The 268,243-nt window shown below is 56.9% G+C and overlaps 15 protein-coding genes and 2 non-coding genes across 42 annotated transcripts; 9 read left to right on the top strand and 8 right to left on the bottom strand.

Moving 5' to 3' along the window:
• The first annotated feature begins 4,378 nt into the window (after positions 1-4,378).
• ABCF2 (ATP binding cassette subfamily F member 2) lies at positions 4,379-16,747 on the top strand. 2 transcript variants are annotated; one of them, XM_069461811.1, is made up of 15 exons: positions 4,379-4,434; positions 5,101-5,299; positions 6,668-6,877; positions 7,522-7,704; positions 7,787-7,958; positions 9,126-9,221; positions 10,412-10,514; positions 11,776-11,871; positions 12,057-12,176; positions 12,262-12,351; positions 12,748-12,858; positions 14,645-14,707; positions 14,934-15,062; positions 15,626-15,829; positions 16,499-16,747. In XM_069461811.1, exons 2-15 carry the CDS (start codon positions 5,143-5,145, stop codon positions 16,634-16,636), a joined length of 1,872 nt encoding a protein of 623 aa, XP_069317912.1. In that variant the 5' UTR covers positions 4,379-4,434; positions 5,101-5,142; the 3' UTR covers positions 16,637-16,747. The 2 variants fall into 2 exon arrangements, with proteins under 2 accessions (XP_069317912.1, XP_069317911.1); XM_069461810.1 differs by having other exon boundaries at positions 6,665-6,877.
• A 6,980-nt stretch (positions 16,748-23,727) lies between these two features.
• Positions 23,728-36,158, top strand: IQCA1L (IQ motif containing with AAA domain 1 like). The gene is made up of 19 exons (XM_069461554.1): positions 23,728-23,738; positions 24,295-24,622; positions 25,627-25,746; positions 26,059-26,244; positions 27,405-27,476; positions 28,863-29,068; positions 29,504-29,588; positions 30,020-30,157; positions 30,243-30,318; positions 30,696-30,802; positions 31,582-31,665; positions 31,755-31,810; positions 32,800-32,882; positions 32,987-33,094; positions 33,683-33,882; positions 34,328-34,414; positions 34,660-34,837; positions 35,248-35,486; positions 36,051-36,158. Exons 1-19 carry the CDS (start codon positions 23,728-23,730, stop codon positions 36,156-36,158), a joined length of 2,472 nt encoding a protein of 823 aa, XP_069317655.1.
• Positions 36,159-41,048: 4,890 nt separating this feature from the next.
• ASB10 (ankyrin repeat and SOCS box containing 10) lies at positions 41,049-50,888 on the top strand. Of its 3 annotated transcripts, none has more exons than XM_069462343.1 (5): positions 41,049-41,405; positions 42,183-42,450; positions 45,824-46,343; positions 50,313-50,426; positions 50,703-50,888. In XM_069462343.1, the coding sequence occupies exons 1-5, from the start codon at positions 41,135-41,137 to the stop codon at positions 50,886-50,888; spliced, it is 1,359 nt and encodes a 452-aa protein (XP_069318444.1). In that variant the 5' UTR covers positions 41,049-41,134. The 3 variants fall into 3 exon arrangements, with proteins under 3 accessions (XP_069318444.1, XP_069318446.1, XP_069318443.1); XM_069462342.1 differs by lacking the exon at positions 41,049-41,405 and adding an exon at positions 41,604-42,031; XM_069462345.1 differs by lacking the exons at positions 41,049-41,405; positions 50,313-50,426 and adding an exon at positions 41,463-42,031.
• A 6,928-nt stretch (positions 50,889-57,816) lies between these two features.
• Positions 57,817-75,400, top strand: GBX1 (gastrulation brain homeobox 1). The gene is made up of 2 exons (XM_069462557.1): positions 57,817-58,499; positions 74,291-75,400. Exons 1-2 carry the CDS (start codon positions 57,962-57,964, stop codon positions 74,830-74,832), a joined length of 1,080 nt encoding a protein of 359 aa, XP_069318658.1. The 5' UTR covers positions 57,817-57,961; the 3' UTR covers positions 74,833-75,400.
• A 2,554-nt stretch (positions 75,401-77,954) lies between these two features.
• Positions 77,955-133,368, bottom strand: AGAP3 (ArfGAP with GTPase domain, ankyrin repeat and PH domain 3). 8 transcript variants are annotated; one of them, XM_069461487.1, is made up of 19 exons: positions 133,043-133,093; positions 132,769-132,946; positions 106,113-106,171; positions 105,805-105,892; positions 105,534-105,619; positions 105,209-105,350; positions 104,667-104,801; positions 104,375-104,502; positions 102,363-102,521; positions 98,658-98,750; positions 93,620-93,724; positions 87,048-87,216; positions 83,923-84,090; positions 82,178-82,315; positions 80,284-80,438; positions 80,097-80,187; positions 79,720-79,942; positions 78,782-79,037; positions 77,959-78,641 (listed from the first exon to the last, which is right to left on the bottom strand). In XM_069461487.1, the coding sequence occupies exons 1-19, from the start codon at positions 133,091-133,093 to the stop codon at positions 78,435-78,437; spliced, it is 2,631 nt and encodes an 876-aa protein (XP_069317588.1). In that variant the 3' UTR covers positions 77,959-78,434. The 8 variants fall into 8 exon arrangements, with proteins under 8 accessions (XP_069317587.1, XP_069317588.1, XP_069317589.1 ...); XM_069461486.1 differs by having other exon boundaries at positions 77,955-78,641; positions 132,769-133,368; XM_069461488.1 differs by lacking the exons at positions 82,178-82,315; positions 83,923-84,090 and having other exon boundaries at positions 132,769-133,093.
• Positions 133,369-136,095: 2,727 nt separating this feature from the next.
• On the top strand, positions 136,096-138,475 carry TMUB1 (transmembrane and ubiquitin like domain containing 1). Its single transcript, XM_069461784.1, is given in 4 exon segments — positions 136,096-136,181; positions 137,009-137,427; positions 137,675-137,901; positions 137,904-138,475. Coding segments are annotated over 3 exon segments (738 nt in total). The 5' UTR covers positions 136,096-136,181; positions 137,009-137,038; the 3' UTR covers positions 138,026-138,475.
• Positions 138,476-138,783: 308 nt separating this feature from the next.
• On the top strand, positions 138,784-143,017 carry FASTK (Fas activated serine/threonine kinase). 6 transcript variants are annotated; one of them, XM_069461497.1, is made up of 10 exons: positions 138,784-138,926; positions 139,707-140,129; positions 140,615-140,719; positions 140,926-141,065; positions 141,543-141,756; positions 141,857-142,016; positions 142,236-142,327; positions 142,407-142,542; positions 142,617-142,731; positions 142,805-143,017. In XM_069461497.1, exons 1-10 carry the CDS (start codon positions 138,845-138,847, stop codon positions 142,910-142,912), a joined length of 1,575 nt encoding a protein of 524 aa, XP_069317598.1. In that variant the 5' UTR covers positions 138,784-138,844; the 3' UTR covers positions 142,913-143,017. The 6 variants fall into 6 exon arrangements, with proteins under 6 accessions (XP_069317598.1, XP_069317597.1, XP_069317596.1 ...); XM_069461496.1 differs by having other exon boundaries at positions 140,615-140,800; positions 140,929-141,065; XM_069461495.1 differs by having other exon boundaries at positions 140,615-140,800.
• Positions 143,018-143,109: 92 nt separating this feature from the next.
• Positions 143,110-155,799, bottom strand: SLC4A2 (solute carrier family 4 member 2). 4 transcript variants are annotated; one of them, XM_069461482.1, is made up of 22 exons: positions 155,686-155,799; positions 153,804-153,969; positions 153,402-153,643; positions 153,208-153,323; positions 151,542-151,774; positions 151,311-151,453; positions 149,782-149,962; positions 148,365-148,500; positions 148,105-148,270; positions 147,877-147,991; positions 147,538-147,722; positions 147,145-147,370; positions 146,834-147,049; positions 146,603-146,751; positions 146,306-146,500; positions 145,309-145,563; positions 145,119-145,208; positions 144,763-144,929; positions 144,143-144,396; positions 143,889-144,058; positions 143,467-143,640; positions 143,110-143,359 (listed from the first exon to the last, which is right to left on the bottom strand). In XM_069461482.1, the coding sequence occupies exons 1-22, from the start codon at positions 155,734-155,736 to the stop codon at positions 143,279-143,281; spliced, it is 3,711 nt and encodes a 1,236-aa protein (XP_069317583.1). In that variant the 5' UTR covers positions 155,737-155,799; the 3' UTR covers positions 143,110-143,278. The 4 variants fall into 4 exon arrangements, with proteins under 4 accessions (XP_069317583.1, XP_069317585.1, XP_069317584.1 ...); XM_069461484.1 differs by lacking the exon at positions 155,686-155,799 and adding an exon at positions 155,069-155,181; XM_069461483.1 differs by lacking the exon at positions 155,686-155,799 and adding an exon at positions 155,060-155,133.
• On the bottom strand, positions 155,746-157,991 carry LOC138376881 (uncharacterized). The gene is made up of 2 exons (XM_069461501.1): positions 157,933-157,991; positions 155,746-155,799 (listed from the first exon to the last, which is right to left on the bottom strand). The coding sequence occupies exon 2, from the start codon at positions 155,794-155,796 to the stop codon at positions 155,746-155,748; it is 51 nt and encodes a 16-aa protein (XP_069317602.1). The 5' UTR covers positions 155,797-155,799; positions 157,933-157,991.
• A 1,854-nt stretch (positions 157,992-159,845) lies between these two features.
• On the top strand, positions 159,846-164,070 carry CDK5 (cyclin dependent kinase 5). Of its 2 annotated transcripts, XM_069461890.1 has the most exons (12): positions 159,846-159,950; positions 160,574-160,662; positions 160,752-160,819; positions 160,958-161,018; positions 161,116-161,172; positions 162,158-162,253; positions 162,400-162,474; positions 162,638-162,734; positions 162,875-162,944; positions 163,419-163,479; positions 163,582-163,662; positions 163,783-164,070. In XM_069461890.1, the coding sequence occupies exons 1-12, from the start codon at positions 159,914-159,916 to the stop codon at positions 163,867-163,869; spliced, it is 879 nt and encodes a 292-aa protein (XP_069317991.1). In that variant the 5' UTR covers positions 159,846-159,913; the 3' UTR covers positions 163,870-164,070. The 2 variants fall into 2 exon arrangements, with proteins under 2 accessions (XP_069317991.1, XP_069317992.1); XM_069461891.1 differs by lacking the exon at positions 162,158-162,253.
• Positions 164,071-165,178: 1,108 nt separating this feature from the next.
• ASIC3 (acid sensing ion channel subunit 3) lies at positions 165,179-168,780 on the bottom strand. Its single transcript, XM_069462178.1, has 11 exons — positions 168,250-168,780; positions 167,453-167,603; positions 167,044-167,171; positions 166,706-166,901; positions 166,564-166,620; positions 166,319-166,466; positions 165,955-166,046; positions 165,797-165,876; positions 165,635-165,706; positions 165,399-165,457; positions 165,179-165,257 (listed from the first exon to the last, which is right to left on the bottom strand). Exons 1-11 carry the CDS (start codon positions 168,778-168,780, stop codon positions 165,179-165,181), a joined length of 1,593 nt encoding a protein of 530 aa, XP_069318279.1.
• A 2,093-nt stretch (positions 168,781-170,873) lies between these two features.
• ABCB8 (ATP binding cassette subfamily B member 8) lies at positions 170,874-187,891 on the bottom strand. Of its 4 annotated transcripts, none has more exons than XM_069462286.1 (16): positions 187,728-187,888; positions 183,226-183,538; positions 182,706-182,861; positions 182,535-182,629; positions 182,308-182,413; positions 181,449-181,610; positions 181,253-181,338; positions 181,054-181,151; positions 180,676-180,781; positions 177,412-177,445; positions 177,034-177,170; positions 176,767-176,861; positions 176,468-176,601; positions 175,549-175,696; positions 173,747-173,997; positions 170,874-173,033 (listed from the first exon to the last, which is right to left on the bottom strand). In XM_069462286.1, the coding sequence occupies exons 1-16, from the start codon at positions 187,820-187,822 to the stop codon at positions 172,899-172,901; spliced, it is 2,151 nt and encodes a 716-aa protein (XP_069318387.1). In that variant the 5' UTR covers positions 187,823-187,888; the 3' UTR covers positions 170,874-172,898. The 4 variants fall into 4 exon arrangements, with proteins under 4 accessions (XP_069318387.1, XP_069318388.1, XP_069318389.1 ...); XM_069462287.1 differs by having other exon boundaries at positions 173,822-173,997; positions 187,728-187,887; XM_069462288.1 differs by lacking the exon at positions 187,728-187,888 and adding an exon at positions 184,028-184,277.
• A 1,150-nt stretch (positions 187,892-189,041) lies between these two features.
• Positions 189,042-189,147, bottom strand: LOC138377668 (U6 spliceosomal RNA). The gene has a single exon (XR_011231834.1). It is a non-coding gene; the product is annotated as a U6 spliceosomal RNA (small nuclear RNA).
• A 1,557-nt stretch (positions 189,148-190,704) lies between these two features.
• On the top strand, positions 190,705-198,650 carry ATG9B (autophagy related 9B). Its single transcript, XM_069462290.1, has 13 exons — positions 190,705-191,315; positions 191,454-191,497; positions 191,674-191,738; positions 191,950-192,111; positions 193,603-193,744; positions 195,259-196,013; positions 196,211-196,364; positions 196,558-196,737; positions 197,301-197,537; positions 197,737-197,870; positions 198,018-198,114; positions 198,297-198,420; positions 198,507-198,650. Exons 1-13 carry the CDS (start codon positions 190,772-190,774, stop codon positions 198,632-198,634), a joined length of 2,766 nt encoding a protein of 921 aa, XP_069318391.1. The 5' UTR covers positions 190,705-190,771; the 3' UTR covers positions 198,635-198,650.
• A 918-nt stretch (positions 198,651-199,568) lies between these two features.
• On the bottom strand, positions 199,569-218,299 carry NOS3 (nitric oxide synthase 3). Of its 2 annotated transcripts, XM_069462283.1 has the most exons (26): positions 218,142-218,299; positions 216,719-216,821; positions 216,242-216,390; positions 215,892-216,054; positions 214,503-214,594; positions 214,271-214,412; positions 213,865-214,004; positions 213,564-213,738; positions 212,514-212,615; positions 211,672-211,866; positions 211,470-211,543; positions 211,147-211,291; positions 210,805-210,909; positions 207,240-207,307; positions 206,729-206,845; positions 206,443-206,617; positions 204,612-204,744; positions 204,410-204,488; positions 204,098-204,285; positions 203,385-203,557; positions 202,874-203,084; positions 202,697-202,784; positions 201,630-201,751; positions 200,708-200,856; positions 200,223-200,417; positions 199,569-200,110 (listed from the first exon to the last, which is right to left on the bottom strand). In XM_069462283.1, exons 1-26 carry the CDS (start codon positions 218,297-218,299, stop codon positions 199,958-199,960), a joined length of 3,594 nt encoding a protein of 1,197 aa, XP_069318384.1. In that variant the 3' UTR covers positions 199,569-199,957. The 2 variants fall into 2 exon arrangements, with proteins under 2 accessions (XP_069318384.1, XP_069318386.1); XM_069462285.1 differs by lacking the exons at positions 199,569-200,110; positions 200,223-200,417; positions 200,708-200,856; ... (8 more) ...; positions 206,729-206,845; positions 207,240-207,307 and adding exons at positions 208,119-208,161; positions 210,523-210,524.
• Positions 218,300-225,127: 6,828 nt separating this feature from the next.
• Positions 225,128-225,234, bottom strand: LOC138377674 (U6 spliceosomal RNA). Its single transcript, XR_011231839.1, has one exon. It is a non-coding gene; the product is annotated as a U6 spliceosomal RNA (small nuclear RNA).
• A 6,541-nt stretch (positions 225,235-231,775) lies between these two features.
• Positions 231,776-264,964, top strand: KCNH2 (potassium voltage-gated channel subfamily H member 2). 3 transcript variants are annotated; one of them, XR_011231755.1, is made up of 15 exons: positions 231,776-232,270; positions 235,202-235,432; positions 250,448-250,612; positions 251,653-252,099; positions 252,651-252,862; positions 257,226-257,654; positions 258,219-258,606; positions 258,869-259,068; positions 259,573-259,825; positions 261,015-261,208; positions 261,546-261,645; positions 262,303-262,388; positions 262,479-262,665; positions 262,881-263,058; positions 264,408-264,964. XR_011231755.1 is itself a non-coding variant. In XM_069461404.1 (15 exons), exons 1-15 carry the CDS (start codon positions 232,195-232,197, stop codon positions 264,555-264,557), a joined length of 3,483 nt encoding a protein of 1,160 aa, XP_069317505.1. In that variant the 5' UTR covers positions 231,776-232,194; the 3' UTR covers positions 264,558-264,964. The 3 variants fall into 3 exon arrangements, 2 of the variants coding, with proteins under 2 accessions (XP_069317505.1, XP_069317506.1); XM_069461404.1 differs by having other exon boundaries at positions 262,116-262,388; XM_069461405.1 differs by lacking the exons at positions 231,776-232,270; positions 235,202-235,432; positions 250,448-250,612; positions 251,653-252,099; positions 252,651-252,862 and adding an exon at positions 254,252-254,658 and having other exon boundaries at positions 262,116-262,388.
• The last annotated feature ends 3,279 nt before the right edge of the window (positions 264,965-268,243 follow it).

Raw genomic sequence — 268,243 nt, 5'->3', positions numbered from 1 at the left:
TCTGGAAAAAGCGTGCCCTCCCCCTCAGTGAACACGCTGCTTCTCCCAGTCATCCATTCAGTTACTCAAGAAATGTTTGTCGTTTGCCAGGCATGTAAGTTCTTAAGGACGCTAAGTTCCAGGCATCATTGGGAGTACTGGGTAAACAAGTGGTGGACGAGATGGCCATGGTCCCTGCCCTCAAGGAGCTGAGAGTTGAGAGAGTTGAAGGAAACAGGCAATAAACACACTCTGATATGCCAAAAATAAAACTTAGGTAGAGATCACTAACTGTGATGAGTACCATTGCAGAAAAGTACACAGTCCGGTGGAAAAAAAAGCGTATTACATTATATTGGGGATTTGGGAATGCTGAGATCCAAATGTTCTACTGGTAAGAGTTACCAAGACACGAAGTGGAAAGTTTTCCGTGCAAATAAAAGAGCACACGAAAGTACTGAGAGGAAAGAGATTGGCCTAGAGAGAAACTGGGAAGGCCAGGGCAGCTAGAGCTTGGTGAAGGGAGAACAGCCCAAGGTGAGGCTGGCGGGCAGGAACAGCCTTCAGACGACCCACCAGGACGGCACCATCCCTAGGGAGCAATTTGGAAATGTACTGGGGCAATTTTGTTGTCAAGTGATTAGGGGGTGGAGGGGAAGGGAGGCCAAGGATGCTCAATGTCTTGTACTTTGCAAGATAGTATCACACAAGAAGACTGTCCTGATCCTACACAGCTTTCAAATGTCATACTGAACAACATTCATATTGGTGAAAAAACTGGTTATAATCATCTGATCCTTGTGCCTGTATTTTATATGTATATAAAAAGTAATCCTACAGGATTGTAAAATGTGCTGTTTTCAAGGAATGTAAATATCATACACATGGAAGGAGGATTGTACTTTGTTGTGTTTGGAATTTACTAGGAGTTATTCACCATTTTGGAGAACTGTATCACTGACAGCAGTATTATTCATGGTGTTCAGTCTGCATTTATACTGTCACATTCACGGTGATCCCATGTACAAGTACAAGCATCTGACTAATTATGTTTTCTAGTATGCCTAAATAAAAATATTATTTTATTATAAAGGATCTCCTTTTATTTTTTCTTTTGGTTAAGACACTTTTTTTTTTTTTTTTTTGAGACAGGGTCTCACTCTGTTGTCCAGGCTAGAGTGCAGTGGCATCATCATGGTTCACTGCAACCTTCAACTCCTCCTGCCTCAGCCTCACACTACCACACCCGGTTAATTTTTGTATTTGTCGTAGAGACAAGGTCTTGCTATGTTGCTCTGGTTGGTCTCAGAACTCCTGGCCTCAGCCTCCCAAAGTACTGGGATTACAGGTGTGAGCCACCACGCCCAGCCTACACCATAATTTTTTGAAATTATGTGTATAGTTAGGTTATATCATCAATGAACTTAATTTCAAAATAGTAAAGGGGTGTTATGAAAAAAGAAACATTGGGGCTGGTAGAGTTATTATTATTTAAAAGGGAATATTGGGGCTGGTAAAGTTAAGAACCACCATTCTAGGAGTATATACGATGGAACTCACCTGATGTATTGCCTTCTGACACTGTTATTCCTGTGTTTTGATCTTATTCTCAGACTACAAATGGATCTCCTCTTAGCAACTGGCACATGATAGGTGGTAAATGAATGACTTGTTAGAAGAGACTCTGGGAAACACAGTAGGAACACTCAGCTAGAGGTCAGAAGATTTCTAGACCAGGGCTAGCCAGTTGAAATATAATGCGAGCCACAAACATGAGCCGTATGTGTAATTTAAAATTTTCTCGTAGCCACATTTTTTAATAAAAATAAACAGGTGAGATTAACTTGAATATTTTATTGTATTATTAAATATATGCAAACTATTATTTCAACATGTAATCAATATGAAAAATTATTGATGACATTTTACATTCTTTTTTTTTATATGTAGTCTTTGAAATCTGATTCATGTTTTTACATTTACAGCATTATCTCAATTTGGACTGGCCACATTTTGTGTGCTCCATAGCCACATGTGGCTGGAGGCTACAGGATTGAACAGTGAGGTTCCAGTCTTTCCAGTTACTAAGTTCCTAGGTAATTCTCAATGAGCCATTTCCTTCCTTGGGTCTCAGTTTCTTCATATTTTAAACAGAGGCTAAACCAAGTGTTCTTACTTCCAGCACTGGCCTTCTGTGATTTTTTTCATATTTAGCCAGTCCTTTTCTCCTCCTATCTTTCTACCTCTTTTTTTGCCCCTGCTCCCATTTTCCCATTTCTCTTTCCCCATTTCTTCTCACTTCATCCCCAGTTCTTTTCCCTGCAAGGGATCCAAACCCTGGGTGGGAAAGGTGGAACTTCTAAGTGGCCAGCAAGTTTTCTAGGCCATTCTTGCGTGCTGAGGGAGATTCTGCCCAGCACCTGTTCATTTATAGAAAATCATGGACGCCACTGGCTGCTATGCAGGTGGATTTAGAGAAGTAACTAGTCTTTCCCTTGCCACTCCCAGCCATTTTAGAGCTGGAGTTCCTGAGATTTCAGCTGGAGTTCCTAAAATTTCAGCCTCAAATCCAGGCAGTGCCTCCAACCAGCAGTGCTGCTTTATTAAAAGATCTGTGCTTTTAGTAAATCTGCAAAATGGTAATAATATTCACCTCAGAGTTTGTTGGAGGGGATTAAATATGATGACATAAAAGGGCATAATAAATGTTAGTATTCTCTATAAACCGTAACCTCCTGGTAACCATGCATTTTAAATGAGGTTGAGAGGGAGAGGCATATTGCAGACAATGCTCCCAGGAGGCTCAGGTGCTTGAATGAGTGCTTTTTCTGTGATCTACAACCATATATACCTCCTTTACTTCACACAGAAGAGCTTTGCAGTCACTTAACTACATATTTTTAAACTATTATCATTCCCATTTTACAGAGGAGAGTATGTACTTTGCCCAAAGTCACATGCTGTGAATGGCAGAATTAGGGTTTGAATGTAGGCAGTCTGCCCCCAAGTTCCTGCTCTTAATTATGATATGCGAAGTGAGGTCTCCACCTAAGTACTCCAGCAGCCACATAGAAGTCACTTCTTTAATGTACTTACCACCTGAATGTCATGGTCTGTTTACTTTTCAAAAGTTTCTTCTTCGTTGTGAGCTCCTTGATGTCAGGGAGTGACTTGTCACCGTTGCAACTACAGCACTGACATACATACTGTCTCTGAGCCTGACATACACTAGGCACCTCATTGGTGGAAGGTATTCTAGGGAAATGTATGTTCAAAAGCATGAAAGCGTGAAATAGCATGGCTTATCTCTGTACTATATGTGGGTAAGTTCCACTGGAGTATCAAGTGTGAGGACAAAAACTGGTTCTATGGGGGGGGGGGGAGGTGAGGAGTCAGCTCATTTTTTAAGAGTCTAGGGACCATGGGAGAAACGGTACCACATTTGGAGAATATGGTCGCAGGGAGCAACAGCTTTCTCTGCTTCCCTCCAGTGTCACTGATGGTGAGGCATCGCTGGACAGGAGCCTGAAGTAACAAGGATCACAAAAGGCGTGCCTTGTATCTGAAGCTACAAATTTGGGGTTTACAACGCATGTAACGCGAAGTCGCACATTTTAAACAGTGGGACTCAAAGGAAAAGTAACCGGCACGGCCATATAGCTAACTGATAATAAACCTAGATTCAGCAAAGGGGCATTTTTACTTCAGGGTTCCTAGCACCAAACTTACGAGGCTTCGATGGAAAACATAACAATTCTGGAGTAGGTGGGCAAAGCGGCCAACGTTCAGAAACAACGTTTGGAACCTTCTAAAACTTTAACGATGGGCCAGCCTCTAAAACTTCGGTTTCATGAAACGAGAGCGCCGTTCTTTCATGAAAGAATTGTGCTCGCAACGTCCCCGCGGTGCTGTCAGCGCCTCACTCTTCCTCCTCGTCCTCCTCCTCGCTCTATCTTCCACATTTCCTCTCCCATTGTTTCGACCCTCTTCCGCGTGATGCATGCTGGGAAGTGTAGTCGCACGCCCTGCTGGCTGAGTTGGTTGGGCAGCCCTATAAACTCGGTATCTCCACATAGCTCAATAGATTTTCGAGAGGTGGGGTAAAGCCTGGAAGGCTCAGCCCGCTTATCCGATGAGCAATCTGGGACTTCCAGTTTCCAATGCCCAAAGTGGTCCGGCCGGCAGATGGGTCTTGTACTCTATTCCCTCCCCGCAACCTCCGAGCCTCGCGCATATTGATGACGTCACGAGGGCCCGCGAGGTGTTTGGGATACGTGATAGTTCTTAAGCCGGATGCCACCCTTGGCTGCCGCAACTTGAGGACTACACTTCCCAGGAATCCGCGCGGCGCCGCGCCAAGAGCCATGCGAGCCTGTGATTGGCTGGTGAGCCGGCCGCACGCGGAGGAGCTCAAGGAGCAGCTCTGTTGCGACAGAGGCCAAACGGCGAGGCCCAGTGAGTTGGGGGAAGGGGCGCTTTGGAAAGAGGGTGCCGGCCGGTGAGGGGGAAGGAGGACGAGTAGAGGAAGGAGGGACAGGGTCGGGATGGAGGGGGCTGTGAGGAGGAGGAAGACGGGGCCAAGGAAGAGAAGCTGACGGGCGGGTGTGGGGGAGGTTCGGCGGGTGGCGAGCGTGGAGACTCTAAAGGGACTCACCCGGGGGAAGAAGTGTGCGTCCCGGAAAGAAGCTGGGCTCGACGGCCGGGTGATATGGGAGAGGGACGGCGGAGAAGAGGCCAGAGACGGACGGGAGGAGGAAGCCTGGAAAGAGGCGGCAGGCTGGAGTGCGGAGCGCCAAGTTGTAGGGAAACCGGAGACGGGGACCTATGCGAAGGGGCAGAACCTGGTCCCTAACTGGAGGCTCTGAAAGAAGGAGTGTTTCTAAAGTGAGGCAGTCCGTGGGAGTTGATGGATAAAGCCTGAAGGAAGAGATATTAAGATTAGGAGAGCAGCTGAGAATCAGAATTGGTTTGAGAGACTCTGACAAAGTTGAGAGAGACTAGGAAAGGGCAGAGCAGGCAGTCAGAGCCTTGACAGGAAAATTCCTGAGAGGGATGGAGCAGGGCCCAGGCATTCTTACCAGTAAGTTTAGAGTTTGGAGGTATCTGTTTGCCCTCCTCCAGGCTCCCTGAAAGAAGAGTAACCTACCCCTGTGGTTCATCACCATGCCCTCTGACTTGGCCAAGAAGAAGGCAGCCAAAAAGAAGGAAGCTGCCAAAGCGCGACAGCGGCCCAGAAAGGGACATGAAGAAAATGGAGATGCAGTAACAGAACCACAGGTGGCAGAGGAAAAAAATGAGGCCAATGGCAGAGAGACTACAGGTGAATTGAGGGAGGGGTGAATTCCTGAGATTGGTTCCTAAGACTTAATGCAAGCCCCAGCCAGAGTCAGAATGTTGATGCCGGGGGCAATGGAGAATATATCTGGTGCCACGAAACTGTTCATGATGAACCAAAGCAATAAAGTTGGAGTTTGTGCCACCCTATTATTGATCACTGAAACTAAACACAAGCCTCTCACATGCTCAGTGGCAAGCAAATATGGCAGATGCTGGACTGCCTTGCTGCTCTATTAGACTAAGGGGAGGTCAGTTCCCTGCCACTTTCTCAGTTTCTATTTCTACACATGGTGGCCAGTGTGCCAAGCTCTTTGCCACATTATACCCTTGTCCTCACAGGGGTGGTGACTATACTAACAAGAGAGTAACTTATGAATTGTTTTACAGATTTTTTTTTTCCTGGGACAGAGCTGTCTTTCTGTTGTTTATATTTTGAGAAACATTTATTCAGTACTTCTCAAGTGCTAGAAATTGTGCTACGCACTGAGGTACTGTAAACAAAGTCTGCCCTCTGGTAACTTACAGTCTAGATGGGGAAGCATGGCAGTGTGTGGTAAAGAATATTCCATATCCTTGGCAGTCTAATCCCAGCCTTCTTTGCCCTTGAAAACTCCCTAAACAGACCTTCTGCTCCACTGGACTATGTATTGTCTCTTGGATCGTCACCACATTTCTGTCCTTTTACACACTAAGTTCTAATACCACAGTGTTTGTGTTAGCGACATTTGACATTTCTCTCAAGAGCCAGCTCAAGATAGCAAAGCCTTTCACAGTGAAACCTGACCCCAGTAATGTTTCCATTCACTATACCGCATGCTATCTCATTGTTACTTAGCTTTTATATTATATCTTCTGTTTCTTCCTGTAAATTGTTTGATGTTTGAGTGCAGAGACCATATCTTGGTTAATACTTTTTTATGACCTGCCTTGCAAATGGACACTAAATAAATGTTTGAAGAGGAAAGGAGAATTAGTCATGCAAATTATAACAGACAGATAGGAATTCAGAAAAGAAGGAGTTAAAAAATGATTGAGAGGTAAAGTCAGGCTGTGGGGAAGTTTTATTCCTGGCCAGAGTAGTGGAGGGTGGGAAGTTAAGAATGATGGGAGTGAACAGGGACACGAGAGGACAAAACAAGGACAAGAGAATTAACAGGACAGGCTGTAAAGTGAAAGGTGTTCAAGAAAAGCATGGTGTTGGCAGCTCTGTGTCAGTGGCACTGTGTATAGTTTGTGAAATGTCTGAGTCTGCTCAGCGGGATCTGAGCCTGGTCCTTCAGGACACTCCTCTGTGTGAGAACTAAGTCTCTCTGAAAGCCCTCTTTCTAAATTGCTTTTCTGTCCCCAGAAGTAGATCTGCTGACCAAGGAGCTAGAGGACTTTGAGATGAAGAAAGCTGCTGCTCGAGCTGTCACTGGTGTCCTGGCCTCTCACCCCAACAGTACTGATGTCCACATTATCAACCTCTCACTCACCTTTCATGGTCAAGAGCTACTCAGTGACACCAAACTGGAATTAAACTCAGGCCGTCGTTACGGCCTCATTGGCTTAAATGGAATTGGTGAGGCCCTTGGAAGGCGAGGTGGGAGGTATCTTTCCTAGTCTCATCTGCCACTCAGCAAGTATTTATTTAGCACTAGCTGTATAAAAAGCAAAGAATTTACAATATGGGTGGGAGACTAGATAGGCCCAGGGAAAAAGAACTAGTGAACAGAGCATTATGTGTTAAGTACTGGTTGGCTGTCCCTTATCTGAAATGCTTGGGACCAGAAGTGTTTCGGATTTCAGATTTTTTCAGATTTGCATTGTACTTACTGGTTGAACATCCCTAATCCAAAAATCCGAAGTCTGAAATGCTCTGAGCATTTCCTTTAAGGATCATGTCAGCCCACAAAAAATTTCAGATTTTGGAGCATTTTGGATTTTCAGATTAGGGATGCTCTACCTGTACCACATATAGACAGCAGGTACTGGAGATGTTGGCTGAGCAGGGGTGCATGAAGCTGTCGTAAATGCAAAAGACTTCACAGAGGAGAGGTGGGCCAAGGATTGGAGGAAAGTTGGAAAGGTATCCCAAGAATGGGAGTTAGCAGGATTTGAATGAAGGTACTCAGAAAAAAGGATGAGGTCCTGGCTTGGCTGGAGTGGAGGAATGGTAGAGAGGGACCACAGGGAATTCAATGTACCTCTTCTCTCCCTGTTCAGGAAAGTCCATGCTGCTCTCTGCTATCGGGAAACGTGAAGTACCCATCCCTGAGCACATTGACATCTACCATCTGACTCGAGAGATGCCCCCTAGTGACAAGACACCCTTACAGTGTGTGATGGAAGTTGACACAGAGCGGGCCATGCTGGAGAGGGAGGCTGAGCGGCTGGCTCATGAGGACGGTAGGGCTCCAGACCTGGGGGTGGGGGTGGGCTTCCTCCCAGGAAAGCCCCAGGGAACCTCATGGCCACACACTGCCCACAGCGGAGTGTGAGAAGCTCATGGAGCTCTACGAGCGCCTGGAGGAACTGGATGCCGACAAGGCGGAGATGAGGGCTTCGAGGATCTTACATGGACTGGGTTTCACACCTGCCATGCAGCGCAAGAAACTAAAAGACTTCAGTGGGGGCTGGAGGATGAGGGTTGCCCTCGCCAGGTGAGTCCCTACCTCATTCCCCACCCCCAGTAGCTCTCCATCTCACTCAGAGTTGAGTGTCCAGTCCAGTGGAACTGTTTGGAACAGGGATCAGTAGTCAGTAAGTGCCAGTTGAGACACAGACATCAACAGTATGGAGAGGGGGGTGGTATGTGTGGGCCAGAGAGTGAGCTTCCTGGCTGAAGCGGCCAGGAATGACTCTGCTCTGTTGGATTCCCAGCACAGGGTTTAGGAATCCTAGGGATAGCCCTAGGTAAAAATGGTAAAGTAGGTCTGTTTCTTTCTTTCCTCCTGACTCCTCTCTCACCCTTTTTGTGCTTCAGTGCTGCTAATTCTTGCTTTAAAGATAAAATGTTTGGTGTCTGTCCCTTTTAGCCTCTGTGGCCTGGACCCAAAGAGCATTTCTATAGACCATCATTCTCCCCAAAGTCCCTAGCTAAATAGGTAATTTCTTACCCCACCATTCTCTGTGAAGTAAATTTACAAGACTTGATCCACTGTTCTAGAAAGTTGCGTGTGTATGCCTTAGAACATGAGAGCAGTGGTTCCACATGCTGGCAAGGATTAGCTGCCTCCAGTTCACCTACGGAGCTTTGGAAAACAGATTTCCCAGCCTCTCCTTCAGCTCTGTGCAGTCAGAATGCTGGATTTTGGTGTCCAGAAATCTTACTTCTAACAAGTGCCCCACGTGTGATGACTGCAGATTTGGGAACCAGAGCTTTAGAGTCTATCCCTTGCTTCTCCTGTCTTGAGGTTCCAGTTTAAGGAAAGAACATTTTTTGGCCCCCTTGCTAGAGTCTGGCAGCCCCACCAGATAGGTCTAACCTGAATGATTTTTGCTTTAGCAGTTTATTTTCTCTGTATCCTTTCGTCTTGCTCATGGTCACTAGCCTCGATATACAAGACTTGCAGACTTAGAAGGACTTTTGCAGCTTTATCTCCAAACCACATTCCTGCACTTCTGAGCCTTGTTTTCTTCTCGTTAATCTCTGCTCTTCAGCTCTGGTTTCTCTCCTAGTTCTCCCTTTCCCTCTGGGTATGGAACCTAGAATTGATTTCAGGACTTCAGCCAGGCCTGACCAGAGTTGCATGTAGCAGGCAAGCCAGTCCAGTCTTGTGTCATGTCCGTTGTACTGAGGTGCCTCTGTCTCCTTTCGTGTCCTTCAGAGCCCTCTTTATTCGGCCCTTCATGCTGCTCCTGGATGAGCCCACCAACCACCTGGACCTAGATGCTTGTGTGTGGTTGGAAGAAGAACTAAAAACGTAAGGGGGGGGATGGGGAATGGGAGTGGGCAGGTCCCAAAGGGGAGTCGAGAAAATCGATGCCCAGAAACTACACTGAAGTTAGAGCAGTGAGAAAAGGAACTGAAGGAAGGTCAGAGTGAAGGCTAGCTTGAACAAGTGGTGAGCACCTTTAGGGCTGGCCTTTTTGTTTGATTGTTTTTGTTTGGTCTGAAATATGCGGAGCCTTTAAAAAAAAAAAAAAAATTTGTTTTTTTCCAATACAGCATCCTTATTAAGACAATATTTTTGGTTTTTTGGTTTTTATTGTTGTTGGTTTTTTGTTTTTTGTTTTTTGTTTTTTTTTTTTTGAGACAGAGTCTTGCTCTGTTGCCCAAGCTAGAATGCAGTGGCATTATCATAGCTCACTGCAGCCTCCAACTCCTGGGCTCAAGTGATCCTCCTGCCTCAACTTCCTGAGTAGCTGGGACTACAGGTGCCATGTCACCACACCCAACTCATTTTTCTATTTTTTTGTAGAGACAGGGTTTTGCTATATTGCTCAGCCTGGTCTTGAACTCCTGGCCTCAAGCAATCCTCCCACCTTGACTTCCCAAAGTGCAACCCACCACTCAGCCTAAAGACAATATTTTGTCTTTATTATATTTACGTACATTATAGAAAGGGCGTCTCCCGTCTAAGATCATGATGCAGTGACAAAAGAAGATATGGCCAATATGGCCATGGTCTTTCTATAGCTAAAGAACTGAATAAGCTGTAATATTGCACCAACTTTAAAAGAAGGCTTTTAGTGGTAGAGTGACCTAGTAGCTTCTTTCGAAAAGAAAAGAATTGTGTTTTTTCTTGCATCTATTTGGTTCTTCCCACCCACAGTTTTGGATACATTCATGGGTGTATTTGTATACATGCACTTTTCCTTTTGCCATGACTGTTGCTACCATCTTAACTGCATTCTGTTGAAATCTAGAATGGAATATTGAGGAAGCTCAGGCTGTCTCACCACACTTTGAAAGGCATCTAGATACCCTTACAGATGGATTGTGTAGTGGTGATTAGGTGCTTGCTGACAGCAGGAATTGGATGATACATCTAAAAGGTGCTTAGGTGTAAGGATGGGAAAGGATGAGGTTTTGGGACCTGACTCTCAGTTCACCTGCTATCAGTTCTCTCATTTTTGAGCTCCTCCCTGATTTATTCCTTTGTCTTTGTAGTTTTAAGCGCATCCTGGTCCTTGTCTCCCATTCCCAGGATTTTCTGAATGGTGTCTGTACCAATATCATTCACATGCACAACAAGAAACTGAAGTATTATACGGTGAGTGGGCCTCAACTTCTCCCACAGTAATCTGTGCTTACCAATTCTCTGATGTTCTCCTTTTAAAAAGAAAGCAGACTTAGCTGGCATCTCTTTTCACCTATTGCTATAAAAAGATATGGATGAGGCATCCTGCAGCCTATTTTATTTTAGTCCCAAAGTCATTGCTTTCAGACCATAGGCCATGGGTTGGTAGCCTGTGCATAAGGTGTATGTTTGCCTTATGGCAAAGAGGTTGCTTTTCTTAGTGCCCAGGCAGGCTCTGCTCCCCTCTACCTTCTTGCGTGTCTCCTTAACTCTGCTTTACGAGAGTCCACACGTTGACGCTCTGTCCATGGCCATGAGAGAATGAGAGTCAGGATCTCACACCCCACTATTGTGCCTTGCTTTTTTGTTTTTTTATATTTCAAAAAATATAAAAAAAATGAACAATAGCAATCCTCTTCATTCACAGTAATACTTACCATGGGAGTATTAATAGTTGCTTAATATAGCCTTCCAGGCATTTCCTGAGTACTTGCAAGCATTTGTAGAAAATTTCATTTATACATATATCCTTTTCTTTTTAAATAATTGCAATATTAATAATCATTCTATTCTCTAGGTTGCTTTTTAAATTTAGTGTATCTTAGACTGCTTTCCATATGAGTATATGTAAATCCACCACATACTTTTCAGTGACTGCACTGTAGTTCATTACGTGGATATCCTGTAACTTATTTGCTAGACCCTTTTTGATGGATATTTAGCTTTAGTCCAGTTTTATTTTTTGGTTTTTTTGTTTTTTGTTTTTTGTTTTTTTTTTTGCAGATAGAAACTGTGGCAGTCCAATTGTGTGGGGTTTGTCAGGTTCTAAGTCTGACTGGTCTGTTTTCCCACCTGGGAACAGCTCTTACAGTCTGTGTGGAGCGTCACCCGCTAAGGCTGGGGAGTGGTAGGAGGTGGTGTTGGAAGGCTCTGAGCCTCGTGATGTCTGTATCACCGTGGTTTTCAGGGCCGTTCCCAAAGCTGTGGGTCTTTCTGGCTAACCTAAGAATCTAATCGGGAGCCTGGCCGTGTATGGGCTGAGTGAGGGGCACAAAATTGAAGAGACCTCAGGTTCTGGGTTAGGCTGTCTTCTGTAATGCACTTGCTCTTTCCCACTGCATAGCCTTAGCACCAGGGTCTGTCCGTGCCATCCCTCATCCCTGAACTCTGAGTGAGAACCTAGGATGGAAATCTGGGTTAAAGCTGCTGCCTTGGCTGGCACCTTTCCACACAGGGTAATTATGACCAGTACGTGAAGACACGGCTGGAGCTGGAGGAGAACCAGATGAAGAGGTTCCACTGGGAGCAAGATCAGATTGCGCACATGAAGGTGGGGACTGCAGAGCCGGCTCACACTCCTGTCTGAAGCAAGCAGGGAGTTGGACAAGAGCATGTCGAGGGATTGGGGTGCTGGAGGAGGTCGGGAGGAAGTGTGGTCATTTTTTTACCCTGGATTGAAGGTGAGTTTGTTTAGCACCTGCATATATTCCAAGCCCCCTTTCTGGTCTCTTTTAGAACTACATTGCTAGGTTTGGTCATGGCAGTGCCAAGCTGGCCCGGCAGGCCCAGAGCAAGGAGAAGACACTACAGAAAATGATGGCGTCAGGACTGACAGAGAGGGTCGTGAGCGACAAGGTGGGGTCTGATTGGGTAGGGTCAAGTGGCTTAGGGTGAAGTGGATAAGAAAGGAACCAACTTGACATGTGCCCTCTCTTCCTAGACACTGTCATTTTATTTCCCACCATGTGGTAAGATCCCTCCACCCGTCATTATGGTGCAAAATGTGAGCTTCAAGTATACAAAAGATGGGGTAAGTTCAGGCCAGGGCATGTGTAAGTGAGTGCCTGGGTAGGGCGGGGAGGCTGGGGTGTGTTTTATAGGGTGAGTGTCGACTGGTGGGAGCCCCTCCTATGCTGTGCTGGCCACACCTGCTAACCCATGTGGTGTGGGGGATTTCCAAGTGTGGGAGCTGGGGTGCCTCATTCAGGGACTCATGCCAGCCCTTCCTCATACTTGGGAAGAGAACTGTTAGGCTGGGTTGGTGGGTTAGAGGCAGTGGGTGGGATCTGCTATGGGAGCACTTGCCCCTGCCCCTCCCCCTCCCCCTTCCTCCATGGGTGACTGGGGACTCCGGGGGCTTGGTCTGCAGGTCAGAGTAGATCCACACTCTAGCCTTGTGTCTGTATCTCTCTTATCCACACCTCAGCCTTGCATCTATAATAATCTAGAATTTGGTATTGACCTCGACACACGAGTGGCTCTGGTAGGGCCCAATGGAGCAGGGAAGTCAACTCTTCTGAAGCTGCTAACTGGAGAGGTATGGTGCCAAGGTGGACGCAATTCCTTCTGAGAGTAGGTGCTTTACATTTTCTAAGGGAGAAGGGAGTTATGCAGGGGCCATGACTTTGGAGGACCAGAGTCCCCCCGGTGGTGAGTGAGCCATGTGGAGGGGTTGTGCTGGGGGGAGGAGTCTAAGCAAGAGAGAGAGGGAGAGTGTGTGAATACGTGAACGTGTCGGAGCATGTTTGTGTTCAGCCAGCGTTTAGCATACAGGAACATCTGTGCATTTAGACACACAGGAGGTGCTGGCATGTCATTTCATTCAGTGTTGTGATAACGTTGATGAGGGAAAAAATCGGTTCCTGGCTGGGGCCACTGTCTGTGCGGAGTTGGCGTGATCTCCTCCTGTCTGCGTGGATTTTCTCTGGATACTCCCTTTCCTCCCACATCCACACGCTGTGCGCGTCAGGCTAACTGGCGTGTCTGAATGGTGCGAGCGAGCGTGGGGGTGTGAGCGCACCTTTCGACGAATGGTGTCCTCTCCAGGGCTGGTTCCGGCCTTGTGCCCTGGGCTGCCAGGACAAGCTCCAGCCACCTGCCACCCTAAACTGGAATAAGCAGGTTGGAATATGAATGAATAAATATATTACTGTAAATATAGAAATTTGTAGAATGTACAATAATCCTACAAATGCACAAGAGTAAACAACGTGGTACGAAGCACTCAGCAAGCCCCCATTTCTGTGACTGTTTGCATTGTGTGGCGGTAGGAGGTGCTCCTTACAGTGTTTGCTCTGCAAACATTTACTCCTTGATTTAACCCCCACCGCTTACCACCACCATCACTCACTCATTCGCCAAAACTTGGGTAATTATCTTACTTGTTTTTATTAATCTGTGTAATACATTGAGAAATGTATACATGTATTTCTTAAATGTGTATGTAGCTCAGTTATTTCAGCGTTTAATATTAGAAGTGTTTTGGGTCTTTATTTAGACATTTGGTTACGTTTTTTGACCAGAAATATGCCGTAGGAACTGAACTCTTGTCCATGTCAATTAGCCTGTGGTAGAATTGGTTTTGTCTTATGTCATTTCACTTAAAAGTTGCAGTTTCCAAGAACTTACTGACAATGTTAAATGAGGACTCACTGTATCTTTTTTAAAAATGTCTATTACAGGCCGGGCGTGGTGGCTCACGCCTGTAATCCTAGCACTCTGGGAGGCCAAAGCAGGAGGATTGCTCAAGGTCAGGAGTTCGAGACCAGCCTGAGCAAGAACGAGACCCTGTCTCTACTAAAAATAGAAAGAAATTATCTGGAGAACTAAAAATCTATATAGAAAAAATTAGCTGGGCATGGTGGCACATGCCTGTAGTCCCAGCTACTCAGGAGGCTGAGTCAGAAGGATTGCTTGAGCCCAGGAGTTTGAGGTTGCTGTGAGCTGGGCTGATGGCACTCTAGCCTGGGCAACAGAGCGAGACCCTGTCTCAAAAAAAAAAAAAAAAAAAGTGTCTGTTACACCTATTAATACATCCAAGTCCTTTGTTATACAGTATAGTACACTCCATGGTAGACATTTCACAACTACTTAATAAGTGGTGTCATTGCCTCCTTTGAGAACATCTGTTTCAGTATATCTTCCTGAATATTTTCAGAGTGGCCAGAATAGCAGCGTGTAAGTTGGTGACGTACATCTGTTTAGGAAGTTGTGTGAGTCTTGTTCAGTGTGGACGTACGTTTGTTTGCCTGCTCTGCCTTTGTTTTGACCAGGTTTCCTTTCTCTCGTGCTTATGTTTCCACTTGTTACTCTTTCCTTCCCAGCTGCTACCCACAGACGGGATGATCCGGAAACACTCTCATGTCAAAATAGGGCGTTACCATCAGGTACAGGCCTGGGGTTGGGGGTTGGGGGAGTTGCCCAGGTGTGGGAAGCAGGTGTATCTGGCTAAGTCTAGCCAGCCTTCCCCCCAGGAAGGCTTAGGGAACCCTAAGCAGTTCCAGCTGCTTTTTGAATCTTGAACAGGGGCCTGGGGTGGAGGTAGAGTTATCCGGTGGGGCTCCTTTTGAAGCACGAGACCAGTCATACTGGTGGGTTCCATGTTTCCTGTAGCATTTGCAAGAGCAGCTGGACTTAGATCTCTCGCCTTTGGAGTACATGATGAAGTGCTACCCGGAGATCAAAGAGAAGGAAGAAATGAGGAAGATCATTGGGCGATATGGTCTCACTGGAAAACAACAGGTCAGTAGAAGAGGGTGTGGGAAGAACCCTATATAGCTGGGAGACCATGGCTGAATGGGTCAGGGGATGCTATGTCTTGGCAACCAAGGTTTGGAAGCTATCCCAAAGTCTCCTGTTTGATTCCAGCCCCTAAGAGAGCCCACTACCTTCCCTTTAGGTTGTTATGTAGTGGAGTGTTTAGGTCCATGATGGGGGTAAGGATGGTGTCTCTGACAGGCCGTTGCACCATAGTGCTTGAGGATAAAAGAACTTGCAGCCTAGAAAACAAATTCCTAGATTCAGCTCTGGAGCTAAGGATTCCCTCGATTATTCTAATTCGTTAAGATTTAAGTGCCAAGAGAGTGAGAGGTATGGCCTTGAAGCAAAGGCTTCAGGTTTCCAGATGTGTCTCTTTTAGGCCTCAAGAGACGAGTGGCCATGCCACTGTCTTGCAGGATGATCTGAGGTCTTTCTGAGCCTCATTTTTTTTGTAAAATGGCAATAAAGGAGAAGCCAGGGAGAGATGAGCTTTGCTGTATGGTGGAGGTAATGCCAAGTTATACGCATGTCATGGTTCCACTCAGGTGAGCCCAATTCGGAACCTGTCAGATGGGCAGAAGTGCCGAGTGTGTCTGGCCTGGCTGGCCTGGCAGAACCCCCACATGCTCTTCCTGGACGAGCCCACCAATCACCTGGATATTGAGACCATCGACGCGCTGGCAGACGCAATCAATGAGTTTGAGGGTGGCATGATGCTAGTCAGCCACGACTTCAGACTCATTCAGCAGGTGAGGCCCTGGCAGGGTTGGAGGCACAGTGGAGAGCGTCCAGGAGGAGGTTGGGAACACAGTCATGGCACGTGGAGGGCGCATGATACCTGTGTACGGAATCAAGGGGCTTGGCGTAGACAGGTGGTGAGGACTGGATCTTTTGGCTCTCTGGGGCTACTTAGGAAGCCTTAACTCAAACACTTTCAGTAGCTGTTTGGGGATGTCAACCAACTTGGCATTGTTAGCCCAATGGGGAAAAGAGTTGGGTGGAGAACAGGGGGCTTGTACTATTCCCAAGATTCTTCAGTCCAAAAATAGTATTCTAAGAAGGACTGGGATTAGACAGAGGGCTACCACAGTCATTGGAGAAAAAGCCGCTGGTGTTTCTCTGAAGCTCTGGGGGAGATGAGAGTTGGAGAAAAGGAAGCTGAGAATAAAGCCTCTGTTGGATCTAGACCCTGCTAGGGAACCGACAGTAGGGGTGACATGGCGCAGTTCCCGGCTTGGAAGCCTCTACAACCTGCTGGTTATGGTACCCTTGGGTTAGACCATCCAAAGAACACAGAGAGGGGTGAAAGAGTGAGCTGGGTATGGTTGGGGGTGGGCAGGGAGATGATGGCGCTATCTTCCGAGAAGCGCTTCAGAACAGTCTGCTGGGCAGGATTAAGTCTAGGATCTGCTTTCTAGGTTGCACAGGAAATCTGGGTCTGTGAGAAGCAGACAATCACCAAGTGGCCTGGAGACATCCTGGCCTACAAGGAGCACCTCAAGTCCAAACTGGTGGATGAGGAGCCCCAGCTCACCAAGAGGACCCACAACGTGTGAGCCCTCTGCCTGGGCTCGGGTCAGGAGCTCTGTGTGGGCCTAACAGCTGCCACCCTGACCAGCTGCTCAGGACAGGACCCTGGGGCTACACTCCTGCACTGCTGCAGTACTGCTCCCCCAGCCTCTCCCCTGCCCCTCCACCTGCCTTAGCTGCACTCTGTTATCTTATTTCCAGCTGGACAGTACCTGTCCGTTTCCTGTCCTCCTTCCAGTTATGTTTGTCCATGTCTGGACTCGGCTGGCTGTTCCCTCCAGCCCTTGCTGGTTACCTTACTCTCAGTGTGACGCAGCCAGTGGCACCTGAGGGTTAGCCCAAGGGCCCGAGCCCTGGATTTGGCCCATGAAGGAGCTCAGGATCCTCCTTTTCTGGGTTTTGGTGATGTTGGAGGAATAACCCCCAGCCCACCGCCCCTATTCCTTTTTGCTTCTGGTTTGGAGCTCTGGACCAGGGCCTCAGTCCTGGTCAGTTTTTAAATAATTATTTAACAATGTAACTTTTAGACCTACATGGCATCTACAAAGCGTCCAATAAATAAAGAGGAAGCCATGGTCCCTACCTTCCTTCTCAGTTCTCTGGGGCCACTTCCTCCTCCTCCCTGCAGTGTCAGCTTTCACTTCCCCTCGACAAGAACTGGGGCCGGAATCACTGGGACGGATGGGAACTGAAGACTAGTCCGTAGGAACTGGAAGAACTTTCTCGTTCTGCTGATTGAAGTTGTGCCTTTTCTCAGGCCTGTGGTTCACACACTGCACGTGAATCAGAGCCACCTGGAGGGCCCATGGGCTCAGATTGCTGGTCTTCTCTCAGGGTTCTGGCTCGGTGGGTCTGGGGCAAGCCCGGAACGTTAACATTCCCAGCAAGCTTCCAGGGGATGCTGGTCTGAGGGCTGCGCTTTGGGAACCGCTGTCCTGGAGGATGTTTTTCGGAGTGTGAGCTGAGGTTCTCCTGCCGCCACCTGCACCACACTTGGGATGCTTGTTAAAATTGCAGGTTCCTGAGCTCCAGACCTGTCTACTCCAGGAGTCTGCATTTTCACACCAAGGTTTGTGAGCCACTCTTCCTGCTGGGATACAGGGGGTTTTACTGTTGTACCTGGCCACAGCCATCATTGCCATCAGCACGGCCTAATTTACTTCCAGCCCAGGCCTCTGCGTACCTTGTCTGGTTCTTTTGAACCTGAACAGCACTTCTAGCCTTTGTGCCACCAGGCACACCAGTGCCATCCTCACCGATGTGGATTCGTCACTCCACCTCTGGAACCTCAGCAGCCATCCCCGTGGGAAAACGTGGCACAGCCATGATTTCTCAGTACTCATTGCAGTGCATCTAAGACTGGGGGGATCATGTCCCAGATGGTGTCTACACCCCCAGGGAGCTCAGGATCTAGTGGAGAAGCCAAACAGACTAGAGAACAAGATACAGAAAGACATAAATCAGATGCGGAATTGTGATTTAGATAGGAGACAGAAGTATTCAAAAGGGAGGGTGGTTTCTCGTGAGCAGCTGGCCAGAAGGCAGAATCAGTGCTGGAACTCGGAAGATGAGTGGGGTCTTCTCAGATGGCTGTGAAGTCCAAGAGCTGCACTAGGCAGAGGCCATGAGAGGGCTTGGTGAGATGCGGCGCTGAGACACTGGAGTCCTCTGCCCCACCGGCAGCCCCAGATGGGCCTGGCTCGGCTGCTTTGTGCTGTAAGTGGGGCCTGGAGCAGAATGGGCTGAGTCTGTCCTGAGTGTCCACAGCCTTGGTCCAGGCGAGAACGGCACCCAGAGGGCGAGCTGCTGGGATAATGGGAACAGCTCCTGCTGCGTCAGCCGAGGCGGTGCCTGGGTATTGCCGAGAACCCAGGCGAAGCCTGGTGGGATCTCCAGAGTGTGCACCTCAGGTGCCGGGAGATGAGACAGCTTCAGAACCAGGAGGGATGGAAGTATCTAGTCAGCTGATTTGTCAAGAAAATTATGCCAATCGATAATTTTGAGAATGTTTTAGAAACCCACAAAATATATATTTCTAAATTTAGCAGTGCCTTGTTTGGGGTTAAGAATTGCGCCCTTAGTCCTCTTGAACCTTAGCGGGCGGGATGTAAGCGGATGCCGGAACCGGGTGGGGTGGTAAGGTGACGAGGTGGGGTTGCTCGCTCACCGGGCAGGTGATGCTGGTCTTCAGCGCTCCTCCCCCACCTCTCTCCATGTGGACTGTCCTTTTCCCCACGCCTGTGCTTCAGTGTTGCTCCAGATTTCTTTAATCACAGCACTCAAGGACCTGAACTGTTCCTTCACATGCACGTGCTCAGGAAGACAGTGCACTTTCTCCATTTCACAACGGCCTTTTTCTTCCCTTTGCAGCCAACTCCCATGACCCCCACATCTGCTGCTGTGGAGAGCCTCGCTGTTTCTCTGCTCCTCCCTGCTGGGTGCCGTCCTGCTGTCCGCCCAGTCCCGGCTCTGCCATTTGGCTCCATCCTCTGCCTTCGGTCCGGTCCGAGCCTCACTGTGCTCCGCTTGCACTGGCTCCACCCTCTACTTCTCATGCTGTTTCTCTTTCCCCCATTCTTCCCTATCCTATAAGCCCGCTTCAGGTCCCCCTTTGTGCCATGGAGCCGGCCGTGGCTACTTGAGCCCTCCTCCTACGATGGTGCCACGCCCTTTGGCCCCTTCGCACTGCTCCGATGGTCTGACGTGATCTGGGCTTGTCAGCCCCGCCAGGGCTCTGGGGGGGAGGCCCGCGCTCCTTCTGGAGCTCCCCAGCTCTCAGAGCCAGGCCGAGCGCCTGGGTGCTCGGTGATGACAGGTTGGTGGTCTGGAGTCGTGTGAACTCAGCGTGTGAATACACTGGGAGGGATCTGGTGAAGGGCTTCTTGATTCAGAGACAGGAAAGTACTTGGGGGAGAGGAGGGAGCAATTAGTCTCTTTCAAGTTTAACCCAGAGCAGGTTCTGGATTGGGTTGAGCCAACCCCTCTCCTCCGGGCCCTCCATCCCAGGTGCATGTCCCCAGCCACACCTGGTGGGCAGCTGACTTCATAAAAGTGGCTCCTGAGGGTGGGAGGGGCTGCCTGAGGAGCTGGAGGGTGAGCAGGGAGCGTGGACGGTCGCAGAGCTCGCAGTTCTGGGAGCAAGAAGTCCAAAAAGCGTTGTCGGGGCAAAGAAAGCTCTCCAGGAACGTCTACAAGGTGCTGAAGCAGGTGAGAGTAGGGAGCAAGGGCGGGGGACGTGCTGGAAAGTGCCTTGATGGGCACCAGACTGGAAGCTGGGACTCGGCTGGCGCTGGGGCAACAGCTCGGGCGTGCTGTGCCCCTCTTGAGGTGGCAGGGCCCAATCTTGGCGGTCTCTCCACCCCCAGCATCCTCTGCACCTGTGACAGGCAGGGCCATGTAAAGCACACTCCCAGCACCCTCCAGAAGTTTCCAGGGCTTTCGGACAGACTAGATGACTATGTGAGGGGACATAATTAAAGGACAAGACCACACTGCAGGGCTGAAGGTGCTCGGGCACCAAACATGGTACAAACAGGACATCAGGGCGACTGAAGAGCAGGCAGTGTGAGCTGGAGTCGGGGAGGCCTCTGGACACGCAGCACTGTCCCCGAGGGGCTTAGGGCTTGCTTCCCTTACACGCCACGAACAAGGCCCATAAAGGCTCCGTGGGACAGCTGAGACCAGGTAGTGGCCGTCTGGGCTCCCCTGGCTCTAGGCCAGCCCTTAGCATCCTTCCTGTGTGTCCCTCTCCGTTAACACACGGGATGCAGGTGCCCTTTATTCATGCATGAGAAGCAGCTACTCCTGGGACTCAGCATGTTGACAGACACTTGGGCACTGATGGGTACCCAACAACCAGTCAGTCCGGAGGACCCAAAGCTGCTGCCCTGTTCAGCAGAGCCAGGGCCAGGAGCAGGTGGCGGCAGCCGTGCCGCCTGCGCCGGGCTTCTCCAGTCCACCTAACGTCCCTACCCCCGTGCTCGATTAGGTCCCAGAGGGAGAGCCTGTCTCCACCTGAACCCCAGGAGTGGTTTTCGTGGATTGACAGCCCTGGTGTCCAGGGATGCTCTTGGGTGGGGAGTGGGCCCAGCACTGGTGTGGGGTGGCCAGAAGGAAAGCACCAGAGGACAGACTCCTGTGCCCTGAGGAAGTGGGGTAGCAGTGTTACTGAGCCCTGCAGCTTAGCCAACTTTGGGGCTCGAAAACTGTGACTGACGGGTTGGACCAGGCCTGGACTCGCGGAGGAGAGCGCTGCTGAGAGACTCAGCCCCTTACCTGTCACCGAGGGCGAGAGCCATGTGTCACCCTGCAGCCCTAAGGAGAGCGGGATGTGCTGACAACAGAGGGGACTGGGGGTAGAGCAACCTTGCGCCAGCTGCAGACTTGCGGTGGGTGCTGGTGAGTAGAGGCAGCGGGGGGCCGGCGACCGGGCATCAGGAGCCTGGCCCCTGTGTGTGAGGGCACCGGCCACAGGAAGGATGCCAGGGTCTTGCCCGGGCCAGTACTGTCTCCACCACTGGCTCCATGCAGGTGGTTAGGCAGTCACTTCTCTCCCACTTTACACCCGACAGGGTCCACCTACTCACTTCAGGGTTGTCATCAGGTCCCTACCATTTGGTGGAGATCACCTAGTTCAAAAGCTTGTGTGACAGAAGAAACTGAGGCTCACAGGAAAGTGCCCTGTGCAAGGCCACAGTGATTCATGGAACAGCCTCAGAACTCGGGTCTCTCACCTCCTAGTCTGGTGCTGTGACTGTGTCACGTGCTCACTGGAGAGTGACTGGGTAACTGTCTACCAAGTTAAGTGCAAACCCTTTGACCTCCAGTCGCACCGTGGGAATAACCTTCGTTGTGCTCATACAAGGTTCAGAGATGTGTGTTTACTGCTCCACCACCTCATAGCAAAACCCCCCAAAACAAAACCCTAAAGGTCCATTAAGAGAGGAATGGTGATGAGAACTATGATTCATCAACACATGGAACATCATGCAAATGCATTAAATGAAAAATGCAAGACACATGTGTAACTGATCCCATTTGTTAAATATAGAGGCTGGCATGTCCTTATACGACAAACTTAATAGTGTTAACTCTTGCAGTTGGAAAAACTTTTTTTTTTTTTGACTTGGATATACCATAGTAGTAAAAAGAAAACAGGTTCTATTTCCATGTCTGTTGGCTTCTGGGAAGGGGCTGGCGGGGAGGCCTCGCCGCCTCCCTCTTGCTTCCTAGAGCCCCCAGCTCAGGGCTGTTTGTGGTGCAGGCAGGGCCCCCTGTTAGCAGAGTGGTCCTGCTGCTTCTCCAGGGCACCTGGCATCGGCATCTCTGCCCAGGCCGTGATGTGTTTGAGCGGCTATTGGTGAGGCCCCCACCGGCCCAGCACTCAGGCCGGACCACCCTGACTTCCCGGGACGTGCCGACAGCTGTGCGGCCCAGCTGCCTGGGGGCTGGCCAAGCACACCGTGTCCGAGGGCACCATGGCTGTCACCAAGTACACCAGCCCCAAGTGACCCAGGGGCTGACATGAATAGAAGGTGACCTGCTTCTGTGCACTGTGGCTATTTGAAAGAGGCCGTGTGAAGCCAGGGTGTGGTCTGGGGCCAGGGCCTCCTCAGTTGTGAGGCGGCCACAGGTGGAACAACAACACTCACTCACATGCATAGTGTTTAAACACTGCTCTTTGGGTGTGTCCCGTGAGCGACATGACAGTGCCCTGTAAACATACGGCTGTTCTCATCCATGGTGAGCTGAAGTGGGACTCGCGACCTGGACTAGAGTCCCGGGTTTACTGCCGGCTGTTTCCCTGGACCTGGAAGTCCTCGTGTGTGTTGCTCTTCTAGGCTGTGGTTTTGTACCATTTCCCACTGACTGTCATGCGTCCTATAAGGACAGGCCTGTGCTGGGCGAAGGGGCCACACGGATCTATTCGTGAAGATACAAAAACTGAAGGCCCAGACCAGCTTCTGTATAATAAATAACCTGCGGAGATCAGTAAGATTTGTTTCCCCCCCCCAACATTTTCTTCCCCTTAACTTCAGAACAAGTCAGCAGGGATATACCTTTTCTTCCCTAATTTTATTTAGAAAAATCTGAAACCCACAGAAGTACAACAGCCACTCACATCCTTCACCTGGATTTGCCATTTAACACCGGACCACATTTGCTTTTTCTCCGTCTCCTGCAGCCCCTGTTCTGCCCTGTGGGCGTATGACCCATAAATTCTCTTCCACGCTGGGACAGGGTGGAGCGTGGGGTGAGATGTAGACAAATCCAAAAATCCTTCCTTCTGTTCCCTTGTGAATGGATAGACGGCTTGCTCCCCTTGCTGCTCCCCCACGCTGCCCCCTCCTTTCCTCGGCCCTGTTCCTGTGTGTGTCACTCATGGGCCCTGCTCAGCACTGAGCCACCGCTCCCCACTCCTGGCCAGCACCAGGCAGCTGCCGGAACCGTCTGAAACGCGGTCTCCAGCGCCCTAGCGTGGGGGGACACCACACACGGCTGAGGGCGAGCCCCAGACGCCACAGAGCAGCACCCACTACACTGCCCGACAATTCCTGACCGGGTCTAGTTCCCGGGGACGGAGTGAACGCTCGGCAGACCCGGCAAGGCCATGCTCACTTTCACACAAGGGGCTTCTGGCCCCAACCCCAGTGCCCCTTCCCCTCCACCGTGCGGGCTCCCGCACAGTCCTGCACGGAGTAAAGGTAGGTCGTGCAGAGCAGCAGGCGAGGCTGATTAAGGAGCAGAGGAGTAATGCCTTTAGGGCAAGTTGATACCCGGAGCATCACAGTGCACAGGTGACTTCAAATAGAGACGTATTTTATTTGATCCTCACAAGAAAAACAGCCACAGTTGACCCCACCTTCTGCCCTGACCTTCCAAAGCTTGCTACCTGGCAGCCTGCAGCCACCAGCCTCCCTCCCATCGGTGCACCACTTCCAGGATGTCCTCCGAGATAGGTGGCCCCAATCCCACACCCACCCAGCTCCCTCTCCTCAGCTCTAGAACGTTGGTACAATGGGTCAGAACTCTTAAAGCCAGGTGGTTCTGCCCCCAGCTGTGGGTTCTGTGGATCCCACAACAGCCCACAAAGGGCAGGTGGGGAGGAGCAGGCACCATGTCTGAGGGGTGAGTGGGGCCCCCAGGCCCGGGAGAGCAAAAGGCAAAGCACCTCCATGTCCTGACAGGCGGGGCAGAGAGGGGACTGGGGGGTGGGGCCACCTGGCTGCTCCTGCCTGGGGCCCTTTCACTCCGCAGGCCTCCCGGGGACTGCTGGTTCCAGAATCAGGGCTCTGCCCTGGGAAAGGGACCTTTCTCCACACTCATCCCTTGCTCCCACTCCCCACCCACCACCCAGGCCCCTGCAGCATCCGTGGTCTGCACCCTCACCTGCAGGGACCCCCTGCCCCCGACTCCAAAATACCCTCACCTTACAGGAGCCCCACTCCCCGGCTCCCGCCCTCCAAACCCCTAAGGGTCATGCCCCTTCTTCGTTCCTGCTAATCCATCAGCAGACCCCAATCTCACACCCTCTAAGCCCACGCAGTGCCCACTCATTCCCTCGAGGCCCCTCACTTCCCTGCAGCCCATTGCGGCCTCTGAGTAACGTCCACGCCTTCTGGAACCCCGAGTTCACACTCCCCCGAGGGCTCGCGGCTCAGCGTGGGCGCTGCCCTCCCTCCAGAGCTTACCAGCGCCTCTGGGAGTCCTCCCACGTGACCCTGCAAGAGCTGCTAGACCGAGAGCAGCCCCTGCTCGAACCCGTGCCGGAGCGGGAGCGGCAGTCCTTCCAGTACAAGGTCGCGTCGCTCTACCTGCGCTACCTGGGGCTGCTGCGCCGGTTCGACACCATCTACGACCAGATGGTGCAGCCGCAGAAGCGGCGGCTGCTGCGGCGCCTGCTGGACTGCGTGGCGGGCCGCGTGCTGGAGCTCAAGGACGAGCTGGTGCGCGTCGACCTGAGCGAGAGCCACTGCCTGGACCACGTGCTGCAGGACCTCAAGCTCACCCCGGTGCGCAGCCGCCCAGAGCCACACGCGGGGCAGGGCGGGGACTGGCCTGGACCACCTGCTGACATCGAGCCACGCCCCAGCCAGCCAGGGGCGGGGTGGGGTGGGGCTGGCCTTGCCCCTCCAGGGCATCCTCGGCATTTCCGCAGCTGCAAGGGAAGGAGGGCGGGGCGGATCAGAGACCAGAGTTTGGCCTAGTGAGAAGCCTTCAGGAACTGGGGTGTGTGGAGGAAGTTGGGGGATGCATGGAGTGAGGCTGGAGAGGTCCCTCCATGGCTGGGAAGACCCACGCACTGCAGGGGATTGGCCAGGACAGGCCTCCAGAGGCTTGCTCCTCAAAGTGTGGTCCCTGGACCAGCAACATCCACATCACCAAGGCAGAAACTGCTGCCGCATCGCAGACCCACTAAATCTGTGTCTGTGTTTTAACAAGAACCTCAGGTGATCTGTGTGCACAGGCAAGTTCTAGAAGGCTGTTCTAACTCCCGCCTGGGGGACAGAGTGAGACCCTGCCTCTATTAATAATAATAGTATGGCTGTTCTAGAGCACAGAGCTTATGCAGGGCGTCCAGGCCTGCCCCAAGGTTGGGAGTCAGTCACTGCTCCATAACCAAGGCAGTCTCAAATTCCCCCACCAGCTGCAGGGGTGGACTTGGAAAACAAAAGTAGATTCCCCAGGCCCTGCCATTCTGGTGTGGTTTTCCGGGCAGGACCTAGGAATCTGCATTTAAGAGCTTCCAAGTTGATTCTGATGTACAGTCAGCTTTGGGACCGCTGCCACCTACCATGATCCTCTAGAATTCTATTCCTCCAGGGGGTGGGGGGTGCAGAGGAAGAGAGGAATGACTCTTGGAGGGATCTGCCCCATAACCTCTAGGTTTCCTACCCCAGGGCTCTAGGTTGCAGGGAACAGTGCCAGGAGTGTGTAAGCAGCTGGGAATGGCAGTGGGTCAGCCAGACGGCCCAGACTTCATTCCTGACCCTCCTTCCTCCATATTGCCCCAAAGGCGGATCTGGAGGTTTCAATCCCCAAATACTTCTTGCTGGAGCAGTCCACCGCTATTCGGGAGCGAGGGCAGATGCTAGCAGAGATCCTGTCCAGAATGGGGCCAGTGTCCTCCCAGGAGGTAAGTAGGGGAGACCCACCCTCCCAGACTCCTCCCATACCCTTTCTGGGACCCTCCAAGACACGGAGAGGCCCTGCTCTGCTCTCTACCCACCTCAGAGTGCTCTTTCTGTCGGTGATTCCTGGCTCTTTGCAAGGCTGCTCTTGTGTTCACCGTGAGCCTCCAGCACCAAGACAGGACTTGGGCACCCAGCTGCTCTGGGAGGACCATGGCCCCAGCGCGTCCTTTGATGGCTGGCAGGCTCCCAGCTGCCCACCTTGGGCGTAAGCTTACCTTCATGTCCCCCTGCTCTTTTGCCCCTGCTCTGGCCAGGACCTTCCAGGAATGCACCGGACTGAGGCCATAATTCTAGTGCAAAAGGCCGAGCGGGCCAGGCAAGGCCGTCTTCGAGCCACCTTCATGAAAGAGATTCAAAAAGAAGAGGAGCGGGACCGGAAGATTCGGGAGGATGGGCAGCGCAAATTCAGTCAGGACCAAGCAGCTCTCACAGTACAAAAGGTAACCTTGGGCACCCAGGAGGAAGGCCAGGGGAGAGTCACTTCCTCCAGGAAGCCTGCCAGGCTCAGCAATTGCTCACAGGATTGCCTGGATTCTGTTGCGCCACATGTAGATTCTAAACCAGGGACTTTAGTCGGTCAGTAAGCATGTACCTTATTTGTTTATGATTTAATGTGCATCTGTATTCCATAAAAGCCCCAGAAACAGAAGGATCGTTAAAATTAGGGGAGAAAGATCCACAATAGAGTAGCAGAACAGAGCAGAGGATCATTCCAGAAACCCTTAAGACTGTTAAAATGAGCCACTAAAATGTATCCTGATGAGGCTGGAGGATCACTTGAACCCTAGGCAACATAGTAAGACCCCATCTCTAAAAAAAAAAATAAAAGGAAGAAAAAAACGCTCCTGAGCCTCTGAGGTAAAGGGAGACAGGATGGATGAATTAGACTTGATAACTAATGCGACCCACATATGCTCAAGCTCTACGAAGGCAAGACAGGCAAGACGAGGGCACAGGAGCCAGTCCCTGCTCCTGGAGGCGCCGTGGTGCCAATGGAGAGTGCGGGCTGCCCTGCCTCTCTCTGCCCAGCGTCCACGGCCCTGGCCCACCAGCACTCAGCAATCCTCAGGTCTGAAAGTGGCACAAGTCCAGCCTGCACTGAGGGGCTCTTGGGCCCAGGACAGGTCACGTGCTGTCTCTGGCCTCAGTTCCTTTGGGTCAAAAGTGAAGGAATGACGAAAGGAGCTCCGTGGTCCCTACAGCGCTGATGCTATGTGCCTGGGTGGAATCAAATATCTGTTCCAGCCGCTCTGCGGATTCCGAGGAGGGAGCGTAGGGAAAGCTTCTTGCAGGGAGTGGTGTTGAATTCTGATCCATGCCTCCAAAGATACAGCCGATGAGGGTGGAGATGAGAAGGAGGGAATTCTGGGGGTGCTCGGAGCTAGAGGGCTTGGGTACTTGCCATCTAGCTCTGAGCTAGAGGCTGAAGGACCACCTGTTCTGGCTGCTCCTGCTCACCTGAGCACCCAGCGCTCTGCCACCCCCACCCTACACCTCCTCCAGCCCGGCCCTCAGACCCCCGATGAGGGAGTGGCTGCTGCTCCTCCCTAGGCCTGAGCCTGGTGGAGGGTATCTGTGTCCCACGTGTCCCCCGCCCCAGGTGTGGAAAGGTTACCTGCAAAGGAAACGCACGCAGCAGGACCGGCGAACGGAGATGGAGTTCATTGGCATGGTGAGCCTGGAGCACGGGGCTGGCCAGTGCAGGGCCCTCCCTCTCCTTTGTCCTCTGTGCCCCCCTCCCCCCACCAGAGCACAGCCCTCTCTGGCCCCACACTGCCCATGCCAACCTCCACTCCGGCCAGGGGGAGGGGTGGAGATCCTGGGTGAGAAAGAGGCGAAAGGACAGAAAAGCCACCAAGCCATGTCCCTTTGCACCCCTCCCTTTTGAAGAGCCCCTGGAAGGATCTCAAATGTAGGGTGGGGGAGGAGCATAGCACAGAGCATCCTGGACCCCACGTCCCTGACCCCGGCTGGAGGGAGGAGCTGCATGGGGGGTTCACAGGGAGCACGCCGGCCACCCACTGCAGCCTCTGCTAGCCTTGGGGAATCACCAGGGATGTGTTGGGGTGTGGGCACACTCCCCAAACGGGGACATTGCAGGCCACAGGCTCCCCATTTGCTCTGGGGGCCCCAGACTTGCTTCTGCGCTCTGCAGGGGGGATGGCTAACTGTGGACTGTGCAGTGTGCGTGAGTGTATACACGGGGGAGTGTGGGTGGTGGGAGCAGAGACCGCTGTGTGTGCCAGTGTGCATGCGTGTGTCTACGTGGCATGAGCTGGCCCCCGCTCCTGTCTGTCCTCTGCTCTCTGCCGGTTCTCTCATCCAGCTAGTCTCCCCTCCCTTAGGAAAGGAAGGCCGTCACAGAGCTCATGAGGGTCATGCTCCCAGGACAGGGCCTTTGCCTGGGCAGATCCAGCAGAGGCCTGGCTGGCAGAGGGACTTGGGAGGGGCTGGGCTGGGGGAGCCGGGGATGTCTTGGCGGGCTGGGATGGCTCCACTGGAGGCTGGGGGCATCAGGAGGAGGGAAGGATGGGGGGCCCTGTGGGAGTGGAGGTGAGAGTCTTGTTGGGGGGCTGGAGAGTTAGACCCCCAGGACGTGCGAGCAAGCAGAGGGAGGCAGGGGTCGGCCTCGGTGGGAGGGGGGGCATGGCACGGCAGTGGGTGAGGAATGAGCCTGGCCGCCCGGGCCCATCAGCAGTGTGAGCTCAGCGTTTTCAGTAATTGTCTCTGCGCAGAGTGATATTTAAAATACATTTGGGAGCCAATGAGGCGGGAAAGTGGCTGCGAGAGCGGCTGCCAACGCGGCCACGTGGGGCGGGGGCTGGGCCGGGGCTCCGGGGAGGGTGTGCTGGGGGCGTGGGCGGGGCCTGCCCGGATGCATCCAGCAAACTCATTACCAGAGTAATTTACACAGATGAATTTCGGCTCCAAACACGGTTTCTCCTGATGCAGGCCTGCCCGTCGTTCCGCCGGCGTGCGGGGAAGGCGGGAGGGGGGCTAGGTGCTGGTCCTCCCACTCCCACCTCTGAGCCCCCGGCCTCTCCCTCCGCTCCCCCAGCTCCCCCCGCCCAGCCAGGTGGAGCACCTGGACATCATGTCCCAGGCCTGCCTCGGGGACGATATCCGGAGGCACCGTCAGAGAGAAAAGGAGGAGGAGTTCCAGGCCGCCATGGAGAAGGCCCACAGTTTCCTCAGGGAGACAGAGGGGCCTGACATGAAGGAGAAGATGAAGGAGCAGATCTGTCAGTGGTTCATCGAGTGCCAGTCAGTGTCCTCGCCTCGGCTGACCCCAAACTCCACCCCTCATGCCCTCCTCCCGCCAGTGGCCCCAAGGCTGCTCCTGCCCCCCACCGCTGTTCTGCCCCCTAGTCCTCTGTCTACACCACTCCCCACACACTGCTGACGCTCTTGGTTTCAACTCGGGGCCCTGGTGTACGGGACCTTCTCCACTCCTGGCTTCCCGTTTCCACAGAGGGGGAGCAAATGCGGGGGTGCACCGGGAAGAGCATCTGAGAATGCCCCTGCAGTCTGTCCCTTCCGCCTGCAACTGTGCATTCCTTCCCTCTCTCCCTCCACCTCCCTGGTCTTTATCTTCCTACACCCTTCTCTGCCCACCTACCCATGTACCCACCCAGCCACCTGTCCAGTCCACGTGTCCACCCACCCATCCATCTCTCCAACCCTCTTATGTCCACTTAGTGCCCTTACTGGCCGGTTCCCTGATTATCCAGATGAGTCTCTAGGTGGATCCTACCTGATCTTTGCAGACAAAACTCCAGAACAGGTACCCTGGAGGTGGCGACAGGCGGTGCTCTGAGGCAGGTGGAGCCCAGGGTTATGGAGAGTGGGGAGTGTGAGCTGAAGGGGCAGCGGGTGGGGGAGGGGTCAGCCTCAGTGGAGGCAGAGGCGGCTGGAGAGACCACATGGGCAGAGGGGCAAGGGGACCTGTGGCTGGAGAAGGCTTCCACAGCCAGGGAGGGAGACACGTCTGGGGAGACTGGTGGCCCCAGATCGCCGTGGCCCAGGGGAGGTGGCAGCTCGGATCCCACGCTCCTTCCTGGGTGCCCCTTTCTCCCTGGACTCGGTGAAGTCCCTGCATACTCAGCTGTCTGGATCCCACTAGTTACCAAGGCTTGGGGAGGCCTGGGGGATCCTTGGTCCGCCCCAGTCTCGGCCCCGTCCCCCCAAGACGTCTTTCGTCATCGTTGGGCACAGGTAAGAATGGAGCTGGAGATGCAGGTCCAGGAGAGCAAGAAAAAAGAGCAAGAGAAAAGTAAGGAAAAAGAAAAGGACCAAAAAGAAAAGGATAAAAAACGGAAGAAGAAAGGGAAGAAAGAAAAGGCCAAAAAGAGGGTAAGACACGTCCTGGACAGAGGAGCGGGGTGGGGGGGGGGCGGAAGGGCGAGGGCGTCCAGGCCAAAGGACGCTTCCATTCCAGGAAGCGGATGTGATGCTGAAGGTGCTGCCATCCAAGTTCACACCTGCGATTAGCGCGGGGCACGTGGAGTACTTAAGTAAGCGGGCTGGGGAGGAGTGTCTGGGCCTTGTGGAGGTCCCGGGACCTTGGGTCCTGCGGACAGTGGGCCTCTGCCACATGGACCAGGAGGTGGCTGTGTGGGTGTCTGAGTGTTTGGGCTGAGGGGATGATGCCAAGGGAGAGAGGGAGGTGTGCTGCGATTCCTGGGGTGCGGCTATCATGGGTTGCTGAATCCTGGGGGTCACAGACCCTGGGCTCAAGCCTCTGTCTGAGTTCTGGGCAGGAGCATTTCGGAGGGCCGGGAGGGGACAGGTCCCTGGCCCATGTGTGTGTGTGTGTGTGTGTGTGTGTGTGTGGGTGTGTTTGCACCTCTGGGACTCTGACCCTCACGCATCCCTCCCTTTCTGCGGTCAGACCTGTGGAAGAACCGGCAGGAGAGCGTACACCCCAGTCAGAACTTTGACTCTGAGACCCTTCGGGAGGAGAAGAGGAAGGAATTGGAGCAGGAGATCCGGGTGCAGGTGAGCGCTGGTCAGGGCTTCCCTGCAGGCCGCACCATGATGCCCTCTTCCCCGCCGGGCACTGGCGGCCCACCCCAGGCTCCTCCCCACCCCTCTGGCTGCCTCCTTCTTGTCCCGACCCCCTACCCTGGGCCCAGCTCATCCTCTGCAGCCATCGCTGCCTGCCTGGCACAGTCCCAGCTCCTCCTGTTGCCCAGTCTCCCCACCTTCCTCTGCTTCCCGTCCCCCTTTCTCCCTGGGAGACTGATGCAGAACGTGAAGGCATGGGAGGGGCTCTGGGCTCAGGTCAGACGGGGCAGAGGCTGACACCCCACCAGATCCTCAGGAGCCCCCTGACAACATGCTCCACTCGTGCCACGTGCTTTAGGAGCATTTAATTACGTCATCTTTCCCACAACCCACGAGGGAGGTATTGTGGTTTTTGCGATGGTACACAAGGGAAACTGAGGCTAAGAGGTTATGCAACTGCTCCTGGTCACAGAGACCTCAAGGGATGTGTCTCGGGCTTGAACTCCATCTTGAGGGCTTCTCCCCACATTGTTGACGGTTGAGAGTGAGACTCGGGGAGAGCAGGACACGGACCAGGACCAGGTGTGGACAGGTGCGGGGAGGGAGAATGCAAAGGCACACGTGGGTAGGCATCGGTGGCTGTCCCTGCTGCCCTCACCAGGCTCGGGGCTCTTCCATGAGGCTCCTCCCTCCTCCCTGCCCTGGTGCCTCGTCACCTCTCCCACTGCCTCCTAGCCCCAGGCCGCCACGGCCCCTGCTGTCTCCCCCAGGTGGATGAGCTGATGCGCCAGGAGCTGAGGAACCTGCGCCTGGCTGTGGACAAGGAGGAGGAGAGGCCCTTGAAGCCTCCGAAGGCGAGATGAGGGGCTGGGGCTGGCCCGGGCGGGCAGGCCGGGCGGGGCAAGGAGCAGAGAACAATGAACCATGCCCTGTTTCCCACCAGAAAAAGCCTGGGAAGAAAACTGGGAAGAAGAAGGAAAAAGATCTGACCCCAGACAGGTAGCCGAGGTGGTGGAGGCAGTCGCTGTCTAGGACGGACCTGACTGCTGTCCTGGTTCTGCTGCTGTGTGACCTTGGGAAAGTCACTTTACCCTCTCTCCCCCCTGGCCTTGTTCTCCCAGTCACTGCCCTGTCAGACTCGCACGGTAGCTGTGCACGTCGGGTCCAGGCGTACGAACGGGCTTTGACAGCGACAGTGTAGAATGAGACACAAATGGAGTTTCCCTCCCCCTGGACCTCCCAGGCAGGGGCATTGAGGGCCCCATCAGCGGTCCCTTTCTACCTCATGAACACATTGACATGAGCCTCTTTATTTTTTTTTTTTCTTTTGAGACAGAGTCTCGCTCTGTTGCCTGGGCTAGAGTGAGTGCCACGGCGTCAGCCCAGCTCACAGCAACCTCAAACTCCTGAGCTCAAGCCATCCTCCTGTCTCAGCCTCCCGAGTAGCTGGGACTACAGGCATGCGCCACCATGCCCGGCTAATTTTTTCTATACATATTTTTAGCTGTCCATATAATTTCTTTCTATTTTTTAGTAGCGATGGGGTCTCGCTCTTGCTCAGGCTGGTCTCAAACCCCTGAGCTCAAACAATCCGCCCACCTCGGCCTCCCAGAGTGCTAGGATTACAGGTGTGAGCCACCACGCCCGGCCGACATGAGCCTCTTTAATAGTCATCCCTCCCAAGAGTATTTACACCTGAAATGTGGTTTCTAAGAAGAGGGTGGTGCTTAACCCAAGCGGCTGGGTTGCTCACCGTAGACTGTCGGCAGTACCGCCCTCACACCCCCTCGCAGGAGGTGGTGTGAGGCCTGCACCCTGGGACGGTGACTGGGTGCTGCGCCCTCTGCCTGTGCCTGTGCAGCAGCACCGTTGATGTTTCTGATCACTGAGCGCTGGGCAGGAGGACCACAGACCCCCGTCTCTGCCCTCGTTCCCTTCGCCCTTTCTTGATACCATTCTTGAGGTCTTCTTGCGTCGTCCTCTGCCAGGTCTGTAGACTCTCTGTACAGAGAGCTTGTCGTGTTTGGCCTCCTAAAGAAGAGTGAGACTGTAGCCCTGAAAGACTACATTGGTGAGACCTCTCCCCGAACCTCTGCTCCCCGCAACCCTGGCTCACCAGCGCCTTCCCCTGGGACAGAAGAGTGCCACTCACCGGGTGGCCGCCCGTCCCCACAGGTGACTGCCTCTATCTGGGATCCACACTGACTTTGGCAAACAAGTTGCCCATGCCCTCCCTGTTTGACATACGACAGAACATGGCCTTGTATGCAGTCCTGCGGCTTGGTAAGAGGCCCTGGGGAGAGTGTGGAGCCAGCGTGGGGCGGGTGTCTCTCGGTGTAGGGGTCTGGGATTCTAGGCAGGGGGCTGAGGCGGGCATGTCCAGCCTGGGCCTCCAATCCACAGGGCTTCCTGCCTTCTCCGGGCCATGTGGGTCCTCGACCCACACTGCCAACCCCTTACTCATCCCCAGTGACAACCCATTCCCAGAAGACCGGCCCCACAGCCCTATTAAATAGCAGAGCCAGAGGAGATCTTTGCGTTGCAGCAGCATCTCGCATGCCTTTTAATTCCGCCCCGTCGTAGCGGGAGTGGAAGCAGCTGGTATAGAGAACAGGAAGGGTGTTGGAAGGGGTGGCAGTCTCCCTCCTGACCACACGTACGGCTCTTCGCAGTCGAGACTGCCAAGCCGTGCACAATCCCCAAGCTCTCGGCTTGCAGGCCCGTGAAACTGCTCAGATGTTGGGGAAGGTAGTACGGCTGGGACCTGAACCTCACCCTCCCACCAGGCCCCAGGCTGGCCTGCACAGGGTCCTCCCCAGCCCCACCCCTGCTCCTGGCTCATCGCCGCCTCTGGCCCCTTTTCCTCATCAGGCTCCCCAGACATCCACGCCATGGCTCCCCTCATCCGCTCCCTCCTCCTGGTGGGCCCCTCTGGCATGGGGAAGAAGATGCTGGTCAAGGCCGTGTGCACAGAAACCGGTGCCAACCTGTTTGACCTGTCGCCTGGCAACCTGCTGGGCAAATATCCTGGCAAGACCGGAGCGCAGATGATAGTGCATATGGTCTTTAAGGTCTGGAGCCCATAAGTTTTGGCATTGCTGGTTCTTAGACTTGGGATAACAGAGCAGGGTGGGCTTTATGCTTAAGAAATCACCCATCGGCCTGTTTAGTGTGATTCAGGACCTGGACTGGTGAGGTCTCCCTACCACCCTCTGCTAGCTGCTTGGATTCCCCCTGGAGCCCCCGTGGGGGAAGGGCAGGGGAGTGGGGAGACAGAGTGGTTTCTTCTCACAGCAAGATGAGGCTCAATGTGCAGCTCCCCACGGAGGGCTCAGACTGAGGTGGGAGGTGTGTGCAGAAGGCTGGCATGTGGGGCCGGCAGGAGGTGGGACGTGGAAGCTGGGGGCTCCAAGGTCAGCCACTGCCCAGGGCCAGCCCTGGCCCAGGGTTCCAGGTGGGGATGTGACCCTCGCTGGGAACATCTAGTATCTGATTTCTACTCTCTGACCTGTCCAGGTAGCCCGGCTCCTACAGCCCTCTGTGATCTGGATTGGAAATGCTGAGAAGAATTTCTATAAGAAGGTCCCGAAAGAAGAGAGACAGGTGAGGGAGCGTGGTCACCAAGTGCTGTGTGGGCAGGGCTGGCAGGCTAGGACTTCTCGTCACTCCAAATCCCACCCACTGGGACGTTGGGCAAGTCCCCTCTCCTCCTCCTCCCTGCCACGCCTGATTTACTTTCTCAAATTAGGATGGACAGCACCCTCCCCAGAGCTGAACCTGGAGCATGTGCTCCAGGAGCCTGGATGCCCCGTCACTGAGTGCCACCCCCTCCCCCCCCCCCGTAACAGATGGACCCAAAGCGAATAAAGAAGGACCTCACCAAGGCCATGAAGCTGCTGGTTCCTGGAGACCGCGTGATGCTGATTGGGACAACCGCCCAGCCGCAGCTGGCAGAGCTGAAGGGGCTGTGCCGGGTCTACGAGCGGATTCTCCTGATGCCCCGGCCTGACTACGCTTCTCGCTATGGTGAGGTCTGGGGATGTGGGACAGCCAGAGAGGGGCCCGGGCACTGCTGCCCCTGCCACAGCCTGCCCACCTCTCTTCCCACCCTCCACTGCTGCTGCGAGCCCTCATCTCCACAGCCAGGTGCTCTCGAAGGGCTGTTGGACAAGCAGCCCAGTGGCCGGGGTCCTGGCCTCAGCTCTGTGGACACAGGCAGGTCACTTACATCCTCTGGGGCTGCATTTCCTGTGCTAAGTTGGGAGGATGATCCCCACCGCTCGGGCCCTGCCCTCCTCGGGGAGAGGAGCTGATGGTCGGGGCTGCTCTCTAGGAGCACAGAGCTACTCTCAGACCAAGGCAGAGGCTGGCTGGGCCATGCTGCCTGCCCTGGTGCCCACTGGCCCCCACGCCCATGTCCTCCCCAACCCCTGCAGTGCTCTGGAAGCGTATGATAGAGGCCCAGGGGTTCCAAGTGACCCAGAGCCTGGACATCAGTGCCCTGGCCAAGGTGTCCGATGGCTACACACCTGGTCACATTCTCCAAGCCATCCAATCGGTGCTGAATGAGCGGCGGCTCCTGCAAGTGGCCAAGCGGCCCCTGGTGGCCTCTGAATTCCTGGGATATCTGGCAAAACTAGATCCAGTGTACAGGGAGGAGGAGGAGTCCCTGAAGGTGAGGCTGTTGGGGGCTGGGGCTGTGGGTGAGCTGTGCCCGTCAGGGGTCCAGCCCCGCCAAAACTTGCCTGGGACCCCTCCCTCTGCTCCCCCAAATCACCAGAGGATGACTGGGTTCAAATGAACATGGGTCTCAGCTGGGAAGGGAACAGGAAATGACCAGGGAAGGCCAAGGGGTAGGGGTGTGTGGGTAGGACCATCTCACCTGGTTTCCCTGAGAGAGGGAGCCCAAAAGGACCACCTATATGTCAGGAGCCCTTGGCTGGTTCTGGGATCAAATGTCACCTACATCCCCACCCCTGAGTCAGTGCCCCTGGGTGGCCCAAGGGTAGCCTTGGGAGCCCAGGAAAGAGGGCTGCAGAGGTGGAGGGAGGAGAGCTTGCCCCTGAGATGGCTGACACTGTGGCCTGGAGTATTGAGTGGGGAGCAAGGGGAACTCTGGGGGGTGGAGGAGGAAAGGCTGCTGAGGACACGGAGTCCATAAAAAGGGGAAGGGTGAGGTCAGGAGGCAGAACCGAGGGTCGGGCAGAGGTACTCACCCCTCCTGTTCCCTCCACTCCAGGACTGGTACTTCAAGACTCCACTGGGCAAGAAGAGCATGAAACTCAGCAAGGACCAGCTGGAGGCCGAGGAAGCTAAGCTGGCCAAGGAGAAGAAGAAGAGGAAATGATGCCTGAGATTAGTGGGGTGGGACTGGGCAGTGCCTCAAGAGTGAGGGGGCCGGGGGCAGAGGCATAAATGCCCAGGTGGCTCAGGGACACTCTTGTCTGCCCATGTCCGTGTCTATGCCCTCCCTCTGCGCCCCCCCCCTACCATGTCCGGCACCGTCTGGCCCCCACCTCTTTCTCCCGGACCCTGGCCCTTGCTAGCTCACCGCCGTCTCCCGCTCTGGCTCCCAGATCCCTGTGCTCAGCCCCCACCTCGGTGTCTCCATCGCCTCGTCATTGTCCTGTCTTGGTTCCCAGCTCTCTTCCTCCTCAAGGTATTTAAATGAGAAAAACTACGAAAAGAAGGAGAGAAGGAAAGAGGAGAGAGGGGAGAAGAAAGGTCCACAGTCAGCATAGACAGAAAAAGGCAGAGTCTGGAACCGTCCCCGGTCCTAGCCCCTTGGCACTAGCTGCCTGTGTGGTCTGCATAGTGCTTTTCCCTTCCCTGGGCCTCAGTTTCCTTACCTGCGTAGTGAGAAGAGGTTGGACCAGCTGATCCCTAAGATCCCTTCTACTCTAGGCTTCGGTTTTCTAGCAGAAGTGTCTGGGCAGTCAAGGAGTGAGGGTGCTGGGGTGGGGAGGGTTCGGGGAGCTCTGCAAGGGTGTGGGGAAGTGGAGGGGCTTTGTGGCCAGGGCCAGGGCTGTTGGTAGACCCAACACCTCCTCTGAGTGGTCTTCCCCTCTTTCTTCCAAAGACCCCCCCCCAACTTGGCACCTGTCCACCCCAGCTCTGCGCTTTGTCCTCTGTCTGACCTACAGCCTATACTTCAGGGCTAGATGGGACACAGCCTCTCGCCCCTGGGGAGGAGTCCAGCCGTGGGTTGCCCCCTGCTGGAAAAAGAATAGTTCAGGTGGGTGGGGTCAAGGCACTTGGGGAGCAGGGGCAATCATGCCACCAAGGGCTGGGGAACCCCAGAGTTCTCTGGGGAAAGGCAGACCCATGGACACTGTACAGAGTGTGTGGATAAAGGTCAAGGCGTGTCCCCAGGCAGCAAGAGCCAGTACAAGACTTGCAACTAGAAAACTACTGGAAGAAAACATGGGGGAAAGCTCCATGACATTGGTCTGGCAGAGATTTCTTGGATATGACCCCAAAAGCCCAGCAAAAATAGACAAATGGGATTGCATCAAACTAAAAAACTTCTGCACAGCAAAGGAAATGATTAATAGAGGGAAGAAGCAACCCACAGATTGGGAGAAAATATTTGCAAATCAAACATCTGATAAGGGACTAATATCTAAAATATATAAGGACTCAAACTACTCAATAACAAGAAAATAAATAATCCTATTTAAAAATGAGCAGAGAACCTGAATAGACATTTCTCAAAAGAAGACATATAAATGCTCGATATATAATATATATGAAAAATGCTAACATCTCTAATCATAGAAATGTAAATTAAAACTACAATGAGAGATCACCTCACACCTGGTAGAATGGCTGTTGTCACAAAGACGAAAGACAAGCATTGACAAGGATACAGAGAAAAGAGAACTCTGTGCACTTTGGTGGTATTGGAAATTAGTACAGCCATTTTGGAAAATAGTACGGAGGTTCCTTAGAAAACTAAAATTAGAATTACCTTATGAGCCAGAAATCCCACTACGGGGTACATACCCAGAGGAATTGAAGTCAATATGTGGAAGAGGCCGGGCACGGTGGCTCACGCCTGTAATCCTAGCACTCTGGGAGGCCGAGGCAGGTGGATCGTTTGAGCTCAGGAGTTCGAGACCAGCCTGAGCAAGAGCGAGACCCCGTCTCTACTAAAAATAGAAGGAAATTATCTGGACAACTAAAAATATATATAGAAAAAATTAGCCGGGCATGGTGGCGCATGCCTGTAGTCCCAGCTACTCGGGAGGCTGAGGCAGGAGAATTGCTTGAGCCCTGGAGTTTGAGGTTGCTGTGAGCTAGGCTGACGCCACGGCACTCACTCTAGCCCAGGCAACAGAGTGAGACTCTGTCTCAAAAAAAAAAAAAATATGTGGAAGAGACGTCTGCGCTCCCATGTTCATTGCAGCGCTATGCACAAAGCCAAGACATGGAAGCAACCTAAGTGTCCATCAGGAGAAAAATGGACACAGAAAATGAGGTAGAGCCTCTTCCAGGGACACTGTCCAGAGGCCCTCAGAACAGTCCAGCGTTTGACATACAGTCCTGGGCTTTCCTACAGCCTCTAACAAACCTGGGCTGTCCTAGCCCCTGCTAATAGGAGTGTTTGCCTTTATACCAGGGAGGTTGGAACAGCACCAACATCTGCAGGTGGCACATGCCCAGGAAGACTCTGGGCATTCATTCTGTGGGACCTAAAGTTCTCATAGGGTGTCTAAAATGGAAAAACATGCCAGCAGGGCTCTGGTGGTTCCACATGTGCCACTTGTGTCTGTGACAGGGTCAAGTGTGCTTTCCCTATTGAGGAGCAGAAAGTCGTGGAATTGTTGAAGGCACGGCACAGAGTCAGGAAGCTAAATTAAAAAAAGAAGCTTTTATTGAGTAATAAAAATTGAAAGGCTAAAAAAAAAGTGAGGTATATCTACATAATGGATTACTATTCAGCCTTCCAAAACAGGAAGTTCTGTCATTTGCGACAACACGGGTGAACCTAGAGGACATTATGTTAAGTGAAATAAGCCAGGCACAGAGAGACCCATACTGCATGATGTCACTCATACGCGGAATCCAGAAAGTCCAACTCATAGACGCAGACAGTGGAAGGTGGTCACCAGGGGCTGGGGGTGGGGGCGGTGGATGGGGAAAGGGGAGACGTTGGTCAGTGGGTCCATGCTACAGTGAGACAGGAGGACCAGGTCCTGGTGATCACTGCACAGCACGGTGACTGCAGTTGATAATAATGTGCACTTCAAGATAGCTAAAACAGGATTTTAAATGTTCTTACCACAAAGAAATGATAATGTTTAAGGTGATGGATAAGGTAATTTGATCATTACATAGAGTAAACGTATCGAAATACCATGTTGTACCCCATAAATATATACAATTATTATTCATCAATTAAAAATAATTTTTTTTAAAAGCAATTGATTAAAATTCTTTTAAAAAAGCCAGTGTGAGCCAGAGAGGCGCGACTGCTTGGGCTGGAGCACCCCAGCCGCCATGGGAGTGGTGGGTCTGAGCCGAGCCCTGCCTGGTCGTACATTTTCTTTCTCCCCTTTTTTCTTTTTATTCCCGCAAAGACAGCAGTCTCATCCTGGCTTGCCTGAGGAGGCAGAGGCACTTCTTCCTCACTCTCCAGCTAAAACCCATCTAACCATGACAGGGTAGAGATGCCATATGGGAGATCCAGCGGTCATCCAAGAAAATGGAGGTGTCACTATGCAGGGTGGGCAGGAGCGGGTCAGCACCCAGGATGAGCAAGGAGGTGTCAACACCCACGATGGGCGTGGAGGGGACCAGTACCCAGGATGGGTAGAGGGGGATCAGCACCCAGGATGGGTGTGTGGGGGGGTTAGTATCCAGGATGAGTGTGGGGAGATCAGTACCCAGGATGGGTGTGTGGGGGGGTCAGTACACAGGATGAGTGTGGGGAGGTCAGTACCCAGGATGGGTGTGTGGGGGGGGTCAGTACCCAGGATGAGTGTGGGGGGGCTCAGTACCTAGGATGGGTGTGGGGGGGGTCAGTACCCAGGATGGGTGTGTGGGGGGGTCAGTACACAGCATGGATGTGGGGGGATCAGTACCCAGTATGGGTGTGTGGAGGGGTCAGCACCAAGGATGAGCATGGGGGGGGTCAGTACCCACGATGAGTGTGAGGAGGTCAGTACCCAGTGTGGGTGTGTGGGGGGTCAGTACACAGAATGGGTGTGGGGGGGGGTCAGTACACAGGATGAGTGTGGGGAGGTCAGTACCCACGATAGGTGTGTGGGGGGTCAGCACCAAGGATGAGCATGGGGGGGTCAGTACCCACGATGAGTGTGAGGAGGTCAGTACACAGGATGGGTGCGAGGGGGGTCAGTACCCAGTATGGGTGTGTGGGGGGGTCAGTACCCAGTATGGGTGTGTGGGGAGGTCAGTACCCACGATAGGTGTGTGGGGGGTCAGCACCAAGGATGAGCATGGGGGGGTCAGTACCCACGATGAGTGTGAGGAGGTCAGTACACAGGATGGGTGTGAGGGGGGTCAGTACCCAGGATGGGTGTGTGGGGGGGTCAGTACACAGGATGGGTGTGGGGGGTCAACACCCAGGATGGGTAGAGGGGGATCAGCACCCAGAATGGGCGTGGGGCGTTTCTGTTGCTCCCTGTGGGGGGAGCCCTATTCCCTGGGCAGAAATCTGTGTTCTGGAGAAGACTCCCTGGGGGGTGCCTCACACGGTGGGGGTAGCCTCCAATGTTTGTCACTGCCGTGAACCCCTCCCTTGGATTTGGGAGTGGGAAGGTGCAGGGCTAACCAATGACATTTGGGAGGGCAGGAAACATTATCTGACAGGCACAGGCCCTCCCTGTGGGTTCCGAGCGCAGGCCGCAGGAGGCTGATTTGTGAAGCAGGCGATAGGCAACAAAGCGCTTGAGATCCCGGGTTCTACCCCAGCTCTGCAACAGGTTATCTGTGTGACCTTGGACAAATCGCTTCCCTTCTCTGGGCTACATTTCCCTTTACCTGTGAGATGACAGACTGGCCAGATTCGCCAGCACCCCTAGGTGGTCCCTTTTACCTCCGGGGTTGGAGGACTCAAGCCTCGCTCTGTTCTCCAGGCCTCCCCAGTTCCCCCTCCCAGCCTGAGAGTTCCATTCCTGGGTGCTGACAGCCAGGCCAGTCGGGGCTATTTATGGCTTGGCCTGTGTGTGTCCTCCTGCTCCTCCCACATTGAGCCCCACCCGGCTGGGGCCCAGCGCCCACCAGCCCAGTCCACCAGCTGATTGCCCCAAGCATTGCCCCGAGTCCTGCGGCTTTGGCTTTCTCCCCCAGAAACTAGCCATGCCTAGGGGAAGGAAGTCCCCTCCACCCTGGGAGCACCACCTGGGCTGCCTCCCCTCAGCCCCTGCCTGCCGGGTCTGGGGGCCCCAGTCCTGTCCAGCCCTGGGGACTCCTCGGCCATCACCACTGCTCTGCCGTGACATGGCCCTGCAGAACGCCCTCTACACCGGGGACCTGGTGAGGTTGCAGGAGCTGTTTCCCCCCAACAGCACAGCTGACCTGCTGCTGGAGAGCCGGGCCGCGGAGCCTCGCTGGAGCAGCCACCAGAGGGGTGAGGGGCAGCTGGGTGGCCTGAGAGTGGGGGCTGGGCTGAGCACCTCAAGTACAGAGGTCCCAAGAGCTTCAGGAAAAGGAGATGTCCCTGGCTGTTTCTCCCTCACCCCAAAGCGTGCCCAAGATCCTAAACCTTGGCCCAGGAACGAAGTCATGCGGAGCCCAGAATAGCTCCTGCTGAACGCGTGGCCAGATCAGGCTCAGAGCTCAGGACACAGGGACCCTCTGCCTCCATCTGCCTGGGTTTCCCTTCTCTCCCTCTGTCTTTGGCGGCTCCCGCTCTTCCTCCCACCCCTCCCCCTTCCCACATGCTCATGAGCTGGTCCCCAGAAGAATGCAGGGGACAGGGAGAGTCCCCCGGTGACAGACACACCCTCTGTGCCAGGCTGGTGGAGAAGCCCAGCAGAGGGGCTGAGGAGCACCCTGAGGCTGGCCCGGGACCCATCGTCACCCGCACGGCCTCGGGACCTGCCCTCGCCTTCTGGCAGGCGGTGCTGGCCGGGGATGTGGGCTCTGTCTCCCGCATCCTGGCGGACTCCAGTACCGGCCTGGCTCCTGATTCTGTCTTTGATACCAGCGACCCAGAGCGATGGAGGGATTTCCGCTTCAACATCCGTGCTCTGAGTATGGGCCCGGGGCACGGGGTTACTGAGCGGGAGAGGGGCGGCTGCAGCGGAGCTCCGGCTCCCTCTTCCTGCCTCCGCCCGGCGCACCCTTTGGCTGGCAGCGCTTTGCCTCCCCTCCGGATCTGAGGCCTGTGTCCCCCTCTCCCTAGGACTCTGGTCTCTGACATACGAAGAGGAGCTGACCACCCCACTGCACGTGGCAGCCAGCCGTGGCCACACAGAAGTTCTGCGGCTGCTGCTGAGGCGGCGGGCGAGGCCGGACAGTGCCCCTGGGGGCCGCACTGCCCTGCATGAGGCCTGTGCTGAGGGCCACACAGCCTGCGTCCACGTGCTGCTGGTGGCAGGAGCCGACCCCAACATCCCTGACCAGGATGGGAAACGCCCCTTGCATCTCTGTCGGGGGCCTGGCACCCTTGAGTGAGTGATCCCTCACCTCAACCCCCGGTTCCACTCTGAGGGGAGGAAAAGGGGCCTTCCCAGGGAGGGTGAGGGAGCACATTGGGGCCGGCAGGCTCCGTGGGCTGGGGTAGCACAGTCCTGGCTTGGGGTGGGGGTCAGGGTGCAATTCCCAAGCCATCCAACCATTGGCCCCATGACCTTTGCAGTGGCCTGGCCTTTGGACCGTTTTGTGGTTTCTTGGGGTAGAGGAAGGCTGTGGCAGGGGCCCAGATGATGGCCTGTGTTGGCATCCATTATGGGGAGCTGGTGTTGCTAAAAGTGTTAATGTTTTCTGAGCTCAGCCTATGTGCCAGGCACTGTGCTAAGTAGACAGCAACTGAGTCATGGTCCTGCCCTCCGGGGATCCTGCCAGGCTGCAGAGGGCAGGGGCCCAAGTTGGGGCCTGCTGTGGTCCCTGTGGGCAGGGCCTGGTTCTCAGCCAGGCAGGTCTGGCATCTCCTTATTGGCAGGGTACCCTCAGATAAATGGGTTCAAGGGACTGTCACTAACCAAACTCACAAGAAGCTGATGGATACACTCAAATGTGTCAAGGTGTTGTTCACTGTTGGCCTAAATAACTATGATCTATGTATAAGGAACCTGAGAAGATAAGTCCCCACTTATGGTATTTTGGTGAACGTGGAATCCAGGCAAAGGCAGCCTCAGCAACCTGTGCACTAAGTCTGCAGACAACAGAGGCTCTCTCCCTCCTGACTGCACCCCCACTGGGTTTTGCCTCTCTCCCCTGAATGATGCAAAATTATTGATCCTTGGGTTTCCCTTTCCTGGACGCTCTCCCTCTTGCTAGCCTCATCAGCTTCCAGAGGATTCCATGGACTTAATCACATCATGGTTGAAGATGTGTTCAATACTAGCATGGTCTAACAGGAATCTAAAGTGAGCCACATATACAAGTTAGAATTTTCTAGTAGCCCTAACAAAAAATGAAAGAGGCTGGGTGCAATGGCTCATGCTTATAATCCCAGCACTTTGGGAGGCCAAGAAGGGAGGATCACTTGAGGCCAGGAGTTTGAGACCAGCCTGGGCAATAGAGTGAGATCCTGTCTCTACAGAAAAGTTTTTAAAAATTAGCTGAGTGTGGTGGTGTACACCTGTAGTCCCAGCTACTCGAGAGGCTGAGACAGGAAAATCGCATGGGCCCAGAAATTCAAGGTTACAGTGAGCTGTGATCAGGCCACTGCACTAGTGAGACCCTGTCTCTAAAAAAAAGAAAAGAAAAGAAAAGAAAAGAAACATGTAAAATTAATTTTTAAAATTGCATTAAAATACACACAAAATTTACCATTTTACCCCTTATTAAGTTTACACTTTAGTGGCATTAAGTACATTCACATTGTTGTATAACCATCACCACCATCCATTTCAAAACTTTTTCTTCATCCCAAACTAAAACTTTGCACCCATCAAACATTAACTCTCCCCCTCCCACAAGCCCCTGCAACCACTATTCTACTTTCTGTCTCTATGAATTTGACTACTCTAGGGACCTCTTATAAGTGGAATCATACAGTATTTGTCCATTTGTGGCTGGTTTATTCCACTTAGGGTTCATTCATATTGTAGCATGTGTCAGAATTCCCTTCCTGTTTAAGGCTGATTAATATCCCATTGTATGTAGATATCACATTTTGTTTTTTTTGTTTTTTTTTTTGAGACAGAGTCTCACTCTGTTGCCCAGGCTAGAGTGAGTGCCGTGGCGTCAGCCTAGCTCACAGCAACCTCAAACTCCTGGGCTCAAGCGATCCTCCTGCCTCAGCCTCCCGAGTAGCTGGGACTACAGGCATGCACCACCATGCCCAGCTAATTTTTTCTATATATAGTTTTAGCTGTCCATATAATTTCTTTCTATTTTTAGTAGAGATGGGGTCTCGCTCTTGCCCAGGCTGGTCTCGAACTCCTGAGCTCAAACGATCCGCCCACCTCGGCCTCCCAGAGTGCTAGGATTACAGGCGTGAGCCACCGCGCCCGGCCTGATATCACATTTTGTTTATCCATCAATCTGTTGATGGATACTGGGTTGCTTCCACGTTTTGACTATTGTGCAGAATGCTGCTGTGAACATGGGTATACAAGTATCTGTGAAATGGGTGTAATTAATTATAATAATATATTTTATGTAATACAATATATCCATAATGTTATCATTTCTTCATGTAATCAATATAAAAATTGAGGTATTTTACATACTTTTTTTGTACTAAGTCTTCAAAATTGGAATGTATTTAACACTTAGAGCACATCTCAGTTAGGACCAGACAGCTGACAAATGCTTAATAGCCACATGTGGGCAGTGGCTACCACTGGACAGTAGGGTTCCTTCCATACAATCCCACGTGTTCAGTTCTGACCATGTTCCTGCCAGCCTCTCTGAGATCACACCAAAGACAATCCTTCCTTCCTTTCTTGAATAAACAAATGTATTTAAAAATTATTCTGGAACAATTCAAACATACTGAGAGGTAGATGGGATAATCTAATGAGCCCCATGATCCATCCCCTTCTATACCACACACTCCTCTGCCAGTTGCTGCCATTTTTGAGCTCTTACAATGACAGCCTTTCAGGCCTTATCTCACGTGCTGCTCACAACAACCCCATGAGGTCAAGGTATCATTAATTGTCCCTATTCTACACATGAGGAAACTGGAGCTCAAAGAAGCTAAGTCCCCTTTGCCTCGAAGGTTGGGGCACACATTACTGTGACTCCCCGCACTTCCTACAGTTATGTGCAGCCTTCTGTGAGGGCCAGCTTGGAGCAAGTCTGCTTGGCCAGTTTTGGTCTTGTTCTTCGTCTCACTGCCCCCCTGTCCCTCTGTGCCCCCCGCTGGGCTCCGTGTCCCCAGTCGCTCCTCTAGTCCCAGCAGGCAGAGCCCTCCAACTGCCCTGCCGCCCCTGGACCCCAACACCAGTTCCTCCATTCACTAGCTGTGCAAATTTGCGTGCGATCCTCAAGCCCCAGAGCCTCAGTTTCCTCATCTGTGATGTGAGACTCATCAGAGCACCTACCACAGGAGTGCTGTGAGGACTAAATTATTAATGCCCATAAAGCCCTTAGAAGGGGGCCTGTTCTGAGTGATAACTGCTTGTGACTTTTATTCCCACTGAGGATTTGGTGGACCATTGCAACAGAAACTATTTGGACTTTAAAAGAGAACACTGTTGATCCTGCAAAATGTTGCAAGGATGACCAGTGACAGGCGGTCCGGAAGGTGGAGGGAGACAGAACTGAGAGCCACCCAAGGCTCCCTGCCATGTTCGCTTTGCTCAGACCTGCAGGAACGCAAGCGATCTATGCCTGTTTTCCTCCCCATCGCCATCTTGCCCTTACTAGGTGTGCGGAGCTGCTCCTGAGGTTTGGGGCGAAAGTGGATGGTCGGTCCGAGGAAGAAGAGGAGACTCCTTTGCACGTGGCCGCCCGGCTTGGCCACGTGGAGCTGGCAGACCTGCTTCTAAGACGTGGGGCGTGCCCCGATGCCCGTGATGCAGAAGGTTGGACCCCACTGCTGGCTGCCTGTGACACCCGCTGCCAGTCCCCTGCCGACGCTGAGGCCACCACCGCCCGCTGCCTCCAGCTGTGCCGCTTGCTGCTCTCAGCTGGAGCAGATGCCGATGCTGCTGACCAGGACAAGAGGCGGCCCCTGCACCTGGCCTGTCGCCATGGCCATGCTGCTGTCGTGGAGCTGCTCCTGTCCTGTGGCGTCAGTGTCAATGCCATGGACTATGGGGGACACACGGCCCTGCACTGTGCTCTGCAGGGCCCAGCTGCAGCCCTGGCCCAGAGCCCCGAGCATGTGGTGCGGGCTCTGCTCAACCATGGTGCCGTCCGCGTCTGGCCGGGGGCCCTCCCCAAGGTACGGGGGCTGAAGGCAGCAAGAGGGCCACCATGGTGAGGGGACAGGTAGACCTAGACCTGTGCTTCAGCTTGCTTTGGAATGTGGCCCAGAACACTTGTGCACATAGATTAGTTCCTTCTCTCTGTCTTTCATTCAACAAGTAAGCAAAGCCCAAATGGGGTAAAGGAGAAGATACAGCACAGCAGGAAATGTGTGTGTGCATGCACATGTGTGCATGCGTATACATGCATGTGGGCACGTGTATACATGGTGTGCGTATGTGCGTGTGTTCGTGCACGCATGTGCACGTGTATACCCTGTGTGTGCATGTATGTGTGTAAAGGTGCACTGAGGGCAGTGGGGCCAGATTATAAAGGATCCAAAAAGACAGAAGGAGTCAGGGCTGACGTGGGCGGCAGGGAGTTGCTAAAGGATCTTCATCAGGGCAGGGAGCTGATGAAAATAGCATTTGAGGAAGCTCCAGCTGGCAGTAGGACCAGTTCAGTGAGGGACACCCTGGACACACACAGGAGAGGATCCGTTTCCCCCAGGGAAAAGCATGGGCTGTTTCACAAGGCTCAAGGTCCGCTGAACATCTACAAACAGATGCGGTCCCACTTTCTGAGAGCTTAGAAGTTCACACGTCCCCCAGACCAGCTGCCACAGTCCTGGTGCCTGTGAAAACGCCTTTCACTGTCAGTTTTCAATTTATATCTCACTTTATATTAATTTCCCCTAAGTGGGTTCAACTAGATGATGTCAAGGGCACTGGGCCTGGGATGGGAACATCATTCTCCTAAGAGATGGGTCGGAGATGGGTCAGAACTGCAGCTGTCTTCTGAGAGGGCAGCTGGCGGAGGCAGGTCCCCTCTGGCCCCACCTAGGGGCTAGTCCTCCCCAGCCCCGCCCATCCTGGGTCCACCCCTTCTGTCCCTACCTCTCCTCTTTGCTCACAAACCTAGAAGCATCTGTCTGGATTCCTAAGCAAGACCAAATAATTAAACAGCCCGAGAGTTCAGTTCGGCAGATTGGTCTCCCCTTTGGGAAAATACAAGAAAATCAACAATTAACACTAATTAATCTCCTATTAACACCAGATAATTAGGAGACAAGCAATTCCCTGTAATCTGAAGGCAGCTCTGACAGCTAATGATTTCCCCTCTGGGCGGGGAGGGAGGAGGACTCCAAGCTGCAAACACATTTCCCAGGACCCCACCAGCCGCCCTACAGCCCTGCTCCACCCTTCAGCCTGTCTCTGGAACCACGGGGCCAGCAGAGCAAGGTGCCCCATTTGTCCCTTTCCACAATCTGCAAGCCCTCCGGCCTTGGCTGGGGTTCCTGTCCTCCCTGCAAAGAGGCCTCCACAGCTGTCTGCGGTGAGATGCCAGCCCCGGCCAGTTCTCTAGGAGCCATGACATCGGACTTGGTGCCCAGGAGACCTGGGTCCAGGATCCAGCTTTGATGCCTGCTCGTGTGCCTGCAGGCAAGTCACTGAAATTCTTTGAGCCCCAAGTTCCTTGCTTGGGCTACAGCGTCTCCCTAACAGGGATGAAAAGCTGCAGAAGACTAGGGAACAGTAGGAGCAAGTGCAGCCCTGACTCCACATAGGACACTGTCCTGAGGGTGTTGCCTGTTATGTGGGTTCCCTCAACTCCCTCAGTAACCTCTGAGGTCAGTGGTAACTAAGAGTGCAGGCTCTGGAGCCAGGCACGCTTCCTGTGCAACCCTTGGCAAATTGCTTAATCTCTCTGGGCCTCTGTTTTCTCATTTGTAAAATGGGGCTATAACAGTATGCCTTCTTCATAGGGTTAGTGTGAGAAGTAGAGTTAATACATATAAAGCGTTTGGACAGGGCTCAGTCCTTGTTGGCTAGTGTTCTAAAGTTAATGCACGAGACAGCCCTTGGTAAGCTGCTACCCACTATGAGCTGTCCTTAGACACGGCAGAGAGCAGTGGGCCGGAATAGCTGCACTGGCTTCCAGAGGAGGTGGGACTTGGGTAGGAGGCTTTTGGGGAGAGGGAGGAGAAAGGAGCGGGCATGTTGGGCAGGGTGAGCGCTTGCACAGGGTGCAGAGGAGGGCATAAACGGGGCTGGCCTGAGGGGCTGGCAGGAGGAGCAGGTAGAAAGGAAAGTCAGACAGAACCAGCCTGTTCTCTCCTTGGTCTGGGAGGAGTGAGGTAAAGAAGCCTCCCCCCCACCACGCTGAGCTGGCCTGGCTCTGGTGAGAACTGCTCAGATGCAGGTCAAGAAGCAGGGGGCCTGGGCGTGTAAAATGCCTTCCAGGGGGCCCGCCCCTCCCAAGGCCTGGCCTTCCACCTGCTCCCACTACCTGCCAGGCCAGGCAGAAGGGTACCTTCTCCTCAGCAGGCACAGGTTTTAATGCCCCTGATGTCACATGCAATTGTGTGGGTTTGGGGTGTGTGTGGGTTATGTATAGGAAGGCTGCCTGGGAGATGGTATTTAGCTGTTTTCAGATCTTACAAAGGCTCTGTGGCCACTGTCTGTAGTTAGAGATCCATCAGAGACGGATGGAGGAAGCACGAGAATGCTTACAGGTACCGAGGGCAGGCATAGGTGGGCATCAGGGCACCAGTGTCTGTTGGGCTGGCGGCTGCCTTTCTGACCACGCAGATGCTCCCTTCACGGGCCATTCCACCGCCTCAGGCTGCCACCTCAGAGACCTTTCTTGGCCTCTCCATCTAGGATGATGCCCTCTCCAACCATGCAGTCCCCTGATCCGGCTTATTTTTCATTGCCGAGCAGATCAGTAAGTAATGACTTACGCGTCTATTGTTTTCCCACTGAAATTGTAGCTCCCAGATGACGAGGACCTTGTCTATCTTCCTCACTGCTGGATCCCCAGGCTTGGCACTTAGTAGTCCCCCAGTAAATGTTTGCTGAATGAAGAAACGGAACGAATCTGGCTCCAACCAGATCCCACCTTTGTTCCTACCAAACCCCCCACTGCTGCCACAGGCAGTCCTTGACCCTGAATGCCCTCCTGGCCCCTGAGTTCTCTTGCCTTCAGAGCCCAAGCCCCCTTCTGTGAGTCCCTCCCTGACCACCCAGCTCCCCTCCCCTCCCTCCCTCTTGTAGCTGTCTCCAGCCCTCACTTGGTATCGGGCAGATTCTGTTTTATACAGTGATGGATCTTTTTATCTGCTCAGGAGCTCCAACCATAGGCCAGGGACCCCTTTGTAGCCAGCAGAAAATCCAGCACAGAGCCTTGTCGAGCCAGACGGGAGAGTAGGATGATGTAGTGCCTAAGGGCAAGCCATGCTGCCAGGCCTGGACTGTGGGAACTACAACTTGGGCAAGTTATTTGACTTCTCTGTGCCTCAGTTTCCCTTGGCTGTGAAATTGGGTTAATAACAGTTCATACCTTGTAGGGATGAGGATTAAGAGTTCATACAAGTAAGGTGCTAGGGAAGGTGTCTGGCATAAGTTAAGCACAATAGAAATGCCAGCTGTTGTACTGGTTTCCTGGGGCTGCCACAACAAAGCACCACAAACAGGGTGGCTCAAAGCAATAGAGATTCGCTCCTTTACAGGCTGGAAGTTCACAAGCCAGGTGTTGGCAGGGCTGGTTCCTTCTGGAAGCTTTGAGGGAGAATCTGTTTCCTGCCTCTCTTTTAGCTTCTGGTGGTTTCCTGCACTCCTTGGTGTTCTTTGGCTCGTACACACATCACTCCAATATCTGCCGTTGTTGTCACATGTCCTTCTCTGTGTATGTGTCTGTGCCTGTTTTCTCTTCTTACAAGGACACAAGTCATATTGAATTAGGGCCCACCCTAATGGCCTCATTTTAACTTGATTACATCTACAAAGACCCTATTTCCAAATAAGGTCCCATTCATAGGTACCAGGGGTTAGGACTTCAGTACATCTTATGGGAGACAAAATTCAACCCACCAGAGCTGTTCTAGAGCTTTCTGGTCACCCTGCATGGACTGGCTGGGGATCCGATGCGTCTCTGCCTCCTCCAGGTGCTGGAGCGCTGGTGCACGTCCCCACGGACCATCGAAGTCCTGATGAACACCTACAGTGGCATGCGGCTTCCCGAGGAGGCTATGGGCCTGGTACCACCTGAAACTCTGCAGGTCAGATTCCAGGACGCTGAACACAGAATCACTCAGCCTGACTCCCTGGAGACTCCCACCCCCTAAAGGGCAGCCCCCTCAGTCCCACACAGAAATTACCCGTCGACCTGCTCATGTCCCAAGAGAAGAGAACTCAGGGAGTGAACACCCAAAGCATACACTGTTTCTGAGAGGTTCCCATAGACACCCTGCTAGTCACCAGCCCACCCCTGTAAGGAGGAGTGGGTGCCACTTGTCCAAGGCTGCCCCTCGCTAAGCCCCTCCTTCTGCCCCCAGAAGCACCAGCGTTTCTACTCCTCCCTCTTCGCCTTGGCGAGGCAGCCCAGATCGCTGCAGCATCTGAGCCGCTGTGCGCTCCGCTCCCACCTGGCAGGTTGCCTGCCCCACGCCCTGCCCCGCCTGCCCCTGCCACCCCGCCTGCTCTGCTACCTGCAGCTCGATTTTGAGGATGTGCTCTACTAGGTGAGCCCTGGGTTCTGTGGACAGTGACAGCCGTTTGGGGGTGGGGGATGGGTAGGAGGCAAAGGAAGGGTTGAGGGAGAGCCCTGGCCAGAACCAGCGCACCCCTGGACCACCAGCTGTCTCTGAATCCAAACCTCTCCTTCCAGATGTCTACTGTCTTTTGAGAGAGCCCGAAAGCAGATGCTCCAGCCTGCGGGGGTCGCTTCTCTGCACCAACTCAGGCCAGGTGGCCCTGCCCTGGCAGCAGGAGGTCTGTCTCTGCGGGCAGATGTGGGTGCTTCGATTTCCACCAGAGAGAGGCAGAAAGACCTCTGCAGCCAGGTGATGTCTGATGAAGAGAGTTAGGACTTGTGGCAAGTGACACTTTCCCGCTTGGGGCTCTCCTGAGACCCCCGTCTGGCCTGCACAAACCCTGTATGTGCATTAAAAATCTCCAGGCTGTTTGGTGATGTCTCCAACAGACCGTCCTCTGAGCTGGCTCCCTCGCAGGGGAGTCAGGATGGGCAGACTTAGAGGGGCCCCGAATCTGTCCCACAGTGCCAGCTGTGTCACCTCCCCCTTTGGCAGCCAGCAGCTGTTGGGGGATCCCAGGCTGCCTCCGGCCCCATGAAACGGAGAAATGGCCACCCGGTGAGAGAGTGGTAGAAAAGGCATAAAGGAGGTGGCGCTGTGCAAACGCGGGCGGTGCAGAGTTGGGGTGAAGTGAGGAGGCGGGAGTGCCGCCGGGAAGGTGGTAGCCCAGCGCGGAGGGTAACCACGGCTCAGGTGAGAGCAAACAGCCCACGTTTAGAAAAAGGGAACCAATTCTACCATTGCCTGACACTGTGGGTCAGGGAGCACCCGATGCACGCCTCGTTCCTGCCTCTTTTTATCTGCTCCTTCCTTAAAGCTCTGTGGCGGCAAGAGCGCGGCGCTGAGAGCTACGTGACCCTGCTTCTGGTGCAACTCTGCCAGTAACTTGTGGGGGGACGTAAGTCTCTTGCCTCTCTGGGCTCAAGTTTCCGCATCCATAAAGGGACAGAGAGGGAGAGTCCCCGAGGGTCGCTGCAATGCCGGGATTTTATAAGAGGAACCTGCGGGAAGGAGGTCGCCACGGAGCAGCTAGTCAAGTGCACCGTGACCCGCGGCGTCCAGCGTCGCGAGCAGAGCGCCCGGGGCTCCAGAGTGCGCACGCGCCAGAGCTCGACTTTCCCGCCAACCGCGGCGCGCGCACAGCGGCGGGGGCGGGGCCGGGAGGCGCGAGGAGCCTGCGGCTGAGGAGAAGCGGAGCGGGAGCGTGTGGGCCCGGCGTCCCGCCCTGGCCTCGCTGCCTTGGGCCGACCGGCCTGTCCGGCTTTCGGGACGGGGGCGCGGCTCGGGGCGGGGCTGGGGGTCGGCAAGCGGTGGAGGCTCTGGGCTGTGGAAACTCCAGGCCCCACCTCACAGGGTGAAGGTCAGGGGTCAGGAAGGCGTGTTTGCGGGAACCTGCCACTTGAGCCCCACTCACTGTCACGGGCCGCGGGCCGCGTGGGGCTGTCCCTTGGAGACCCCGCCTTGGCCCCGGGTCGGGGGTGGGAGCCCGGGGGAATGTCCCAGCGCTCATTCTTTGTTCCACAACTGGTGGCGCGGGAAACAAGGCCTGCCCTCCAGTCCCCACCAGAGTTGGCTTTCTGGTGGGAACAGGGAGGCGCTGAGCAAACATGAGGAGGTGTCAGAAGCTGATAAACCTCGGGAGACACTTGCAAAACGGGGATGTGACAGAGTGGGAGCTATTTTCGATTGGGTGACAGGGAAACCTGCTCTGAGGAGGTGACATTTAACCTGGGACCTGAATGACAAGGAGGAATCAGCCATGTGCATAGAGTGGGGAAGAGCAGAGACGTAGGTTCTAAAAGCTCACGCCGGCTGTTGAGTGCGTGGGAGAGGCGAGGCCACAGAGGACCAGAGAGACCACCGGGAGGCTGCCGCAGTGGTCCAGGCAGGAGGTGGGTAGTGGCGGGTGGGATCTGGATCCTTCGGAGTATTAATGGGACTGCTGTGGAGCGGGTGTGGGGAGCGGAAGAAAAGCGTCATGCGGGTGATTCCCAGTTTTTTGGCTTGAATAACTGGATGGATGGTGGTGCTATTAATAATTACTAGGGTGGGGAAGATGAGAAAGGAACAGGAATCAAAGGGTCGATGTTGGATATATCGAATTGAAGCTGCCTATTAAACATCTCAAAGAGGCTGTGTTAAGAGGGCATTTGGATCTATGAATCTGGAGTTCAGAGACGAGGGCAGGTCTGGGCGGATAGATGTGGGATCACTGGCACGTGAAAGATGTTTAAAGCTCTGTTCTAAGAGAATCCTGACTCTTAAGGGGATGACTTTCTCAAGAGCCCTGTTGATGAATTTTGATGGAAATTCTATTTAATCTCACCCACTTTATTTATATTGTGCTTCCTGAGCTCCAGGCTTTATTACTAGGTACACAGCTATGAATGAGACATGCTTCTGCCCTCGGTGAATTTTCAATCTAGTCTGAGAAACAAGTGTGTGAACAACTGGTTAGAATGCACAGAACAATAAAATGAATGCAAAGTAAATGTGGGAGCAGGAGCCGAGGACATGAAGAGGAAGGTGAAGAATAGGGGTTGGGATCTGGGAAGACTTCGCAGAAGGAGAGGGTACCTAAAGTGATTACAAGTGGGAGAGGGATTTCTGACCATATATAGTGAGTGTTGGATCATGAGATGTGCCTTTTTAAGGAATAAGGGAAGCAAAGCCACGTGCAGTGGCCAAAAAAGGGGGCTGTGCCTAACTTCACATGTTGTCCCCGTAGCGGGGCAATGTCAGGAAGGTCCTTTCCCGGGTTAGACATCCAGACTACTTGTAAGCCAGGGAGCTTCCTCCCCAGCCTCCTGGCTGTTGGTCCCGCGAGTCCAGAGCCTCTCCCCGGTAATTGCTTTCCGTAATGTGTTTGCTCCAAACCAATTTCACGCCTCCATGAGGACTCCGCCCTGCACTGGAGGCGCGGACCTCCCCACCACCAACCTACCCGCGTGTGAACGCGTGGGCTCACACATACGGCACACTTTTAGCACAGCAGATACACAGGGCTCAACTACCTCGGCGCAGAAAGCATACAGAAACCTGCACGCATGCATACGAGACTTTAAGACACTCATGTACAATCCCCCTGCCCAACCAGCGCACTCACAGCTACCCAGAAGGGCCTAGCGCGCTCGCCCGTGGACCGCTTGCCTGGACCTGTTTCATTGCCCACCGCGCGGCTCCTGGACTAACGCCAGGGGGCGCTGCAGCACTCCGCACCTCCTTCGCAGTGACCGCAGTTACGCGCTGCTGCCACCAGAGGGTACCCGCGGACAGGGCCCAAGGCTACCCACCGTGAGAGGACTTCCCTGGCCAATGACTGAGTGGAAGGTATGGATCCGTTGACTTTGACTTGAGAATACTTCTTTCTTAGCATCCTAGGTGCTGGTTGGCAGTACATGAAGGAGAGGCCAGATGCTGAGGCCCGACATAGGTACAAGCAGAGAGGGTAGATTAAAAATAAAATTCCTCCGTAGGAGGGTTTCCCAAACATGTGGAGAAGTGAGAATGGGACAAGTCAGAGCATGTGGACAATTAAAGCAGCACTTCTAGAATTCGTTTTAGACAATGAGACGAGGCACTTGCTCATCATGGACCTGTTCAGGGATTCAGTAGAACCATGGTTTTCTGCTGGTAAAGAAAGGAGCCAGCTCTGTTCCAATTTGATCAAGGCAATGTCTGTTCTTGGTACTGATGGGAGAGCAACAAGCAGATTTCGTAGTGTTGCTGATCGGGGGAAGGTGAGTCCCTTCCATCTTTGGCCATTCTACTCTTGGTCTATTTAGTGCAGGAAGAACTCATTTGGAAGTTGTTTTCTCATATTCATTTGATCCTTGCACAGGCTTTTTGTCTAGGCAGAGTAGATGATAATCACCCTCTCTCACAGATGGAGAAGTTAAGTCAAAGAGAGGTCAAAGTCACATGGCCCATTGTGGGGTCAGAAAAGGTACTTGCCTCCAGGTCATTTACTTCAGCCAGTGCTTTCTCCATTTACCATGTGGCCTCAGTTCCATGCTCCATGAAAGGGCAGGGAAAGGAAATGGGCGGCTGCTTCAGTTGCCACTATGTATGTGAATGTTATTGAATATCAAGGACCACATGGAAGTCACACTTCATAACCCCAGCGTGGCAAGGGAACAGATAGAGGATATAAATAGGTTATAAAATACAGTATCTAACAAACATGAACCACACCAGGTCAATACAAAGTTCCTGAGGTCTCACTTGCCTCAGTTCAGAATTGGTGGCCCGCTAGGATTTGTTGCACCAAGCTTTAAGCCTGTACTCTCTGTGCCAGCTTGAGTAGAGAATCCACTTTACTGAATATAGTTCTGAGCAATAAGCTCTTGGCTTGAGCTAGGTGACATACATCTTCAAGAGCAGAGGGTCTTTAGCCTTGAGTCCTTGACAATGCATGATCCATTCTGTCCTACCAGAGAGTGACAGGCTTATTAAAGTGGCCTTTTATTGAGGGAACTGGTGGGAGGGAGATGTTTCAGTATATATTCTTTTGAACTTTTGGAATTTTGTACTGCGTGATTTTATTACTTGTGCAATAAATGAATGGCAATTATTTTAAAAATGGCTCTTCCTTCATGCCTTATTTGATTGGTGCTCATACAGTTTTAATTTCAGTTACCGTAGCCCAAATTTACCTCAATAATTTATCAAGTCAATAAGCCTCTATTATGTATCCAACACTGTTAAGTCATCAAACCAAGTACTTGACCTCTCACTTTTTAAATACAATACACTTTTGAAGTCTGATCTTTCACGGTGAAGTGCTTGGTTAATTTAACATAGGGTTGTTCTGAAGAATATCTTTAGACAAGTATTTCAGTAGTGAGTTGGGATTCCCAGACCTAAGCTAAGGCACCTCTTCTTTCTCCCTCATGACATCATCGTCCCACCAGACTTGTCTCTTAGAAGTTTCACTGAGTTTAATGTAGTACCCATGGTAGATCAGGACTTTGTTGACCTCTGATGAATTATCAGTCAATGCATAACCAAAGAACGCTCCCTTCTTGAGTCCTGTCCTCTTCTTTAGTCCACCCTGGTGACAGTGTCTTTTAGGGTGCTGGTTTTACATACATCAGCCTGACATTAGCTGTGTTCACTAGGCCAACACAGCATTCCTAATTGAAACAAGTATCACTGAGATCCATAGTTCCCTCCTGTCCTGCTCTGTCTTGGCTGGACAACCTGAGACTCTTTGGTGTAGGTTTTCCTCCTCACTAGATCCAAATTACTTCCCCTACTTAGACTGCATCTTCCTAAACTTGCCTGGTTTTGCTATAATTAGTTTTAACTATTTTGGCTCTCCCTGGCCCCACCTGAATTAAGTAACAGTTTCCTAATGATCAGATAATACTGACTTTAGCTGGCCAGGCTTGCTCTGTGTCCTTAAGCTTGGGTCACTCTTCTGTTGACTGCCTGTCTATAGTCTTTTTCTTGCGCACTGACCTGAGGCACCTATCAAGCCAAAGTGTCTGTGACTTTTGCCTCTAGATTGACAACTCCACTGCTGGAAATCAGGAGAATGGGGAAGGTAAAAGGGTTAGGGCGCCACCATTTCTGTGTCTGAGAATGGGGGAGGTGAGCAGAGTCATCCACAATTAGCGGATAATTAGCACAGCTGACCCTTGGGGCTCATCAGCGCTCCTGGGGCCAGCCCCCAGCAATCAGCTAGGGCAGGTCGTGAGTGTCAGGCCCGGGAATGAATAGGGCTCATCAGCAGTGCTGGAGCCAGGGAGCCAATCAGGGAAATTAATAGCAGAAGAGGGAGAGAGCGCGCGGGAGGGAGATAGAGATAGACAGACAGACAAGATACAGAGAAAGAGGCAAGAAATGAAGAAAAAAATAGAGTAACACGGACTGGGATAGGGGATGAGATGGGAAAGAGCCAAACAATTGGGAAAGGAGTAGAAGCGCAGATGGGAAAGGGAAGAAGAGTGAGAGGAAGGAAAAGAATGTAAAGGATGGGAGAAAGATGGAGGGAAAGGTGAGAGGAATGGTAAGTACTTGGCATAGTGCGGGGCACTAGGGGAAATTACCGGAGGTGAGAATAATGGACTAAGGGAAGTTGGCGATGGAGGGGTAAACGAGGAGGAAGGGGAAGAGCCAAAGCCAAGAAAGTAGAGACCAAAGGAGAGCGTGCGGATGGGGTGGGGAGACAGGAGGAAACGGGCCCCTTAAGAGTGGCCCTACCTAAGCCGCAGGTCCGGGCGCGCCCAGCGCGCCCCCTGCCGTCCCTGCCGCGCCTTCCCTCAGCCCCGCTCCCTCGCCCGAGGGGACGGCGGGGTGCTGTCCCGCCCGCCACGCCCGGGCTTGCTCTGGGGGCCGGGAAGGGATGTCGGGGCGGGCAGGCACGCCGGGTTGGCCCGGGATCTGCAGGGCGGCGGCGGACGGGCGCTGTAGTGCGCCCTCCTTGCCTGTCGCCCCGCGCCCCGTCCAGCCTGGGCCGCCTCCCACTGGCCCTCAGAGCCTGGCCCAGCCGGGCCGGGTGGGCTGAGAGGAGGGCGGGCTGGGCAGAGGGAAGGGGACCGGTTCTGCAGCTGCCGCCGCCTTCTCGTCGGCCACAAACTTTCACAAAGCGGCGTGGCCGGCCTCATCAATCTCCATTAATAATAGTTGGTTGGGCCGCGGGGGGCAGGCGGGGGTCCCGGGCCGGCCGGCCGGGCCGCTGGGAACGGGCTCTGCGGAGGGAGCGGGAGCCGGGCGCGGCGGCGGCGGGCGGAGGGAGGAAGTGAAGCGTAATTTGAGGAAGATGGATGAGTCCGGAGGGCGACACCCCCAGCCCGCCCGCTCACCCGCCCCCTCCCTCCTTATGAGAGAGAGGGAGCGCGGCGCCGGAGCCACACTGCGCCGAGCCCGCGCCCCGCCGCCACCTCGGCCGGGAGTCAGGGACCGAGCCCTGCGTGTCCGCGCGGGGCGCCCAAGCCGCGGGGCGCACGGCGGCGCCCGGAGGGGAGCGCCCCGGGGCGGCCGCAGCTCCGGGCACCATGCAGAGAGCCGGAGGCGGCGGCGCCCCCGGGAGCAGCGGCGCGGGCAGCGGCGGGGGCCCGGGCACTGCCTTCTCCATCGACTCCTTGATCGGGCCGCCGCCGCCGCGCTCCGGCCACTTGGTCTACACCGGCTACCCCATGTTCATGCCCTACCGGCCTCTGGTGCTGCCGCAGGCGCTGGCCCCCGCACCGCTGTCCGCCGGCCTCCCGCCCCTCGCCCCGCTGGCCTCCTTTGCGGGCCGTCTTACTAACACCTTCTGCGCGGGTCTGGGTCAGGCCGTGCCCTCGATGGTGGCACTGACCACCGCGTTGCCCAGCTTCGCAGAGCCGCCCGACGCCTTCTACGGGCCCCCCGAGCTCGCTGCCGCCGCCGCCGCCGCCGCCGCCACTGCTGCCCGAAACAACCCCGAGCCGGGCGGCCGACGCCCAGAGGGCGGGCTGGAAGCCGACGAGCTGCTGCCGGCCCGGGAGAAAGTGGCAGAGCCCCCACCGCCCCCGCCTCCGCACTTCTCAGAGACTTTCCCAAGTCTGCCCGGTAAGTGCAGGGACGCCGGGCGGGAGGCGCGTTCACCTGGAAATCGCAGACGGGAACCTGCTCGGAATCTCGGCACCTGCCTGGAGCCCTGGAGTCAGACCCCCAGCTCGCGCGCAGGTTCTGACTCCTGAAATTCAGTTCCAAACACAGCGTCTCTAGATCCCAGGGCCCCTGCCCTGTCCTGGACCCAGAGCGCCTGAAACCTATCTGAAGAGTTCCCAGTACTGTCTTCCAAATTAGTGCCTTTCCTCCCGGCATCCTAGTCCTCAAGCCTTGGCCCAGGCTCTTTTTCAGCATTCCTGCATTTTTCTCCTCTTTCAGGAGTAGAGAAGCTACACGGGTGGATTCCTGGGGGGACCAAGGTGAGGGTATGTTGGAGCAGCTGTCAGTTCAGTAAGGCAGGGCACGTTTTGGCTTCTGAGGAGAAGATTAAATTGACCCCAGACACTCAGAGGGCAAGGATGAGCTCTCGGTGCAGGGGCAAAGGGAGAGTCTTAAAGCGGTGGTGACTGTGACATCACCTTAGTAGCAGAGGTCACTTCTGAATTGGCAGATTTAGAGCTAAGCCTTGAATAACCCAGTAGGGAGCCGAAGGGTACGTTAGCTAGCAGGGGTCCTAGCACCCACTGGATCAGGGCCGACTGGGAGGCCAAGGGAGAGGCTAAAGGCTGGGCTAGGTTGGGTGTGGCCCAAAGACCTGAAGTCAAGAATCCAGCTAAGATTCAGCTAAGAGATAATTCAAGAACCCTGGATCCTGCATGGGAGGGTGCTCTCTCCAGAGACAGAGTGTATTAAACTGAATCCTCTTTAGGATCAATTCCTTTAGAACTCTCCTTTCCAACCTATTGGTCCTTAACCCTATAAGCCAGAAAATCTTTCTTCTATCCAGACAGGTCTAGGTGTTCTGAGAGCCAATTCTTAACAATTTGGTGGGCCCTATTTAAGAAAAATAGGGGCCACATGCAAGTGTGGGGGCTCTGAAGCTTAAACTTTAGCATCAGGATGAATCCGCTGCTGCTCAGTCATTCATTGCATCTAGTTTAGCAGGTAGAAATGACCCCATAGGCCTGGGGGCTGACACTCATAGAGACAAGGAGATGCCTGAGTCTTTCTGTCCTTTGCCAGGAAGAGACAATTCTCGATGATAGGTTTCGGGGCCCTTCCTGAAATTGTCTAAAGGGCTAATCACTCTTCTAGAGCCAAAGGCTGCCATAGGGCCTGTCTTCCTCTTCTTTTCCCCCTTTAGCCCTGGGCATTTTGACTTTGGAGATGCAGCTGTTTTCTTTTTTGTACCTGGTTGGACCAGGTGGATCCAATGACTGAAGTCAGAGTAGCATCTTCTAAGGAGGATCATAAGGAAGAGATAGAGTAGCTACTGGAAGGTAGGAGAAAATGTCCACAAGATGAAAGGGCCTGGGACAGAGTGGTGGTGATGGAGTAGCCAGCAGGATGATTTTAAGAAAGGATTAGCAGGATGTTCAGAATAGGATGGTCCTACGGCAGAAAAGAAAGTAAGGCAGGCCATCAAAGAGATGGCTTTGGAGGCAACAGAATCTGGAGGTATAACCAGACACACCTGGGAAAGAGAGACCCCCTGAGCAAGGGGGAACTGAGAGGGATATCCCAAGCCACAGGAGGACAAGCAACTTGTCCTACCCCTTCAGGTCCCCTTTTTGACCCACATGTATAATGGGGGCTCTTTTCTGAAGCAGATAGAATATTGGCTATAGAAAGCAGACATTTAGAGAGAGGAATAAGCAAAAGAAAGAACATAAGAGAAATATGGAAGAGATAAGAATATAGGAAAGGACCAAGGAAGGAGCTGTATACTGGGAATGTCCAAAGAGAGTATGAGGGAGCAGAGGGCTCTCTATTAGAAGAGAGACTTCTGGACTGAGCTAAATGACAAACACACAACATGACCATGTCAGGAGTGTGTGAGTATGTGTGTATGTGTGTGTGTGTGTGTGAGTTCTGCCCTGAGAGGATCGGGAGGGAGCTAAATAAAAGTGCTAGGGGAAGAAGGACAAATTTGAACACCAGGAGTAATTTTCTTTAAAGGTTTTTCAATACTGGGAGTGATGGGAAACTGAAATTTATATGGAATGATGAAGAGCTTCATCATCTGAGGAAAATATTGGAAGCAAAAAAGGAGACTTGTGTTGTTCTTGGGGTAAAGGCAAGGAATTTCTTTGCTAAGAATGATGGGAAGGAGGCCTTACAGAAGAGTTTTGAGAAAGTGCTAGAATAAAGGTAATCACTCATACTGGAAAGAGATACACATAAAGGGTTTATAGTGGGGAGGCTGGGACGGAGTAGTAAGGAGGAGAGACTTCAGAAGGAGCATTCAGAGGACAATGAATGGAAGCCCTTATCTGTGACCGGTGCTTCTCATCACTCCGTACAGACTCCCCCAACTCTTCCTGGCCAAGCCACTCACATCCACCTTCTCAGTCTTGAGTTTTTCCTGAAATCACTGAGAAAAGAAAATGCAATTACGGAAGTGTTAGACATAAAATCAGTTTGGGAAGTGACGACACATGGCCCTTGCTAAAAATGCTTGGTAAACAAGTACTTTGTTTTGGGAATTGTATGCAAGTATTTGGAGTGAAGTAAGAGAGTTCTCTGCTATGAATAACCAGAATGGAAACCTCACCATTAGAAGAGTTTGGAGAAAGAATGCAGTCTTTAATATGACAGAGGAAAAATTGCTCTCCGGGTATGAATGAGCAACATTGGTCTGAAATTATTATGAATTTACATTTGTTTAGTGTGTCACAATTACTAGCCACTTTCAATGAAATTGTAGTATATATAGGCCAATTTGGAGAATGATGAGTGAAGTTCTTTTTGTTGGGAATTACAGGGACTATTTTTTTAATTTGCTGAGAGTTAAGACAGATATCACTCTCTACTAGAATTAATGAAGAAAAAACAGAATTACATTATGATTTCATTGCAGGGGTAGAAGCTGTATTAGCAAATGAAAAGAAATACTATAGACAGAAATAATGGGGTAGAAACGTATTGAGAATGGTAGATTGAAAAGAGTTCTAGGTTTGGAATGTGGGGAGCAGTGGGCTAGTTGGGGAAGGTCTTTTAGGAAGAATAATAAAGAGGAGAGAATTTTGAACTGGTAGGGAAGATTGAAGTATGAATCAACAGAAGAGCCCAAAGCAGTGCTGGCTAGTAGAAATATAATGCAAGCCATATATGTAATTAAAAAGTTTTTAGTAGCCATATTAAAAAGGTAAGGAGAAACAGGTAAAATTAATTTTAATAATGCATTTTATTTAACTCAATATGTCCAAAACATTATTTCAACATTAATCAATATAAATACTCTTTATGAGATATATCCTCTTTTCATACTAAGTCTTCAGAATCCAGTGTTATTGTACACTCCCAGCATGTCTTGATTTAGACTAGCCATGTTTCAGGTGATCCGTAGCCTCAGGTGAATAGTGGTGACCATATTCAGCATAACAGATCTAGAGAGTTGTAAGAACAGAGTCATGTGAAAGTGACAGGGGAAAAGGAGCTTTGAATCGGGGTGGAATAATGAATCTTCAGTGTATTAGGAATAATAGAGAGAAGAGAGCAGGATTCTGCCTCAGGTGGGGTGGACAGAGATGAGCTCGTGTGCCTGAAGGTTTGTGTGAGCCCTGGCTAAGCATGATCAAAGCTCACTTGTCAAGGGCAAGATGTGGTGCAGATACGCGTCACAGAGAGGATGGGTGAAGAGGGTGCTGTGTACAGCTGTGAGAATGATGAAAAAAGCTGTCTGTTTGGAGAAATACAAAAGAAAACTTTAAATTGGGGGTTTCTAGAGCAATGATTCACTCAGGGAGAAAAAGGTTGGATTGCCTGAATGTGCCTTGGGAGTGAAGGATGGTAGATACTCCATATATAACTGTTAGATGGATGACAAAAATATAGTGAGAGATTGACATGAGAGATAATGCCAGTATTGGGCATGGCGAAGAAGAGAAAATATTTGCAGTTGAGGGTGATATAGAAGATAAGAATATAGAATATAGATAAGATATAGAAGATAAGAATCTCTCAGGACAAACCTGAGAGATGGCAGTGTAGTGAACATTATTTTTAAAAACTAAACAGAAAAGGATTTGCTAATTTCTGAATAGAGTTGTCAGTAATAATGGAAATTATGCAAGCAGAGCGTGGAAACTTCCTAGGAGCACAATATTCAAGTGCTGATTGCTGTAAGCTATGCACCTGATTGTATCTAGGGAACATTTTAGATGACCATTAATTAATTTCCGAATGCGTATCTATTATGACTGTCAAGATATGATATTTACTTATGAGAGGAAAGTAGAAAGTGATAGTGTGATATAGAAGCAAAGACTGTATTGTTAGATACAAAAGGGAGAATTTTTTGGGAAGTGATAAAAACCCAGAGTATGTTTTTCTAGAACTTTTGGGGAAGTGCATACAGTGAGAATGACTGCTTCGTTGACATTTATAGAAAGGCAAATGTTTCATTTACTTTATATGATTGAAGGAACATTTATTTAGGAATTGTGACACGTGAGCTCAAGTCTCAACTTTGTCACTCATTAGTGTGTAATTTTGACAAGTCACTTAGTTAAATTCAGGGAACATTTATTGTACATCTACTATGGGCTTAGTATGTTCGAGACACTATGGGAGATTCCAAGACGTGTAATTTCTCTAGGGTTTGATTTCCTCATCTGGACCAAAAGTTTTGGTTAAGATTACTTTTAATTCCTTTTAATTTCATAGGTCTCAATGTTTAAACTAGGGTTCTTAACCTGGACTCCTTGGACCTTTTGTCAGGGGATCTGTTAACTGTGGGTAGGAAAAAAATTGCATCTTTATTTTTACTAACTTCTAACTAAAATTTGGTACTAACTTTAATTATTAATGTAGGCCAAAAATCATAACAGTTTCAGCAGTACATGAAGTTTTTGTCACTGATAGAAAGCATAGACATTGACTATTGACATAAATTTATAATCTTTGGAGGGAACTTGTTTAATCAATTAATAAAGAAACGTCACAAATTCAATTTAAATATTTTAAACTATATTTTAATATAGTTGGCTAAATAATATAGTTGGTATACAGATGTACACTTAAAAGCATTATTCTAAGAAGGCTTTATCAGACTGCCAAAGGAGTTCAGGGCATAAAAAGAGTGAAGAACCCCTGTTTCAGAGATAAATCTCAGAAGTGCCAAGAGGAAAATTTTGTTAGGAGAATTGGAATGGGGTGCTGAGATGCTTGTGCCATAGGTAACACTTGTGGGGGGCATTGGCAGAGAGAAAGGGTCTCTGCAGTGGCACATGTAATTATGGAGATACGTATTCTGGATGATTAAGAGGAGAATTCTTAGAGTGATGGGCATGTAGTCTGTTGAATAGTCTGTACTGGGAATAATGGGACAGAGGCAGTAATTGGAATAATGAGGGGGAAATATTTTAATTGGAAAGAAGGAGGAACATAATATTATGAGCAAAGTTCTTTCCATTGAGAGAAATGTTACAATAGGAAGCTGTATAATAGGAAGCAAGAATTCTACATTGGAAGTAATGGGAAAAGAAGGATTTTTTTTTTTTTTTTTGAGACAAGCAAGGTCTCTCTTTGTCACCCAGGCTGGAGTACAGTGGGCGATCATAGCTAACTTGCCTTGAACTCCTGGGCTCAAGCCATCTTTCCACCTCAGCCTCCCAAGGTGCTGGGATTACAGGCATGAGCCACTGCACCGGGCCAAAAGGAGGGTCTTTTCGGTGATTTGGAAGAGGAGGCAGCCTGGGATACATGCATTTTGAGGTGAAATCAGGGCTGGGCTTTAGGGTGGAAAAAGCTTTGTCATCTGGGATTGGGGAGGTGGTACCTGAGCTATGACTGTGTCTAGCCATCATATTAAATGCAAAAGAAAGGAGAGAAGAAATGGAGTAGATGAACAAGAAGAAAGAGCCTTAAACAGGAATGATGAGAAGGAAAGTGTTTGGTGGGAGGAGAGAAGTTTTATTTAGAAGGAATGGGTAAACGTACCATGCTGGGAGTAGGAAAGAGGAAACCTTGCATCTGAAGTAATGAAAAGGACAGAGCCCTCTACGCAGGTGGTGTCTGCAGCCACAAGAGGCCTGGATTAGGAGCAGTAGAGGAGGCTGGGGATTTTTATTGGCAATATGGTCATGCTGGGAGAAAATGATCAGTTTAGAGTAATATGGATGAAATATTGATGTGCTAGGACTAATTGGGAGAAAGGGCGAGAGGAAGAAGGGATGCTCGGATATGGTGTAATGTGACAGTGACCCACATGGGTTGAATTAAGGTGCAGTAGGAAGAGACAGCACTGTGCCGTAGGTAGCCATGAAGTAGTGTCTTCAGTGGCCGTCATGGAGGGCAAAGGAACATCTGTATTAAATGCAGGTGCTGCAGGAACTCACGAGACTAGGGTTATGAACAAAAAGCGCTATTCAAAAAGTGAGGACTGAGAGAAACAGGAAAACCCTTCTGAACGGGGGGGTAGTGGAAGACAGATTTCGTGTCTGAATTATGGAGAAGGTGGTATCATAACAGAAGTAATGGAGAAAAGGGAACTGCGTGTTGGCGCAGTGGGAAGAGAAGTGATGCAGAGGTGTCTCAATGGAGGGAGGGAAATGTGATTGTCCTGAGAGTGAAGGTAAGAAGCTGTGTGCTGGAAGGCGTGGCAACCATTCTGGGGATTATATTGGGTACTACAAGTATGTAACTGCGTGATCTGGGCCAAATCACACCTCTCTGCGTCTTGGCTTTCTCATCAGCAAAATTAAGGGTTTGAACAGGTGATCTCTAAGGTTGCTTCTAGCTCTACAATTCCGTTTTTATCTATCATGATTCCTTTATTAATGAATTGTTTCTCAAAAAAAAAAAAAAAAAAAAAAAGGCATCCTGAGCGAAGGGCCTGGGGGACATTCTATACTTTCCAGTGCTGAGTTGTTGTGGTTGTGGAAGAGGAAGAGGAGGCCGGCTGGACTTAGACATCTCGAGGTGAAATCAGGGCTGGACTTTAGGAAAAGGCTTTGTCACCTGGGGCTGGGAAGGTGGTACCTGAGCTATGACTATGTAGAGCCATCATATTCAGTGACAGACAGAAACATTTGGTAAAGGCAGGAATAGATTTTGCCTAGGCCAAATAGATTGAGGATCCATTGCGACCAACTTTACCTGGTGAGGAAGGGAGCAGTGAAGAAAAAGTTGTCTTGTGGAATCAGTTCCTGGCCTATATTGTTTCTCCATCTGCTACAGTATTTATGGTAGGGGGATATGAGAAATCAGTCTCTTTGTACATTCAGCATTTGCAAAGATGTGGTGGAACGGAGGAACCGGCATGGGCTTTGGTCGACGACGCTCAGTACAGACGCTGGTGCTGCACTTTCTTTGTGCTCTGCAGTGAAGTACTAACCTCTGCATGTCACCGGTAAAATAAGGGCACTAATACTTACCTCACAGCGTTGAGGATGAGATGCGAAGATACTTGTACAGCGTCCTGAAAGAAATAGGTGCCCAAGGGATTGTTTTTGTCCTTGCACTGGAAATAGGTGGGGAGCTTTCCTGGGAATTAAGCTGGGAAAGATATCTTTACTGGGAATGGCATAGGATAGGTGACACTGTGTACTAATAAGGACAAATATTTCTGGGAGTGGTGATAGAGAGAGCTGGATTCTGAGAACTGATTATACAGTACTGCCAGGAAAGAACCTTGTGCTGAACCTAATAGGGGTAGATTTCAAATTTGTCTTTGGCTTTTTCTCCCTCCTTTTGGCTTCCCAGTCTGACGTTTTGGTGTCCTCTGTAGATCCCCAGGCTGCCCAAAGCCCCTGTCCTGTGCCTGAGTGGGGCCTGTTCTCCTTTGCTCTCCATTAAAAAAAATACTTCTCCTGTTTTCCTCATCAAAATTTCTATTTCCTCATATATGTCTGATCTCAATTTGATGTTAGGACCAAAGCCAGTGGATTAAACTAATTCACACTCTGGTGGATTAACGAGATTTTTAAAGTCCAAATGAATTTCAAACTGGTGGAATTTTAAGTGGTATTATTATGAATAATTTCAGGTAATATGGAAAAATTATTTTAGATGGGAGAGTTATGGGAGTGAGGTGGAGAGGCTTGCTTTCCCTAGAGTCATATGATTATTGTCTCTTGTTTTTATTATTATTTTGCTTTGTAGCTAGCTATGGGTGGAGTCTCACTGTGTTGCCTGTGCTGGTCTCAAGCTCCTGGCCTCAAGCGATCCTCCTGCCGCAGCCTCCCAAAGTGCTGGGATTACAGGCAGGAGCCACGGTGCCCAGCCAATTATCTCTTCTAATTACAGCATTGTACTTAGAACTCTTTGGGCTGTTGGTGACAGTAGCTCAACTCTAATGTGAGCTAAGATGAGGATGTATTGATTCATGTAACTGTGAGGTATTAATTCCTGAGTGGATCCATGAATGCAAACTCTTGTGAGGACGCTCTTTCCCGCTCTCAGCCTGCTCTTCTCTCTGTCTTCATCTCATTCTCTCCTTAAGACAGCTTCCCTCATTTAGTGAGAGGTAGGAGAGGGCACGAGCATATGCAGCTCTACATTTTTATAATCCCAGGTTGGGACCCCGGTGGATTCTAGTGTATATAAAACCCTAGGATGACTGATTGACTAGCTTGCGCCGTGTCCCAGGAGGATAGCATGTTGCCATTGGTTAGATCTGGGTCACGTGCCCACCTTGGTCAGGAAGGTAGAGAAATGTCAGTCGCAGTCCCACGGGGTACTGGGTTGAAGGGAGAAGGCAGTGCCCTAAAGGAAAGGGGTGCTATTCCTGAACTAAAGGGGCAGGGGACACTGGGCAGACAAAACCAACCCAAAACAGATGTCTTCCCCAACCAGAAAGCAGGAAAAGAGTGGACCCTCAGCTCCCTTTCCGTGCACTGAAAGGCCACGCTGAGCTCCGCCGGCTGGCTGAGTGGTTGAGGCGAGGGCAGAGATCTGGGAGTGCCGAGAGCTCTGTAACGAGGGAGGCAGAGAGAGACGGTGGGAAGCTGCTTCCCTCGGTGAGGCTGGCTCTGTGTTCTGATTCCTACACGAGAAAGATTGAGGGATGAGGGCGACGGTTGTAAACTAGAAGCTAGAGGAAACTGGTATTAAAACTCTTTCCATGGTTTGACAATATTATTTTTAAAGTCAGAAAATACCTGTTTTAAATAAAAGGAACACTGACCAGTAACATTATATCATATAAACCAATAAGGACAGAAAGAAGTGGGAGAAAGCCCTGGTGGGAATTTTGTCTTGGGGAAGATGGGAGAAACAGCCTGTTATGGGACAGGTGAAGCCTGGCCAGTGAGGCCTCTCCTGTGCCAGTTTCAAGCATCCTCTCTGAGAATGCTAAGGGACGCTCTCAGTGAGTAGGCTGGAGCTCTGTGGTGATAAGTGACAGGGATGAGATCTGAACCTGAATTGGATAAGAAGGTGATTTATCCAATGAGGCATCTAGAGAGAGGGCTTTCACTTCAAGTGGGAGGAGAGAAGAAAATATTTTACTGGACAAAATGGAAAGAGCATTCACTGGAGCTACAGGAGACCAAGGTTCTAGACATGGTGTTCTGTCCCCGTCTATGTGACTTAGGAAAAGCATTTAATCTTTCTGAAACTCCATTTTTTTTTAACTTGAAAATAAGGTTGCTAACTCTCCTATTACTAATAATAATAGAGCTGCTCTACTTCAGTGAGTTGCTTGAAGATAAAATAAGATAATAAATGTGGAAAATGTTTTGAAAAGTTAAAGGTCATACAAGGGTGCTCTCGGCAGTGACAATGTTAGTATGCCATGAAAGGAGCTCTGAGCTCGGTGGTAGGAAATCACCCCGGACTTGTCGAGAAGCTGGGAGGGGCTCTGGGTGGCAGTGATGTAGAGAAAATTCTCCTGGGGATTTGGAGTAAAGAATGCTGAGCAGTCATGGGAAGAGTAGAGAGAGAGAAAGTAAAAATGAATGTTCCTATTGTGGCTAAATTATAGGAAGGAGTAGTAGCACAATAGAAGCATGAAATTAATGGGGGATGAGTGAAAACACACTGAAAGTGAGCTGGCTGTTATAAACAACGGGAGAAAGTACTGTGTCTGAAAAGAACAGGGAAATAACTGGGCATGGTGACGAAATGAGGATTTAGAAATGGGAGTTGATGGCAAATATATCTTTTTTGAGGGATGATCTGTTTCTTACCACCTTTGGACCCCACCCAAGGTGGAGCTGTATTCAGGGAGATGAGCAGTTGACTTGGGAAGATCAGGAGGAGGTTCACTGTCCTGGGAAGGACAGGGCAGGAGGGAACTTTTCCTGAGAGTGGATGGGGGAAGTGGTAGGGTAGCTGTTTTTGAAGTAGAGGGAAGGGAAGTCAGAAGGGAGGGAATTCTGTTCTATAAAGCCAGTTGATTTTCTATAAGCTATAATAGAACAGGAACTACGGTAACTGTATGAATGAAGAGAAGCCAAGGGCTAGATGAGTTTCTGTAGCTTCTGTCTAAAGTTGTCCTCCGCTCCCTCGGTGGCTCTCCATCATCCTTGGTGACTGAAGGACTCCCCCTCTAGATCGTGCGAGTCTGGTGCTGGGTATTCTTGCTTTGGAGAATAACTACCATGGATTCTTTGGCCCTTGGTTTCTTCCCCAGCCTGACCCAACCCATTGCCGAGGTGGGGCTTCCCTCTGCCTCCAGAGCTGCTTCCCCTCCTCTCCAAAGGAAGGCCCCATGCAAGCTCATCCCCGGAGCCTGAGTGCTGTTCTCTGGGGCGGGATCAGTGCCCCTAGCAGGAACTCTGTGAGAAATCGTGGTTCAAACCTTGTGATTTCTGGTTCTTAGGATAATAGCATCTACCAGGAGGATTCCCATGAACTCTGCATGTTTCCTAATAACCAGTCTGTCCTACAATCATTCTCCCTGGCCAACCAAACGTTTTTCACAAGCTCTAGACTTCCTGTAGGGAACAAGGTAGAAACTGAATATACTCTTCTTATTACCAATGATATCATGCTCATAACACAAAGGACAGGATCTTTCTGTCTGTTTGGCCTGCCTACCTAGCACAGTCAAATTTTTTCCAATTTAAACATTTTCATTTTGCTGAAAGTATTCTCATCAGAATCATTATTGTCCATGTAAAATTTTTAATGAAATCTTGTTTTGTTTATCAAGTATTTTTGCTTATATCAACCAATTACAGTGTCTGCAGTTGGAAATTTACTTATATGGACATTATATTTACCAAGTCTAATTATTCTAAATCAAATTTTGCAAATAGGAATTTTATTTAAAAGATTTGCACTGGGCATGGTAACTCACACCTGTAATCCCAGCACTTTGGGAGGCTGAGGCAGGAGGATCACTTGAGGGGCCAGGAGTTCAAGACTAGCCTGGTCAACCCCATCTCTACAAAAAATTTAAAAATTAGCCAGGCATGGGTGGTTGTTGCCTGTCGGCTGAGGCAGGAGGATCACTTGAGCCTAGGAGTTGGAGGTTGCAGTGAGCTGTGATTGTGCCACTGCACTTTAGCCTGGATGACAGAGAGGGAGCCTGTCTCTGGGGGGGAAAAAAATATTTGCTTCTTTCAATTTTTCATCAATTCCAAATTTTTATGTGCAATTTTTATTTTATTTTGTTTATTTTTACCATTAAGATTCATTATAAATTGGATAAAAAATATTTTGCATTTATTTCTCAGCTAATTCATGAGAAAATAGTAAACTGTTTTGGGATTGCTGCATTGTAAAGGCCCACACTACTGTTTTGCTCATCCCGTTCCTCTGCCTCCGTCCCCATCACTTTGGCTGTTGCACTCCGTAGTCTCCTTCTGTTGGGGCAGCAGAGAGCAAATGGCAGGGCAAAGGGTTTTGCTTTGCTCCAAATGCATGGATGTTCCGGGGCGGGGTGGAGGGGAGGTAGGTAGGTAAGAGTGTTTTTTAAAAAGCACTTTTTGCTTTCTTTCCCCTCATTTTTTTCCTATTTTCTCTTTCCCTTCTGTAAACTTTTCAGCTGTTTCATTTTCTCTATCATCTAATTCTTCTGCCACTTCTCTGCCCCGCTTCTCTCTTGCCCCCGTCACTTTCTGTCTGCTTTGGCCTTGCTTCTTTCTCCCACTCCTTGTCCGCCTCACTCATTGTCCTAGTCGCTCTCCTCTGAGGCATATGGCTGTTCTTTCCCCTCTTTTTTCTATTGCCCCAGCCCCATTTTGTTCCAAGAGTTGCTTATCAGAGTCTTCAATGTCATGATTATAAAGGCTCAGAAAGAAAATCTCGCCCCTGCCACTCAGCATCCCACCAGGATCAAATAACCAAGAGAGGTTGTGAACCTGTGCTCCTTGAATGGCTTTAAAAGCAGCGCTGAGGGTGGCTAGCTCACGTGGGCTTGATTTTATGGATCTGTCTGAAGACAGAGGGATGGATGATATGATCTCAGGAGGGTCCTGCCAGATCCAGGAACCTGGGAGCCTCATCTCAATCTTCATCAATTTAGATTTATTGGACACCCCCTGGGTGCTTGGAACTGTACTAAATAATTTCATCCTTCAAGCCATGAAATGTGGTTTCTGCTTTTTTAACACTGTTTAAAATATTGTAATATTGAGCTGTTTTACAAGCTTTTGTTATTCTTTTCTGTTATTATTAACTACATTTTAAAAATGAAAGTTAGAAGATTTAGTAATGGCATTGTAATTGTCCTTAACTTGTTTTGCCACCCTGTAGATTTCTAAGATCCTATAGATTTCCACTGTGTGTGGGGTCCTTTCCAGCTAATGGAGATCTGAGACATCCTGAAAAGTGGGTAGGACAATATTCATGGGGACGATGTCTTAGGGGCACTGGAGCTGCAGTAGGGTGGGGTTTGGGGGAACATCTTAGGAGAGGCTTGAGAAAGGAAGGGACAAGAAAGGAAGGAAAGAGGGAGAGTGAGCACATACACAGTGCTTGGAAATAGTTTCTTTTATTTAGTCAACAAGTATTTATTGAATGCCTACTCTGTGCAGGTAATTTTCAAAGTGCTGAAGGTATACAGTGAATTGAAAATATGTAAAACCCCTACCTTCATTAAGCTTATATTCTAATAGGAAGAGACAGCCAATAAAATAAATGTGTAAAATTGGTGGCATGTGCTATAGTAACACATAAATCAAAGAAGGGACTTAGGGAGTATGGGGGGGGAGTCTAAAAGGATCATTTTAAAAGGATGATCAGAGAAGTTCTCATTGATAAAATAAAAACCTGAAGGAAGTAGGGAACGAGCCAGAGCGGAAGATCCAGGTGAAGAGTATAGTATTCCAAACAGACGGAAGAAAAATGGGCAGGGAGAGTGGTAAGGGCAGAGCTGGGAAACCAGTTAGGAGAAGGTGTCGGTGAGCCAGGTCGGAGATGGTGCTGAGGTGGACTAGTTGGTGGCAGAGGAGGCGGCGAGAAGGCGTCGGGCTCCGGGTATGTTGTAAAGGCATCAGCACTAGCAGGATTCGCGGGTGAGTCAGACGTGGGCTGTGAGAGAGAGGGGTGAAGCATGGCATCAAGGTTTGGTTTGAACACACGGGAGCTGGGGTTACTATTAACTGAGATGCGGAAGATGTGGGGAGAGATGAGGAAGAGCTGATCTGTCCGAAGTTCAGTTTGAGACATGTTAAGTTCTATAGAAGCAGAAAATGGTGTGGGGACAAGCCCTTGAAATGAAGGAGGAAACCAAGGATGTAAATCTTACAGAAAACAAAATGGATGTGGCTAGGGATGGGATGAGGGAGAGAGCACAGGACGGTGAGAGGTATCGTGAGGAATGCATCATCTGCAGGTAGGGTATGGTACTTATCCACACAGGCTTGGTGCTGGGCACCAGGGAAGCTTGTGCAGGCTGGCAAAGAGAGAATGAGACCATTTGCTGGTGAAAAGCAATGAGTAGGAGCAACATGGGAAGACCGGGTGAGCCTAAACTGGGGTGTGCCGCTCGGGCTTTGTGAAGGTTAGATGAAGAAGGAAGCACAAGAGAAAGAAAAGGGGAGGGATGAAGACAGCCTTGAGGTTCGAGGCTGATTGGGATGGAGGTGGGTAATGTGGACAGGGGCTGAGAATTCTGGCCACAGAAGAAAATGTCAGTGAGGAAAAGGAACAGGCGTAGACTGCATCAGTGAGGGGAAAGGGACGACTCTGGAGAATGGGGCAGGGAGGCGTTCATTCCATCCACGGACACACGCATACCCTCTCTCTCTTATAAAGCATTTCACTGTGCCCTGAATTTCATTTACTTCGAGCTGTACTCTCAACCGCCGAGTGTGCTTATGCACGTACCTGTGACACTTGGTAGACACAGATTCGCTCCCGCAGATGTTTAGGAAGGTCTCCCGCCTTTACACACTGAACTCTCTTGGAAACAGCTAACTATTCAGTTTACAGATTATCCGTTTTCTCTGTTCTCTTTCCTATTGGTCGGTTGACTTTTAACTTTGTTATTTCACTGCTCTTTGGTCCTTTGGGCAGAAAACAGAGGAGTTTGTAAAACTCAAACACTGAAGATTTATAATGCATTATTTGGAGTTCTGATAAAATACATCAGTGGATAAGAAGATTAAAACCAATGGTTGAATTAAATTTTAGAATTATGTGTGGATTAAAATATTTATATGCCTGTGATTACAAATAATCAGTTATATCTACTGAGTCAATATTTCTTTTTCACCATTTCCTTCTCTATATTTTTCCTTGTTGCACTTCAGTTTCTTCTTCCTCCTCCTCCCATATTCCCTCCAGTCCTCCCAGGGGACATCAAGCTCAGGACCCTCAGGATTCTGAGCAGAAAGCAGCTGTTTGTGCTGCTTGGGCAACCTTGGCCAGGAAAGAGGGAAGGTGGGAAAGAGATGATGTCGTTGTCGTTTTAAAATTAAGGATATTGATTGAAAGGGGGTCAGGAGGCCTAAGTAACTGGGAGAAAAATCTGGCCACGGACAAGGCGCCACGTGGCAGGGACCCCCATTCCAGGCGGGGTGTCTGGTTAAGGAGAATTGGGAACGGGGCTGGTGAGGAAACCTGACTCCCAGCTCCTTTGATAACAGTTCTTGGACCCAAATTTGGGGGCCGGGGAGGGGGGCAGATCAGATGACCTTGAAGGCCATCTGGAAGTGAGATTCTGTGATTCTAGATCTAGTGAAGAGGGAAAAGAGAAGAAAGAATAGAGGTCATGGGATGGCTCTTGCTAGCTGGGCCAGATGAGGATTCCTCGGGGAATAACCAAGGCTGACAGCCCTCATCTCCCCATCTGTCCCGCGAAGGTCAGTTCCCCTTCACTCCTTCCCACAGTAGGGCTCTGGAAGGACCTTAAGCCGGGTCCGACACTGCTCCGTTCTGGGACCTGAGGCTCCGAGGTCTGGCTTGGGATGCAGTGGTGTCCAAGTGAGACGTTGGGCCCTTGCTCTCTGGGTTTGGAGGAAGCTGGGGAGGTGGTGGGTCAGAATGAGACGGGGTGGTGGGAAAGTTGAGGGGTCATTGTCCATACACTTATTGCCTCCCCCACTTTTCCGTAGTGAAATCTGTGCTGGTTAATACCTTTCTTCCCATTTCTTTGTCTTCCCTCAACCCCTTCCCCGTTCTCCACCTTGGATGTGTGACCCTTCTGTCCCCTCTCCTCCCCATCTCTCCACTTCTGCATCTTTCCCTGCTGCTCCCCACCCCCATTCCTGGCCATGGCTCCTTGCGCCTCCTCCAAACTGTCCTTTCCTTGCCTTCTCCCTCCCCCTCCATTGGTTTCTCGCCCCCCACAGCAGAGGGGAAGGTGTACAGCTCAGATGAGGCACCAGCAGGAGACCCAGCAGGCAGCGAACAGGAGGAAGAGGGCTCGGGCGGTGACAGCGAGGACGACGGTTTCCTGGACAGTTCTGCAGGGGGCCCGGGGGCTCTTCTGGGACCTAAACCGAAGCTAAAGGGAAGCCTGGGGACTGGAACTGAGGAGGGGGCACCGGTGGCAGCAGGGGTCACAGCTCCTGGAGGGAAAAGCCGACGGCGTCGCACAGCGTTTACCAGTGAGCAGCTTTTGGAATTGGAGAAGGAGTTTCACTGCAAGAAATACCTGAGCTTGACAGAGCGTTCCCAGATCGCCCACGCCCTCAAGCTCAGTGAGGTGCAGGTCAAGATCTGGTTTCAGAATCGACGGGCCAAGTGGAAGCGCATCAAAGCTGGCAATGTGAGCAGCCGTTCTGGGGAGCCCGTAAGAAACCCCAAGATTGTCGTGCCCATACCTGTGCATGTCAACAGGTTTGCTGTGCGGAGCCAGCACCAACAAATGGAGCAGGGGGCCCGGCCCTGAATGGGTGCCAAGGACTTAGGAAGGCGATGGATCTGTGCCTGAGCCCGCGAGAGACTGAGTTAGGATTCTGTGGACCAGAGGGGCTACAGTGTGATTCGACTCCGGGAGAGGGGCTGGTTGGCAATTAACCTAGCCTTTGGTGTACTCCTCCAGGAACCCGAGATGTGGGTACTTGGCCCTGAGCCTGTTCCAGACACCTCAGGACTAGGGGCTGCAGGGTAAAGGGGCTCGGGTTCTGATTGTTGAGGCGCTGTGAGGACCGAGGTGGACTCCTGGGGAGGGGTAGGGTTATGATTTCTAGGGCCTGAAGGTTCCATGGCTAATGCCCTGGAACAGCTACTGCCGAGGGGAGGAATCCAGGACCTGTACCTAGCCAAGCAGATGGCGGCTCCTTATTTATTTTGTGTAAAGTTTGTATATATGGAGCTATCTGTCTCTGTCTGTCTGCACCCCTGAGAGAGATTGGGAAAGTTGTTTCCTTGGTCCTCAGCCAGAGTTCATTCCATCCTACTCCTTTGGAGCGGGCACCATCTTGCCTCCTTTACAGAGAAATGGAATGGAACTGTCACTGGCCTCCGTAGAAATTCTTCAGCCTCCCCAGCGCCCCCCATGTGAACTACCTACCTCCATCCTGTGCTTCTCCACTCGGGACTGCTCACTGCCACACCGTGTGCTCCCAACACGCTGCTTCTCTTCCCTCTACCCGCTAAACAGGCAAGCTCCTTCATTTTTGCTCTCTCCTCTTTTGAAGAGTTGGCAGACTTCAGGGTAGAGATTCACTCCCTTTTGTATTATGAAGGGCGATAGAGCATTTGATCCTGGGTTTAGCTGGGGTGTGTCCAGGCTGTCTCACTGGGTAGAGGTCCTGTCAGTGACTGGGGTGGGGTGTGGGGGGGCTCACTCATATCACCTGTGAGCTCATTAATAAATTGCTTTCTATGCAGAAGACACGGTAGCTTAGTCTCTCTCTGCCACCCATTTGATAGTCTAGATGCAAGGGCCTAGGGGAAAAGACCCGTTTCCACTTTTCTGTTTTTAACGATATTAACTGTGGTTTCTCCTCCCCATTGCACCATTTTTTGAAGCTTGGGATAGCACAAGCTCTTCTATTATCGAACAAGATCGGCTGAGGGAGGCCACTGCAAAGCGGATGGGACAGAAATGAATCTGCGATGGTTTTACAAGAGTCTGTACTGTGGGGGAGGCTACAGAAATCACAGGTAGGGATTGGCATTCTATTCTACGAGCAAACTAAGGAACCGCATTAGTGGACAGAGTGAACACAGGGAGCATCTGCAGAGACATTGGTAAAGGGGATTGTTACAGAAACCAGTTGAAGTTGGTATCCTGGTAACTGGGCTTCCTGAGAAGAAACATGACCTGTACTGATTTGGTAGAGGAGCTAGATAGAGAACAGAACCACCAAGAAGAAAAATAGGTAGGCTATGAATGTGGCAAGGAAACTCAGGAAATTAAGGTATTAGGGTCAGGGAGGGAAGTACAGCTGAGTCCAATACCTGGCCTGCCTCCTCTCCCTCCTTAGAGGATGAGTTTCTGGCTATTCCCGCTTTCTGGAATGGCAGATTCATCAGTGTCTCCTTCACTCCAACAGTGTCGAGCTCCTCTTACCATGAGACTGAGACCACCTTTCCTTGGCGGTTCACTTCTCCCAGCTAGTTCTGGCAGCCAGGAGCGGGGACTGGCCGTTAACGGTGCCACAGTCCTGCAGCTGGGGCAGCACAGATCCACAGCACATCCTCTCTGTTTTGTGGCTAAATTTCAGGAAGGCTTGGGAATTGGACTGAAAATATGTAGTGCCATTCTCAGCCCTGTCTAGATCAAAGCTAAGTTTACTCTGATATCTTTAGATTCAGGCCACACAGGGAACCTACTACAGGGTAAGATTCTTTTTAGGAGAGAAGCCAGGCGGAGGGGGAAGATCACAGGAGCTATTGTCCCTTTGGCGGGGCTGGAGCAGAGGCTCTGTGGCTCCATGACCCAGTGGTGGAGGGCGAGTGAGCACCTGGGCAGGGAGGCTGGAGAGAACCAGCCCAAACCAAGGCCTGAGCCACCATTTTTTCTGGCACTACCCATGAAGCCTCCTAAACTGTACCAAGCAGTATCTAGCCTTCCCAACCAGCTTGTTTTCCTTAGGGACTCTGGGAGTGATTATTGCTAGTATCCTGAGCCCAGGAACCCATGGCCCTGTGTCTGTTCTGCCCTAACCTATACGTAAGGACTTATCAGCCTTGCAAAAGGGGCTCTGGACCAAGAAAATAAAATCTGGTTTCCTCTCTGAATAGTGTTACTTGGTTATTTCCCTACATGTAGGCAGGTGCCCGTGCACGGAGCACGAGCCCACCACACCTAACGTGTACTCGAGGTGTTTGAGAAAACAAGGCCACCAGCAATGTGGCTCCAGGAATGAGGCAGCAACAGACTCCTCAGAAAGCAGGACCCTAATTTAGTAATGTCTCATCCTTTAAGAGCCAGAAGAGAGAGGGGTTTCCCCCAGGTCTTCTTTCTAGAATAACCAAGGGATACAGTCAGAACGAAAAGCAGGGGCTCTGGATTCTACCCCTAGCTCGGCTTGGCAACATGTCGGTCAAGGTGGCTGTTCTGGTGTCAGCGACCTACCTCCTACCCTTTCCTCACAAGCAAAGCCTGGGCACGAGTCCCCCTGCGCTGTAACCCAGCCGTCCTGAGCGCAGTGCTGCCGCTCATCCGGTGGCTCCTTCAAGTTCTTCTCCCAGAAGAACTGAGTCCCCAGACTCGGAGGAAGGGGGACAGTGCTCATGCCCTCCCTAGCCAGCACAGGGTGGGCATGAGGTTAGCAGAGACGATGTCGGTGACAATGAAGAGACTAGCTGGGACCTTCCTGCAGGTGGGGAGTGGGTGGGGAGGCAGCACCAGGAGGACGCCGAGAGCCCTGTCTCCTCGTGCCAGGGCTCGCTGTGCCGCAGGGAATCCACGCAAGTAGGAGGCCGAGGAGACAGCCTGGGACCCCGGCTAAGAGGGAAGACAGTCTTAGAACACAGATAGCAAAAAATGACAAGAAAGGGACAAGGAAGCGGAGATGAGGGGCATCCTTGGAAGGACAGCAACATAACAGGGGACAAGGCCACACACACAGTCTGGTTTATTGGCTCATCACACACACACACCAATTATGTACACAAACATAAATATTCCAATGTACAAAGTTTACATAGGACTCACAGATCACCCCATCTCTCCGCATCCAGCACCCCCAACCTGTGCCCCATCCCAATTTTAGGGTGAAGGCTTGCGGGGGCTGGCGGCAGGAGGAAGGGATCTGGAGGAGGGAGAGGTCCCGCTCCCCTCTCCTCACAGGCACCTCCAAAGGGTCCTGTCCCTTTTCAATGGCACCTCCGGGCAGAGGGCTAAATACCTCCCTCTCTCTGCTGCAGCTCAAATCCCAAAACTCTCCTTGGATCCCTTTGACTCTCCTCTCTAATTTCCTCTCCTTCCTCTGCATGTTGCTGCTTCTCTGTCTCCGTGTCCGTTCCTTCCAGCACCTGTAGGGAGGAGGATCCCTAGGCCATGGAGTCCTTCTGGCCCCTCTGTCCTTTTTCTGGGCCTTAGAGGAGGCTGGGACTGCGGTGCAGCTCAGCAGAGGGGTTGGTGCCGTTGGCAGACTCTCTGTTGGGGGTAGGCGCTAAGCCACAGCCCTCCCCGGGGCAGCCGTGCTGGATCAAGATGTCTGCACACTCCTGGCTGCCGGCCCGGCGGGCATAGGCCAGCGGGGTCAGGCCCCGGGCGTCCCGGCTCCTCACGTCCACCCCATACTGCAGGAGAAAGCACATTTTCACCGTTGGCATGACATGGGAGGAAAGATACTGGTTTGGGGGCAGGAAACAGAGGTAGCTTTCAAAGGGCTAGAGTAAGAAGGGCGAGATCAGGGTAGGTCCGAGGTGCCTCAACTCACCCAGATGAGCAGCTGTGTGAAGACAACGTTGGCCATGGCACTGGAGAGATGCAGAGCCGTCCGCCCGTCCCCATCCCCATAGGTCTCGTTCACCTCCTCCTTGGACCCGTGTGCCAGGAGCATCACCAGCAGCCGCAGGTCATCCTCCACCACCGCGCGGAGCAGCTGCTGCCCCAGCGGCACATCGGAGCTCGGCAGCGGGGCCAGGAAGAGCTTCTGCTCGTACTTGGCCCGTATCCAGCGCTCCTTCTCCTCTCTGCAGCCACAGGTCCATCCAGGCGCGAGCGAGGCAGGACAGCAGCCCAACAGGTGGGGCAGGGAGGTGGTCAGGACAGGAAACGGGGGTGATGAGGAAGGAACAGAGAACGTAAGACAGAGCAGAGAGAAAAGAGAAGCCTAAGAAACCCCAGGGCATATGGATAACGTAAGGCGGGCAGGAGACGCTGAAAGGAAAGGACACTGAAGGGAGGACCCTTGGGGCAGCAGGGATATGGGGACAGAGAGGGCAGGATGACTCCAGGCAGGCCCGGGCGGGGGGCAGCTTATCTGGCCGCCTGAACTCTCTCCGACTGGCAGTGCTGGAACAAAGCAGGTGGGGGCCCGCGCTGGGGGCCACGCGCTACCCTATCTAACGCCCATTCTCCCCATCTCAGCGCCGGCCAGGGCGGTCCGCACCGCACCGCGATAGGGGCCCTGCGCATGCGCCTCCTGCTGGCCCCCTGACCTGCTGATAACGGCTCAGAAAGGGCCCGTTGTTGTGAGGCGCCTGAGTGACAGGCACCAGAGGGGGGGGGGACCCCCAAGGGGCCAACTGCCAAGCAGAGCAACCGCTAGTTTTAACCCTTCTAACACTGTCACAGCCAATGCGGTCCTCCCCAAGCTGGGAGCCCCGGATGTCCCCTCCCTTCCTGGCCAGCTTCAGGGCCCCATCCACTCACCTGCATGCTTCAGGCCCTGGCTTTGCGTAGCCGTCCAGGGCCCCCTCCCAGACGCTGTTGGCCAGGGCGTTGCCCATGGCAGTCATAACAGCCAGCAGCTCAGGTGGCCAGTCGTCGAGGTCCAGGGAGCGGACCCGGGACAGGTGAGCCCCCAGGTGTCGGTGGATCCCTGAGCACTCAATGCACATCAGGGCGCCCAGGTTCAGGCTGGCCCAGTCTGGGTCTAGGCGAGGAGAGGAAAACAGTGCAGCCGGCGGACAACCAGCGAAGGGGGGCAGCTAGGAAAGTCCTCCCCGCTGCATCCTCCCCACCTCCTGGTGCCTGCAAAGCTTTCTCCGTGCTCCCCACCTCCCAGCCCCGCCAGCCCCAGCACTCACTGGGTGCGTCGCAGTCAATGCAGAAGCTGTTGCCACGAACGGTGCGGACGGCCTGCACGGCCAGAGCTGCGTTCTGGTTCCCCAGCCGAGTCTGCCACGGGGCGGGAGAGACGAGGGTCGGTCACGAGGCCCCTTTCAGTCCCATCCCAGCCAGGTGCTCCACGCAGCCCAGCCTCCCCTTGCCAACCTTGTCCTTGGCGCTGCGGCAGCCCTGCAGGCTGGCGAGGATCTGGGCCTGCACGCTCTGTACCCACAGCTCCCGCTCCTCCGCCGTCGAGGCCTCGAAGTGCCATGTCTGCCCGGTGAGGGACACTACTACAAACTCAAACGACTCCTCTGCCTCTGTGGAGGGAGGTTACGCCTTCAAGGCTCCCGGCCGACACGCGCGCCTGTCGCCACAACTCCGCTCCCTGCCCGGCTTCCCTGGCACTCGTCCTGCCCCGGATCTGCCCCCCGTGCCTCACAGGCCACGCTCTCAAGGGGCACGCAGAGTAAACTTGTAAGACTAGTGTGAGCCCTCGAACCTCACTCCTAACCACCTGTGGAGCCTGGGGAAAAAAGATGGGGGACACAGGGCTTGACATCCCTGGCACCCCAGGAATGGGTCTGAGGCCAGAGAGAGGTGCTCCCTGCAGAAAGAAGAGCCGAGTGTCAGGAGAAGGATGCGACGGGTGCTAGGAGGCAAAGGCTGGGAGGGTGGGGGAGGCGGGTGTGGGCACCATCCGTATATGTCAGCTGCAGCCGCCTCATTTTGCAGCTCATTAAACCCAATATTCCTGACGGCGTCAGCGTGGGGCTCCTGGGAGCTGGGCCCCTCCCCCACCACCCTGGCACAGACAGGCAGGAAGGGCAAGTGGATGGGGGAGAGGAGGAGAGGTTTTCTCCAGGAGTGTGCGAGCGAACGGGGACCCCCGGGCGTCTGCAGTAACAAGCACTGGGGGCCGGACTGCTGCTCCGAGCAGTGTGGTGAAGCCCTTCCAAGCTCTGCTCCCCCAGGCCCCAGGAAGACAGCCACAGCCACGTGAGTCTCATGGCAACCGTCACTGTCCCATGGCGAACAGTTCCTCATGAGCACTATGACTGTGTCACCGAGGCTGGAGAGACAGCACAGGTACCTGTGGGAAGGCCCCAGGATGAGCCACACCTTTGGCCAAGGCCATCACGGCTTGTAAGTCCTCACTGCATCTTGGCCCTGGGCAGCCTCCTCTCAGTGACACCAGCTTCCCCTGGAAGTCTTCCTCTCTGCCTCCTGCTCTCAGGGCCCTCGACAGGACCACCCTCTCGCGCAGACGGGACCACCGCCGCACCCACCTTGCTCAGAACCCCAGCCTGTGGGCCGCAGGATCTCCACGATCACTGGGGACTCGGTCGCCTGGCCCACAGTGGACACCCTGTTCCACAACCGCTAAGCAGCACTGTGTCAGCGGCTGGCTGGAAAAGCTGATTTCTGCTCATCTGACCCCCACGCCCCTAACCCTGACAATTAGAGCAGAATGAGAAATTATGAGTCTACAGAAATTAAACTTATTTGGGAGCAAAGAGACTCCAATCACTGAGAAGAGGGAGATTTTGAAGATACTTTGGGGAAAATGAGAGGAGCAGCACTATAATTAGAAGATTCTGAGAAAGGTCCTACGGCAGGATGTTTAAGGAGCGAATTCCGCAGCCTGAGGAAGACCAAGGGGAGACTCAGCCAGTCTGTACACACGCATTAAGCACCTACTAGGTATCCAGCACTCGTTAAACTCGGATGACACAAGAGACACAGAAAACACAGGTCCTGCCCCGCACGCACGTCTTGCCAGAGCTATTGCGGTAGTAGCCTGCTGTCTTTTACCTTCTTTAAGAATAAAAGAAGCTCGCATTTCAACAGAAAGGGTTTCAGTTAGCAGAAAAAAAGAACTTTCCCAAGATTCTGGGTCTAGATTACCAAAACAAGTTATGAAACTACCTTTATTAGAAATAACTACTAGAAAGTGCTTAATCCATCTAAAACAGAGAAAAGGGTGCTACTTTTAGGGTACTGTCCCCAAGTCCCACTGCCCACCTCCTGTGCCCGTTTCCCTCTGGGGCCCCCTAACCTTCAGCAGCACTGCTGGGGCCGTCTGGTCGGGGGGTCCCGCTGCTCTTTTTCCGCCGGTGCTTCTTCCGGTTGGAGTGGGGAGATGGGGGGGGCTCCAGCTTGGGGCTGGAGCTGAGCACCTCAGCTGGGCCACTGGCTGGTGAGGGGAGAGTTGGAGAAGTGTGGGAAGGGGGGCGGCCGAGGGGTGGGGGAGGCCCAGGGCACAGGGAGGAGAGGACCGGTCCTGCCAACTGTAGCTGGGCCACACCTGGGCCAGCCAGACGGACACCCTCTCTCCAGGCGAGGGGTCTGCCAGGCTTCCCAGTCCCAGGGCCCCCAGCCATGGAGGAGGAAAATGTGGAGAGTAAGGAAACTTCGAGCAGGAGAAAGGCGAAGGGAGGAGACTGCCTCTGCAGCCTGGAGGGTGGAAGGCAGCCCGGGGAACTCACAGGGAGCTGAAGCCCCAGCAGCTCCGCACCAAATTTATCCTCAATCACACTCCCCGCTCCTCACAATTAATAGCAGAATTAGAAACAATCAGGGAGCTGCCTAATTACTGTCAATTAGAGCGCGCTAATCAAGCTCTGTCTCCCACACCCCGCCCGGCGCTCACCACTAAATGTCAAACTTCATTAGAGGCAGACACGCTCCCTCCCTCCCTGCCTTCCTCCCTCCAGACTCAACAGAGGGGCCTCACCAGGGCCAGCACAGACCCTCGGACCAGTGACCCCAGGCAAGGGCCCCCGGCTCCCCTTCTCATGCCCTCCATCCTCACTTCCCCCAGGGTGGGCTTGCGTTGGGCCAGGTTGGGGGCCGAGACTCCCTGTGCCGGGATCCAGCGGCCGGAGTGCGGCTACTGAAGGGCTCAGGGAGAACTGAGTGTGCCTGGGCTGGGGCAGCAGCGGGAGGCAGGTCTGTCCTGGGACGCTCACCTCCTGGCCTACCAGCGGGCAGTGGGGCGCCCCGGCTCTCCTGTCTTTACACCTTCACTGCAAGGAGACTGTCCCTTCCCTTCCTGGCCCTCAAACTGCTGACAGGGTCTGTGGCCAAAAGGTTAGCATTGGGGTGAAAGTAAGGTTGAAGGAAGGCCGCGGTGGAGAGAGAGAGGTGGGGAGGAGGGAGAGAAGAGAGAGAGGGAAGGGAGAATGGAGGAAGAAGAGAGGACAAGGGGGAAACCGAGGGGTGGACTGGAGAGAGAAGCTTGAGTGTCTGACCCGCCCAGGACGGGTGGGCCTACAAGGGAGCCAGCACAGGTGGGAAACGACCTTTCGGGACAACTCCAGGGACCCCCTGCGCCATAGCAGCGGCTGGGGCAGAGTTGCACTGCACAGCTTAGAGCCCCCAGCCTCCGACCGCCCCACTCCGCCGCTCCCCCGTGTCCCCCTGCCGAGAGGCTGATGAGCTGACTGCGCAGGGGGCTGATGGGGATGCAGGAGCCGCCACCAGCGCCGCCTGGGGACAGAGGGGAGGAGGAGCTGCAGAGGATGGGCCTCTAGCACTGGCCGCTGGCAGGGCCGAAGGACCCTGGGGAAAGCGAAGGGGTAAGTGGCCACTCATGGTGGCTGGAGAAGGGTCAGGGCCCCTACTCCGTTTCCAAGAAAAGACTGGTGCCAGGCCCCACGGCCAGGCGTCTGTGACAAGCCCTGGAGGGCTCAGCTGGGCACCGCCCTACTGCAGCCCCTCAGGCTGAGAAGGCTGCACAGCTCCCCTCCTCTGTCCCTTAACTGGGTCCCAGAAGAGGCGGGACGCAGCGCCACCACTCACCAGGGTGCTGCATGCCCGGGGGCAGGGCAGCGGCCTCACTCCACTGGTCTGCGCTGGACACGGAGCAGGAGTGCTGATGCAGCCCCTCCGCGCGCGGGCCAGCCCAGGCCGCGCCGCTGAGCGGGCGCTCGGAGTGCAGGGACGCGCTGCTGGCCAGGTGGGGGGCACCTGAGGGGGGAAGGGTCAGACTGGGCGGAGGCCAGGCAAAGGGTGCACAGAGACACTGTCCTGAAAACAGGGCGATGGCAGAGCTGAGAAATTCCAGCAGGTTTTGCTGACCAAAATGAGAGCTTGGGTTCACCAGGCGGCGGCCAGGCTTACTGGGGAGCCAGAGGCCAGGTACAGGGCCCCAGGCCTTCACACCCCTCTCTCCAAGCACATGAAGGTCCACAACTGTCCCTCACTGTGACCCCACAGCTGGAATGAGTGGGGGAGTAGGACATGGGGAGGCGTCGAGGCCTCCCAACTCGTGGAGCAGCTGGGGCGGTGCCGGCACCCCTGCCTGCAGGGCTCCCTGGCCGAGGCTGGGACTGCCCTGGCCCGGCCCTGCCCCTCCTGGCTCAGGCCCTGCACCCTGCATTCTGGTCCACATATGCCATTTGCTTTGCCTCAGCTCTGCTGCCATTCTGACGAGAAATAAGTGTATCAAATTCAAGTAATTATGTCTAATTAGTATTAGTAATTATCCTGTTGGGCTGGAGAAAATTAATCTTTCGTTTCCCATCAGGGAAGAATGGCAGAGCCGAGGGGAACCCGAGGCGCCAGGAGCGCCCAGGCTGGGCGGGCACGCGGCCGCGCAGGGAGGAGGACAGCGCCTGCGGGCTCTCCCGGCCGCGCTCCCCAGGCGGAGAGAGACCCGGGAACAGCGTGGGGCCTCAAGGCCTGTGACACTTAGAGGGCCTGAGCTGGGACACTGAGAACCTGAAGCTTCCCTCCCCGTCTTTAGTCCACCCAAGGCTGAGGGCGGTGACTGAGGCCAGAGGGAAATGGCCCCGGGCATGTAAGAACAGGTGGGCCTCACAGAGTGGCTTCGCACTTTACCCCGAGGACCTAGGCAGGTGCAGGAGGTCAGCAGGAAAGCAGAGAAGGGCCTGGCGCTGGCCAAAGCTGGAGAAAGCAGCAGAGGCAAAGCCAGAGAAAGGGCACACGCGAGGCCTCACGCCAGCCCTGCGGTGCAGGGGGTTGAGTTTCTGGAAGCCTATGGATAGAAAGCCCTGAGCTGAAGCAGCTAGAAGGTAAAGGAACAGGCCAGACATACCCAACGCTCTGGGACAGTCCGATGCTCAAAGGCAGAGGGCAAGTTTTGTGTTTCTCTTGTATTTGTCATAACAGCCAAAGCAGGACCAGACACATAGTGAGTGCTTAGCAATATACGTGTGGCACCAAGACGACAGGCCAGTCTCCGTCTGCCTCCTCTGAGTCCCACCACCTCTCCCTCTGCTCCGACAGGCCCCCCACGCCCCCACTCAGGAGGCCGTGTCGGGGAGACTCGGTCCCTAACTTCTCAGACACCAGCCCCGGCCCGCTCCTCCTGCCTGCATTCTCTCCCCGGCTCCAAATCACAGGCCCCTCACCCCGGCCCCAGCCCAAGACATCACTGGCCCAACTTCCTCCCCGAGCCCCCGACCCAAAACCCTGAGGGAGGGAAAGTGCTTTCCCTTTTCTTTGTTAATTCTCCCCTCATTACGCCTGCAATCCCACAATCAGTGTGCACTGTAATTGTCGAATTTGATGCTAATGATTAATGAATTAAACATGGAGCCATCAATTAGTCCTCGGAGGATAATTCTGCATAAAGCAGCGGATAATGTAATTACAGTAACAAAGATAATGAGATGTTAACATCGCCCGGTGAGCGGGAGACATGTGTGAGTGTGCGTGCGGGTCGGCCTCGGCGCGGCAGCGGGGCCGAGGCTCGGGCAGGCGCCGTGTGCTCCCGTGTGCGGGGCTGTAATTATGACAGCGAGCGCGCTGCGGCTGCCCAGGGGAAGGATGTCAGGGACAGGAACGGGACAGGACGGTGTCTGCATGTTCCCCTCCTTCTTTGGGGAAACAGCCAGCTCTCCTCTTGTTCCCTGCCTTCAAGGAAAGGCTCCCTTCCGTGGCCTCGTACCTCTCCTCCTCCTCGGTGTGACAGGAGAAGCCCCACGCTGCCCGCTGGTCCCTGCACGAAGCGCTGGGAGGGCCCGGGGACCCACGCCAGAGGGCTCCCAGCAGCTCTGACTGCTCTCCGGGCTGAGCACCGAGAATGGCACGTGACCTGCCATCTTTGCCATGGAGCGGGCCCTGCCCCCCGTGCACCCCACAGCTGGCCGGGGCCCCCGCTGGCACACTGCCGTGACGGGTGGCCGGCTGGCTTTGTCCTCCCTGGCTTCCTTCCTTCCTTCCATCCACTAGATCTCTCCCTCTGCACACTTCACGGCGTCCTCGCCCTGAGCTCAGGGTGGCTCAGACTGGGGAAGAATGCAGCTCTTCAAGCCAGCACACTTAGGCTCGACCCTCGCTCTCCCACTTACTGCGGGATTAACACAGACAAGTTACTTAGTCTCTCAGCCTTTGTTTCCTCATTAAAATGGGGACCGTAATCTTGACTTCCCAGAGCTGCCGTGGGGCTGGGCCTGAGGCAGAGACATCACCACACCTGGGACGTCTCAGGCGGTGGCGTCAGGTCCCTCCCGGCCTCTGCCCACGCCTCCAGCCTGGTCCGTGGTGGCCACATCGGCACGAGCCCAACACACACACAAACAAGGGCCGTGCCAGGGAGCTAGCGTCGCGCCCGCCTTCCCTCTTCCCTCCTGGGGGCGATCCTCTACTGCTGGCCACTGCGCCGGGAGGCCCCGCCCCGCCCACTGCCCGCCTTGGATCCGGACGCAGAGACAGGCCTGGGACCACTGACACAAGGCTACCTGGCCCCACCTGATGTCCAAATCAACTGCTGGTCTACACATTTTCTGCCCCCTCAACTAACTCCACTAGGGCTGCATTCTGGCACATGCGCTGGGCTGAGATGACCCCCCCAAGCGTGGCACTGGCTTGTCAGCACATGTGGAGCCCAGAACGCCCACCTGCCTGCCTAGGCCCCGCCGTAGCCACTCCCCACACCCCCACCTCGGCAGCCACCTCACCTGTGGCCCCTCCCAGCTGTGTGTTACTCCGCTCTGCCGCCAGCCCATTGGCCCGGGGGCTGGTGCCTGGGGCTGTGGCAGGTGTGGCTCGGGGCAGGCGCTTCCCTGGCACTTTCACTGTTGTCCGTAGCAGATCAATCTCCTTGCCGTGGATGTTCTGCATGTAATCCTAAAGGCCACACGGGTAAGAAGAGTCATTAGGACAGGTCACTCTTTGTGGCCCCTTGTCTCTGGGCCAACTTCTGGGTCTCTCCTTGCGTGCTACCTGGGGGTTCAGGGAGGAGAGGGAAATCACGTATCTTAAAAAGCAGGACTCTGCAGCCTACAGGACATTTCCAAGTCCGGATTATACCTCGATCTCCACGGTGCCCAAGGACAGCTCGTGGGGGACCTAGCCAGCGGGGAGACAGGGTCAGGGCAGATCTAAGCATCTGGAGCCAGGCGCCGGGGCTCAGGCCCTTACAAAAGAGCTTAGGCAGCGGCAACACAAAGGCGGCCGAGTGCTGGACTGAGCTGGGATTTAAGGAGAGCCCCTGTGGCTGAGGAGAGGAGCTGACACAGTCGAGACACGGGTGACACCGGGGACTTCAGCCTGTTCCAGAATCCCCCACCCCCACCTGGGCATTAAAAACCTTTTAAAGCCTAGAAGAGTCCCAGCCCTTAGAATAGCGCCTGATGATAAATATTTGTTGAACAGTTTAAAGTGAAGCCTTTGGTTCCTTTTGCTGGACTTTGGAATATAGCAACAGGTGCATGGTTTGATACCACAGGTTCTCTGGCAGTAACCCTTGTCATCACCGTATCATCTGCCCAGCCGTGTGCCGGGTATTGACTGCACTGTAGCAGTATATTTTATACATATATGCTTCACGTGCTATCTCACGTAATCTTCACAACGACCCGGGGCAGGTACTACTATGCCTATTTTGGAGATGAAGAAACTGAGGTTTAGCAGCCAGGCGAGGTGGCTCACGCCTGTAATCCTAGCACTTTGGGAGGCCCAGTCGGGAGCATTGCTTGAGGCCAGAAGTTTGAGGTTGCAGTGAGCTATAATCGTGCCACTGCACTCTAGCCCAGGCAACAAAGTTGAGACCCTGTAAAAAAAAAAAAAAAAACAAAGGGAGGAAAGAAGGGAGGAAGGGAGGAAAGAAACTAACTGAGGCTTAGCAAGGTTAACCCACCCAGAAACACACAACTAGAAGGCAGCAGAGCAAGACTCAAGCCCGGGTCTTTGAGGTTCCCGAGGCTGTGCTCCACGCTCAGGCTCCTTGAGCCCCGCATAGGCCCCAGAACTCACCTTGCCTTGAGCTGGCACCCGGAGCGCCCCGCAGAGTGGGAGCCACTGTGTGTGGACTCGCCCACCATGTGGGTTTCGGCCTGGGAGCACCACGGCCGAGTGGCAGGGAGGGTGGGAGCACTGTCTTGACCTTTCTGCTTTAAGCTCGGTGCCTGGCCTGGAGCCCGGGCGGTACCTGCTTCGAGTCTCCCTTTCCAGACCTTGGACTCGTTCCCACGTCCCCATCACCGTCCGGCTCCTCGGGGGTTCCCAGCTAACGCCCTTGACAACACAGCAAAAATCCCTTCCCCGGGGTGACATGCCTTCCTGAGAGGAGAATCTGGGTGGTGTCACTTAATACAACTTTTGACTGAGTTACATCGATTAGACACAGAATCAGCTCCTCGTTTCCCCTTCACGAACGTCTCCGGGACGTTTTGCATCCCAAGAGCTTCTGTGGGACGAGCCGTCTGAGATGTGGGTGGTCTTCCAGCAATGAGGGGACAAGCCCTCTCGCCCTCGCCCACTCCGGGCAGCTGACTGAATTCCACCCAGGCTTCCTCTATTTTCTCACCCTTTTAGCTTCGGGGAAAAGGGACAATGTCCTCTGCTTAAAAGAACCGACAGGGAGTGCTGCCTCTTGGGCAGTGGGTCTCACGAGGGCTCACTCTGGGAACCACAAGGACATCAAGTAGACAAGAGGCACCAAGGGAACATGAGGAGGTGCTACCAGCTAGAGAGGAAGAACAGCAAAGAGCGAGGGCCCGGACGCCAGCCTCCCGCCTGCACACCTGTGGCTGGATGCCACCCACAGCTGTGTCCTCGGGGGACGGTGGAAAGGCCTGCTGCCAGCGTGCGGCCTCCCTGCCCAGGCCCCGCCCCACGAGGTCTGGCTGAGCTGTCACCCTCCCAGGACGACAGCCCTTCAGAAGGGGGAAGGGGGGAGGACTCCCAACCAGAGGGGCTGCCCCCAGAACAGGGGGCCCCACTCCCTGCACTGCAGCTCTCTGCAGCCTTGGGCTGCACCAGTGCCCTCCTGCCACTCCCGACCCTCTGCAAGGATGGCGCCAGGTTCCTGGCCCCACGCACACACGTGCTGAGGTCTCGTTCACTGCCCAGAACCGCATGACACAACCGAGAACACGAGCAGCCGCCTGCCCAAGACAGGACCCCCCTGACAGCCTCTCGGTCCACACTCCGAGCAATGACAGGGCTGTCCCCAGCCCTGGGCCTCCCCAAGGTGGCTGGGAAGAAATCAGACTCAGGAGCTCCTTTCCTGCTCTCTCCGTTCCTTCTCTAGCCGGCTGAGCTCTGCCCACCAGTCCCCGCTGCCCTCTGGTCTCGTTTCAGCCCAGTGTCTGCCTCTGAGTTCACCGTCTCGCCCTCTCCCCACCTCCATCCCCTGGACTGGCTTCTGCACGTTCCCATCCCTGGGCCCCCTCGTCCCCGTCCCCAGCCCCTAGCCCCTGTACACAATCACATCTTAGATGGGCTGCTGCAGACAACTGTCAACAGCTGGCTGGGCCAAAGGCACAGCTGCGGTCCCTCTCCCGAGGGCAGGGCTTGGGCTGCTCTAGTTCACAAGGAGGGCACGGCAGCTGCAACAGTTCTCAGGCCCCTCCATAGCCCTGGGATGCCCAGGCTGGGATGTGGCAGAGGCTGACCCTACGCCAAGAGCAAGAGCTGCACAGAGGGACTCCGCTCGGGGCCGAGGAGCCAGGCGTTGGCTTGTGGGGAAAAGACCGCCCGACACCACCAGCCGGCCCGTCCCCGGGCAGCCCAGTGCCCAGAGCGCTGGACTCCGTGCGCCTCGTGCCGGCCGGCTCCAGGGCCAGAGCTGAGGACGGAGTCCGGGTCTGGGGGACAGTGGAGGGAAGCTGGAGGCAGCAGGGACAGGAAGCTCGGGCAGAGCAGGAGCGTTTCCCTCCGTCAGCAGAACGGGGAGCGCGGTGGTGGCAGTGGCAGCGGCTGCTCAGGAGAGCGGTCACCGCGGCTGCCTTTATCACCCACCATCAAACAGCAATTTCTTCCCCAGCCTCCTCGCTAATTACCCCGCCAGCGTTCTCATCTCGTTTTATTACTGGAATTAACAACGAGTTCAGAGCGTGGAAAGCTATTAAGATGTGTGATTAAGCCACATTCAATTAGTTTCTACAAACAATTTAATTGATGTTGCAGATAGAATTAACAGAAGGTGATTGTGTGAATGGCTCCGTTGGCTGCAAAATGGGGGAGGCTGTGGCGGGCTCTCTTGGGCCAGGCACGAATCGGGCGCGAAGCTTGAGGCTGGCCCACCAGCCTCTGCGGCCCGGCCGGCCCGGCAGCCGGCTGCCCTCGGGTCTCAAGTGAGACTCATCTCTGGGAGCGAAGCCAGACCAAGCCCGGAGTTCTGCCTGAGCCTCTGGGAGTACCGAGGCCCCTGTCCTCCACACCCTGTCAGGATCTGGTACTTGAGACAGCCTCGAAGGGAAGCGGCTGCTCACAGGTAGGGAGGCTGCCTGGTCACTGCCGGCAACTAAAGAGCTTGCTCAGGCTGGAAAAGGTGGCAAAGGGGGCCGGGCACAGGGGCTCACGCCTGTAATCCCAGCACTTTGGGAGGCCGAGGCAGGAGGATCGCTTGAGGCCAGGAGTTCGAGGTTGCAGTGAGCTCTGACGACACCACTGCACTCTGGCCAGGGCAACAGAGAGGAAAAAGGCAGCCAAGTGGCCATGGAGGAGGAAAGGCAGCACTGAAGAAGCATGAGAGAGGAGGAGGAGGAGAAGGGGCCTCTGCCAGAGCCACCCGAGAGCCCGGGAGTGCACGGCGCACAGTTCAACCGGATCCCTGTCTTCCTGATGAGAAGACAAGCGCCCGCCGGGCAAGGACGGCACCGTCTGCCGGTTCCTCCTGCGTCCAGCGTGGCGGAGGGACGTGCGTTTTGACCGCAGAGCCCGTGGGCAGCCCATGGAGAGCGACTACGGACAGACGGTAATTCGAGCTATCAGGAGCTGGTCCCTCGACCCTGCTCGTGACATCCTGTGGCCAGGGGAGCAAAGGGACCTTAGTGGGGGCAGGACCCAGGAAACTGGGCCAGCAGAGCCTCCACCTGTTGGAACTCACCCTGCAAGGATGCAAGGACAGGCCTGGAAGCCCTGGCATCTGTCCCAGGCCTCTGAAGCACACTTGGCCACACAGTGCAACAAGTGCGGCACTGGAGGGGATCCCTGGGGGCTGAGACGCCCAGCCTGGCCCCCAGCCGCAAGCCCAGCGCTCCGCCCTCCCTGCCTGACAGCACTTGCCCCTGCTGTGGACGCCTCGGCGACCTTCCCAGCTGGCTCCAAAGGGAGGTGCTTTGGGCCAGTACAGAAAAATCAGGTAATGCTGAGAGTCAAAGTCACAGGTCCAAGTCTTGGCTCAGCCACCGACTGGGTGACTTTGACAAGCCCCCAACCCACCGAGCCTCTGCTTTCCCGCTGGCTGCGCGTAAACACGGCATTCCCCCAAGCTGATGGCTTTCTTTCCTGTACAAAAACCAAAACCCGACCCCACCCAGCCACAGCCAATCCTTTCTTCCACGTCCCAAGACCCCTCTGCCATCCCTCTTCGTCAGCCTGGGCTTCCTTCACTGTCTGGGGGCACGGGGACAAGCATGGGACCTTGTACCAAGACAGGGTCACATAAAGCAGAAAGGAAGAGGTAAGGATGCAACAGGGAAGGGCAAGGTGGCCGCACACAGGTGGGGAAACTGAGATGCCCCCAACAGGCCTGTCCTCAGCTCTGCAACCCAGACGGGCGTCAGCTGGGAGCACACGCGGACGGGTGAGCCACCCGCCGCACGGCTGGGAGCAGAAGGTGCCGGTGTGGTCTCCCGGCCGGCACACCCACCCCGGCACACCTCCGTGGGACTTCCCTCTGCGAATGGCCTTGACGCCTCTGGGAACCTTGCAGCTGGGAAACTGTCAATCTACTCGCTTTTCTGCTGCGGCTCTTCCGGCCCTTCCCTTAGATATGGGGCTCTGTCACCTAGTAACAAAGCCTTGTACCCAGAGAGTGCCCTTTGGCCCCTCCTAAGATGCTTTCTGTCCCTGTGGTCAGTGCTCCACCAAGCAGACCTTGCTGCACCCTCATCGTGTCACGAGCACCGAGTAGCGGGACAAGGTCTGTGCGTGGGGTGGGGGGTCAGGGCATGGAGGGGGCCGAAGAGCCCACAGTACTACATGGATGTGGTCCCTTCTCCAGGCCCCCAGGACCACGGCCGACTGGTGTCCTGGCACCAGGTCCTACCCTGTGGAGTAAGGGACGTTAGGAGGGAATCCCCTCTAACTGACGTCATCCCTGAGCAAAGGGAAGGGCCAGTGCCCGCGGAATCAGAGGAGAAAACCCAGGAGGGCCAGGCCAGGGTGTGGCCCACACGGAGACAGACCCCCCCCAAGGCCGGCTATTTCCACGCCAGGGCCGTCTTGGGCCGTGCTCCCAGGACCGGCTTATGGCAGGAGACGCGGACCACGGCACCTCTGAGGTCAGGCCTCCCTGACATCTCGTGCAGACTCAAAGGCAAGCCAGGGACCCTCCGAGGCAGGCCCGGGGCCTCTGGGCCAGGGGATGGGGCTGGCCCACGTGCTGTGCTCGAGGGGCTTCACAGGAGAACTCATTAGCCCCACAGTGGGGTGGTGACAGAGATGGATTCTGGTAACAGCTGTGTGCTGGAGCCACGCAGCGAGGGGAGGAGGAGGAGGAAGGGTGGGGGAGCTGCCACAGGGGCCACTCTATAATCACTGCAACACCTCTCCCCACCGGGACACAGGCACACACCCTCCAGACCCCTCCACCCACCACAAGGCCACCCTCACTCTCCTCCTCCCAGGAGGATCTGTCCAAGGCCCCAAGCTGTCCTCAACAGCCCAGGTTTAACTGCAGTCTTGTCCTCCACTGTCCCAGGCCCAGGAGCCTGCTGCTCCCCTACTGACACGGCCCAGCCAAAGACAGCTGGTTGGCAACGCTGGCACCCCTGACTTTAAACCACGCAGTGTGGGGTGTGGAGCCCTGGGGCTGGCTGGCCGTGCTAGGGTGACCATCCCTGGTGGTGAACTTCCTCCAAAGGCTCAGCTACCGGCGGGGCTTCACCGTAAGCACTCAGGAGGGCTGCGCTTGTGCACCTCCCAAGCCACCAAAGCCAGGTTCTTTCTCAAGGGAAAATCCATCTGCGATCACTAAGGTCTGCTTCCCATCAGTCCTGGAGCCTGCCCCGCCCTCCTGTCATTCTCGCTCGAGCCCCCACCCCTCCCCCAGGGCTCAGGCTCCTCCTCCCGGACTCACGTGCAGGCTGGGGTGGTAGGTGAGCAGCCCGTTGTCACAGAGGGTCACGTACTTCTTCTTCCACTCCTTGTTCAGGGACTTGCCGCTCCGCTTCAGCAGGATGCCCTGAGAACAGAGGTCTGCTCAGAGACCAGAGCCACCCCACGTCACAGGGCACAGGAAGGCCATGTGTCATTAGGAAACCACCTCCTCCATCGCCTTCTCCTGAGCCCCTTTGAGCAGAGAGGCCTTTGAGGGCCTGTTGCTGAACTCAGGAGCGCCAGTGACACAAATCCTACCACAGAACTGGCTCTCCCTGACCACCCACCAGGACGCAGCCTGGGCCACTGTCCCGGCGGGCGGGCGTCTGCTCTCCCCCGCCCGTGGCGCCGGTCAGGGATTTGGATGGGGCCAGCCGTGGTGCTCCCCACACGACACTCCAATGGACGGGGGTGAACAACAGCAGAGATTTTGGTAGGGTCCCGGCCTTTCATTGCCTGTGGTAGCTCCAGAAAAACCCTTTAACTGTCCCAAGAATGTCCCAGCCTCCCCAAGGTGGGCAGTGGGAAGACCCAGCCTTCTATGTCAGCAACCGAACTTCCCGTGTGGGCCAGTGAAACACTCGATGTGGACGTTAGGTGGGTGTAAGGACAAACGAAAGCTCCACGGGAGCAAGAGTGTTTGTGTGTTTTGTTCCCTGATAAACTCAGCCCCTGGGACAATGCCTGGGCCACGGCAGACATTCAGTGAACGTCTGTTGGAAGACGTGGGGAAAGGTCCCCAAGACCGTGACTGCCGAGTTGATAAAGCAGGAAGTGGACCCCACTGGGAAGGCAAAATGAGACGATGCCCAACCGTGGCCTTTGCTCCCTTCCCGGGAGCAACCTGCTCCTCTAACGCTAACCTCTGAAAGAAGCCCTCACCTGGCCCTGGCTCTCCCCCAAACAAGGACTCGCATGAGAGAATGGCCGGGAATGGGAGCAGCGGTCAGCCAGGATCCAACCCCGGATGGCTTCCGGGACCAGCATCACCACCTGCGGGCCCATCCTCCCAAACCCCAAAGCCCAGGAGGGTTGAGAAGAGGCAGCGCTCCCTGGAGATTTCAAGACAAAAGTCCCACAGGAGGAAGAGGGACACGGACCCACAAACTTGAGGCTAAGTGGGGGGGCACAGCCTGGGTCCCACCCCAACGGGGGTTCAAAGGCCGAGCTCTGCCTACACGGAGGAGGCAGAGCCCCGAGGGAAAAGAGGCCCCATAATGGCTTCTCCTTTGGGGATGGAGGCCCTGCCCAAAGACGGCCAAGAAAGAGTAAGAGGGGCCAGAAAACAGGCAGCGTCTGGGCTCCGCCGACGGTGCTGAGCCCCAAGGCTGGGGGTGAACGCGGGACTGCGCTGCACCTCCCCTCGCAGTTCCTCCCAACAGAAGGCAGCCCTCGCCGGACCAGAGCAGGACGAGGGTGACTGAGGGTCCCGGGCTGGCAGGGGCAGGAAAGGCCTTTCTTTGATGCCTTCTCCCATGCCGTCTCCCACCTTTCGACAGATGTCTCACAGCCTCGCTGCCCCTCCTCCCCTCCTCCCTCTGTCCCGCTCCTCCTCCTGCCACCCCCAAGACAAATGCCACTGCACGAGGTATGGTCACACAGTACAAGGCCCCCTGAGGACACGTCCCGATACCTGGTTCCCCTCAGCCTCAAACGGGCTTCTGAAGACACCCGGTGTTCACGGGACCTTCACTAGATGACGGGGCGGGCTGGAACATCCCAAAAGGCAATCAGGGCCTGCCTCATGGTCTGCGAAGGAGCCCACAGTCCTCTGGGCCTTGGTGACCTGCCTCTGGGTGTGGCAGCCCTGTCACACTGGCCGAGGACAAGGTGCAGCTGAGAGCTCAGCAAATGGTCCAGCTGCTCCTTCTCCCCTGGCCCATAGCCAGAGCTCCTGGACAAGCACCCCGAGGACAGTGGCCATCAGGCTCTGGAGACACCCCCAGGAGTCACGCACTCAGGACCCAGACCAGAGGAAGAATGGCCATGGGTAAGTGGCTGGCGTGGGTAGAGGCCAAGGGTGGATGTCTTGACTGAACGCCCAAGCGCATGCCCCGGGCAGAGTCACCGGGTAGGCATCCTGGTCCCGGCCCCGAGCCCAGCCCTGGGGAGGACATCTTGGGCGGAGAGCCCACCAGGCTCACGACTCCCTCCCTTCCCGCAGTGTGGCCCACTCCCCACTCCCCTCTCCCCAGCCTTCCAGCCTTCCACAGGACATTCCACAGGGGCCTCTGGTCGGCCTCCCAGCCCGGGGTCGGGCGCAGCTCAGCCCTTCCCTCCCAGGCTGCCCTCCGCTTTCTGCCCCAGCTGGTGCCACAACACCCAACAAATCATTATTGCTCTGGACAAACAGGAGGGCAGACTGGGGCTTCAACACCTTTCGGACTCGGGCTCATCTAGGTCCTCCCTTCCTCCCGGAGAAGGTACCCGAAGTCAGGATGCAGGGAGGCACCGTCTGGGAAGGAGGCCCGTTCCCACCCAGAACTCTGCCCTTCCTTCTCCCGGCCCTCTGCGGTGGGTGGCGGGGGAAGCAGGTGAGCCCCGACCTGCGGTAATGAGGCCGGCTGGTCAGTGGGAGGCGTGGGCAGCCCGGGGCCTGGCGAGAAGCTCGCCCCGCCGCCCACTCCCCTCTGAAGCTCACCTCGCACCTGCCTGGGCCAGACACCGGCAGACCGCGGCTCAGACCAGCGCACAGCCCTGCCTACCCTCGCCTCTCCCATTCCCTCTCCAAGCTCCAAGAGGGAAGGAGCTGCAGGGGTTCCTGCTCCCCTCCCTGGCCGGCCGGCTGCGCACGGCAGAGCAGGAAGCAATCTGGGGCGGAATGGGAGCGGTGCGGAGGCGACAGCCCCCAGAGGACCCGTTCCCGCCGCCGCCTCCCTCCCAGCTCCGCCAGCCGACTTAATTGCGGAGTCCGGATTGATTGGGAATGCAAATGGCAACTGAAATGCAATCTCCACTCCCAGCAGGAGCTGGGGGGGAGGGGAAGGAGCAGAACCGGGAGAGCGAACGGGACAGGAGGGCGGGAGAGGGGAGGGGCCGGAGATCTGGTGGGGCGGGACCCAGAACGGCGGGGAGGTCGGGAGGGGTGCTCCAGGAATGGCAACCGGGTGGGAGAAGGTGAGATGAGGGCCGGCCCCGCCCACGGCCTGGTCATTACAGACTGGGATGGGGTACGCTCACCCCAAAGGTTGCCACTGAGATCCTGGGAGCACAGGCCTCTGATACTGGCCCCCAGCCGGGGACAGGCTCAGGGCCACATGGGGCAGGGACCTTCCTACTAAGAGCCCCTTAGACTTCGGGGCTGTAGCACTCAAGGGACCTACTGACTCCCAGGCTGGACCAGAACCTCACGTGCAAGTTCACAGGGCTTCCTGCCCCACTCTACATCCTCCCCCTCACGGGGGGGGGGGGGGGGGGGATCCAGAGAACAAGTAAGTCGGCCCCCAGCCGCACGACCCCAGACAGGAAAGGGAGCACATGGGGCCCCAAGGAGGGTGTTCCCGTTTACTTATTAAATGTGCTTCGTGGTGTGTGCACATCCACGCAGAAAGCCCACGCCCTCCCTGCCTCCAAGCAGGGAGCTGCTGATCCTGCGCCCAAAACACAGAAGCGTCACCTACGAAGGGAGTGCCCGGGAAGTCCACTGATCAACAGGTTTGTAAGGGGACCAATTCTGCACACAGACGTCCTACACACACGCGCACACGTGAGGAGGGCCAGGCCTCGGACTGCTGTCACTCTGTGCTCTCAGCTGTTCCAGGCGCCCTCCCAGGAGGCCAGCCCAACCTCAGTGCGCTCTGCCAGACACACATGCCGTGCCCATTTCAAGTGAAGGCTGCGTAGAAAAGGCAGCGCGGATATCTCCATGCGGTGCCCTGCCCTGCCCTCTGGGCCCTCACATGTTTCCTGGGACTCTTCATTCTAAGTGGACTTCACTGCGGTCAGAAACCCCGAACCCTGCCAGGTGCCATGGCTCGTGCCTGTAACCTGCTACTCAAGAGGCCGAGGCGGGAGGATCACTTGAGGCCAGGCGTTTGAGACCACTGTTGCAAACTGTTGAGACCCTGTCTCTTTAAAAAAAGAAAAGAAATCCCCAACCTTAACACATGAATCCTGGTCATACTGACTGGTCCCCTCCCTCCAAGAGGTCACACTGCCCATGAGTCCCGAAAGGCGCAGCCCAGGAGAGCAAACCTGACCACTGGCCATGCCAAACCAAGCCCTGGTGCTCTGGCCACAGTCTCCTCTGTGGTCAAACCCGGCAGCATGGCCTCCTGTAGACATGGCCCCTCCAACCACCAGACCCCACGGTATGCCCACTGCCCCACCTCCCTGTCCTCATGGCACCTTAGCCCCTCAGGCTCTTGCCCAGCCCTGAGGAGACACCCCCATTCTACTCCTGTGCACTCCAGCAGCTCTGAGCAAGGACACGCCCCATCGGCTGTCTTTTCCAGCACAGGGACCCACAACAGGAGGTCTGGCAGAAGCCAAGCTTGGGGTGGGGGGGTGCACAGCGCCCCCAGGCAGTGACTCGGAAGGGAAGTGGGGGAGAGACTAGGAGGTGGCATCTCTCCTGAGTTTTTTCTTTAAAATCGAACAGAGACTCATAGCGATAAAACTATGCCAATAAACCTAGGGCAGGAGTAGCCCTCAGCATCCCCTTAAATGCACACTGCTCAGGATGCTCAACCGCGGATTCGCTCAGCCCTCTCCAGGTCCAACGCCAGAGCCAGCAAGCAAGTCCAGGGGAGTGAGAGGACCGCAGGTGGCTCTCTGCTGCCCCCGGGTGGTGAGGAGCAGGTACAGGCAGACTGTGCGCCCAGAAGCTGGTGGCCCAGGGAAGGGGCTCAGCCTCACGTTTTTTACCAGAAGCACCTGTCCCTTGTTAAGGACCTGCCTTGGCAGGGAGGCGCTGGCCTCTTACCCTGACACACAGGCCCCGAGAAGAACCACACCCCAGCCTTTCCTAGGCCTCCTTCTGAGCTGCCCTTGGACCACAGGGGAAGGAAAGTGCTGACCTGTTTGATGGGGATGGCCCGGCCGCTCCCGATACTGTCCACCTTGCACTCGGCAGCCTTCTTCTCCCGGTCCAGGTCCGCGCCCTTTCGAGACTGGAAGAGAAAAGAAGAGGCGCGTTAAAGAGGCCCAGGGTCTGCCAGAGAGAACTGCCCACCTGGACCCCCCAGCCCTCCCTCTCTCCTCCCTCCTGGGCAGCTCTAGCAGTGGACGGGGCCGGGGCGGCGGGACGGGAAGGAACTGAGACCACGAGTATTCCAACGGGTTTATTCTTACACACGGCACCATACAGAGCAGCACAGGTCACTGAGCTGGGCCCGCCCCTTACAAAAGAGCAAGGACACGAAATACCAAGGGTGCGAGGAGCACGCAGCCCAGGGGGCTGGGGCATAAGAGGAGGGGAGAGGAGAGGTGGACGGTGGGGCTGGGGGCTGGCCGGGAGCACAGGGCACGACAACCGGGGAGAGCAAAGTCCAGAAGTGAGCGGGCAGGTGGCCCGTCTGCGGCACAGACACCACACGGCACGTGGCACCGAGCACGTCGGCGTGGCCCGAGGGGCACAGTGGATGGAGAGAGAGAGGAGAGAGGCCAGAAGAGGCCCTGCGCCCTGCCAAGCTCCTGGGGCAGAGTCCACCCGAATGCGGATCCTAGGAAATGGGGGAGGCCAAAAAGAGGGGGCAAGGCAAGCGCGGTGGCGGCGGCAGCTTCCGGAGCAGGAGCAGGAACGGCAGAAGTCCATGCAGGAAGGAGCAGAGGAGGGAGGGGCAGGAAAGCTCCCCCCAGGAGCAGCTGGGCTGGGCGGGCTTGGGCTCCCCAGCCCCTGTGGGCCTCGTCGCGCTGCCAGCGCCGGGCGTGGGGCCGAGCTCCCTTCTTCTCCATGCAGCGAGCCTGGCGCAGCGTCCAGCCGGGCCTGGTCCCCGGCAGCCCCCAGCGCGGGCTCCAGCGCTCCTAGCCTTCCCTGGGGGTGGGGTTAGTTACAAAGGTTCCCGTGGGTCTCTGGAGCGGGGAGCTCGGCGGCCGCTTCTCATCTGAGAGCAGTCCCAGGGCCCGGCCCGCCTCCGGCCCCGCACAGGGGGAATGTCCAGAGGTGCTGTGTGTCACCACCTGGTCTTCTAATTTGGAAGGAGTTGGAAAGGCCTTTTTGTTGATGAAAAGTTGGAAACAGTGGCACATATCTGCAAATATCGAAAGAATAAAGATTTTGGCAAGTTATACTCAAGCCCCGCACAAGTCGGTCAGCACTGGTGAGGGCAGAGACCCAGGCACCTGGGGAGCGGCGGCAGCGGGATGAAGAGGAGGAGGAGGAGGAGGAGGACGAGGATGAGGAGGAGGAGGACGAGGAGGATGAGGAGGCGGCGGCGGGCGGCTGCACCGGCTGGGCAGACACAGGCTGAGCAGTCCATCTCAGTAGGGGACGGTCGCCACTCGGCAGCCCAGGCCCCACCCCTCCTGTTCTCCCAGGCTGTCAGGAGCCAAGGGCACAGCAAGGGGACAGAGGGCCGAAACTGCAGTGTGGGAGGAAGCACAGCCAGAGGGAGCAGGGAGAACCGGGCAAAGAGCCGCCCGAGAGTGAATCGCTGCCTGGCAGCTCCACGGGCAGCAGCTGCCCCCTGGTCCCCTCCTGGGCTCCACAGCCCAGACCGCCACAGCCCTCTGCCCTTTCGGCCCAGGGAGGAGGAAGGTGGATGTGACCGCTGCCACCAGGTCCCCACACAGAAGAGCTGGTTGGGGAGAGTGGGGTGCAGCCCACGCCAGCCAGGCTGCAAGCCAAGAGGACCCCAAGCACCAGAGGACCCCACGGGGCCCAGAGGGGCACCTCCCCCCCGCAGACGGGACCGGGGGCAAGAGTGGCAACAAAATGAGTACATGGAGTGACGGAGGAGACCAGGACATCACAACCACGTCCAGTGGGGGGTCACCAGCCACAGAGCAGGCAGGACACGAGGGCTCACCCTCAAGCAAGTGTGACTGCTGGGGAAGACGATGAGGGAGAAGAGGGGTGGCCCCGACAGCAATGATGAAGGGAGGTCCCAAGATACACCCACAGAGACGGACATGCCTGAGGCCGCCTTGGGGACAATGGTGCAAGTGAGGTCACCACGGAAACAATGGAAAGGAAAAAATAAGGTGCCACTGTGAAGATGGAGAGAATGGAAGGGCCCGCAGGGAAGGCCGTGCCGAGCTCGCAGAGCAAGGATGACGGGGAGCAGCGCAGTCGGGCAGGCAGCGAGAGCACAGGATGGCAGGGCACGGGGCGCCGCGGCAAGGAGGCCATGGAGCTGGGTGCGGGCAGGGCAGGGGGAGGCGGGGTGCCCGGGGGGTGCTGCAGAGCTAGCCAGCAGGGGGAGGGGAGGTTAAGAATGGAACTGAGGCAGCAAATGACTGAGGCACGATGTCAGGGAGCAGGGTGCCAGGGCGCTGTGGTGGGCACCGTGAGCACAGGCACCCAAAGGCTCCACAGCGGCAGTGGCAGCAGCAGCATGGGCACAAGCAGGTGGCCACCGAGGCTCGTGTCTCAAGGGGTGTGAACAGAAACAAGAAGCAGTGAGCCTGGGCACGGTCAGCACTGGCCAGGTGCAGTGTGCAGTGGTGGCATCAGCAGGAGCCGGTCGGCATGATGGCTGAGGGCGCATGGCAGGCCCGGGGGGACACAGGCAGGCAGCCAGGCGGGAGCAGCGTGCCGGGCGGGGCAGAGGCGAGAATGAACGCGTCGGGCCTGGGAGCACTGGCTCTGTCTAGGCAGGGTCCTGAGAGTCTGGCCTGGCCGGCTGAACTCAGGCCTGGGCTGAGAGCCAAGCTCTGCTCTCAGAAAGAGGCCCGTGGCGTGACGCAAAGGGCGGGCGCTCTCGTGACAATGCACACAGGCGGCTCACCCACCTTTGTCTGGCCCAAGACGCCTGGAACAGTCCAGCCCAAGCCCGGCTGGAGCGTCAGAGTTTGGGTGGGAGCCGCGTGGCGGAGCAGGGAGTGGAGAGACAGCAGGAGCAGGGGGCCTACAGCGGAGGGGCTGGCCCTCGCGGGGAGGGCACACGGGACCCCAGCGAGGGGTGTGAGGTTTGTGGAGAGGGGCGAGTGAGTAGCTCACAAGGAGACAGGACAAACCTGAGAGGGAGGAACGAGGCAGCGTGGTGAAGCCCAGGAAAAGATGGCTAAGCCTTTGTTAAACCAATCACAGCGGTGGGTGGAAAGCATGAATTTTCCCCTCGGCAGTGGGGTAACGGAAAAAGAGCCGGAAGGCAGACTGGGAGGCCTGGGCTCTGACTCTAGCTCGGCCAGCTAACCCTCTGTGTCGCCTTGGGCAAACAGCCTTCCGGCCGCCGGTTCATTAGCTGTTGAATCAAAGGGTTCAGGGGCGTTAGGCCAGGTGAGTCCAGAGATCCCGCCAAGCCGACACAGACACCCTGGGGGCCGAGGAGAGAGGGAGGCGGCAGCGGGGTCAGTGTGTGCAGCAGAGGGCAGGGACGCCCGTGGGGGGCGTGAGGAGGGCGGCAATGGGAAGCCGCTTGTGGGCACAGAGGACCAGTCTGGAAGATTCTGGGGGCACCGGTAAGGAGCCTCTGGAAGCCTCAAGTGTCTGTGTGTCAGAGACAGGCTGCAGGTGGCATCTTCCTGACCAGGGCTGCCCACGCCCCTCCTGGCTGGGAGCGCAGCGCTCTGCCCTGCCGGTTCCATGAAGGCAGCTGGGCGGGGGGAGGGCGGTCACGTACCGTGAAGATGTTGGAGCGCCGCTTGGACTGCTTGCGGATGGGTGTGGGGGTGGAGGAGGCAGCGATGGTCTCGATGCGCAGCTCCCGCTGGCTGATGCTGGGGGTGGAGGGGACTGAGGACGAGTAGTCGCTGAAGGCGCTGCTGCCGCCATTCGTGGCCTAAGGACAAAGAGGGCTGCTGAGGGCGGCTCTGGGGGGGAGCGGGCAGGCGCCAGGGCAGTAGGTCATGGGGACTTGGCCAGGGTTCATGGGCCAGGAGAGGAGCTGCTAGCTCCTACAGGTGATATTGGGGGAGAGTAGCGTGGCCTGGAGGCCAGGAGGATGCAGCTGCCACCGTGCTGGGGCTGCCCCACCAGGGCAGGGAACCTTTGTCCTGGGGCCCCAGCAGGGTTGCTTCTGTGCCAACCAGGGAGCTAAATCAGAGGCCCAGGCTAGCAGGCAGACATCAGTGACAATGCCTGCAAGGGAATAAATTGCAAAGTCCTGCCTTGCAAGGGGTGTGGAGAGAGACGGCAGGTTGCCCGGGCTGAGCCCCCAGAGTCAGCGGCATACGTCAGGGTGCAGCACTGGGAGGTGGGCACTGGGGCCGGGTGTGGGCTTGGGGTGCTGGGGGAGCTGAGAGGCGCTTCCAGCATGTGTGTGACGGGGAACGGGATCCTGGGACAGCCGAGGCAGAGCAGAACAGAGCTAAGACCACCAGTCAGAGTAAGTTGTAGATGAGGAACAGAGAAGGGAAAGGAAGAGAAAGACAAGAGAGATCACAGGGCGGAGACAGAAGGAGCATGGCAGTGTCTGCTCGGGGAACACGCCCAGGAAAACCAGGAGGCCTCACCCTCGACTGCCCTTGCTGGAGCGCACGGCCTGACTGGTTGCCTCCCCTGAACCCTGGCCTGCACGGAAGGAGCACAGTGCCCAGACCACTGCCCCTCACGACCTACCCCCACGAGACAGGGCCGTTGCAGAGCTGAGCCACACCAGCCCTGAGCTCGGTCGGCGCAGGGCGTGGCTGCTCAAAGACAGTGAAGGAAGACCTGTCATTGCTCCTCCTTTACCCACGTGGGATGCTGCCACCTTCTCATAAGCCCTAAAGGGAGGGGTCTCTGAAAAGCAACAAGGCTGTCATCGGAAAGCTGGCTGTGGCCAGGCAGGACTTGTAAAGGTGATGGCCACTGGCAGAAGCAAGGCACAGTGGCCGCGGGCTCGACCACTCCATCTGGGATGGCCCAGGGCAGAGTAGGGAATGTGGCTACTCAACCAGGCGCGGGGACATATGCCAGGGGCCAAAAACGAACCTGGCAGTAGGCCCAGGTGTGGACAGGTGTCCCAGCGGTGTTATGGGAGGAGCACTGGCAGGACCTGGCTCAGAAGCCACCACTACCCCCAGCCCGCCAGCCCCCAAACACCCCATGGCACCCAGAGCCATTCATTCCCTTGGGACAAGGCCGCCCTTCTAAAATACACACTCCCAGAGCACTGAGGGCAAACCCCTGTGCTTGGCGGGCACACGGCTGTCAGCTGCTGCTTCCACTCCCATGGAGGACAGCACTGCAGGCCGCAGGCAGGTGGAGAAGGCACCCCCCCCCCATGACAGCGGAGGCGCCCAGGCCTACACCTGCTTCCCAGTCCGGCCCGGGGCCAGTGCGGAGCAGGTCTAAAGGAACTTTCTCTCCTCCCTGTGCCCGATGAGTGTGGTTTCAATGGGAAGCTGTCTGAGATAACTCTGACAGCGTTAACAGCAGCGAATGTTTGTGTTATCTCAGCTGAAGTGGTTGGGGTGAGAACAGCGGGGAGCAGGAAAGCGCAGCAGGAAGGGGCAGGCACCACGGGGCAGTCGAGGCCAAGGCTGATCATGCAGGCCATGTGGAATTCGAGCCAATGTTTGCAAACCACGTGCAAGGCTGGGAGGTCAGAGGGAAGTGGGCAGGTGTGAGAAGGCAGCCAGCAGAGGTGGTGGGACACACAGAGGTGACACAGGCATGGTGAGGATGGTGGGGCGGGGCGGCTGACCACACCTGGTTGATGTGCACGGCCGGGATGGAGGCGGCGGACACTGCCGAGTGGCTGGGCGAGTTTGGCAGTGACTTGCAGGGCCCGATGGCCAGCTGCTGCTTCTTCCGCAAGGCCACTACCTTCTGGGCCACTACAGGGGACAGCAGAGTCAATTATACCCACTGGGGAGAAGGGAAAAGCCCAGCTTAGTGCCTCCCCCCAAACCATACCGCCCTGCCCGCCGGGAGTCTTCCTACAGCCCACTCTGGGGCCCTGGCCCGCCAGCGACTCCCGCCCGGCGCCCGCCCGAGTTACCGTCCTGGAAGACGCGCTCCACATTGAGCCCGTAGGTGGCGCACGTCTCATAGTAGGTGCAGCGCTTCAGGTCTGTGGAGAGCTTGCGGGCCCTGCTGTCATCAATGACCCGGGGGTTGGCAGCACTGATGGCGTCTGTTGGAGGCAGGAGGGTAGGACGCACTCAGCTTTCTGCGAAGCTGGAGCAGTGAAGGGAGGGGCCCTTTGGCCGGAGAGTGGGTGGGCAAAGGGCCCCAAGAACACAGGTTGGGCTTCATTCCAACCCTGACATGCTTCAGTGCGTGCGAACGAGCAACCACTTAATCCGAGTCTCTGTTTATTCAACTCAAAAAACACGGACACAACAGTCGCACGAACTGCAAGACTCAGCCGGGCAAGAGCGAGAAAGAGGCCTCCGGTGATCGGCAACACAGGAAGGGCTAAGATCTCACCGGCACCGGGCAAAGAGTGGAGGCTGGGGGCTTTCTCGCACCTGGCCACCCCCACCGTGCATCCCTGCGGGGCCTCCCGCCCTCTGCTGCTCCTGCAGGGCCCCGCCTCACCCTGCGTGCCCACTAGCACCATGGGCACCTCGCTGGCGTTGCGGAAGCTGCAGAGCCGCAGGAAGTAGTTGTACACCGTCTGGAAGCTGATTTCATCCTCCAGGCTGAACACAAACACCACTGCATCCACCCAGGCAGCAAACTAGGGGAGACCAAGCAGAATTAGCACCCTCACCTGGGCCCCAGCAAACTCCCACACCAGGCAGGGAGCCCTGGGCGGACCCCTCTCCCCAGACTCGCAAACTCGCCCAGTCTGAGTCCGCAAGCTTGAGAAAGTGCCTCCAGGCACAGGGGTGGGCCCCAGGCCATGGGGCAGGAGCATCACCTGGAGCTCAGGGGGGCCTCCTTCATCTCGGATCAGCAGCAGGTAGCTCTGGCCATCCACCACAATCTCCTTCTTAAACCGCCCCCCTAGGACAGAGCGCACGGTCAGCACCAAGATGAGGAGAACGAGCCCAAGGAGGCCCAGCAGAGAAGAAATCCACCCGGAGACGAGGGCTGGGAAGGACGGGGTCTGGAGACCCCACCCTGACCCTGTGGAGGGGACAGGAGCAGAAGGCCAGCCTCCATGCCCCAGCTGGACCTGTGATGCTCACCTTCAGGGGACTCCTCCTGGACATAGGTCCCTGTCAAATAGCGGTGCACCAAGGCTGACTTCCCACTAGACAGGTTCCCCACTATGCCCTGCAGGAGAGGAGGGGGTGAGTGGCGTCAGCGGGCACGAAGGAGAAGATTGGACAGGAAAGGCAAAGAGGAGGCAGGAAGGAGAAAAGCCAAGGCTGAAGGGGCAGGAGAGAGGGAGCAGGAGGGACATGCTGAGAGGAGCAGGGGAGGGCACAGGAGAAGAGAGGCCCAGACCCGGCTGCCTGCCTCGCCCACCCTCACCCCCATGGGCCTCACTCACCACTTTAAGCTCCGGCACAGAGCGGCTCAGCGTCCACTCTTGGCTGTTCACAAACGAGTCTGTGGAAGACAGAGCCGCCCCATCAGTGCCAAGGTGGCACAACTGTCCCCACCACCAGCACCAATGTCACTTAGGATGCCCCTCCCTAGGCCAAGGCCAGAGGACAGCACCTTCCTCGAGGAGATCTCAACCCTCCATCCCTAGTTCCCTAGAAAGCAGTGGGAAGGTTCTTTCTGAGCGGAACAGAGCAAGGACAGTCTCCAGGACAGGACTGTGAGGGCTGTGGGCTCAATCCACCTGCACTCGGACCTGCATCCTTCCTCCTGCTCCAGCAGGTAAGCAGGCCACACCCAGCCTGGGGCCCCAGGTACCAGGCCCAGGTTAGAGGCCACTCCAGCAGGTCTCAGACCTGCCCCAAGGGCTGGGCACCTGGCAGGGGGTGGGCCAGATTCCTGCGAGTAGGAACAGCTCACCCTTGGCAGGGTGGGGCCACCCACCACATTCCTGAGCCTGGGTGAAGAGGGCGGAGCCTCACCTGGCCCAGTTCTGTGAGGGGCAGGTCCAACCGGAGGCGTCTACCCCGCCCTGTCCCGCCCTCCTCGCAGGCTCCTCCTCAGTGGGGAGGCTGCCACCACTCTCTCCCAGAGACCCACCTCCCAGGTGCCCTTCCCTCTAGTCCATTCTCAGCACCTGACTCAAGCAGTGTCCCATGAAAGGGAAGCCTCAGGCTAGCCAGGCCCACCCACAGGCAGCCTTCACCCTCCAGGCTTCCACACACACCCCTGGGCCAGCTCTGGGTGGCCCTGGCCTGGGCCTGCCCCTCTGGCTGGGCAGCACTGGCTTTCCCAGCTGGCTCCCAGAGGTACTATCCCAAGGTGGTCTCAAAGGCCAGGTCCCCAAGCAGTCCCTAAACTCATCCGCAGAGGCAGCTAAAGGCCAGAGCTCATCCCCGGCCTGGAAACTAGGAAACGTCCTAGGTTGGCTAGAACCATCTGATGCTGGTAAGTCTCCTTCCTTTCCTGAGCCGAAACTCTGCATCTGCCAAACAGGAGGAGGACCAGATCCGAACCCAGGCCCTTCCTATTCCAGGATGTTATGGCAGTGCTGTCGCCTGCACTGCCCTGCAATCCTCCGCCACTGTCACCCCCTCTGGACACTGCAAACGACCCAGACACTGGGGGCTGATGGCACGTGAGCCAGTCCCAGCTGGCCCCTGGCCGGCACAGCATATGTACCTCTGGCAGCTAGGTTTCCTACCGATTCTCACACAAGTTCTTGTTTCCTGCTAGACTCCAACCAGAGAGGCCACCTAGGCGCGCGCTGCCATCCCCCTTACCGCTCGTCGCACCCAGGAGCCCGGGGGCGGCGGCTGCCCGGCGGCTCCACAGCGGCGCGGCGGGCGCGGGCTCCCTCCGGCGGAAGCGGCTGGTGAGCAGCCTCCAGAGGCCGGCGGCGCGGGGGCGGCCCGGCTCCGGCGCGGCGCGCGGGGCCTCGGAGCCCAGCAGGTCGCGGCGGCTGGGGAAGGCGCCCAGGGAGCTGGCGTCGCCGTCGCTACGGGTGCGCGCGCGGGGCGGCCGCGCCAACAGCCCCGACTCGGAGCGCCGGATCTCCTGGCCGCGGCGCAGGCGGAAGCTGAAGCTCTTCCTGAGCGCAGACAGGCCACGCCGGGGACCCTCGGCGCTGCGCCCGCCACCGCCGCGAAACACCTGCCAGCGCTGGCTGCTCCACAGCGACGCGCCCCGCAGGAAGCCCGCGCTGCCCGCACGGCCCAGCCCCGCGCCCGCGCCCGGCGCCTCAGCCGCAGCCAGCTCCAGGCGGTTGACCTCCAGGAACGTCATGCTGGTGGGTCTTGGCCGCGGCGCCGGCTCGCCCCGGGTGCGGTTGCGCCGGGCCGGCGCGGGGCTGGGCGCGGGGCTGGGCGCGGGGCTGGGCGCGGGGCTGGGCTCCGGGCTGGGCGCTGGCGAGCAGGGCGGCCCCGACGGCGCTGGGCCCCGGCGGCCGAGGCGCGGGCGCAGGAGGCCGAGCAGCAGGCCGCGGGCGCCGGCAGGCGGCTGCCCCGGACCACCCGAGCATACGCTCCGCGGCCGCGCCGGCTGCTCGCGCGCGGCACACAGGGCGGCCTGCAGGGCGGCGGCAGCGCGGCCAGCCGGGGCGCCGTGCAGGTCCAGCGAATCGCAGACGCTGAGGGCGCGGCGGCAGGCGGCGGGCCGCTCCCCGCTGCTGCTGTCCCCCGGCGGCCAGCCCCGCTCCATGCTCAGGGCCCGCGAGCGAGGGCCAGGCCCATGGCGAGGGGCGCGGGGCTGGGCCCGGGCCGGGGCCGCCGCCGGGGAGCACGGATCTCCGGCCTCCGGGCACCTGGTGTGGGCCGACCGAGTCCCTCAACTCCTCCACCTCGCAGCCGGCAAGCCCAGACCTGGAGAGGCCGGGAGCCAGCCCAGCCAGGAGAGGCGGCAAGTGTGGCCTGGAACACCCGGGAACGGCGGCGGCGCAGGGGAGCCGGCCTGCTGGGGCAGCCCCCGGGAGCCCTCAGAAAACAGGAAATTCCAGCCCAGGGCTCCTCCTAGGATTGGCCAGGTAGGCGAGGAGCTGTCATTAAGAGCAGGCCAGATAAATAACAGTCCTGGAATATGCCACACGCTGGGCCCCATTTTGGAGAAAATTGGGCCATTTTCTCTTTCCCCAAAGGAAGAAGGGCCAACATGAGGGCCAGAATTATTAAAAGCCTAAATTAGGAGTCAGTAGGCAAGTTTTATGCCTTCTCTGGCCCCAGTCTCATCTGTAAAATGGGGAGCTCGAATGAGACGTTCTGAGTCGAGATTCGCTGGATGCTAAGTTGGCTTCTCTTCATGACTGGAGCTGTCTTCTCTGGCCATTATAAAACCCAGAAGATACTCATCACTCTGGACTGGGTTAAGTGTCCTGCCTACGGGCAACACAACAGTCAAAAGATGACCTCTGGCCTGGACCACAATTTTGGGCAAGTGACTCATTTCTGAGGCCCCAAAGTCTGATCCCCAGCTACTCGCCGGGTCTCTCACCTCTTCTCCGGATGACGGCCCACGAGTGGTAGACTGCGGTCCTGGCTAGAGACTGATGCTTTCTTTGAACAAAAACTTTTCTGTCCCAGCTCTGCTGCCCTTTCAATTTCTGCGTGGGCTGCACCAGATACCGAGTAAATCCAGGGCTCTCCCCAGGTCTGGGCAAGGCGTTCCCTGGCTGTGAGCTGCATTGTAAACATCAGGCCTCTCACGGGGCTCTGAAGATGAGCCAGTTTACTACACTCCACAAAATATGACATCAGAGCTGCCCCAGTACCTCGAGCAGACTGGGAGTGAGCAATGGCAAAGGATGGGGGGTGGGGTGCCGCGGGCTCACGTTTCCTTTAAAGAGGTGACACTCCCAGGTTTCCTCCGCTCCCAGTCCAGCTCTCCTCCCAACGTGTCTGTTAAAATTCCAGGGTCCTGGTCAGAGCCAAGTGGAAGATAAAAGTGGCGCATTCCTGTGGGGCTAGGGGAATGCCTCAGGAAGGCAGGGCCTCTCCTTCCTGGGTGCTCCCTGCAGAAAGCAGCGAGGGGAACTCCCAAGCCCCGGGCTGGATCTCTCAAGCCTGGACAGGCCCTGGGGCGATTTCGTATTTTCATGGGACTAGTTATTAACAGCAGTGATGATGGCTTCCTCTCCGGGATGCATCTCCCCCCATAATAGATAATAGATGGTTGGGCAGAAGAGCCTTTCCCAGGACCCTCAGGCGAGCGTGGAGACAAGAACAGAACCCAGGAATCCTGACTCACATTTCCCAGTTTAAGTCTGACAACCTTGGTGAGCTATAGATCTTCCTGCCTTGACCTCCCGATCTGCATCTGTGTCTTCTCACACACCTAGGGATGGCCCTTCCTCAGTAGAATAAGGCCATTCACAGACCTCCCAAGCCAACGAAAATGCAAGCATAGAACAGCAGCTATGGGTGCTGCTCTCTGGACACTGCGGGGGGGAGGGGGAGTGGGAGGGGGACAGGGAACAAGGTGCCCAAGAGGGGATGGGATGCTGCAGGACCCAGCTGGCTCTCGGTGGAAGAACGGCAGGACAGGAGAGAAGGCGGGAGGCCCCCGCTCGCTCCACACACACCACACAGGTCTCAGGGAAGGCGGGCAGCAGTGCCCCGGCCCCAAAAGAACATCGTGTGTTCTCAGAGGACACCAAGGCTCCCAGGTCCTACTGCACCTGCAGAATCAGCCCAAGCACGAAGGTCAGCCTGGGTCAATTCCCAAACCTAAAACAGGTTTCCTCTTCCTCACCTGGCTGCCTCCTCCTTCCTACCCTTTTCCGCAGAAACCTTTCCTGACCCAGAGAAACTAGACAGAGAAGGGCACCTACCCCCACATAAACATCTCAGGACATCAAGCCAGTCAATGATCCCAGAAAGGAGAACAGCCGCAGGCACACGCCTCTTTTCCTCATGGGGTCAGTGATGAGGTTTCTGTTTGACAAGATTTTGCTCCAAAGATATGTGGCAAAGACAGCTGTCCTCAATGCGGCCATTGCCTGGTGGGCCTGAAGGAAGTTAGGACAGCCCCAAAGAGCTGCAGGCTGCAGCACACAGGAGTTCCATAAAACTAGCCCTCACCTTGGCTCTCTGGTCCTTAAGGCCATCAGGGGCTCCAGAACGAATTTGCCTCTTAGGGGCTGAGAGGCTCCATGGAAGTGTCCAGGGGACTAAAGATGAAGCCCCTCACGGATGCCTGCAGTGTGCATTCTGGGTCAGGAAGAACACAGCCTTCCCTGGAGGCACAGGAGCAGAAGAGTAGCACCAAACAGCCCCTGCTGCTCTGAGTGCCTGCAAGTCCGGAGAAAGGCCTGGCCCTGGCTATGTCTGATGGCGGCCCAAGCTGCATGGCCCCTTAAGCCGGCCCATGTGAGCACAGGGCCGTGATGGGGTAGGGAAAACCTACTGGGCAGCGTTGAGATGTGACACTGCCCAGAAAGAGGGCTGGGCCTGAGGACAAGGAAAGGACAGCTCTGGCCCCAGAACCTACAGGCCCTTGTCCCTGCTCTCCGCCCAAATGTTTGCTGGTTGATCCATTGATAAGTCCTGGGCTGTGCCCAGCTGCGGCCCACACAACCCACAGGGAAGTGGTGGCTGTCCTCCTCAGAGATGAGGAAGGACTGACTCGCTTTCTTTTGAAAAGCCAAAGTTTGTGGCCAGCTCCGCCTGGGGCAGCCGGAGAGCCACACTGGCCGCCAAGACCGGTCAGGCTCTTCCTGCCCACGAGGTGGCAGCAAACATCTTCCTGCGCTGCGTGCCGGCTGGCAGGGATGCTGGTGCCCCTCCGCGGCCACCCGGGCTGGCCCCGCCCCGTCGTCGCTGAGCCGGGGGAGGCAGTGAGGAGCACAACAGGCTCCCAGAGCAGGCGGTGGCAGTGGACTAGGGAATCCCAGGAGAAAAGGGGCAGGGGTCTTCGGGCCGCCTACCCCACAAACCCACAGCCCTTGCTGGCAGCCTGCAGGCCTCATCCTCCTTACGAGTTTGGCAGTTGTCCGCTGACACCAGTCGAGCTTCCGTGGTGGCAGCCCCTGACCTCTACACCACGCCCCCCCAACGCTGCACCCCCGCGTCCCCCACCTTACAAATGGCACAGCATCAACTCCCCACAAACCTAGTACAGTCTCCCCACCCCCTTTCTCACACTCCCCCAGGCCCATCTGTGCTCAGTCCTGAGGGCTTTCCTTCCGACACCTGGCCCACACCTGGCCCAAACCTTCTCGCCTGCTCCTCTCTCCTGCAGGAAGGTGAGCCACCCCTCCCCGCCTGGCCCACCAGACTGCCTGTCTGCTTCCCGTGTCACCGCTGCCCGCCTATTGCCTTCACAACAGGAGGCATGGCCTCTTAAAACAGCTTCCCAGGGAGCCCTGGCACACAGTGACACCCCAGCTCCTGAGTCCGTCCCGCTGCCCCTCGGGCTCCCATCTGTCACTCTCCCCGTGACCCACCTCCATCCAGCCACCAGGCTGCCAACACACAGGCCTTGTTCCCTGCCCAGGGCCTCTACACCTGCTCGTCCTTGAGGTCATTCGGGTCTCAGCTGCAACATCCCTTCCTCAGGAGCTGACCCTCCCAGAGACCTCGCTGTCAACATCATCGCACTCGCCACTCTCGGATGTTCTTATGCATTTAATGCTCCCCCAGTAGAACTCCGCCAGGCACACACAGCGTGTGTGACGAATCTCCGAGTGAGGGAATGGGTGAACGTCTTTGCTGAGCATGAACTGCGCACCAGGCTTTTGTTCTCGTGGGGAGAGAGCAGGCCTAAAAGAGATGGTCTCTGGCTGGGCCAGTCTGTGGAAGAGATAAGTCACAGAAAAATAATCGGCACAGACCCTAAGTCGCATGGCGGCACACCGCAAGACGGGCTCTGGGAGCTGCGAGAGCTGGGATCAAGTTCAGCCTCTGGCACCTGTGAGCTGTGTGACCATTCACAGTCAGCTTAGCCTCGCTGCATCTCGGGTTTTAATCTGTAAACTAGGGATGATCCCAGCTCCCCAGCTGGGTCTGCTGTGCGCGCGGGGCTCCCACGGTGCCTGGCACACAGCAGGCGAGCAACAGAGGAGCCGTTACTGCTTGGAGGAGAGCGAGCGCCACATCCCACACAGGAGTCATTCCAGGGAGCACCAGCGTTCTTGACGTGGGGGATCGAGGCGGACACTGTCAGTCTGTAACCTCAGCAGTTTCACCTCAGCTAGGGCTGGTTCCGGGGGTTGCCTAAGAGACCTCAGAGCAAGGGTGGATGCTGGAGCTCCTTGAGTCCCAACCCCTAGGGCCTCAGAATGTGATCTGATTTGGAAACAGGGTCGTTGCAGATGTCATGAGTTAAGATTAGGTCATACCGCAGGAGGGGGGACCCCTGATGCGTTATGGCTGGTGTCCCCATAAAAGGGAAATTTGGGCACAGAGACAGATGCTCACAAACGGAAGTCAATGTGAAGAGACACAGGAGAGAGGCCTCGGACAGACCCTTCCCTAGCGCCTTCAGAAGGAGTGTGGCCCTGCCAACACCTTGATCTCAGACTTTTGGCCTCCAGAACTGTGAGAGAACAAATTTCTGTTGTTCTAGCCACCGAGTTTACGGTGTTTTATTACTGCAGACCTAGGAAATGACAAAAGCTAGGGACTCTATAGAAAAAACAACGCACACTTGGAAAAAACATGCAGGTGTGTTTTAGTAGGTTCCTAGCCTCCTTGTCCCCCGCCATGGAGTCCAGGTTCAGGACTCATGCTCTGGTTCTAACCTCACATTTTAGAGACAAGGGCACTGATGCCCAGAGAGGGGACGTGACTCACCTGAGGTTACACAGCCCATCGGTGGCAGAGCCCAGACAGGGGCCAGGACTCGGATTCCCAGACCAATGCTCAGGCCTCCAAGTCTTCATTTAACATTATTTTCTCAGTGAGTGCTTATTAAGTGGAGACAGGGTGAGCAGACGAAGTCTCTGCCCCACCCGACCTACAGGTGATGGGGCTGGCTTCAGGGGGCCGGCAGTCAGGACTGCACAGAAACCACCTCACATCCCCAGAACCTTCCAAGGGCCCAAGCTCAGAGTATCTGAGCCCTCCTAGTGACCTCGTTCCTCCCGTCCCCAGGGAAAAGCTGAAGGAGAGAAGGGGCCAGTGAGGGGTGGGGTGGGCAGAGAGCCACAGTGCCCTGCCCAGTGCATGGAGGGGGAAACCTAGACCACCCCCCACCAGGGCAGAGTCATCCCAGCCCAGAAATGGCCTGTTTGCATCAAACCTGCTACCTGATAGCAGTTTCTCTGTTTTCCTTTCTGTCCATGAACTCTGTGCTAGGCACAATGGTGGACAGGATAAGGGCCCTCCCCTCAAAGGATGTCCCCATCAGGCCTCCTGACCTTGTCCCATCTGCCCACATTCTAAGCCCCTGGGAGGGCCTGGACACCACTCCTGCTCTGACAGCAACAGCAGCTGCTGGGGCCTGGCTCGGGCCCACCGCTGAGCCCTCAGCCACAGCGCACGTGTCATTCTGCCGAAGAGTGCTTCCCATAAGCCCCTCTCTGCAGGGGAAAGGGGTCCGGCATGTGCTACGCCCCATCCCTTGGGCTGGCCCTGCAACAAGTGCCCTGGACACTTCATACCATTCTTAACCCTCCCAGGGCCTGAGAGGCGGGGCAGGAGCCTGTGCCCCCGCTCCTTGGTACTTAGGGGGTTCTGGACTCAGAATGTGAAGTACAGGTGGGCACGGTGGCTCAAGCCTATAGTCCCAGCACTTTGGGAGGCTGAGGTGGGAGGATCGCTTGAGGCCAGAAGTTTGAGACCGGCCTGGGCAACATAGTGAGACCCATCTCTACAAAAAATTTAAAAATTAACCAGGTATGGTGGCATGTGCCTCTAGTCCTAGCTACTCAGGAGGCTGAGATGGGAGGATTGCTTGAGCCAGGAAATTCAAGGCTGTAGTGAGCTATGATGACACCACTGCACTCCAGCCTGGGCGACAGTACGAGACCCTGTCTCAAAAGAAAAAAAAAGAATGTTTTAAGTATTACATGCCCCCTAATTGCTCCATGGCTTTTCCTCACAATTTTGACCCATTTCCTACATTTCATGTATTTTTAAATGTTACCTCCCATCAAAACTGAATACACAGTCCAACTTAAGTCCCATGAATAAAAAATCTACTTCTACATTCAATTTATGAGATCTTCATTCCTTATCAGAAGTACCAGCACTTCTATTTATGTTCATATTTTTTACAAAAGTAAAATTAGTTTTTAATTTTTTATTTTTTTGTAGAGATGAGGTCTCGCTATGTTGCTCAGGCTGGTCTCAAACTCCTGGCCTCAAGCGATGCCTCTGCCTCAACTTTCCAAAGTGCCAGGATTACAAGCATGAGCCACTGTACCTGGCCAAAAGTAAAACAGTTTTATAAATGGAAAATGCAATACAGTATTCAAATAATTGCACTAATTTTGCAGGACCGACACGGAGAAAATGCAGAAACTGAGCTGCCGAGAGCACAAGTGCAAAACACTCAGGTAGGCTGAATCCAGTGGACAAAAGTTTAAATGCGCCTGGATTCCCATGCCAGATGTTACAACAGCAGGGCACTCGTGGGAGGCCACCTTCTGTCTGGGGCCAGAGCCGTCCATCCCAACCAGCTCAGTGGCAGGTATCACACAGCTCATAGCTGCTGCCCCCACCACGCCCTCGAGGGCCTCCCACGTAGCCTGGCCTCCTCCCAACACCCACAGCACGTCTTGTCTCTGCCATCCATGCTCATGTTTAGTCTGCCTCATCTCATGCAGGGGCCTGGGCTCCTGGGCCCCTCAGGAGGGCACCCAGAGCCAGCTGGGGCCCCTAGGAGCACCTGAGCCACCTTGGGTGCCCCAGACACCCGAGACAGTAGCCACGTGGGACACCAGTGGTCACGTGATAACAGCAGCAACTTACTGAACACGATGGGCCCCACTCTGAGCATTTTACACATATTAACCCGTTAGCCCGCACAATAACTCTTTGAGAAAGGTACAATTAATCTCCCCATTTTACGGATGAGGAATCAGAGGCACAGAGGCTGAGGGACTTGCCTAAGGTCACCAGCCAGCAGGTGATTTGAACTCAGGCCATTTGGCTGGCCAGCTAGAGCCCATGGGGCTCTCCATCCAGGCCACTGCCACCCTGGCCTGCCAAGAGCTCTGCTGACACGGGGCCAACCGGGGCCCAAACCTCTCCTTGGTCAGAGCTCATCTCTCAGCGGCACCCCCCATCTTCCTTTCATGCCCGTCCTGGTACCCACATCTGGACGGCCCAGCCTTGGCCTTCCTAGAAGGGCCTCTCCTTCCAAAAGACCCCTCCCTGAGGTCCTTCCTCCTTGACCTTTCAAAAACCTCCTGTCCCCTACTCCCCTTCACCCAGCCCTGGACCACCATGAGGCATGAACGACTGACTCGGGCTTCCCGAGCTCCCCCGCAGGGAGAAAGCGGTGCGGTAGCCCAGACGCCAACTTGGAATGCTTCCTTTTGGCAGGCAGACCCTCATGCCATGCGCGTGTGTGGACAGAGCCACACGGGCCAGGCAGCCCTGCGGTCAGGGAAGAGGCCTGAGGAAAGGCAGACAGCCGTCCTGAACCAAAGCTTCCCAGGGCCACAAGGGTCCTGAGCACAGCGCGGGACATCTAATGAATGAACTCCCCTCTCCGAGAGCCCCTCCTGGTGGGTTCCTTCTGACCAGAGGGTTGGGGTGCACGCCCCCCGTCCTGCAGGGCCCTGTGCTGGCCGGCCCCCGCCCACACCCAGACTGCCCGGCCCAGGCACCCAGCCTCATGCTCAGGGGAGGGGGGCACAGGGCCACCTCCAAATGCTACAAGTTTCAGCCAGTTCATCCGCACAATCTTCCTGTCAAACACCCACCATCTGTCCCCAGCCGACCTGGTTCTCCCGCATCCTAGAGCAACTGAAATAGCGCATTTAGCAGCTGCGTTTTACACTTTTATCTTAATCCAATCTCATACCTTGCTGCCCTGGCCAGCCCAGCAGCTCTCAGGCCTGGCACCAAGGGCTACACCATCAGCATGAAATGATGCTGGGCAACCCTGGTCACAGCTGTGGAGCCCACGGGGCCCTCAGCCTCAGGATGAGAAAGGCTAGGAAGGTCTCCAGACCCACCTGCAGAGCTGCCATCCTCTGGGAACTGACACTCTAAGGTCAAGGCAGAGAGTCAGCGCCAACCAGGAGGCCCCTGGCAGGACCTCTCCCCAGTCAGCAAGGAGATCTAGGCGCCTGGTCTGTCCAGCAGCAACTTCGTGCAGCCAGTCTCAGGGCCAAACCGGGCACAAGACAGCCAACGACACCCAGCAGCAGAGGTCCAGGGCACTATCTGTAAACACCCGTCCAGCCCTTCTCGAACCCCAAAAAGGTAGGTCTCCCCACCCTCTCCTCCCTGGACCCACCTTCACACCTTCCCCTGTGCTGCTCCGGGCACCATCCCTGCCCACCCACGCGCACCTACTGCCTGCGCCTCAGCCCTCGCCATCCAGCCTCCGCCCTGCCCGTGCTGCGCCAGGCACAGCGCCAGGCTCGGGGAAGCCAGAGGAAGCCGCCTCTCTCCGGCCAGAGAGGTCGGAGCCAGGGAGGGGGCTCAAGAAGAGGGGCTGGGCTGCGGGAAAGGAGGGGCTCCAAAGGAACCCCCAGCAGATGTAAAGGCCCGCAGAGAAAAGAGCGATAGATTCAAATACACATCAACGAAAAATCCCGAATGATAAAAAGCTACAAAAACCCTAAGAAGAATATATTAAAGAGAAATCAACTACCTGAAAAAAATGTGACTATATCGATAGGTTAGTATCACTGATAGACACAAAGCTCATCAACACTGCTTCAAAAAATAAACATGAAGTCTCTAAATGAGTAAAGAAAGTTCAAATGGCTGATACACACACAAAAGCACCCACCCTCATTGGGTACTTAAAGAATTATAAATTAAGACAAAAGTAAAATTCTATTTTTCATCTACCAAAGCCATAAAAGTTTACTTTTGCTTTAATGAGACTGCCCCGTGGGGCAGGCGTGCAGTGGGGTCCCCTGATCGCTGTTCTTGGGGGGCCATGCTGACTGGTCTGCTGCACGGCAATTTAGCCACGTGCACAAAAGGGCAAAGAAAAAGAGCCTCGGGCCTCGCCCCGCTACCACGGAAGCCCTGCGGTGTCCACCTGAAATGGGGAGAAAGGCTTAGGCCCCCAAAAGTCAAAGCAACCCTGGACATCAAACAACATGGAAGTGAGGAAGTAAACGCTTCTATCTCCATGTGGTAGAATATTATGCAACTGTTTAAAATAATGTTTGCAAAGACGTTTTTACCTAGCATGGGTGGCAATACTTGATTTTTTTTTTTAAAGCCAGATACAAAATTGTATCAGGGACCTGTGTAAAACATGCAGGGGAAAAAAAGGAATGTATCAAAATGGTAACAAAGTGGTGACGGTGGCTCTGGTTAGGATTACCAGTGGTTTCTTCTGCTTCTTTGTATTTTTCTGTGATGTGTATATTTTACCCTGTCCTCTGAAATGTTTATAAAAGGTACATTACTTTCATAAAAAGAAACAGAAGATTATTCCGCCTCGGAATGAGGAGAGGATAATTTTCGATCCAGACTTGGGGTGGGGGTACGAAGAAAGAAAGTAGGCTGTGACTAGTGTAAAATGTGCCCTTTGCCAATCTTTTTAAAATTTTATTTTAGGTTATGAAAACACATTCATGACACGCTTGGCAAACCACTCTCTTGGCTGAGCGCCCTCCTCCCTCTCCTTATCACGGATGCTTCCAGAAAGAGCATCCTGTCCTCCCTCCTGCTCACACCTCAACAGGACTCTGCCCCCAGCGTTTCACCGACTGCCCCAGCCCAGCGCCCCCAGGGCCAGCTGCTCCCTGAGTGCCCGCGCAGCCCTCCCCAGGCTGGGCATGGCTCTCGCTAGATCTGATTTGTCTGCTTCCTAACATCCCCGTAGCTCGGATTTTCCATCAATTATTCACCATTCCCCTGCTGAGGGGCACGCAGGTCGCTTCCTTCTTTTTAACCACTACAAGCAAAGCTATAATCAATGCCTGTGCATCTCTAGTGTTTTCTTCCCTTCGGGAACGTGCCCGCAAGTAGGACCCACTAGGCTCAAAGGCATGAGAATTTTTCATGTTAATGGCTGATGCCCAGTTACTCTTCCACGTGTAGCAGCCCTGTGTGCTCCCCCTCCACCCGCGCTGGCCACAGAAGTTACCGACTGGCTTCCTGGTACCAACAGGGAACACAGCACCTGGCTCTTGGGTTTGCATTTCCCTGATTACTAGTGAGGCTGCATCTTTTCATGTTCATCAACAATGCGCATCTCCTCTTCCTTGTCTGATCCTCTTTGCTTGTTTTTCTCTTGGGTTTTTAAAAGCTTTTTCTTAACAGTCTGCAGGAGCTCTTTGTACAATGGGCATGTTGAGCATTTATCTGGCACACGTACACTGTACGCAAATTCTCCTACTCTATGATACAGAAGTGAATCACATCTGTTAGTTTTGTAATTGATTATAACATTTGAACAACAGCAACGACAAAAACCCATGAGACGAGGGTGATACTAAAAAGAGGGAGGGTGCGCAGCAGCTGTTCCTGACAGCAGAGCACCTGCCAATACTCACAGAAGGAATGTCAGGATTAGAAAGTCACCGTGTGACAACTCCAATGTAACCAACTCAGGATTGCTGATGGACGCTAAAACCATCTGGTGAAAGGTTGTCCAGCCAGTTTCTTTCCAGGGTACAGAAGTGTCACCCCCACAGACTCCTTACCAATGACAGGGCAGGCAATGAACCTTCACAATGGATAGTCACGTCCTCACCACCCTACCGGCACTGACAGCAGGGCACAGGGACAGGAGGTGTCCCTGCCCCGCTGCAAGACCACACTGCAGCTCACAGGCCACACGAGGGAGGGAGGAACAAGTTGGATGACACCAAGCAGCAGCCATTCCCGAACCCAGAACCTGACTCCAGACCTTCTACAAGAAAACTGGTCCCAACTCTTCAACAAGTCTGTGTATGGGGGAAAACGTATCATGTTGGATCCTGTTCCATCATGATTTCGAAACACAAAAAAGGCTATACAAGAAATTTTGGGAATTATTGGGGAAATCTGATTATGGATCAATAATTAAATGATATTAGGGAATTCTTGCTAATTTCCGTAAGTGTTATTCGGGTATCACGTTATGTAGAAGACTGTGCCTATTCTTAGCAAATGCCTGCGGGAGAGCTTTGGGAGAAGCATCAGCACGTCTACAACTGCTGGAAAAAACATGTGAGAGAAGGGGGGAGAGAGAGAGGGGGAAAGAGGGAAAGAGGAGGAGAGAGTGTGCGTAAGCAAATGGGGTAAAATGTTAATGATGATCAAATCTTTCAATGTTGTCATTTTTCAAAATAAAAAACTGGGGGAAAAAATCAGTCAGTCTTTTCCCCTATAAATTCTGCATCTCCTGTCTGGCTTAAGAGTATCCCTCATCCCAAGATTTGATAATATTCTTCTAATTTTAGACCAGGCGAGGTGGCTCACACCTGTAATCCCAGTTCTTCAGGAGGCCAAGTAGGAGGATGGTTTGAGACCAGGAGTTTGAGACCAGCCTAAGCAACATAGTGAGACCACATCTCTACAAAAGATTAAAAAAATTAGCCGGCCACGCTGGTGTGCACCTGCAGTCCCGGCTACTCGGGAGGCTGAGGCAGGAGGATGGCTTGGGCCCAGGGGTTTGAGGTGACTGTGAGCTATGATGACGCCACTACACTTTAGCTTGGGCAGCAGAATAGACCCTGTCTCAAAAAACATATATATATATACTTTTGAAAAAAATATATACATATGTACTTTCTTCAAATTTTCTCCTCTATTTTTAAAAGTTCCATCTTTTTTCCTGGCACAGCAGTACCTGTGAAGGGTAGGAGCACAGGCTCAGAAGCGAGGCTTCCTGGTCCAGGTCTGTCTGCCTTTGCCACTATGAGCAAGCAGCCTCAGGCAAATTCCTTTATCTCTGTGCCTCAGTTTCCTCATCTACAAAAGGGTTAATGACACCCTGCAGGGATGCTCCAAAAATCACATGATCCCGAGAATGCCAGGGAGGCACACAGGCCGTGTCTGACAACAGGAGCACTAAGAGAAACGCACTTTTTCACAGCCTTTCCCATCCCGTCCTGCCACCCCTAGCTTAGAACCCTGTGACTCTGGTCACCTGCACCAAGACCAGTCAATCTGGCCACACTGGCAGCACAAACACAAAGTGCTGGAGTGTGGGGCGGCATGCTTGAGCAGCTTAAAAACACACCACACCAGCAATTTCCATCATAAAATTTTTACTCAGTAAAACTGAGCCCCACAGTGCACACAGGGGCAGCTGACCTGCCATGGCCTCACCCAGCTGTCCCGGCACCCAGGCCACTGGCAGACGCCTGCTCACCGCCTCAGCGCGCGCTCTTAGTGTTCTCCTGAGACAAGTTCTTTGCTTTTGGTAACCACGATCTTCCTCTGGTGCCAGCTCACCGTTACCTGCCCGCCCCCCATCCAACCCACCCGGAGCAAAGGGGGCCGCACCTCCAGGCTCCCTCCCACGCCGGCTCCCAGCGTGTCACCTGTAGCTCTGCTTATTTCACCCTTGATCAAGCTTCAGGGGCACCTGGGAAGGAAGGGCTTGGGGTACCGCTGTCCCCAGGTTCAGAGTCACCAGCACCACCCCTCACCCCTACTCCTCAGCTCCCTCTACCTGGGCCGCGGTGGCCCACCAGGAGCAGAGCGACAGGCGGGTTCTCGCACACGCAAGGGAAATGATTCTCTCCGGGCCTCCAGAGACCCTGCCCCCCTGCCCCCCTGAACAGAAGGCTCGGCCTGTCCTGGGCCCGAGGCCAGGCTCTCTGCTCACCCCGCCCCACCTCCCCAGCCCTCCCATGGCGTGTCTCAGCCAGGCCCATGGGGGGCTAAGGCCCCTTGGGCAGGTTTGAGTCAACTAAAACGTGACAGGGAGGTGTCACAAAGATGCCTGCACACTCTGGGGTGCCCCAGGGCTGCCCTCCACTCCTGGGGGTCCATGTGAAAGTGTTTGGACTTGGGTCTGGGTCTCAGTCTCTACCCTTCCTCTTCCCTGCTATGACGTCATTAGTATCCTCCAACCTGGACTCAATGAACCCCCAGCCGACCCTCCCAGGCTCGGAGGGTTTTGTGTGGCTCGTGCTCCCACTGCACAGGGAGAGGAAGGAGCTCGCAGACCTGGGTGCCTCGCTGTGGGACGGCTTCTTCTCTCTCTTAGGCCCCCACTCCTGCTGTCACCTGGCCCCTTACCCCATGGCTCTGGCCAGGCACAGAGAGGGCAGCACCCACACTCCCAGGGCTTTGCTCACTGAACAGGCAACTGGGCAGCGTGCAGAGCCGGCAGAACAAGCCCTCAACAGCAGGGCACCACGTATCCCACGATCTCCCTCAGAGAGGACGCATCAACACCCTCTGCACCCAAGACGGGCACCAGCAGCCTGGCCAGAGTCCCGCGGCAGCTCAGAGGCTCTGCAGAAACTCAAGCAGAGACCCCCACGCCGGGCCCGTCCCCAACGCTCCTGCCAGAGGACGCACCCGCCTCAGAAGGAGACCATCTGGTCCCCCGTAAGCGGCCTGTCCCCTCCAGCCCACTGGGCCAGGCCAGGTGCTGAGCTGAGGACCTGCGAGTGGCCCGACAGCCCCACGTGGGCACAGGGCTCCACCTCCAGCAGGGAAGCAGACACCAGCGGGGGAGGCAGCGGCTGCTCCAGGCCACGGGGGGATCAGGCCAGGGAAGGCTTGTGGGGGGACCTCTGTGGGTGGGCACCCAGCCGACCAGGCCTGGGCTCCAAAGGAGAGCAGAGCCACCCAGGCAGGGTGTCTGGTCCCATGGCCAGGCCAAGGGGGCCCAATGGAGCCCAGTTTAAACCCCAGCTTGCCAAGCAAGCCTGAACTACTGCTCAGCCGCTGTGAGATCACTCCTCCCATGTGTAAAGGGGACAGCAATGTGTCCCCTGGAGCTGCTGCACCGCTCAGGGGCCAGCGGAGAAGTGCAGGGCACTGGGCAGGCTCAAGTGGCACCTCTCACCCAGCCCCTCCCAGGCAGCCGAGGCCCCACACCAGCCTGGGACGTGACGAGGGAACCTGTGAGTGCAGGGTCAGGACGCGCCTCCCTCCACAGGAGTGACGAGGCTGGGGGGGAAGCAACCTTCCCAAGATGACCACGCCGGGCCTCTCCCAGCTAGACTGGACGGGCCCCCAGACGTCCCAGCTGAGTTGTCACAGAGGGCATGCCGGAGGCAGAGGGCTCCCTGCTGCTCCCAGGCAAAGCCTGGGGTCCTTCCTGACACCCTCGAGGGGGTTTGTACACAGGCTCTGACCCTGACCATGCGACACCACAGGAGACTCCTTCCCGGGCACGATCCGTGGCCACCTCGTCTCCACAGTCAGGGGGGGGTCTCCCCAGTTCTCGGCCGGGAAGCCAGCCTCAGCCTAAACGGGCTTTCCCTGTGCCCCGCATCTTCCAAGGGTACGTACGTCTACGCTCACACACTTCCCGCTGTTGTATATATGGCTTAGCATAAGTTAAGGAGAAAACACAAACAAAAAACCTTACACAACAGCCCCTGCCTAAAATGCCAGAACGCAGGGAGGGGAACAGTGTGACTTTCGTGACTGAGGCCTTTGGCCAACCCATCCGTAGGGAAGGCCCCAGTGGGGGAGCAAGACACTGAGTTCATCGTCTCCAAGAGCAGGGCCTGGCCTTTGCTGCCTGCCCTCCCTGGGCAGGACTGTGAGAATCGTGGTTCCCCAACTGGGAGCAGGAGAACCCCTTAACATTAGCCAATGTGACTGACCCCACCCAACAGTAGTTGTCCTGCCAAGTTTTAGAAAATACACAAGGACAAAACACTACCATGAATTCAGTAATACTTTAAATGGATCTGTTAGCCGGGTACAGTGGCTTGCCCCAGTAGTCCCGGCTACTCGGAGGCTGAGGTGGGAGGATCCTTTGAGTCCAGGAGTTCGAGGCCAGTCTGGGCAACATATCAAGACCCTGTCTCAAAAACAACCTTAAAAAATAAGTGGAATTGTTTGCTATCAATCGCCACAGCCTAGGCAGGCGCTCGGTAGATAAGTATTTGTTAAATGACTGAATGAAAATGGCAGTACTTACATGAAATGCACACTATTCAAATGGAGTCCTTTGCAAAGGTGAACCAAAAAGGACACACTTCTGCATTTAATTTTTACAACCAACAGGTATTCTTTTGTTATCTTATAGGCTATAAATTAGAGCTGTTCTTCCAACACCGCAGCCACTGGCTTCGTGCAGAGCACTTGAAATGCGGCCAGTCCAGATGGAAAGGGCTGGGTGTCAACGTGAGGTGGTATGAAGACTTGGTATGAAAAGAAGAATGTAAAAATAGCTTACTGATACATTTTTATATAGATTACATGTTGAAATGAGAGTATTTTGGGCCAGGCGTGGTGGCTGACGCCTATAATCCCAGCACTCTGGGAGGCTGGAGTAGGGAGGATCACTTGAGGTCAGGAGTTCGAGACCAGCCTGAGCAAGAGTGAGACCCCCGTCTCTACTAAAAAATAGAAAAAAAATTAGCCACGTAACTAAAAATAGAAGAAATTAGCTGGGTGTGGTGCTCATACCTGTAGTCCCAGCTACTCAGGATGCTGAGGCAAGAGGACCGTTTGAGCTCAGGAGTTTGAGGTTGCTGTGAGCTACGGTGACACCATGGTACTGTAGCCCGGGGACAGAGCAGGACTCTGTCAAAAAAAAAAAAAAAAGGGAAAAGAAATGAGAATATTTTTGATATACTGGATTAAATATTATTGGCCAGGCTCAGTGAGTGGCTCAGGCCTGTAATCCTAGCACTCTGGGAGGCTGAGCCAGGAGGATCGCTTGAAGTCAGGAGTTTGCAGTTGCAGTGAGTTATGATGACGCCACTGCACTCCAGCAAGGGCTACAGAGCAAGACTCTGTCTCAAAAAAAAAAGACATTATTAAAACTAATTTCACTTTTTTTTAACTTTTTCCAAAAGGCTACTTGAAAATTTAAATTTACACATGTGATTCACCTATGTCTGTTGGACAGTGCTGAATTAGAGAAAAAACTTCAACAGGCAAAATAATAAAGATGACACCGAGTGCATGTGTGAATATGCAGACTCCTTGTGACAACCTGTGGCCCTGGGGCCTGTGCTCATTAGCTGGGACCTCACGCAAATGTCATCTTGGCACCCCTGGGCCTGGCTGGGCTATACCAACGTACTCAAACTCTGCCACGCTGGTTCTCAGGCACGGTTTCAGTACACACCGCACTGTGTGAGGCACACGCATACACATGACCTTACTCAGTCCTCAGCGCACCACAGCTCTGCACGGCAGCAATGACAACCTCATCTATGAGTCATGAGACAACTGCTACCCATATGGGCACTTCCCATGGGCTGGTGGCGTTCTAAAAGCTTTGCATACGTTCACCGATGCAAAGCCAAACACAGTACCAACACCTATGCTATGACACGGGTGCCCACGTTTTACCAACAACGAAGCCAAGACACAGAAACGTTAAGGAACTCACCCAGGGTCACAGGGCTCCCAAGTGGTAGGTCTGGGACTCAGATCCAGACATTCTGGCTCCAGAGCCTGGGTTCTCAACCACTACCCTGTATAGGCTCTGACAGAGAAGGAACAAAACCAAGGCCTCATTCCACCACCTCTCCCAACGCGAACTGTCTAGAACAATCTTAGAAGCAATAACCAAGCAGAGGGGGCTTCAGAGTGATGGCAAGTCCCCAAACCTTCACAACTCTCCTCAAACAAAAGTGCCAAGGGTTTCAGTGAGGGCACCTATGGCAAAAAACCCTCCAGACAGAGAAGCGATGTCCACGGGTCCCTGGAGCAGCTGAGCAGTGGAGGGGGCACAGCAGGGACCCTGAGTGGCGCCAGACCTCTAGGCCTGCCCTGCTCCCTGGGACTGGGCTTTAATTCTACTCAAGGAGCTTAGGTTTCAGGTTTGAAGCCATCAAAACATCAAATTAAAAGGCAAAGAGAAATTGCTGTAGGCAGCCACCCGACAGTGGCCATGAAGGGCACTGGCAGAAAAGAAAGGAAAGAAAAATCCACCCTGTGAATAGGCACAGAAACACCCAAGGCACAGCCACCCGGGACCAGGCCATGTACAGTGGGGACAAACAGCCTCGGTCTCCGCGGTGGCCCAGAGGACAGCACCGTCCACTCCGCTCAGGGCACAGTGAGGCCAAAGTGCTGACCAAGACCGAGACCAGGGAACAGGCTGTCTCCATCCCTGGAAATCGGACTGCCCCTTCTGGAGACAGTGTGCCCGTGCGCAGCAAAAGTCCTAAAAACGAGCAGACCCTGAAGTCTGACCATTTTCTTCTGGGAATTTGTCCAAAGGCAATCATCAGAGGCGTGTGCAAGAAGGTACACAATAAACAGTATTCCTTGGTGCAGCCCTCGGAATCGGCCAGGTGCTTACCACGTGTCAGGCCTGCTCTAAGCACATTGCACGTGGGCCCTTGCCAGTGCTCGGCACAACGGAGACACAGGCGGTGGCTTTGTTACGATCCTTCCACCTCAGGTGAGGAAACTGAGGCACAGAAAATCTCACCTCTCCCAACATGATCTCTTCCACTTATCAGCTCCTTGGGGGCTCCAGGGGAGCGATCTCCAAGTGCTGCATGGTGAAGGCCAGCTCCAAACGGAGCCCAGAGACTCCCGCACTTGCCAGGACCCCAGGCCGCAGAGCCAAGCCTGAGACGGTGCCAAATATCCACTCACAGGGTCACAGCTGGTTGCACAGACACAGCCAGAATGTGCTTCGAGGAAGGCAGGCCCGGAACTGTGGGTGCCTTGCCCGAGTTCTCACAGCCAGTCGGTGGCAGAGCGGGGACGAGAACTCCCAGCCCAGCAAGCTGCCGAACACGCAAATGACCACAGCAGCCTCCTGTTGTGACTCTGTGAATCTCTGGCTCCCCCTTCTCCCAGTGCAGCGTTTTCCACAAAAGCCCACCGTTGCCGCGAAACACTAGTAATATCAAATCTATCAGAGTAGCTGACAGAAGAGTCTAGAAGGCCGCACACCAGACTGCTAACAGCAGACGCCTCCGGGGAGAGAGGAGGCCACTGCTCCTTCCACTTCCTTCTCCACCTGAGTGGGCTTTAACAAGCATGTATTTACTTCAGGCACTTAAATATTTAAATAGAATTTTTAAAAAATAATATTTTAAAGCGTTTCTCGAGCAAGCATCTAACTACTGTATGCTACATCCACGCTGCTCCCGGGAGGGAGAGCCGCCATTCAGGGGGAGACTGGAGACATCAGAAGAAAACTGTAGCAGGGATGAGGAGTCCCAATTCACCCTTAAATCATACTCTAAACTCTTCTAAAACTCAGGTCAGTTTGACTCTCACACAATTTCCTCTAGAAGCAACTTATAAGGGCTGATGGGTGTGGCCCACCACAATGTATCTAGTCCATTCTGCGAGAGGAACACAACCAGACCTGGAGTCGGAAAACCAAGTAAAATCCCTGGTTCTAATACTCACCTTGTGGCCTCGGGAAAGTAACTTAATCTAAATCCTAACCTATCTCACTTGCAAAATGGAGATGACACTTGCAAACCTAAAAACGAGCCTCCTCTGGGAAATTAAATGGTGAGCTGCAAAGTGCAGCAAAGCTTTGAGCCTTACTCCAATCTCCAGTGGACGGCGCGGCAGAGCGGCAGAGCCCCCGTGCAACCTCTGCACCCGAGGCAGGCAGTCCCCTCCCCGCCTCAACTCCACGCTCCAAGATGAGCTGCCCGTAACCCTCGGCCTGTACGGCGTAGCTCAGCTGGGCCGCAGGAGGAAAGCAAACTGATCCGACTCATTTCGAGTTACCTGCATAGTAAAAAGAATGAGGGCAGCATTCAGGCAATGCCACGCTGAGGTCACAGGGGTTCTGAGAAGGGCGCCTGGCTCCCCCAGCCTTAACTCCCCCAAGTTACGCCTACTTTCCAAGAAGGGCACCTCGCCTGCTCCTCTTCTGAGCCAGAGGTGCGCTGACAGCTGGTGGACGGCACAGGAGCGCTAATGCACAGTGTGGCGCGGGCGCTGAGCCGCCAGTGAGAGCCTCCTCGGAGGTTAACACTCCCCTGACACCCCGGCTCCTACAGGACAGGATGAGGCACCATCTCATATGGCTTCTTGGAACGTGGGGAGGCGGAAGTAAATACACACAGGAGAAAGCATCAAAACTGCTTCACCAGGTTCCTGCGGGCCTCCCCGGCCTGTGCCCCACAGCTCAGCGCCCCGGCCTGGGGCCGCAGCACCCAACTTGCTGTCCCCCAACACCTAGTATGCACTGTGTGCTTCCCGCCCGACTGCCTTCGGGACCTGTTCCCTCTGCATGGGAAACCTCCCGAGCCCCAGGCCTGGCAGACATTTGATGAACAAAATAAATGGTATAGGACGACAGCCAGGTGGTACACAGGGACAAGGACTGCTTCGTTTGTGCAGTATCATCACATGGGAGGAGCCAGAGCTCAGGGACCGTGAATGGGGCAAGGGAGCTTTCCCACCACACTCAGCCCTGAGGTCAGGCAGCCTGAGGTCAGGCTGGGTAGGGCTTCCCGTCTCCCCTTCTGACCCTGAGGAAAAGGTCCCCTAGTTTTTTTGAGACAAGGTCTCACTCTGTTGCCCAGGCCGGAGTGCAGTGGCATGATCATAGCTCACTGCAGCCTCCAACTCCTGAGTTCAAGGGATCCTTCTGCCTCAACCTCTCAGGTTGCTGGGACTACAGGTACACATCACCACATCCAGCTAAATTTTTTAATTCTTTGTAAAGATGGGGTCTTGCTATGTTGCCCAGGTTGGTCTTGAATGCCTGGCCTCAAGTGATCCTTCCACCTTGGCCTCCCAAAGTGCTGGGATTACAGGTGTGAGTCACTGCACCGGGCCAGGAAAGGGGTCTTGATGAGACTTCCCAAGTCTGACCTTTGCCCTGGTGTCCTAAAAATCTGGGCTTTGTTCTTCCCACTCTCAGTACCCTGCTGGCACCTCCTACAGACTAAGCTCTTCTCCCCACGTGCACCAAGCCCAGACCTTCTGACCCCTTCTCCCCACTCCTCCCTTTTGATCACCTGTTTTCCACCGTGCTAGATGCAACTGGGCCACACAGTAGGAGCTAAATAAATGTATCTGGAACAAACGCAGCTTTCCCCAGCTACTAGCACCCACACGGATATCTTCTTTTTCAGAGTTCCTAGAACCCTTGTGTGCAAAGTCCTATATAAGCAACCCCACCCCCACCACTCATTCTCTAAACCAGCTAATTGCCAGAATGGCCCGGGAGGGTTACAGATGTAGATCCCAGACCCTGACCCAGACCTCCCCAGTCAGAGTTCTTGGAGAAAGCTCGTCCGCAGGTGGAGCTTATGACTACGCTGGGGAACGTGCACCTGAGGACCAGTGAGAAAGGCAAATTAGCTCAGGAGAGAGAACCCCTGGCTCTAAAACGCATACCGCTGTTCCCATCCTCCTGGATTAAATCACAGGACAAACAGGAAACAAGACACAAAACCCCAAGCAAGCAAGGGTGTGAGCTGTGGGGCGGCCCTCTCACTGTTGCTCTGAACTCCCACCCAACAACCAGCCCACAGTCCCAGGGCCCCCTTCTCTGTCTAGCCTTGGGTCAACTCGTCTCTAGTTAGCCCCTTTAGGATGTCACCAAACCCAGAGTCCAGGGCAAGCAGGCAATCTTGCTCACAGGATGAGCAAGCCTAGGAGGCCAGCTGGAAGCTCAAAGGAACTTCACTGGGTTTTTTTGTTTGTTTTTTTTTTCCCCACCAAAAAAAAAAAAAAAAAAAAAAAAGCCCTAGCGGGAAAACAAAGGGGAAACTCCAGCTAGTCTTCCAGCTGAGGAAGCCCAGTTCCAGCACACACAACAGTCGCCATATGGTACACAGACACAGTCACCTCCACTTCCAGGCCCTGTGCCCCTCAGGAACCTTGAGCTGGGGCTCCAGGCCCTCCCTGGGAGCAACCCTCCCCTGTGCTCACCCACCAGCCAGCAAGCCTTTCCAGGCCACCTGCCCCAGCCCTGGGACTGCTTCTCCCAACAGCTTCTCCGAGCTCCTGACTGGCCTAGTCCAGCCTCTATGTTCCACACACCCAGTGTCCCCCCTTCGGGACTGCATCCCTCTCTCCAGGACGCAGCCTGGAGACCCCAGCAAGTCAGAGGAGCACCAGTCCCTGGAGGCGAGAGAGAGCTGAGCCAGGAACTAGGAGCCGGGCTCCCTCCCTTCTCTGAGCCTCAGTTTCCCCACCAGTGAGTTGAGGATGGCTCAGAGGTTCTGCACATGGAGCCTTCTAACTCTGTCCCAGCTCATGGCTCTACTTCTTCCATTCCCTAAGACCAAGTGATGGACAGGTTTTCTCCTTCCTTGGCCTTTGGTGGGAAAGGGACTTTCCAAGATGGTCTGCCTCCTCTCAAATCCTGTCCTGAAACACAGGAAAGCCAACCATCCCCCTGCTTCCTCCTGACCTGGACACGGTGTCAGAGGTGACTGAGAGCAGCAGAGAGAGGACAGGAGGTCAGGCGTTCACTGAACTTCCTCAGTGTCAAACAGTCCTGACTGCACCTCCCAAGTCACCTTCAGAGCTGGGATGAACCCCTCACGGAAGTCTTAACGCAGGAAAGGAGACTTTGTTTCACACCCTGCAAATGTCATCCCTTTCCACTGAGAGGCTCGCCCCCCTGGGAAGCAAAGGATCCGGCTCCCAGTGACAAGTGTTTACGTAACAGCCCAGGTCTGCCGGGCCCTAGAGGGGCCTCACTCTCAGTCCAGGCTCAGAGTGAGTTTGGAAACGCCCCGGAAAATCCGCGCCTCTCCTCCCAGAAGGAAGATGGGGACGCTGCTTCACAGGACAGAAGCAATATGGTTTGGCAGATGGAGAGGGCTTCTAGCGCAGGAAGGATATGGGGCAGAAATTGGAGGAGCGGTTTTTTTTTCTTCTGAAGTCTGTCCACAGCAAAAAAGCTGGGGTGACAGAATAGGGAAGCAAGAGGAGTGAGGTGGGTAAGAAAGACAGGCTCCAGGAGAGAGGATGGGAGGACCCACGGGGAGTGAGCAGGGCAGCAGGGACCAGGGGAGGGACGACGGAGCTGAGAACCCACGTGTGAGCAGCAGCTGGGTCAGTCCGGTGACAATGAGACATCGGGTCCCAGGATTTCACAATAGTGATGCTGAGCTTCCAGGCCAAGCAGATGGGACCATGGGGCATTTCCAAATTGCAAGGGGAAGTTGGCTAGGGGAAGGGCTCTAGCAGGGGGAATTCTGCCTGTCATGCTGAATTTAAGATGGAGGTGAAAAACCCAAGTGCATCCCAGGAATCATGGCCTTCCCATCACAGAAGGCTTCCAACAGAGATGCCCAGCTGGGGAGGAGAGCCCAGCTGACCCCGCTTCTCCCTGCTCTGGTGAGGGCTCTGTAGCAGACGCTCCTGGGCTGGCCCACCTGGTCTCTTCACCCTCCAGAAGGAGCTGGGGGGAGGTAATCTTGGAGTTGATCAGGAATTTCTTTACTTCCTTCAAGGGACAGTGAAGTTGCAGCAAATGGTACCTCTCCTCACCCCACCCCCTCCAGATCTAGAAGGAAAAATTGGTCATCTACTCTCTTTGAGGCCCCAGGCTCACACAAATGCCCTCTCAGGGTCCCCAGCCACAGCAGTGATTCAGGCCATTTACTGAGATCCACGTTAATGAGTTTTTGCTGTCACCTAATTAGTTCACAGTGAACCCAGCCTTGAGAGAAAAGAGATAAGAGTGGGTGGGGGAAAGGACAGAAGGAAGTCAGACTGGCATGTCACAGCACAAAGGCAGGACTCCAGTCCCACATGGGGTCCTCTGCTCCCAAGAGACCCAATACTCCTTCCCCAGCTATGGGGACCTCTGAAAGCAGACAGGGAATGCTCAAGTGCAGGAACCCGGAGAGCATCACACAAGGAGAAGGGGCAGTGCGGCACTAACTGCAGGCCCCAGTAGTGGACAGGCCCCTTCCCACAACTCCATGTCACAGCAAAAAGCCTTGGCTCTTGCTGCATTTCCACTAAGACGGAACCCACCACCTGCTGGTGGGCGTCCCCCTTCAAACAGAACTGGAGGAGGAAGCAGATGGCCCAAGGCGAGGCCCATCTGTCCGCGAGCCCTCAAAGGTCACCATGCCACTGGGTGCCTGCGGGTGCAACCAGCCCTTACCACACCAGAGGTCGTGGGGCATCTGCCAGCAGCGTGCCCCCACTTCCTATGGCCTTCGGCAGCCTAAAGTCCAGGGCTCAAAAGCCCAGAGAAAGGGGCGCTGGGCAGCGCAGTGGCCCGGGGTTTTCCGTCCTCGGACGCCGGTTGCGGCGTTCCTGGAGGTCAGTAGGCGCCCTGCAGCCCCGCGCCTCCTCCGGAGCTAGCAGCCGCGGATGCCGGCGCGCGCGGGACCCGGCGAAGGCGCCGATGGACAGTCCGGTGCCTCCCACGCGGTCGCTGCGCCCCAGCACCGCGCCAGGCCCAGCCCTCTCCCGCTTGGCCTCAGCAGCGTGGAGGGGGGGGGTGCGTCGGGAGAGGCCGCCGCGGCGAGCACCACCTTCCAGGGCCCGCGGGCGCTAGGCCCGGGAACACTGCCATCCTCTAACGGGAGGCTCTGAACCCCCGCCTCACTGCGGGGCAAGGCCCAGGCAGCGGCCGAGAAGTCTCCCCGCTCGCGGCCCCACCTCCCGGCCTGCCGAGGCCCTCCGCCGCGCCCACCCTCTCTAGCCATGCCTGACCGGATCTGGCCCCAGCCCCTCGGGGCGACACCACCTTCGCGCCCTGAAGCAGAAAACGTGTCCCCTGGCCCCAAAGTGTCCCTGGACGAGATATGGCGAAGCCTGCTCGCCGGCTCTGCAGCGCCCATCAGCAAACCGCGTGGCTCGGACCTCAGGGGCGCGAGGACCCCCGACATAGAGAGCGTGGCCGGGACAGGCCATGGACCCTTGGCCAGCTCTGGAGGGGGCACCGCGCCCCGGCTACCGCAGCCCCCCAGCTCCGCTCACCCTCAATGGAGATGACGTGCTCCCGGATCTGGTTCTGCAGCGCCAAATCCTCGATGCGCTCGATCAGGTCGTAGATGGCGTAGATATTGGGATGCACGGACTCGAAGCGCTGGATCTCGGCCCGGATGGCCGCCGAGTTGGAGAGTGCGAACTGCTGGGGGGGCCCGCTGGCCAGCTGCTGCGATGGGCCGCCGCCGCCCCCGGCCCCGGGCCCCGCGCCGCCGAACTGCCCGCCGCCCCCCGCGCCGCCGCCGCCGCCGCCCCCAGGAGCCGCCAGGCTCTGCTGCTGCTGCGGGCTCTGCCCCCCGCCCGCCTGGAAGTTCATGGCTCCGGAGCCGCGGGGCCCAAGGCGGGCCCGGTCAGGGCCCGGGGCGGCGCGGCGGCGGCGAACGGGCGCGCGGGGCTGGCGGGGCCGGCGGGGCCGGCGGGGCCGGGACTGCTGGGCCGGCGGCGCGGGGCTAGTGCATGGGGGCCGGGTCTAGAGGCCGAAGCCACGAGGCGCCGCCGCGCACGCTGTGGCCGCCGCTGCTGGGCGCTTCCCGGCGCCGCGATCCCGCTGCCTCGGCGCAGCCTCCAGCGGCAACAACAACGGGACCGGGAGCGCGCGGCCCGGGCCCTCCCCCCGCGTCATGCGCACGCACCGCCGCCCCCGCCGGCTCCGGCACACGCAGCCCGAGCCCCCTCCCCGCCGCCCCCGCCCCCGGCCCTCCTGCGCGCCGGCCCAGCGCCTCCGCCCCTCGCTAGCTCGCCGGCTCCGCAACCTCCACCCCCGGCCGCGCTCCAGCCCCGGCGCCGGGCCCCTCCCACCCAGCCTCGGCCCTTCCGCCTCCTGACCGGCCCCCACCCACACCGCCTGGAGGGCCACCCGCTCGCGGGGGACAGCTGCCCCGGCCTCCTCCCGGGCCCAGCTGTCGCTTTCGCCTCCCTGCTCTTATCTGGGTGGGGTGTCGGGTCTCTGGGCTATGCCCAAACAGTGCCCTGCGCCTGAGGGTGCTGATGAACGCGACTGATTGGCCCAGGAGCCCGCCAAGGCCCAGCTGTTCCTGGCTTACAGTGTCCTGCCTTCAGTACGGCACAGGCTCCCCTGTCCCCAGGCCCCGAGGTCAACCCTAGAGACCACCCCGCCGCCGGGGTTCTCTCCCTGGCTTTCTGCCCCCGCTCTCCACTGCTGGCTGCAGCTCAGAGGCTGGGATGAATTCTTGGCGGCTATTTCCAGTTCTCCCTGAACGCTTCATCGGTGAGCCCCTCGAAATGACACTTTGAACAACAAAGTCCTTACTCTTATCCTCTTGTGACTGGCCTCTCCTAAAAGACACCCTGCTGTCCCCCGGACCGGGGGGCTTTGTTTAATGCTGCTGGACCCCAGTGGTACATAGAGGAAGAAGAGAAAGGAATCAAATATTATGCCTTTTCCTCCCTGACCCATCCCCCACCCCATCCAGGAGACTCGCCAGGGTCCACATGGCTCTAATATTCCTTGTCCTCACTCCCTTGTCCATCCTGTCCTTCCGCTCTTTCTGAGGCCAGGAGCTCCCTTCAATGTCCCAGTTACCAGAGCATTCCCATTGCCAAGGCTGTCTGCAGTTCTAGCTGTGCCCCCCGCCCCCAACACACACACACATTTCCTAAAACCCACCAGAGGGGGCATATGCAGTGCAGTGGCCCCAGCCACTGAATCTGCCAAAGATGTAGCAGGATATCTGCTACACCCAGATATCCTCAGAGATAGTGGACACATGTCATCCTTTGTACACACATTTTCACTTCCTAGGTCAAGCTGGACCTTTTCCTGGCGTAAAGTTGCCCATCATTTGACTACTCACACAACTTGGTCCCAGTACCAACCCAGTCACCATTCCTAGGTTTCTTGAACGTTCCAAAGAACCAGGTGCAAGGTAATCAACCCTCGAGGTATCCCATGCTCCTGAAGGATGCAGGTTTCTGTCTACCTATATAACCTTAAGGATGTCCTGAACCCTCTCTGGGCTTCATCTGCAAAATACAGTGGTTGAACAGAAAACCTAGCTGTGACAGTCTACGATTTTAAAAGCAACACCCAACATGCCTTTTAGAGACCTAATTAGAACTTACAGCAAGAAGTTACACCAGGTACACCTGCCAAAAGAGATGCTAAGGGTAAAGAGTTGCCCCAGCAAGCAGCACACACCTGTTTTAGCACTGATGGGCTAATCTATGTATCTCCCCTCTATTAGTATATGAGTCACATGTGGGCAGGGAGAAGATCTGCTTCACCGTTGTATTCTCAGCATTTTGCACAATGCCTGGCATGTAGTGTATTTTTAATAAATGTCTACATAATCAATGAACTGGAGGGAAAAAACTAGAGATAAGTTTGTTCTGTACCTTATAAATCTAAACTGACATTCTCAAAGCAACATTTGGAGCACTTGCTGCCACAAGTAGGCATAAGCTATGGGAAGACTAGGGTAGATTATTTTTAATCAAGACTGGCCTGTAAAATCCAGGATGTGAAATCTCTGTGGCTACAGAAGCCCAGAGGAAAATCCACAGAAATCCACAGGCCAGGTTGGTACTCAAGATTCTCTACACAGTAACACGTTAAGGACCTGGTTTCTGAGCCTAGGTTTGGGTAGAGGAAGTGTACTAATACTAGGTGAGCAAACATCTAAGTGACCCATACATAGTTTTCATATTTTTTAATAAAACCATCTGATTTCTTCCTTACGGTTGACCTACAAGATACGTTCTAGGAAGGAAGAAACATGCTCAAAGAGATTCAATAACCCACCCAAGGTCATATGGCTGATAAGCACAGGATAAGGGATCAAGATTTGTGTCCGGTTCCAAAGTTCATGCTTCTTTCACAGTCCTGCAGGGGCAAGGTGGAGGAGGGGACCAGGGAAAGGGGCAGCCCTGGGGACAGATATCCTTAGTCTGGTTGGGCAGCCTACAGGTACTGGTCTTTGAGCTGAAGTCAATTTGGGAGTCCAGGGTGCCTTGGCGTCCATGCTGACATAAGGATTGGCCTGGGTAGGGGCCACCTGAGCTCCCCAGAGCTTCATCACTGCATCACCAATACGGTCACTCTGACGTGCTCCAGATGACGTTGGTGTCTAGAGTGACAGAGGCCCGGGCTACTGGCGGGGAAGGGAGCGGGTCCTGCTGCCGCCCAAACGGCTGGGGACTAGCATAACCCCCAAAGCCGCCCCCGCAGGCACCCAGGCGGTCAGCCGGAGTCGGGGAACGCGGGCCGAGCCTCCCACGTGGGTCCGCAGGGCGGCGGGCGGGGACATCGCGGCGCCGGACTACAAGTCCCACAGTGCCCCGGGCCGCGGCGGCGGAGAAGGAGGGATGCCTCAGGTGCCAGCGACCTCGGCTCCTCCAGCCCGGAAGTGCCCGAGGGGCCGAGATGGAGCTGGCTGAGCAGGGCGGTGAGTCCCCGCGCCACGACCGCGCCCACCCCGCCGCGCAGGGCCTCAGCTGGGCCCCGCTCGCCCCGCCCAGGGATCGCCGTGCCCTCCTGCGGCTCCGGGGGGCGGGCAGATGGGAGGGCTGATGAAGGAATGGAGGCGGGGAGGGTGAAGATCCGGGCGGGATCTGGGGTCTGGCGGCCGGCTGGGTTTGGAGAGGCTTCCAGACGAGGCGCAGAGTCGGGCCGCCGCGGGGTGGGGTTCGAAGGGACTAGGAAGGGGCCGAGTTGAGTAGGTGGCAATGCTTGGAGGCTCCAGATTGCCAAAGGGCGGAGTTTGACGTTTGGTGTGGGGGAGGTTTTGGGAAGTAGCCCCGTGCCACCGGTGGGGTGTGGGTAAATTGTAATGCGTGGGGGTAGGATGGGGGCCCATTTCCACCCTTGAAGAAACTTTAGCGACAGATTAGATGAGCTTTGGGGTTAAGTAGGTGAAGGAGTAAACTTTGGGATGAAGTGGACGGAAGAATAAAGTCTCTGGGGTGAAGTCTGGTGGGGGTTAAATTTGGGGGGCGGGGTCGCTTAGAAGGTCAAGGTCCTTACCTTGAGATAGGGTTTGGGTGAATTGGGGAGCTAGTTAAAGACCTAGAACTCAGGTTACAGAGAGTTAGGACTTGGGATTTGGAGATGGGAAGAGAAATGAGGAGGCAAGTTTGGGGCAACTGGGAGTCAGAGCAGTCTGTGCCCTGGGGTGGGTAGGGAGACAGAGGCATTAGGACTGTGAGAGAGTGTGGTGGGTGGAGGGCTCCTGACCAGGGAGCCCACCCTCACGAGTTCTTTGTGCCTCTCCAGCTCGGTAGTGCGGCGGGCAAGGCAGGCGCCATGACCCTGATTGAAGGGGTGGGTGATGAGGTGACCATCCTTTTCTCGGTGCTTGCCTGCCTTCTGGTGCTGGCCCTTGCCTGGGTCTCAACACACACTGCTGAGGGTGCGGACCCACTGCCCCAGCCCTCAGGGACCCCAACGTCAGCACAGCCCAGCGAAGCCATGGCAGCTACCGACAACGTCAGAGGAGAGGCCCCAGGGGCTGAGCCCCCCAGCCTGAGACACAGAGGTCAAGCTGCACAGCCAGAGCCTAGCCCAGGGGTCAGAGCTACACCGCCACCCCCGGACTCCCCACAGGAGCCCCTAGTGCTACGGCTGAAATTCCTCAATGATTCAGAACAGGTGGCCAGAGTCTGGCCCCAGGACACCATTGGCTCTTTGAAAAGGTAAGGGGGGAAGAGGACAGGAGTGAAATGCTAAATAGATTGGGAATGATCACCACCACCAGAGAGATCTGAGACCTCCCCCTCATTCTAAGCTCCCCAAATTGCACACCATACTTGTTCCCCTGTGGCAGACTGCCCCCTCAGAGGCCATGGCCCTGGTGGCATGTGGAGGGTGGAGTGTTGTTCTGGGGCGAAGAACTAGGGTTGCCTGAGGCCTGCTTTCTTACCCAGGTCCCTCTCTCCTCAGGACCCAGTTTCCAGGCCGGGAACAGCAGGTACGACTCATCTACCAAGGGCAGCTGCTAGGAGACGACACCCAGACCCTGGGCAGCCTTCACCTCCCTCCCAACTGTGTTCTCCACTGCCACGTGTCCACGAGGGTCGGGCCCCCACATCCCCCCTGCCCCCCGGGCTCGGAGCCAGGATCCTCCGGGCTGGAAGTAGGCAGCCTCCTCCTGCCCCTGCTGCTGCTGCTGCGCTGCTGCTCTGGTACTGCCAGATCCAGTACCGGCCCTTCTTCCCCCTGACGGCCACTCTGGGCCTGGCCGGCTTCACCCTGCTCCTCAGTCTGCTGGCCTTTGCCATGTACCGCCCGTAGTGCCTCCACGGGCTCTTGGTAGTGCTGCTGGCCCCTCGGGACCTTGCTCCCCGCGCCGTGGTGGGGGCTGCTGTTTGCCCAGACCTGCCTCTCCGGCCTGCCTCTTCCCACTAACCTGGACCCCAGCCCTGCGCCGCAGAGGACTCCGGGGGCTGGCGGAGGCCCCTCCCTGTGACCTCCATGGCTCTGGACCACCTCCTGGGACTGCTGGCCCTCAGCCCCCACTGACAGTAGGCTCCTCACGGTCAGGCACCTGCTGTCACTGCCTGGGCCCTGGGCAGAGCCGGGCAACCTCCCTGGGCCCGTCTTAGTGTTCTGTCTGAGGACCCAGCCACCTCTTGTCCCTGACAGCTCCCTGGGCTGATTTAGGGACCCAAGAACAGCGGAAGGCTGGCGAAGGGGAGCTGGGAGGGGCAGAAGAGTTCTCTGGAACCTGTGCAGATTAAAGTAACTGTGAAGTTTTCTCTCTTGGTGTGTGTCTGCGTATGTGGGGCCTGTGGAGCCTGTGGGGCCTGTGGGGCCGGGGAGCCCTTGCCCAGAGGAAGGAGGAAAGGAAGTGAAGGGCACGGACTGGGCCCCAGGTCCTGACCAACCTGCCTTTCCCTCGCCCCTCCGGCCGCCCGGCTTCAGCGTTTGGCTCTCTGGCCCCGCCCCGGGGCTGCGCGCGCACTTCCTGGAGGCGGGGGCGGGGCTCCACCGCACCGCGGCTCGCAGCGCCTGCCGGGAGCCACGTCTCCGCTGGCCTAGCGCAGCGCGGGGATTGGCGTCCGGCGGCGCTCCGGGGGCTGCTGGGAAGATGGCGGACTCGGTGGTCAGCCGATGAGGAGGCCGCGGGGGGAGCCCGGCACCCGGGCCCCGAGACCAACTGAGGGAGCGACCTGCGCGGGGCCTGGGGAGTCATGTAGGGGTGGCGCCTGCGCGGCGGGCAGCGGGAGGGCCGCGGGAGCTGGCGTTGGCGGCGGTGGCCACGGTCTCCTGGCGTCCCTGGGCCGGGGTGGGTGTGGGGACTCCCAACCTCGGCGACTCCGCGTCCTTGCAAAGCTGCGCACTCGGGCCCCACGGGCGCTCTGCGAGGTGGGCACTGCATTCTCATCTCACGGGTGAAGACACTTAGGCAGAGAGACGGAGAGGAAGCCCCTTGTCCAAGGTCACGCCGCTGGTAAGTGGGAGCGCCCAGCATGGAACCCAGCACCGTCCGGCCTCGGAGCCCGCGTTCCGCCCTCGGTGCCGCCGCCGCCTCCTGTGGGAGGGGGAGGTGGTCGGAAGGGCGCTTCGCCGGGGCCACCTGGGCTCCAGACTGGCGCGACCACTAACCCGGTTAATGACCTCGGGCTTAACTTAAGCGGCCTCTGAGCTGCTTCGGGCCTTGGTTTCTCCACCTGTGAAATGAAGTAATGCCCGCCCTGCCTACTTCTCGTGTGCGTGTAAGAAGCATCAGAGAAGATGACATATATGGAATTGCTTTGTAAATCGTGCTGTGTTGAGCACACTGAAGGATTATGATTACAATTTCAAAAGAGTGGAAGGAGGCGGAACAGCGGGTGGGGAAGAGGACCAGAGCAGTCACAAAAGGTTGCTCTGACCCCAAACCCCTCTAAATGGGGAGTGAGGTAAGGTATAGATAGTAGGTGTTTCTCTTCTTTGGAGAAAACCTCACCCCCTTTTCTGGCCCGCCCCTCAGGGTCTCCATCACCCAACTCCATGCTTCGAGTCCTGCTCTCTGCCCAAGCCTCCCCCGCCCGGCTGTCTGGCTTGCTGCTGATTCCGCCAGTACAGCCCTGTTGTTTGGGGCCTAGCAAGTGGGGGGACCGGCCTCTTGGAGGATGCCCCAATGCAGGCCCTGTGCAAGGGCTGCAGCGGCTTCTGGAACAGGCAAGGAGCCCTGGGGAGCTGCTGCGTTGGCTGGGCCAGAACCCCACCAAGGTGCGCGCCCACCACTACCCCGTGGCACTTCGTCGTCTGGGCCAGCTCTTGGGGTCTCGGCCGCAGCCCCCTCCTGTGGAGCAGGCCACACTGCAGGACTTGAGTCAGCTCATCATCCGAAACTGCCCCTCCTTTGACATTCATACCATCCACGTGTGTCTGCACCTTGCAGTCTTACTTGGTGAGGAGGGGCGTGAGGAGGGTGTTGGGGGGTGCTGGGTGCTAATGGAAGCATAGAACAGTAGAGGACCCGAGTTCACAGAGACTCAACCTCTCGGGCTTTTGCCCAGGAACTGCACATATCCAGGCACACTTCCCTTCCTGTGATGGCAGACGTCGTATGAGTTAAACATTCATTCCAGCCTAAGTTGCCACCCCAGATCCCTTCTGGGGGAATAGGGTGCTCTTGGTAGCCACCACAATTTGTCAATTGGCACGAGATGAGAGACTGTTTGCCACCTTTGTGTAAATAAGGTCTTCCCCACAGACTATTCTGATACCTCACGTTCACACAGTATTTTACATTTCTTCAGTGTTTGTACTAAACTCTAGCACACCTTCCCACTCAGGAAATGGAGAGGAGAAAGGTGGGGCATTCACTAACCCCATGCTTGGAACAGAGCAGCACAGCTGTTACTAGGACTGCCTTTGACCTCTCCCTCTCAGGCTTTCCATCAGATGGGCCCCTGGTGTGTGCCCTAGAGCAGGAGCAACGACGACGGTTCCACCTCCCTCCGAAGCCATCTCCCCCTTTGCAGCCTGTCCTCCGTGGTGGGCAAGGGTTGGAAGCTGCTCTGAGCTGCCCCCGTTTCCTCCGGTATCCACGGCAGCAGCTGATCAGCAGCCTGGCAGGTGCTGGAGGGGGTTAAAAGCAAATTGGGGGGGTGCTGAGGAAGAGGAGAAAGATGGGCTGAGGTAGAATGTAGCCAACTGGAGGTCTGGCCTGAGGGTCCAGTGTGATAGGCTGTTCTTCACAGAAGCAAGGCCAGAGGAACTGACTCCCCATGTGATGGTGCTCCTGGCCCAGCACCTGGCCCGGCACCGGTTGCGGGAGCCCCAACTTCTGGAAGCCATTGCCCACTTCCTGGTGGTCCAGGAAGCCCAGCTCAACAGCAAGGTGGGCTTGCCTCCCACCTTCCCATGCTCCTGTGTGTCATCCTCAGCGACCTCGTCAAGCCCAGCCCTGTCCAGCTTGGTTAGCCTCTTCCTGCAGCAAACACACCAGCAGGCTGCTTGCTCTGTCCCCTGGGACCTCCATCTTTGCTCACTCTCTGGCTTGCTCTACACCCATAACTAGCATGTGTGCCTAGAGCTCTGCAGTTTTCCAAAGCACTCTTAGCACCATCCTAGCTTCATTGATCCCACTCCTCAAAGCCTTCAGGGCCAGACCCCACAGAGATGTCCCCTCTGCTTGTTTGGTGATTAGTTTGCAGCTTACGACTGCTTATGCTGTTGAACTTGCGGTGTGTATGTTGGCGGGAGAGGAACTGTTCTGCTTTACAGCAATGTTAGAAGCTTGAGGGCCAAGGCTCAGCTTGCAGAAGATACTGGAGAAATATTTCTTGCTGGGTAATGAACTGCTCTTCCTCCACAGGTGGTACAGAAGTTGGTTCTGCCCTTTGGGCGACTGAACTACCTGCCTTTGGAACAGCAGTTTATGCCCTGCCTTGAGAGGATTCTGGCTCGGGAAGCAGGGATGGCACCCCTGGCCACAGTCAACATCTTGATGTCACTGTGCCAGCTGCGGTGCCTGCCCTTCAGAGCCCTGCACTTTGTCTTTTCCCCGGGTTTCATCAACCATGTCAGTGGTATGCAGCATGGTGGCTGGCTGGGGACCCAAGGGCTGGCGGGCAGGGGAGAGCGGGGTGGTCTGCACCCCAATGCACCCCAGTCCCCCCCTTCCTGCAGGCACCCCTCACGCTCTGATTGTGCGTCGCTACCTCTCTCTGCTTGACACGGCTGTGGAGCTGGAGCTCCCAGGATACCGGGGTCCCCGCCTTCCCCGAAGGCAGCAAGTGCCCATCTTTCCCCAGCCACTCATCACCGACCGTGCCCGCTGCAAGTACAGGTGGATGGGGTAGCTTGGGGTAAGGGGAGGGGACTAGCCCAGAAGAAGACAGTAGAAAGCCAAAGGGACCCATGAGCTGCCCGATTTGACTTTTAAGGGTCATAAAGAACAGTGGGCCCCAGGGCAGCAGAAGAGTTTGCCCAGGGTGGTGATGCTGGGCAGGGACAGCCTAGGATGAGACTCCAGGCCCTTCCTGCTATCAGTGTCCTTTCCCCTCAGTCACAAGGACATAGTAGCTGAGGGGTTGCGCCAGCTGCTGGGGGAGGAGAAATACCGCCAGGACCTGACCGTGCCTCCAGGCTACTGCACAGGTGAGCTCTGGGGCTCTGGGCGGGTGGCAAGCTGGGGAGATAGAGCCCTGGCTGAGGCCACTGGCCCTTCTCCCCCCAGACTTCCTGCTATGTGTCAGCAGTTCTGGTGCTGTGCTTCCCGTGAGGACCCAGGACCCCTTCCTGCCATACCCACCAAGGTCCTGCCCGCAGAGCCATGCTGCCTCTAACTCCACTACCCACAACCCTGCCCAAAGGTAAGGGAGGCAGGGCGCAAAGCCTAGGGCACCTTTGACAACAGCACCTGTGAGCTATGTTCCTCCCCCTCCAGGGTGGTGCTAATGCTGCGGGAACGCTGGCATTTCTGCCGTGATGGCAGGGTGCTGCTGGGCTCACGGGCCTTGAGGGAGCGGCACCTGGGCCTAATGGGCTACCAGCTCCTGCCGGTGAGTTGCCCTGCCCTGCCCCACCGGCATCCTCACCCCTAGCCACGGGTAACCTGCTGCCCTCTCCCCACAGCTGCCCTTCGAGGAACTGGAGTCCCAAAGAGGCCTGCCCCAGCTCAAGAGCTACCTGAGGCAGAAGCTCCAGGCCTTGGGCCTCCGCTGGGGGCCTGAAGGAGGATGAGGGGATGCAGGCTGGGTTTAGGATGGCCCCCCCATGGGGGGTGACAATTTGCACTTTGGCTCCCTATGTTTTGGTTTTTCATTAAAGTCCCTTTCCTTCCCTGTTGCGAGTCTTGTTTCTGAGACAGGGAGAGCAGGGCTGGGTTGCCTATCTCTTCTCCATCAGCATCCCCCCACCCCCACCCCAGAGACAAAAGGCCAGGGGTACATAGGGCTGAAGCACTTTACTGCCAGGGTAGGGGGGAGAGGGGACTTTAAATTATTCACTTAAATAAAAACAAGGAAGGACGGGAGAGGGATGGGGAGACCCATCCCACAGCCTGTTCCCTCGGTCCATCAGTCCCTTGGCTGTCCCTCTGGGTGGCAGCTACACAGGCATGGGCATCTCATTGTACTCATCCACGCCTTCCCGCTCATCAAACACCGGCTCTGCCTCGTTAGCATCCAGCTGTGAGAGGAAGATGCATCAGGAAGGGAAGGACAGGAAGGGACCTTTCCAGATCCATGGGCAGGAGGGACCTGGAGTGTCTGAGGGGGGCAGGGCGGAGTCCTTACACATTTCATCTCTCGCTCGGTGAAGATGCGGGTGAGCACCACCATGCGGAGCGGCACCGTGAGGATGAGGATGAAGGGAAAGGCCAGGGAGGCAGCTGTGGACATGACGGCCCAGAGCAGGGCCAGGCAAAGCAGCTGCAGGGCCGTGAACAGGTGCATACGGAGGGTCCGGACCTGGGGGGCAGAGACAGGTGAGCCAGGCTTCTCCCCCTACCTGCCACATCCAGAGGCTGGGGACCACCCTCTCCCCTCCTTGGAAGTGGGGTGGAGGCACCGTCTCAGGTACTCGCAGAGCCTGGTCTGTACAGAGTGGAGGTGGGGGGCTGGCCGGAGTGGGTAGATGGAGAGGGGGAGTTGGAGGGTGACCCAAGTAGACCAGGGGTGGGCAGAGGCCCCGGGACCCCTTCCAAGCCAGGGCTCACCTTCTTGACGTAGGTGACATCTGGGTGGTGTTTGGGTGGCATGAGCAGCAGGTGCAGCCGCTCATAGAACTGGATCCCATTAAGGGAGGTAACTCCCATGTACAGGAAAATTCCGAAGAGCACGGCCAGGGGGATCTGCCGAAGCAGATCCCCGATAACCATGGAGAGGCCTGGGGGGCACGAGAAACAGTTGGTTCCAAGGTTCTCAGATCCCAGGGAACCTGCTGGGCACAGTAGGGGCAGAGGCCACATACCCACAAGCAGGGCAACCAGCAGCCCTGTCACCCTCTGCTCCTTGACCTCCTGAATCTTAGGCTTGTCCCCAGGCGCCACAGCCTTGCTCATTACAGTGAGTGCATTGGCATGAGTGACAGAGCGGACAGTGGCAGCAGCCAACCAGGGCAGGCCAAAGAGGGCACAGATGCCACCCATGGCCACGATGAGCAGCAGGTCCAGGTGGAAGCCGGAGCCCTTCTGCAGCATGCGCTCCTTCTTGGAGATAATCAGCCTGAAGGCGGGAGGAGGGGGGGGGCTCCCTGAGGCCTGGGCCACATGGCTCGGCCCACGTCTTTCCAGAATGCCCTGCCAGTCCCTGGTCTGCTCGTGGAACCTGGTGGTCCTGTGCATTCCGTCAGGACTAGAATTCCATCATGGAGCTGAACCTGCACCCCCAGCTCTGTCCTCTAGCACAGCTCCCAGCAAGCACTACCAGGCCAGCCCGGCCAGCCTGCCCTCCGTTCCCATCCCAGCAAACATCAGGTGGATCTTCTGCTGCCTACGAAGTAAACCAGCAGCAACCCGGCTCCCTCGCCCAATGCAGCTCTGCTTCCCACGTGGAGGTCCCCAGGCTGGCCCCTCAGCTGGGACCACTCACGTGGTGATCTGCGTCTCCATGAAGATGAGGATGAAGACCAGGATGGCTGGCAGCAGGCTGGCAACCATCATCCACACAGGGAAGGGACTCTTCTCCCCCAAGGGGTTGATGACCCAGCCCCGCTTTTCTGGGGCTGTCACCGAGAATCCACTGGGCACACTCAGCTTCTGCAGGGCAGATGGTGTGGGGACAGAGGTGGGGTGAACGCAGAGGGCACGCCATGGAAAAGGCTTGGTGCCTACCAGCTCTCAAGGACATGCTCGGGCTGGGGACTGGTGGGGAACATCCAGACCCTGGGCGGTGGAGCCAGCCTGGTGCCAGGCAGTAGCACCTCACTGCCATGTGCACCACCTTACCTGGGTATAGGTGTCCTCGATACTGTAATCCACAAGCACCATGATGAGGATGGCAATGGGTACCCCAAAGTCCCCAATCACCCGCCGGATCTGAGTGGGCAAGCACAGTGCTCAGAAGCCACCATAGCCCCTCATCTCTCATAAGCCCCCTTCCTACCCCCAGCTCCCTCCAGCCTTCAAGCCCACACACCCGGCCGGGGAAGAACCGGCTGTTCTTGAACTTGCGCAGGAAGAAGGCGATGAAGAAGGTGCTGGCCATGAGCACCAGCGACAGCAGGGCTGTGTTGGGCTGGCCCTGGGGCCTACCCTGCCCGGACTGCCTGGCTGAGCTCCTGTTGCCCGGCCCCAGCGTGGGTCCTGCCCCAGCCCACGTCATGTTCTCGCCGCCGTCGGCCTCTGAACTGTTGGAAACTGAGCAACCGTGCAGGGGGTGCTCCTGGAAGATCTGGGGAGAAAAGGGCCACACACGACTCCTATCAGCTGACCGCAGAGATTTCCAGGACTTGGCTGTGCAGTGGGTGGGGTGGGGTGGGGCAGGGGACAGGCCAGCCTGCCTTTAAGGAGTTTATCTCGTTGCTTTAAGACAATGAGGCAGAGAACCAGTTGTGAGCACAATGTGGGGTTAAGAGAGGGTGGAGGGGGCTGGTCTACGGCAGGAAGCTGGGGAGTATGGCACAAGCCAGGCCCAGAAGGTAGCTCCAGCGGCCTGAAGGAGGAGGACGTGAGCACAGAGGACTGTGGGTGGCCCGTCTTGAGCCTGTCACACACATCTGATGCCCAGAGTGTGACTGTGTTTGTCACCTCTGGGGCCTTTCCTGTTCTAGACTCCTGAATCACCTGACATTGTAACAGAAGCATGTGTTACCTTTGTTATTAAAAATACTTCTAAAACCAAACTAGAAGAAATAAAGATAAAACATTTAACAAACAAAAAAAAACAAAACATGGGTTTCTGAAAGACTGACTTGAAGCCCCGGTGTGTGCTGGCCGTGGGGAAACTGGGGCAGGGGTGGGAGGAGGCACAAGCCTTGGCTCTTGGTGCTGTGGATGCAAGCCCAGGGGACACCTGGACGAGCCTGGCCCCACATTCAGACGGAGGGATGAAGGGACGGCCTGGCATGCCCCCAGCTCCCTCTGGCCCTGAAGCCTCAGCCCTCCCAGCTCAGCTGTTGGTAGGGCCTGCCCACCTTCACCAGCTTGTAGAAGGTCTCGTAGATGAAGATAAGTGAGATGAGGAAGGCAAAGATCTCCTGGGTGAAGCGGGAGACGAAGCGGACCAGGAAGCTCCCCTCGAGGGCCACCATGAGCAGGGCCAGCAGCACCAGCCAGAAGCCGATCCACACGCGGCCCACCAGGTACTCCAGGTGGTTGCTGCTACAGAACTGGGATGGGGCAGCAGTCAGGTCCAGAGCTCAGGGTGGGGGGCCCTGGGGGCAGGTGTCCAGCGCAGAGAAGGCGGCTGGAGCTGGGCAGGGAGCCCTCACCGAGAAGAAGGCCTCCTCAAAGACCAGCAGGGGGCCCGAGAAGCCGATCACCAGCAGCGGCTGGGCACCCAGCAAGCAGAAGACCACGCCCTGGAGCGCCGTGGACATGATCAGCTCTGACACCCCTATCAGGTCCTGCGTCTTCTCTCCTGGGGGCACAGGAACCAGCTCAGGAGCTGGTGGCCAGTGGCCCTGGGCCACCTCCCACCCCCACCTGAAGCCTTTCCTCACCCAGCAGCCCCCCGAAGGTGATGGCAGGAGACAGGGCAGCAAAGTAGATGAAGATGACTGCAGCCAGGCACTGTGGGTCGAGCGCGTCTCGGAAGTCGCTCAGGTAGTGGGGATAGCGGCGCCGCACGTCACGGATCAGCCCCCCGAAGGGCCGGCCTGTCCGCCGAAGGGGATCGTCTTCTGCCACGTCTGCTGCCTCTACTATCTGCAGGAGTGCTGCAAGCCAGGCCCCCGTCAGGGCGCCCCTGCCGCTCCTGCCCACCCTCCTCCTCCAGGTAGCCCCACTCGGCCGGGCCTGTGCTGGTGCGTACCCTTATCTTGGGCGGACTTGGGCTCCAGCCCAGCCCCCATGGGCAACAGCCGGCCCTGCTCCTCCCGCTTCTTGAGCATCTGGCGCTGGAAGTGAGCGACTGAGCGCAGCAGCTCCTCGCCCTGCACCTCGGAGGGCGGCAGCACCACGCTGCAGTCCAGGAAGGCATTGATGGCAGTCAGCAAGTCGTCCCGCTCGTCGGCCAGGTAGGCTGCCTCGTGGAATTGCTGCCAAAGCAGGACCGGGATCGGGGAGGGAACAAGCAGGGCTGAGGGCCTGGAGATGGGGCTGGGAGAGGTCAGCAGGAGGAGTGGGGTGGGGGGAGCCATGGGGGGCCAAGGCTGGCCCAGGGCGGGCTCCAGGGTGCAGGGCGCGGGCGAGGAGGGGAGCTGACCTTATCCGACATGAGGGTGGAGATGGAGCGGCCGATCTCGTGGTAGTCCATGTTGGCACTGCTCGGGCCCAGCAGCAGGAAGAGGAAGCGCACAGGCACCGGCACCTCCAGCACCGCGTCCAGCTCCACGGCCTCCCGCAGCCGCACGAAGGCCATGGTGGGGCGGGAGAGGAACTCCACACAGCCTAGGGATGTGGGCCAGCTTGGGCAAGAGCAGGGCGGCCAAAGGCCTTCCAGCCCCCAGCCCAGGGCGGCACCAAGGTAGGGCCCAGAAGGTTTCACACAGCCTTGCCTAAGGCCCAGCCACGGAGCCCGCCACCCAGGACTCGCCCCACGTACCCACAAGGACCACTGTGGCCTCGGCATTCTCAGGGATCTTCTCCAGCAGCTTCAGCTCATGCTTGGACTTGGAGCGAGTGATGCCAGCCGGTGGTGCCGGAGGAGGCAGCTCTCGCTGGGGGACACAGGAGAAGGAGCTCAGACTAGCCAGGCCCCTCCGGCTGTGTGTTCACACGAGGCTCCTCCCAGCCTGCAGCCAGCCCCGGGCAGGGCCTGTTTGCCCCTCACCTCTCGCTCCACCTCCAGCCGGGTTTCAGGAACACCTCCAATGAGAGGCTCAGTGACGTGGGGGTCGCTCTCGGCCCCCTGGCCATGGTGATGCCCCAGCAGGGAGCCCAGGGAGCCAGCTGAGATGTTGCGGGGGAAGGAGAAGTCCTTCTCATCACTTGGGTGGCTGGGGGGGCAGAGGGCAGTGACTTTAAGGTCAACAGCAGGGGCTGGGGCAGGTGGGCAGGATGACATGGACTCCCCTCCCCCGCAGGGCCAACCTGTGTTTCAGCAGCAGGGCCCGCAGCACGTTGGCTCTGTCCTCGGCCTTGATCTGGTCAGAGATGACCATCTGCTCCACCACCTGGTGGGCTACCCCAGGCAGGGTCTGCTGGTCCAGATCCAAGAGCACAGCCCCTGGGGCGAAGACAGCAGGGAGGCACCTCGGTATCCCCCAGTCAAAACCAACAGTGGGGCACAGAATGGGAGCGAGAGCTAGGGACAGGTGGGGACAGCCAGGTGGGTGTGCTCCAGGGATGGAGTGCCAGCCAACAAATCGAGGACCAGGGCTCCACTACCGGCTCTGCCACTGAAGCCTAAGTCACATCACCGCTCTGACCCACTTCTCCCCACCCCATCTCCCCCCAGAAATGCTGAGGGGCTCAACAGAGGCCACCAAACCTTAGTTATCAGAGAGGTTGCCAGACACTCTTTCCAGGGGGCACCCAGCCTCCACTGGGACGTCCAGGCTACCTCCCGCTGACCGTCACTCTAGGGTCCTAGTTCTACCCTCTGGAACACGACGCAGCTGGTCTGTGGCCTTGTTTATGTGACAGCCCTCAAGCCATCTGAAGGTGCCCCCGCCACTCCAGGCTTCTCAACTTCCCTGTCATTTCCACAAGCCCAACTGCTGCTCACCAGGCAGCTTCTAGACCTCCGGCCACCATTTCATATAGAAATGAACGTCCCTTCAAAACCTACGAGGTTATTTACCCGGCAAGGTCAACGTTGAGGAATACAGAACTAAAGAACAAACAGAACCAAAGGGCCCTGAGCTGCCAGACAGAGATCACACAGCCTAGCGCTAAAGCTCTTGTGCTCTGCGCTGTACCCAAAGTGCTCAAGCCTCTCTCAGAGCCTATCTGCTCTGAGTTTGGGGACAATCGTAACAGCAGGTTTCTAGGTCCTCAGCTGCTTAGAAACAGGCCTTTGACAACAATGGGAGTGATTTCCCCCTGGGAAGGAAGAAGCAAGCGGACAGCAGAAACAGACATGGGGCTAAAGTCCTGCACCCGTGGTCAGCGAGGGAGGTGACACAGCCCTGCAGGTCACATCAGAATCCCCAGGATCGCGAAGATGGCAACGAGGCAAGCCAGGAATTTCAACAAGCTTTACATCAAAGTGGCTTAAAAATGTTTTAGCACCCAAACACATCAGCTTCAGTTATCTGAAAGTATCAGAGAAGCTGCTTACTGAAAACGCAGACGCCAGACAGAGGGGTGAACCCTGCCTGCAGTCACGCAAGGAGCCGCAGTCTGTGTGACATCGCCGAGAGGGAGGACGCTCCTTCCTGGGCTCCGGTGATATCACACCCCGTGTGGCTCAAGAGGATTAGGGAATATTTGGCCTCAGAGACCAGGCCCAGCAGCAGAGAGTTCCCTGGGCAAGGACGGGCGGGGTGGGAGGGGAGCCGGGTACCATGGGCCAGGGTCCGGCGGAGCTCCAGAAGGCTGCGGAAGGACAGGGAGGCCACGTGCGGCTTCCCCCAGCGCTCTGTCTCCTCCTCCACGTCCTCCTCAAATTTGATCCAGCGTGCCGTCTCGCGCCACTGGGGCTCCTGGTTTTTGTCCAGCAGCAACTCGTTCAGCTCCACAAACACCTTGGGGCAAGAGGAGAAGGCGCTGCAACGTACAGAGCCAGAGAGCACCCCGCCATCGGCCAGAGGTAAGTGCCATCGGGGGGGGACAGGTGATCCTGGAGAGCACAGTGGGCAGCACATGTCTCACAGCCTGGGGAACCCTGGACGAGTGGCCACTCTGAGACTGCTTCCCTCATCTGGAAAATGGATAACCTGCCTCGAGGGGCTCTTAAAAAGATTTAAAAAAAAAAAAACACGTAAAACACTTAGCAAGTGACATGACTCACAGTAAAGGCTTGATAAATAAACATCACTACGTGTGAAAACAGTGGGGTTTTGTGATTCCGTTTGCACATATTCAAGAACTGGCAAAACTAATTACAAATGAAAGAAAAATGGTCCCCTCTGAAGGACACTTCCCAACCAGGGCCACGAAAGGACTTTTTTTTTTTTGAGACAGAGTCCCGCTCTGTCACCCTGGCTAGAGTGCTGTGGCGTTAGCCTAGCTCACAGCAACCTCAAACTCCTGGGCTCAAGTGATCCTCCTGCCTCAGCCTCCCGAGTAGCTGGGACTACAGGCATGCACCACCATGCCCGGCTGATTTTTTCTATATATTTTTAGTTGCTCATATAATTTCTTTCTATTTTTTTAGTAGAGATGGGGTCTCGCTCTTGCTCAGCTGGTTTCGAACTCCTGAGCTCAAATGATCCGCCCGCCTCGGCCTCCCAGAGTGCTAGGATTACAGGCGTGAGCCACCGCGCCTGGCCCGAAAGGACGGTCTCTCTCGGCAGCGTGTGTGTGGGTGCCCCGTGTCCGTGAGCTGGATGCTAACACAGTGCAGGTCACTGCACGTCTAATTACGCCTCAATAAAAAGGACAAATACCACCCTGAGCCACAGTTCAGGACCAGAAGAACCCTGCAGCCTAAGATGGGCAGTGTCATTAAGTAACCAAGTGACCTTGGCAAGTCATAGCACCCTGGTTTATGGCTGACACCACCTCCTGTCATCTTCATGGGTTGCTGCATCAAACGAGTACAGAGCTGACTGGGTTTTGAAAAATGAAGCTTGGTGCTACACAGAGCCACCTGCAGCCCAAAAGGTTCCTTTCTTCAAACCAGAAAAAGACATCTCTTCCTAAAATGGTCATGATACACAAACCAACAACATCTCAGATGTGAGCCATAATCACAATGCCCAAGTCAACAGGCTCTAAGATGGGTACATGGCACTCTTGTGCAGTGTGCAACCTGCACAACCATAGGTGGCAACCCTGGTGCTTGAGATTATTGTTGATCTAAGAGGTAGCGGAGGGGCTGTGGGGAGATGGATGGGAGTTAAAGGAAAAGCACAAAGCAGAGCATGGTACCTCGTGGGGCTTGTGGGGGGCCCGGGGCCGGGCCCGAGGCGTGGGGCCAGGCTCCCGCCCATCCCGTCCACTCTGCGCAGACCCTTTGGCATTCTTCCGCACCAAGTGCCGCCGCACCCCAGGAACATCCTCAAACCGGTGACCTACGGGTGTAGAGGGCCAAGGTCGGGCTTCCCCTTCCTCTCACTCCTTTCCCACCAGCGCCAGGCTCGGCCTCGCCCCAGCACTCACTCTTCATGAGGTCTAGGTCTGCCGTGGCCAGCGTCTGGGCCTCACTCTCGTCTGTGGGGACACGGGGCAGCAGTGCCTGCTCGGCCCCCGTCATGCTCCCGATGCGTCTCCTCTCCTGAAGGTTGTAGCTGCGATGCCCAGGCTGGCCTTTGGTCAGGGGGCGTCCCGAGGCACCGCCATCGTCACCACCTGCCGTGCCGCTGGCCACGGCGACCACCTCGTCCACCAGGGTTCTGGACAAACAGTGTAGCTGTGAGCCTGAGGCAGGTGGCCTCTGCCTCCAAGACCACACCCATGCAGGGGACCCCACGCCCTCCCAGCTGCCACCCTTAGGAGGCTCAGGTGTGGGAGGAGGAAGATTCTGGAAGCAGACTGCCAGCATTCAAATCCTGGCTCTCCCCTTTCCTGCTGTGTAGCCCCAAACGGTCACCCAAGGCCCCTCTGAACGTCAACTTCTCCCCGGCAGCTGGGGCCGAGGCCAGCCTCCCGAGGTGCGGGAGAGCTGAGATTTCGGAAGAGCCCAGTGCAGGGGCTGGTGCCTAACAGGAGCTCAGGACACCGCCTCCCATCAGCCAGCATTCGTTCCTGTGCCCCTCTGCCCCTCGCAGGCACACCCTACCCACAGGACTCAGAGTGTCACAGGGGCCACTTTTAATCAGGAGGAATAAGGTACTCAGCGAAGGGCCTTCACGACTGCCGACAGCTTCCCTGTGCTCAGGAGGAGGGGTTTCCGCACTGGCCTCCGCGGACTCCGGCCTCTGCTCCTCTCCCCTTTCTCTGCCAACACCGCAGCCCAGGCCCTCACCCATCCCGCCCCCCTCTCCCAACATCAGGGGGCCCTGCAGCTCCAGGCCCACGACCCTCCCATGACCTTCCCTGGCCTCCACCCACCCTGAGTGCCCTCTGCTCACACCCTGGCCCACAAATCCAACCCTCTCCCACTGCCAGGCTTTCTCTTGGACCCGCCCCATCTGCACGCCTATCCCAGTGGGCCTGGCACTCCCAGAGCGGGCAATGTGCCCTTCACTTCCTATGGCCCTTCACGCTGCCTGGCACCCAGAAAACAGGTCCGTGATAGTAGAGACCTTGAGACTTAGTTCAAAGTCATTTCTTCCGAGAAGCCTTCTCTGGCTGGTGCCCCCAAACACCCACTGGCACCGATGTTCTACCCAAACCAGGCCACAGAGTGCACTGAGAGTGTTCCAGTGCTATTTCATGTGACAACATCTGGTTTCCAACCAGGGTGGACTGGCAGCTCCCCAAGAATGAGGGGGGTCTCCTATTCCTCTCAAACCTTGGGGGTCCCAGCGGGTGCTGCAGTCACCAGCCCAGTCCCGAGCCAGGCAAGGGGACGGGCAGAGGGGGTGGGGTGCAGCTCAGACGGCGCATCTGTTCCATGCCAGGCTAAACCATACTTAAAACCTCAATTCACACCACCCTTAATCCCCACAACCACCCAGTGAGAAGGTTCTATTGTGCCTGGCTTCGAAATGAGGAGCATGGGGCTCAGGAAGCTTAAGTCACTTGCCCAGACAGCTGGTGAGGGCAGGCCTGGGCTCTGGCCCCGGCCTGGAGATTCCAAGGCTCACACTTTCCCTGCATCACCACACTGCCCCAGCAGGGGACACGTGAACTTGGGGATGCTTGTTGACTGAGGTGCACTTACCCGGTCTGGGCCTCTTTGGTGGCGCGAGGAGCTGCCTCTTGGGGCAGCGGGGCAGGGGGAGAAGGACTGGTCTTCTCTGCCTTCCGATCAGCGCCTTCATCCTCTTGGAGAAAGAACTGCAACAGAGACCCGTGTGGGCAAGAGAGGCAGGCCAGGGCCCTGCAGACCTCCCCTGGGAGCCCACACCCACTCACCTGCACCAAAGAGGGTGTGGAGGCAGGGGATGGCTGCGAGAGGGCCCGAGCCCCCTCCGCCTCACTGGCCTCGTCCTCATCTTCTTCCCCTTCCTCAATGGTGGGGGTCTCCCCAGTGGGGGAGGTTCCAGGGCGCCTTCGAGGCTTCCGTCCTGGGCCCTGGGGTGTCTTGCGGCGGCGGGTGTCCGGAGGCAGGTGGGTGGACAGAGGGTGATGGATGTGGTGGGAGGACTGGCGGTGGTCTGTGGGGAGGAGGGGGACTTGGCTGCCAGCAGCTACAGCGTCCCTCCACCCACCATCCCAGCCCCCAACCCTGGCTCCTCCCACTAGGGCCCCAGCCCCTTCCTCTCTGGGCAGTCAAGCCTGAGCCCCTGCCTGCCCCTCCCCTGCCTGCCCCCTCACACTCAAAGTCTTCCTCCCCATAGCTGCGGCCTGGCTCCTCCCCTCCGCGAGACCCGGCCTCCTGTAGGATTTCCTCAAACCGCTCCACGCCCAGGGTGCGGTGAAGTTCATCTTCCTCCTGCTCGGGGAACCCAGGCGTCCCAGGGCCCAAGCTCTCTGGCTCTGGCTGTGAGGAAGAAGGGGTAGAGAAACCCACAGGGGCTCACTGGGAATCATACCCCAAACTCCAGCCTGCCCAGTGCCAGAGATCCAGTGACCCCCAGCAGCTGCCCCCTCCAATGCCAGGGACCCAGTGACCCCCAGCAGCTGCCCCCTCCAACATCAGGGACCCAATCTCCTCCCCAAGAGCCTGCATCCTGGGTTCCAAGCTGCATCTGGACCCTGGCTGTGCAGTCAGTTCCAGAGCAGGCGGAAGGGCCCACCCTGCAGGTGGCAGCAGAAATCCTGTGTCCAGCACTTCTCAGGCCGGAGCGGGTGTGCGTGAACGGAGCAGCTCACATGGCAGACAGTGAGGAAACTCCAGTTGCCTGGAGGACAGCAGCTGAGCCCAAAAAGTAACTTCTGAAGGCGCCCCAGCTAACTGACCTGGAGTGGCTCTGAGTCAAACACACCCAGCCCTGCCCGGACAGAAAAGTCTGTGCTTCACCTCGACAGGGGAGCCCCCATTCAGCCCTGGCCCCCTCAGCTGCTCCCTGGCCCCGCCCCTCACCCCACCCCCACGGCCCCCACCTGAGTCATCCTGCAGGAGCCCAGCAGCAGCTCGGACTGACTGCGGCGCTTGTGAGAGCCCAGCCTAGCTAAGCCGCTGCCTGCCCCGGCAGCCTCGGTCCACCCCCCACCCCACAGTCTCAGCTCAAGGCGCCACCAAATATTTGCTCAAGAGCTTCTGGACCTGAAGGGCATCAGGACCTCCAAGGGCGGGGTATGCAGCCCCCTCCACAGCGGTACCAGCAGCTAGAGCAAGGAAGAGCCAGGGGAGGAGGGCTAGGGCTGGGAGGAGGCAGGCAGGTCTTGAGGGCGAGGTGGGGACAGGAGCAGCAGGAGCAGGCAGGGACACTGGATACAAGAGGAGGGAGCCAGGGGGCTGGCTTCTCCCCTCTGCGGGGAGGGCCCCTGCCCAGCCCGTCTCGGGGCTCCCCATGCGCCCAGCTCAGCCTGGCTCCCACCAGAAGCAGCCGGGGGAGGAAGGGGGGAGGGGCAGCGCAGAGGGCTAGCCGGGGATGGGGGAGAGGGTCACAGGGGAGGGGGTCAAAGACCCCTCGCACCTGAGGCCGCAGGAGGAAGTCCATGGCTGGCAGGGCAGAACCGGGGAAGGAGGGGGAGGGGACCGGCCGTGCCCCTTCCTAGTCACGTGCCCAAGGGCCAAAGAGACCAATAACGGAGCTGATTGTGGCACTGGGGTTAATCATTAGACTCCTTAGGAAACCCGGGAGGGGGCCTTGTGGGGCCATAGCCACATGGGGGCAGGGAGGGGCGGGCCAGGGTGGCACGTGGGGCAGAGGGGCGGGGCCGGCCACGCCAGCCACAGTGCCCAGAACCCAGCCCAGTGCAGACTTGACCTCAGATTCTAAGGCCAGGTCAGAGAGGGACAGCTGGGCTGGAGACCCAGGGTCCTCAGAGTTCCTCTCCACTGAGGCTAACCTAGCTGGGTCTTCAGGAAACAGCATCAGCTCCCTCTCCAGGACTAAAAGACACTTGAACCCCAGTCCCCTCCCACCGCACCACCCACTCCTCCCCCACCATCCTGCAAGGTCAGGGCACGGATGCCAACACCCCTCCCAATCTACACACAGGCACCCACATCCCCCGTAACACCGCCCTGGCTGGCGCGGACCCTCGGCAAGAGGGCACAGGGCCTGCCCACCCGGTAGGCAACACTCACCGTGTGGAAAGAATCTGCGCCCGAGGCAGGGCGCCGGGGGGCGCTGCTCATGGCCAAATCTTAGCCCTTTTCGCTGTCGCTGCGGCTTTCAGGGCAACGAGGCGGAGGCATAACCTGGGTTGGGGAGAGGCCCAGTCACCATCTGAGAGGGGCAGGCTGGCAGGGCGCCCAGCCAGGGGAGGAAAGGAGCCTGCCTGCCACGCGGGTCTCTGCGCTGCTCAGGCTGTGAAGGGCCTTGGTGTGGCCCTCAGGGGTGGCAAGAGCGAAGAGGAGAGTTATCTATGGGAAGAAAAGAGAAGAACAAACAGAGAGAAGACCGAGGTGAAGGGGCCAAAAAGGGCCAAGAGACTGAGCAGAAGAGGGAGGAGGAGAGAGAAGGTGGGAGAGGCTGCAAAAAAATGCGGGAGAAGGGAGTCAAGGCCCAGTCCTGGAGAGAAAGCAACAGAGACGGGGAGGGCGTGATAAAGAAGAGAGCGAGAAGGGAAGTGAAGGGCCGAGACCGAATAGGAACCATGCCGGAGGTGGGCCTGAGCCGGGAGGGGTGTGGTGGGGAGAGTGAGACACCCCGTGGAGCAAGCAGGGAAGGAGAGGAGAGAACTTGGGGAGAGCCCAAGAAGGCAAGCCAGGGGGCCGCAGCAGGGAAGGGGACCCCTGCCCAGTGCAGGCCAGGCAGGGAGACTCCCCTCCCCGAGACGTGCCAGGGACAGGCAGGAGAGAATTAGGCCCCCTGGGTGAAGGGCAAGAGACCAACTCTACTCACTCAGTGGGAGGGAGGAAGGGACAGAAGGTGGGCGCAGGCCAGGCAAAGCTTTATAGTGGGGGAGGGGCATGTGACGGGCTGTGAAGGGGTGGGCACAGGAGCCCTGAGGGGCAGTCCAGGTCCCTCCCCTCCCTAGCCTGGGGACAGGAAAATCTGAGTTGCAGGGCTGCCACCTCCTGGCCCTCCTGACCGTGACTGTAGGGAAGGCTGGGGAGGACAGTGTGTGTGCTGGGGGTGGGGGACAGCGGGGAGCTGTGGGGCTGGAACCCAACTGGTGCATATCGGGGCACCAATTCCTAATGGGGGCAGCCCAGGGCTCTTTGAAGGCAAAAAGACCAAAGATCCCCTGGTGTGGTGTTGGTGAGCCGGGTTGCCCAACTTAGGTGTGAGACAGGTCAGTGTAGGGTCAAACCATGAAAGTGTGGGGGGTCAGCCCAGGGTGGGGAGCCTGGGTGACACATTCCTGGCAAGCACTCGGACTCAGCTGACCACTCTCTTCACCCTCCCAGCAGGCCCTCCGCCAGGGCAATCCCGTGGGAGCAGGGGGGCCAGTCTGGGAAGGGTGTGGGGAGAGCCTGTCCGAGCACCTGCAGGTGCCCACTCCCACCTCCAGGCTGTGCCCTCAACGTGCTCTTCTATCATCCCCTCCTCTCTTCATTCACGCCCCTCCGCCCCCTCCCCCGCTGTCCCAGAACACAAAGCAGCTTCTGTCCAGAGCATCGGTGCCATAATCCGGGTGGGGGCACATTCCGGGGACCAGCCCCGACCGGCCCGCAGGATTAGCCTTTTTCCCCCTTCCCAAAGGATTAGCACGTCGGACCCCTACTAGGGCATTAACCACCCCCCAAGTGAATTCGTACATTCCACAGCTCCTTGGAGGAGGGAGGATAAGTGGACCCTGGATTTCAGGCAGCGCCGTTCCCAACACCCAGCATAGAACTCCTCGCCCAGAAAAACCGGCCCCCCAGGAGTCAGATCCAACTTTGCGGGGTTGTCTTCCCATTCCCACCCAGCTGCTCCCTCTTCTGCCTGACCCCTTGTCCCGACCAGACCCGCCACCCCCCTTTCCCGGCTCCGCCTCCCAACCCGGAGTTTGGGGGAGGAGGCCCGGGGCAACCCCCAGGCTGGGCGCCCAGACTAGACTGAGGGGCCGTGCAAGGGGGTCGCAGGGAAAGAGAGTCGCCTGGAGCCTGACTGGAGTGAGAGGGTCGGCGGCGCCTCCCCGAGACTACCCCCTCCTGGTGGCAGGGGGCGCGGCACCCTGGCTTTTGGGAACTCTTAAGATGCGAACGCCGGAATGCCCGCTTCCGACCAGCATCCGTTGGCCTCCCCATCTTTCTCCCCAAGACCTCGATTCCCCGCCCCCCAGTCTCCGCCCTTTCCTCCACTTCCACTCCCTCCGCACGAGTCCCGAGTTTCCCCCTCTCCTCCCCCTCCCTTCCTCCCTCCGCGGCCCTGGCCTCCCCCGCCTCCACCTCTCCGTTTACCCGTTTGCTCCGGACTTTGCGCCCGGGGGTCTCGGGGTCTCTCCCCGTCCTCCGGCGCCCTCGCGCGCTCCCGACGACTCCCCCGTGCCCACCCTGGGGCGCACCCCTGCCGCTCCCAACTTCTCCCAACTCAACTTTCCCCCGCGCCGCGGGCAGGCCAGCCCCCTGCGTGCGCGCCCCCCAGCGCACCGTGCGCGGCCCCGCCGCCGCGGGTGGAGAGGCGGGGAGCAGGGGCCGAGATCAGGGCCGGGGCGGGGGCGCGCTTCCAGGCTCTGCCGGGCACCCGGAGGCCGCCCGGCCGCCCCTCGCCCCCGCCCTGCCAGGCCGCCACTACGGGTTTCCCCACTCGGGGCTCAGGCGCCCGGGGGACGCCGTCTCTTGGCTCCATGACGGCACCTCTGGGCGGAAAGGAGCCCGCCTCACGCGGAGGATCGCAGGCAGGAAAACGCAGGCACCAAGGATGGCCAGGAAATGTGGGGCGGAAGAAGCAGAAATAGAAATACATCGGGGTCAAGATTTTCTTGCGCCCTCCCACCCCGCCCAAATACCCGCCCCAGAGCCCCTGTCTGCCTGAGGGACGGGGTGGCGAGCGAGAGGGGAGATAGCGACTGGAGCTTGGCTGCCCATTATCCTGAGCTGACCTAGGGGGGCAACTTGTTAGGCACCCCTCACTTCCGAGAGGGACAGAGATTCCCCGAGACTGCCTCCCTCGTCGTCTCTGTTACCTCCACACCAACTCGAACTCTATGCGTGGCCATCACCCACTTAAAGACCTTTGTGTGTGTTTTCCCAATTAAATTAGTTGTTCCAGATAAAGAATACACTTTTCGCTTCTTTAGTCTGCCAAATGGGTAAAGCATAGCATCGTGTATGCAAAAACATTCAGATATAAATGAGTTAATTAACAAATGTTTTGCACCAACTCTGGTTCCGGCGTGGAGGAGTGCTATTTGGTGTCCTTTTTGCCCAGAGCACAGCCCTCAAGAATGCAATCATGAGACAATTAGAGAGCAGCGCAGGAAAATCTATAATCAACTCCTTTAAGCAATGAGGTAAAGGCTGCTCCAAGTGTAGTATCTGTCTGTGGTCTTGTCTGTTGAGGAGGGTGACCAGCCTGCCAGCCCTAGTCGGCCACACCCTGGCTGACTCCAGTGGCCCAGCTCTGGAGACGGGGAGACGGGGACCCCAGGATCCCCCAGGGCTCCAGCCAGTCGCCTCAGCAGGCCAGAGCGGAGCGCCTGGAGTGGCGTGGGCTCCGAGACGACAAACGGCGCCCAGTAGAAAGAGGGGTCTTTGGCGTGTTTTCCCTGCCCGAATCAGACTCAAATGAGCACATCTGCCTCTCTTTAGGCTGTGGTCAGCTGGCCCCTGGGAGGTCAGTAGCAAGACACGGCTCAGAGCCATTCCCCAATGAATCCCGAAGTCACCCGTGGTTGGTGAGAGGTGCTGAGAGCGTCAGGAGGTCGTTGGGAACTCAATATCACCAAACCGGGTCAGAGCCGAGCCACCGGGGCCCGGGATCTAGGCCGCCAAACCCCAAACTGAGAGCGGCCCCACCCCTGCCCGCTGCATTCTGGAACGCGTAGTCCCGGAGCGGCCCATCCAAGAGCGCTGCGGGCACAGAAAAGGAATAACAAGAGCGGGGCACACTGGGAATCACGGCGCCCAGGCGCGGACGCCCGGAAAGCGGATCCGCGATGCTTTCTGGGACTTGAAGTCCAAGGTTTGCCTCCGCGGTGGACCCGGAGCCCGGAGCCGAGTGCTGCAGAGAGCCTTGGCGTGGCCTGCTGGGGGTTGTAGTCTTCCCGGCCGCGACCCGGGGTGTTACTGGGAGACCTGGCGGTCCTAGGACTACAAGCCCCAGAAGCGCGTGCGCAGGAAAGGGGTGGGCCGGGATGGAGGCAGGGGTGCCGCCTCCTCTGCAACGCCGGGGCCGGAGTCTTAGAACCGAGGGCCCGCAGGGGTCCCCGCGGCTGCCGTGATGCAGAAATACGAGAAACTGGAGAAGATTGGAGAAGGTAATGGAACCAAGAGGTGTTCCTGCAAGATCTTCTGCAGACCCTTCGGCATTCCTTGCAGCCCTGGCTCCCCTACCATCAGTAATACCTGCAGGCTCAGACCTCAGCACTGGCCGAAGTCCTGGCCCCCGGGCTCAGCGCTTCATGCAGACAGCAGTCCCCCCCATGTTAGCATTTCCCGCAGACTCCCACTCCCACCCTTAGCGCTCCCTGTAGACCCGTCCTCCCAAAGCGGCACTTCCTGCATTTCCCACCCTAGCCTGAGCACCACTGGCACAGCCTCACCCCGAACCCCAGCCTCAGTTCTAGCTGCAGACCTCCAACCTCAACATTTCTGCAGGCCCTCAGTCCTCTTCCAGACCCGTCCTCGAGCATCGCCTTTATTACTGACATCCTCACCCTGGCAGCTCAGTCTCCCCTCCTGCCCAGACCCTGCAGCCTTGGCAGGCACCTTCTCGCCCCTGCCCACTTGCCACATCCTCGCTCACAAAGCTCTTCCACGCCTGGCCTTCACCATGAATCCCTTCCCTTGCACACTCAGTTGTTGCCCCCCTCCCAGGAGGGATTTCCTGGAGTGGGGAAGGTGCTCCAGCCTTTCCCTTACCCCTGACCTCCTCCCCCAGGCACCTATGGCACAGTGTTCAAGGCCAAAAACCGAGAGACTCATGAGATCGTGGCTCTGAAACGGGTGAGGCTGGATGACGATGATGAGGTAAGCCTGGGGACAGGGCCAGGGAGGGGGTTGAGGGCTGGGCTGGCTGGGATCTGACTGTTGCCTGCCCGGCTCCCTCACACGTGCAGGGAGTGCCAAGTTCTGCCCTTCGGGAGATCTGCCTGCTCAAGGAGCTGAAGCACAAGAACATCGTCAGGTGTGTAGCGGCAAGGCAGGGCCATCCTGGCCTGGTGGCCGGTTGGAAGAGGTGGGGGTTCAGCAGGGGCCAGGCTGATATTGGGATGTTAGGTGCAAACTTGTGCACCTGCCTGGCTGAGCCCTTCCTTTCCCCTAGGCTTCATGACGTCCTGCATAGTGACAAGAAGCTGACTTTGGTTTTTGAATTCTGTGACCAGGTGAAAGGGGAGTTTGAGGGACAGTAGCGTTGGGAGGGTGTAGGGTCCCAAACTGAGGTTAAACTCTGTCCCATTTTCCCACCCCATCGCTTTTCAGGACCTGAAGAAGTACTTTGACAGCTGCAATGGTGATCTCGATCCTGAGATTGTGAAGGTGAGGAGAGTGGTATCCGGGGACTCCTCAAGGCTAGGGTTGGAGTCTGTATTCAGTACAAGCACTATTTGAGCACCAAGTTTGGATCCTGAGGCCAGGCTTGGTGGCTCACGCTTGTAATCCCAGCACTCTGGGAGGCCGAGGCGGGAGGATTGCTTGAGGTCAGGAGTTCAAGACCAGCCTGAGCAAGAGCAACACCCCATCTCTACTAAAAATAGAAAATTAGCCGGGCGTGGTGGTTCACACCTGTAGTCCCAGCTATTCCAGAGTCTGAGGCAGGAGGATCGCTTGAGCCCAGGAGTTTGAGGTTGCTGTGAGCTGGGCTGACACCACGGCATTCCAGCCCGGGCAATGGAGTGAAACTGTCTCAAAAAAAAAAAAAAAAAAAAAGTTTGAATCCTGAAAAGGGACACGTTGGGGTGCCAGAGAACGAGAAACCCTGTTTCTGCCCTCCAGGGGCCTCCAATCTTAGCAAGCATCATGACATGGTCTCCTCTGAGAGCAACACTCTGACATCAGTGATATTATTTACACTTGAGAGATGAGAAAATGAGGCTCAAAGAGATAGTCATTCATTCAGCAGATACTTACTGAATGCTTCACTGTGTACCAGGCACTCTCCTGGGCCCAAACCAAGTGCCTTGATCCAGGTTCTGGGGAGCCGGGTCCTGAGCAATGCCATAGCACACTGTTTGTGTTGGTGGCTACTGCGCATTTCAGATGCATCCAGGCAGGAAGGTCCATTAGGCTGTAAGGTCCAGAAAGCGGGGGGAACAGGGCCAGCTTGTTTGCTGTGGTCCCTCAAATGCCAGGCACAGTACAAGCAGGTCCTGGACAGTGAGTGAATGGTGTCATACCGAGCTGGGTGCTGAAAGGCGGATGCGGGGTGGAGCGAGGCAGAGGGTGAGGAAGGAGGTGACCCGCCGTTGGGCACAGTTGCAAGACCAGAGTGTCTGACTCCCTCCTCCCTGCCCCACACCCCCAGTCATTCCTCTTCCAGCTGCTAAAAGGCCTGGGATTCTGTCACAGCCGCAACGTGCTGCACAGGGACTTGAAGCCCCAGAACCTGCTAATAAACAGGGTACTTGTGGGGGAGAAGGTGGGAGATGGGGGAGGCTGGAGCCAGGCGCTGGGGAGCACTGAGGGGACAGGCCTGGCAGGAGGGAGCCCGAGCCTGCCCCAAGCCTGCTAAGGGCCCTTCTCCTTGTCCTCTTACCTCCCTCTCAGAACGGGGAGCTGAAGTTGGCTGACTTCGGCCTTGCTCGAGCCTTCGGGATCCCTGTTCGCTGTTACTCAGCCGAGGTGACTGGAGGGTGGACTGTGGGTCAAGGGAGGGAGTCCCTCAGCTCCTACCCCAGGACCCAAAGTGTAATTTTCCTCTCCTCTCTGAGCTTCCACCCTGAACCTCCTCCTGGCCCTCTAAGTGTCTAAGTGGGGGGTCCCCTCTGGGCGGGGTCTCCTCCAGGTGGTCACACTGTGGTACCGCCCCCCGGACGTCCTCTTTGGGGCCAAGCTGTACTCCACGTCCATCGACATGTGGTCAGCAGGCTGCATCTTTGCAGGTGACACGCGGGGGCTCTGCAGGGGCACTTTGCCTCCCACTTGGGTTGACAAACAGGGTCTGGAGGGTCTCTCTGGGGGCTGGGGATGGAAGGTGTGGGGTACCTTGGTGTGAGGGGTCTTAGCCCCCACCTTCCCCCAGAGCTGGCCAACGCTGGGCGGCCTCTTTTCCCTGGCAATGATGTCGATGACCAATTGAAGAGGATCTTCCGATATCCTTCTACTTCCCTCTGCCTTGAGCCTTCTGGAAGGGGAGTGAGGGTGGGCTGGCCTTGGCCAGGACCGTGGGGTCTCAGGGCTTCTCCTGAGGGCGAGGCAGGGAGAGCAGGGGGGCCGAACACCCTGACTGTAGGCAAGCAGGGCACTGGGGGCAGAGGCCGAGAGGGCGCTCCTCCAGATAAGCCACGCATCCTTAGGGTGCAAGAGCCAAAGGGCCCAGGGCAGCTTTGTGGGAGTAGGGCAAGAGGGACTGGTCCATCAGGACCAGATATCAGGACGTGGGCTAGGTGAGGGAAGCCGGTGCGGCCAAGTGGGGGCCTGCCTCTGTCACGGCCAGCGAGGAGGAAGGGGCCGAGAGGAGGCTGCGGTAGGGTAACGAGTGCCCCCTGGAGGGGAAGGGCCCCTCACCCTCCCCTGAAGGTACAGATGAGGCCCCCTCTATGAATGATCCTTGACCCCGTGGACACGCTGCTGGGGACGCCAACTGAGGAGCAGTGGCCCTCCATGACCAAGCTGCCTGACTACAAGGTATGACGGGGTGGGGGTCATGGTTCATTGGGATCTCTTTCATGTTCCTAGCAGCCTGCACACCCCCACACTCCCGGTCTGCCTCTCTCTGCCCCCCCACAGCCCTACCCAATGTACCCAGCCACAACATCCCTGGTGAATGTCGTGCCCAAGCTCAATGCCACAGGGAGGGACCTGCTGCAGGTAGGTGGCCAGGGTTAGAGACTGGGGTCCAGACACTTGTCCAGAGGGACTAGAGGAGGGTGGGGCTCTGGGCTGCTGACCTGTCCTGAATTGGCCACCACCTTTCCTCCCTGTCTCCAGAACCTTCTGAAGTGTAACCCTGTGCAGCGCATCTCAGCAGAAGAGGCCCTGCAGCACCCCTACTTCTCTGACTTCTGTCCCCCCTAGGCGCCAGGACTGCTGGCTGCCAGGCTGGGGCCTGGCCTATTTAAGCCCCCTCCCGGGAGGGGCGGGGCCGGTGGGGACGCAGCTCACATGCTGAGCTCCAGCTGTGCTGGGCCCGGCCACAGTGGAGGTGCCCAAGCCCGTGTTCGTCACTCCCTCGGTGGACTTTATTTAATTTCATAAATTGGCTCCTTTCCCACAGTCTGGCTGATGTGGTGGTCCGGTAGCTCTGCAGGGGTGTGGGCTGGGGGTCTCTGCTCTGCAGCCCTGCCTTCGGCTCAGATCGACCCACTGTCCACTGCTTGGCCCCCGCCAAATGTCCTGAGACTGGAAGCTGGGGCCAGGGCAGCCTGTCCCTGCACACTTGTGTTCATGCACGCCCCTTCCTCCCTCCACCTGGGAGGGTGGTGGCTGGCGCCGGAGAGCAAGGATGGGCTTCCCCCAGAATGGGGAGGAAAGGGCTACCCCTTGTGGTTCTCCATATCCCACGTGGACCCCCCTGTCCCTTTCCTCCTCATGCCCCCATACTCAGGCCTGCAGGCTGGGAAAGAGAGACCCAAAGGTGTGGTTCCAGCAGGAACCCCTCCCCCCCACGTTTGTCAGTTTTCCAGTTTTGGGGTGCAGGGAAAGAAAGGGAAATTGAGCCTATGGCTGGGGCCTGGTGTGTCCTTACTGGCAGGAGGGGAAGGGAGGGCTCACCCCACCCCCATGGTCTTAAGCGGGGGCCTTCAGCTCTCGTGGGAGGCGGAGGAAGCAGGAACTGTTCCATGGAGATGGGCTGTGTGCCACGCTCGATCCCAAGTGTGAGAAAAGGAGTCATGATCTCCTACAGCAGGATGACAGCTGTGTTCTTGGGAGTAGAATGACCCCCCATCCTCTCCCTGCCTCCTCCCCTGCTTCCAGCCCTGCCCTCGCTGCGTGGGCACTACCTACTGGCTGGCTCCTCTGTCCTTGCTCCTAAGCTCTGGGCTTCAGCAGTGCCTGTCCTCCCTTCTCTCTGAGATGTCAATCTGAAAGACTCGTTCCCACCAAGGTGCCCATGACTGATGTCCTCGTAGTCCCATTCTCTCCCAGGGATTTGTGGGGTTAACTGGGGCTCAGCTTCCCATTTCAGAAGCCATACCCAGGGGGACGATGGCTGGCAGAGGACTTCTGTGCCTGAGTAGGGCTGACCTGGGCCTGGCTAGTCTCTCCCCCATAAGAGGAACACCTGAGGCCGATGCATTAGGACTTTATTGGGGTGAAGATGGCAAAGCTCTGCAGGCTGGGCATGTCCAGGATGCCAAGGTGTGGCCCCAAGAACACAGCAGGTCTAGAGCCGCGTGACAAGGTAGCAAGTGCGGTGGGAGGCAGACAGAGTCTTGGTGACGGCACAGGGAGGGGTGGGAGGCCTGTGGGACAGACCACAGCGCTGGGGCCAGAGGCCTTCACACCCGCTGCCTGCTCCTGCCCCTGTGCTCCTGGACCTGAAATTCGCCTCTGGACCAGACCTGCCCCATCTCCCTTGGCCTTAGGGGGCCATGTGGCCTTACCTGGGGCCCAGGCTGAGGTGGGGAACTTGGGTGCGATGGCTGCCCAGCCCTTCCTGAAGCTGTGGGAGGAGGCAGAGGGCCATAAGTGGGGAGGGGTCCTCCTCCCAGGGACCAGCCAAGGTCACTGCACGCCCCTCCCCTGCCACTCGGTTTTTCCTCTTGAAGGTAGGGAGAATGTTCTAGGGCTTGGGAGGGGCCTAACATCCCACTAAAGGGAGGCACGAGGGGGCTGTTACCAGATTGGTGCTGGAGTGCTTTGGGGAGCGCCTTCGATTCCAGAAATACCCCAGGACCCTGTCTTGGAACACCTGGAGGCAAGCAGCAGGGAAAAGTGGCCAGTGCACACCTACTCCCTACCGGTGGACTCCTCCCTCCCCCAGCGGGGGGCCCTGGCCCACCTCACAGAGGTAGTCTAGGATCTCAAGGATGGTGAGCAGGCTGGCCCCAATGAACAGCCCCATCTGGCCCCCAATGTCGCCTGTGGAGACAGGGTCACCTTTCAAGTCACAGCCACCTGCCTCGCCTGCACCTCCCTAGCCCGAGGCGCCCTGCACACCTAGCAACGCTGACATTTCGTAGGCCTTCTTCTGCTCCACCGCCTCGTAGTTGAGGGCCTCAAAGAAGATGTCCAGGACCAGCACATTCTCCCTAGAGGAATAAAAAAGGGCTTCGAATGTTCGCTGGACACCCCTTGGTGCCAGCTGCTGGCAAGAAGCCAGTGTGGCAACTCTGGCTCCTTCCGAGAACCCTGGGAGGGGCGTCAGCAACCCCGGAGGAGAGGTTAAGCAGCTGGCGCGCAGGCGCAGCGCCCACGCCGCCTTGGGGACGGTGTCCAGCCGGGGCTGTGCGCGCGAGGGCTCCGGCCCAGCCCGCCCACCCCGCCGGAGCCTGTCCGCCTGCTCGGGGGCCGCCCGGCTCACGCGATGTAGGCCTCGCTGCGGTTGAATTTCCGGGCCAGGTAGCGGGCGGCGGCGCGGCTCGGGATCCGCACCATGGAGAGCTCCTTGGCGTAGCGCGTGCTGGCGCAGGGGTTGGGGCAGGCGCACGCGTCCTTCCGCTGCATGGCGTCTGCGGGCACGGGGCGGGTCAGCGCCGCCCGCCCGGGGCTCGGGGTCAAAGGCGGAGCTGAGTGGGGACGGGGAGGCGGGCGAGGCTCGCCCCTTACCCAGGGCCACGAGGGCGCAGTCCTTGTGCTGCTGGGGGCTGCACACTGGCGCGCCGCCTGGGGCGGGGAGGGGAGGAGACGGTCAGGGGCGGCCTAGCGCCCCCGGCTCCCTCCAGGACACGGGCCCCTCTCAGCCCCTTACCAGGCATGTGCATCATTCGACAGCCGCACTTCCGAGCCACGTAGCGGGTCTCGCAGACCAGGCGACACCCCATTAGGCTATAGGGAGGGCTGCTGCTGGTGCTAGGGGGATCCAGGTGGTCAGAGGGCCCAGGCTCAAAGTCAGGATCCAGAGAAACGGAACTGCAGTCACCCCAGGGCGGTGGCAGGAAGCTCAGCTGTGGAGGGACGGGTCAAGGAGGCTCTGGGAGAGGGAGGTCCTGGGGTGGAGGCCCAGAGAGGTCTGAGACACTGAGGGTTTGGGGTCTGCGGTGTCGTGGGCACGTTAGGGGTGGGATTTTGAGACACAGGTGAGGATACTTTTTGCTGCTGGCAGGACACGAAAGTCTGGTAGCCGGGGGCCACCCCAAAGCCCAGCTGGTCGATGAGGGGCGGCTCCTCTTGGCTGTGGATCTGCACGCGGATCCCCACCTCAAACAGGGTCTCCTCTGCGGGACAGGGGCCTTTGAGGCCTGAGGCCCCTCTGTCAGGTCTCCTGTCCCAACCAGGCAAGACCTCCCCTGAAGTCCCCTCCCCTCAGGACTGGGATGAGCCAACCCTGCTCCTTTTCACAGGAAAGGACATGCGTCTGGGCCCCATTCTGACCTCCTCCCTCCTCTCCTTCCCCTAGCCTTTTGCACTCCATCCGTGTCCCCCAGCCTTGACATGCACTCCACGCCCACGTCCCTACCCACAGGCAGACCCCCCTGCCTCACACGTGTGCTCATACCCATGTCCTTCCAGATGGGCAGATACTCCTCCTGCTGCACATCCAGCATGATCTCCAGCCCGTTGCCGGTGCCACCCTTGGTGGTGGTGAGCAGCTCTGCCCCGCCGGCGCCAGAGTTAAAGGTGTAGCACTGCCCCATCCGGGTGAAGATCTAGGGATGCACAGACAGGGTGACAGCCCTCTCCCCCAGGAGAGGCAAGCACGTGGGCTGTGGGAACTCTCCCCTTCTCATGCGCTGTTTGGGTCTCTTGTCTGAACACTGCAGCCCGCATCTCAATACCCCCAGCCCCTCCTTCCGTTGGGGCACATGTAGTCGGACCCTTTTGGGAGCCCATCACTCCAACTCTCCACCCCCCACCCCTCACCAAAGCCCAGGGCACAGCCCACAGGGCAAGTGTTTCTCTGGGGACTGAGATAAGAGGAGAGGGGTCCCAGGTGCCCTCCGGAATGTTGAAAGGCAGAGGCAAAGCAAGTCCCCTCCCACTGGCAGAGAGAGGGGTCTGTTGCCCCAGAACAGCCCGACTAGGGAGACTGCCTCCCACCCTCAGGAGCAGGGTCTCCACAGGCCAGACCATGGGCCTGGAGCCAGCCTGGGGCATGTCCCTCCCAAAAGGACCACTTCCTTGGCTGGACAGAACGTAGCCTGTGCGTGCAAAGGAAGGGATCCCTGGGCAGAGGGTGTTAAGGTTCTCCGACTTTGGGGGAGCCTGGCTGGCAAGGTCAGGGATTCCGGGTGCTGGGCAGGGACTGGCTGCTCTCTGGGTCCCTGGGCAGGACAGGTAGGGCAGCCAGCTCACCGCAGTGAAGTTCTCAGGCCCACACGGTTGGCCACGGTAGCTGCAGTCCAGCAGCATGTCGTCCAGGGTGTGCCCAGCGCGGGAGTAGAGCTGTGCCATGTCGAAGGTGGGACTGGGCATGAAGCCGGGTGGCGCGGGGGGCCGGCCCAGGGCTCGCAGGAAGGGCGTGTGCTCGGCGGGGTCCAGGCCCAGCAGCGCGGGCCCAGCCCAGTGCAGGTCATTGGGCGTGAGGCGTGAGCGGCGCAGCGGGTTGATGTTGCACAGGGTGACAGCCGGGAAGGTGAGCCGATGGCTTTCTCGCTCTTCCAGGGCTGTCTGGTGGTGGAACTCCTGGTAGTAGCTCACCCTATCAGCCACCTGGAAGAGGAAGGTGGCCAGCGACAGGAGCATGGCCACAGCCCACAGCCCCCGGCGCACAGTCAGTCTGCCCGGCCCGAAGACATGGCCCAGCCCGTGCAGCGTGCAGCTGCTGGCGAACACGCGGATGTCCGAGGCCCGCTGCTGGGCCTCCTCTGGCCCTGGGGGCTTCATGGCCAGAGCCCAGAGAGAGCTGAGCAACTGTGAGGGCTGGGGGCTGGTGACCAGCTACAGGGGCTTGGAAGGAGTGAGGGAGGATCGGTGGGAGGGCTGGGAGGGTTGAGACAGGATTCTTGTGCCCAGGAAGGGGCCACTGCAGGTGAGACAGGGGAGGAAAGCAGAGGAGTGGGTGGGAGAGGAGTCAGGGGTGAGAGGTGGGAGGCGCTGGCCTGGTGGGCTTGGCGGTGGTGACCTGGGTGGTCCAGCTTGGCCTTCCCCAGGAACAGGCTGTAGCTCCGCTGTGCCGGGCACTGGGCTGGGGGCTCCGCAGCCAAGGCCAGGTGGGGCGCAGCCAGCCGTGGCAGGCAGGGGCTGCCGAGTGGCGCTGGGGCGGTGCTGAGCTGAGCTGCCGCAGAGGATTGGGTTTCAGCAGCGAGGGGGGCAAGGGGCTGGCTGAGCAGCCTGGGGGGCGGGGGAGGTCCCTGGAGCCCCAGGCTAAGCCATTAGTGCAGTGTGGGGGGGGGGGTGTGTGGCTGTTGGAGACTAGAGGCGCCCGGAGGAAACCACAGCGATCCTGGCTAGGGCTTGAGGGGAGCCCAGAGGAAAGTTGGGCCTGGAGGTGCCTTTGGGGCCTTCTAGGTTCCAGTTGCAGCCCCCATATGTCAGGCCCGAGGGTCAGTCGCTGACCCTGGGCCTGGCTCCTCCATCCTTATGCCTCCCCTGTCTTCCCACTGACCTCACCCAGGAGCATTTTTTCTTTCACAAAGAATAGTGCTGGCTCTTGACCAAGCTGGAAAGTGGTTGGAACTTTGGCATCAGTAGACCTCTTCTTTCTGTGTCCCCAGTGTCCCAGCCTACTACACTGGATGGCCAGGGTCCTCTTCAGGTCCCACATCCAGGGCCTGGCTATTTCTTGAGTGTCCCTCTCACCCTAAGGAGACCTCACCTCCTGACACACAGGCCCTCCCATCGGGGAGGCTGGCCTCTACCATGATGAGCGTGGACTCCCCTGCCACCCCCAGGGTACATGGGTGCCCCACCTGCCATCCTCCCAGGCACGTTACAGGCATCCTAGGGTTTCACATCTCACAATGTGATATCCAGGCCTGGAAAACGCTCTCATTCTTTTAAACAGCTGCCTGCCACCCCGTTATGCGGACGCAGCACAGCTTATTTAATAGTTCCCCTATTGATGAACACTGGGGTTCCCATCTTTCTGTTACAATGTTGCTGTCAATGCCACTGCGCAGATACAAGCTCCTAGAAATAGAAGTGCTATGTTAAGAGGCCACTGTGTTGGTAACATGGCAGATGACATCAAATTCCCCCTACAGGAGTCATTGCCATTTTGCACTCCCACCAGCAACATGGGAGCGTACCTGTTTGCACAGGGCTTTTCTAAAGGAAGAGTCGCTGTGCCCTTGAACCAGCGTGGTCTAAAAGCTGGCTTCCAGAGGGCAGGGCCAGCACAGTGTGTTATTTGACCAAAGACTCTTCTGATGATCCGGAGATGATGGGTTGGGGTTAGGGGTGGGGAGGATGCCCAGGGCCTGGGGCAGAGACCTCCAGAAAGCAGGTTGCTATCCACAAAGTCAGTGTCAACAGGCCTGAGGTGGGACTAGGGCGTCCTGCTGATCCATGGCACTGGGGGTGAGCTGCTGCCCAGCTCAGGGCCACAGGGGCCAGCCCAGGAGCACCGCAGGGAGGAGAGCCAGGGCCTGGTTCTTGTCAGTTTCAAGCTCTGTGTTTGGTCAAATGCTCATCAGCCCCATGTATCGGGAACTGGGTGACATGTCCCTCTAGGCCTGAGAGAAACCAGGCTTGTCTCCATTACTTATTTACCAAAATGTATTTCCACTCCATCTTCCTCCAAAAAGCATCTGAGGCTGCCAAGTTCATCTTGGTGGGCTTTTGGCCATGAGTTCCAGAAACACAGTTCCACCAACCACACGTGAACACACTGAGCTATAATTGCCTGCCCTCCTGAAGGGACCACAAGCTTGATGGGGGCAGGGACCACCTTCATTCCCCACAGTCGGCTCAGCGGCACAGGGTAAGTGCTTATTTAATAAATAATCTGGAAGGACTGAGTGAATAACATGGTTTATAGTACAGACGTGACAACTTTCCAGGGCTATAGCACTGGGACTTCAAAATATTTTACAGTAGACTATCCATTTAAACACTTAAAACAGGCTTTCCAGATCAAGCACAGCCAGGCATCTGATCTCTACCAAGTAGCTGGCGGGGCCAAGGCTGTGAAGTCACGCAGGGAACAAGGGCAGACAGCTCAGCTCTTCAAGCTCAACTGGCCGTGGCGCGTCACTACTTCCCTGGTGTGTGGAGGGAGGAGGGCTGGACTCTGAGAAGCCTCCCTGAAGATGTAAGCAAACACCCAGAATCTGGTGTCAGAAGGCGTCTTGGGCAGTCCAAGGCCGGTGGCTGAACAGTGAGGCCCACAGGGGAGGGGTTGGGCAAACCACCTGGGCCGCGTGGGCAGTGTGGACTCACCAGGAAGCGGAGGCCCTGAGCTGGGCTGCGCTAGGGACGGGTTTGGTGGCGAAGCAACCTGAAGCCAGCACCAAGCTCTGTGCAACCTCTAATCAGTCAGGAAGCAGGAATATCAGACCGGGCCGGTGTGGCCCTGGGGCTTTGGGGTGGCTTGTCTCCAAAGTAGCACCTGGTCCCAAACCATGCTCACAGAGGCTTCGAGCCACACCTCAGCCTCTGCAGTCACACCTGAGCCACTGCTGCCTGTCCCAGGCTGGCCTCCCCGCGGCAGCAGTCTGCTCTTTCAGCTGCTGCCACCAACCCTGAAAGATGGCACCTGCCCTTCTTTGCCACAGGATAAATCCAAAATGCTTGGCTGGCACTGAAGGTACAGCGCAGGAAACCCCTCTTCCCCTGCCCTGGGGAGTGGGGCTCTGCGGAGTCCCACAGGCTGTACAGGGGAAGGCTCCCAGTGGAAAGTGACAGCAGCACCAAGGCAAGAGGCCACTGGCCCTGGGAGTAGGTAGAGAGGGCTGACGCATCTGCAGCAGCACAGGGAAATGAGGTCTTGACTGCTTCTCGGCCCTGGGGCACCAGGTCAATCCAAGGCCTTTCTTGCATGCTCTCCAGGCCCCCAGAAGCCGACTGGAGCCCAGCCCTGCCTTGCTCACATCTTTGGGGCTACATGCACATGTCACTCAGGCTGTCTGTACCTCCCTTTCAAGGTGAGCCTCCCAGACCACCCTGGGGAGGCTGGTCTCTCAGTGGCATTGTATTTTGCACTAACTGCTCCCTGCTGGTTTTGGACTTGCTGGTACTATGGTCCTGCAGCTGAGAGTCCTAGGTGTGCACCTGGTCCCTCGTCTGTCTCCTTCAGGGCCAGGTATTCTGGGGGACTGAGAAGGGGAGGCCAGCGGCAGACAGCCAGGCAGGCGAGGTGCTTCTCCCAGGCCACCCCACCCCCTGCCTCTCCTCCTCTGACCCAAGACCGGGCCCTGTTGGGCATCTGTCCTCTTGGGCATGAGGTGGGGAGGTGAAATCTAGAAATCAGGGCTGATAATGGAGCAGGGAGAAGGAAGGGAGGTTGCTTAGAGGATGGGAGTGTGGGTTCCAGAGTGGGCCAAGGGCCAGGCTCCTTCTCCCAGGCCCCAGAGGAGTGGTGGGGAGGAGGAAGTGTCGGGGTTGGTCCCCAATCCAGAGCAGTGAGGTCCTAGCCAGGATGTGGGAGGAGCCTAAGTCTGGATTCCCAGGCCCACCCAGGCCCTGATTTTGTAAAGTTCCCTGGAGCTGAGGGCCTGGACAACTGAGGCTGTCTGTGGAGCAGGAGCCTGGCAGCAGATTCTGAGCTGGGCTTGGAGGGTCTGAGCAAAGGGAAGACAGAGCGCAGGGGCCTTGGGAACTTCGCCTCCACCTACCTCCGCCCACGTGCAGCCCAGTGACTCTGGCAGGGGGAGGCAGCCTGGCGGGACTGGGCAGCGGGCAGGAGGGCTCCCGGCCTCCTGAGTGCTGGTTTATTGTGAGCAGGGGGGCAGCGGGCCGTCACACAGCACACTGGCCCTCCTGGCAGCTCAGTCCCCAGTGAGCTGCCCCAGCTGAGCCCAGCCCTGGCACTGATGCTTGGCAGAGACCTCGGAGGACGCCTATCAGGACTTGTGCTGGTGGTTCCTGGAGCCTTCAGGCTTCTTGGGAGGTGGGGCTAGCGGCCCCTCCAGGGCCTGTCTCCGGATAAGCTCTGCGTACAGCCCGCCTTTCCTCAGGAGCTCTTCGTGGGTCCCAGCCTGGAGGGCAGGAGGGAGGGACGGATGGTTGCTCTAACCCAGTGCGGACTTCAGAGCCCTAGGAGGGTGGAACTTCTTTACCAGTCATTGGGCTCATGGTCACTTAAGCCAGTGTCCCTTCTGCGGACACTCTGAAATCAGAGCCCAATGAGAAAGGATCTGGCACAGCTGCATCAGTCAGCGCCACTCCCCGCTTAGCTGAATTTGGGAAGAACGCAATTCCTCCTGTCCCCCTTACAGAGCCCAAGGCTCTAACTCGGGACCTGATGCCTCTCAAAAGGCCCTCAGCCTTTGCTTAAATGGGGGCCATGAGCCCCCATGTAGCCTCTGGGCCTGCTCCTGATTGGTCCCCGATCGGGGTGCCTAGGTCGGGGTGCCTAGCGCTGCCTCCTCTGCACCTCAGCCCCTGGGCAGCCAGCCCTGCCCGGGCCCCACCCCGCCTAGCACCATAACTTTTCTCAGTCCTTTTCCTTTTGGTCCCGGAAGCCAATGGTGCATTACACTATCCCACGGGACAGAGGAAGAGACCGAGGCCCTGAGCGGCCAGGGCTCGTCTAGGGGCAGGAACGCTTGAGTCCTGTGGGACGCTGCTTTCAGAATATGGCCCCAAGGCCAGGCTAGACCTTCACACAGCTCAGCTGGGCCACCACTCTGCTGTCTGTGGCTGAAGCCATCCCTAACCCACTGACCCTGTCTCCCAGGCCCAGACTAACCTCCCAGACACGTCCGTTGGCCATGACAACAATGCGGTGGGCCGCACGGACGGTGCTGAGCCGGTGGGCAATGACCAGCACTGTGCGGCCTGTGCTGGCCTGGTCCAGGGCCTCCTGCACGACCCGCTCAGACTCTGCATCCAGCGCACTGGTGGCCTCGTCCAGGATCAGCACCGTGGGCTGCTTGATGAGAGCACGGGCGATGGCAAGGCGCTGCTTCTGGCCCCCAGACAGGGTGGTGCCCCGCTCACCTGCGGAGGGAGGGCACAGGGCAGGGGCCTGAATCAACCCTCAGCCATGCACTTGGGGGTGGCCCACAAAGGGGGTCCTTCCTGAGCTCCCTTCCGGCTCCTCCAAGTGCCCTCTTGGCACTGCGCACACGTGCCCTGCCTCTGGGTCCCCCGCACTGTGCACGTTCACGCTGCCCCTCTGAGGGTGGGGTGACGCCTCTCAGCCCCCCAGTCCCACATCCCTGTGCAGATGAGTGTGTGCGTTCACACAAAACAACACAGCAGGGCTCAGTGCACCACAGAGGAGATGCCAAGTGTCCCTCCCCAGCCATGGCGGGGCCTCCGAGCCAGGATGACACACTCCCTGCCTGGTGCCTGCAGCTCTAGCTGCTTCCCTGGCCCCCCAGGTCTCTGCTGTTGGGGGAACATCCAGCACCAACACATGGGCTCCAGGGTGACTCCAGGGCAGTGGGATTCAGAGTCCACAGAGGACAGGAGAAGTGGCGGCCTGGGAGCCAAGAAGAACAGGCGATGGCAGTGTCACAGGTCAGCTGGGGGTCAGTCCCAAGTGAGCACAGAGTGTGCTAGGATGAGAGGTGGAAGGAAAGTGCCAGCCCAGAGAGACACGGGGCAGCGCCACACCAGGATGGTGCGGCGTGTGAGCAGCGTGCAAACAGCGGAGCAGCAACGCAGAACACGGAGGGCGGGCCACAGACAGCAGTGCCACAACCCGGGAGGCTGGAGCTCCGTCAGACTGAACAGAGTTGAGAAGCCCAGATAGTTCCGCATCCTGAGATGTGCTGAAAGAGTCTGCAACAGCACCAAGACACTGGATGACAATCATACCCGAGAGGTCGAGAAAAGAAGACCCACGAAATAAACACGTAAAGCTGCAAGCTGCACCAGGAACGTGCTACAGTGCGATACTGCACGTTCCAGCGTTGCAGGACCACGAAGCCCTCTCCTGGGAAGTCAGGAGAGGGACCTGCTCAACTCAATCAGCCTATTATAACGAGAGGAGAGACACGTCACAAAAGAAAAGGACAGGAAGGAAACAGGGGCCAGAAGAGGGCAAACAATTACAAGGAGTTAATTCCCCATTTCTTCTCTTCAGTCTTGAGAAGTGTTGGCCCCTGCTAGGCTCTGTGAAGATTCCAAATGTAGCCAGGGTCCTGTCATATTTTTTTTTTTTTTTTTTTGAGACAGGGTCATGTTCTGTCGTCTGGGCTGAAGTCGTGTCATCACAGCTCATTGCAGCCTGGAACTCCTGGGCTCAAGTGATCCTCCTGCCTTGGCCTCCCAAACCCTGTCATATTCTCTAACTCCCCTGGAGCCCTTCCTGTCTCTGCAGCCTGCTCGCTATGTTGTCCCTGGATTCCATGGGCCTGGACTCCTCTGTCCTCCTTGGCTACGGTTCTGGTCGTCCCTGACACATTGTCTGTCTCTCTTCCTGGCTGTCCCTGCTCCCCTAGTCCCACCAAACCCTTCGCTGTCCATGTGGAATCCTGTCTCCCAGCCTCACTGCCAGGGGGCCCTGCAGACCCAAGCGGGATTCTTGTCCCCGGAACTCACCGATGATGGTGTTGTAGCCCTCAGGGAAGCTGCTGATGAACTCGTGGGCATTGGCTTCCCGGGCAGCTGCATATACCTCTTCATCGGAAGCTTCCAGCTTCCCAAAACGGATGTTCTCCATGATGGTCGTTCCAAACAGGACTGGCTCCTGGGGAGGGTATGGGGATGGCATCCACAGAGACATTCTGACTCTGCCCCAGAACCGTGAGGGGCTGCCACACGCATCAGGAGAGTCTACCTTGGCTAGACCAGATTAGGATCCCTTGGAGAATCGGAAGTTCAAAGTCAGAGGTCAAGCAAGGGCACAGATTCTGGCCCCTTAACGAGGCCCAGAATCCCTTGCTGGGAGGTGGGGGAAGGGCTGGAGAGCAAGACCAGCAGCCCAGCAGAGCAGAGGGAGGGAGGAGGGCCTCCCACTGGGCTTTCTGCTGCTCGTGGGCAGCTACCCCCATGGGCCCACGGGGGGAAGACTGCACCGTTGCTGGGCAGCGCACTTCAAGCAGAGGGAAAGTGGCCATAGGCTCAGTGCTCCAGGCTGGGCTATGAGTCCTCGCTTAGTGGGTGGACGGCGGCCACCTGCAGTCCCAGCAACCCCACCGTGGGCTTCTCTAGACCTGGATGCTACAGGCTTCGCAGAGATCCCAGGGATCCCCCAGGGGACACCCCCACCTGCACACACACTGCTTTAAATGGAGAGCGAAGTGTTTCTGCCCTGAGAGACAAAGGCACAGCTGCAGGCGCCCCCAAGACAAGGATACCTCAGACCCAGACGACAGCTGGGGACATGTGAAGAAGGCCAGGGGCCTCCTGAGAGCAGCCGGATGACTAAGGTGGGGAGGGAAGAAAGGCACATGAGGGCTGAGAGGGCCAGGGGAGGACGGGGGTGGGGAGCTGAGGGCAGCCCTGTATGTCCCCGCACCTGGCTGATGAAGCCGATGACCTGGCCCCGGAGCCAGGAGGGGTCGAGGGTGCGCAGGTCCCGCCCGTCCAGTGTCACCATGCCCGCCGTGGGGTCGTAGAAGCGCTCCAGCAAGGAAGCAACTGTGGTCTTTCCTGGGGAATTGCAGTTGTGCGGGAGGGAGGAAGGGCTTCTGGAGACTGTCCGGCAAACAGGGTCCCTTGCGGCAGTGGAGGGAGACCCCCCAGGAGGGCCAGGACTCTCCCACTGATGCCAGAGGAAGAGTCAGAGGGTGGGCAGAGGGTGGTGGCTCCCCTTACCTCCCCCAGACTGGCCTACGAGGGCCACGATCTTGCCAGGGGGCAGCGTCAGGGTGAAGTCTCTGAGCACCTCGAAGCCGGGGCGGCAAGGGTAACTGGGAGGAGAGAGCCGTCAGACCAGGCTCCAGGCCTGTTGTCCTTCCTGCTCCGTCCTGAAGGACCTCCTCGGGGTGCTTGTTTAGGGGCATTAAGCCAGATCTCCCCACCTGGCTCCCCCAGCCCTCGGCCCAGAGGGGCCTACCCCGGTACCCGCTCGGTGCTGCTCACCTGAAGCAGACGTTCTGAAACGTGATAGAGCCTCGCAGGTGCTCCCTGGGGATGCAGCAGCCCCCAGACAGTGGGATGCAGGGGCTCAGGGCCATGTACTCGAAGACCCGGGCGCCGGCACTGAGCCCTCGCACCACCTGCGGGGGAAATCCAAAGTCCGCAGTGAGGTGGGAGCAGGGGCTCCGAGGGACAGGAGCCCCTGGGTGCCGGGTAGGGGCCACCAGAGCATCTCCAAAGCACCGTGCAGCAGCAGAGGGGGCTGTGGTCCTGGGCTCGGGTCCTCCTGCCCCTCTTGCCCCTACCCACACCCGGTTCCTGCAGCAGCACACAGATGACACTGGTCACTGATGGGACTCAGGCCCCCCAGCTGCCACTCACCTGACCAAACAGGACAGAGAGGTTGGCCATGGACCTGGGAGGAGAAGGAGAGAGGGTTGGAAGAGGTGGGGAGGAGAAGAGCCAAGAGAAGGGGAAGGAAGCCATGGTGGGGTCGGCAAGGAAACAGGAGGCCCGCGGCCAAGTGCAGAGTCGGCTCCTGACCAGGAACTTCGGGAGCCCTGGGATCTAGGGACACCAGACCACTGAGCCCTGGCTTCCTCCTTGGCTGGACAAGGATGATAACTGTCTGTCAGCCTAGTCCAGGACCCAGGGGCAGTGTTCCAAGAGATGGACATGGAAGGCAGGCACAGGGCCTCAGTGGTATCCTCCATGCTGGCCTGGCCCGTAGTCTGCAGGGTGAGGCTGGCTCACAGTACGCAGCAGCAACGTCATTCCACAAGGAAGGGACCCCAGCTGAGCCTATGACCTCCCTGCTCCACCCTGGTAATGGAGGTGCTGCTGTCAACAGAGATCAAGGTTGCGTGGCCCACAGTGGGAGATCGGCTCTAAAAACTGATGTCACATTCTTTCAGACAAAGAAGAAAACAAAAGACACTGACTGAGCTACAGGAGAACTCTGGGGAGCCCCCAAACAAAATCCCATGAAACAGCTTCTGTCGTGGGCTTGCCCTGCAGGTGTGTGTGTGTGTGTGTGTGTGTGTGTGTACGAGATGGGGTGTTTATCTGTCTAGACAGTGCGTGGCCTCCTTTGTCCTGGCAGGGCTGGGACAGGGCTGGTTGGCTGCTGTGAGGCTGGGGAAGAGGATGAGTCAACTGCTCCTTAGTCACTGGCCCCTGACCGGCCTGGCTGACCCATGACAGTGTGTCTGCTATCGTGTGCCGGGTCCTCTCTTTCAGAAGAGGAAAGACTGACTCCCCAGCAATCTTTCAGCTGCAGGATTCACTTCCTCCAGCCCGGGAACCCACAGGGAAATGGCTCTGGCAGGCTCAGTGCCATCAGCACTTGCCAAGGAGTGGGCAGGCAGTGAGCAGGCGGCCAATCCAGCCAGCCACGGTTGATGAGAAGGGGACACTCTCCATGACAGCTGGAAGCCATCAGGGCCTGGCAAAGGGGCTGGGCCACAACTGAAGTCCCCCACACATGTGACTCATCGGTGGGTGAGGACCCTGCTCTCAGGAAGGCTGTGGGCTGCAGGCCTCGGGCCACACCCACATGGGGCCTTGCCTGACCCTGACTGTGGTCTCTCTGGGCACCTCCCCACCTCCCCTTCCTCACTTGGCCTCTTCCCTGCTGGACGCCAGCACTGATGCACGGCCCCTTGGCTCGACTGGCAGGACCCAGGCGGACACCAGCTTCTTTAATACAATAAGACCCAATTCCTCCCAGGTGGGCAGTAAAGAATCTCTACATGAGCAGGGCTGGAAGGGGCCCCCAAAAGGATGGGCCTAGGGGCTGTGGCTGCAGGAGCAGCCGGCAAGGCAGACAGCGCAGCCTGGCTCCCCGGCGTCCTTGCGTCTGTGACATAATTCTGTTAGACGGCTGAGCAGTGCAGTGGCAGGTAAGGAAAGAGTCTGCACTCAGGCCATAAAGGGGAAGTGGGGCCTCGGAGGAGGGGCCGGGGCTGGCCAGAGCAGCTGCCTCCCCACAGGAGATGTCCTGCCACTGCCTCCTCAAAGGGCTGATTTCATTAAGGTGCCAGTGGGTTTCTTATGGGTCCTCAGGACTAAGACAACTGTCCTGCTCAGAGAGACCAAAGCTGGGTCTGATCAAGGGCACAGAGTCAGCATGGGGTGCAGGCAGCAGAAGGGACACCCGAGCCCCATCCCCACTGCCATGCGTCTTAATCCCTCAGCCTCCTGGGAGCAGCTCCCGGCTGGAGGAGGGATGAGGCATCCCAGGACCAGAGAGGGTCTGAACGTACTCAGATTACGGAGCATCGAACAGAAATGGGGCGGAGGGCGTTTGTGCAGTGGCAGAAATGGGTGGAATGCTGGGTTGGGCGCTGAGCACGGGAGTCGTCCTGCCTGCTATCTCTCTCAGTTAGCCTCAGTGTACAAGGGACAATAAGCCTGGTGGCAGGGGAGTCTGTAAGAGACAGCTGACACACACACAGGGGTGTGCTAGGAAGCACGGCGCAGACACGTGCCCTCAGAACAGGAGCGGTGGCCTCGGGAGGGGGAGCAGGGGGACTCACGGGGGAGCGACACGGGGGGGGGGGGTGTCAGGGGTGGTGCTTTATTTTCCTGAAACGGTTGGTGGTAACAGGTCTTCACTCTTTAATTATTTATTATAGCATATTCACTCTTTAATTACGTATCACAATGTATATTTATGTTTTATGTATTTTTATATATTTGGTGGGTGGAGAAGCAAAGGGAAAAACAGCAGTAGGAACGGCTAGTGTTTAGCTTGGAAAGAAGAGGGACTGGGAGGCCCACCTTGGGCCACTGTGACAAAGTCGGCCCATCGGCTCTGGTTGCCACATAGGGCAGGGGGGCCCAGCTGAGTGGGTGGTTTCAGACTAATGAAAAGCACAGGCCATAGGGGTGGGCCTGGCAGGGACAGGGGCTCAGCTTCCCATCCCTGGAAGTAGTCAGGGGCGGGGACGGGGGAGAGGGCAGCTCTCAAAAAGCTTGTCAAGGATGGTCTATCCACACGTGGAGTGTTATTCAGCCTTAACAAGAAAGGGAATTCTGACGCGTGCTGCAACACGGAGGAACCTCAAGGTCACTGTGCTCAGTGATAAAATGCAGTCACAAAAGGACAAATACTGTATGATTCCACTTGTAGGAGGTCCCTAGAGTTGTCAAATTCACAGAGACAGAAAGTAGAATGGTGGGTGCTGGGGGATGGGGGAAGGCGAGAGGGGCAGTTAGTGTCTAATGGGACAGTTTCAGTTCTGCAAGGTGGAGAGATCTGGCGATGGATGGTGTGATGGTTGCACGATGATGTGAGTGTGCTTAACACCACTGAACTGCACACTTAAAAATGGTCAAGATGGTAAACTTTATGTTGTGTGTATTTTACCACAATTAAAAAAATTTTTTAAAAAGCTTATCAAGGAAACTTCTGAGAGTCTTTTGGGAGGCTGAAGATGACAACCACATTCCTGAGTGTACCTGGGGGTTGCTACGAGCCCTGAAGGGCAATCTCACCCAGCCCTGCGCTTCCCTGGGGTAGCTGGGCAGGCCTGGGGCTGTGCAGCAGACTCCCCAGAGCAGGCTGGCACCCCCGTCCCCTGACCCAGCAGGGCTCTGAGGGTGACAGCGTGCTCCATAGGGATGGGAATGGCCCCCACTCACCTCTGCACCGTCTGGGAGGCCACCAGGAAGGACATGAGGTCTCCCCCTGTGAGTTGCTGTCCGGCCACAAGGGAGCCCCCAATAAACAGGGTGCCCAGGACCATGCCTGTGTGGGAGGGGACAGGTGGTGAGGGTGTGAGCCCAGGTGTGAGCCTGAGTCCTAGCCCTGCCTTGCCACCAGCTGACTGGGGGATTCAGGCAAGCCCCAGTGAGTAGGACGGGCACACCTCCACGGCTTCCCTGATAGCAGCCCTGTAGCACTCCACACATGGCTTGGTTGGGAGGTGTGCCCACTGCCCTCCCCTCGCCTGAGTGAGTTGGCAGCCCATCTGTCTTCGCTCTCCCCAGCCTGGACACCCTCAGGACTTGCTTACTCACAGTTAAAGGCGATGTTGGAGAGCCCCTGGAACAATGCGATGCCCCGGCCCAGCTCCTCTGCCCGGTAGCGGCACCCTTCCAGCTCTGCCCCGTAGCGCCTGGTGAGAGGCCAGCCATGCTCAGGAGACACAGGATGGGCTGCAGGGTGGGTAGGTGTGGAGGTCGCTCCACTGTGTGCCCTGCCCCTCCCAGGACTCACTCCTCCTCCCGCTGCTCCATGGCGAAGGCTCGCACAGTCCGAACGTTGCCCAGGGCCTCATCTGCTACACCTGTTGCCCTGGCGATCTGTGAGGAGTCCAGGAAACATGGAGCCAGGTTGGAGACGGGGAGGAGTGACAGGGTGAGTGGACAGAGAGAAGGCGGGGGTGGAGAAGGACGGCCAGGAATGCTGGTACCTGCTCCTGACACTGGCGAGACAATTTTCGGAGACCTGAGCCCATCAGGGTGCCAACTCCCATCAGGGCAGGTGTGGCCACCATCAGCAGCAGCGTGAGGCGTGTGGACAGCATGGACAGGGACACCAGGCAGCCAGCCACCTGGGTGCAGCTCCGTAGCCCCTGGGCGTGGGAATGAAGGCAGGAGGCTATCTGGCATCAGGACCATGACATGGGGGACTTTACCAAGAGTCAGCTGGCTAGAGCTCTGCACTTACAAGGCCAAGGCCACAGATCTGACCCCTGGTAGGCCAACTGGCAGTCACAGAACATAACTCTTTCTTGACCAGCTAGGGTACGACCAGCAGGTTTGAAGGGGCTGTGTGAGAATGTCTACGAACCATGGCATCCCCTCCCCAGACAAATCCCAGTTTACTTCTCTTTCTGTTTCAGAAACGGAACAAAGAGCACTGCACAGGGATACCACCCAGCGACTTCTATAGGCCAGTATCTGGCATAATCCAGTGGCCACAGCGATGGTGGGAGTGGTAAGGGGAGAACATCAGTATTCAGTAAAGAGCCATCTTGCATGCTCAGTGCTCATCAGCGATCCGGGTGCTCTGGGGACAAGGCAGGCCACGTGATTTTGCTCTTGCCAGGAAAGGTTCTCGTCTAAGTCCTTGGGAAGGCTTTGTAGAGGAGACAGGGTTTCAGAGCAGTGGAGAACCCTGACCTTGGACACTGCCTCAGCACCTCCCTCCCATGAACTTCCATGTTCCCTCGCCAGGTCTTCGTGAGCCTTGGCCCAACTTCAGGGCTGGGGCAGGGCAGGGCTGGCCTGGTGAGCATGTGTGTGCATGGGGGGACTGGGGCCACTGACCTGGGAGATGACGAGCTTGAAGGATGACTTAAACTCCTGCACGTCGGTTGTCAATCGGCTCACCAGCTGCCCTGTCCTTTTAGCATCAAAGAAAGCAATGTCTTGCCTGGCGGTGGGACACGGAGGCAGGTGGGTGGGAGGAGGAAGAGGCAGACATTACTTCAGGATGAGGCCCCGCCGCTGGGCCCATCATTCACCCCCACTCTCTACCCTGTGGCTGGCAGTACCGAAGCAGGGAGCTGAAGAGGGCCCTCCGCATGTCCACAGCCATGCGCTCGCCAACGTGGGACAGCAGCACCAGGTACCCGAAGGTCAGCAGTCCCTGCGAAAGAGGCCTGGGCACTCAGGGATGCCCCAGGGCAGCTCCTCTGTGGCCCCCAGCCCACTCCCTGCTGTACCTGGATGCCATAGAGGATGAGCAAGTGGGTGCCAAGATTTCGGGACTCAGTCATGAAGCTCCCCACATGGTCCCTCGTGTACTTGGCCACGATCTCCACCAGCTGGCCCAGGAGCAGGGGGATCTGTACATTCACCAGTGCCGCACCCAAGGCCAGCTGGAACGGAAGGGCAGAGGGGACAGATGTTTTGGGGGGGGCTCTCCACCCCAGCCCCGACCGTGGCCCTTCCTCTCCCACTGCTGTCCTGGTTTCTGTCCATGCTGTGGCTGGTCATGTGGACACACCAGTGCCTCCCTAAAGTTAAAACCCTGCCTTTCAGCCATGGCACCCCTCAAACCCAGCCACCTTGCACTGACTGTCCTGGCATCCCTCAGACTCCAGGTCCTTGGGCTGGCCCTTCCTGCTTCCAGGAGGTCTGAGACACAGGAATGCTCTCCCTGTGCACCTCTGGCTCGGAGCCTCTGCCGACCCCTTCCTGGTCCTTCCCTGTCCCCAGTATGGGAAGTGGGGAAAGCCTCACCACGATGGCTACCCCGAGGACCAGCAGGTGGGGCCGCAGAAACTGCCAGAAGAGCTTCCAGTTAAAGCGGGACTCCACAACACTGGGTGTGGAGCAGGCCGGAGGGGCCTCTTCTGCCTCACACAGTGCCACGAGGCAGAGGCGGGGATGCTTGCTCAGCAGCACAGGGCCTAGCAGGGCTCCCCCAACCCAGCACCAGGCAGAGGGGCTCTGGGTGGGAGCTGGGGGGGCTCGAGGGAGGTGGGCCCGGAGCTGAGACCGCAGCTGGGCCATGGCCCTGAGAAGGAAGGCGCTGGGGCTGCCATCAGAGTACCTGTAAGGAGAGAAAGGCATTGATGGCTTGAGGACTTGACTGTCCTCCAGCTGAACAGTAAGCCACCCACGCTCTGGCTGAGCCTCTGGACAGCAACATTTCCTCTTCTTTAGGGCCCTTGACCCTGCCTTTCTCAGGCACCATCTGAAGCAACTTCATTCTCTAAGACAAACGTACACATGCAAAGTCACTGAGGAACAAGGAGGCTGAGTGTGGAATCAAGCCTTAAAAGTGTTCCCCCCCTCCCCCCCACCCCCGCACTGCCTCTCAGACCGCACCCAGCCTGCGGGCCCCTCTCAGCCTCCGGGGCACCGACCCCTGAGTAAGCAATGGCTGCTGGTTCATAGCACTCCCCAGAGAGGGGCCGCAGGCCTCAGTGACCAAGGCACAGAGGTCAGGAGGGGACGAGCTCCTTCTGTGCCTGGCACTGCAGCCACCAAGGCAGATGCAGCCCCCACCTCCCTGGGAGGGAGATGGCTTTGTTCTCACCTGACAGATGAAAAACACCATGTGGAGCTGACAGAGTTGAAATAATTTGTCCCCAAGCAGTAGAACTAGGATAAGAGGGGAACTCTGCTGTCGGATTCCAGCATCCAGGCTCACTCTATTCTGCCTGTGTGCCGTACCCAAGGCTACAAGTGGCTGGGCCAGGGCTGGACCTGAGTCATCTGACCTATTACGCCCCATCACCCTGCCTCCCCTCCTGGGCTTGGAGTGCTGTGGGGACAATGCATGAAGGGAGAAGGCAACATACCCCCGCTCTACTAGCTGGAAGAAGAAACAGAGAAAAATGGAAATTCAAATAACTTATCATCTTGGATAGGCTAATTACCTTCTCTTTCCTTCAATTGTCATATCTAAAAAATGGTAATGTAGAGTCAACCGTTTAAGACATTTTGAACGTACTGTGCACAGGTTCCCTGATCAGGGGTGTAGGGAAGATGGAGGTGAACAGAACAGCCAGAGTAGCTCTGCTTACAGTCGGCACTGATAGCACGAGCACTCTTCCTCCTCCTCAGGAATTAGTACAGGCCTTCCAGGGGGCCTGGGGCCTGGTGGAGGGGAGAGAGGCTTCTAGGCAGAGGGAAAAGTGTCTACGGAAAGAAAAGTTTCAAAAACAGTATGGCTGACGCCTGGCATACAATCAGGGAGAGTGGGAGAAGGGTAGTCACTGCAGTCTTTATAAAGCACCTGGATTTAGAGGATTTTAGGCTAGGGTATGACATAATCAGATTTGCATTTTAAAGATAATAGCAGCCGGGTGGTACCTGTAATCCCAGCACCTTGGGAGGCTGAGATGGGAGGATCATTTGAGCCCAGGAGTTGGACATCAGCCTGGGCAACACAGTGAGACCCTGCCTCTACAAAAAATTAGCTGGGCAGGGTACTGCATGCCTGTAGTCCCAGCTATTCCAGAGGCTGAGGCAGGAGGATCCCCTGAGCCCAGGAATTCCAGGTTACAGTGAGCTATGATTGTGCACTCCAGTCTGGGTGACAGAACAAGACCCTGTCTCTAAAAAGATCCTGGGAGAGTGGAGTGGGCCTGAGGTGGACAAGAAGACTGGCTGGAGGGAGGCCCAATATAAGCAGAAATCATCCAACCAGGAGGGTCTGATGCTCAAAGATCCAGATGAAATTAGTGACAGCAAAAGGCTTTTAAAAAAGAAGAGTATGCGAGGTGGGCGGATCGTTTGAGCTCAGGAGTTCGAGACCAGCCTGAGCAAGAGCGAGACCCCATCTCTACTAAAAATAGAAAGAAATTATATGGACAGCTAAAAATATATATAGAAAAAATTAGCCGGGCATGGTGGTGCATGCCTGTAGTCCCAGCTACTCGGGAGGCTGAGACAGGAGGATCGCTTGAGCTCAGGAGTTTGAGGTTGCTGTGAGCTAGGCTGACGCCACGGCACTCACTCTAGCCTGGGCAACAGAGTGAGACTCTGTCTCAAAAAAAAAAAGAAAAGAAGAGTATGGCCGGGCGCGGTGGCTCACGCCTGTAATCCTAGCACTCTGGGAGGCCGAGGTGGGCGGATCGTTTGAGCTCCGGAGTTCGAGACCAGCCTGGGCAAGAGCGAGACCCCATCTCTACTAAAAATAGAAAGAAATTATATGGACAGCTAAAAATATATATAGAAAAAAATTAGCCGGGCATGGTGGTGCATGCCTGTAGTCCCAGCTACTCGGGAGGCTGAGACAGGAGGATCGCTTGAGTTCAGGAGTTTGAGGTTGCTGTGAGCTAGGCTGACGCCACGGCACTCACTCTAGCCTGGGCAACAGAGTGAGACTCTGTCTCAAAAAAAAAAAAAAAAAAAAAAGAAGAGTATGAGCTTTTTCCTTTAACATCACAGTCCTTCAAATCCACAGACCCTGCTAACTGCAAACTTCATCTCCCCCTTCCCGTGCTTTCAAGAAGGCCTGTGCTTCTTGCCACCTCTGTGTGATGCCTCCCCCACCCACTCTGCCTGCCTGATTTTTATGTCTTGTTTTCCACTGTGTTCTTATGTTTACTCTAACTTTCAGATAGAGAAGCTCACTCCCCTTCTGCCCTAGGTAATTGTCCAATTTTCCCATTAGACTATATGTTCCTGAAGTGCAGGAAGCTATGTCTCACATCCCTGGCACTTAGCAGAGCTCTGGAACATAGTAGATGTTCAGCAAATGTTCACGTTTGTTGAGCACAGGCATGCCCTCATTAGAGATGCAGAATAATCTGACCTAACTGCTGCTGCATTTTGCAAATATTTAGACTTACTGTGGCCAACAGTAAGAAATACATTTTACATTGCAACCCAGTATAATGAACACATATATGCCACACAAAGTTGAAATGCTTCACAAAACAGTATTTTCCCAAATTTTAAAAATGTATTCCAATATTTTTTAATCCACCTTATTTTTTTTAAAAGAGATAGGGTCTTGCTCTGTTGCCCAGGTTGGAGTGCAGTGGCAGAATCATAGCTCACTGCAGACTCAAACTTCTGGGCTCAAGTGATACTCTCACCTTAGCCTCCAGAGTAGCTGGCACTAAAGGTGCGCACCATCATGCCCAGCTAATCTTATTTTTTGTAGAGACGGGGTCTTGCTATGTTGCCCAGGCTGGTCTCAAACTCCTGGGCTCAAGCGATCCTCCTGCTTCAGCCTCCCAAAGTGCTGTGATTACAGGCATGAGCCACCAAGACCATTTACCTTTAAATGGTACTGATCCATTAGCTTCATTTCATGATCTATTGAAAAATACTAACTAATGAACACATACATACTTGGATATTATTTGATGTCTTTCCTTGGGTTTCCCTCTGGTTTAAATAATATCAGCACCCTAACTCTGTCCTAAGGACTGTTTTCAAACCTTTCAATAATTTACCAGGGCTACTTTCCAGCTTCTCTCATCTTTTCCAGACTAAGACTCTAAAAAGGGCTTGGTCATTGCCAAGAACTGAAGGATTACTTCCCAGCACCAGTGCTTCCAGCCCTAGCTGGCCCCAGTTCTTGCTCTCTGTCAATCAGATGGGCTTAGGACACATAACTCCTCATCCAGCTGCCCCTTGAGAATCTTCTGCCTGCTTGGCCTTCAGGTTATTCACTCTACGATTAGAAGAAAATCAGTTCCTTCTCATACAGCATTTACATTCCAGTTGCAGTTTCAGGGTCCTTGTTTGCTGGCGCTCTCTCTCTCCTCTCTCCCTCTCCCAGTGTGTACGGTGTTTTGCCAAAAACACACAAGTTCGAACTAGTAAATTGACTATCCCTGCTGAATGTCTCCAGCTGCAGGAACCACTTTTGTTCGGCTCACTTTGAATCTTGTGGAGCACCACCAGTATTAGATGCCCCTGGACACTAGTAACAATTTTTGTACAAATCTCCAGATCAATTGCAAGAGGGAGGCCGCAGACGGGGAATGGCGCCCCCTGATGGGGAGTGCGGACCGGGCATGGTCACTGACCCCGAGTCCCCTCCGTCCGGCTGACACACAGATACAGACGGACGGAGCCTCCTACTGGCGCCGGGACTGTCGCCATAAATAATTGAGGCCAATTCCCCAGGGAGTGACATTCCACCCCCGGCCGGGCTAGCCTACAGCTTCCAGCAGGCCTCGCGCGAGAGCGGGGACTCCATCTCCCGGCGGGCCCGGCACTGACCTGCTAGCTTGTCAATGGCCCGCGCTCGGAGTAGGTTTGTCCCTTTTTACCTGACGGCCGAAAATGTCTGGAAGCGGAGGGGCAGTAGAGGCCTGCCTGGGACAGGACCGCCCCGAATCCCGACCCGAAATAAGTGCACCAACATGCTGGGGCAGGAAAACAGGAGCAACCGGCAACGACAGTTTCACCCTCATCCCACCATGGGCTCCATCTTGTCTCCGACCCGCGTCCCGACAACCCCCTCGCCCCTCGGCGATGATTGGTAAAAAGACGCATCAATCTAATTGCAAGCTGTGATTGGAGAAAACATTGTCAGCCCACCTCCTTTGGAAATTGTGATTGGAGAGAATCACCTACTCGCCGGCCCCCAGCTCTGGGCGGGGCCGAGCGGAAAAGGGCGCTGCCTTTCTCCTGCACTCGGGTTGAAGGTCTGAGGGTGTGCCCAGTCGGTCCCCTCAGCCCCGGGGTATCCATAGTAACGCGTCAGCTGCTAACCTCGGGCCATTTTCCTAAGGGTACTCCTGGCGGACTCTAAATGTCCTGGGGTCTCTAGGGAGTGTAGAGCACTGGCCCTTGGGGACAAATGAACAAAAATCGACTGGGGAATTTTTTTCAAAACACGTGCACGTGCCCAGCGTGATGGTGCGCCTGTAGTCCCAGCTACTTGGGAGGCCAGGAGTTGGGGGCTGCAGTGAGCTGTGATCTCATCATTGCATTCCAGCCTGAGCGACACAGCGAGACACCGTCTCTTAAAAAAACAACAACAAAACAAAATATTTGCACACGACTTGCCACCCATCCTGCTCTTCTAGGCGTATCAGAACTCCTGGGGAGGCGGGCGGGGGGGGGGGGATCCCCTGGTGATTCTGATACTCTTGTTCTATTCCTCAATTACTGAGTACTACTGATATGGAGGCCCGGTAGTTTATCAAGGCGCGATCTCAGATCTCTCTCCGGCAGGGGTGAGGCAGATGCCTTCCTCACCCTGTCAGAATGACTTGCCTACAGCACCTCTGTTATTTCTTCCGTGTAATTGTTTGCATACCTGCTTCCCCACTGGGCTATGACAGCTTGTGGTAGCTCTGCCTCATTCATCTGTCTCCTTCCTCTCCAAATGCTTCGCAGAGAAAAGTGTGAAATAAATTGACTGGAGATGGGGTGGTGGTAGGGAGGCTGACGATGGATGAATCTAGGTTGGAACTGGGCAGGAAAATGTGTCAGGATTAGTTTGAGGTTGGGCTGGGGAGGGGTCTTAATGTGAATAAGGTGGAATGTCCCTGATATTGAGTGAGTGATACTGTGTGAGTAAGAAGGCACAGAGACAACACCCCACATAATCCATCTGTTTTTTTTTTTAATTTTTTTTTTATATGGAATGCTTCAGAATTTGCTTGTCATCCTTGTGCAAGGGCCATGCTAATCTTCTCTGTATCGTTCCAATTTTAGTATATGTGCTGCTGAAGTGAGCACTGTTTGTTTCTGTTTTTTTTTTTTAGACAGGGTCTTGCTCTGTCTTGCCCACCACAGGCTGGGGTACAGTGATGGAATCATAGCTCACTGTAACCTCCAACTCCTGGGCTCAAGTGATCTTCCTGCCTCAGCCTCTCGGGTAACTGGGACTATAGGTGTGTGCCACCACGCCTGGCTAATTTTTTATTTGTGGAGACAGGGCCTTTATAGGTTGCCCAGGCTGGTGTTGAACTCCTGGCCTCAAGTGATTCTCTTGCCTCGGGCTCCGAAAGTGCTGGGATTACAGGTGTGAGCCACCTAGCCCAGCCACCACCTAATCCATTTTGACAGATGTCTCAGAAAGATTATGGGGATTTCCTGGCCCCTCTACCGATGTAGGATTCCATTTTGCCACCTCTAGAAGGGCTCGGTCTTGTTTTCATAGCTCTGCCTCCTGCTCAGAAATAAAATTATGCAAGTCTTGAGCTGCTATGACAATTCCCCAACCAGCAAAGAGGCACAGAAAGAGAAAAACAGGTGCATCCGGACTCAGGTTTTATGGGTACTTCCATGATTGCCTCCATATTCCTCCAGTGAATGATCTGGGAAGCACTGTGTTCCTCTCTCCATTTCATGGGTACTGGCCCCCACATCAGCCCTTGGGCCTAAGCCCTGGAGGCCCTGACACCTGGTGGCTGAGTCAGCATCTCAGGAATGGACTTCAGGAGGAAGCCTGGTGATTCAGGGCCTCAAGAATGGCGTTGGGCAAGCCACCAGACCAGCTGCTTGGGCTGCCTCTCCCTTACTGAGGCAACAACCCAGAGCTCAACTCACTCAACTGCTGCTTGGGTACCCAAATTATCCTTCCAAATCCTGGGCCACAGGCTGCCCTCCTCTGCCTGTTCAGCCCTGATGCTTCTCAGGGGGTCCCAGAAACTGGACCAGGACTTGGAGAGGGTGTCAGGGTTCAAGAGTGTAAGGAAGTAAACATAGTGGAATTTCCAAGGAACCCCACTTTTCTACTTTAAGCCCCCTAAACTGCTTCTCAAACCCAAGCTAACTGCCGTTTCTATCTTCACTTCCCCCTCTCCTCGGTTTCCCCCAACTTGGCTGCAGTGTTTGGACAGGCTCCCCTATTCCCTTCCTTAGCACCCTCAGACCAACAAAACATGCTGCCTTTTCTTTTCTTTTCCATTTTGGTCTTACAGCATTTACTGTATAGGTGTATGGAGGGAAGAGGGGTGAGATTTCAGGAAATGAGATTTAACATCCCAGCCCTGAGCATCTCCAGTCCCTTCTGCGTCTTGCTTGTGTTATTGTGACGGCTGCTCTTTATCTTCCGCCCATTTGAGTTGTGACAACAGGCATAGGCGTCTCCTGTTCAGTGCCTGCCTCTTAAACCAATGCCCCTCCCAGGCACAGAGGCTGCGCCCTGAGTGGTTTGACCCCAGGTTGCCCTAGAAGGTGTGTGAGTGATCAGACAGGTGACTGAGGGCTGGGATGCCTGATGCCTGCCTGAACTGACTCACCTAGTGCTGTTGTTGTTGTCATTGTCCTTGTTGAAGTCCCTGCTCAGCTTCACAGACTTCTGTGGAAACAGCAACAGCTCCCATCCTTCCACCCTTTCCGGAGACACCGAAGCCTGATGGTGAGACGAATGGGCTGGGGGGGAGGCCGGGGGCGGCTCGGGCGGTGGGGAGACCTGGGGCCAGGACCTGTGCCCCTCCTCCCCATGCCACCGCTGCCTCCTCCTCCTCCTCATCGGGGACCTGGGGGAGGGAGGATCTCCATCTTCTCCCTGTCCCCTGCACCTCATACAAGAAGCTCCCCCTCCTCCTCTTTCCCTCCCCCCACGGGCCCCCCCTGCTCAGTGCCCCAGGGGACAGGGGCTTCTCAGCTTTGCCACAGTGCCCTCCCTGCCCCAGCCACCCCAACACGGGCACGGCCCACAATGACACCCGCCTCCGCGTCCCCCTTGTGGGGATCCCATGCCACCCCACCCCTGGCCTCAGTGACTCCCCCTCCGTCACGCCGATGCCTCCAGGACCCTCCTGGGCTGCGGATAGGCCCTCTGATCCCTGAACAGGATTATGAGCGGCTGGAGGACTGTGACCCTGAGGGGTCCCAAGACTCACCCCACCATGGGGAGGAGCAGCAACCCCTGCTTCACGTACCCGAAGGGCTCCGAGGTGAGTGTGAGTGGGCGTGTGGGGGCTGGGGGCCTCGGAGCTCGAGGGCTTGCCCGGCGTGGGCAGCAGGTTGAGGGTGTGGAGAAAAGATCAGTCAGGTGAGAGCGCCAAGGCCCCACACTCTCCCCCTGTGCCCAGGCTCCTGGCATCACATCCAGAACCTGGACAGCTTCTTCACCAAGATATCCTTTGTGCTCGGCCTGCAGAGGAGGCACGAAAGGGCCCCCTTGGAGCTGGCAGCATTCTTGCCAGGGAGACTCTCTGAGGGTGTCGTGGTTGGGAAGACTTGTTGGGGATGAGGGGAGGTGACCTCAGAAGGCCCATCATGCCTCAGGCTTATTCCTTGACATGCTGCCACATCTACAGTTACCACCAGCGGAACGGCTTTGCCTGTATCCTGCTGGAGGATGTCTTCCAGCTGGGGTGAGCTGCTCATCCCGGCCCCTGGGCCTGCGGACCCCTCCTGTCGCCTGCTTCCTTAATAGCGCCTGCTGCTTCCCTCCCACACTTTCCCAAGCACCCCAAGGGGTGGGGTGGAAGGGAGGATGACTGGCTGGTGGGGGGGGAGGGCTGGGGCAGGCCCGCCTGGCCCTCAGGCCTGATGTCCACTGCATCCTTGCACCCTCCCTGCTAGACAATTCATTTTCATTGTCGCCTTCACAACCTTCCTCCTTCGCTGTGTGGATTACAACGTTCTCTTCGCCAACCAACCAAATAACCGTACCAGACCTCGGCCGTTCCACAACAAAGTGACCTTGTTGGACGCCATCCTACCCTCAGCCCAGTGTGCTGAGCGGTGAGTGACAGCCCGGTGGGGTCCCGAGGGGTGGAGCTCATGAGCAGGGTACAGGAGCAGACAGGAGCCTCCCTTATCTTGTAGTCTAGACCAGCAGTCCTCAAAGTTTTTGGTCTCAGGACCAAAAATACACTTAGTATACTTTAAATTGTATTTAATTTAAGGCGTATGAAGTATATTTTTAATACACTTAAAATTGATTGAGAACCCCAAAGAGCTTTTGTTCATAAGAATCACATCTATCCATGACTATCTATTATATCTAATTAGAAACTAAAGCTGAAAGCAACTTTATTAATTTTTTAAGGGGGGGAATGAGGAGGGGGTTTAGTTTCATTTTTTTGAGACAGTCTCACTCTGTCTCCCTGAGTAGAGTGCAGTGCTGTCATGATAGCTCCCTGCAACCTCCAACTCCTGGGCTCAAGCGAGCCTCCTGCCTCAGCCTCCCGAGTAGCTGGGCCTACGGGCACTCCAGAACACCTGGTTAATTTTTCTATTTTTAGTTAGTAGAGACGGGGTCTCGCTCTTGCTCAGGCTGGTCTCAAACTCCTGAGCTTAAGGGATCCTCCTGCCTCAGCCTCCCAGAGTGCTAGGATTACAGGCGTGAGCAGCCACACCCAGCCTAAAAACAACTTTAAAACCTAAGACTGGCCGGGCGTGGTGGCTCACGCCTGTAATCCTAGCACTCTGGGAGGCCGAGGTGGGCGGATCGTTTGAGCTCAGGAGTTCAAGACCAGCCTGGGCAAGAGCGAGACCCCGTCTCTACTAAAAATAGAAAGAAATTATACGGACAGCTAAAAATATATATAGAAAAAATTAGCCGGGCATGGTGGTGCATGCCTGTAGTCCCAGCTACTCGGGAGGCTGAGACAGGAGGATCCCTTGAGCTCAGGAGTTTGAGGTTGCTGTGAGCTAGGCTGATGCCACGGCACTCACTCTAGCCTGGGCAACAGAGTGAGACTCTGTCTCAAAAAAAAAAAAAAAAAAAAAACCTAAGACTGCCCAAGCACACATTCCATTGGTTGTCAGCATGAGGTGACATCTTCACATGTCTTGTAACCTCTGCAAAATTCCACTGCACATCCATGAGAGACTAAGATAAAAACAGCAGAAAGCATTTGTATTATTTGAAAAAAGTTTTTTAGTCAGGTGTGGTGGCACTGGTGCCTGTAGTCCCAGCTACTCGGGAGGCTGAGGCAAGAGGATCACTTGAGCCCAGGAGTTCGAGGCTGCAGTGAGCTATGACTGGGCCACTGCATTCCAGGCTGGTGACAGAGACCCTGTCTCTAAAACAGACAAACAAACAAACAAGAAAAAAGTTTTGACTTTGCAGACACTTTTGAGGGCCTTTTCAGGGGCCCCCCTTACTGGACCGCTTGGAGAAGTGCTGGTCTAGCTGGATCCTCTCCCCAAGGCTGTTTCCCTTGCTCTGGTCTCCGTCTCTTGGGCTCTCATCTTTCTCCCCCACTACCTGTTACCAACCCCACACAGGATCCGCTCCAGCCCCCTGCTGGTCTTCCTCCTGGTCCTGGCTGCCGGCTTCTGGCTGGTCCAGCTGCTTCGCTCAGTCTGCAGCCTCTTCAGCTACTGGGACATCCAGGTGTTTTACAGGGAGGCCCTGCACATCCCCCCGGTGAGCTGGGTGGCCATGTCTGTGGAGGGTGCCATCCCAGGATGGGCAGAGGAGTGGGGAAGCAGTGGGGCTGTGCAGATGGAAGGGCCACCTGGAAAGAGGGCGGAAAGAACAAGGCCTTATTGACACCTGCCCTAGGCCCAGAATATGTCAGGAGGTGGGGTACCACCACTTAGAAAGTATGCTTCTTACTCTAGTGGAGCTTAGTTTATTTAGATGGCTCATGTGAGATGACTTATAGTCATATGTTTGTGCTTAAAAACAATGGGTCTTTAGAAGGAGGGCAGTCATCTGGCTTTCCAGAGGAGGAGGAATTTGGGTTGGGCTTGGAAGGACAGGACAGGACACGAGGGGAGGTGAGGGCATTGCTAGCCCTAGTAGGCCAGTGCAGGAAGGTGGGGAAAAGCTGTGAGCATCTGTAGGCTGCAGCAAGGAGAAGGACCCGTCCATCTGAAACTGAGCCTTCAAGGCCCCCATCAGGTGACCCCCCCCATGCTGCAGTAAGCCACTGCATTGGCCTTATTACTGTCCCCTGGCCACACTCTGCCCTTTCCTCCTCATCTTGCCTCTGCACCTAAATTCTTTAAGGCTCAGCTCAAAGGCTCCCTTCTGCAGCATGCCTCCCTTGCTTCCCCTCGGAAGTCCAGGGCTTTCTGCACAGCCCTCCTGCATAGAAAGGGGAGAGGTTCTAGAAGGCCCATGAGGAAGGGAGCACCAGGCACAGAGCAGGTGTCAGGAGGCCCATGAAGCAGCAATGAGGGAGTGGGAGTGTGGCTGCCCTCCTGCGGGAGGCTGCTAACGCTTCTTCTCTCTCCTCTCCCCTCTTCTCCCATTCCTTCCGGTGCATCCCTCTGAACTGCAGAGGCTGGGCTGGAGGGACTTGACTAACGTTGACTGGAGAAGCTGGGTGAAACCGGGCTAAGATGAAGTTTGAAGACCCCCAAATGAGATCTAATAGTACCCCATCCCCAGACATGGGCACTGCCAGGGTCTTGGGAAGGCTCATCTGGCAAGATGTCCTGGAGTAGGGTGGGGCTGGGGGTCTCAAAGCATGCCCAGGCCAAAGGTGGTGAGGTTCTGGCCCAGAGTTGGAGGGCATACTGCAAACTGGAAGGAGAGAGTGCCCCACGACCTGCCAGCCACTCTGTTTTTGTGTGTACAGTTGAGGGGGCCTCAGATAAATCTGCTCTTAAGTAGCTAAGAAGCCAGGTGCAATACCTGGAAAGTTTACTAACAAAGTGTCACCAGGAAGCACATGACTAATGGCCTCATGAATGGCAGGGATGATGAGGAACAGAGCAATTCAGAAAAGATGAAAGGAAGTAGGACACGTCCTTGTTGGGGACAGGGTTAGGGGAGGGCAGAAAGCGAAAGGTGGGGAGGAGGTGGGGGGGATGTAGCTTGGTCATGGTGAAGTTCTGCTTGTTTCTAGGCAGCCCATTTGGGGGTGTGGCTCGGGTATCGCAGTGGAGAACAACCGGGTCGCTGGTGCTCACCAGTTCCCCTCTCCTTAGGAGGAGCTCAGCTCGGTGCCCTGGGCAGAGGTGCAGTCCCGCCTCCTGGCGCTGCAGCGGAGCGGGGGGCTGTGCGTGCAGCCGCGCCCACTGACCGAGCTGGATGTCCACCACCGCATCCTTCGCTACACCAACTACCAGGTGGCGCTGGCCAACAAGGGCCTGCTGCCGGCCCGCTGCCCGTTGCCCTGGGGAGGCAGTGTTGCCTTCTTCAGCCGCGGCCTGGCACTCAACGTCGACCTGCTGCTCTTCCGCGGTCCTTTTTCGCTCTTTCGCGGGGGCTGGGAGCTGCCCGACGCCTACAAGCGCAGCGACCAGCGCGGCGTCCTGGCCGCGCGCTGGGGGCGCACAGTACTACTGCTAGCCGCCCTGAACCTGGCGCTGAGCCCGCTGGTGCTGGCCTGGCAGGTGCTGCACGCCTTCTACAGCCACGTGGAGCTGCTGCGGCGCGAGCCCGGCGCGCTCGGGGTTCGCCGCTGGTCCCGCCTGGCGCGCCTGCAGCTGCGCCACTTCAACGAGCTGCCGCACGAGCTGCGCGCGCGCCTGGCCCGCGCCTACCGCCCCGCCGCCGCCTTCCTGCGCGCCGCCGGGCCCCCCGCGCCCCTGCGCGCGCTGCTGGCCCGCCAGCTGGTCTTCTTCGCCGGCGCGCTCTTCGCCACGCTGCTGGTACTCACAATCTACGACGAGGACGTGCTTGCCGTGGAGCACGTGCTCACCGCCATGACCGCGCTCGGAATCACGGCCACCGTGGCCAGGTGCGACAGCAGATGCCCGAGGGTGGTGGTATGTGTCCCTTTCTCTGATCTGCGGCTAAGTGGGGCTCCCCCGCCCCGCCTCCGCCCGGCGAATCCTTACCCCTCCCACCGCCGGCGACCCCCAGGCCTGCATGCCACCGCATGACCTCCTAACCGCAGGTCCCTTCCCTCCCGCTGCCCCCCATTCCGCCCTCCAGGTCTTTCGTACCTGAGGAGCAGTGCCAAGGTCGTACCCCGCAGCTCCTGCTGCAGGCGGCCCTGGCCCACATGCACTACCTCCCGGAGGAGCCCGGCCCTGGCGGCAGGGCCAGCGTTTACCGGCAGATGGCGCAGCTGTTGCAGTACCGAGCGGTGAGGGTCGCGGCCTCAGGCGGGCTGCTGGGGAGTCCGGGCAGCCTGGTGCTCTGCCTGGGAGAGGGCATGGGACAAATGGGCTATGCCGGCAGCCAAGTCAGTGACTTTTTGGAGGCTTCCCGCCCTGGCGAGTGTCCGTGGAGAGTGGGCCCCTCAGCAACGCCTGCTCAGCCTCCCCCTGTTTCCCTAGGTCTCCCTGCTGGAGGAGCTCCTGTCTCCTCTCCTCACTCCACTGTTTTTGGTTTTCTGGTTACGTCCTCGTTCCCTGGAGATCATTGATTTCTTCCATCATTTTACTGTGGATGTGGCCGGGGTTGGGGACATCTGTTCCTTTGCCCTTATGGATGTGAAGCGCCATGGCCACCCTCAGGTTAGAGCCCTGCCCTGGGCAAGTGGGGTCGTCCTGGGTAGGACTTTGCTTGTCTCACCCAAAGCTGACCTGGGGTCCAACCCCAGCTCCATCACTTGCCACCTGGGACCTTGAGCAAGCAACTTCACTTCCTGCTCTCTAGTGTCCTTGACTGTTGAATGAAGACGATAGTAGTAGCCAAGGCGTGGGCTTGTGAAAATGACATGAGAGGATGTCTGTAGAGCCCTTAACAGTGTTGCCAGCACATAGGAGCATCAGCAGTGGGAGCAAAGATGACCAGGGGGGCTGAGAAATGGGGCTGGTCAGTGGGTGGGGCTGAGTAAGGACCGGCTTCTGAACCAAGGCCGAGGCCCACCTTGGGGATCAGGTCTGCACAGGTGGGCAACGCCGAGCTGAGTCTAGACCCAGGTCCTGCTCTGCTGCTGTACTTTTGGGTGATCTTGAGCAAGTCCCCATCTTGGCTTCCGTTTCCTTCACATGGAAAATGGAGCAGTGTCTCCTGTCCCGCCTACCTCCATAAACCTCAGTGTCTGCAGCACCTGAGAGACTGTCTTTGCTCGCAGTGGCTCTCGGCGGGGCAGACGGAGGCCTCGCTGTCTCAGCGGGCAGAGGATGGGAAGACTGAGCTCTCTTTGATGCGGTTCTCCCTGGCACATCCACTGTGGCGCCCCCCAGGGCACAGCTCTAAGTTCCTCGGGCACCTCCGGGGCCGGGTACAACAAGATGCAGCCGCCTGGGGCGCCACCTCAGCTGGCAGCACCCCCACTCCAGGGGCGCTCAGCAGTTGCACATCACCTCTGGTGAGTCCTAAGCCTGGCCTACCCTCTGCCCTCCCCACCCCAGCTCTCCCTTCTCCCTTGCCCTGCAGCCTCGCCTTTGGTAGGACCCACCCTGCTGGCCCACCCCTGCCTGCTTTCTGGCCTTCCTTAGACCTCTTCTTCCTCCTCCCTCCCTCTCTTCCAGCACCCTCTTCATCTTTCCCTCTTCTCTTGCTCACAGCCAGAGGCCTTCCTGGCCAACCTCTTGGGGCACCCCCTCCTGCCCCCGAGGGACCTGAGCCCCACATCCCCCTGCCCAGCTTCCGCCACAGCCAGCCTCCTTGCCTCTATTTCCCGAATCGCCCAGGACCCCAGGTGAGATGCAGGGGAGTAGGGGTGGCTGATCTTCTAGGAGAGAACTGGGGTGCTGAGAAGGGGAAGGGGAATCCAGCCTGGCCTGCCCTATGGGGTGGGAATAGATGGCAGGGCATGTCTTTTGATCTACTGTACACTGTGTTCCAGCTGTGTGTCCCCAGGAGTCACTGGGGGCCAGAAGCTGGCCCAGCTCCCGGAGCTTGCTTCTGCTGAGATGAGTCTCCACGCCATCTACCTGCACCAGGTGAGTGGAGCGGTGTGGACAGGAGAACTGTGGAAAGGGAGCAGGCAAACAGAATGGAGGCTGGGAGAGGGTCTAAGAAAGTACCTAACAGAGCTGCGGGAGGAGGTTTCAGAGCCCCCTGCACCCAGTCCCCTTGCCCTCAGTGTAGGAGGGGCCCCTCATTCCTCTTCCTTTCCATGTAGCTTCATCAGCAGCAGCAGCAGGAGCTGTGGGGGGGTGCTTCAGCCACCTCCCTGTCCAGGCCCTGGTCCATCCCCTCACAGCCACTCTCGCCTGATGAGGAGAAGCCATCCTGGTCAAGTGACGGTGAGGAGGGTGGGGCACACAGGGGGCAGATCCTGGGTGGATGCTGGGCATCACGGCACTGCTCAGCTGATGGCTTTTGTCATTAGGCTCCAGTCCTGCCTCCAGCCCCAGACAGCAGTGGGGAGCCCAGAGGACCCGCAATCTATTCCCTGGAGGGTTTCAGGAGACCGCAGACACTCAGAAGGAGCCTCTCCAGGCCCCTAGCACTGACTGAGAGGCCTCCTCAGGGTCAGTACTGCCTACTTTGTGGGGAGGGAGAAATGACTGAGTAGGAAGTTGGTTTGGAGTCAGACCTGGAGGGATGAACGGAATTCACGATGGTAGGGGGTGGTCATCTCTGGAGCCTAGGGCCCCGGACTGCTTGCCAAGAGCCTTCTTCTCCCTCAGGTTCGCTGGCTTCTGCAGCCACAGGAGATTGGAGGGCGGAGGACACACTGAGCCATCATTAGAGGCCCCTACATACAACAGGCCCAGGAGACCTTGGCTGGGCAGGACCTGGTGCCAGAGGTCAATGAGGAGCTCGCCCCAGAGAACAGAGAAAGAGTTGGAGAGGAGATGCCAATGGCATCTGGAAACAAGTCTTAGAGATGGTCCCCAATGGAGGGGCAAGGAGGCACAGCCCCAGCTAGCTGTTCTGGAGCGGTTGCCTGGGAAGAAGTCCCCAAGTATACTCAGGTGGGGGGTAGGGGCCAAGGAGGGGGCCACCTAAGTGTAAGGGAAACAATGGGGCCAGTGATCTGAAAGGCGGTGGCGTCTTCACTGTCCTCTGTTAGGTTCCCATGGCACTTGCAGGGGAACTTGTCAGTGGAAAGACTGCAGAGGGCTGGTGGTTGTGGACTTTAGCATCAGTGTGATGTCTGAGGAGCCGGTGCGGCTCCTCATCCTGTATGACATAAGCAGTAAAGATTGCTCATGGCTGTGTTGCATGTGTGTGACGTGATCTCTGGCTTCCCGGCATCCCCCACCGCTGCCAGCTGAGGGCCAGCACCTGCTCCTCAGTAACGACTGGCAAGGGACCTGCACAGGAGAACTGCCCGGGACTGGCTGGAGCCATGCTTTTAGAGTCAAGTGGAGGGTGTAAGACCCCTGTCAAAGAATGACACCCCCTACACACACATTGCACAGGTTAAAACACAAAACTTGCCATTTTATAATTGTAATTGACGTGGGCTGGGTTAGGCATCTTAGTGTCTCTCATGACATCTGGCACAGTCTCTTGCGGTAAATCTTCAATAATAAATATTTGAATGACTTAAGATTAAGCTTTCAGATACTCCTGAGAGAGGAAGGGGGATCTAGAATTCACCTACAGAACACGAAGTGGGCAGCAGTAGGCCCTGGAATGCCACTGCTGGGAGGGGCCTTCCAGATTCAGGCAGACCCGGCCAGGGGAAACAGGCCTAGACAGAGACACTTCACTCATTCCTGACGGAATAAGGCGGAATCTCTGCAACCTCTGGACAGCTGCGGGAAGGCACCTCTCGAGGGGATGGAGGTGGCTGGACCTGGTTGGGCCGACTGGAGCGCAGCAGCCCGTCTAGGTGTCTGGGGCGGGCGGGTCGAATGCCCAGGGCACTGTGCCCCGCAGCTGCCGCTCCTGCAAGGAAAAGCTCTGGGTGCGTATGCGGCTTGTCACCTCCTGGGTGCGCAGCGTGAGCCCGAAAATGTCCTCGTGGTAGCGTTGCTGATCCTGTCGGGAAAGAGGTCAGCGGATCAGAACCCGAGTCCGAGACCCCAGCGGGAACCTGACACGTCCGGTGCCTGGGCCTCTCGCGCTCCCCGCCCGGCCCGGCCCTCCGCACCCGCAGCACGCCGATGACGTCACCGGCCTCTTCCAGCTCCATGTCGCCCTCGGTCGCCAGGATTCGCTGCACAGTCTGCAGGACGCTGGTTGCCATGGTGACATCGCCGCAGACGAACATGTGGCCCCGCTCGAGGCACAGCACGCGGTGCACTTCAGCAGCCAGCTCGGTCCTCAGGATGTCCTGCACGTAGGTCTGCGGGCAGGCGGGGTTAGGGGCGGGCCAGGTGGGCCCACGTGCCCTGGGGTGGGGTCTGGAACGCGGAGCCAAGCCGAGGAGAGTCTTTGGTTGGGAGGTGGGCGGGCCCAAAAGGCGCCCTGGGCACGAGCGTGGGGCGGAGTGGGGCTGGTGCCAGAGGGCCAGTGGGTAAGGGCGGAGGGTGTGGGTTGGGGGGGCTGGGGCTGGGTCAGGGCGCCCCACTGGAGATCGCAAAAGTCCTTCCCTTCCTGTCTCCAGGTTACCCCTGCGCCCTCAGGGTCCCGCACCTTGGGGCTGTCGGGTTCCCGGGAGAAGGCGGTGAGAACGCGGCCAAACACCCCGCGCTGCTGGGCGTCCTGCACCTCGTCGCGGTAGAGGTGGTCCAGTTGGGAGCATCGGCAGCCGAACACCAAAGTCATGGGGGCGGGATGCAGCCCTGCAAGCCACACTGCGATTTGTGAGGGCCCCTCCCCTGGGGCGGAGCGCTAGCGCCGCCTCCCCGCTGGCCACCCCAGCGCAGGCTGACAGCCTAGCGTTTTGGGCTGAAGCAACCACAGTGGGGCTGTTTGGTCTCTAGGAGAGTGCAGGATGCATTCACAGAGATCCTACCACATCCCTGATTTACGGAGAAGGAATCGGAGCCCACACGGAGTGGTGACTTCTTTGGGCTGGATGGCCAGTGCCAGAACAGCCTAGAACGTGGGACTTCCGGCTCAGAATCCGTGCTCTTTGCATTGTGTGACATCTCAGTCCCCTTCCCTGCTCCAACCCGCGTGCTCTCTACACTTCTACACTTTCAGCCTTTCTCTCAAACTAGCCTGGACACCCCATGCCCAACCTGAACACCCTGTACCGTCCTTAGATCTTGGACACACCTCGGTGAACTCTGGCGCAGTGCAGAATCCACCTGGGGCATTTCTTCTGTCTTTTGAGTCCCAGCCCCATCCCTCCCCAAATTCCATTGCCTTTGTTCTTAATCCAATCAACATCTACTATGTGTGGCCTCAGGAAGCCAGACAAGCAGGGCCCGGCCCTTGCCCCCCGGACTCTCCTTTCCCCTCAGTCTGTGTAATAAGCCTCCTTTCAGCTTTGTGGCCCCAGTGTCTAGCTTGTCTTTCCTACCTGCTTCTTGCCTTCTAATGCAACCCTTTGTCCCAGGTGAGTGACTCCCTCCTGCCTTCCAGGCAGTTCCTTAGCCCCCAGCCTCACCTTTGCTCTCGATGTCGTGTAGCCGCTCCTGCCAGAATCCCCGGAAGGGGGCAATGCCAGTGCCTGGGCCCACCAGGATGCACGGCAAGCTGGGATCAGGTGGCAGCCGGAAGGAGGGAGCCCTAGCCGGAGAGACACTCCGTCAGGCCCCTTCCCCTTCCTGCTCCCCTATTAACAACCCAAGTTCCACTGATAAATGAGTTGATGCTTGTAAAGTCTTTAGAGCACTGTCTGGCTCATAGTAAGCATGATGTAAGTGTTTATTAAAAGAACTCTACTTGCAAGCAGAAATTTATATAGTTCAATTTGGATTGAAGAATACTAGATGGCTCAGTTTAAGGTATCTAGAAAATATGGGGAGGGGAAGGACAGACTTTTGGTTCCTAATGGGTTCACTGTTTATTTTAAATAAGAGGCTTCATATCAGCATTTGGTTTGTATTCAGTAGATTGGTACCGTTTATTTGTAATTTAGCCTCCTGGGTGGGTTTGGGTCACTGGGCCTAGCTGGTACCATCCTGGGAACTCTTCTGAGTCCTACTGAGACTTTGGGCTCCTGGCTGCTGGAGGGGGCAAGACTTCTGGACACAGCACGAGCTCCTTCACCTTCTTTGAGTCCTCAGTGACATTGTGGCCAAAGGTGGTCTTCATCCTAACTAGTCCTCCCTGGACTGAGTGAGGACTTGGGGACCATAGTTGGTAGGTGCCATGCCTTCCAACATCACACTGAGCCCAAGGACATAGAAACACAGAAGCTACACTTTCAAAAAGCAACAAGGCCAGCAGGTCTAGTCCTACCTCTGTCTCTGGGAGCTGTAGTTTCAGGGCAGGACCCTGAGTTTGTTAGCAAGAGGTCCAAAGCTTAGCCAAAGTTCTGAAGTGACCTAATGACACCCCATCCTTGGTATGGTCGCCGCTGCTTCCAGTAACACTCCTCACCAAAGCTACCACCCTGCCCCTGTGCATCCCCCCTCCAAGTCCCCCATCTGGCTCCAGTCATCCATGAGGCACTTTCCCTGCCCCTACTTGGACAGAAAGCACCCCCCCACCCCACCCCGCAGTACTCACCCCCTGATGAAGCAGGGCACGGGGTCTCCAGCCTTGAGCTGGCTCAGCCACGTGGAGCAAACGCCATAGTGCAGGGGGCCCAGCCCATCTAGGGGATGGGAGGAGAGGCCAGTGAGGGCCCTGTGAGGGGCCCGGCCTGGGCCTGCTGTGGTCAGCCTGCCCCACGCCCAGCCTCACCCTGGGTCCTGTAGGCCAGCACGGCTACAGTGAGGTGGATCTGCCCTGGGTGGACGCTGGGCGCCGAGCTGACTGAGTAGTACCGGGGCTGGAGTAGAGGCAGCTGGGTGAGGAGCAGGGGCGCCGGCAGGGCCACAGACGGGAACTGCTCCAGCACCTCCAGCAGAGTGGGGCAGCGGAACCACTTCCATTCCTCGTAGCGCCGGGGGTCCTGGCGGGCGGGATATGGTGGGCTGGGGACCCCGTACTCCTTCCTGGCAACTTCCCTTCTTGACCCCTCCCTAGCTGAGCCTTCTTGGGGTTTCTCCCTCCTTAGTTAAGGCCAAAAAAGGTTTCAAGACCTTGCTAATCCAAAGATGACAGTCATGTGGGCGCTGGGTCTTAAAGCACTGTGCGTGTCAGCCAGGAGGAAGCCCAGGGAGGACAGTGCTTGGGGGCTTCCTGCCACGGAGCCCCCCCTCAGCTCAGCTTGGCTCTCTGGCCCCTGCTTCTCCCTGGGGTGCCCCCCAACCTGGCTGAGGGCCTCCAGCTCCTGCTGTTCGCTGGACTCTTCAGCCAGGGTGCCGAGCAGTCGAAGGAGTTGAGGGCTGGGTGGGGAGGTGATGTCCAGGAAGAAGGTGAGAGCCTGGCGCAGCGTGCACGGGGGCAGCCGGGGGTCCCGCACCCAGCCGGGGGGAGGGCCACCTGGGGGTGGTGCACAGGAGCTCTGAGGAAGGGGCCCAGCGGGAACTGCATTTTCTGGGCTGATGTTTGCTTTCTGAGGTTTGACCACACCGCATGGTGTTTTGTTAGAGAACCCGCACATGGACAGCGGTGTGGGCCTGTCCGGGCAGCCTCAGTGTGTTTGTTTGGGGGCCACTGGCTGGACGGGGTTGGTCTGGGCTCCTCTACCCCTAGCCACCCTGCTTATTTTAACCCCAGGCCCTGCTGTGGCAGGTGATGGACCCAATGCCAGCTGCAGGACAGGCTAGACTGCCAGGGGGAGCTGTTGGGAGGAGTCCAGAGGGAGGGGACGGCCTTTTGAGGGTGTGTGTGGGGCAGGTTCTGAGAAAGGCCCCCTGTTCTGTGAATGGTCCAGCAACAAGGCCAGCCTGGCAGTGGGCATCACGGCTGGCTCTGAGCCCAGTGTGCTGAGCTGTGAAGGGAGGTGGTGACCCTGCCAGGTCCTGAGCTAGAAGGGGCCTGGGGCCAGGGGGTGGGGCAGGCTCTCACTGTCATGCTCACCAGGGCTGCCCTTCTCCAGCTGCTCCACTGCCACTGGCTCGGTGGGTGCCGGCGGGTCCTCCACACGGCTCAGTAGCGCCTCCACGAGGCCAGGCCGGTTGGGTGGGCAGATGCCTATGTGGTCCCCTGGCTGGTACTGCAGCCCCTCCTGGCCTCTGGTGTCCAGGCGCACCAGGATTGTGGCCCGGCTAAGGGTGGGGAGAGGGGGCATTTATAGGGGGACAGGGAGGGGCAGGGGGCAGGGAGAATGTGGGTGGAGGAGGGTGGGGGGTCTGGGACAGGTGGTAGGGTGGGGTAAGCCCTCTTCCTCACGTGGACTTGCTGCTTTGCAGGTTTTCCACTGAGAGGACTGAAGCCTGGAACATCTTGCGCCTGTGCACGTGGGTCAGGCCTGGGGTGAGGAGAGCAAAGGGCCTGAGCCCGAGCCAGAGCGGGCCCGGCCCCTGTAGAGTTAGTCCTGGGGCCCTGGGGTCCTCAGAGAGCCAGCAGGGCCAGGGTGAGGTCAAGGTCGCACCTGGCAGTAACTGCAGGCCCTCAACCTGGGCACTCAGCCGGTATCTCTGGCGCTTCCAGCTCTGTTTGGGGCTGAATATGTCTCGCGCGGCGGCCTTGGCATCCTCTCCAACACAGAAAGTCTCACAGGAGGCCTGAGGGATAGGTTGGTGAGGGCCGAGGACCTCTGCCACCACGAGGGGCCCTAGGGAGGAGCCTGGGGAGGGGGTGTGGCCCGGGCAGTGGAGCTGGGCCTTTTGGGTCCCTCCCATTCCTGTGCGGCCAGCAGCCCCAGTGGCAGGAGAGACAATAAGGTTGACACTGAGGCTGAGGCCAAGGCTAATGATGGCACCTTTTCTTCCAGTCCATTTCATGGCATGGCCGCTGGGCCCAGGGCCCCTGGCAGCTGCTACTCTGCACGTGCTGACTGATTTGCAGCACTTGTCTGGTGGGATCCGGTGCCCAGGGAGCACAGGGCTGGCCAGACAGAGCTCAGTGAAGGCGTCTGTATGTCCAGACCTGCATTCAAATTCTGACTCCTGTACTTACATTTGACATGCCTCAGTTTCCCCATCTTTACACCTCATTGGGTTCTGGTGAAGATTAAATGAGCTACTTAACGTAAAGCCCTCAGTGTAGTGCATGTAGATAGTAAATGCTCCTGGAGGGGGACAGTGAATTCGTGTGGCAGAGGGGGCCCCACAGGGCAGGACCCCAGGAGGGTGCGTATCCTATCTGCTTCTGGTCAGGCACGAGTCCAGCAAATTGCTTGGCCAGCCCCAGGCTAGAAATCCAGGGTTCCCCTGTGATTGGCTGAGCCCTGTATCACCAAGTCCTGCTAATCTTTCTTTTGTGGTGTGTGCAAAGTCTTGTATCTCTTCCTTCCTTCCTCAGCCCCCTCCCTTCCTTCCTATCCCAACTGCTACCACCCTGGTCAAATCACAGTCTTCCTGCTTGGAGTCTGGGGATGCTCTCGTTGATCCTGCCTCGAAAGTAGCATTCCTGGAACTTTACTTTGCAGTCCCATCCCACTCCAAAACTTCCCGTGGCTCCTTTCTCTAAATTCTTTGTCTTATTTTCTGTTCCCTTCTTCCCGATCTGGGCCTATGTGTTTCTCCAGCTTGACCCTCTCGGCAGCAAACCCTCTACCTCCGCCAGGCACCCTCCCCACCCCACCTCCTAGGGCGCCCTCCTGCTCCAAGTCAGGTGAACCTACTGAGCTCCAGCCCCGGGCCCTGGGAGCAGCACTGGGGAGAATGCGCCTGTCAGCTCCAGACCTGATCTGGATGGGCAGTGCTGCCCACCCCCCTCAGGAAGCCCAGACTTAAAGAGTCACAGCCCCTGAGAACCACCTCTCCCTGCACTTCCCTGGCCTGGGACCAGCCATCCTGTCGAGGCACTGCCCCAGGCCACTCTGGCCTCTGACTTCCTGTGCCTTCTGTGCTGGCCTCAGCTTCAGCCCGTGCCTCCATGTGGAACCTCGCTCCATCCTGCCCCCTGGGGGGCTGCCCTGCCCTGCACCCCCTCCCACTGGCACCCACTCGTGGGACCCAGCCTGTATGTGCCCGGCTCCCCCTGCCAGGGCCTGCAGCTCTCTTTTGGCTGCATTTCTGCCTGGGCTCCCGCTGTCAGTAAGGCCACGCTGCCAGCTCCTTGGGACTGACCCGCAGGGCTGGCGTGCAGTGGTAGACGAGGGTGGATTTTGGAAGGAACAGGGAGAGACTAAGGAACCAAACAGGATCAGGGCAGCAGGGAGGTCTCCAGCTTGGATATTGCAAGCCTCAGAAGTGAAGGCCCAGGGGAGGTGTCCCAGGTTGGAGAGAGTCAGAATGGGGGTTGGGGGCAGGGCTCACCTGGAAGGCGGCCTGGGCCCAGCCGCGGAAGGCCTCCTCCTGGCCGCACAGCTCGTCGCCCTGGCCCAGTGGCAGTAGACGCTCCCCGCCCAGCTCCTCCAGCCGCGTGTCCACCGCACGAGCAAAGGCACAGAAGTGGGGGTATGCCCGGGAGCCCAGCCCGAACACACAGAACCTGGGGTGCAGGGCTCTGTCACTGCAGCCCCCATCGCAGCCTCATTTGCCCAGCAGCTTGCCCACCCTGTGTGACCTCCTCAGTGAGGCCCCGACCTGAGGGTGTCCAGACCTGAGGGTGCCCAAGGCCCCTGCACTGTCTGTGTTACTGGACTCCTTCCTCCTCCGCCGCCAAGAGGACACCAGTGGGTCTGAGCAGGAGACACTGTTGAAGCGGATTTTGTAACTCCTGGCAAGAGAGGACAAAGACAGGGGTGTCGCGGGGAACTGGAGACACAGTCCAGGCCCTAGCCCAGCCCTGGGACAGCTTCAGGGTCTGTGCCTCCGCGGTGGGAAAGGCCCCGCCCTTAGGAGGGGCTGCGGCCAGTGTCCTAGGGAGCCAGCATCCCACCTTCTCTCCCTCTCTGAAGAAGACCTCAGGACTGTCCCCGTCTCTTAGAGTCCTGGAGCCTGGGAGTGGCCAAGTCCCGAGGGAGGGACGGAGGGAGACAGGGCATCCCGGGGCTACACGGTACCTAGGTCTCCTTGCTTCTGTTGGGAAAATGACTTGAGGCTCAGAGGAAGAGCTGTCCCAGACTCTTTTCCTTTGGTATCTGCCCCTCCTCCCAACTCCCCCCACTCACTTGTGCTGCTCCGGCCGAGGGGAGCTGTTGTAGGGGCCAGACATCTCCATGAGGGCCGCTGCAAAGCTCTGGAGAGGGAACAGTTGGCATCGTGGTTACTTTTGTTTAATTTCAAACTACACAGAGGTTTAAAATGATACCAGCTGGCCCTTATTACTATTACTGATTTGTAACTTTTAATTTTTGTTTTTAAAATTTCAAGAGGTCTGACTTTTTTTTTTTTTTTTTTTTTTTTTTTTTTTTTTTGTTGAGACAGAGTCTCACTTTGTTGCCCAGGCTAGAGTGAGTGCCGTGGCGTCAGCTTAGCTCACAGCAACCTCAAACTCCTGGGCTTAAGCGATCCTACTGCCTCAGCCTCCCGAGTAGCTGGGACTACAGGCATGCGCCACTATGCCCGGCTAATTTTTTCTATATAGATTTTTAGGTGTCCATATAATGTCTTTCTATTTTTAGTAGAGACGGGGTCTCGCTCAGGCTGGTCTCGAACTCCTGACCTTGAGCAATCCACCCGCCTCGGCCTCCCAGAGTGCTAGGATTACAGGCGTGAGCCACCGCGCCCGGCCTTGGGTCTGACTTTTTTGAAATTACATTACAGAAATGTGTAGAGCAATGGAAGAGAAAGACTACTCATCTCCCTCCGGGCTCACGCACTATTGACAGATTGACAGCTGTTATCTCCCAGCCCTTTCTTGTTGTACTTAGGTGCCCGTGCATATTTATAGTTTTTTTTAAAAACTAAAAATGAGACCATACTATGCTTCCCTGCTTTTTATAAATAGTCCATCATCAATACATAAATAATGACCTCAGGCCGGGTGCGGTGGCTCACGCCTGTAATCCTAGCACTCTGGGAGGCCGAGGCGGGTGGATCGTTTGAGCTCAGAAGTTCGAGACCAGCCTGAGCAAGAGCGAGACCCCGTCTCTACTAGAAATAGAAAGAAATTATATGGACAGCTAAAAATATATATAGACAAATTAGCCAGGCATGGTGGTGCATGCCTGTAGTCCCAGCTACTCGGGAGGCTGAGGCAGGAGGATTGCTTGAGCTCAGGAGTTTGAGGTTGCTGTGAGCTAGGCTGACACCACGGCACTCACTCTAGCCCGGGCAACAGAGCCAGACTCTGTCTCAAAAAAAAAAAAAAAAAGACCTCATTCTTTTTAATGGCTACATGGTATTCCATCCCTTGTGTGTACCCTGATGGATGACTCCCCTCTGACGGGAGGACAGCTGTGTGGTCCACGAGCAGTGCTCAGCCAGACACCTTAGCCATGCACCTCGCTTCCTGTCCTGCACGTGTCAGGCACTACTCCTCAGAAGCGGGGTAGCTGATCCCCACTTGATGGCGCAGTCACAGTGTCCTCACAGCAGCAGGGGAGGGGCACTCCTCTCGCCCAGCCAACACTGGATGTGACCAGTCTTTCATGTTTTAGCCAATTTCATGGGTTCCTTTTCCAGTGTCCTGGTAACCAGTGGACATCGTTTAGGTGGCCCTTCTCAGAAAGCTGCGCTGTATCTTTGCACTGCCATGAAAACAGCTTAGCGCTACATGAAGCAAACCTACGGGAAGTGGGGGGGGAAGCTAGAAGGAAAGAACATCTAGATGCAGAACCGCAGATGCATGTGCGGGTGGTGTGGTAGGTTCACCATAATTAGCATGTAAGACTGGAATTTCATTTTTTGAATGTGTTGTTGAAGTGTAACATGTGTTGAGAAAAGCACACACGTTGTTCATGTACAGTCTGTGGGTTTCACCAACTGACTGTGCCTGTGCAATCAGCATCCGGCCAAGAAACATTACCAGCATCCTAGAAGTCACCTTGGTGCCCCCTTCCTGTCACTGCCGCCCCCACGCCACTGTCCTGATTTCTAACAGCGTGGATTAGCTTGCCCATTTCTGAACTTTATACAAAGGGAATCCTGTAGTACAGTGTGTATTCGTGTGTGTCTGGCTTTTTTCACTCTTCGTGTTTTTTGAGATTCATCTGTACTGTTGTGTGTGGTTGTAACTTGTTCACACTTACTGCTGTGTTGCATTTGAATATGCCACATTTTATTTATCCAGTTGATCACTGGTAGGTATTTGAATTGTTTCCGGCGTGGGCTATTATGAACAAGTTTGCTATAAATATTCTTTTTCACATCTTTAGTGATTATGTTCCCATTTTCTGTGGGGTATATTCCTAGATTTGCTTTATTAAAAAAATCTGGGGTAAAATTAACATACATTGAAATGCACAGATCTTAAGGGTGCAGTTCAATCCATTTGGCTGTTTGACAGTTTTACAAAAAAAGAAAAAAAAAAGTTAAACATCTACCCTACGACCTAGCAATTCCACTCCTGGGTATTTATCTAAGAGAAATAAAAATGAAAGCCCACAAAAGCTTGGTACAAGAATGTTCGTAACAGCTTTATTCATAATAGCCCCAAACTGGAAACAGCCCAAGTGTCCCTCAACAGAAGGATGGATAAACAAACAAGGGCTGTTCATAAATGAGCACTACTCAGCAGTAGGAAGGAGTGAGGTGCTAAATCACGCCACTGCATGGCTGCATCTCAAACACAGCCTGCGTGAAGGGCATCATAATACTGTGTGCTTCTGTTTCTACCATGTCCTGGAGCAGGTGAAATTCCCCTGTGGCGTCAGAAATCACAACACAGGAGACAGACCCCATGGGAAGGGGATTCAGTTGGAGGAATGGAGGAGGGAACTTTCTAGAGTGATGGAAATGTTCACCTTTGTTAGGTTGTGAGTTACCTGGGTGTATGTGCTGCCTTTATGCTTAATTACTGGTGCTATTTTTGTGTCAAAGGTAGATCAGAATGAGGGCTGAGTGCTGGCAGGGCAGTGAGGGGGGATTGGTGCTAATGAGCCATTTAACACCAGAAGCTGGAGCAGATAAGAGGACAGGAAATGAATCCAGCCCGGGGCAGCAGACACCTAGGCTCGGAGGAATGTTAACCAGAGGGCACTCAGTGGTAGCTCTCTAGTGTTTTGTTTAAGATTTGTTGAGAAAGTAAAGTTATCTAATTTCTGTTGGATCTAAACAAGTGCTCTTTTCTTTTGTTAAGAACAGAAGAAATGGTGTGGTGGTGAGGGGGCACCTACAGTCCCAGCTTCCCAGCTACTGGGGAGGCTGGGGGTGTGGGGGTGTTGTGCTCACAAAAAAAAAAAAAAAAAAAGAAAAGAAAAGAAAAGAAGAAAAAACTGGGCTAGTGTATCCAGGGGAGTGGAGTATCCCTGTTTTTCTCATTTGTTAATGTCTGCCCAAGAGCAGTCTAACCTCTCTTTGGCCAGCCAGGAGATGCCTTCCTTATATTAAAAACATGCGCTAATAAGAAATGACTTTGGGCACAGTTTTGCAGGCGTGTGTGGGGGGCACAGGGGCAGGCTGGGGTGTGGCTTGTTCAAGGTCGGGTTCCCAGGGCCACATCCCCTTCCCACTTTGGGTGCTCCCTCAGCATCTCCACTTTCCACCCTGGTGTGTGTGTGTTCTGGGCTCTACCCAGTCACTCCAAGCTGAGTCTTTCCTCATTCCCAGTGGCCCCTTCCTGGAAGGCCTCACCTCTCCATTTTCCGGGGGATCCCCGTTCCCGAATGTGCTGGTCACCACCAACACCAGCGTCTCGTGCTCGAGGGACACCACGTCATACTCATCCATGCACAGGACCTGTGGGCAGAGAGAAGACAGATGTCCTGGGGACTCTTGGGCCCCTGCAGCCTTGTCCTCACTCTGGGCCACCCCCGCAGAGCAACATTCAGGCCCCAGCTTGATCCCTGAATCCCTGCCGTTCTGGGTTCCTCATGAGCCCTGACTGTGACCCTTTTCTGTCCTCCAGGGCACCTCTGAAGATGCTGACAGAGCCCCCCTCTCTCCAGCTCCCTGCCCCTCTGGGCTCAGCCCTACCCGGGGGTCGAAAGCCTTCCTGAAGAGTCTCCCCAGTTGCTGTGCGTAACTCTGGGCCCGGCCGGTCTCGGAGCCGTACAGGACTGTGGCCTTCACTCGCTTCGCCATCACTGTGCCCATGAGTGAGGCAGAGATCTTCACGGCGCTGTGGGTGAGGGTGGGCTGAGGGCATCCCGGGTGCATGGAGACGGGACCTCCCCAGGCAGGGGTCTGGACCCCATCACAGCAAGGTCTTGGGGTACTGAGTGGTGGGCCCAGACCACTTTTGGGGCTGGGGCCCCCAGGGTGTGGGTGGGGAAGGGTGGCACTCCTAGGGTACCCACTTGGCCACTTCCTTAAAGGTCTTCTTCCTGGTGATGCCAGTGCCCTTGGCTGCACCCCCCTTCCAGGGGTCTGGCTGCAGAGGAGTGGAGCGGAGGTGAGTAAAGAAAATAAAGGTTAGAGGTCCCTAGAGGTCCCTAAGTCCCTAGAGGCTGCTTAGCTAGAGCTGGGCCCAGGTGGGCAGGAGCCACTTGGGATGAGCACCTGGTAGCGGAAGGCAGGGGACAGGAAGTAGTTGACCATCTCCTGATGGAAGACAGGAGTGAGGCTGCCTGAGATGGGGGGCACGATCCAGGCCCAGTCGGCAGGGCAGCCCCCCCTGGCCTTCTGCTCGTTCTCCAGGTGTTTCATGAAGGAGGCTGTGGCGGCGTGGTGGTCCACGATGGTCACTTTAGCCAGCTGAGGTGGGAAGGGAGGGGAAGAGGCTGGGCTTAGACGAGGCCCACAGAGCACAGTGGCCATTCTACCTCTGCTACTTCTGTCACCCCAAACCACACTGTGCCCTGGGTCACCCCCATTCTATGTCCCCTCAAACCACAATGTCACCCAAAACTGCACCTTGCATGGCCATGCTCCAAGTTGAACAACGTGCAACTTTAATCTCTATTAACTGTATCCTTGGCCCCCAAGCCAAAATATCCTAAAATCTTGAGACCCCATGGAAGTACTCAGCAGGTACTGACTAGGACTGCAAACTATAGCTCCCAGCATGCATTGCACCCTGACACTCAGCATGCCCTGGATCCTGGTACTAGAGCTTCCAGAATCCCGTGGGTCCCACAAACTACAATACCCACATGCCTTGGGAATCAGAATTATTGAGCATGAGCTAATCAGCAAGGTTCTGGCATACACTAGGCCCCCACAGTATAGCACCTGGAATGGCGTGTGCTATGTCCCAGAACTGCAGGCCCAGAGTGCCCCATGGACCTGGACTAGGGAACACCTCCCACGGGTCCAAGTCCTGCCCCAGTTCTAATCGCCTCGCTCTCTTCTGTCCCGCCCCAGGCCTCCCCCGCCCTCCTGGCCAGTCTGGGCCTGCGCACCTGGTAACTGTGCAGCACGGCCAAGTTAATTTCCACCGCCGCCTTGTCTTTCCACAAGGATGATGTTGTCCGGGTATCCAGGTCCATGCAGACGGCCACATCCTGGGACAGAAGTGTGCATGGCATTGGTAGGGACAGAGGCGACAGGGAGTGGACGAAGAGCATCTGTTTCTTAAACTCATGCATAGGAGTGAGGTGGGTGGGTGGCTGTGAGGTCTGACTGCCTGGCGGGCTGGGTTAGATTTTTGCCTGCAGAGGCACCTCAGGGCAGAGAGGGAGCTTGGGCCAATCACTTCTCAGCCCTGGGCCTTAATTTCTCATCTCTAAAATGAGGCTTTGGGCAGGCATGGTGGCTCATGCCTGTAATCCCACCATTCTGGGAGGCTGAGGTGGGAGAATCACTTGAGACCAGGAGTTTGAGACTGCCCTAGGCAATAGCAAGACCTTGTCTCTACCAAAAAAAATAAATAAATAAAATTAGCCAGGCATGGTGGAGTGGGCCTGTAGTCCTAACTATATGGGAGGCTGGGCCAGGAGGATTGCTTTTGCCCAGGAGTTTGAGGCTGCAGTGACCTATGGTCCGGCCACTGCACTTCGGACTTCAGTCTAGGTGACAGAGTGAGACCCTATCTCCAAATAGGGTCTCTGTAATTTCTTTTTTTTAAGACTAGTGAAGTGCAGTAGTGAGGAGGGGGGAAAGTAGTAGAACAAGGAGTTCAATCTATAATTGTGAAAAAGAATTCTTAATCTGAGTCAAGATCCCCTTTGAGAATCTGATGAAAACTATAGAGCTGTAGATCCTATACCTGGAAAAATAACTACATGTTCACACATACACACACACACACACACACACACACACCCTTTGCCCCAACCTCGGTGGTTCCAGAGCGCTCGTCCTCAGTTCTAGTTTAGGAGGCAGCCCAGGACCTGCCAGTGCTCAGATTCTCCCCGTAGTGGCCATTCTGCAGATCTAGGTGACAGTCAGACTCCAGCCCGACAGGCTGCGGCTGCAGTGCCCGCGTCCCCCCGCCCCCCACTGCCCCTCACCTCCAGGATGTTGTAGCGGTGAGGGTCGCACAGGTTGCGCGTGCCGATCTCAGTGCTCATGTACCAGCCACTGAAGGGGGCTGCAGGGAACTCCAGGCCCCCAATTTCCAGCAGCATGTTGGACACCGCGGGGAGGGCATACCAGCGCAGGTCCAGGGCCGCGAACCACTCCAGCCTGGGGGTGTCGGGGCATTGCATCAGCCCCCCGTGGAACTTTCACCACCGCCCCCCCACAGCCCCTCCTTGGGGTGCTCAGGGATGGCCCCCTCCACCCGATCTGCTCAGTCCCTTTTGTGCTCACGTTGGGTGCTCCAGGGGCACCTCGAGGACCAGCTCAGGAGGCAGAGTGAAGAGTTCCGGGGGCTCGTCTGGGGCCTGCAGCAGCAGGGGCAGCACATCGAAGCGGCCGTTTCCTGGGGCCCAGCCGTGCTGGATGCAGAGCTGTGGGGAGTGGGGCCCGAGCTGGGTCTGAGGCCCCAACCTCGTGCCCTCCTCAGGGACTCCTTCCATCGGCCGTTTCCCATCCTTCATCTCAGGACCCCTCCTTGGCTGGGTCTCTGTACCCACCCGGGGACCCCTCCTTTGGTATTCTTTATCCGTCACTTCAACAAGGGACCCCCTGTTCCTGCTCTGCTGCCTCCTCTTTGGCTGGACCCCGTGCCCGCCCCGCTGGCTTTCCCTGGGGGCAGCTCTCAGCTCTTGCCCACCTCGGTGATCTCCACGTTGGCCGGGTCCCCCCGCACAGAGCCGTCCTGCTGCCTGTAGCCCGCATAGCGCACCAGCTGGCTGTTCCAGATCCGGAAGTCCCCGCGGCCTGGGCAGCGCTGCGGGAACACTGTGATGGCCGAGCTGGTGTGGGGACAGAGCTGGTCAGAGCCCCACCTTCACTGCCGAGGGAGGGGGAGGGCTGAGGCCTGGTGAGGGGCGGGGGTCACGCACCGAAGGTTGCCCCGGTTGGTGGCATACTTGATGTGGTTGCAGATGTAGGTGAACATTTCCTGGGCAGACCTGCAATCCCGGGCATCGAACACCTGTGCCAGCCGAGGCAGGGGAGAGGAGGGAGAGGAGGGAGACGGGGTCTTGAGGACCAGCCCACAGGGGTTGCTCGAGGAGGCAGGGGCCGGGGGCTTTCTCCCTGTGGATGTAGTTCTTTCTTCTGGGGTGCCTCCCTGAGCTGCACCCCACATGCCCAGCACCACTGGGTCTGCTACTCCTCTCCTTCCGGGGCCCAGTGTCTCCCCATTCCCACAGAGGCTGACTCTGTGCCGCATGCAGAGGAGGGACCCAGTCACAGCCAAACTGATGCTTGGGGAAGGGCATCAGCTGATGGGGAGGCTGCCTGGGAGCGTGAGTAGTGAGTTGCCCATTACCCACAGCACTCAAGCAAAGGCAGGTGACCCTCTCAGCCATCTGACTGTCCTTGAGCTCACTGATGATGGGAAGGGGATGGCTGTACCAGTGGCCCCCCCCCCCCCGGCAACTCTGCCAACCCTGACATTCTGATGCTAGGAGGAGCCTCCTTGCCTGGCTGAGTGGAGGCCCCAGAAGGGGACTAGGAGGTCCCACTGCTGCCTGGGGGAGGAGGAAACTGTGTTAGTGACAGGGGCAGGGGTGGTAGTGACTGGCTTGGGGCCAAGGGAGGGACAGCTGTGAGTGGAGTCCATTATGGAAGCTCAGATGGGTTCAAAGTTGAGCTAAAGCTTAGACCAACTTAAAGGGTTAGGCAAGTGCCAGACAGGATTGTCCTTATTTTATTGGAGACCCCTTTGGGATTGACTGAGCATGTGGCTTTATTCCAAATCCTTTGGTGGCCAGTTACAGCTAAGGAGGCCAAGGTCATGGATCCAGTTGTGCTGTGGGTCACTGTGCTTCTCTTAGTGCCGTGGCCACAGGCTGTCCCAGTAACCCAGGCCAGCCCTGAGTGAGGGCCGGGCACGAGGGCGGGTACGGGGCTGAGGTGGGGGGGTGGGGGGGAGCAGTAGGGAGGGGCGTGGGGAGGGCCTGGCTCTGGGGAAGAGGCTGCTCCTGTTCCTCTGATGGCACCCCCCGGGAGGCCCTGCCCGCTGCTGTGCTCATAGACTCAAAGGGTCCAGTTGTTCTCCTCCTACTGCAGCCAAGGCACTGCTGCAGGGCTTCATAGCCAGGTGTCAGCTACTGGGCTGAGTCTCCAGCAGTTCCGAGGGTGGGGCCAGTCCCCTTACCTTTCTAGTCTTTAAGGGAACCGGCAAGGGTCTCCCCACTGCTCTGGACCCGCAGGAAGGCTCAGGAGTTGCCCCACCCCTTCCCCTGTTTGTCCCCCCACCCCGCACTCCTGCTAGCTGTCAGCACCTGCAGCTTCCCCCACTGGATGCGGCCCACACAGCGGGGAGCGTTGCGCCAGGCCTGCTTGGCCCCGAACACCAGCTCGCTCTCCTGCAGCTGGTAGGTGCCTGTGGCTGCCACCTCGGCTTCCACCTCTTGAAGCCGCTGCTGGTGGGCCTGGGAGCCGCTCCTGGGGAGGAGAGGGGAGGGAACAGGATGAGCAGGAAGCTCTGGGGGAGGGGAGGGCTGGGGGCTCTGAGCTTGGGCCCTGTGTGGTGTCAGGCCTCGGGAAGGGAGTGGACTGCGGGGAAGGTGATCTCGAGGTCCCCAGGCCTCAGTGGGACAAGGTGGGCTGTGGGTGTCTGGGGAGGTCTCACCTCTTGATGGAGCCAAAGTACTGGTTGATGAAGGCCCTGGCCTGACTCAGCAGCTGCTCAGGGGCTGCAGGGCCCGGGGAGGGCCGGCTCTGCAACTTCCGCGGAAACACGAGGGAGCCCAGGCAGCGTCTGGGGGTGCAGGGCCCATCCTGGGTCGGGAGAGCAGGGCGCTCAAAAGTCAGGACCAGGGTAGGGTGCAGGGGTGAGGGCAGCAGGAGGGAGGGTCCAGGGAGGTGTGGACCGGGGCCAGGGCTGATCCTGGAAATGAGGGAGGTCTGGCTGGCTTAGGGCAGAACTTGAGCCAGGCCTGGGGGTCAAGGCTGGAAAGCTGAGGGTCACCAAAGCCCCGCGCATGTCCCTGAGCTCCTCTGGTTCTTCCCAGTCATCTCCTCTTTTTGGAGACAAGGGGCCAATTCAGAGCAGGTGGAGCGTCCCTCCCGGCCCTGAGGTCCTGCCTCACACCCGGGCCTGGCCTACCTGCTGCGCCTGGGCGCTGAGGGTGTCGTAGGCGATGCTCCCCACCTCCCAGTTCTTCACTCGAGGGAACTTGGGCCCCTCTGGAGGCCGGGTTAGCGGGGGGCTGTTGGGAGCCAGGGATGGGTCATGGGGGAGGAGTCTGTTTCCCTTTGACCTCGCAGATGGAGCCCAGAGGCCCCCACTATGGCACCAGCAGTGCTGCTGCTTTGTCGCTCGCCTGCCGCATGCCATGCTTTCTGGGATTTTCTCTGTGAGCCTTCCCAACAACCAGGGAGACAGGCAACATCTGTGCCCCTTTTACAGAGGAGGAACCCGAGGCTCGGAAAAGCCAGGAAAAGCCTGCGCCCGAGGGTGCCCAGGCAGAGCTCACGGTCTGACTCGTGTCTGCCCCGTGCTCGGTTCTGCCAGGCCTGCCAGTGCTGAGCCAGCTCTGGGTCCCAAGGCTGGTCCGCACCCCTGTCCAGTCCCACCTCGCTTCCTCTGGAGGTAGGGTTCCAGCCCCCCAACTTGCCCTGACCCCTACCTTGCGGGGGACAGAGCCAGTGCCAGAGGGGAGCCCCAGCAGGGATTCCTCAGCCCGATTTCCCCCCCACGCACCCTCCTGACAGCGGCCCCTGTGTGAAGGGAAGCCTTGGAGGCCTTATCACTTCCTCCCAGAGCCTGCAGCGCTGGGGAGGAAGGGAGGGACCTGGGCCGGGCCTCAGTGAGCCCGAGCGGCAGGGCCCCCGGCCCTTCCCTGAGGAGCTGCCTGCCGCCCCATGCCATGCCACCTGGCCTGGCACCCCACTGGGCCTTGGGGTCCTTCTTCTCTCCTGGCACCTCTGCCCCAGGGAGAACTCTTCTGGGGGACTGAGATTGCATGTTCCAGTTGGGGTTGATGGCCAGTGGGTTGGAGACTGGGGCAGGGGAAAGGGCCTAGCAGCTCTGTCTACTCAGCCACCCACCCCAAGGGCCTGAGTCTCCCGGCCCAGCTCTCCTTTCTTCCATGAGACCCCACTGCCTCACTCTCCTATAACCACCTCGCCCCAGCTGCTGTCTTCTCTGGTTAAATACCATCACTAGTGTTTGTTGAAGGCTTGCCATGAGCTAGAAACTTACAGCCCCATGGGGGAAGTACTGCCATATCCCTGTTTTATGTGAACAGAGGCTCAGAGAGGTTAAGTAACTTGCTCAAAGTCAAACAGCTCTTGGTGGCAGGGGAGCATTCAAACCCTGGCCCTTACTCTTGCCTTCACCTGCTGCCTGCCGGCCCTTTCCCTGGTCTCTTTTTCTGAGCCTCCCTGATTGTCCTGTTCTGTGCACACCTATAGCCCGTCTGCATTGGTGACCTGGCCCTCCCAGCTGTACTGCAGGTTCAGCCCTTCCCCACCATGGGCCCAGACGCCAGCCTCCGGCCCACCTGTTCCTAGTTCCTGGTCCTTACCTGTGTTCTGGTGCCGGCAGGGGTGGGGAGACCGGGGCCTGGCTGGGCTCTGATACTGGGGTGGCTGGGCCCTGCTTGCCGCACAGCCCGAGGCCCAGCCCCAGCCCCAGGCCGCAGGGTGGCCCGGGCTCCTGGGCCACGCTCTTCAAGTTGCCCATGTCGCTGCGCGTCAACTTTGCCGCTAGCCGGAGCAGAGCCCCGGCCTTTTCCTTAGGAAGCAGGGAGGGGGCTGGAGGGCAGTGGGAGGGGGCTCTCTGGTGCTGGCCCTTGCCCCGCCCCATCCCACACACAATGGGACAGGAACAAGGCCGGCTGGGAGGCTCTGAGGACTCGGCTCCATGCCCGTGGCCCAGAGGGTGGGGGGCCGGACGCCTGGGTTCCGCTATGAGGACTGGGCTGATAAGTGGGAACCCAGGTGTCCAGTGGAGCCCTGGGGCTGGAGCACAGGAGCTGGGGTGTGGAGAAATGGCAGGCAGAGCCACCAGAGGGTCAGGAAGGCCCTTCTGTGGTGTCACACCTAAAGGGGCCTTTGGCCTCACCCCTGCCAGCCGTCCCCTGAAAGGCTGGTGGAAAGTAAGCACTGTGTCAGTAGCAGGGTGATGGGATCCCACACTCTCAGTGACCACAGGGACCTCCAGGGTCACCACCCTTCCTACATCTAATTGCCCCTGGATCCCACCTTTGAGTCCTTTGGGGTTCTTGGGGGTACAGGCCCAGCAAGGATGCAGCGAGTTTTTGTCCTTGAGTCTGGCATTAGGGTATCCCTTCTCCTCCCAGCCCCAATTTCCTGGAACCCCCCACCCCCTGTGACTCAAGTGGGGGACACAAAAGAGCAGGAAGCTGCCATCCAGGGCCTCCACCCCCACCCTGTCATCCAGTGACGCATGCTTCCCTGGGCAGCAGGTCATCAGAGAGAACAAGGGCTGAGGCAGGACCAGACCACTGGGGGAGATCTGGGAGCCTTGGCGAGTGTGTGGGGGCCAGGGAAACTACAATTCCCAGAATGCAGGGGGGATGCACCAGCACTCTTCAGGTACCTCAGGCAGGAGAGCATGCTGGGCTTTGTAGTTCTGTGCCATCCAGAAAGGCCACTACCTAGGCATCTGGGTCCACAGGGGTCGTGGTCCTGTGAGTTTGAGACCTCAGAGGCTGAGAGAAACTGTGAGAAAGAAACGGAAGCTGAGAGACTGGGAGAGGCAGAGACTGGGAGAGGCGGACAGGCAGACAAACAAACATGTGGATTTGTGTTGGCCGGACTCCTTTGAAAAGCAGTGGAGGATAAGGCTGGGGTGGGCCGGGGTGGGGGGCAGGCAGGAGGACCAGGAAGGAACGGGATGTGCTAAGAGCTCTGGGGTCACACCAGGAGGTGGGGACTGCCTGCTTTGGAGGGTGGAGGGGAAGGGGCCTCATGAACAAGAAGAAGCCTGCGCCCCACACCGTGTGCTTCGCTGCCCTGCGCTCAGGAGGAGGGGTGACGGGGGTTGGGGGTGGGGTGCGGGGCTCTGCTAAGCCCAGGCTTTCTCCTGGGCCCCGGGCCTGAGGCCCCATCCCTCCCCATGGCCTCGTCTTCCCAGCAGGATCTGGTGGGATCCAGCCTCCTACCTCTCACATGTTGTTAACCTGCTGGCGGGAAAGGCAGACCCCGAGTTTGGCTCCCATATTCAGCCACTCCCTAAAATGTGCACGACCGAGAATGACTTCTTTTTTCAGGTTCCAGTTAATGGAGCTGTGCCTGGCCTCCTTGGGGTCAAGGTGACAACCAGCCTCAGAGGCCAATGTCCTTATGACTTTTTGCCTGCACCACTGGCCTGTGGCCTGTCCTTGTGGTTTCCTGACCCCAGGGTCTCCCCCTCCCATCTGGGCTCCAGGCTGCTGCCAGAGTCCTCTCAAAAGCAGGGCTTACCTCACGCCTTGGCTCCACCTGAAACCTTCAGCCAAGGCCAAGGCCACTCTGACCCACGGGCCTGGCCCTCGATTTCCCCAGCACGTTGCTCACACCTCTGTTCTAGACAAACTGGCTTTCTCATCGATTCCCAAACAGCCCTGTGCACCCTGCCTCTGGACCTTGCCACACTGTCCCCCACAAAGGAAATCTCTCTGCCCTTCCCCAGGCTGGGTGGTGGCAGCTCTGGAGGTGTCCCACCAGATCTCTGTTCTAGAGAGCAAGAAGTGCAGGTGGCCAACAGCTTCCAGCTTTGATGCCTGCAGCATCTGCCCAGCATTCAGTCCAACGCCACCTGCTTGCCTGGGGGCTTCGGACAGTCATACACAGGAGGTATGTGGGCTCACCGTTCCTGCCCAGCTGGCCTCCTGCAGGGGCATCTCTACGCTGGTGTCCCTGGGGGCTAGCTGAGACTCAGCTCACTGTGTCTGAGGGCTTCCTGCGCTGTCCACCTTGCTCCTCTGCTTCCACAGGAGTCTGGCCTGATCACGTTGGATCCCCGCTCACCCCTGCTCCGTCTCCACATTATTTTTCTCAGGTGTCACCCCCTATAATTCTCTTATGCTTCTAACTCCTTCTTGGGAGTCTGCTTCCTCTGTGAGGCCTTCTTCCCTGGGTGGAACATCCCTTCCTCTGGTTCCCCTGGTCATAGGTTTTGGGCAGCTTGCTGTGTGTGTGAGTTCTCCCCCCAATGAACCCAGGTACTCTGGAAGACACAGACCAGTTCCTCTCATTTGGGATCCTCTGCTGGGCCTGAGCACCCTGCACTGAGTAGGTGCTTCATAAACATTGGCTTGTTTGGCTGTAAACGTGTGCAGCCGTCCCGGGGACCAGAGGCTGTGTTCTGGAGGCAGCGGAAGGGCCACTGAGAAGGGATGTGGCTGAGGCTAGATTGGTCTGGGCGGGCAAAGAGAAGGGGTCAGTCTAGGTGCAGGGGATGGGTCCAAGAGGGAGCACTCTCTGCCACAAGGGAGGATGGGGCACAGTTTGGCATAGTCACACTGAAGGCTGTGGGCCAAGGTAGCCCTGAATTGTGTTTGATCTGGGGCAGAGGACATAGTGGCCTGGGCTTTAAGAAAAGGAAGAGAAAAAGTCAGACAGAAAAAGTCAGAGGTGGAAGATTTCCGGACAGGGGTTTCCTTCTTCCCCTTCCTGGGTCTGTGGCCAGCGTTACCTGCATGTCCTCACTTCCAGCAAGGTGCTCTGGGCAGAGCAGCGGCAGTCCTGACAGCTTCGATTCCTCCACCCTGGGATGGGGCCTTTTTCCTCCCTCCCCAGGGCTCTGGCCGGTTCCAGCCCGTTCGAAGCCAGCATCTCTGCATCTTAGTGGCTGACTGCTCATATTGGCAAAATACATTTTTAATTTCTGAAAAACTCAATTTACAAGGTTTCAGGTTTGAGGCTCTACTGAAAGGAAATAAATTTTAAATCATGGGATCTCAAGCTGGACGGGACTTTGGACATGATCTGGTTGGGAGCCCAGCCCCTCCGTCCCTGACAGTGGCTGTGTTTCTGTCCCTGGGAAGGCTGGCGCAGACCTCAGCCCTCATTGGTCCTTATCAGCAGGGTGACAGTGTCTGTCCCTGGGGTGGGCCAGGCCACTGGTGCCCTCTGTTCCCTCCTGAACACTGAGAAGGCAGCAAACTTTGCTCCTGTCTTCCCTCTCAGACCAGAGTGCTGTGCAGAGCCGGGCAGGGGGACGCCCTGACCTTGGGGGCCTGTGCTGGGAAGGGATGTGTGCACAGGGGCTGGGGGGGCTGGAGGGGTGGCGGGTGACTGGAGCGGAAGGCCCTGACTCTTTATAGCCCAACCCGGGGTTGTTCAGTGTGAGCTGGAAGTGCCCCACCCTCCGCACTATGAGCGGCTTCCTTCCTGCCCGCTGGCAAGGACTGGGTGGGGAGCAGAGGGGCAAGCAGGGAAGGGAGGCGGGAGAAGGAAGGAGGGGAAGGCAGCGGCCATGCCAGCCAGGGCGGCCTCCCACTCCTCAGGCTGTAACTCGCGCTCTGTGTCAGGAGGCCGGCAGGGAGCGGAGAGGCTTGCTCAGCTGCCAGGTTGCAGCGCTGGGGCTGGGGACTGGAGGAGGGCTTCGGGCAGAGGTCGGGGTGTTGAAGGCCTCCAGCTGTGGAAGGGGCTTCCTGTCTGAAAGGGGCTCCCTTGTTGGCAGGCGCCACCTAGCAGCTCTGGCTGTTCTTGAGACGGCCACATGGGGGCAGCAGAGAGCTGAAGAGGAGAGATTTGAGCAAAGTCCTGGGATCAGACATCAAAGACAGATGGGAGACCCAGGGAACCAGCTAGGGGCCAATGGCGTGTGCGCCTGAGCCCAGATTGGGTGGTGGGTCTGCATAAGTGGCTCATCTGCATAAACCTGAAGCTCTGATGGTGACCCTGTAAGCAGCCCACCCCAAGAGGAGCAGGGGTACCTCCCTGTGGGACAAACCCTCCTGCCCCTCCCTGCTTCCGGCATAGACCGACCATGTGCCGCGTGGTGGACTGAAGGCGCAGGGAGTTGTGTCCAGCACAACCGGGGGCTCCTGCAAGAGGCAGCAGTTCCTGCAGTTGGGAGAGCCAAGGAAGGGGTGACCAGAGATGCCTCCCCTGTCCCCCAGGTGGGCTCCTGAGGGCACAGCCAGGTGGACAGCTTGATCTGATCGACCCTCTTCTGGAGACCCTTCTGCTGCTGGTCCACAGACTGATGGGGAAGTCATGTGGCGAAGAGGCCTTTGGAAATCCTAAGACCTTGTCCTGACAGTGACGGGTGACTGCCAGCCTTTGGAGGCTCCTAGGAGTGTGGACTGACTTCCTGAGGGAAACTCAAGTGTCTCCAGGCCTTGAATCACCTTGAGGTTTAGACTCTGTCTTCCAAACCATTGCCCAGCGTGGGTTTTGTGCCCATAGGGTACGTGTGTACATGTGCATGAGTCTCAGTGCGTTTGGGCTGCTAAAACAAACCACCATGGACTGCGTGGCCTATACCACAGAAATTTATTTCTCACAGTTCTTGAGGCTGGAAGTCCAAAATCAAGGCACTGGAGATTCGATGTCTGGTAAGGGCGCACGTCCTGGTTCATGGTTGGTGCCTTCTTGCTGTGTCCTCATGTGGTGGAAGAGGTGAGGGATCTCTCTGGGGTCCATTTCATAAGGGCACTAATCCCATTCGTGAGAGTACTTCTCTCATAACCCAATCACCCCCATAGGCTCCGTCTCCTAATACCATCACTTTGGGGGCTAAGATCTCAACATATGAATTTTGGGGGGCCCCACACATTCAGTCTATAGCAGTATGTACGCGTGTGTGTGAGTGTGTGCACGTACCCGGGGGTAGTGTGTCCTGGGGCTCCCTCACTGACCTGCCTCCTCATCTGGGCCCTGCCACTCCAAAGCTAATTTGGGCCAAGAATGTTTTAACATCCACAGGGACTTGAAATTGCCTTTCATTCCTGGGATCCAGGGTGAAAATGAGGAGTTTCTAGGGTCAGGCTGAGGTCTCCTGAATGCTGGCCCTGGGGGCCCCATCTCAGGCTGCGGGGCCGTACACTGAAAGCCTTCCCGTCTGCCAGTGCCAGACTGTACGCTCACCCCAGACGCGAGGCAGACAGCTGTCAGGGATCAGTCTGACGGGCCCTCCCCCTTCCTCCTTCCTCCTGTCTCCCTCTCCTCTCCTTCAATCCCTCAGGCTGGCCCAGTTTCCCGGTGTGGTTGCTGTGGTGCTAGGTCTCTTGGGAACCAGGGCTTTGAGTGTCAAGTGTGCCCAGCATGGAAATTCCATAGCAACCGTCATAGGGGATTAGCTGGGCAGAACCCTCTTCCCCTTGCCTCTCAAGTGCCTGAGGAGGGGCCAGGGCCCCTCTTCAAACCAGGGTGGGAAGGGCAGCCTTCAGGTCCCCCTAGTGATCGGTGAGATGCAGAAATCCGGACTCCAAACTCTGGTGTACCTTCAGTCATTGTGCGATTTCTCTTTTTTCCTGCCCTCCCAAGTGGATCGTATGCCCCTTAACTCCCAGTGACCTCCGAGAGACCAGCAACAAGACATTCCTGATGTCTTTGCTGCTGCTGCTGATCTGAGGCTTTCCTGGGGTTCTCACTCTGTTGTCTGGTTTCCCAAACTCCAGCTTATGTTGCTCTGGGAGCTGCTGAGCCCACTCACTCCTGGAGGAGCCTCCAATTAGACGGTGTTCTGCCTCCCAGGTCCAGAAGGGGGAGCTCTCTGGGCCTTTCTTTTCCGGGAGAGAAAGACCTCATCCTAGCTCCCTGGGCACTCTGGGCCACCGCACTAGAATCACCTCTGCTGACACCTCCACTCCCTCATCAGCTCCATTCTCCCACTTGGGAAGGCCCTGGCTGCACTGGTGGCCTCCGGAGGGACAGAGACGAGGTCTTGACCACAGTTTTCAGCTTAGCCAAATTCTCCCTAAACCCTCCTCCCTTGTAAAGCCTTCCCTTAGCCTTCCAGCCTGAGAATGATCTCTTCCTACTCTAAACTCGAAGCATTCGTGGTCTACACCACTTCTTGGACTTGGATCTAGGGCTGTGTGACTTCTCTTGTCAGCTGCCGTTATTTCTGTTTGGCTCCTGAATATTGTCTATTCAGGTGTGAACATCTTGTCTTCCCAACTAATTGCAAACTTTATAAGGTCAGGGGCTGGAATATAAACACCTTATATTTCCTTAAGAGTTCTGCACAGTGAGAGGCACATGGCAAATGGTGGAGAATTGTTTGTGGGTAGACTGGGGAGATGATAGAGTGGGAGACCTAGGTGGACCTGAGTTCTCTTCCCTAGTCCTTGGTGTTGGCTGGCTCAGGAGCTCATGATCTGCAGGGTGAGCTGCTACTCTTCAGGATATGGAGCTAGTGTTGGGTTAGCATTTCATTCTCTCCGTGGCCCCCACTCCCCAAGCTAGGGTAGGCCCTGACTTCTGCCTGATGTTAGCATTTTAGTGGAATGATCAGGGCATGGTTCTGGACAGCCGACACAGCCACCTCTGTACCTAGAGCTCTCTTCTCCCCCGTTTCTTCCCTCTCTCTGATACACACACACACATATTTTTTTTCTTGGAACGCTTCACAAATTTTCATGTCATCCTTGTGCAGGGTCCAGGCTAATCTTCTCTGTATCGTTCCAGTTTTAGTGTATGTGCAGCTGAAGTGAGCACAACACACACACACATCTTGAATTCCCTACTTCTTTAGCTCTTGTAACACGTGGTGTATAATCCCCCACCTGGCCTGGTATGGTAGGAAAATCACTTAACTAAGAACCAGGAGACCTCACTTTTTGTTCAGCTCCATTTATAACTTGTGACACAACCTTGAGGAAGAGTCCTCACCACTCCAAAGCTCTGTTTTATCATCTGATACATGAAAGTGTCCGCTTCTGGCTCTAATATTTCATAAAGCAACAGAAACTCCCAGAGGAAACCCCAAGAGTTGCAAGTGTAAAGTTCAGGAGTGTATTCATATCTTTTTTCATGGCTGTGGTGGGGTTGAGGGAGGAAGGCGTATTCTGGACGCATGTAAATGAGACCTGGGTTTCTCAGCACCAGCTGGCAAAGCCAGCTCTTACTTCACCACATGCTGCCTCTTGGATCTACAGTTCAGCTCCAGAAACGTTCTCCTGGTTTGGGGTGGCCGTCTACTTCACTGTGTCCCAAAGAGGGCCCCAGACTTGCTCACCTGAGCTGTCTTTCCTGGTTTCCTGCCAAGCCTGGCATGAAGGGCTTTCAGCACCTTGGACAGAGACAGAGCTCCAGCCTGGCTGGAGCGGTTAAGAAGCCAAATGAGCTTGGAATCTCCTCCCGGGCAGCCTCCCTGGCAGTGTAGCCCAAAGCATGGCTTGCTCCTTAATATTTTTAAGTACCTCAAAGCCACTCCAAAATAACCCCCAATCTATGTCAAAATAGTGCACTGGTTCTGCAAACTCTGAGGGTATTATAGAAACCAAACCAAACCAAAACAAAACCAACCTATTTCCTAGAGTAGTGTTAGGTACATATTAGATGCTTAGTAAATACATTTTTAAAAGAATACATGCAAATTCAACCTTCAGATAAACATCCTAGCCCCCTTATAATCTAATTCTCCCTCCCCATCAGCCCCTGCTATATAGTAATTCGGGAGCTTCTACTGCTCACTAAGCTCTGGAGTCTCACTTGAAGCCCTTTCTTATGTCTAAAGATCCCAGTCCTTAAATCAAAGGGACAGACGGCTGTTAAGTTGTCAGGCAGAGGAAACTTAAACTGACTCTTTTCTTTCTCATTTTGGGGTAAGTATAGATTGGTGGGAGGATCCACACCAGACTTCTATTGGGATATTGCTTTATGAAGATGTTCACCCCCTTCCTTTGTGCCTGAGAAAACCTTCACCACCCAGGAGGGCCAGCTCACCCAAGATGTTCTCCTGGCTGCCCCAGCCCACTTAGAGCCCTCCCTCCTTTGAACTTCACTCCACATACCATCAGTACACCAGATTGTTTTCGTGACATTTCATGCCCATTTGTTCTCTCTCCTCAGTTAGATTATGAACTCCTTGGGGGTGGAGGCCATATCATATGTTTGCTGTTTTCAGTAGACCCTATAGCAGTGGTCCCAAATCTTTTTGGCACCAGGGATCAGTTTAATGGAAGACAATTTTTCCACAGACCGGGGGATGGCGGGGGCGGGGGGGGGGAAGTGGAGCTCAGGTGGTGATGCGAGCCCTGGGGAATGGCTGTAAATACAGATGAAGCTTTGCTAGCTTCATCTGTAGCTCACCAGCCCCCACTTACCTCCTGCTGTGTGGCCTGGTTCCTATCAAGTCATGGGACAGTACCCCTCTGCAGCCTGGGGGTTGGGGACCGCAGCTATGGTAATGAGCACACAGCAGGTGGAGTGGGAGTTTGATCAGTCTCAGAGTCTTCTCACCTGTCCTTAAGGGTCTCCCACTCCACTTATTTTTTTAGTCTGAATTAAATACGTAGGATGGACCATGGTACATTTGTGGAGAGTAGCCATTGGCCCCCAGGGTGCCTAGGATGAGTGAGCAAAGGCAGGAGGTGGAGGTGGATGTGAGTATTGAGGGAAAATGGAGGAACCACCCATGGGTGGGCATATTGCTGTGTAGAATTAAGGAATCACTCACTGTTAGAGCTGGAAGGTATCTCAGAGATAAGCTTGTTTGGTCTCCTCATTTTATAGGTAAGGAAAGTGAGGTTTAGTGATACTCCTATAGGTACACAACAAATGGGCCCCTTTCCATCACCTTTGACCTAGCTCAAGTCTTGGATATCTCTCTTCTGGACTATGCATAGCTTAATGTAGCAGATGATATTTTCCCAATATATCCCATGGCACTTGCTTTTCTTCCAGGGTGACAGTGACACTCCTCCATTGGGGGGGAGGCTGTCTATGTTCCTTCTCCTTGAATCTGATGAGCCATGATTATGGTAGAAGCTATTTTATGTGACTTTTAAGGCTAAGTTATTAAAGGTGATGCAAATTCTGACTGATCTTCCCTTGGGACACTGGCCCTTGGAACCCAGCCATCATGCTGTGAGGAAACCAGGTGGCCACACAGAAAGGCTTCATGTAGATGTCTGGCCCCAGCCATAGCTGAGGTCCCAGCTGACAGCTAGCATCAACCACCAAACCTGACTGGCTGAGCCTCCAGTCCCTAGTTTGGAGTAAAGCAGAGACAAGTGGTTCCAGATGAACCTTCCCAAGTTGCAGGTCCATGAACAAAACAAACACTGTCATTGATTTAAGCCATTGGATTTTAGGATGGTTGCTATGCAGCAACAGATAACTGAAGCACCTCATATTCACCTCAGTTTCTCCAAACTATTATACATGTTTTATTCATTCAACAAACCTTTATTGGATACATACTCTATGCCAGGATCTGTACAGATACAATTTCTACATTCATGGATAATACATTTCAGCTGCCACCATGTTCCTTCCATGTGTCCCCTTTGCATGCAGAATAAAATTCATACTCCTCAGCCCTCTGCAAATGGTACCAGCCTACTGCTCCGCTGTCACCATCCCTATTTCGTCCTGACTTGTTCTCCATTCTCCAGTCTCTATACCTTCACTCATGTGGTCCTTTCTACCTGCAATGCTTCTGCTCTGCCCCATCTCAACCTTCAAGGACCTGCTGTGAAAACTCCCCCGACTCCTCCTTTAAAATTAACTGACACCACCTTGTAATCCCACAGCACTTACTGCGGATTGCACAGTTTCTGTCTGCCCACCACCTCTCTGGAAACTCACTAGACTGTGACTCCCTTGAGGAGGGATCCTGGTCTCTCCCTCCTGTCCTCCAGCAGTGTCTGGCACCCGGCCCAGTGCTTAGAAACCCCCAGTAAACATCTGTTATTGCAACTGTAGCAGAACTAGAATCAGAACCAGATCAGTCTGGTCTCCAGAATCCTTGTCTCCAGGACTTTATTGGCTTCTTTCAACACCATGAAGCCAGGGAAAATGTCCCACCAATGGTGGGTATCGGGTTGTCGAGAGAAGACCCTGGAATGGGCCAGGAGCAGACAGGATTGCTGCATGGGGAGCCGCAGAGTGCAATGAGTGAAGAGGGCCTGCTCCTGGCTATGGATTTGAGGTATGTCCCTTCCTCGCTCCCTCCCTTCCTTCCCTTTTTTTCTGTCTATAGCCCTGAGCACCCACTTCTGGAGGGGAAACAAGCAGTTTCTTTGATTCTCTTCTCCTCCAACTCCAAATCATATCTGAAAACATCTCTATTCTGAGGACCCAGCTGCACAGAAAACAAAGCCCCACCATGCAGTGTAAGCTTCCCCTTGAACACCAGGGACAGTCTTGCTGTTCTTCCTCCCCTGGGGCTTCTGAGGAACCCTTCCTTCATGAGCTGTCTCTCCTGCGCCCATCTGACTGGAACTGCTGCCCAGTCCCCTGTGAGTGTCGCTTGCTCTCCTGGGCCTGATTTTGGCTGTGTCTTGCCTGGCCCGCTCCTTGGGGGCACATAGCAGGGGCAGTCTTCCATTTTTTTCCTCCCAGATGTCCTGGCTCAACTCCTTCAGACTGAGCAAGAGCAGAGTGGGGTGGGCAGGATGTTTTCTGTAGACTTTTCTCCCTAAATTGTCTCTTTCTGGGAGCTTGGAGGAGCTTATATGTCTCACTGTAGATACAACCTCTCCCTTCCCTTAGTCACAGGAAGGGTTGGGGAAAGTTCTTCCCATGAATGGTCCCTGAAAAGTGGCTCCTGGAGACTGAGCTGCAGATGGGACACAGTCTAGATGCTGAACAGCCCAGCTCTTGGTAGTAGGGCTGGACACTTTTCTCTTTGTCCCAGATATGGGGCTAGCAGAGGTGGCAAGTTGGGGGGAGGCTTCTCCATCAGCTCATCTGTTGTCCTTTACCTCCTAGTGCCTGGCACCTGTGACCGCAGGGACACCTTGGGGAGAACTTATCTCACAGCCTCTCTTCCTCATCTCAGTCCTTGACTGTGGCGGGTGGCTAAGTGGGACTGCTTTCAGGCTCTACTCTGAAGCCTCCAAGGAAGTCAGAAATCTGCATTTGGCTTTGACTTCTGAGTGCGTGTGTGTTTGTGTGTAGGGGAGTGATTAGGGGAGGGCGGGAGAGAGGGAGATATCTGGCTCTCCTTAGCCTGAGAGAACAGCTCTCTTCCTGCCTCTCTGCACAGAAGGAGGGCTACTCTGTGCCTGGCCTCCTCTCTTTTAGGGTCCCTCTACCTCCTTTGTCTTCCCTTTGGGATAAGAGCAGAGGGCTGAACCAGCAACATGGGCACAGTAGTGGGAGGACAGCTGGCCAGGTCAGATGAGTGGCACCTTCCCTTCAGGGCCTGGCTCTCCCTGTCCCTTGGTCTGGAGAGAAGGGGAGGCCACAGATGTCTCTTTCTATTGTCCCCATCTCATGCCCACTCTCAGCTGGCTTTTGCTCACTTTCTCTCAATACCCTGATCTGGAGGGACGACAATCCGCTTGCATGTGGATCACCTGGGACTTATCGCAGGCAACCTAGCAGCCAGGGGTGGCCATGGGGTGGGGCGTGGGCTGGGCCAGTCATGGACTGGGCTCCCCCCAGAACCCAGATATGTTGAGGCACCTGATTGCAGAGTCACAGAGGAGGGGCAGCCTGTGACACTGAAGGCCCTGGGCATGCCGGGGGAGAGCAGGGAAGCCGCTGGCGATGGAGAGGGCCTGAGGGATGACTGCACAGGCAAGAGCCTCTGGACTTTTTTAGCATCGGCTGGTGGAGCCACCTCCTTCTCTCCCACTGGCTGCCTCCCTGAGTCACTGCCCACCCACCAGCAAATAAAAAAGGGTGTCATCTGCTGGCCAGTGGCCCCATTTGGCCCCAGTATTTGCATCTTTTTGCTCCTGGGTGGAAGGTGAGAGTCTGAGTTGGGTGGTCTCACCACAACCTTTCTTTCTGTGCCTTCCTCCTTCCAGACTCTGCTTCCTTCCCTGCCCTTTTTTCCTCCCCTCCCCCTACACCCCATGATGATTCTAGCTGGTGACAAGACTTAGTCCCTTGCTCCAAGGACAGAGGCAGCTGCAAGCCCTCAGGAGCCCCCACATGGCCCCATCCATCTAGACAGGTCTCTGATCAGGCTGCAGGGAGGGGACCCTGGCCGGCTGCTCAGCGGCAACCCCTCCCCCCTGCCCGCCCACTCAGCTGTCAGCACTCTCCTCCCCGCCCTGGCCTTCCCGAGGCCCTGCCTGGCTGCTCCGGCTCTGGACACCTCACCCCGGAGACCCTTACTCAGACCCAGGCAGGCGGCCGGCAGGCACCCCGCCTGGCCTTGACGTCCCCAGGCCTCCTTGCCTAAATAAGGGAGCTGCGGCAGGAGCGAGCCAGCTGGCCGGGGGAGGGGCCTGCGGCTGGGCCAGGGTTTTCCGAGGGGCTGGGCCGTGGCCGTCGCCGCAGGGCCCCAAGCCCGCGGATTGGGCCTACAAGGCTGGCCCTGCGTTACAGGACGAGGGCGGGCCGCCCGCATACAGGGATCCCCTGGCTAGAACCTCGCGCTCAGGGCCTCTCTTTGATCCCGCAGCCAGGAGGCCACAACTCCTATCAGAATGTCCCTCTCTGCGCAGCCCCCATGCAGAGCCTGGCATACCCTCAGAGAGCTGTGTGTGTGTGCGTGTGTGTGCGTGTGTGTGTGTGTGTGTTGTGGGGGGCGTGCCCCTCCTAAGTTTCACCCACCCTTATCTCAAATCACTGCTGGCCTGGGGCCTCCAGATTGTCTTGGCTTTCCCACTTCCCGAATCTCCCCTGACCCTGGGCTCAGACGCCCAAGGCCCAGGCCTTGCCCCTGTCACCGCCAGTAGGCACTGAGCGCAGGCTGTGTGTACCAAGCCAGTGCTCGGTGGGCGGGGCACTAGGGCATAGGAACGGACCTTTCCCTTCAAATCAGGTTTCTCAGCCCCCAGTTGGGGATGAGCATGGAATCTCTACCCACCTCCCTGGCCGCCCCCAAGCCGGCCGTCGCACCTGTCCTTACGGTTCCCACCCCCTAAGGGTCCCTTCCCCCTCTTCGGGGTGCGCGAATCCCGGGGGCTCCTGGGCAGAGCGGGGGGCTGGGGCGGGGGAGCCCTCGGCGCGGCCCAGCCAATGGGAAGGGCGGGCGCACGGGGTGGGGGGGAGAGGGCGGCGCTGCGGGCGCGCGGCTGGCGGGAGGGGGCCGGGAGGCGGGGGCCGGAGCCCGAGGGGCGCGCGCCGCATTAACCCTTCCGCGGCCGGGCTGTGCCGCAGGCGCTGCCCGAGCCGCGGGCGCCGGAGCGGCTGTCGGCGCGGCGGCGGCGGCGGGCCGGCGGGCGGGCGGGCGCCGGGAGCCCGGCGCTCGGGCGGGCGGAGCGCAGCGCGGGGACGCGGCGGAGCGGGGCTCGCGGCTCGGCGGGGGCCGGCAGACAGGTGTGCGGGCGGCGGGCGGCTCGAGCTCAGGCGGCTCCAGGCCGGGCCCGCGGTCCGGAGCCGGGAGCCGAGCGGGGACCCCGCGCCCGCAGTCCAGTCTCGGCCCCGCCCGTGCTCAGCTTGGCCGCGGGGTGCGGGGACCACGGCCGGGCCGGGCCACCCGAAGCCTAGTGCTGGGCCGGGCCGGGCCGGGGTGGGTGGGGGCCCGCCCGGCCCGCCCATGGGCTCAGGATGCCGGTGCGGAGGGGCCACGTCGCTCCGCAGAACACCTTCCTGGACACCATCATCCGCAAGTTTGAGGGCCAGAGTGAGTGGGGGAGGGGGCCGGGCGGGGAGGGGGCTCTGGAGGCGGGCCGAGTTCTTCGGAGTGTGGATGGGGGGGGCGTGCCCAGGCCGTGTGCGTCGCTAAGTGCTAGTCAATGGGGCTGGTGGGCCCCAGGCCCTGGCCAGGGGACGTGGGGACAAGTCTTGGTGCTGGGAGGCCGTAGGCATGGGGCCAAGGGGCTTGGTATTGGGGCTTGGGGCAGGAGGCTCAGCTCAGGCTTTTGGGATCGGAGAGTGTGTGTGACACTGAGTATTCAGGAAAGGGGGGTGGCTTGAGAGTGTGCAGGTGTCCCCAACTCTGGGTGCCTGGATGTGGATGGGGCTTTGTTCCTGCAAGGACATGAGAGTGTATGTAACTCAAACCGTGGGACCCTAAGAGCACAGCAGGCATGCAGATCTTTTGTTATTTTTTATTTATTTATTTTTAGAGGTGGCGGTCTCACTATGTTGCCCAGGGCTGGTCTCTAACTCTTGGCCTCAAGCAATTCTCTTGTCTTGGCCTCCCAAAGTGCTGGGATTACAGGCATGAGCCACCATGCCTGACTGGCGTGCCAATCTTGACTGTGTTGAATGTGAGGGACTGAAAGCTAAGAATGTAGGGTCAGCACCTAATCTCAAGTGTGTATGTGGCGTGTCACCCATGAGTTAGACCCTGCTTGGGCAGTGGGAGGTGTCTTTAACAAGGCTCAAGATTGTGGGCCCTGAAGTGAGAGGGTGTCCTGGGGCTGAAGCTCAGCTCTGAAGGTAACCTGCTTCCTGTGGTGTCCTTATGTTGTGGATTTTCCTGCCTTGGGCACTGTCCCCCAAGCCCCTTGTGGTGACTACAAGCACCTCTAATGCTGACCTGGTAGGGGACGCTTCTAGAAGGGTCCCATGATAAGTAAATGTTCTGGGTGTGGGTGTTTGCACCCACCCGGGGTTCATGTGCCTGTCCTCAAGGCTACATGTGCTACAGTGGGTGTGACTGCCAAGGGCCCTGGGAGTTGGGAGAGGGTGACATTCCTTGCCCATGACCCTGTGAACACAGGACAATGTGTGCTTGTAACTGTGGTAGGGGGAGGGAGGGCTCTGTTCGATGGGCAGTATCATCTGAAGCGAGGAACAAGATGATCCGGAGGGGGTGGAGACAGTGACATTGGTGGAGGACCTCACCCTGGGACTTTCCTTCCCGCAAGCTTGGGGAGGCTGTGCAGGCACAGGGAAGAACCTATGCTGGGTTGGGGGTTGCTGGCTTCTAGCCCCACTTCTGCCACCCACTGTCCTGTGACCTTGAGGGATTCTCTGCTCTCTCTAGGTCTCAGTTTCCACATCTTGGAGGAGGGGGCAGGACTTTGGTTCCGGTATTCCAGGGTCTCAGTGGGGGGTGGGGCTGGCCTTCGAAAAAACTTGCTCTTCTCTCCCAGGCCTGGGAGTGAGGACAGGAGTGGTTTTGCTTGGGTGAAGCTGGTGTGTGTGGCGGGTACTCTGGACTGCCTTGGGCTGAGGTGGAGATGGAGGCTGAGTTGGGGGTCTTTTCATGTGACAGGAAGCTCTGATTCCTGGGGTTGATGGCTGCCTGGGAGGTTTAGGGGGCCTCAGCAACTGACCTAAAGATGACCCAACTCCAGAAAGTAACTTCCTGGAAGCCAGGGGAAGGGAGGGCCCAGGAAGGCAGGAGGCCAGAGCCTGATGGGCTGGGCTTGCCTCAGGGTACCCCTGCAGCAGCATGGCCTTGTCTGCCGGATTGCCCAGGGCTGCAGCCTAAGGGCTGTGCCTGTGGGGAGGGGATGGGGAGAGTTCCAATTGCTACGGAAAGCCCTGGCATTAAAGGCCAAAGTGGCCGGAAACTTCTGCTTATAAAAAGCTGTTATCCCCGGAGCATGATGGCTGGCACAAGCTGAGGCTGCCTGCCTGCTGCTCACCTGCCAGCCTGGCTCTTGGGGCGGGCACAGAGCCGGGGAGCCAAGTCTAGTGGAAATGGAGCCACTGGGCTCCTCTCCTTGACGGGGCTAAACTGAGGAAGGCCTCATGTCCCTGGGGAAGGTCCCCTTTCCTGGGTCTGTTTTCTAACAAGTGGGCCAGCGTCTCAGGCCCATCCCAGCCTACAGGTATTGTCAGTGTTTGGAGCTGCAGGTCCCTTTGCCTGCTCCCTATGACCTTGGGCTTCTGCCTGTGACCGTCAGCCTATTCCTCTGCCTCTGCCAGACCAAGGTTCAAAAGCAATGGCAAGACTTGGGCATGGTGCCGAACTTCCCTTGAGCCTCAGTTTCATCTATAAAACGAGGATAACGACATCTACCTTAGAGGGTTATCAGAGCATCAAATGAGATAAAGACTGTAGGTGCTCAATGTGTTAGTTCCCTCCCAGCCCCCAGCTACCCACGTAGGGGGTTCGGAAGTCCCAGGAGGTACTGACCTGGCAGGATCCTCAAGACACTTGGGAGAGTGATTTCCTAGGGAGCCTTGGGGTAAGGAGTGGCTCAGGGGGCGCCCCCCTAGTCTGGAGAGCAGGGGTTTAGAGGAAGAATCCAGAGGAGCCGGTGCAAAGGGAAGGCTGGCCGCCATCTCTGGCCCTTCCCAGGCTCCCTCTCCAGGCCCAGTGTTTATCCCTCCGCCGCGGCTGCTGACACGCGTTGCTGACACCCGCCCAGGCTGGCCTCAGCCCCGGGCGCGGAGGGGGCGGCGGGCTGCTGGCGGCCTGCCGGAGGGAAGCCACGCAGCCAGCCTGCGGGCCAGGCAGGGGAGGGGGCGCGCCGAGGCACCTGTGTCGGGGCACAGCTGCGTTCGCCCCCTGCTGGGGACCCCCAGTCCCTGCTGTGCTCCCTGCGGCGGGGAGTCCCCGGGCGGCTGCGTGTGACAGGTGAATGTGGGTAAGGGCTGGGAGCCCCGGAGGCCGGGGTCCCAGCTCACGTGCCCGCTCCTCCCCACCCCCCAGGCCGCAAGTTCATCATCGCCAACGCTCGGGTGGAGAACTGCGCCGTCATCTACTGCAACGACGGCTTCTGCGAGCTGTGTGGCTACTCCCGGGCCGAGGTGATGCAGCGGCCCTGCACCTGCGACTTCCTGCACGGGCCGCGCACGCAGCGCCGCGCTGCCGCGCAGATCGCGCAGGCCCTGCTGGGCGCCGAGGAGCGCAAAGTGGAGATCGCCTTCTACCGTAAAGATGGTAGGCGCGGAACGGGGCGGGGCCACGAGAGGGGGCGGGGCCTAGCGGACGGGGCGGGGCCTAGAGGTATGTGGGGTGGGTTAGGAGGGGCTGTTGCTGTGTGCCAGGTGGGAGACGTGGTCTGCCTCTCTCCGCCTCAGTCTGGTGAGATGGCTTTCGGGGTTGCCAGGGGGTCTACTAGGCTGTGGGCCTGGCGCCTTGGGCTCCTTCTTCTCTGGACAGGTGTGGGCATGTTGAACAAGGTGGTCTAGAGTTAGGCCAGGCTGGGATGGCAGGTGCGTGCATGGATGGAGTTAATAGGTCAGGCTGGCAGCTAGGCACTGACCTCTGGCCACAGGCCTCTGGCTATCCTAGGGCAGTCTCTGACAGGTGACTAGTCTGAGAAGATGTCAGGAAAGGTGAGGCCTGGAGGGCTGCAGGACTCTGGCTTGCTCTCCGCCTTCCCTCTCCTGCCTGCTTTCTCTTCCGCACTTCAGTGGCACCTGGAGGACGTGTGTGCCTTTCCTGGCACCTCAGTTCCCTTTGTCTCATCTGTTGAGCGCCCTGCCCTGCTACCCCCTCCTGCGCCAGGTGTTTCTGCTCAGCCACCGCCTTCCAGCCCTGCTGCTCTGGGCTTCCGGAGAGCGGATAAACAGAGCCTGGGGCGGGGCTGCTCCCAGCCACAGCTGCCCCATTGGGGTGGGCTCTGCTCAGGGAGGGCAGTGCAGCAGGGCTGGGGCCTGCGGGTCACAGGGCTGAACTGCCCAAACCCTGCTACTCACCAGTGTGTTTCTGATAAGCGTTTACTGAGCCCAAGCAGCGCTAGGCTCTTACAGATGGAGCAGTCTGCAGGACCCAGAAGGCTTCTGCCCTCAAGGAGCTTACCTGTTGCAGGAGGTGAGCACGCTCTGCCTCCTTCGGGGGCCAGCCAGCCAGCCTCATGCCCCATGGTCCACCCTTGTGTGCTCAGGGTTGGTGGAGGCTGTCCTGGGAAGGCCTGAATCCTCCATAGCCCTGCTTGTGCAGGGTTCAGTCTGTGGCATCAGTGGCCCTGTGGAAAAGGATTTGCTCACAGCAAATCAGGGCTCTAGCTGGCAGGAGGCCAGGACTGTGAGGCTAGATTTAAGCCCTGAAGGCAGTGGGTGGTTTCTAGGGGCTGGACTCTGGGCTCAATGTTTCCCTTACGTTATCTCATGAAATCTGCACAGCAGCCCTGGGAGGTAGATACTATTTTTATCTCCATTGTATGGATGAGGAAACTGAAGTTCAGAGAAATTAAGCAACTTCCCACAGTCATACAACTAGAAAGTGACAGAGCTGGGAATGGAGCCCACAGCTCTTTGACTAGAGCCCTACCTGCTCTGTTCTGATGTCACATATTGCAAATAACCCAAATAGCTACAGGTCTATCTATATGCTGGACATCATTTTATGTGAAATTTTGTTTTAAAAGTTTGCAAACCACTGGTGTAACAGAAGGAATATGCACCCAGGAGCCCTGGGTTCATGTTTGACACTGGAAATGACATACGATTGGACAGGTTGGTTGATTTCCTGAGCCTGTTTCTACTTCTGGGATAATGTGGCTCACTGGGGAAGCTCACAGGACACTGAGCTCTCTAGAGAGTGCCCACAGTGGGCCTCACTCTGCAAATATGTGCCAGTCCCATTGTGGGTGTCACTTGTGTTGGGGGATTTGGCCCCTTGGCAGCAGGGGTCTGAGTGTTTCTGTCTTTGGCCTTAGTATGTGGTGGTGGTGGGGTCCTCCTAGGTGGAACTGTCCCTCCCTCCTGGTCCAGGCTGGCTCCTTGGGGAGAGGATGGTCATGGGACTCCTTCTGCAAAGGAGATATTGTGGAATCTTGGTGACCTCCAGGATCACCTAATCCAGTCTGCTCAAGTTACAGATGGAGGAGCTGAGAAGCAGAGGTCCAATTACCAGGAAATCAATGGAGGGAGAGGGACTAGGACCCAGGGCCCCCACCCAAGTTCAAACTCTTTCCCCTCTCCAGGTTACAACTCCAAATGGGGTTGTGACCCAGAAAGCCCTATGCCAGCCATCTTTGCCTGCCCCCTTTTTTGCTCTCACCTACTTTCCATGGGGCTCAGGTATCTCCTGTTGGCCAACAGGCTGGCCTTGGCCCTTGGGCACCTAGGACCCCACTTATCCTGGCACTCTAGGCCTGGGGTGATGCAGACAGAGTTCATCAGCCTCCTCTTCCTCTGCATTGAAACACTCAGCCCATTGTTCGATCCCGGGGGCCTGGCCTGGGCTGTGTGCGTGTGTGTGCATATGGGCCAGGCGGAGAGGTGGAGATGAGGAATGCCAGTGCCACCTCTTGTTCTGCCCAGGCCTTTCTCAGGGTCTCTTCCTGGGCCAGCCCCAGGGAAGAGGGAGCTGGGCAGGAGGCGGGGCCTTCTACTGGCAGGCGCCGCAGCGGACAGCTGTGCTGTGTCGGTGCCTCCAGCCTAGCTCTGTGCAGCGTCAGGGCCTGGAGCCAGACAGCCCCATTATTTAGTTGCTGGGACTGCTGGGAGGTGGAGAGGCTAGACTGGGGGAGTATGGGGTGCCTGGGGCTCACTGGCTCTGTGCCAAATCCCCTTAAAGTCAGACCCAGGCTTAAGATGGAATTGGGAGCAGAGCCCAGTGGGGCTGGCTAGCGGTGACACCCCTGCAGGGCCCTGGGGAGGTGCTCTGGGCAGCAGGTGCTGGCTGGGTACACACTTGTGCTCCCACATTGCCATGGGGGATCTGTGGCTCCTCCTCTACCAGCCCTCGCAGAGGTCCCCTTCTCTGTCCCCTGTCCCCTGTGTTCTCTCCCTCTGCTCTTTGTTTCCATCTCTGCTCCCTGCCTCCCCACTGCTGCTCTCAGTCTGCCTGCGACCCGTCCTCGGGCATCTCCCCGCTGCCCCATCTCCAGCCTCCCTGCCTTTGTTGCTGGCTGCCTGCATGGCGACTTTGTCCCTTCCTGCCCACAAGGCAACTCTCTGTGCCCTTGCTCTTTGTCGCCTTTTCCCTGCATCTGTCTCTCGTTGTCCCTTGCTTCAGCACCCTGAGCCTTCCGTGCCTCTCTCCCTCTTCCCCGGTGTCCTCCGCCCCTCGGGGCCTCTATCTCCGAGGCTGTCTAGCTCCCCATACCTCAGACTGTCCTGGCCTGGCTCCATGTCCTTGTGTCCCCGGGAGCCTGTGCGTGGGTGGGGATGGGGGTGTCTCTAGAGAAGAGTCTATCGGCTTCTCCACTCCAGCTGCAGGCTGGTTGCCATGGTAGCAGGGTCAGAGGGCCCCCACTGCAACAGCTGATGCTGTGGCTGGGGGAGGGGTGGGGACCTGCCATCCAAGTCTGCTTCCCAGTGCGCTGTGCCCCAGGGGCCCCAGAGGTGGCCCCGTGCCCCCTAGGCTACTGTTCCCGGGCTCAGACCCCAGCCTCCCAGGTGTTCCCTCGGGCACTGCTGGTGTCAGTCAGCCTCACTACTCTGGGCCTTCTGCCCTCCACCCCCAGGCGTCTCTCCCGTCCTCTTCCTCACCTTGCCCATCCCTCCTTGTCCCCTTAAGTCAGAAGCCCTGCCCTGTCACCACCATGCCCCTCCTTCTCCCTCACGGCTGACCCCTCCCCATCTCAGACACCCTCTCCCCATCCTTTCAGGCCCCCAGGCCTCCCGTCAGTCTGGGCTGGTGATGGGAGCCCAGGTTTGCCTGGAAATGAGAAGCCTTAAGGCTGGGAAGGCAGGTGGGACAGAGGTAGGTGCCTAGGTGGGTTTTGTCTCCTTGAGATGGGAGGCAGGACAGAGTGATCCCAGGAGGAAGTGAGTGTAGACACAGGAGCACTTTTCTCATGGGGCTGAAGCCATTGGGGAGGCTCCCTTCATTTCAGGGGCAGGGGTGTCCCTATCCTTCCGGCCAAGGCCTGGCACAGCTTGGAGACAGGGCCATCTGACAGGGCCACTGCCAGGTGTGGGCACAGGAGCCTGAGGGCCCATCTGGGGCCCTGCCTGGGGGCAGCTGCCTTTCCCCAGCAGCGCCTTCCCTCTGAGGTTCCCCTTCCTGGGTTAGACTGTGGGCTGCTGGAGGCTTGGAGAGGCTCCTGGGGGGTCATTCCTGAGCTGGGACTGGCTGCCCTGGTCTGCTGGGGGCACCTCCTGTCCTAATCCCACCCAGGGGGAGGCAGGCATGACTCCACTGAAGGGTGTTGTCTACTCCTCAGCCCACCCTGGGGTCTGGAGAGTGTCGTGAGGGCGGCTCCTCGATGTTGTGTCTTCTGTAGCCCCCGAGAGGAGCTATGTAAATATTTGCTCAGAGCTGTCTGGGATGGGAGCAGAGTTTGACGGTGGCCTTGGGCTCTGGGGAGGGGGAGCGTGGGGCAGCAGGAGGGCCAGCTGGGGTGAGACTGGGCCTCTGTTCCACCCAGAGATGGCTTCCTGTGTGGTGTGATTTGAGAGGTTCCAAGAGAGCCCTTTCATGCTTAGACATTTCCCCAAAGGGTGCCTGGATTGCCTCCCTTAGAGGACTTTTCTCTTGGGTTGAGAATGATCCTTTTTCTTTAAAAACACATTGTCTGTCATTGCCTCCCCACCCCGCCCCCCATCCCATATATACGTGGAAAATATTTCACCCTGTCGTGTGAGAGTTTAACAGAACTTCCCTCCCTGGCATGGGAAGGACGGCAGGGGCGGAGGGGACGGGGAGAGGGGCCTGTGGAGGCCTCCATGCTGTCAGCTGTGGTTGGCCTCAAATGAAGCCCTCTCCTGTTTGGCCGTTTGTCCACCAGACTGTAAGCACCTTAAGGGCTAGGTGGTGACTTCTTGGCCCACCCTCTGCCTCAGTTATGGGGCTGGGCGAGGCTGCCCTGTCCATCTTCCCCCACTAGCTTGGAAGTTCCACGAGGGCAACAAAGCAACCTGCCTGCTTTGTTCTCTGCTGTATCCACGTGCCTGTGGGATAGCGGGGGCTCGGCACGTCCTTGCTGAATGGATGAGTGGACGAATGAATGAAGTGGGCAGCGAGCTACATTGCAGAAGCCCTCCCCGGGAGTCGGGTGGCCTGGGAGCAATTTCCAGCTTGGTTCAAGACTTGCTGTGTGACCTTGGGCAAATAACTTCCCATCTTTGGGCCTCAGTCTCCCCCTCTGTGAAAGCCTTAGAATGGTAGACTGCCAGGTCTGGGAGGGGTCACAGAAGATGGGAAGGCTGTCAGGGCCAGAGGAAGGTGGGACCAGGGAGAGGTGGCCTGAGGTGGCCTCAGAGGGAGCTGGGAGTCCCCCAGTCCTGCCATGTGTGGGGGACATTGTGGGCTTAGGGAAGGCACCTGGGGGCTCATAGCCTCCTCACCCTGGGAGGTGGACCGAGGAGGTCTGGGTGGCGGGGCAAAGTCTTAGAGCTGCCGAAGAGCACAGCTGGGGTGGGGTGATGGCAGCTGCCCAGCAGCACACATAGACACTCACGTTGTGACTGTTCTTCACAGTTTGCAAATGGGGGCTCGTGCTGTCCTCGCGGCCCTCTGGAAGGCAGGATTAACTCTGTCACCTTCCAGGAGGGAAATTCTTACTTAGAAAGGCTAAGGGACTTGTCCAAGTTCACCCAGCTGGCAGGTACCTGAGTGGGAACTCGAGCCCAGCTGTCTCTTCCAACCCGGAGCCCTGCCCAGCATGGAACACCACTGCACAGGCGGGGCCCTTCTGGGGCATGGTGGGCTCAGGGCCTCAGGAAACTTGGATTTTAGCTTGGGTCTGGGAGTCTCAATTCCTTGTTTGCTAGGTGGGATCATAGCACCTGTCCCCCTTGCACTGCGGGGGGCAAGGGCATTCCTGGAACAAGATGACAGACACCCACAGTTTAGCATGCGGTGCTAGGGCTCATTCTGCTGGCCATTAAGCAGGGCGTCACCCCTGTGGCTGCAGGTCCTGGCCAGTGCTGTTGTGACCGTGGGAAGTGAGCCCGACCCAGGCCTTAGCACCTCTGTCCCCACCCCACCCTGCACCCTGCTCAGCACCCCACCTGCCCGTCCCCATCCCTCCCCAGCCCTCTGCTGGCCCCAGCTCCTGCCTCTCCCCCAAGTAATTGAAACCACAGCATTTGTGTTGCTGTTTTTTTTCCTTTCTTTCAGTTTATTTTTTCCTTTTCCCTTTTATCTCACTCCCCGGTCTCATTACCCTCCCCACAGGCAACGGTTCAAATGTACTTATTGTGAATGTGTTGCTTGCATATGTTCTTGCAAATGTGTATTTTGTCTGGATATATGCATATAGATTTAATTTATGTAAATGATATTGTGCTATATGTTGTGTTTTGGCGCTTGCTTTTCTTACTCATGAGTGTGCTTTAGGACCAGCTGGGCTGCTGTTTGATGTCTAGTCTGTAGCGTCACACGCTGTGGTATGCAGCCACCACGTTTACCTGCCCACTCTCCCAGGAGGGGACCCCGGATTGTGTCCAACTCCCTGCCACCATAAACGATGCTGCATGAACATCCTCGGACGTGGTCTCCTGCAGACCTGTGTGATGACGTCTGTGGGACACATGCCCAGAGGTGGAGTTGCTGGATCACAGGATAGGTAGACACTCCTCAAAGTACTGCGGATTGTGCACTCGGATGGCTGTACCCATCACCGCCCTCCGAAACAGAGCACGAGGTTCCTATGCCTCCATGTCTCTGCCACACGTGACATTATCCACCTTTCTAATTTTTGCCAACCTAAAAGGTGGCTGTGATTTCTGGTAGCTTTAATTTGCATTTCTTTGACTTCTTTTTTTTTTTTTTTTTTTTTTTTTTTTGAGACAGAGTCTCACTGTTGCCCAGGCTAGAGTGAGTGCCGTGGCGTCAGCCTAGCTCACAGCAACCTCAAACTCCTGAGCTCAAGGGATCCTCCTGTCTCAGCCTCCCAAGTAGCTGGGACTACAGGCATGTGCCACCATGCCCGGCTAATTTTTTCTATATATATTTTTAGCTGTCCATATAATTTCTTTCTATTTTTAGTAGAGATGGGGTCTCGCTCTTGCTCAGGCTGGTCTCGAACTCCTGAGCTCAAACGATCCGCCCACCTCGGCCTCCCAGAGTGCTAGGATTACAGGCATGAGCCACCACGCCCGGCCTTTTTTTTTTTTTTTTGAGACAGGGTTTCACTGTGTTGCCTGGGTTAGAGTGCAGTGACGTCATCATAGCTTACTACAACCTCAAACTCCTGAGCTTAAGTCATCCTCTTGCCTCAGCCTCCCATGTAGCTGGGAGCCACCACACCCAGCTAATTTTTTATTTTTTGTGGAAACGGGATCTCTATATTGACCAGATTGGTCTCAAACTCCTGGCCTCAAGTGATCCTCCTGCCTCAGCCTCCCAAAGTGCTGGGATTACAGGTGTGAGCCACCACGCCCGGCCACATTTCTTTGATTCCCAATGAGTCTGAGTATCTCTTAGGCTTGGCAGCCTTTTGATTTTACTTTCCTGTGAATTGCCAGCTTACGTCCTTTGCTCAGTTTTCTTTTGTAGTTGCTGTCTTTGTTCTCATTGATTTGCAGGGTTGCTGGGTACTCTAGAAATACAAATGCATATAGTTAAATATTCAACATATCCCAGGTTTTAATTCCTTGCTGAATTGTGATATTGCAAATATCTTCTCCCTTTCACTCTCTCTTCAATTTATTCAACAAAGATAAAACTTTTGATATAAATTCATTGATCTTTAGCTTTGTTTGTGCTTTTGAAGTTTTGTTGAAGAAGTTAGTCACCATCCTGAGGCTGCCAAGGTCTACATTTTCTTCTGTTAACTTAATTGTTTTACCTTTGTAAGTTGGATCTTTAATCCATCCTGAGCCTACCTCGTATGCAGTGTCAAGTAGGGATCAAGTTTTATTTTTTCCATGTAATGAGCCAACTTTCCTAACTTATCTAGTAAACAGTTTGTTCTTTTCCATTGATTTGTGAGGCTACCTTTATCATGGGTTAATTTCCCACGTAGCCAGGGGTCTGTCTCTGAGCTCTGTTCTGTTCCAAATATTTCTCCGCCCTTGCAACAGAACCACATAAAAAAAAAAAAACCCTATAGTATTTAGTATATCTTAGTATCTGGTGAGGCAAATCCTTTCTCTTCTTCTTTTTTTAAAGGTTGACATAGCTATTCATGAATCTCTATTCTTTATAAACTTTAGGGAAGGTTTATTGAGTTCCTGGAAAGAAAACACCCATTAGAATCTTGATTGGAATTGGATTGGTCTTATAGATTCATTTGGGGAGAATTAATAATCTTTATAATAGTTGTCCCAGTCAAGAGCCTGGACTGTCTCTCCATTTACCAGATCCTTTCTATATCCTTTGTTAGTTTAAAGTTTTGTTTTGTTTTGTTTTTCCCCATAGAGGTCTTGTATATTCTTGGTCAATTCCTAACACTTTGTAGTTTCGTTGCTATTCTAAAAGATATCTTGTTTTTGACTATTTTTTGAATTGCTTTATTGCTGGAATAGAGCAAAGCTGTATATTTTTGTGGGCTGATCTTGTATCTGCAACCTTGCTGAACTCTCTTGTGTGCTCTAATTATTTATTTTTTGATTTTTTGCTCTCTCTAGGGAGATAATTCTATCATCTGCAAATAATGCCAGTTTTCTCGGTTTATGTTTGGGTCACTGTCATGTGTTTTGAGCTCGAATGTTCCATTTGACCTTTCAGGGGGGTTTCACTGGCACTTGCACTTGTTTGTTGGTCCTTCGCAGTGTCCTCTGGGTGTAGAAGTCAGGGACAAATGATAAAACTCTTGGTTTAAGCAGTGACCCATGGCAGAGCTGGAATTGGGACAGGGCTTTATCAAGGCTTCCCTAGGTTCTCTGGGGTGTGTGGAGACCCAAGATAGAGTATAGTTCTAGAAGCTTCCAGAGCACTAGAGGAGGACAAGGACTCCCAGATTGCCTCCTGGGGGACAGTGGCAGCTCTGTGTGCCTTTGTTGCCCCGTGGCAGGCTGTGTGTGGGGTCCTAGTGAAGGGGGCTGAGGAGTCTGAGGCTCAGGAACATCCCACATGCTGCAGCTCCTGCCCTAGCCCGGCCTTCCCCCGGCTTCCCAGGTGGGGAGCTCTGTGTTGCGGGTTAACTGTTGATCAGATTCAATCTTGCTTCAGCGACAGACACCTTGATTCCCACGGTGGCTCGGTCTACCGCCCAGACTCAGGGTGGAGGTCCCATTTGTTCGATGTGGGCCGTAAAAAGTGATCTGTGCTCCTGGAGCTGGAAGGGAGGTGAGAGAGTGGGGCCATGGCCTGTCCTCACCTGCCACGACTGCAGGTCACTACCCCTGAGTTCCACCATCAGTCCTTCTGCAGCTGCCAGCCCGGCCTGGCCGGAGGGAGGATGCTCACTCACCCAGAAGCCAGCACGCAACGCTCTCTTGGCTGAGGGGCATCGTGTTAGAAGTTTTCAAAGAGAAGCATCCGTGCGGGCCAGATGAAGCAGTCAAGAAAGCCTTTGTTGAAGGGGTCCTAGAAGGATGGGAAGGAGCTGGAGGTCAGCAGGTAGGGGTGGTGGGGGGCAGGGTGGGCCCACCTGCCCAGGCCTCAGCACGTCCATGCGGGAGCTGTGGAGGGTGGCCTCCCGCATCTCTGTGCCCTTGTTTCACCTTCCCAGGGCTTCTCAGCAGGAGGGTAGGGGGAGGGACTCTCAGTGTATGCACCACGAGGATATGGCCCCCAGAGGCTACGTGGCACCCACCAGAGGGGTAGCAGAGCTGAGCCCTGAGCTTTTCTAGGTAGAGCTTTTCTCTTGAGTCCATTGCAGTGGTCTGGGGCAAACATGGCTCAGGCAAGCCACATGCGGGGAGTTTGGGTGGGGGTCTAGATGACTGCAGAGGTCCCTGAAGCCCTATATATGGCCCCATAGACTGCTGGCTGGGTCTCAGGCTGGAAGGGCTGGAGGAGGAGTCTGTCTGGAGATGCCGCGTTGGTGGGAGTCGGGGTCTGTCTTATGCCCCCCAGCCCTGCCCTGCAGTAGGTGTTCCCTGGAACTCTGCATTTCTCAGCTCCTGGAGTCGGGAGGGTAGGATTGGTCTCTCTCTGTCACACACACTCATTCACTGGCTGGCCTTGAAAGCTCCCCCACTCTGTCCCTGGGGCCTGCAAAGTCCCTGGCCTTCCCTAAGCCCCATGCTGCCCAGGAGAGCTGTGTTAGCGACACGGTGGCCCCCGGCCAGGAGCAGCTCCCGCTGCATCTTCCTGTCGCCGCCACCAGGCTAAATATAACCTGACACTGCACAGCCCTGGGCTGCTGCTCCGGAGACAGCCTCTCTGCCTGGGGGCGGACAGGCCGACTGCAGCCCCAGCCTCCTGCCCTCAGAGTGACTTTGGGCCCATCCGGGGCACAGCTCCTCTCGTTCAGAGCGAGGTGGGGAGAATGGCTGCTTCCCTGAGGTCACCTTCCCTGCAGGGACCCGGCTCGTCACCTCGTTAGAACTCTGGATGCTTCCACAAGGCCATCTGTCATCTCATCTGGCACCCAGAGCAGGAGTCACTTGTCCCCGCAGTACCCACAGGGAGTCCGAAGCTCAGAGAGGTGGGTGACCTACCCACAGCCACAGCAAATGACAGGGAGAGCAAGAGTCCAGGTTTGATGTCCAGGCGGAGCAGCTCAGAGCCGGGGCTCCTCCACCTGTCTGGCGTATCCTCTTCCTGTCTGGCCCCATGCACTGAATGGGGGCCCGTTGAGTACTTGCCCAAGGAGGACCCGTGCCAGGCCTGTGCTGTAGGTCATGTTGGCCCAAATGCTCACGTGCATTTATGTGCTCAGTGATTTTTGTGGGGCGATGAAGAGCCTCCTGTGAAGAAGCCTTGTTGACACCAGATTTACAGATGGGTACACAGAGACTCTGACCCGAGGAACTTGCCCAAGGCCATTCAGGGTCATCTGCAGCCTCCTTCTTCTGCCTGGTATTGCCGTGAGAGATAAGGTCTGTCCCTGCTAAAGCCAAGTGTGGCTCCCGCCTGGGGCCTGGCCTAGGCCAGTAGTACCCAGAGGTGGGAAATTGGGTTTGGGACAGTGGGTGGAGCCCCTGACCCCTGAGTGGGTTGGGATACTGGGCAGGGACAGTGGTGCCTCCCCCACGCCCCGGGGACTGCTGGGTGTGGGTTAGCAGCGAATGAAAGCAAGCTAGGCGTTGTGTTCTGACCTCCTCTGGGGCCAGGGTGCGCCGTACCTGCTGCACCTGGAATGTGTCCAGGCCTGGTTCTGCCCCACCCCTCCCTGCCCCTCCTCAGTGCCCTGCAGTGCCCTGCAGTGAGCTATGTGGCCTCTGTAGGCCTGCTGGGTGACTGGCTGGCAAAAGGTGTGGGGGCATAGGAGCCATGGCGTCTGTGCGCGGATGGTACCGCCCCTTTCCTTGTCTCTGTCCCCAGAGGGGCTGGGGAGGCAGGCCTGGGCTGGCAGGGAGGGCCTCCTCACCCAAAGCCAGGTCTCTTCAGCTGGCGCTGGGCCTGGGTGGGGGGCAGGGCGGGCAGGGTGTGTTTTGGGGTCAGCTGCGTAGCCAGGCAAGCCCTGGGCCTCTGCATTCTAAGAACCCTCCACCCTTGGCTGCCTCTCTTTCTCTTGAGCCAGGCTCTGAGTTTCACATGTATCATGTCATCTCATTACAGCCCTGTGGGGTGGGCTCGCTCCCCCTGCCTCGAAGATGAGTGCCCTGGGGCCCAGGAGGCTCAGTGACTGGCTCAAAGTCATTCTAACGCAATGCGCACAGGCCACCTGACTCCACAGCCCATGCCCCCTCCCTGCGAGGCCGGGAATCCTACACCCCGCTGCCCCCGCCAGACTGTCCTGCCACCCCCTCCTTCCCTAGCGCTCCTGGAGCTAGCTGGCTCAGGAGTGTGGGCCGCGCCTGCCACGCAGTGGCTCTCCGCGGAACTGCAGCCTCGCTGGCTGCGCGCCGGGCCCTTCCCGAGGCCAGCCTCTGCCTGGGGGGAGCCGGGAGGGACGGTGGGCGGAGGGTTGGGTGGGGTCTAGGGGTAGGTGGGAGCTGGGGCAGGCGTGTGCCTGGGCCAGCCCAGACGCTGGCTCTCAACGTGTCTTCTCTGCTGGAAGCTGAGTGGCGTCAGGGCCCCAACCGCCGGCTAGCTGCTATTTGCTGTGTGCTCTGCCCAGCTCTGCTGTCCTGGTCCTGCCCCTGGCCTGCTGACTTCTCTGGCCCTCAGGGGTCCCCACTACCTGTCGCCCCAGCCAGTGGTGGGACGGGGTCGGGCTGGCAGGCCTGGCTGAAGAGCTGGGGGTGGGTGATGTGGCGGCTTGTGGAAAACGTGGCCAGCCTGGCAGGGGGGTCGAGGGCAGTGCCACAGAGAGCCGGGCCCACGTGGAGCCTCGGCTTCCCTTCCTTCCACGTCTCCGTGAAGCCATCTGGACCCCCCTCCCCAGCCATCAGGCAGGGCTTCAGTTCACATTTTTGGAATAACCAGGCCTTTGACAGGGTCATTTGAAAGGAAAAGTTTCTTGAATGTTGACAAAGGGAGAGGCCAAGGGGACCCCTGTGTGTGTGTGTGTGTGTGTGTGTGTGTAGGCAGGCATGGGGAGCGGGCCTGTGCTGCCAGGTGGCTTATACCTGGAGTTTCTGCCACCTGGGTGGTATATTTTGAGATGCCAGCGTCCTGGGGCAGCGATTTGAGGTGTCAGGATCCTGGGCTGGGTGGGCTTCAGAATGCAGCTCTGGCCTGCCTTGTTGAGTAGCTTGAACTGAAGTGGGGATGGGGTGCTGAGGGCTCAAACTCAGATTTTCTGGGGTCCTGTGTTGGGGACAGACTTCCCAAGCCATCCTTGCTGTTGAGGGCATCTTGGTTCTAGACTCTAGACGTCCTGAGATGAGTTTCCTGGTGAGGAATGAGGTTCGAGGGCCTATATCGCTGGGGTCCCAGGGCTTGGTGCTGGGGTCTCTGGGGCTAGGGTTTCCTGTCTCCAGTCTCTCCTTAGTCCTGCGGAGGCTAGGCCCTGCTCAGGCCGCTGCCGGCCATCACCATATTAGGACATAAACTCCAGGCGGGCTGTCCGGGTGCCAAATGGTCTCCAGCTGAGCCCGGCCCCCTGCAGCTCCCAACACCACAGCTGTGTGTCAGAGGCCGGAGGTCAGGGGACAAGAACCGCTGCTGGAGGGAGACCCAGACAGAGTGCCCAAGCTCAGGGCCCTGGAGCAGAGCGGGAGGACCTGGGATGCCATGAGTGGAAGGGCTGTGGGTGGGGCAGAGAATTCCTGGCCATTCCCTCCCCTGGCCCAGCCCCTCACCTCAGTGCCAGCCTGTTTAAGCTGGTTTCAGAGGACCTCAGTCCATAAGATGAACCCTGCAGCTGTTAGAGTCGCTGATCTGCTGTGATCTCTCCGCCCCCTCCCCAGCGCATCTGCCCTGAGCAGGGCCAGCCTCTCCCAGGTCAGGCCCTTCCCACCCGCCTGCGCCTGCCCCGGGGCTGCTCCGCCACCTCCCCTGCCTGCAGCTCCTCAGGCCTCTATGGCAGGTGCCGCCCCCTCTAGGTGGCCGGCCTCTCCCTGACTCAGATCACCACCGCCATCCCCAGCTGCGGGTCTGAGAGCTGGGGCTGGGGTGCGGGGCACATGCAGAGGGAAGGAGACCAGCCCGAGGAGGCTCTGGGAGGTAGAAAGGTGAGGAGGAAGGACATGTGAGGCTGGGTTGCTAGGGGCCACGTGGAGCCACATGGTTCATCACCCTGTGCCTGCCTCTGATCCGTGACTGCCCGTCACTGACACTGCTGGCCAGCATGGGCTTCCAGGGCACATTACTCTAGGCAGTAGGTCCTTCACTGGGGACGTGGACACTGGGAAGCAGAGAAGACAGGTGAGCGGGGTGGGGGGGCTGGGGAGAAGAGATAAGGAAAGAGTCTCCCCTCCCCTGGGAAGAATGGGAGATGAGGAACACGCCTCGGTCCCCATGGGGTCATAGAGGAGGAGGAGCAGGATGTCATTGTGCCTTCTTGTTTTATCGAGGACTTCCAAAGGTCGGGTTTCCTGGGCCTTAGGTGGAACTGAGAGCTTGACCTAAAAGAGGTATTTTTCAGAAATCAGCGTGGAGAGGGTGTGGGGGCCCATGTGCTTGACAGGGAGCTAGGATGGAATGAGGACAGGCCTGGTGGGTGAACTCACCTGGCATAGCGGCTTTGGTGGACAGAGAGAGACAGGGAGGGAAAAGATCGAGGACCAGGAGAAAGAGGAGGAGAGATGGAGATGAAAGATCTAGAAGCCGTTCATCTTAGACTCTGTGGTGAAGGATCAGTTTTCTTTAATTCGAATATGTCATAGACTGGTACTTTTGTGAAATATAAGAGCACATGCCTGGATATTGCGGCACTGCCAAGTTGCCGTAAAGGTTTCGAAACTCTTGCTGTCAATGTCTGTACTTATCTTGTGGACTGACACAAAGGCTGGGTGCTGCTCTAGAAAGGACGGAGACAGAGACAGACAGCAGCAGCCACCTGCCTGTGGTGTGCCGTATATGCCAGGCCTTGCCCTATAGCTAAGCACTTAGCATGTGTCAACTTAGTCCATCTTTACAACTCGTGAGAAAAGGGTTCTTATTCCCATCTCATAGATGAGGAAAATGAGGCACAGGGATGCTAAATAAGTTAACAAAAATGCATAAGTGGCTAAGCAGAGCTGGGATCTGAAGCCAGAGATTCTGGGCTTAAAGTCTGCACTGCCTGTCATGCGGGAAGAGCAAAGCCGCGCTGGGGGACGGGGAAAAGGAGATGAAAAGGTGGAGGGAGAAGGGATCATAAGCCAGTGTGAGAACGTGCATGTGGGGAAGGGGGCCGGAGAAATGGGATCTGCCAAGAGAGGGGAGGGGACTCCACGGGCCCCAAGCTGGAGCAGACAGATGGAGGGAAGACCTGCGACGGGCAGGCGCAGCCGGAGGAGGGGACAGGCAGGAGACCCTGGAGAGGAGGGCAGAGAACAGTTTGTGGGGGCCGTGGCGGGAAGCAAAAGTGAACAGGCCCTTATGGGTTCTGGGGTCCATACTGCCTGGCTTTCAGCTCTGCCCACCGAGGGGCACTGGTGCCACAGTGCCTGTGCCCTCCCCACTCTGTAGGGAGCTGCTTCCTGTGTCTGGTGGACGTGGTGCCCGTGAAGAACGAGGATGGAGCTGTCATCATGTTCATCCTCAACTTCGAGGTGGTGATGGAGAAGGACATGGTGGGGTCCCCGGCTCATGACACCAATCACCAGGGCCCCCCCACCAGCTGGCTGGCCTCAGGTAAGTGCAGCCACATCCTCGGGCTGGCTCAGGGGTACATGGTCTCACTTCCCTGGGGCCTCGAGCTGCCCAAGGTCAATGCTTTGCAGGAATGGAGGATACAGTAGTAGGGAGAGTACACCAGGGACGTGGCCTGGTCCCACCGGGAGGGACAGACAGCAATGGAGTGACAGGGCCCAGGGGGTGAGGCCTTTGGGGCAGCATAGCACCTGTTTTCCTAGCCTCACCTGCTTGCGTCCCCCCACAGCATACCCTGGGAGTGGGCCTCTCTCTGGCCTCCCTTGAGCAGCCCAGGATGGGAACTCACCCTTCCCAGAGGGTCTGGGCCACCTGGGAGTGGCTCCCTCTGCTCATTGGAAAGTTCTGTCTCAGGGACTCAACTCCCGGTGTAGTTTCTGTCCTCTGGTCCTTGTTCCTGGCCTGGCCCAGTTCCCCGCTGGCCTTAGCTGACGAGGGCAGGTCTGAGGGAATGCTCTCCGTGGCTGGAGGCACGGAGGCCTCCCCTCACCCACGTGCTGATGCCAAGCCTCAGACACCCCCCAGGATGGCCTCTTTGGGTTTAATTTTTCCCTCAGAGTCATGATAAAAGCTTTCACCTCTTGGTTTCTCAAGCTCTAAAATGACAACGTTAATAACACTGTCCCCACCTGTCCTACAGCTGCCATCCGGCAGGTGGCAGGGTGTGGGAGGAAGCATTAGTCACTCATTCCCCTGCAGGCCCCTCCTGTGCGACCTCTAGCAGGTTACAGCAGCCTTTATGCCTAAACTCCCTCGTGCCTAAAATGGGGATGATGGGACCCACCAGCAGGTGTGAGAATCAGGGATGATTTATGTAGAGTCAGTTTGTTATGATCAGAGTCTTAGATAAGATTTATTCTAGACTGTTTTTTGAGAATTGAGTTCAAAAAATTGTGCGTGGGTGGGGTGGAGGGGTGCTGGCTGTCAGAGTCCCCGGTTCCCCCGTTCCCCGCCGGTGGCCTCGCTCCCTCCCGGCTGCCTGGTCCGCATGGCACTGGCCACACGCCTCCCCTCTCCCGCAGGCCGTGCCAAGACCTTCCGCCTGAAGCTGCCCGCGCTGCTGGCGCTGACGGCCCGGGAGTCGTCGGGGCGGGCGGGCGGTGCAGGCGGCGGGGGCACCCCGGGGGCCGTGGTAGTGGACGTGGACCTGACGCCTGCAGCGCCGAGCAGCGAGTCGCTGGCCCTGGATGAGGTGACGGCGATGGACAACCATGTGGCGGGGCCCCGGCCGGCGGAGGAGCGGCGCGCACTGGTGGGCCCCGGCTCCCCGCCTGCCAGCGCGCCCGGCCCGCACCCGTCGCCCCGGGCGCACAGCCTCAACCCCGAGGCCTCGGGCTCCAGCTGCAGCCTGGCCCGGACGCGCTCCAGAGAGAGCTGCGCCAGCGTGCGCCGGGCCTCGTCGGCGGACGACATCGAGGCCATGCGCGCTGGGGCGCTGCCCCCGCCGCCGCCGCGCCACGCCAGCACCGGTGAGGGGCCCCCAGTGCCGGTGCCAGTGCCCGCCCCAGCCCCAGCCTCCCCGGCCCATGGCCAGGCTGCCCCCTGCCAGGCCCTCAGCTTCCGACCTTTCCGCCAGCCTGGGTGCCTGGGAGATGGAAATCCCATTAAGCGCTTATTTAATCCCATTAAGTGGCCTTTTACACTATTAAATGTCCATTCATCCCATTACATTCTCCCACTCCCAGGGCCCTGGCTGGCCCATGGAACTGGCTGTCCCAAGACGTCCTGGAGCAGGGATGGCTCTGGGGACTGTGAAGGACACCTGGCACCACCTGGCCCTCTGGCAGGGTCCGATTATCCTTGAGCAGTCCCTTCTTCCTCCTGGTCTTCTCCTAGTTGCATCATGGTGTGCTTCCTCAGAGTGGGGAGGGGTCTGGTCTCACCGGTTTCTCTGGGACCGCCCGAGTCCCCTATGTTGACGTCACTGACTCACTGTGCCCGATGGCTGCAGCCTGTGCAGGGCCTGACCCCCCTTAGGCCCTGGCCTGCTGACCTGACCCCGCCTTGCCTCTCCACCCAGGGGCCATGCACCCCCTGCGTAGCGGCCTGCTTAACTCCACCTCAGACTCGGACCTCGTGCGCTACCGCACCATTAGCAAGATTCCCCAAATCACCCTCAACTTTGTGGACCTCAAGGGCGACCCCTTCCTGGCTTCACCCACCAGCGACCGGGAAATCATAGCACCCAAGATAAAGGATCGGACCCACAATGTCACTGAGAAGGTCACCCAGGTAAGTGTCCAGTGGGCCCGGCCCTCCCCTCACCTTGGCGGAGCTTGGGGCTTGCGGGTAGGAGTGCGCTGTGGTACAGAGGTGGGGTGGAGGGGCCAGCCGGTGAAAGCCTCCTCAAGGTGGGGGACGGGCACCCTCGGAGAGGTCCCGGAGAGAGGGGACTGAGGTGCTGGGAGCAGGCAGTGCAGAGGATGGGTGGATGAGGTGCTTGCCTCTCACAGGGTGAGCACAGGGCAGTTGAGGCAGGGGACGTGAGAAGGAGCCAGGCAACTTCAGGGACGTGAGGGCCTGGTCACAGGCTGTGTGTGAGGGCAGTACCGTGGGGCAGGCCAACAGGAGGAGGCTTCAAATTAGAAGAGGCCACAGAGGTCAGGTCAGGAGGGTCCTGCTGCTTCTAGGCCAGGTGATGAGCCCAGCTGGGCAGAGGGTAGGCACCTGGTACTACGAGGATGGCCAGGATGGCCTGGAGGTGTCTCAAAGCGTGAGAGTTTCCTTCTCATGTCGGGAGAGTGGGGCAGTGGGGGTACAAAGACATGGAGAGATCAGCTCCCTGAATCTTGGGCCAGAGACCGCCAGCCTGTGGGGGCATTGGCCAGGACCATATTGTGGCAGGGCCAGTCTGGTCTTCTGTCCCCTCCCAGTCTTGGAGCTTTCCTGGTGGCAAGATGGTCTGTACCCCTCCACTGCCCAGTCTCCGCCCCCAGCTCCCTCACATCCTGGCCTTGGGGGTAGGGGTGGCTGGGTTAGGAGTGGGCCCACGCAGTGAGTGAAGCCTGGGACAGTGGGGACTCCTGTCCCCCTCCTGCCACTTCCACAACAGCTGCCCAGGCTGGCCCGTGTGAGAGCTGCCCCACTCCCCAGGCAGCCTCCTGGCCCTGCTCCCACTGCCTCCAGCTCTCTGGGCCCTTGCCAGGGCTCCAGCCCATTGGCCTTGACTCCAGAACATTCCCCCTCACCCCAGGCCCTTATCTGGCTGCCTCCCCTCTCCCCTCCCCCCTTGCCTCTCTCTTGATTCCCACCTGAGCCCCTGGCTCTGCCCCATTCCCCTGCCCGAGTGTGTGCCCAATGTGCGTGTCCGGGTGGGTCAGTGCGTGTGCGCCTACTGTATGTGTTGGCGTGTGCGTGTGTTCCTGCCAGTAACAGCGGTCTCTCCATCTCTGGGTGTCTCTGTCTGACTCTGGCTGGCTCAGCACTGGACCGGCCGGGCGGGGGTGTCGGGGAGACCATTAATCTATGGTGACAAGCCGGCTGCCGGCAGAGGGGGAGGGGCACGGGCTGCGGGAGCGGCGCAGGAGCCTGAGCGGGGTGGGGGCGGGCAGGGCGGGGGAGCCCAGTGTGGCGGGTGGGGGTGGGGACCCGGGAGAAGGAGGGGCCGCTGGAGGAGCCGGCTGCGGCCACGGCTGCTGGGCAGGCGGGCGGGCAGAGCGCAGTACCCTGGCAGCAGGGCCCGCACCAGGGGCTATGGGCAGCCCAGGCCAGGCGGGCTGCTGCCCATGCTCCCTGCCAGGGTGACCCCAGCCCGGGGTCCAGCCCCAGCCACGCTGGCTTCATGCCAGAGGCTGCCCTGGCTGCTAGTCGGCCAGCCTCTGGGGTGCAGCCTGGGCTGGGACTGCTGCTGGGGTGCAGGTGAGGTGCTGGCTGGGCCCCCGGGCCCCAGGGCAGGCAGGCTGGGGGGAGCCAAGTTCTCCATGGCGGCCCCAGCAGGGAAGGCGAGCGGGACAGGGGCTCTGCGGCCCAGGGCCCAGAAAGGCCGGGTGAGGCGGGCAGTGCGCATCTCCAGCCTTGTGGCCCAGGAGGTAGGTGACCCCTGGCCCCTCCCCTTCCTTGCCGGGGCTGGGGCACCAGGCAGGTGGCTGGCAAGTGGGAATGCAGCCCCAAGGGCTCTGGCTCCAGGCCGGGAAGAACGCTTCTGGGCAGCAGGAGGGTTTGGGGAGCTGTGGGGTCTGTGCCCTGCTCGTCTACTCTGGGCTCCTGCCCGCTGTCCTCCCAGGTTAGGATCACAGTGGACCCCTTGCTGGTGCTTCCTCTGTCCTGTGGCTTCTGCTGCCCACAGCCTTCAAGCTCAGAATGCAAAGGAGGAGAGAGACAACAGGAGTGAGACGGGAGCCCAGAGAGGATGGCAGGGAGGCAGAGGGAGGAGAAGGAGCTAGCGGGCAGGCCGGTGAGAGGGCTGGCGGGCAGCAGCCAGGCCTAGTACAGAGGCGCCGGGGCTTCCTCACTCTATGTGCTGGGGGTGGACCCTATGACAGGCGAGGGAGGCTCAGGCTGCTTTCGGGGGTCCAGGAGGCTGGAATCTGCGGGGGTGTCACAGCCACTGTGCAGATAGTGAGGGCATGCCGAGCTGGGTGTCTGGCTCATCTCTTCAGGGGTGGCCCTAGGGTGCTGGCTGGGCCGTGCACTGCTCTGTTACCTCCTGGGAGCCACCGCTATGCCCCCAGTGGCCCTCCTGTCACAGAGTCTGAGCAGGCTTGGGTGGTGGTGGAGGAGGTGTGGGAGGTGGCGCGGAGGTGAGTCTGAGAATCCCACGCCCGCCCCACTGCCCCCAGCACCTCAGCTCTCTCTGTCTTGGCTCTCATGCTCCTCCCAGGTGGGGGACAGGTACAGGTGGGAGTCTTCCTCAGGTGAGGACCCAGGACTTGGCTTAAATGTACTGGCTTCAGTATTCTATAGGACAGCAGGTCGGGGGAGGGGGGTGGGTACGCCCCTGGCCCAAAGCCATATGGTAAGCTGAGGGTGCCGAGCTGCCACCGGCCCCTGTAAGGACACGGTTTGCATGTCCAGGCTTGTGTCCCAGGCTTGCCCCACGCATGTGTGAGTTTGTGCCCTGGGGCGCTGCTGCCAGCGGTGCTCCAGCACAGCCTCTGGGGCCCGGCCTCTCAGGCACAGGGAGGAGTTGCATCCAGGGGCAGCTACCTTCTTCTGCCCGCTTGTCTGTAGTTCTTTTTCTCAATCCCCACTTGACCCCGGAAAGGCCACCACCCGTGAGCATGTGCTGCCTGCCCTAAGGAGCAGGCTGCTGGGGCTGAAGGCAGAGCAGAAATGGGACCTCGAAGGCTGTTCCTGGGCTCCTTCCGGCTGCCCCCCACCCAGTCTGGCACCTCTGGAGGCCCTGCGTCCATCCCAGAGTGGTCACGCCACTAATTATGACCTGTGTTAACTTCTCGTTATTCCTCTAAGGAGATGTTCTCCAAATGTGCCATCTGTGAAGGTGGCTTGCGGATGTCCCCAGCTTGCACATGGAGGGAGTCTTTGGGACCCTGTCCATCATGGGCTTCCCCAGCACGGAAGCTGGGGCTGTGTGGCCCGGGAGCCGGTGCTTCTGGAGGCGGGGCCAGCCGCTCTGGCTTTCAGGGGGGCTGGGTGAGGCCTCGGGTTTGGCTGGCTGCCCAGGGGTGGCGGGGGCCAGGCTGGGAGAGTTGGGGAGGGGGCTTTTGGGTGAGTTGTATGTCCGTGAGAGGATTCTGGGGGAGGGGCACAGAGGGTCAGATGCAGGCTTCTGGCACAGCTTGGGGAAGCTGGCCTGAGCTGTCCCCAGTTTGGCTTGGGAGAAAGAGTGCTGTGGCTACCGTCACCTGGGCGGATGGTGACCTGCCTCCGGCCTGTGCGTGTGAATCTGCACAGGGCTGTGTGTCTCTCCTGAGCCATCCTTGTGTGCACGTCCCCCTGTGTACATTGGGCACCGTCTCTTCTGGGTTGGGCTGTCTTCTGTGTCCCTTTGTAAGAGTGTGGGAGGGGGAGGACTATGGGCCATCCTGGGTCTGGGTGGAGGGGGCACTGGGGGAGCAGAGGGTGGGAGTGTCTTGATCTCTCCCTGCCACCCCCAAGAAGGCCAAGGGGCCTGAGACTGGGTGGCTAGTGTCCTTGGGCCAGTGGCACTACATGGACTGCGAGGGAACTGCAGTGACCACCATTTTCTGTGAGGCCCCTGCCCGGGCTGGGAGCTGTAGTCCTTAGGACATTTTCTAGACAGAGACTGGTGTGTGTGTGAGAGCATGTGTGGTGTCTGGGGCTGGGGGCAAGATGGCATGGTGCCAGGCACAATCCGTGGGGCTGGGTCTGCAGGGTGGTGTGGCAGCACTGGGTGTCACTGCAGAAGGCCCAGAATCCAGGTCCGCTGGGAACTGCTGGGACTGTTGGGAACTAGCCAGGAGGTCCTGTGCTGTGTGGCATTTTGGGAACTGTACACCTAGGTCTAGGGTGGTCAGTTGCTGTGGTTGCTTGGCTGAGGGGTGGGCATCCTGATGGAAACCTTTTTGGCCTCTCCCCGCTTATTCTGGTTGGCCGCAGCAGAGATGATACCTGCTTCTACGCTGAGGTCCCATGGCCTGCCCTCCCCCTCCCCTCCCCCTTCCTTCCCATCCAGGTCCTGTCCCTGGGCGCCGACGTGCTGCCCGAGTACAAGCTGCAGGCGCCGCGCATCCACCGCTGGACCATCCTGCACTACAGCCCCTTCAAGGCCGTGTGGGACTGGCTCATCCTGCTGCTCGTCATCTACACGGCCGTCTTCACGCCCTACTCGGCCGCCTTCCTGCTGAAGGAGACAGAAGAGGGCCCCCCAGGCCCCGACTGCGGCTATGCCTGCCAGCCGCTGGCCGTGGTGGACCTCATCGTGGACATCATGTTCATCGTGGACATCCTCATCAACTTCCGCACCACCTACGTCAACGCCAACGAGGAGGTGGTCAGCCACCCCGGCCGCATCGCTGTCCACTACTTCAAGGGCTGGTTTCTCATCGACATGGTGGCTGCCATCCCCTTCGACCTGCTCATCTTCGGCTCTGGCTCCGAGGAGGTGGGGTTGGGGTTGGCAGGGAGGCAGAGGAGAGGGGAGGATGGGAGGGTGGGCAGAGGGAGAGAGCTGGTGGAGGTAGCGGGGTGGAGGGGTGCTGAGGGCGGGGAGAGAGAAAGTGGGGGCATGGCAGAGGCAGGGCCGGGGACCCAACAGACCCGCGCTCCCCACTGCTCTCCATGAGTTCACAGGGTGCTGGAGGCCAGAGGGTTGCTACTTTGTGCACCGAAAGGGGCCACCGTTTTCTAAGTCACACGGAAGTGCCCTAGAAGCCAGTGGGCATTCTGGCCAGTCACCTCAGGGTGCTTATTGCACCTGTTGGATCCCCTGTTTCCTCATTCTGACTATGGGGACCAGGACCCCTTGTCCCAAAGGTAGCACAGAGATTAATGGGACACCTGTGCTGGGCCCGGCGTGGAGGTGCTTCAGACAGGAGGCTTCGACGAGGAGGAGGAGGAGGTCTGGGGAGGAAGTCTTTGGGGGTTTCACCTCTGATGCCCCCTCCAAGGGCTACAGTGCCCCCCACCCATACCCCCACACTGAATGTCCCCGCTCCCTGCTCCCCAGCTGATCGGGCTGCTGAAGACGGCGCGGCTGCTACGGCTGGTGCGCGTGGCGCGGAAGCTGGACCGCTACTCGGAGTACGGGGCGGCCGTGCTCTTCCTGCTCATGTGCACCTTCGCGCTCATCGCGCACTGGCTGGCCTGCATCTGGTACGCCATCGGCAACATGGAGCAGCCGCACATGGACTCGCGCATTGGCTGGCTGCACAACCTGGGCGACCAGATTGGGAAGCCGTACAACAGCAGCGGCCTGGGCGGCCCCTCCATCAAGGACAAGTATGTCACTGCACTGTACTTCACCTTCAGCAGCCTCACTAGCGTGGGCTTCGGTAACGTCTCCCCCAACACCAACTCAGAGAAGATCTTCTCCATCTGCGTCATGCTCATTGGCTGTGAGTGTGCCCAGGGGTGGGTGGTGTGGGACAGCCCAAGGTGGAGAGCCTGAGGCATCATGATGCGGTTTGGGGGCTGGGACAGCAGGGCAGGAATGGCTGCAGGGCTAGAGCATGTGTGTACTTGGGCATCTCTGGGGTATGTTGACACTGAGACTGAGACGTGATGCGGGTGTCACTGACCGGGTGCAGGGCCCAAGCAGGGTCCCTGTGGGCAGGCGGGGCCCTGCGCATACTGACAGCCCCACCTCTGTGCCCCTAGCCCTCATGTATGCCAGCATCTTTGGCAACGTGTCGGCCATCATCCAGCGGCTGTACTCGGGCACGGCGCGCTACCACACGCAGATGCTCCGGGTGCGGGAGTTCATCCGCTTCCACCAGATCCCCAACCCGCTGCGCCAGCGCCTGGAGGAGTACTTCCAGCACGCCTGGTCCTACACCAACGGCATCGACATGAACGCGGTGAGGCCGCCGGAGCGGCGCGGCGGGCGGGTGGCAGGCTGAGGAGAGTGGAGTGGTGGTGGGGAGGGACCCTCTTGGTGCAGTGAGCAAGGCTCAGATGGTCCTGGTTAGTGCTAAGAAAGACCCCGAGGGGCACGTTGCTCCCCCTTTGCTCTCTAGGAAACTGAAGCCCGTGGCGCCCCTTCACTGGCCAGCTGCCCCTTTGCGGCAGGTGCTGTATACTAGGCCCTCCACATGGACGGCCGAGTTATATCCTTACAACAGCCAGAGACAGGAATTGGTTTCTACACTTTACAAATATAATAAGTACATGGAGGTCTAGAGCCAAAGGGTGCCCAGCCAGAGGTGGCGAAGCTGGAGTCTTTCCTGAAACACCACACTGCTCTGGGGTAGCACCCAGGCCCAGAGGATGAGGTTTCCCTGAGATGGAGGGGTGGGGCAGTGGGGTGGAATTGGGGTGGGGTCCCAAGGAGGGTGTGCTGAGCTGGCCCCGCCCACCCCCAGGTGCTGAAGGGCTTCCCTGAGTGCCTGCAGGCTGACATCTGCCTGCACCTGAACCGCTCGCTGCTGCAGCACTGCAAGCCCTTCCGAGGGGCCACCAAGGGCTGCCTGCGAGCACTGGCCATGAAGTTCAAGACCACACACGCACCACCTGGGGACACGCTGGTGCATGCTGGGGACCTGCTCACCGCTCTCTACTTCATCTCCCGGGGCTCCATCGAGATCCTGCGGGGTGACGTCGTTGTGGCCATCCTGGGTATGGGGTGGGGTACGGGCACTGGACTGGGAATGCCCGCGGCAGCCTAGAGAGGTCCGAGCCTTCTGAATGCTCATTTGTTGGGGCTGTGGACCTGCAGCTGCCTGAGGGTCTTTGGGCTCCTTTAATTCACCCAAGCTCAGGCCCTCCAAGAGGGGCAGCAGAGGGGAGCCCCACATGGGGTAGGGCTACTGACTTTGAGGGTTCCCACGTTCTCTTCCCTTCAGGATCTCCCCACAGACAGACACTTCTTCCTTTCTTAAAGTAGGATCAAATGTAGATCCTCCAAGGTGGGCAGTGGGGGCAGAAATGCTAACATGGAGGCTGTGCATCTGATTTTACTAAGGGCCATGTGGTTCTCTGCAGCCTCGTGCAAAATAATCACGCCTGTCCCCTTGCCATGTCCAAAGCACAGGGAGCCCTGCCCCCTTCCCCTCCGACCCCTTCCTGTCCACCCCCCTGTACACGTGGTTAGGTGTACCTGGGTGCTGGGGCCTCTTGCTCTCTGCCTCTCCTTCCCTGGGCCCTGCACACCTTAGGGCAAGTAAGGCGGGATATTCGGGATTGTTATTTCTCAGTTCGGAACAAACATACACTCACTCCATAAACACCCTTTCCCCACCCGCAACGGAAACCAAAGTTTCACCACACAACACTCGGCCTTAGTACGTGTGGTAGCTGGTATTCCAGTATTTTCTGTTCTATGCTGTGCTAAGCTATGCTATCATACTTTCTTTCAGTAAAAAAAAAAAAAAAGCTGGACTTGATTCACTGCTGTGTTCTGAGCTACAATGTGAAGGCCATTGCTTATGAGGGTGCAGCAGTTGGCGAGAAGGGTGTTTGGGATGTGGGGTTTGGGGGTGGAAGTGGAGTTACAACCTGAGCACGTCAGGGCCATGGGCAGAGCTGGGGCATCCGGGCTTGTCCTGCTGTCCAGGTCCCAGTTGCTGGTGGCATGGAGACCCGAGGTTCCTGGCCCCTTCTGCCCCAGGCACTGCCGGCCACTTGGCACTGTCTTGCCTGCTGGGGGCTGGAGGAGGATGGGCTGGCAGATGCCCCCCTGGCTGTGTGGGCTCAGGGCCAGCTGGTGGGTGGCCTGGCTGAGGGGTGGGAATGCCTGGAGAAGGTGCCTGCTGCCTCAGTGCCAGCCCCATGGGGCTGAGCGTTCTGTCCTCTCCGTGGCCTTCAGGGAAGAATGACATCTTTGGAGAGCCACTGAATCTGTATGCGAGGCCTGGCAAGTCCAACGGGGATGTGCGGGCCCTCACCTACTGCGACCTGCACAAGATCCACAGGGACGACCTGCTGGAGGTGCTGGATATGTACCCGGAGTTCTCGGACCACTTCTGGTCCAGCCTGGAGATCACCTTCAACCTGCGAGACGTGAGTGGGCCACCCCGAGCCCGTCCCCATCCCCGGGAAACCTGCCTTCTGTTCCCAGTTGTGCAGCTGCCCCTTCACTGTGTCGCCTTGAATGTGATGCTTCTCTGCCTCAGTTTCCCTGTCTGTCAAGTCATATCATAGACCAGGCTATGAAAGGCCCAGCCTCGGCCTTTGTCGGCGGCAGAGGTGACACAGTTGGTGGCGGGGAGCACATTTCTCCAGAGCAGGAGTGCCCAGTCCCACCTTTTCTATGTTGAAGAGGGGCCTCGGGCTGACCTGGGTGCGGCAGGAGAGTGGGGCGGAAGAGCACCGTGCCTCACACCGCTCTTGGTTCCAGACCAACATGATCCCGGGTTCCCCTGGCAGCACAGAGTTAGAGGGCGGCTTCAACCGGCAGCGCAAGCGCAAGCTGTCCTTCCGCAGGCGCACGGACAAGGGTGAGGCGGGGCAGTGGCGGGTCTAGGTGAGGCGCGGAGAAGAGCGGAGGGCGGGTCCGGCGGTGTCTGCTCCACCCAGGCCTCCAGACATTCCTGTCCCTTCCTCCAGTGCGCCCACTCCTCGCCCCAGCTGTCCAGAGCCTGTGCTTCAGGCCCGCTTGAGCTGTCACCTCCTCCAGGAAGCCCTCTCCCACTCTCCAGGGCAAGGGCATGCCTAGGCTTTTTGGTTTTCTAGGGGCCGTGGTCTCGGCGGGCGCTGCCTTAAACAGCTGAGGGGCAAAGGAGGGCGAGGCCCTGCGGCCAGTGCCAGCGCTTCGGCAGCCAGGGGCTCTCCATGAGAGCGGGGAGCATAGCAGAGAAAACAGCTGGGGACAAATCGGGGCATCCTGCCGCAGGCTCACTCTTGTCGCCTCCCCGCCCCTTCCCCGTGTCCCTTGCCCTCTCTGAGGCCGGTTCTCTATTTCCCACAGACACGGAGCAGCCAGGGGAGGTGTCGGCCTTGGGGCCGGGCCGGGCGGGGGCAGGGCCCAGTAGCCGGGGCCGGCCGGGGGGGCCTTGGGGGGACAGCCCGTCCAGCGGCCCCTCCAGCCCAGAGAGCAGTGAGGATGAGGGCCCAGGCCGCAGCTCCAGCCCCCTCCGCCTGGTGCCCTTCTCCAGCCCCAGGCCCCCCGGAGAGCCGCCGGGTGGGGAGCCCCTGACCGAGGACTGCGAGAAGAGCAGCGACACCTGCAACCCGCTGTCAGGTACGGGGGCGGGGCGACCGCGGGCCGGGAAGGGGGCGGGGGCGGGTGGCAGGTGGCCTGCGCCGCCTCACCCCGACTCTCTGGCTCCAGGTGCCTTCTCGGGAGTGTCCAACATTTTCAGCTTCTGGGGGGACAGTCGCGGCCGCCAGTACCAGGAGCTGCCTCGCTGCCCCGCCCCCGCCCCCAGCCTCCTCAACATCCCCCTTTCCAGCCCGGGCCGGCGGCCCCGGGGCGACGTGGAGAGCAGGCTGGACGCCCTGCAGCGGCAGCTCAACAGGTGGGGGCGCGGCGGGTTAGGGGAGAGTGTCCGCTCGGTCCAGGCCTGTCTGTGTGTCCCACAGCCGGTTCCTCTCCTTCCACTCGCAGCTGAGCCAGGGGCGGCCACCCAGAGTGCAGAGGGGGCCTGCGGGGACTGGCTGCCCCTCCTCCAGTGGAATCAGTCACTGGTGTCCTCACCTCCCTGAGCATCCTCCTCCCTCCTTCCTGCCCCAGGCTGGAGACCCGGCTGAGTGCGGACATGGCCACCGTGCTGCAGCTGCTACAGAGGCAGATGACGCTGGTCCCACCGGCCTACAGTGCTGTGACCACCCCGGGGCCCTGCCCCGCCTCCTCCTCCCCTCTACTACCCGTCAGCCCCATCCCTACCCTCACCCTGGACTCGCTTTCTCAGGTAAGTTCCTGAGCCCCCTCCCCCACGGCACTCCCATCCCTCCTTTTTCTGCGAAGCTTCCACCCCAGACCTGCTGTGCTGCCCTTTCTGCTGGGCCTGGTGCCCCAGCCTTCCCCCACCCTGCTCCTGTCCTTCTCTCACCCCTGCACTCCGGGAGGAGGCTGCCTCAGGAGCTGTGGGCTCAGGGCAGGGCAGGAGAGCCCCAGTCCAAGCCCCAAGACAGCTGGGCACAGGGTACTAGCAGGCTGAGTGGCCTGGGCTCCCCTAGTGTCACCTGAAGGGCCAGATCTAACCATGATGTTTGTGTCATGGCTGTGGGTGGTCTCCAAGGAGAACTGACTGAGCCTGAGGCCTGGGGGTGGGGGCCGTGTGCCAGTATGTCTAGGGACAGGGTCCCAGGTCCCTGCTGTGACGGACACTCCCCTGGTCTGACTGTCCTGCCCACTTTCACTGTCAGCACTAGCCATTGAAAGGGTTGTCTTGACGGCTTCTGGCATTTCCCCAGGTGCCAAGCTCTAAGCCTCTGAGGGTAGGACTTCCAGGGCCTGCATTTCTCTCCTCTGCTAGAGATGGGCCCTTTGTCCCTTCCTGAGTGGATATGCTCATTCCTGGTCTCTGCAGGATAGCTGTGTCTGTGCCCCCTGCACCAGTTCCTGGGCGTCCCTGAAGGGACTCCTCTGGCTGCCAGAGGCAGCCTGGGATCTGCCCCCCCTTCCCCTGGCATCCTCTCCCCCTCCCATATGCTGCCTGCTCCTGTTTGCAGACACCAGGGCCCACGTCAGCAAATGTGCCAGTCTTCCTTCACAGCCTCCCCCGCACAGCTCTCGCCAGCAGACTCGGCAGCACCCACAGCCCCTCCCCTGCCTGCCCCGGCCCTCTCCCTGGCCTTCAGATGCCTGGCTGCCAGCCCGCCTCTGTTTCTAGGTCTCCAAGTTCTTTCTAGATTGCAGGAAGAAACCTTGTCTCTCTGTCCCAGCTTCTGTCCCAGAGCCGGGTTTGGATTCGGCTGCCATGTTCTCTGGGGAAGAGGCCATGGCCTTGAGTTTTCCCTGGGCTGGGGGCGAGGTTCCCTGTGTCAGGGAGAAGCTCTCCAGCTGCTGCTCCCGGGGCCCCTGGCTCTTGCATTCTGAGAGTACATTTCTCTACTTCCCACCTCAGGGCCTCCCCTTGGTAGTCCCTGTCCTGTCTGCCTGCCTTGTCTCCTCCAGACCTCCCTCTGCCCACCTGACCCTCCTCCCCACCTTCCTGTCCTCCTGTCTGTCCTCTGCCACTGGGATTCTCCTGCCTCCTGCGCCCCCTCCCCGCCCCCAACGGCTTCCACACTTGCTCATGCTCTGTGTTCTTCGCAGGTTTCCCAGTTCATGGCGTGCGAGGAGCTTCCCCCGGGGGCCCCAGAGCCCACCCAAGACTGCCCCGCTCGACGCCTCTCCCTGCCGGGCCAGCTGGGGGCCCTCACCTCCCAGCCCCTGCACAGACACGGTTCAGACCCTGGCAGTTAGTGGGGCTGCCCAGTGTGGACATGTGGCTCACCCAGGGATCAGGGCACCACCCGGGCCCTTCCCCTAGGAGGTCCTGCTCAGGAGGCCCTGGCCGTGGAAGGGGAGAGGAAGTCGAAGGAACAGCTCCTCCTCCAGCCCTTGGGACCATCTCCTCCTGCAGTCCCCTGGGCCCCAGTGAGAGGGACAGGGGCAGGGCCGGCAGTGGACAGGGGGCCTGTGGTCCCCCCACTGCCTTGAGGGCATTAGCTGGTCTAACTGCCCGGAGGCACCCGGCCCTGGGCCTTAGGCACCTCAAGGACTTTTCTGCTATTTACTGCTCTTATTGTTAAGGATAATAATTAAGGATCATATGAATAATTAATGAAGATGCTGATGACTATGAATAATAAATAATTATCCTGAGGAGACTCCAGCGTGCAGCTGTCACATGTTGTATCCTGTGTTCACATCTGGACACACATAGGTGCGCGTGCCCTGGCCTCTCTGTGCAGGAGTCTGGGTCTGTCTGTGTGCACAGGGCCTGGGGGCTGCCCTGAGACCCACACGTGGGTGTGCTCGGCGGGGGGTGCTCCCTGCAGGCTGACGCAGGGCATCTGCCTCTGTAGGGCCCTGGATTCAGGTAACAAAGGACCCCCTGGCCTGCTGGAGTTGGAGGTAGTCCTACCAGTCCAGCCAGACTTCCTTTGCTGGTGGCACACTGGCCCCCAAAGCTGGCCCCACCCTGACTGCTAATCCAGCCATACACTTGTCTCCTTGCACGGTTCCTGGGCCCCACCCTGCACCGACCCTAACCTGGGACTGTAGTTGTCCCGTGCCCTGGCGCCCCCATCCCCATCGTGGCCTTATCCCCACTCTATGTAACTGGGCCCCACACCACCCGACTCTGGACACACTGGCTTGCCCAGCCCTGACCACAGCTCACTTGGTGGCTGGCTGCAGATGGACCTCACTTTGATCACCACGGTCACCTGTGATCCTTGATCACAAGAGAAGCTGCTTAAAGAGGGTAGAACTTTCAGGGTGACTCATTCCCATTATTAGGGGACGAAGTCAAAGCAGACGTCCTGGGGACGGTGAGGATATGTGCACCAGTGCGTGTGTGTTTGTGTGCACGTGCGTGCTCATCTGTGTGTGTGCATGTGTACGTGTGCATGTGCACATGTGTGCACCTGTGCCGCTGGCCTTGTGAGGACACACGGCGTCGGAGAGCACAGGGCAGTGGCCGCGGCCAGCAGGGGAGCCGCTGGGCAGTGCAGGTGCTACCTGGGCGGGTGGGCTTAAAGGTGGGGTGCTGCCAGAGGCCTCCAGAGCTCTCAGAGTGGTTTCTCACTTAAGCTTCACAACCTCTGACCCTTTGAGGTGGGTTGTTAACTCTCCTTTGGAGACGAACGTGGCTGTCTCACTGCCCATGCCGGGGATGGGATGAGAGTTGGTCTCTGAGCAGCCTAGCGGGTTCTCCTGGTGCCCAGAGCAGGCAGGCGACAGGGGCGGGATCTTCCGTGCCCAGGGCCTGGCAGGGCCTGGGAGAGATGGGGAAGAGACGAGACCCGTGGGCCAGAGTGGGAGGGGTGGCAGCCAGGTGAGCCAGGCAGAGAGGGGGGCTTTGTGCATCAGGGTCTGTTGCACGTGTATACACGGGACTGTGGACATGCCTCTGCTCTTGGTTTGAAAGTTCAACACAGGCCTTCCTGGCGGGTTGGTGTGTGTGTGAGTGCGGGTGGGGGTCGAGCTGGGGGTGGCCTAGATCCAGTGTGAGTGGGGTGTGGCTCTGCTCGTGGACTCCAGAGGTGAAGCAGCGCCTCGGGACCTCAGCCTGGGGCAGGACCCAGAGCAGGCAGCGGCTGACAGTGAGAAGGGAAGGTACGTGCGAGGCTCTGTGTGCTTCGTATGCCAGGCCCTGGAAGCCAGGCCAAGTCCTTGCTCCCTGGCACTATTGCCTCCTTGTCATGGTCTGTCCTTGTCCCTAGAGTACTGTCATCCTGGGGCCTCAGTCTGGAGTCCACCACTCAGCGTCCAGGAGCCAGGTAGCCTGGCAAGTCGGGGGCACAGAGAGAGGGAGAAAGAGCCTCTGCTCCCCCCACCCCCACTGAGGCTTTGGATCAAGAGTGACACTTGTTATTTCTTTGGGGCACATGCCAGCACTGCAGCAGCTGCCTGCCACTGGGTGAGGGTACCGCCTGGGCCGGGGAGGACTTTGGTGCGCCCGAGGGATGGATGTGCGTGCATGTGTGTGCTCAGGATGGAGACTGGGCAGTGGGGAACCTGCAAAGGCTTGTCCTCAATCAAAGCACGCGGATGTCCGAGAGGTCAATTGTTCAGTCTGGACGGAAGAGCTGCCGGTCTAGCCTAGACGCCCTGTGCCAGGTCCCTGCCAGGAGCCACCTGCCCAGATTGGAGCATGAGTGGGTGGCTCCATTTACCAGGTGGTCACTACCTGCCAGGCTGCAGCTAGGTGCTTTGCTCCAGTGTCATTACTTCCTACCATCACGGAGTGGGTAGTATTGGTCCATATGAGGAGAGTCAGGCTCAGGATGGTTCAGTGACGGGCCGGAGGTTGCACCACAGGTAGGAGGCAGGCGGGACCGACTCCCACGTTCTCCTCCACACCCCTCCTTGGGCCTTCGCCGCTCAGCCTCAGGCTGCTCCCTGGCCTCCTCTCTCCACCCAGACTCCCAGAGCCATAAGGATGCTGGTGGTGGGGGCAGGGGCAAGCCATGTGGTGCAGTCCCCTCTCCTGCAGGGGTGGGCACCCAGCTGTTGGGGACTGTCATCCAGAGCTGGGGACCTCCCAACCATGAGAGCCAGAGGGTAGGTGGGAGCTGGAGGGGCTGTGGCCAGTGAGGAGCAGGGTCCTGTGGAGGCCTGGAGCGCAGCCCCGAGCTCGGGTGTAGCCAGGGCTGGCAGTGGCGACGGGAGGGCGGCACACGCTCTCTTACCTCCACCTCCACACTCAGAGCTCCAGGAGAAAGGGAGGCCGCTGCCCACCCGTCCAGGTGCACGCTCACCCCGCAGCTGCCCTGACCTGGACTCCCATCCCTGCTCAGCCAGGCGGAGCAGCTCTCACATTTCACTGACAAATAACAGGCATTGCTATTCACGGAGCACGCTCTTTGTGGCAAGCATTATTCCAGCTGCCGAAACGAAAGCCCGAGGGCCTGAGCCACTTGCCCGAGCACCCGCTGCTCCTGGCAGTGGAGCTGCCATGTGAACCCAGGTGGCCTGAATTGCAAGCCGTTGGCTTAACCTTTAGGCACACTGCCCCCCTTGCTATAGGGACAGTGACCAGAAGACCTTAGTATGTTTCTGGTGCCGCTGGGGCTGGAATGCTCTCAGTGGGCATCTTGCGGCACGGCTGCCCACCTGTGACGGCCATAGCTGGGGTTCCCACCCTCTCAGGAGCCAGGCCACTAGCTTGGCCATGCCTCCAGAGGCAGCCTGCATCCCGGCTGTTATTCCCAGGGTCGGTTCTGTCACCTACCTGCCCATGAGCAGATGAACTAGAGCATGCCCAGGTCTTGGAGGGACAGATGGCCTTCTCCTCCTTGCCTGCGGGACAGAGCCCTCCATGCCAGCTTGGCACACGGGTTCTCATCTTCCTTTCCGGACCTACCTGTCCTCAGCCCTCCTCTGCCACGTGTGCTGTGCTCCCGTCACACGAGCTTCTGTCCTGTTCTTGGTGCTTTCTT

The sequence above is a fragment of the Eulemur rufifrons genome, chromosome 29, assembly GCF_041146395.1.
Source record: "Eulemur rufifrons isolate Redbay chromosome 29, OSU_ERuf_1, whole genome shotgun sequence".
Taxonomy (NCBI): Eukaryota; Metazoa; Chordata; class Mammalia; order Primates; family Lemuridae; genus Eulemur; species Eulemur rufifrons.
This window is presented reverse-complemented; position numbering and strand designations above follow the sequence as displayed.

What these genes read in the sequence shown, in the direction of transcription:
- ABCF2 (XM_069461810.1), top strand. Translation starts at nt 5,143, where the DNA reads ATGCCCTCTGACTTGGCCAAGAAGAAGGCAGCCAAAAAGAAGGAAGCT. An exon ending in AGAAACTGAAGTATTATACG is followed by an intron (nt 10,515 to 11,775) that starts GTGAGTGGGCCT and finishes CTTTCCACACAG; the next exon opens with GGTAATTATGACCAGTACGT. An exon ending in TCAAGTATACAAAAGATGGG is followed by an intron (nt 12,352 to 12,747) that starts GTAAGTTCAGGC and finishes TCCACACCTCAG; the next exon opens with CCTTGCATCTATAATAATCT.
- IQCA1L (XM_069461554.1), top strand. An exon ending in AAGAAAAGGCCAAAAAGAGG is followed by an intron (nt 30,158 to 30,242) that starts GTAAGACACGTC and finishes CTTCCATTCCAG; the next exon opens with GAAGCGGATGTGATGCTGAA. An exon ending in AGCCCTGAAAGACTACATTG is followed by an intron (nt 32,883 to 32,986) that starts GTGAGACCTCTC and finishes CCGTCCCCACAG; the next exon opens with GTGACTGCCTCTATCTGGGA.
- ASB10 (XM_069462342.1), top strand. Translation starts at nt 41,716, where the DNA reads ATGCTCATGAGCTGGTCCCCAGAAGAATGCAGGGGACAGGGAGAGTCC. An exon ending in CTTCAACATCCGTGCTCTGA is followed by an intron (nt 42,032 to 42,182) that starts GTATGGGCCCGG and finishes CCCTCTCCCTAG; the next exon opens with GACTCTGGTCTCTGACATAC. An exon ending in GGCCGGGGGCCCTCCCCAAG is followed by an intron (nt 46,344 to 50,312) that starts GTACGGGGGCTG and finishes TGCCTCCTCCAG; the next exon opens with GTGCTGGAGCGCTGGTGCAC.
- GBX1 (XM_069462557.1), top strand. Translation starts at nt 57,962, where the DNA reads ATGCAGAGAGCCGGAGGCGGCGGCGCCCCCGGGAGCAGCGGCGCGGGC. An exon ending in GACTTTCCCAAGTCTGCCCG is followed by an intron (nt 58,500 to 74,290) that starts GTAAGTGCAGGG and finishes CGCCCCCCACAG; the next exon opens with CAGAGGGGAAGGTGTACAGC.
- AGAP3 (XM_069461486.1), bottom strand. Translation starts at nt 133,093, where the DNA reads ATGAACTTCCAGGCGGGCGGGGGGCAGAGCCCGCAGCAGCAGCAGAGC. An exon ending in CGGCCGTGCACATCAACCAG is followed by an intron (nt 102,522 to 104,374) that starts GTGTGGTCAGCC and finishes CTTTGTCCTTAG; the next exon opens with GCCACGAATGGCGGCAGCAG. An exon ending in GGGCCATCCCCATCAAACAG is followed by an intron (nt 93,725 to 98,657) that starts GTCAGCACTTTC and finishes CTCTGTTCTCAG; the next exon opens with GGCATCCTGCTGAAGCGGAG.
- FASTK (XM_069461495.1), top strand. Translation starts at nt 138,845, where the DNA reads ATGAGGAGGCCGCGGGGGGAGCCCGGCACCCGGGCCCCGAGACCAACT. An exon ending in GCTGATCAGCAGCCTGGCAG is followed by an intron (nt 140,801 to 140,925) that starts GTGCTGGAGGGG and finishes TGTTCTTCACAG; the next exon opens with AAGCAAGGCCAGAGGAACTG. An exon ending in TTTCATCAACCATGTCAGTG is followed by an intron (nt 141,757 to 141,856) that starts GTATGCAGCATG and finishes CCCTTCCTGCAG; the next exon opens with GCACCCCTCACGCTCTGATT.
- SLC4A2 (XM_069461482.1), bottom strand. Translation starts at nt 155,736, where the DNA reads ATGAGCAGCGCCCCCCGGCGCCCTGCCTCGGGCGCAGATTCTTTCCAC. An exon ending in TGGGGAGGAAGACTTTGAGT is followed by an intron (nt 153,644 to 153,803) that starts GTGAGGGGGCAG and finishes TCCTCCCCACAG; the next exon opens with ACCACCGCCAGTCCTCCCAC. An exon ending in TCGAGGACACCTATACCCAG is followed by an intron (nt 144,930 to 145,118) that starts GTAAGGTGGTGC and finishes TCTGCCCTGCAG; the next exon opens with AAGCTGAGTGTGCCCAGTGG.
- CDK5 (XM_069461890.1), top strand. Translation starts at nt 159,914, where the DNA reads ATGCAGAAATACGAGAAACTGGAGAAGATTGGAGAAG. An exon ending in AAGCACAAGAACATCGTCAG is followed by an intron (nt 160,820 to 160,957) that starts GTGTGTAGCGGC and finishes CCTTTCCCCTAG; the next exon opens with GCTTCATGACGTCCTGCATA. An exon ending in AGCAGGCTGCATCTTTGCAG is followed by an intron (nt 162,735 to 162,874) that starts GTGACACGCGGG and finishes ACCTTCCCCCAG; the next exon opens with AGCTGGCCAACGCTGGGCGG.
- ASIC3 (XM_069462178.1), bottom strand. Translation starts at nt 168,780, where the DNA reads ATGAAGCCCCCAGGGCCAGAGGAGGCCCAGCAGCGGGCCTCGGACATC. An exon ending in GGCCTGAGAACTTCACTGCG is followed by an intron (nt 167,604 to 168,249) that starts GTGAGCTGGCTG and finishes GTGCATCCCTAG; the next exon opens with ATCTTCACCCGGATGGGGCA. An exon ending in CGAAATGTCAGCGTTGCTAG is followed by an intron (nt 165,877 to 165,954) that starts GTGTGCAGGGCG and finishes CTGTCTCCACAG; the next exon opens with GCGACATTGGGGGCCAGATG.
- ABCB8 (XM_069462286.1), bottom strand. Translation starts at nt 187,822, where the DNA reads ATGTTGGTGCACTTATTTCGGGTCGGGATTCGGGGCGGTCCTGTCCCA. An exon ending in ATGGAGCAGCGGGAGGAGGA is followed by an intron (nt 181,152 to 181,252) that starts GTGAGTCCTGGG and finishes GCCTCTCACCAG; the next exon opens with GCGCTACGGGGCAGAGCTGG. An exon ending in GCCTCCCAGACGGTGCAGAG is followed by an intron (nt 177,446 to 180,675) that starts GTGAGTGGGGGC and finishes TTCTCCTCCCAG; the next exon opens with GTCCATGGCCAACCTCTCTG.
- ATG9B (XM_069462290.1), top strand. Translation starts at nt 190,772, where the DNA reads ATGGTGAGACGAATGGGCTGGGGGGGAGGCCGGGGGCGGCTCGGGCGG. An exon ending in ATCACGGCCACCGTGGCCAG is followed by an intron (nt 196,014 to 196,210) that starts GTGCGACAGCAG and finishes TCCGCCCTCCAG; the next exon opens with GTCTTTCGTACCTGAGGAGC. An exon ending in ACGCCATCTACCTGCACCAG is followed by an intron (nt 198,115 to 198,296) that starts GTGAGTGGAGCG and finishes CTTTCCATGTAG; the next exon opens with CTTCATCAGCAGCAGCAGCA.
- NOS3 (XM_069462283.1), bottom strand. Translation starts at nt 218,299, where the DNA reads ATGGGCAACTTGAAGAGCGTGGCCCAGGAGCCCGGGCCACCCTGCGGC. An exon ending in TACTTTGGCTCCATCAAGAG is followed by an intron (nt 216,055 to 216,241) that starts GTGAGACCTCCC and finishes TCTCCTCCCCAG; the next exon opens with GAGCGGCTCCCAGGCCCACC. An exon ending in CTGCAAAGCAGCAAGTCCAC is followed by an intron (nt 204,286 to 204,409) that starts GTGAGGAAGAGG and finishes CCCCACCCTTAG; the next exon opens with CCGGGCCACAATCCTGGTGC.
- KCNH2 (XM_069461404.1), top strand. Translation starts at nt 232,195, where the DNA reads ATGCCGGTGCGGAGGGGCCACGTCGCTCCGCAGAACACCTTCCTGGAC. An exon ending in TCGGCTCTGGCTCCGAGGAG is followed by an intron (nt 257,655 to 258,218) that starts GTGGGGTTGGGG and finishes CCTGCTCCCCAG; the next exon opens with CTGATCGGGCTGCTGAAGAC. An exon ending in CCCTGGACTCGCTTTCTCAG is followed by an intron (nt 263,059 to 264,407) that starts GTAAGTTCCTGA and finishes TGTTCTTCGCAG; the next exon opens with GTTTCCCAGTTCATGGCGTG.